The following is a 283,120-nucleotide window of genomic DNA, read 5'->3' on the forward strand; positions in this document are numbered from 1 at the left end:
GATTGCGAGACATGGCACTGGCGGAGGTTGCTGGTGGAGCAGTCAGAGTGTCCAGGCGAGTATTGACATTCCGCAGGTGACCCAGGATGGACTCCTGTTGGGACCTTTGACGGGACAGTTCATGACACAGGTCCGAGAGCGAGGGAGCTTGGGTGCCACCGGGTTCCATGGCCCGAGCAAACTGTAACGGGTCTGGGAGGCGGAACCTCTGAGCTACTATACAAGGGGGCGGTCCTTGTAAGGGAGCGGGTGGCGACCAGGGAAGACGGGCAGGAAGTCACAGCAGGTGACCGGGACAGTCTCTGAGTGAACGGGCTGGAGGTCACGGCAAGTGACCGGGGCAGTCTCTGAATGAACGGGCAGATGGTCATGGCAAGTGACCGGGGCAGTCTCTGAATGAACGGGCTGATGGTCACGGCAAGTGACCGGGGCAGTCTCTGGATGAACGGGCAGATGGTCACGGCAAGTGACCGGGGCAGTCTCTGGATGAAGGGTTGGTACGACCTGTGGCGGCTGATGATAGACGTGAGCTCCCAGGTGAGCAGGCGAGAGTCTCTGGATGAACGGGTGGTCACAGCATGTGACGGCGGAGCTTCCAGGAAGACCAACAGACAGGCGGCAGATGAGCGCTCCCAGGTGAGCGGGCAGAAGTCTCTGGACAGGCGGGTGGTCACAGCACGTGACGGCAGAGCCTCCAGGTAGGCTAGCAGGCAGGTAGCAGATGAGCGCTCCCAGGTGAGCGGGCAGGAGTCACTGGACAGGCAGGTGGTCACAGCACGTGACGGCGGAGCCTCCAGGTAGGCTAGCAGGCAGGTAGCAGATGTGTGCTCCCAGGTGAGCAGGCAAGCTGGTCCATAGACAGACTGACAGGAGTTGGAAGGCAGACCGTCGGACCTCAGGCAAGCAGGCAGGTGGCTGAAGTGCGCTCCCAGGTGAGCGGACAGGCTGGTCCTTAGACAGACTGACAGGAGTAGTAAGGCAGACCGTCGGACCTCAGACAGGTAGCAGATAATCAGGCAGGAATAAGACAGCAAGCTGGCAGGAATCTGGCAGGTATCTGGCAGGTAACTGGCAACGGGACCTGAGGGCTGAAGCAGAGTAGTGAACAGTGCAACAACATTGCTCGGGCACCTCCATTTTGGAGGAGGTGCCTTATATATGGTGAAGTCCTCCGGCCATTGGCCGGGGACTCCTTAGGACGGCGCGCGCGGCCCCTTTAAGAGGGAGGGAGAGTGCGCGCGCGCGCCCTAAGCACAGTGGCCGGGAAGGAGCGCGCGCTGCCAGCAGAGCGGGAGGAGGACGCCGGGCACGGAGCAGAGAGGTGAGGGGAACAGCGTCCCTGCCTAGCAGAGGGCAGGGACGCCGGCGCTACAAAAAGATACAAACTTAGAATCTAACTGTAAATTCTCCAATTCACATTCTCTATATAAACTAAGCCACAAAACATATAAGTCAGTTTTGTCAGTATCCTTAAATTTCAATTTACTTTTCTTAGCAAAAGAAGAAACTATATCCATATTTTGCTTACCTTCAGATTTCTTAGCTTCTGATGATGAGCACGTATTATCCTCAACTCATCTGATCTTTGTAGTACCTCTGGTGCCTGTCAATTCATCTGGAGAATATATCAGTCCTCAATCTGTAGGTTCTTTCTGATTCTTGTGACAAAGTTAGTGGATTTCCTGACACTTGAACAACAGCTGTTCAGCTTGTCTCGTATCTTCCCCCTTTGTTCAAGAAGGAAATTCACTTGAAAACACGAAAAATCAGGACTGGCTGAGGCTCGTCAATGTAATAAAATACTTATTTCAGTATATTTTTCTATCAAGGACCTCTTATCAGATGCGATTGATCAATGCGTATATCATGATATTCTTATAAAATATATATCTTTCCTAACGATGATTGTGAACAAGCCATAACCCTAACAGGCTAATTAAGGTCTGAAACCTTGATCAAGGTTATCTGAGCACACTAATCTCCAAGAGTACCCAAACTTTTGCATTGGCCCATTTTTCTTTTTGTAATTTTTAAAATATAAAAGATAAAAATATATAAATTTTTTTGGCCGAAAATACAATGGAAATGTGTCATCTTTAAATTTAGGCCTTTTAGAGATCATTTCATCTTACACTTGCTTAACTGTTCACAAAAACAGTAATTTTGACCTAGGGTGCCCAAACTTTTACATGCCACTGTATCTGTATATCTTACAAGGTAGGCCAAAGATGCCAGCTAGTAAAGAGGTTTTTGGAATTGTGGAGCATAGAGAGTTTTTCGTTGGTCATTCTCCAGTTGGCACTGTTTGTAGGAATACTAATCTCTGACATGTTCTGTTTGTTAGGCATTGGGTCAATATTCTATTGTTGCACTGGATCAACATTCTCTGGTTGGCATTGTTAATAAGGACACTTTTCTGCTATTTATGTGTCAATTTCTGACACTCTAGGACTGGTAATGTCACTAGAGTGGCACTAAAATGGCCAATTTTGAATTTTTCTTCCAATATTATTATTATTATTTATTTATTTATATAGCACCATTGATTCCATGGTTCTGTACATGAGAAGGGGTTACATACAAAATACAGATATCACTTACAGTAAACAAACTAACAATGATAGACTGGTACAGAGGGAAGAGGACCCTACCCTTGCAGACTTACATTCTACAGGATGGTGGGGAAGGAAACAGTAGGTTGCGGGGTTGCAGTAGCTCCACCAGTGTTGAGGTGGCAGCATGGTAATTTTAGGTTGTAAGCTTTTTTGAAGAGATGGGTTTTCAGGTTCCGTCTGAAGAATCTGAATGTGGTGGATAATCGGACGTGTTCAGGCACAGAATTCCAGAGGATAGGGGATATATTCTTGAGAAGCCTTGGCGGCGATTGGGTGAGGAACAAGTAAGTGTGGAGGAGAGAAGTAGGTCTTGGGAGGACCGGATATTATGTGAGGGAAGATATCGGGAGATTAGTTCGGAGATGTATGGAGGAGAAAGGTTATGGATGGCTTTGTAGGTCAGTATTAGTAGTCCATTCCCCATCAACCTTTTTTTTATGCTCATAGACAGGAATCCATAATAAAAGGTTATTCTTATCATATAAAGCAGGGGTGGGGAACCTCAGGCTCGCAGCGTCCTTTTCATGCTTCCCTAGGGCAGATTCCTGGGGACCGCAGTGCTCAGGCTGGCGGTTGTGCTTTGCTAACCGTGGGCCCTTTAATTGCTCCTGAGACTGATAGCATACGCACGCAGAGTTCAGTATGGAGTCATCGTGTTCTGCCCTCCATTTTCCAGCTCCATCTACGAGAACAGCAGTGGCAACCCCAGCCCGTCTTGTGATGTCTATATGCCCCCAGCCCGTCCTGTGATGTCTATATGACACACACCTGACCTGTGATGTCTATATTCCCCCAGTTTGTCCTGTGATGTGTATATGCCCCCCGCCCCTCCTGCGATGCATATATGCCCAAAGAGTCTCCTTGCATGGAATGTGTGTCTGTGAAAACCACACGGACACATGTTTGGTTTTTTTACCAGCAGCATGTATGAGAAAGGCCAATACATGTTTATGCGTCCGTGTGCCATATGTGTTTAACATTGCAAAGTACAGGAGAAGCTTTGGAATTGATTTTTCTTAAAGCACCAGTCCAGCGTTTTGTTTTTTTCACCATTGGAGTGGTGCTTTACAGTGGCGTACCGCCAATGGTGGATGGCCACGCGACTGCTATGGGGTCCGTGAGCCGGGGGGGCCGCATAGTAGTCTAGGGGCGAACATACCGCCGCTGGTGCAGCTGCTCCCTGCACGCAGCGGGCAGGGAGCAATCACTGCAGCTGGGCTGCTGACAGGAGAAGAATGGCAGCGGAGCTGAAGGGATCGTCCTCTGCTTCCTCCCTCACCCAGGCACGTACAGCTTGATGACGTCATCATGCAGCACACGCCTGGGTCAGGAAGAAAGCTGCTGGCAACCAGGAGAATGCTGCAGGTAAGTTGTTTTTTTTATTACTGAAATGCTGGGGAGGGGAGGAGGGGGAGAGCAATGATGGGATGGTGTGGCTAGGGAGAGCAATAATGGGGCTGGGAAGAGGAATGATGGAATGGTGGGGCTGGGGAGAGCAATAATGGGGCTGATGGGGCTGGAGTGAACAATAATGGGGCTGATAGGGCTGGGGAGAGGAATGATGGGGCAGGGATGAGCAAAGATGGGGCTGAGGCGAGCAGTGATGGGGCTGATGGGGCTGGGAAGAGCAATGTTGGGGCTGAGGAGAGCAATGATGGGTTGCTGGGACTGGGAAGAGCAATAATGGGGCTGATGGGGGAGAGGAATGATAGGGCTGGGACAGAGCAATAATGGGGCTGATGGGGCTGAGGAGAGCAATAATGGGGCTGATGGAGTTGAGGAGAGCAATGATGGAATGGCGGGGCTGGAGACAGCAATAATGGGGCTGATGGGGGAGAGGAAATAAAGGGCTGGGACAGAGCAATAATGGGGCTGGGAAGAGCAATAATGGGGCAGAGGAGAGCAATGATGGGATGTTGGGGCTGAGGAGAGCAATAATGGGGCTGATGGGGGGAGAAGAATGATGGGGCTCGGACAGAGCAATAATGGGGCTGATGGGGCTTGGGAGAGCAACGATGGCATGGTGGGGCTGGGGAGAGCAATAATGGGGCTGATGGGGCGGTGAAGAGCAATAATGGGGCTGGAAAGAGCAATAATGAGGCTGATGGTGCTGGGGAGAACAATAATGGGGCTGATAGGGCTGGGGAGAGCAATAATGGGGCTGATGGGGCTGGGAAGAGCAATAATAGGGCTGATGGGGATGAGGAGAGCAATGATGGAATGGTGGGGCTGGGGACAGCAATTAAGAGGCTGATGGGGGAGGAATGATGGGGCTGATGGGGCTGGGACAGAGCAATAATGGGGCTGAGAAGAGCAATAATGGGGCTGATGGGGCTGAGGAGAGCAATGATGGGATGGTGGGGCTGGGGAGACCAATAATTGGGCTTTTGGGGGAGAGGAATGATTGGGCTGGGAAGAGTAATAATGGAGCTGGGGAGAGCCATGATGGGGCTGGAGAGAGCAATGATGGGGCTGGAGAGAACAAAGATGAGGATTATGCGGCTGGGGAGAGCAATGAGGGGGCTTATGGGGCTGGGGACAGCAATGATGGGGATGGTGGGGCTGGGGAGAGCAATGATAGGGATGGTGGGGCTGGGGAGAGCAATTATGGGGCTGGGGAGAGCAATAATGGGGCTGATGGGGCTGGGGAGAGGATTGATGGGGCTAGGGTGAGCAATAATGGGACTGTTGGGCCTGGAGAGAGGAATGATGGGGCTGGGAAAACCAATAATGGTGCTGAGGAGAGGAATGATGGTGCTTGATGGGGATGGGGAGAGCAATAATGGGGCTGATGAGGCTGAGGAGAAAAATAATTGGGCTGCTGGGGTGAGCAATAATGAGGCTGGGGAGAGGAATGATGGTGCTTGATGGGGATGGGGAGAGCAATAATGGGGCTGATGGGGCTGGGGAGAGCAATAATGGGGCTGTTGGGGCTGGGGAGATTAATAATTGGACTGCTGAGGCAGGGGAGAGCAACACTGGGGCTGATGGAGGAAGAGGAATGATGGGGATGGGACAGAGCAATAATGGGGCTGATGGGGCTGAAGAGAGCAATAATAGGGCTTATGGTGCTGGGCAGAACAATAATGGGGCTGATGGGGCTGGGGAGAGCAATAATTGGGCTGCTTTGGCTGGGTAGAGCAATAATGAGGCTAGGGAGAGCAATAATTGGGATGATGGGGCTAGGGAGAGCAATAATGGGGCTGATGGGGGAGAGGAATGATGGGGCTGGGAATAGCAATAATTAGGCTGGTGAGAGCAATGATGATATGGTGTGGCTAGGGAGATCTATAATGAGGATGATGGGGCTTGTGAGATCAATAATAGGGCTGATGTGGCTGGGAAGAGCAATAATGTGGCTGATGAAGCCGAGGAGAGCACTGATGGGATGGTTGGGCTGGGGACAGCAATAATGAGGCTGATGGGGGAGAGGAATGATGGGGATGAGACAGAGCAATAATGGGGCTGATGGGGCTGGGAAGAGCAATAATGAGGCTGAGGAGAGCAATGATAGGATGGTGGGGCTGGGGAGAGCAACAATGGGGCTGATGGGGGGAGAGGAATGATGGGGCTGGAAAGAGCAATAATGGGGCTGGGGAGAGCCATGATGCGGCTGGAGAGAGCAATGATAGGGCTGGGGAGAGCAATGATAGAGATGGTGGGGCTGGGGAGAGCAATAATGGGGCTGCTGGGGCTGTGGAGAGCAATAATGGGGCTGGGAAGAGCAATAATTGAGTTGGCGAGAGCAATGATGATATGGTGAAGCTGGGAGACCTATAATGAGGCTGATGGGGCTGGGGAGAGCAATAATGGGGCTAATGGGGCTGGGAAGAGCAATAATGAGGCTGATGGGGGAGAGGAATGATTGGGATGGGACAGAGCAATAATGGGGCTGATGGGGCTGGGAAGAGCAATAATGGGGCTGATGGGGCTGATGAGAGCAATGATGGGATGGTGGGGCTAGGGACAGCAATAATGGGGATGATAGGAGAGCAGATTGATGGGGCTGATGGGGCTGGGACATAGCAATAATGGGGCTGATGGGGGAGAGGAACGATGGGGCTGGGAAGAGCAATAATTGGGGTGGTGAGAGCAATGATGGAATGGTGGGGCTGGGGAGAGCAATAATGAGGCTGATGAGGCTAGGGCGAGCAATAATGGGGCTGATGGAGTTGAGGAGAGCAATGATGGAATGGTGGGGCTGGAGACAGCAATAATGGGGCTGATGGGGCAGAGGAATTAAAGGGCTGGGACAGAGCAATAATGGGGCTGATGGGGCTGGGAAGAGCAATAATGGGGCAGAGGAGAGCAATGATGGGATGCTGGGGCTGAGGAGAGCAATAATGGGGCTGATGGGGGGAGAAGAATGATGGGGCTGGGACAGAGCTATAATGGGGCTGATGGGGCTTGGGAGAACAACGATGGCATGGTGGGGCTGGGGAGAGCAATAATTGGGCTGATGGGGCGGTGAAGAGCTATAATGGGGCTGGAAAGAGCAATGAGGCTGATGGTGCTGGGGAGAACAATAATGGGGCTGATAGGGCTGGGGAGAGCAATAATGGGGCTGATGGGGCTGGGAAGAGCAATAATAGGGCTGATGGGGATGAGGAGAGCAATCATGGAATGGTGGGGCTGGGGACAGCAATTAAGAGGCTGATGGGGGAGGAATGATGGGGCTGATGGGGCTGGGACAGAGTAATAATGGGGCTGAGAAGAGCAATAATGGGGCTGATGGGGCTGAGGAGAGCAATGATGAGATGGTGGGGCTGGGGAGACCAATAATTGGGCTGGGAAGAGTAATAATGGAGCTGGGGAGAGCCATGATGGGGCTGGAGAGAGCAATGATGGGGCTGGAGAGAACAAAGATGAGGATTATGCGGCTGGGGAGAGCAATGAGGGGGCTTATGGGGCTGGGGACAGCAATGATGGGGATGGTGGGGCTGGGGAGAGCAATGATAGGGATGGTGGGGCTGGGGAGAGCAATAATGGGGCTGATGGGGCTGGGGAGAGGATGGATGGGGCTAGGGTGAGCAATAATGGGACTGTTGGGCCTGGAGAGAGGAATGATGGGGCTGGGAAAACCAATAATGGTGCTGAGTAGAGGAATGATGGTGCTTGATGGGGATGGGGAGAGCAATAATGGGGCTGATGGGGCTGAGGAGAAAAATAATTGGGCTTCTGGGGTGAGCAATAATGAGGCTGGGGAGAGGAATGATGGTGCTGATGGGGCTGGGAAGAGCAATAATGGGGCTTATGGATTGGGGAGAGCAATAATGGGGCTGATGGGGCTGGGGAGAGCAATAATGGGGCTGTTGGGGCTGTGGAGATCAATAATTGGACTGCTGAGGCAGGGGAGAGCAACAATGGGGCTGATGGAGGAAGAGGAATGATGGGGATGGGACAGAGCAATAATGGGGCTGATGGGGCTGAAGAGAGCAATAATGGGGCTTATGGTGCTGGGCAGAGCAATAATGGGGCTGATGGGGCTGGGGAGAGCAATAATTGGGCTGCTTTGGCTGGGTAGAGCAATAATGAGGCTAGGGAGAGCAATAATTGGGATGATGGGGCTAGGGAGAGCAATAATGGGGCTGATGGGGGAGAGGAATGATGGGGCTGGGAATAGCAATAATTAGGCTGGTGAGAGCAATGATGATATGGTGTGGCTAGGGAGATCTATAATGAGGATGATGGAGCTTGTGAGAGCAATAATAGGGCTGATGTGGCTGGGAAGAGCAATAATGTGGCTGATGAAGCTGAGGAGAGCAATGATGGGATGGTTGGGCTGGGGACAGCCATAATGGGGCTGATGGGGGAGAGGAATGATGGGGATGAGACAGAGCAATAATGGGGCTGATGGGGCTGGGAAGAGCAATAATGAGGCTGAGGAGAGCAATGATAGGATGGTGGGGCTGGGGAGAGCAACAATGGGGCTGATGGGGGGAGAGGAATGATGGGGCTGGAAAGAGCAATAATGGGGCTGGGGAGAGCCATGATGGGGCTGGAGAGAGCAATGATAGGGCTGGGGAGAGCAATGATGGGGATGGTGGGGCTGGGGAGAGCAATAATGGGCCTGCTGGGGCTGTGGAGAGCAATAATGGGGCTGGGAAGAGCAATAATTGAGTTGGCGAGAGCAATGATGATATGGTGAGGCTGGGGAGACCTATAATGAGGCTGATGGGGCTGGGGAGAGCAATAATGGGGTTAATGGGGCTGGAAAGAGCAATAATGAGGCTGATGGGGGAGAGGAATGATTGGGATGGGACAGAGCAATAATGGGGCTGATGGGGCTGGGAAGAGCAATAATGGGGCTGATGGGGCCGATGAGAGCAATGATGGGATGGTGGAGCTAGGGACAGCAATAATGGGAATGATAGGAGAGCAGATTGATGGGGCTGATGGAGCTGAGACAGAGCAATAATGGGGCTGATGGGGCTGGGGAGAGCAATAATGGGGCTGATGGGGCTGGGAAGAGCATTAATGGGGCTAATGAAGCTGAGGAGAGCAATGATGGGATGGTGCGGCTGGGGACAGCAATAATGGGGCTGATGGGGGAGAGGAAGGATGGGGATGGGACAGCAATAATGGGGCTGATGGGGATGGGAAGAGCTATAATGAGACTGAGGAGAGCAATGATGGGATGATGGGGCTGGGGAGAGCAACATTGGGGCTAATGGGGGGAGAAAAAAGATGGGGCTCAGAAAAAGCAATAATGGGGCTGATGGGGCTGGGGAGAGTAATGATGGGATGGTAGGGCTGGGGAAAGCAATAATTGGGCTGATGGGGCTGTGGAGAGCAATAATGGGGTTGGAAAGAGCAATAATGGGGCTGATGTGTCTGGGAGAACAATAATGAGGCTGATGGGTCTGGGAAGAGCAATAATGGGGCTGATGGGGCTGTGAAGAGCAATAATGGGGCTGGGGAGAGCAATGATGGGATGGTGGGGCTGGGGACAGCAATAATGGGGCTGATGGGGGAGAGGAATGATGGGGCTGATGAGGCTGGGACAGAGCAATAATGGGGCTGATGTGGCTGGAGAGAGCATTAATTGGGCTGATGATGGAGAGGAATGATGGGGCTGGGATGAGCAATAATGGGGCTGGGGAGAGCAGTGATGGGGCTGGAGAAAGCAATAATGGGGCTGGGGAGAGCAATGATGGGATGGTGGGGCTGGGGAGAACAATAATGGGGTTGATGGGGTTGGGGAGAACAATAATGGGGCTGGATAGAGCAATAATAGGACTGATGGGGCTGAGCAAAGCAATGATGGGATGGTGGGGCTGGGGACAGCAATATTGGGGCTGATGGGGGAGAGGAATGATGGGGCTGAAGGGGCTGGGACAGAGCAATAATGGGGCTGATGGGGCTGGGGAGAGCAATGATGGCATGGTGGGGCTGGGATGAGCAATAATTGTGCTAGGGAGAGCAATGATGGGGCTGGAGAAAGCAATGATGAAGATTATGGGGCTGGGGAGAGCAATGTTGGGGCTGGGAAGAGCAATGATGGGGATGGTGGGGCTGGGGAGAGGAATGATGGGGCTAGGGAGAGCTATAATGGGACTGATGGGGCTGGGGAGAGGAATGATGGGGCTAGGAAAAACAATAATGGTGCTGGGGAGAGGAATGATGGTGCTGATGGGGCTGGGGAGAGCAAAAATGGGGCTGATGGGGGAGAGGATTGAAGGGGCTGGGAAGAGCTGTAATTGGGCTGGTGAGAGCAGTGATGGGATCATGGAGCTGGGGAGGGCAATAATGAGGCTGATGGGGCTGGGGAGTGCAATAATGGGGCTGATGGTGCTGGGAAGAGCATTAATGAGGCTAATGAAGCTGAGGAGAGCAATGATAAGATGGTGGGGCTGGGGACAACAATAATGGGGCTGATGGGGGACAGGAATGATGGGGATGGGACAGAGCAATAATGGGACTGATGGGGCTGGGAAGAGCAATAATAAGGCTGAGGAGAGCAATGATGGGATGGTGGGGCTGGGTAGTGCAATAATGGGGTTGGAAAGAGCAATAATGGGGCTGATGTGGATGGGGAGAACAATAATGGGGCTGATGGGGCTGGAAAGAGAAATAATGGGGCTGATGAGAGCAATGATGGGATGGTGGGGCTGGGGACATCAATAATGGGGCTAATGGGAGAGCGGAATGATGGGGCTGGGACAGAGCAATAATGGGGCTGATGGGGATGGGGACAGCAATGATGGGATGGTGGGGCTGGGGAGAGCAATAATGGGGCTTCTGGGGCTGGGGAGAGCAATAATGGGGCTTCTGGGGCTGGGGAGAGCAATAATGGGACTGATGAGGCTGGGGAGAGCAATGATGGGATGGTGGGGCTGGGGAGAGCAATAATTGTGCTGATGGGGGAGAGGAATGATGGGGTTGGGAAGAGCAATAATGGGGCTGGGGAGAGCAATGATGGGATGGTGGGGCTTTAGAGAACATTAATGGGGCTGATGGGGCTGGGGAGAGCAATAATGGGGTTGATGGGGCTGGATAGAGCAATAATAGGGCTGATGGTGCTGCGGAGAGCAATGATGGGGCTGGAGAAAGCAATAATGGGGTTGGGGAGGGCAATGATGGGTATTATGGGGCTGGGGAGAGCAATGATGGGGCTGATGGGGCTGGGGAGAGGAAAGATGGGGCTAGGGAGAGCTATAATGGGACTGATGGGGCTGGGGAGAGGAATGACGGGGCTGGGAAAAGCAATAATGGTGCTGGGGAGAGGAATGATGGTGCTGCTGGGGCTGGGGAGAGCAAAAATGGGGCTGATGGGGGAGAGGAATGATGGGGCTGGTAAGAGCTATAATTGTGCGGGTGAGAGCAGTGATGGGATTGTGGGGCTTTGGAGGGCAATGATGAGGCTGATGGGGCTGAGGAGTGCAATGATGGGGCTGAGGAGTGCAATGATGGGGCTGATCGGGCTGGGAAGAGCATTAATGGGGCTAATGAAGCTGAGGAGAGCAATGATGGGATGGTGCGGCTGGGGACAGCAATAATGGTGCTGATGGGGGGAGAGGAAAGATGGGGCTCGGAAAAAGCAATAATGGGGCTGATGGGGCTGAGGAGAGTAATGAAGGGATGGTGGGGCTGGGGAAAGCAATAATGAGGCTGATGGGGCTGTGGAGAGCAATAATGGGGTTGGAAAGAGCAATAATGGGGCTGATGTGGCTGGGGAGAACAATAATGAGGCTGATGGGGCTGGGAAGAGCAAAAATGAGGCTAGGGAGAGCAATAATTGGGATGATGGGGCTAGGGAGAGCAATAATGGGGCTGATGGGGGAGAGGAATGATGGGGCTGGGAATAGCAATAATTAGGCTGGTGAGAGCAATGATGATATGGTGTGGCTAGGGAGATCTATAATGAGGATGATGGAGCTTGTGAGAGCAATAATAGGGCTGATGTGGCTGGGAAGAGCAATAATGTGGCTGATGAAGCTGAGGAGAGCAATGATGGGATGGTTGGGCTGGGGACAGCCATAATGGGGCTGATGGGGGAGAGGAATGATGGGGATGAGACAGAGCAATAATGGGGCTGATGGGGCTGGGAAGAGCAATAATGAGGCTGAGGAGAGCAATGATAGGATGGTGGGGCTGGGGAGAGCAACAATGGGGCTGATGGGGGGAGAGGAATGATGGGGCTGGAAAGAGCAATAATGGGGCTGGGGAGAGCCATGATGGGGCTGGAGAGAGCAATGATAGGGCTGGGGAGAGCAATGATGGGGATGGTGGGGCTGGGGAGAGCAATAATGGGGCTGCTGGGGCTGTGGAGAGCAATAATGGGGCTGGGAAGAGCAATAATTGAGTTGGCGAGAGCAATGATGATATGGTGAGGCTGGGGAGACCTATAATGAGGCTGATGGGGCTGGGGAGAGCAATAATGGGGTTAATGGGGCTGGAAAGAGCAATAATGAGGCTGATGGGGGAGAGGAATGATTGGGATGGGACAGAGCAATAATGGGGCTGATGGGGCTGGGAAGAGCAATAATGGGGCTGATGGGGCCGATGAGAGCAATGATGGGATGGTGGAGCTAGGGACAGCAATAATGGGAATGATAGGAGAGCAGATTGATGGGGCTGATGGAGCTGAGACAGAGCAATAATGGGGCTGATGGGGCTGGGGAGAGCAATAATGGGGCTGATGGGGCTGGGAAGAGCATTAATGGGGCTAATGAAGCTGAGGAGAGCAATGATGGGATGGTGCGGCTGGGGACAGCAATAATGGGGCTGATGGGGGAGAGGAAGGATGGGGATGGGACAGCAATAATGGGGCTGATGGGGATGGGAAGAGCTATAATGAGACTGAGGAGAGCAATGATGGGATGATGGGGCTGGGGAGAGCAACATTGGGGCTAATGGGGGGAGAAAAAAGATGGGGCTCAGAAAAAGCAATAATGGGGCTGATGGGGCTGGGGAGAGTAATGATGGGATGGTAGGGCTGGGGAAAGCAATAATTGGGCTGATGGGGCTGTGGAGAGCAATAATGGGGTTGGAAAGAGCAATAATGGGGCTGATGTGTCTGGGAGAACAATAATGAGGCTGATGGGTCTGGGAAGAGCAATAATGGGGCTGATGGGGCTGTGAAGAGCAATAATGGGGCTGGGGAGAGCAATGATGGGATGGTGGGGCTGGGGACAGCAATAATGGGGCTGATGGGGGAGAGGAATGATGGGGCTGATGAGGCTGGGACAGAGCAATAATGGGGCTGATGTGGCTGGAGAGAGCATTAATTGGGCTGATGATGGAGATGAATGATGGGGCTGGGATGAGCAATAATGGGGCTGGGGAGAGCAGTGATGGGGCTGGAGAAAGCAATAATGGGGCTGGGGAAAGCAATGATGGGATGGTGGGGCTGGGGAGAACAATAATGGGGTTGATGGGGTTGGGGAGAACAATAATGGGGCTGGATAGAGCAATAATAGGACTGATGGGGCTGAGCAAAGCAATGATGGGATGGTGGGGCTGGGGACAGCAATATTGGGGCTGATGGGGGAGAGGAATGATGGGGCTGAAGGGGCTGGGACAGAGCAATAATGGGGCTGATGGGGCTGGGGAGAGCAATGATGGCATGGTGGGGCTGGGATGAGCAATAATTGTGCTAGGGAGAGCAATGATGGGGCTGGAGAAAGCAATGATGAAGATTATGGGGCTGGGGAGAGCAATGTTGGGGCTGGGAAGAGCAATGATGGGGATGGTGGGGCTGGGGAGAGGAATGATGGGGCTAGGGAGAGCTATAATGGGACTGATGGGGCTGGGGAGAGGAATGATGGGGCTAGGAAAAACAATAATGGTGCTGGGGAGAGGAATGATGGTGCTGATGGGGCTGGGGAGAGCAAAAATGGGGCTGATGGGGGAGAGGATTGAAGGGGCTGGGAAGAGCTGTAATTGGGCTGGTGAGAGCAGTGATGGGATCATGGAGCTGGGGAGGGCAATAATGAGGCTGATGGGGCTGGGGAGTGCAATAATGGGGCTGATGGTGCTGGGAAGAGCATTAATGAGGCTAATGAAGCTGAGGAGAGCAATGATAAGATGGTGGGGCTGGGGACAACAATAATGGGGCTGATGGGGGACAGGAATGATGGGGATGGGACAGAGCAATAATGGGACTGATGGGGCTGGGAAGAGCAATAATAAGGCTGAGGAGAGCAATGATGGGATGGTGGGGCTGGGTAGTGCAATAATGGGGTTGGAAAGAGCAATAATGGGGCTGATGTGGATGGGGAGAACAATAATGGGGCTGATGGGGCTGGAAAGAGAAATAATGGGGCTGATGAGAGCAATGATGGGATGGTGGGGCTGGGGACATCAATAATGGGGCTAATGGGAGAGCGGAATGATGGGGCTGGGACAGAGCAATAATGGGGCTGATGGGGATGGGGACAGCAATGATGGGATGGTGGGGCTGGGGAGAGCAATAATGGGGCTTCTGGGGCTGGGGAGAGCAATAATGGGGCTTCTGGGGCTGGGGAGAGCAATAATGGGACTGATGAGGCTGGGGAGAGCAATGATGGGATGGTGGGGCTGGGGAGAGCAATAATTGTGCTGATGGGGGAGAGGAATGATGGGGTTGGGAAGAGCAATAATGGGGCTGGGGAGAGCAATGATGGGATGGTGGGGCTTTAGAGAACATTAATGGGGCTGATGGGGCTGGGGAGAGCAATAATGGGGTTGATGGGGCTGGATAGAGCAATAATAGGGCTGATGGTGCTGCGGAGAGCAATGATGGGGCTGGAGAAAGCAATAATGGGGTTGGGGAGGGCAATGATGGGTATTATGGGGCTGGGGAGAGCAATGATGGGGCTGATGGGGCTGGGGAGAGGAAAGATGGGGCTAGGGAGAGCTATAATGGGACTGATGGGGCTGGGGAGAGGAATGACGGGGCTGGGAAAAGCAATAATGGTGCTGGGGAGAGGAATGATGGTGCTGCTGGGGCTGGGGAGAGCAAAAATGGGGCTGATGGGGGAGAGGAATGATGGGGCTGGTAAGAGCTATAATTGTGCGGGTGAGAGCAGTGATGGGATCGTGGGGCTTTGGAGGGCAATGATGAGGCTGATGGGGCTGAGGAGTGCAATGATGGGGCTGAGGAGTGCAATGATGGGGCTGATCGGGCTGGGAAGAGCATTAATGGGGCTAATGAAGCTGAGGAGAGCAATGATGGGATGGTGCGGCTGGGGACAGCAATAATGGTGCTGATGGGGGGAGAGGAAAGATGGGGCTCGGAAAAAGCAATAATGGGGCTGATGGGGCTGAGGAGAGTAATGAAGGGATGGTGGGGCTGGGGAAAGCAATAATGAGGCTGATGGGGCTGTGGAGAGCAATAATGGGGTTGGAAAGAGCAATAATGGGGCTGATGTGGCTGGGGAGAACAATAATGAGGCTGATGGGGCTGGGAAGAGCAATAATGGGGCTGATGAGGCTGGGACAGAGCAATAATAGGACTGATGGGGCTGGGGAGAGCAATGATGAGATGGTGGGGCTTTGGACAGCAATAATGGGGCTGATGAGAGAGTAGAATGATGGGGCTGGGACAGAGCAATAATGGGGCTGATAGGACTGGGGAGAGCAATGATGGGATGGTGGGGCTGGGGAGAGCAATAATGGGGCTGGTAGGGCTGGGGAGAACAATAATGGGGCTTCTGCGGGCTGGGGAGAGCAAAAATGGGGCTGATGAGGCTGGAGAGAGCAATGATGGGATGGTGGGGCTGGGGAGAGCAATAATTGTGCTGATGGGGGAGAGAAATGATGGGGCTGGGAAGAGCAATAATGGGGCTGGGGAGAGCAATGATGGGATGATCTGGCTGGGGAGAATAATAATGGGGCTGATGGGCCTGGGGAGAGGAACAATAGGGCAGATGGGGCTGGGAAGAGCAATAATGAGGCTGATGGGGCTGAGGAGAGCAATGATGGAATGGTGGGGCTGGGGACAGCAATAATGAGGCTGAAGGGGGAGAGGAATGATGGGGCTGGGAAGAGCAATAATTGGGCTCGGGAGGGCAATGATGGGGTTGGGCATAGCAATAATGGGGCTGATGGGGGAGAAGAATGATAGGGCTGATGGGGCTGGGACAGAGCAGATTGTGCTAGGGAGAGCAATGATGGGGCTGGGGGGAGCAATAATAAGGCTGGGGGAGCAATAATGGGATTTGGGGCTGGGGAGAGCAATAATGGGGCTGGGGAGAGCAACAATGGAGCGGATGGGGCTGGGGAGAACAATAATGGGGCTGATGGGGCTGGGAAAAGCAATAATGGGGCTGATGTGGCTGAGTAGATCAATAATGGGATGGTGGGGCTGGGGACAGCAATAATGGGTCTGAGGGGGGAGAAGAATGACGGGGCCGATGGGGCTGGGACAGAGTAATAATGGGGCTGATTGGGCTGGGGAGAGCAATGATGGGGATGGTGGGGCGAGGGAGAGCAATAATTGGGCTGATGGTGGAGAGGAATGATGGGCCTGGGAAGAGCACTAATGGGGCTGGGGAGAGCAATGGTGGGTTTGGGGAGAGCAATAATGGGGCTGATTGGGCGGGGGAGAGCAATAATGGAGCTGATGGGGCTGGGGAGAACAATAATGGGGCTGATGGGGCTGGGGAGAACAATAATGGGGCTGGGGAGAGCAATGATGGGATGGTGGGGCAGGGGAGAGCAATAATGAGACTGATGGGGCTGGGAAGACCAATTATAGGGCTGATGGGGCTGAGGAGAGCAACGATGGGATGGTGGGGCTGTGGACAGCAATAATGGGGCTGATGGGGGAGAGGAATGATGGGGCTGATGAGGCTGGGACAGAGCAAAAATAGGGCTGATGGGGCTGGGGAGAGCAATGATGGGATGGTGGGGCTGGGAAAAGCAACAATAGGGCTGATGGGGCTGGGGAGAGCAATAATGGGGCTTATGGGGCCGGGGAAAGCAATAATGGGGCTGATGGGGCTGTGGAGATTAATAATGGGGCTGATGGGGCTGGATAGAGCAATAATAGGGCTTATGGGGCTGAGGAGAGCAATGATAAGATGGTGGGGCTGGGGACAGCAATATTGGGGCTGATGGAGGAGAGGAATGATGGGGCTGATGGGGCTGGGACAGAGCAATAATGGGGCTGATGTGGCTGGAGAGAGCATTAATTGGGCTGATGATGGAGAGGAATGATGGGGCTGGGATGAGCAATAATGGGGCTGGGGAGAGCAGTGATGGGACTGGAGAAAGCAATAATGGGGCTGGGGAGAACAATAATGGGGCTGATGGGATTGACGAGAGCAATAATGGGGCTGATGGGGCTGGGGAGAGCAATAATTGAGCTGATGGGGCTGGATAGAACAATAATAGGGCTGATGGGGCTGAGGAGAGAAATGATGGGATGGTGGGGCTGGGGACAGCAATATTGGGGCTGATGTGAGAAAGGAATGATGGGGCTGAAGGGGCTGGGACAGAGCAATAATGGGGCTGATGGGGTTGGGGTGAGCAATGATGGGATGGTGGGGCTGGGAAGAGCAACAATGGGGCTGGGGAGAGCAATGATGGGGCTGGGGAGAGCAATGATGGGGCTGGGGAGATCAATGATGGGGATTTTGGGGTTGGGGAGAGCAACGTTGGGGCTGGGAAGAGCAATGATGGGGATGGTGGGGCTAGGGAGAGGAATGATGGGGCTGGGGAGAGCAGTAATGGGGCTGATGGGGCTGGGGAGAGGAATGATGGGGCTAGGGAGAGCTATAATGGGACTGATGGGGCTGGGGAGAGGAATGATGGGGCTGGGAAAAGCAATAATGGTGCTGGGGAGAGAAATGATTGTGGTGATGGGGCTGGGGAGAGCAAAAATGGGGCTGATGGGGCGAGGAATGATGGGGCTGGAAAGAGCTATAATTGGGCAGGTGAGAGCAGTGATGGGATGGTGGGGCTGCGGAGGGCAATAATGAGGCTGATGGGGCTGGGGAGAGCAATAATGGGGCTGATGGGGCTGGGAAAAGCATTAATGAGGCTAATGAAGCTGAGTAGAGCAATGATGAGATGGTGGGGCTGGGGACAGCAATAATGGGGCTGATGGGGGAGAGGAATGATGGGGATGGGACAGAGCAATAATGGGACTGGTGGGGCTGGGAAGAGCAATAATGAGGCTGAGGAGAGCAATGATGGGATGGTGGGGCTGGGGAGAGCAATAGTGGTGCTGATGGGGGAGAGGAAAGATGGGGCTCGGAAAAAGCAATAATGGGGCTGATGGGGCTGGGGAAAGCAATAATGGGGCTGATGGGGCTGTGGAGAGCAATAATGGGGTTGTAAAGAGCAATAATGGGGCTGATGTGGCTGGGGAGAACAATAATGGGGCTGATGGGGCTGGAAAGAGCAATAATAGGGGTGATGAGGCTGATGAGAGCAATGATGGGATTGTGGGGCTGGGAACATCAATAATGGGGCTGATGGGAGAGCGGAATGATGGGGTTGGGACAGAGCAATAATGGGACTGATGGGGCTGGGGAGAGCAATAATGGGTTAGTGGGGCTGGGGAGAGCAATAATGGGGCTGATAGGGCTGGGGAGAGCAATAATGGGGCTTCTGGGGCTGGGGAGAGCAATAATGGGGCTGGGGTGAGCAATAATGGGGCTGATGAGGCTGGGAAGAGCAATGATGGGTGGTGGGGCTGGGGAGAGCAATAATTGTGCTGATGGGGGAGAGGAATGATGGGGCTGGGAAGAACAATAATTGGGCTGGGGAGAGCAATAAAGGGATGATCTGGCTGGGGAGATCAATAATGGGGCTGGGGAGAGCAACAATAGGACTGATGGGGCTGGGGAAAGCAATAATGAGGCTGATGGGGCTGGAAAGAGCAATAATGGGACTGGGGAGAGCAATGATGGGATTGTGGGGTTGGGGAGAGCAATAATGGAGCTGATGTGACTGAGTAGAGCAATAATGGGATGTTGGGGCTGGGGACAGCAATAATGGGGCTGATGGGGGAGAGGAATGATGGGGCTGATGGGGCTGGGATAGAGCAATAATGGGGCTAATTGGGCTTGGGAGAGCAATGGTGGGATGGTGGGGCTAGGGAGAGCAATAATTGGGCTGATGGTGGGGAGGAATGATGGGGTTGAAGGGGCTGGGACAGAGCAATAATGGAGCTGATGGGGCTGGGGAGAGCAATGATGGGATGGTGGGGCTGGGACGAGGAATAATGGCGCTGGGTAGAGCAATGATGGGGCTGGGGAGATCAATGATGGGGATTATGGGGCTGGGGAGAGCAATGTTGGGGCTGGCAAGAGCAATGATGGGGATTGTGGGGCTAGGGAGAGGAATGATGGGGCTGGGGAGAGCAGTAATGGGGCTGATGGGGCTGGGGAGAGGAATGATGGTGCTGATGGGGCTGGGGAGAGCAAAAATGGGGCTGATGGGGCGAGGAATGATGGGACTGGGAAGAGCAATAATGGGGCTGGGTTGAGCAATAATGGGGCTGATGAGACTGGGGAGAGCAATTATTGTGCTGATAGGGGAGAGGAATGATGGGGCTGGGAAGAACAATAATGGGGCTGGGGAGAGCAATGATGGGATGATCTGGCTGGGGAGATCAATAATGGGGCTGATGGGGCTGGGGAGAGCAACAATAGGGCTGATGGGGCTGGGGAGAGCAATAATGAGGCTGATGGGGCTGGAAAGAGCAATAATGGGGCTGATTAGGGAGAGGAATGATGGGGCTGGGAAGTACAATAATGGGGCTGGGGAGAGCAATGATGGGGCTGGAGAAAGCAATGATGGGGCTGGGGAGAGCAATGATGGGGATGGTGGGGCTAGGGAGAGGAATGATGGGGCTGGGGAGAGCAGTAATGGGGCTGATGGGGCTGGGGAGAGGAATGATGGAGCTGGGAAAAGCAATAATGGTGCTGGGGAGAGGAATGATGGTGCTGATGGGGCTGATGAGAGCAAAAATGGGGCTGATGGGGGCGAGGAATGATGGGGCTGGGAAGAGCAATAATGGGGCTGGGGAGAGCAATAACGGGGCTGATGAGGCTGGAGAGAGCAATGATTGTGCTGATGGGGGAGAGGAATGATGGGGCTGGGAAGAACAATAATGGGGCTGGGGAGAGCAATGATGGGATGATCTGTCTGGGGAGATCAATAATGGGGCTGATGGGGCTGGGTAGAGCAACAATAGGGCTGATGGGGCTAGGGAGAGCAATAATGAGGCTGATGGGACTGGAAAGAGCAATAATGAGGCTGATTGGGGAGAGGAATGATGGGGCTGGGAAGAGCAATAATGGGGCTGGGGAGAGCAATGATGGGATTGTGGGGTTGGGGAGAGCAATAATGGAGCTGATGTGGCTGAGTAGAACAATAATGGCATGTTGGGGCTGGGGACAGCAATAATGGGGCTGATGGGGGAGAAGAATGATGGGGCTGGGATAGAGCAATAATGGGGCTGATTGGGCTTGGGAGAGCAATGGTGGGATGGTGGGGCTAGGGAGAGCAATAATTGGGCTGATGGTGGACAGGAATGATAGGGCTGTGAAGAGCAATAATGGGGCTAGGGAGAGCAATAATGGGATGGTGAGTCTGGGGAGAGCAATAATAGGGCTGATGGGGCTGGGAAGAGCAACAATGGAGCTGGGGAGAACAATAATGGGGCTGATGGGGCTGGGAAGAGCAATAATGGGGCTGATGTGGCTGAGTAGAGCAATAATGGGATGTTGGGGCTGGGGACAGCAATAATGGGGCTGATGGGGCTGGGGAGAGCACTGATGGACCTGGGGAGAGCAATGATGGGGCTGGGGAGAGCAATGATGGGGATGGTGACGATGGGGAGACCACTGATGGGGCTGGAAAGAGCAATGATGGGGATGGTGGGTAAGGGGAAAGCAATGACGGGTTGCTGTGAGAGAGCAATGATGGGGTTGCTGGGAGAGAGCAATGATGGGGTGCTGGGAGAGAGCAATGATGAGGGTGCTGGGAGAAAGCAATGATGGGGTGCTTTGAAAGAGCAATGATGGGGTGCTGGGACAGAATAATGATGCGGATGGTGGGAGAGAGCAATGATGGGGGTGCTGGGAGAGAGCAATGATGGGCATGCTGGGAAAGAGCAATGATGCGGGTTTCACTTTGCTTATCCTTTAAAGCTTTGTATATTTTCCGTGAGCACATAGCCTTACAGTTATTTGGGGAGAGTCACAGAGACTGAATAATTTATATTAATGGCCGGTGGAGATTATAGTTAATAGGGGGCACAGTGCTGCTTATCACTTTATATTTTGATTACTAAGTGGCTAATAGTATATTAATGGGGGGTGGTACATATCTGTATTCAGGGGTGCAGTGTGGGGGAGACACATGTATATATACAATATATGTGACCTTGTTATTTTCTGGCCTGGAGATCATCTTGACAAGACGAGTCGTGGCTGGGAGATGTCGACATGAAGGTCTGACCAGATGGAGAAGAAGCAGCAGAAACAGACTCTGATCATATGAGACGTCAGCGGTAAGTGCCTGGATGTAAATATTATTCTGTATCTGCACTGTTTGACTTGGAGTGATAATGTTATCTGTAAAATCCCTTAGGCTGCATTCTCACATTTATGTGAAATGTCCGTGTGCTGCCAGATTTTTTTATTGGATGGTCCACGGACTCGAAGAGATTTATAGATCCGATCCGAGAATGAGATCTAAGAGGGTCAGAGAATGGCCTGTTCTGATCAGATTTTGAGAATTAGAATAGGACATGCTCTATGCATCAGTAAAACAGGGCAGCACTGCACACAGATACAGGAATGTAGCCTTATTATGTATAGCATATTCCCTTAGTATATAGTGTACTCACTTATTATGTAGAGCATATTCCCTTAGTATATAGTGTATTCACTTATTATGTATAGCATACTCCCTTAGTATATAGTGTACTCACTTATTATGTATAGCTTACTCCCTTAGTATATAGTGTACTCACTTATTATGTATAGAATACTCCCTTAGTATATAGTGTACTCACTTATTATGTATAGCATACTCCCTTAGTATATAGTGTACTCACTTATTATGTATAGCTTACTCCCTTAGTATATAGTGTATTCACTTATTATGTATAGCATACTCCCTTAGTATATAGTGTACTCACTTATTATGTATAGCATACTCCCTTAGTATATAGTGTACTCACTTATTATGTATAGCGTCATCCTTAGTTATATAGTTTCCTTTTTTATTATGTATAACACCCTCCCTTATTATGTACCATCCTCTCTATCTCTAGGGGGTTTCAGTTGGGGGATTATACTGTGTTGGGGTCACCACAGTTTGCCCTGGGAGTTGAGGTGGGGTACAGTAGGGTCACTAGACTGCGCATGTGGAGGAATTCACCATGGGGGTATCATACTGTGTTTGGGGGGCACTTTTGTTGGCATCACACTTTATGGGGCAATGAAAGAGGGATCTAGGATTTCAGCACGAGGAAAATTGCTATGTAAAGGCTGGAAAGTTGTGAGATCTGATCTTCTGTGACCCTGACCATTATTTACATTTTCTTTGGGGAGGGGGGTGCCCAATTAGAACTTCTACTATAGGGCCCCATGATTCCTATGGAGCTTTAAACATAAGTCCCCTGCCCACGGTCACATACTCGCCCTCAGGCATCTTCATACTCTTTTGGTGCTGCGCTGGTCCAACGGCGCCATCTTGCCAGAAGTCAGAAGCTACATCACAAGCTCTCAGTGTAAGTCTAGGAGAGCCAGAATGAGGCCAGAATGAGGCTCTCATAGACTTACATTGATTAGTGACCTCCAGCAAACATTGGAGCAGCCGACAGGACAAACTGCAGGAGACGGACTGGAGTGGCAGTGAAAACAGATGAAAACGCTGGAAGGTGAATATCAGGCAGGGAGCAGGGGACTTGGATTTTAGGCACCACTCTAGCGGTGAAATAAAGAAAAATTCTGGAGTGGTGCTTTAAGCCATACTGGTAAAAAACGGATGGCACACAGATAGCTCACTGATGACACCAGTACCGGTTTTACTGGTATTATGCGAACATGTGAAGGGGACCTGAGGATGAAAGTGAAGGGTAAGTAACACTAAATCCCTGCTGCTACTCCTTCGTTCTGAAGTTCAGAGATTTAGACATCCAATGATCATAAAGGTTGGGCACATGATTTCTTCACACACATCATAGTGACGCTTTCATTGCATAGTGAACAGAGTAGTAGAAGAACATTGATGGAAGAGCTGGTCTGGGTCACTTCTAAATCAAAATCGATTAGAAGAGCAGCCAGCTGGCTGAAGGAAAATGTTCTACTCTACGGTTGAATGGATTGGGAATGAACTGCAGGCGAGCCAACTTCCCACGGTACTCTGCCAAAATAACTCAATGACGCTTTTGGTACATTCTCTTTTCACTAAATAGAAATTCACCTACAATACCCAATTATTCCTTAAGAAGGTAGAGAATCATTATCCACAAAGTGCGGATATGTCATCTGTTCCCAGTAGTTACCTAAAGTTTCACTCAATAACCTATTTAATAAAGCAAATGCATTCTGTGGTTAGCCATTCGGATTGTTTTTTATCAGTATGCAGGATCTGATTTTCATACATTTTTGAACCGTGTGTCATTGTTTCCCCATCAGTGTTCCATTTGTTTTTCTCTTACGCAAAAAAAAATAATTCCAACTTTTCTATTTTTTTTTCAATGGCAATTGATCCACAAAGACTATAATGGGTATTTGTTCTATCGGAGAAAAACACAGAGCTTGTATGTGAAATATGGACTTATAAATGGGGCTTTAAAACCTTCATCCTCTGGCCATTTTCTGGTTTCTTCGTCTTCATTTTTTCCTCCCCTTCTCCCATGAGCCAAAACTTTTTTTTTATTTTTCTGTCAATTTAGCTATATGGGGCTTGTTTTCTTGCGGGACGCGTTGTACTTTTGAATGAAACTATTAATTTTACCATGTAGCGTACTAGAAAACATGAGCAAAAACTCCAACTACGGTTAATTGCAAAACAAGTGCAATTGCACAATTGCTTTTTTGATTCTTTATTTACCATGTTCACTATACAGTAAAACTGACATATATAGTTTTTTTTATGTAAGTGGTGAAAAAAAAAAATCGGAAATTTGTATGAAAAAAAAGTTTTGCTTTTGTCGCCTTTTTCCTAGACCCGGAGCGTTTTAATTTTTATGGATATGAGGCCGTGTGAGGGCTTACTTTTTGCGCCTTCAGCTGATGTTTTTACTGATAGCATTTTGGAGTAGATATGATGTTTTGATCGCCTTCTATTGTATTTTAGTGCAATGTTGCATTTTGATTTTTTTTTCAATATGATGTTTACCGATCAGATTAATTTACTTTGTATTTTGATAGATCAGACATTTCTTAATGCAGCGATACCAAATATCTGTATTGTTTAATTTTTTTTTTAACTGTTTTATTTTCAATGGAGCAAAAGAGGGGTGATTTGAACTTTTGTGAGTTTTTTTGTCAGATTTTTAAAAATGTTTCTTTATTTACTTTATTTTTATGATACAGTAGCATGTAAAAGTGGTCGGCGCTCATAGCAAGTGAGCAAATCTGCTGCATACAGACGATCGCCTCGTCGCCTGTATGCAACAAAGCCGATCAGGTAATTTATGCTTCTAGTCTCGTCTCTCATGGAGACTATTGAAGCAAGCAAAAAGTGAAAAAAAAAGGTTTTTAAAAATATTAATAAAATAAAAAAAATAGCAAACTTTGGATTTTTTTTCACCACTTAAAAAAAAAAATAACCTATACATGTTTGGTGTCTACGAACTCGTAATGACCTGGAGAATAATAATGGCAGGTCAGTATTAGCATTCAGTTAATGTGGTAAAAAACAAACAAAAAACAACTGTGGAATTGAACTTTTTTTGCAATTTCATCACACTTGGAATTTTTTTCCCGTTTTCCAGTACTCGATATGGTAAAACCAGTGACGTCATTCAAAAGTATAACTCGTCCCGCAAAAAAATAAGTCCTCACTTGGCCATATTGACCGAAAAATAAAAAAGTTATGGCTCTGGGAACAAAGGGAGCAAAAAACGAAAAAGCAAAAACGGAAAATGCAAAGCTCATCTGTCCCGTACGGCTAATGGGTATCCAATATTATCTCATCCCAAATTGCTATCAAAAAGTCACATGTGTCAAATATAATATGACCAAGTATAGGGAAGCGGCTCAATGTGTACCTGAGTGATCCACATGAAAAAGTGCGATGTACGCCCCGACATGCTTCGGACTGCGGATCCTTCATCCCCTGACCGATACAGTTGAGCTTCACCGATTATATTTACACCTTCAATTATTCAAGATTTATATGTATATTGTGACCTGTATTGGGTATGTGCTTTTTGGGGCTCATGTATATTAATTTTTACATTTACACATACAATCATTGTTCCAATATTTAATTTCCCCTTAGCATGGTTGGCTTTATATATACCAATGGTATCATGCCCAGATAGGAGTGTCAATCAGTGCACGTCTGTGTTGTCAACTCTCTGGTTCACTGTGTCCAGAATAATTCTATTCCATACCATAGATGTCTTTAATACTGTAATTGTGGTCCACATTTCCAATGTTGTTTCTATATAAACATCTACATCGGTTTTATATTTAGTGCGAGCACTCTTTTGTCTGTAGTGCCATGTAACCATTCACTTAATAAAGGTTTTTTATGTGTTCTAATACATTGTCACTGCCATCATTTGGACCCCAGGTTCGGAAGTTCTCTTGTTTTTTCATGCTAATATCCGAATGGTCAGCCATTCATTGGTCCTTTCTTGCATACACACTTAGTGTGTTATGACCTCCTCTTTTGGTATAGTCACTATTTTATGCTAATCAGTGTGGCTGTTCTCTGAGCTCAGTGAGTGACAGGACACCACTCGCTGAGCGAAGCTCCGGGGCCCGCTCGCTGGAGGGAGTCATTCTCCCCGGCTACTCGGCGTGAGTGGTCAGATAAGTTACAGCTGGGACATCTTCGGATTTTTTTTATTTTCACAAGGTCTAGTTTGCAAAAAGGGGGCAATTGTTGGGCATTTTCACTGTTTAGGCACATCAGAGGCTCTGCAAACGTGACATGGTGCCCGCAGACCATTCCATCAAAGTCTGCATTCCAAAACATCACTCCTTCCCTTCCTAGCCCTGACGTGAGCCCAAACAGTAGTTTTCTCCCACATATTGGGTATCAGCGTACTCAGGAAAAATTGCACAACAACTTTTGGGGTCTAATTTCTCCTGTTACCCTTGTGAAAATAAAAAAAATTGGGGATATAAGATCATTTTTGTGGAGAAAAAGTGATTTTTTTTATTTTCACGGCTCTACGTTATAAACTTTTGTGAAACACTTGGGGGAGTGCCCAAACAGTGGTTTTCCCCCACATATGGGGTATTTGCTTACTCAGGAGAAATTGCGCAACAAATGGTATGGTGCAATTTCTCCTGTTACCCTTATGAAAGTGCAAAATTGGGGGCTGAAAAACATTTTTGTAGGAAAAATGTGAACATTTTATTTTTACAGCTCAGTATTGTAAACTTCTGTGAAGCACCTGTGAGTTCAAGGTGCTCATCACACATTTAGATAAGTTTCCTGAGGGGTCTAGTTTCCAAAATGGTGTCACTTGTGGGGGCTTTCCAATGTTTATGCACATCAGGGGCTCCCCAAACTCGACATGGCGTCTGCTAATTATTCAAGCAAATTTTACAGTCAAATAGTCAAATGGCGCTCCTTCCCTTCCGAACCCTGCAGTGCACCCAAACAGTGGTTCTCCCCCACATTTGGGGTATCGGCGTGCTCAGGAGAAATTGCACAACAAAGTTTGGGATCCATATTTGTCTGTTAGCCTTGCGAAAATAAAAAAAAATTGGGTCTAAAGTAACATTTTTGTGAAAAAAAGTTAAATGTTCATTGTTTTCTTCCACATTCCAAAAATTCCTGTGAAGCACCTGAAGGGTTAATAAGCTTCTTGAATGTGGTTTTGAGCACCTTGAGGGGTGAAGTTTTTAGAATGGTGTCACTTTTGGGTATTTTCTGTCATAAAGGCCCCTCAAAGTCACTTCAAATGTGATAAGGTCCCTAAAAAATGGTTTGGTAAATTTTGCTGGAAAAATTAGAAATCGTTGGTCAGCTTTTAACTCTTATAACTTCCTAACAAAAAAAAAAATTGGTACCAAAATTGTGCTGATGTAAAGTAGGCATGTGGGAAATGTTATTTATTAACTATTTTGTGTGACATCTCTCTTTGATTTAAGGGCATGAAAATTCAAAGTTTGTAAATTGCACAATTTTCCAAATTTTCACCAAATTTCTAATTAATTTTTCACATATAAATGCAAGTCATATCAAATAAATGTTACCACTATCATGAAGTACAAAACATATGATGAAAAAACAATCTCAGAATCAGTGGGATCCGTTGAAGCGTTCTAGAGTTATTACCTAAAAACTGACAATGGTTATAACTGTAAAAATTGGCCTGGTCATTAACGTGCAAACAGCCTTCGGGGCTAAAGGGGTTAATTTAAAGAAAGTTCCCATCAACCAGATATTAGGTGCTCTTAACATCTAGGAACCAGGGACCCAAAGCCAGTCTGTCACATAAGCGACACCAATTATATCAATGGCACATAGCAGGTATGTAGAGGGGCTCTGATAGTTACATACAGTACGTAGTTACATAAGTTGAAAAAAGACTTAGGTCCTTCAAGTTCAACCTTTCTCCACCGATTATACATTCTCTAACCGATAATGCCATTTGTTGTGAGAAAAGCATCCAATTCTACTCGAAATATTGCAGACTGTCTGCAAGAGCAAAGTGTTTTAGTTCTTTTTACAAACAAAAAGCTTTAGGCTAAGTTCCCACAATGAGTTTTTGGTGAGTAATTTACGCTGCGTATTTTTCGAAAAATGCAAGTAACATATTTTACGTAATGGTTGCAGAAATGGTGCAGAACATCTGCAGCATCAAAAACTCACCAAAAGCTCATGGTGGGAACATAGCCTAAATGTGTTCTCCGGAAGTAGAAAAACGGAAATGTTTTTACAGATAAATTCGTACATGATTTTAACTAGCAAATCACAAACATTTAGTCAAGGAAGCGAATCAGCGTATTGAAGTGTAGTGATGGGCGAACCTGTGACTGTTCGGGTTCGGCTAATATAGCCGAACATCGAACAGTTTTTTTAAAAGTTCGGGTTCGGGTACCAGAACAGTACCCGAACCCCAAACCCGAACACGGACCCCATTCATTTGAATGGGGGACCAGAATTTTCCTGGTTTCCCGCGCTGTCATTTGCGTGACAGCACAAGAAACACAGGCTCTGATCAGCGTTAATAGCATTACCGCGGTCAGAGTGCTGTGGAATCTTGCTGACAGGTGTCAGCATGATGCCACAGCTGTGACAGTGACCAAGTGGTAAAAAGCTTACCGCGGGTCATAGGCACTGGCTGATGGTACTACTACCACATCAGCCGGCGCCTCCTCAGCCGCCCCAGAATGGGTGCATCCATAGGCAACTGTGCTCGCTGTTTCCTATGGCAGGAGGTCCGGCTGATGGTGGTAGTAGTATCATCAGCTGGCGCCAATGACCCGCGGTATCATGCTGTGGCATCATGCTGACACCTGTCAGCATGATTCCACAGTGCTCTGACCGCGGTAATGCTATTACTACCGATCAGAACCTGTGTTTCCTGCACAGCGCAGGAAACACCGGAACCCGAGCCTGAACAGTAAGAAGGACTTCCAGTGGAAGTCCGTGTTCGGGGTCCGTGACTGAACAGTAGGTGTTCGGTACGAACGCCGAACTTTACTGCTCGGGTTCGCCCAACACTATTAAAGAGTTTTTCCCACAAATAAAAGTTAATTTTAATCAATAGATCTTGGAATAATAATAATTTCCACGATTGGATGTGATTAAATAAAATGTTCCTGTGCTGAGATAATCTTATAAATGTACCCCTGCTGTGTACTGTGTAATGGCTGTGTCTGACCCTGCAGAGCTGCTTCAGTTCATGGTCTGATCATACCACAGCTCCTGGTCAGGAGAGGAAGCAAAAGAGTATACAGACATTACAGCAGGGGATCACAGCTGATTCTTTCTTTGAAGTAAAACATTGTTTAAAAACAGGCAGGGAAATGTTTTACCTCACAAAAAGAATCCGCTGTGATCCCGTGCTGTAATGTCTGTATACTGTTTTGCTTCCTCTCCTGCCCAGGAGATGTGGTATGACCATGTTTTCTAAAAATGTGATATATAGCCTCTAGCTCAAGCAGTTGTCCTGTGGAAACTAAATGAAAAAAGCAATGCGTCGGAAGAACCAAGGGGCAGTTTTGCACAATGCATCATTCAGCCTGAGGCTGACCATGGTGATTTTACCATAAATAATCATCATAAATTATTTGATGTAATTGTAATAATGTTTTCGTACAGTAATGGCCACATCTCTGAGATGACTGATTTGGCCACTAGATGTCACTATCTCAATGGTTTAAACATAAATGCCTGTTAAAAAAAAAGTGCTTGTTCAACTGGTACCTACACAATCGCTATTTACTTTTATACCATGATTTCCATTAAAACATCTGATAGTAATATTTTATTATATTGCATTTCTATTTTAAGGGTAAAATTAATTTAATATAGATGCATAGGAGAGAGTCATCTTATTGAAGTATGTCATTTTCAACCACTGATGGCTACCAGAACTAGTCAGCTCTATGTGGAGACCTGAAACCACCTTGTCAGTACAGTTAATAGCTATATTACGACACAGAACCTGTACAGCTACTTAGCGCGTTCCTCTAATTTTAGTGTTTGTTCAGAATAGTCAGTCATGTTTGTCTACATAAAGAATACTACTATTTATACCTATTACCCTGCATTTTTCACTAGTTTTCACCTCTACAGACTCTATCATTTTCAGTTGTTTCGGAGCTAGTGGGTTGAGACTAGATTTGGTGTCTCAAAGACACAGTACTCCCAGACATTATGAGTTCCTACTCTACTGTCTCTATGTTGCATATGGTCAGAAGAAGCAGCGTGGAGGATATTATACAAAAGTACTGAGCATGGTAACTGGGAATCCAGCAATGGGGTGAGATAAAACACGAGAAAGCAGCAACAAAATCTCTCTTTCTGTCTGTTATTTTATTCTACTCCTCCCTCCTCCGTTCCTTCCCCTCCCATCTCCACAGACTTTAAAGGCATTATTAATCTGATCTCTCAGTGAATTAGTGGTCCATTTTTTTTTTTTTTTGCCAAAAGTATATCTGAGCTGGGGGGTTTTCAGAGTGGATGGTGACTTTAGGAGACGGAGAGGTAATGAGAGGTGAAGGAGAGGCTCATGAATTGGACAATGAAGCATATTTCTATGATAAGATATATTACAAAGTTTCTTATATTTGCTTTTACTCTTGATATATGCAAACTATGTTGAAACAGAAGTGACAATTTAATATAAAACCGCTTCTCCGAGATTCCTCAAACTTTAGCACAATATGTCGGTCTGTCTGAATCTTGCTTGGTTGAATAAAGAGCTGAACTTATGTATAGATAGTAAAAGTTCTAATATTTAATGGAATTTAGAAGAAAAAAATCTCACCATTCTTCACAAACTTCTACAGCTCTGCATGGGGTTCAGATCACAATGTGTTTTTTGCTTTTGTCTGAGGTATACAGTATATGTCAGGAGAATTCTCCAATGTATGCCACTATATTGCACATAGCCTAAATCTGACCAATTATCTGTGTGCATGACCTTTGCTATCAGGGGTGTAATGATTGTGGTCGCAGAAGGCCCATGCGGGGGAAAGGCCTGACAATACCAGCAGATATTTCAGCTGTATGTGTCTCCGAGGATGCACGTCCATCTGAAATGTATTGCGGCACAGACACCCACCGGGTCCCAGCACCGCAATACATGCCGTCGACCAATCAGAGGCCGACAGCTGATGTCGGCAGGCAGCGCATGGCAGTGATGTCATGTGTCACCCACAGCAGGCACGCTGATGTCAACTGCCAGCCTCAGTGCCGGCTACAGAAGTGGACGTTGCACAACAAGGGAGCGAGGGAAGGTGACTAAAATGTTTTTCTTTTTTATTTTATTATGCGTTAGATAACAGCAGCAAAATTGGGGACATGTAAACCCGGAAGGAACCCAAAATGGGGGCTTATATGCCAGGATGTGGGACATATATACCAGGAAGGAACCCAGGATGGGGGGCTTATATTCCAGGATGGACGACATATATACCAGGAAGGAACCGAGGATGGGGGGCATATATGCCAAGATGGGGGACTTAAATACTATAGGGGCCTAGGATAGGAGACATATGTGGCGCCCTGCTGTGCAATGGTGCCACAGGCCTCAATACATGCAGACACCTCCACCCAAGTCCACTAGATGGAGCCCTGTCAGGTATATATATACTGGGGGGTGGAGTTCAGGAAGTCAGTCAGTGGGAAGCAGTGAGTCTGACATGATGCTGCAGCACCAGACAAACTGAAGTCTGTGTGGCCCCGAGTGTGGCCGAAGGCGAGTGGAGAAAGCGAGACACATAGGGGGCAGAGGAGCATACCAGGCTCACCCCCGAATCATACACCGGACACCGGGTCCGCGCCTACAGGGCCCCTTTATACCCAGCAGGAACCACCGGAATCCCTGGAGAACTACAAGTCCCAGGTTGACCAGACGCTGACTGCAACAATAGGGTTAGGTACCACGAAGGCTCCAGCGACCAGGAATAGTGGGAACCAGGAGAAAGCCCTAACGCCAGGTCAGCAGGTGCCAGAGAGAGACAGTAACCAAGCTAGGCCTAGCTCCAGGCAGGTCAGAAGCTAAGCGAGAAAAGACACAAATCAGGAGGCCCTACACCCGCTCACTGGGGAGAGTCCAGAAATGCACCCTTCGCCCTGAGTACCCTGGACCGTACCTGCATCACCACCAGTAAAAGTATTGAAGTTTACCCCTGTGTGTGTGCCCGTACTTCCTCCGGGACCATCCTGCCGTCTCCCTCCTGCTGCCACCATCTTTCTACACTTCTACGCTGCCCTGAGGCCTGCTCCACCTGTGGGGATCCGTCCCATCCAAGCAGCCCCTAACATCAGCCTCAGCGGACTGTTGCAATGCTGGTAACCTTTTACCAGAATCCACAGGTGGCGTCACGAACTATCCAAAATTCCCTATAAATAATAATTCCCCTTTTTGTTGACCGCCCTGGGTCACGGACCAGGCCAGCCACCGTGATATCCCCTCAAGCATCTAAGGGCCCGGCTGCCGACTACCCCCCGACCTAGGCACGTCAACCTTGGCGTCACGAACAGGATTTCGTACCCGCGGCAACAACAGGATTGCGTGCCTGTTGCCACCGGGTACCGTGCGCCTTTATTGAACTGAACTGTGTTTAACTTTAACTGTGGTGAAGATCGCCGCCATTATCGCGCTGCAGCGCGGGAAGAAGAATCGCGTGACCGTGGAAAACTGAGAGGCGTAACAGCTAAAGCGTGCGAAGCCCAGGACACGCCCCACACCGCGACGTCGACCGAGGAAGCGCAAGGTCCTGGAAGGAGTCCAGTGAGCGCTCTGACATCAGACGCAAGCAACGCAAGGTCCTGGAAGAAGACCGTCACCTGCGGAGCTGCGGCCTATCGGAAGAAAAGTAAAGAAGGTAGGCCACGGTTCACTAGGGGGGATGCAACGATGTCCGAAGTCCAGCAGAACACCGCGGTCCTCGACAACGCCCCGGCAGGAGTACCTTCGTCCGCTGCTGCTCAGGCAGAAGCAGTCGCCGCACCAGCAGGAGCTGTGGCACGGATGGTACCCATAGCTCTACAGCATGCCCTAAATGTTCAGAGGGTGAGGGAACTGTTGGAACAGGACACCCTGACTGAATGGGAGAATGACCAGGATGGGTCACCTACCTCCCATCCCCAGGCACATCCCAGGAGGGGGCGCCCTTGAGCTACTAGTTCCCGGTAGCTCTCATGTAACCTGAACTTGGAGTCCGTGAACTATGAGTGGTCCCACCATTGTACATAGTTTTCACCTCCTGAGGTGCCCCCTGGTGGTTTTCACAAGACCACCACCACTAAAACCTGCTTGGCGTGGCCAAACCAGTGGTCCTACACCAGTCCTGCAGCCCGCCCAGGACCTGCGTTGGGGGTTTGGAGCAGGTCCCCCACAAGCCAGCTTACCCGGATGAGAGGGACACACCCGAGGAGGGATCTCATCAAAACTGGCCTTTGCAGAAAGTAAAGTTGTGTTGCTGCTCATGTGCGTGTGCTCAACTATTATAAAAGTATTTTGTATATATATTTACTATGACTTATAATGTTACCTGTAACGTTCAAGCAAGTGCCTCCCATAAAGGGAAGAAAAGTTATTGCTGTTTAACCTGTCTTTGAAAATTACTTCAGTCCGGGAGTACTGAGCTTAACTAGGGGGGAATGTGGCGCCCTGCTGTGCAATGGTGCCACAGATCCGATAGGGGTGCATGGATAGACTTCTCCCCAGTGGCCTCAATACATGCAGACACCTCCACCCAAGTCCACTAGATGGAGCCCTGTCAGGTATATATATACTGGGGGGTGGAGTTCAGGAAGTCAGTCAGTGGGAAGCAGTGAGTGTGACATGATGCTGCAGCAACAGACAAGCTGAAGTCTGTGTGGCTGAAGGCCAGGCTAGGCCCAAGCAGCGGGCTAGTATGGGCAGTGAGAGCCTGGAGCGGGCTAGAAGGCAAGTGAGTCAAGAGTTCAGTTCCTGCTCAGACACAGAATGAGCTCAGGCTGTCTGCTCAGAGAGAGACAGAGCTCAGGAGTCTGCAGAGGAGACGAGGTCAGATTAGTCTGCAGAGGAGTTAAGTGCAGAGCAGTCTGCTAGAGAGCAGAGCAGAGAGCGTGCCGACGCTCAGAGAGTGGTGAAGAGCAGCACGCCTGCTGCGGTGCTTAAGCGAGTCAGGGCCTACAGCACGTGTGAAGCCTAGTGAGGGCCCCGAGTGTGGCCGAAGGCGAGTGGAGAAAGCGAGACACATAGGGGGCAGAGGAGCATACCAGGCTCACCCTCGAATCATACACCGGACACCGGGTCCGCGCCTACAGGGTCCCTTTATACCCAGGAGGAACCACCGGAATCCCTGGAGAACTACAAGTCCCAGGTTGACCAGACGCTGACTGCAACAACAGGGTTAGGTACCACGAAGGCTCCAGCGACCAGGAATAGTGGGAACCAGGAGAAAGCCCTAACGCCAGGTCAGCAGGTGCCAGAGAGGAAGACAGTAACCAAGCTAGGCCTAGCTCCAGGCAGGTCAGAAGCTAAGCGAGGAAAGACACAGATCAGGAGGCCCTACACCCGCTCACTGGGGAGAGTCCAGAAATGCACCCTTCGCCCTGAGTACCCTGGACCGTACCTGCATCACCACCAGTAAAAGTATTGAAGTTTACCCCTGTGTGTGTGCCCGTACTTCCTCCGGCACCATCTTGCCGTCTCCTCCTGCTTCCACCATCTTTCTACACTTCTACGCTGCCCTGAGGCCTGCTCCACCTGTGGGGATCCGTCCCATCCAAGCTGCCTCTAACATCAGCCTCAGCGGACTGTTGCAGCGCTGGTAACCTTTTACCAGAATCCACAGGTGGCGTCACGAACTATCCAAAATTCCCTATAAATAATAATTCCCCTTTTTGTTGACCGCCCTGGGTCATGGACCAGGCCAGCCACCGTGATATCCCCTCAAGCATCTAAGGGCCCGGCTGCCGACTACCCACCGGCCTAGGGAGCGCGTCACATATATACCAGGATGGGGGGCATATATGCCAGGATGGGGGACTTAAATACTATGAAAGGGCCTAGGATGGAGGACATATATACTAGGACGGGGGGCTTATATGCCAGGATGGAAGACATATATACCAGGAAGGAACCCAGGATGGGGGGCATATATGCCAGGATGGGGGACTTAAATATCAGGAAGGGGCCTAGGATGGGGGACATATATACCAGGAAGAAACACAGGATGGGGGGCGTATATGCCAGGATGGGGGACATACGTATATTACAGGAAGGAATCCAGGATGGGGGGCATATATGCCAGGATGATGGACTTAAATACTATGAAGGGGCCTAGGATAGGGGACATATATACCAGGATGGGGGGCATATATGCCAGGATGGGGGACTTAAATACTATGAAAGGGCCTAGGATGGAGGACATATATACTAGGATGGGGGGCATATATACCAGGAAGTAAGCTAGGATGAGGGACATATATACAAGGAAGGATCCCAGGATTGGAAGCATATATACCAGGATGGGGTACATACATACGAGAAAGAGGCCCAGGGTGGGGGACATATATACCAGGAAGGGGCCCAGGATGGGGGACATTTCTGCATAATGGGGGGACGTGTATGTCCTTATAGGATTTAGAATGCTACGAGGGCTCATACATCTTACCAATATGTGGGGGGCAAGGTCCAAATTTTGCACTGGGGCCCATCGGACTCTAGTTATGCCACTGTATTCTATGACACTTGCCTGACAGCTCCAATGTCTTAAATATTTACTAATAAATTGTTGCACTTCTGAAATGATACATATGTGGCATTAGACAAATGTATGTACATAACTTACATAGCAAGAAAACGTTTCGGAACTTTTTTCAGCTTAAGGTGCAGGGCTTCCTCTCTCAGCCGGAGTGCAGTGATAGTTAATACAAACTTGTTCTGGCAGCAGAAGGATTATAAAGTAACCTCAGAGAGTCAGAACTGATTGCCCAACCAGGACGAGAGGTGGGTCTGGGAGAGGAGGTGTCTCCAGAAATTGAGCTGGATAAGTGGCTGAGAAGTTCTAAGCTGTTTGCTATTTTACATGTTCTGGTGACATGGAGAGTTGTCTCTGAAGTTAACTTTTACACATTCAATATGAGTGAGCAGCCGGTTTTCCTAGGGCCTGAGATAGTGGATAAGTATTTAGTCTATTCGACTTTGATCCCCTTGCTGGAGAAAGCTCTGATTAATTATTCTAGTGGAAAGGAAGGAGGTGTTGTCCAACCCATCCGGACCATTGTGCCTGTGGCAAAGCATAGAGGGTAAGCGTATTCTTATAACAAGTTTTATAAAATACTTTTATGAGTATGTGTAACATTATTTATTTATTATGCATTGCTTATATAGCGCCATCATATTCCACAGCGCTTTACATACATTATTATTAGTATAGTCTGGTAAAGCATCTTGTCTTAGCACTATGTCCTGTGCCGTTTCTCAGTTATTCCTTCTAGAAGTATATAAATAGATTGATATCTGAGTTTCACCAGTCTCCTTGCAAAGAGTATATTTTCCTACACTGCTTGATATTGTCTGTACTGATTGAACAGTGCCAGCGTGTAAGGACACCCATATTAACCAGGGGAATGGTAGCACCCGTTGGTTAATGTATACATACATTTCCAGGAGGAATAATAAAAGGAATGCAGTAATGCAAAGATCTAAGAAAAGATGCCTCATACTCAAGTCAGGCGAGTCGTCAGGCCCTGTTTCCACTTACATTCAACATGAAATATTGAGAAAATCATTTACGGAATTTAGTTACATAATGATTTCTCCACCAGTTATGTCTAAAGCTAAATTCTGCATCATTTCTGGTGAGAGAGAGCAGTGAATTGTGGCAGCAATTACTCAGAACGTGTGGACTGCCAGGACTGGACACCCTTTCATTGATTTCTTTATATTGTGCTTGCTTAATACAAATTCAGAGATTTATTTGTTTCATAAATCAAAAGTACAAGCGAAGATCAGTACGAACAAGTAGAATTTTACTATGCAGTATCAACAAGTAATATTCTATTATGCAGTAGCAACAGGTAATATTCTACTATGCAGTAGCAACAGGTAACATTTTTACTAGACAGTTGCAACAAGTAACATTTTACTAGACAGAATCAAGAAGTAACATTTTACTAGGCAGTGGCAACAAGTAACATTTTTACTAAGCAGTTGCAACAAGTAACATTCTGCTAGGCTGTAGCAACATGCAACATTTCACTAGGCAGTAGCAACAAGTCACATTCTGCTAGGCAGTAGCAACAAGTTACATTCTGCTAGGCAGTAGCAACAAGTCACATTCTGCTAGGCAGTGGCAATAAGTGACATTTTACTAGGCAGTAGCAACAAGTAACATTCTGTTAGGCAGTAGCAACAAGTAACATTCTGCTAGGCAGTAGCAACAAGTAACATTCCGCTAGGCAGTAGCAGCAATTAATATTCTACTAGGCAGTAGCAACAAGTAACATTTTACTAGACAGTAGCAACAAGTAACATTTTACTAGGCAGTAGCAACAAGTAACATTTTACTAGGCAGTAGCAACAAGTAACATTCTACTAGGCAGTACCAACACATAACATTGCATACTTGTAAAGGTTTGGAGTGGACTGAGAAGAACAGCATGAGTATGACAACTACCCCAGCTTAGTGAATGTATATCCTTGAGCGGTTTAAACCTAGGAAAGTAACAGACCACTCTGGTTTTGACACAACCTGCAAGCCTTAAAGGCAATAGATACTCATGCTCAATTAATGGGCACTTGGGGTTGGGCCCGACGTGAACTTCAGAGACCCTCAGATCTGGATATGGTGGTGAATCACTATCAACACCTAATGACCATCTCTGGACTGTGGTTTATTTGGACCTGGCGGAGAGAAGTGACTATGGAAATTGTGAGTGGTTACTATCTGCTCCTTGACAACTACCAAGACTGGATGAAAACAGAGTCAAGTTCCCTGACCAAAAGTGTGAACCTTGGGTTAGCAAAAAGAAATGTAATCTAAGTGACTTACAACAATTGCCTGTGGCGGATATGGTGTGTCTAAATAGCAAAAATGACTGCAGCCTGTAACATTATGTGGTGGTGTGGCCAGAGACATCAGAATCAAGTGGGAGACGTATATTGAACTTTGTGGTGTCCTGAGGTGGTGAATAAAAATGGAGCTTGCACTAAGAGTTTTAGTGTGGATTTGTATTAATGAGTGATATTATGGACTGTTACTAGAGAAAAAAATATGGACTGCCGGATGACAAACGGCAAGGTATACCATGTTAATTGCCTTGAGCGGCTATTGGGATGTGTTCATTGCGGAAGGCAACCATCTTCTAGATCTACTAACAATTCCTTTTCTTGTTGTTTGCCCTCACCGGCAAAGCTCCATGCCGTGGTATTGTTGTGCAACTCCTAAGCTCTGTACTTTGATATTGAAATGTAACCACCAAGTTCTGTGCCATTATCCGGTGTGTAACCATCAAGTCTGTGTCCTCTCTGAGACACTGTAACCGCTATGCGGTGCTGCTTCAAGTTGAATGCATTTGCTTGTTTCCATCCTTGTTGTGTCCCCATGTGGGAAGCAGTGTTTATCGTCAAAGGCCACGTATGAGAAAGGGACCCACTTTGATACTGCTTTACCCTAGGCCAATATTAAAATACGTCATCTAAATCGTAGTGACCTGTAAGTGCTTTATCAAACTAGTCGGCAAATTATCTAGGAATCAATTCTGTAACACACATATGTTATACAGAAAAAGACAACTCTGAGCATGTTTCATTCTCCTGATCTGTAACCACTTTTAAACACTAGGGGGAGCAGCTGCTGAAATTTGCCATGAAAACCTAGTGTACAAGTAGCTCACATTACACCTGCGGTAAATTCACATGTGTGTGATGTTGCTCCTCTCCCCTCCTTCTGGGTGTTTGTAAAAGGATAAGGGAGGCTGAAGTTTAGGTGACTGCAAAGTGATACCGACAAGTACAGTGTCACCAAGAACGGCCGGCAGCGCGGATTCTGATAGTTGGTGCTGCTCGCTCTATCATAAACTGGGCTCAGATACGTGTAGTGTATCACGTGGTCGATTAGATACACTTAGAGGAACACATGCTGGGAATAGATACAGGGCTCAGTGAAGTGTATCACATGATGAGATTAGATATTGAGCTCAGCAGAGTGTATTACACTGGATGGGATTAGATACACAGTATCTAATGTATGACCCTGCTCCATCAACTTCTATGGGAGCAGTGGTGTAATGCGTGACCTCGTTCTGTACACTTCTATGGGAAAACGGCTCAGCATATATTGCAAAAAAATATTTATTTATTTATTAATATAAAAAGATAGGTAAAGGCTTTGACAATGAGGTACCAAATGGTAAAGTGCTTCCAGGTCAGATACACTTGTAATAGTATGATCATAATAAACCCATGAATTAGCATAATTGCACATTTGCCCATAATAATAATAAAAATTGTAAATATTAGATTTAAATAGGTGAACTGGAGTCAGGAACACAGGATCAACCTATACTGTATAATCCCACTAACTGTTAAATAGACAGGGGTGGGGGAAGAACCAGTGTTGTATCATGGGAAACTCTGTGCCCAAAACTAAATGCTGAAAAAGTATTAATCCAATGGGATAATTACCTGGCAAGGAAGCACAGCCTAAGTGGGGGGATGAAAAAGGTGAAGGCCCAACGTGTGTTTCGCGGCGTCTCAGGCCGCTTTCTCAAGGGCAAGTAGTGTCCATATTGCCCCCCAGGGTGCATATATATGCGTCGCATAACCGCTGAATTAGCCGGGAATTGGCTGCAGCTGGGGAGCGGGGCACGCACCCGGAAATGGCCAGCTATACCGGGGGCGAGTCTCATGACGTGGGGCCAGTGCTGTAACGGCGCGTGCGCGCGGATCAGAGAGCAATATGCAATATATGCTGAGCCGTTCTCCTTTTTTGCCCATGTCATTTCAGCATGCATATGGATAGATGTCTGTCACATAGATAGTAATTTGTCCATTCTTTGTATATCAGATGGCAGTTGTTGTGTATTTAACACTTCTATGGGAGCAGAGGAGTAATGTGTGACCCCGCTATGTCTACGTCTATGGGAGCAATGGTGTAATGTGTGACCCTGTTCTATACACTTCTATGGGAGCAGTTGTGTAATGTGTGACCCCGCTACATCCACTTCTATGGGAGCAGAGGTGTAATGTGTGACCCCGCACTGTCTACGTCTGTGGGAGCAGTGGTGTAATGTGTGACCCCGCTCTTTACACTTCTATGGGAGCAGTGGTGTAATGTGTGACCCCGCTCCATCCACTTCTATGGGAGCAGTGGTGTAATGTGTGACCCCGCTCCATCCACTTCTATGGGAGCAGAGGTGTAATGTGTGACCCAGCTCTGTCTACGTCTATGGGAGCAGTGATGTAATGTGTGTCCCCGCTCTGTACACTTCTATGGGAGCAGTGGTGTAATGTGTGACCCCGCTCCATCCACTTCTATGTGAGCAGAGGTGTAATAAGTGACCACACTCTGTCTACGTCTATGGGAGCAGTGGTGTAATGTGTGACCCCGCTCCATCCACTTCTATGTGAGCAGAGGTGTAATATGTGACCCCACTCTGTCTACGTCTATGGGAGCAGTGGTGTAATGTGTGACCCCGCTCTGTACACTTCTATGAGAGCAGTGTTGTAATGTGTGTCCCAGCTCTGTCTACGTCTGTGGGAGCAGTGGTGTAATGTGTGACCCCTCTCTGTACACTTCTATGGGAGCAGTGGTGTAATGTGTGACCCCGCTCCATCCACTTCTATGTGAGCAGAGGTGTAATATGTGACCCCACTCTGTCTACTTCTATGGGAGCAGTGTTGTAATGTGTGTCCCCGCTCTGTCTACGTCTGTGGGAGCAGAGGTGTAATGTGTGACCCCGCTCTGTCTACGTCTGTGTGAGCAGTGGTGTAATGTGTGACCACGCTCCATCCACTTCTATGGGAGCAGAGATGTAATGTGTGACCCCGCTCTGTACACTTCTATGGGAGCAGTGTTGTAATGTGTGTCCCCGCTCTGTCTACGTCTGTGGGAGCAGTGGTGTAATGTGTGACCCCTCTCTGTACACTTCTATGGGAGCAGTGGTGTAATGTGTGACCACGCTCCATCCACTTCTATGGGAGCAGAGATGTAATGTGTGACCCCGCTCTGTACACTTCTATGGGAGCAGTGTTGTAATGTGTGTCCCCGCTCTGTCTACGTCTGTGGGAGCAGTGGTGTAATGTGTGACCCCTCTCTGTACACTTCTATGGGAGCAGTGGTGTAATGTGTGACCCCGCTCCATCCACTTCTATGTGAGCAGAGGTGTAATATGTGACCCCACTCTGTCTACTTCTATGGGAGCAGTGTTGTAATGTGTGTCCCCGCTCTGTCTACGTCTGTGTGAGCAGTGGTGTAATGTGTGACCACGCTCCATCCACTTCTATGGGAGCAGAGATGTAATGTGTGACCCCGCTCTGTACACTTCTATGGGAGCAGTGTTGTAATGTGTGTCCCCGCTCTGTCTACGTCTGTGGGAGCAGTGGTGTAATGTGTGACCCCTCTCTGTACACTTCTATGGGAGCAGTGGTGTAATGTGTGACCCCGCTCCATCCACTTCTATGTGAGCAGAGGTGTAATATGTGACCCCGCTCTGTACACTTCTATGAGAGCAGTGTTGTAATGTGTGTTCCAGCTCTGTCTACGTCTGTGGGATCAGTGGTGTAATGTGTGACCCCGCTCTGTACACTTCTATGGGAGCAGAGGTGTAACGTGTGACCTCACTCTGTATACTTCTATGGGAGCAGTGGTGTAATGCGTGATTCCGCTCTGTACACTTCTATGGGAGCAGAGGTGTAATGTGTGACCCTGCTCTGTTCACTTCTATAGTAGCAGTAGTGTAATGTGTGACCCCGCTCTGTACACTTCTATGGGAGCAGTAGTGTTATGTGTGACCCCGCTCTGTCTACATCTATGGGAGCAGTGGTGTAATGTGTCACCCCGCCCCGTCCACTTCTATTGGAGCAGTGGTGTAATGTGTGATCCTGCTCTGTACACTCTTATGGGAAGAGTGGTGTAATGCGTGACCTCACTCTGTACACTTCTATTGGAGCAGTGATGTAATGTGTGACCCCGCTCCGTCCACTTCTATGGGAGCAGTGGTGTAATGTGTGACCCTGCTCTGTACACTTCTATGGGAGCAGAGGTGTAATGTGTGACCCCGCTCTGTCTACGTCTGTGGGAGCAGTGGTGTAATTTGTGACCCCGCTCTGTACACTTCTATGGGATTAGTGGTGTAATGCGTGACTCCGCTCTGTACACTTCTATGGGAGCAGTGGTGTAATGTTTGACCCCGCCCTGTCTACGTCTATGGGAGCAGTGGTGTAATGTGTGACCACGCTCTGTACACTTCTATGGGAGCAGTAGTGTAATGTGTGACCCCGCTCTGTACACTTCTATTGGAGCAGTAGTGTTATGTGTGACCCCGCTCCATCCACTTCTATGGGAGCACAGGTGTAATGTGTGACCCAGCTCTGTCTACGTCTGTGGGAGCAGTGGTGTAATGTGTGAACGCACTCTGTACACTTCTATGGGAGCAGTGGTGTAATGTGTGACCCCGCTCCATCCACTTCTATGTGAGCAGAGGTGTAATATGTGACCCCACTCTGTCTACGTCTATGGGAGCAGTGGTGTAATGTGTGACCCCGCTCCATCCACTTCTATGTGAGCAGAGGTGTAATATGTGACCCCACTCTGTCTACGTCTATGGGAGCAGTGGTGTAATGTGTGACCCCGCTCTGTACACTTCTATGAGAGCAGTGTTGTAATGTGTGTCCCAGCTCTGTCTACGTCTGTGGGAGCAGTGGTGTAATGTGTGACCCCGCTCTGTACACTTCTATGGGAGCAGAGGTGTAACGTGTGACCTCACTCTGTATACTTCTATGGGAGCAGTGGTGTAATGCGTGACTCCGCTCTGTACACTTCTATGGGAGCAGAGGTGTAATGTTTGACCCCGCCCTGTCTACGTCTATGGGAGCAGTGGTGTAATGTGTGACCCCGCTCTGTTCACTTCTATAGGAGCAGTAGTGTAATGTGTGACCCCGCTCTATACACTTCTATGGGAGCAGTAGTGTTATGTGTGACCCCGCTCTGTCTACATCTATGGGAGCAGTGGTGTAATGTGTCACCCCGCCCCGTCCACTTCTATGGGAGCAGAGGTGTAATGTGTGACCCCGCTCTGTCTACGTCTGTGTGAGCAGTGGTGTAATGTGTGACCGCGCTCTGTCTACATCTATGGGAGCAGTGGTGTAATGTGTGACCCCGCTCCGTCCACTTCTATGGGAGCAGAGGTGTAATGTGTGACCCCGCTCTGTCTACATCTATGGGAGCAGTGGTGTAATGTGTGACCCCGCTCCGTCCACTTCTATGGGAGCAGAGGTGTAATGTGTGACCCCGCTCTGTCTACGTCTGTGTGAGCAGTGGTGTAATGTGTGACCACGCTCCATCCACTTCTATGGGAGCAGAGATGTAATGTGTGACCCCGCTCTGTACACTTTTATGGGAGCAGTGTTGTAATGTGTGTCCCCGCTCTGTCTACGTCTGTGGGAGCAGTGGTGTAATGTGTGAACGCACTCTGTACACTTCTATGGGAGCAGTGGTGTAATGTGTGACCCCGCTCCATCCACTTCTATGTGAGCAGAGGTGTAATATGTGACCCCACTCTGTCTACTTCTATGGGAGCAGTGGTGTAATGTGTGACCCCGCTCTGTACACTTCTATGAGAGCAGTGTTGTAATGTGTGTTCCAGCTCTGTCTACGTCTCTGGGATCAGTGGTGTAATGTGTGACCCCGCTCTGTACACTTCTATGGGAGCAGAGGTGTAACGTGTGACCTCACTCTGTATACTTCTATGGGAGCAGTGGTGTAATGCGTGATTCCGCTCTGTACACTTCTATGGGAGCAGAGGTGTAATGTGTGACCCTGCTCTGTTCACTTCTATAGGAGCAGTAGTGTAATGTGTGACCCCGCTCTGTACACTTCTATGGGAGCAGTAGTGTTATGTGTGACCCCGCTCTGTCTACATCTATGGGAGCAGTGGTGTAATGTGTCACCCCGCCCCGTCCACTTCTATTGGAGCAGTGGTGTAATGCGTGATCCTGCTCTGTACACTCTTATGGGAAGAGTGGTGTAATGCGTGACCTCACTCTGTACACTTCTATTGGAGCAGTGATGTAATGTGTGACCCCGCTCCGTCCACTTCTATGGGAGCAGTGGTGTAATGTGTGACCCTGCTCTGTACACTTCTATGGGAGCAGAGGTGTAATGTGTGACCCCGCTCTGTCTACGTCTGTGGGAGCAGTGGTGTAATTTGTGACCCCGCTCTGTACACTTCTATGGGATTAGTGGTGTAATGCGTGACTCCGCTCTGTACACTTCTATGGGAGCAGTGGTGTAATGTTTGACCCCGCCCTGTCTACGTCTATGGGAGCAGTGGTGTAATGTGTGACCCCGCTCTGTACACTTCTATGGGAGCAGTAGTGTAATGTGTGACCCCGCTCTGTACACTTCTATTGGAGCAGTAGTGTTATGTGTGACCCCGCTCTGTCTACATCTATGGGACAAGTGGTGTAATTTATCACCCCGCCCCGTCCACTTCTATTGGAGCAGTGGTGTAATGTGTGACCCCGCTTTGTCTACGTCTGTGGGATCAGTGGTGTAATGTGTGAACCCGCTCCGTCTACTTCTATGGGAGCAGTGGTGTAATGTATGGCCCCGCTCTGTCTTCATCTATGGGAGCAGTGGTGTAATGTATGACCCCGCTCTGTACACTTTTATCGGAGCAGTGGTGTAGTGAGTGACCCCTCTCTGTACACTTCTATGGGAGCAGTGGTGTAATGTGTGACCCCTCTCTGTCTACATCTATGGGAGCAGTGGTGTAATGTGTGACTCTGCTCTGTACACTTCTATGGGAGCAGTGGTGTAATGAGTGACCCCTCTCTGTACACTTCTATGGGAGCAGTGGTGTAATGTGTGACCCCTCTCTGTCTACATCTATGGGAGCAGTGGTGTAATGTGTGACTCTGCTCTGTACACTTCTATGGGAGCAGAGGTGTAATGAGTGACCCCTCTCTGTACACTTCTATGGGAGCAGTGGTGTAATCTGTGACCCCGCTCTGTCTACATCTATGGGAGCAGTGGTGTAATTTGTGACTCTGCTCTGTACACTTCTATGGGAGCAGTGGTGTAATGTATGACCCCGCTCTGTACACTTTTATGGGAGCAGTGGTGTAATGTGTGACCCCTCTCTGTACACTTCTATTGGAGCAGTGGTGTAATGTGTGACCCCGCTCTGTACACTTCTATGGGAGCAGTAGTGTAATGCTTGACTCTGCTTTCTACATTTCTATGGAAGCAGTGGTGTAATGTGTGACCCCGCTTCATCCACTTCTATGTGAGCAGAGGTGTAATGTGTGACCCCACTCTGTCTACGTCTGTGGGAGCATTGGTGTAATGTGTCTCCCCGCTCTGTACTCTTCTATGGGAGCAGTGTTGTAATGTGTGACCCCACTCTGTCTACGTCTGTTGGAGCAGTGGTGTAATGTGTGACCCCGCTCTGTACACTTCTATGGGAGCAGTGGTGTAATGCGTGACCCCGCTCTGTACACTCCTATGGGAGCAGTGGTGTAATGTGTGACCCCGCTCCGTCCACTTCTTTGGGAGCAGAGGTGTAATGTGTGACCCCGCTCTACTTCTGTGTGAGCAGTGGTGTAATGTGTGACCACGCTCCGTCCACTTCTATGGGAGCAGAAGTGTAATGCGTGACCCCGCTCTGTACACTTCTATGGGAGCAGTGGTGTAATGTGTGACCCTGCTCTGTCTACGTCTGTGGGAGCAATGGTGTAATGTGTGACCACGTGCCTTCCACTTCTATGGGAGCAGAGGTGTAATGTGTGAACCCCACTCCATCCACTTCTATGGGAGCAGAGGTGTAATGTGTGACCCTGCTCTGTACACTTCTATGGGAAGAGTAGTGTAATGTATGACCATGCTCTGTACACTCCTATGGGAGGAGTAGTGTAATGCATGACCCCGCTCTGTACACTCCTATGGGAGCAGACGTGTAATGTGTGACCTCTCTCTGTCTACGTCTATGGAAGCAGTGGTGTAATGTATGACCCCGCTCTGTACACTCCTATGGGAGCAGTGGTGTAATGTGTGACCCCGCTCTTTACACTTCTATGGGAGCAGTGGTGTAATGTGTGACCCCGCTCTGTCTACGTCTGTAGGAGCAGTGGTGTAATGTGTGCCCGCGCTCTGTACACTTCTATGGGAGCAGTGGTGTAATATGTGACCACGTTCCATCCACTTCTATGTGAGCTGAGGTGTAATGTGTGACCCCACTCTGTCTACGTCTATGGGAGCAGTGGTTTAATGTGTGACCCCGCTCTGTACACTTCTATGGGAGCAGTGTTGTAATGTGTGTCCCCGCTCTGTCTACGTCTGTGGGAGCAGTGGTGTAATGTGTGACCCCGCTCTGTACACTTCTATGGGAGCAGAGGTGTAATGTGTGACCTCACTTTGTATACTTCTATGGGAGCAGTGGTGTAATGTTTGACCCCGCCCTGTCTACGTCTATGGGAGCAGTGGTGTAATGTGTGACCCCGCTCTGTACACTTCTATGGGAGCAGTAGTGTAATGTGTGACCCAGCTCTGTACACTTCTATGGGAGCAGTAGTGTAATGTGTGACCCCGCTCTGTACACTTCTATGGGAGCAGAGGTGTAATGTGTGACCCCGCTCTGTCTACGTCTATGGGAGCAGTGATGTAATGTGTCACCCCGCCCCTTCCACTTCTATTGGAGCAGTGGTGTAATGTGTGACCCCGCTCTGTACTCTTCTATGGGAGCAGTGATGTAATTTGTGACCCCGCTCTGTACACTTCTATGGGAGCAGTAGTATAATGTGTGACCCCGCTCTGTCTACATCTATGGGAGCAGTTGTGTAATGTGTGACACCGCTCCGTGCACTTCTATGGGAGCAGTGGTTTAATGCGTGACCCTGCTCTGTACATTTCTATGGGAGCAGTGGTGTAATGCGTGACCCCACTCTGTACACTTCTATGGGAGAAGTAGTGTAATGTGTGACCCCGCCGTGTACTCTTCTATGGGAGCAATAGTGTTATGTGTGACCCCGCTCTGTACACGTCTATGGGAGCAGTGCTGTAATGTGTGACCCCAATCCGTTCACTTCTATGGGAGCAGTGGTGTTATGTGTGACCCCGCTCTGTCAACGTCTACTGGAGCAGTGGTGTTATATGTGACCCCGCTCCGTCCACTTCTATGGGATCAGTGGTGTAATGTGTGACCCCGCTGTCTACGTCTATGGGAGCAGTGGTGTTATGTGTGACCTCGCTCCGTCCACTTCTATGGGAGCAGAGGTGTAATGTTTGATCCCGCTCCATCCACTTCTATGGGAGCAGCGGTTTAATGTGTGACCCCGCACTGTACACTTCTATGAAAGCAGTGGTTTAATGCGTGACTCCGCTCTGTATACTTCTATGGGAGGAGTAGTGTAATGTATGACCCTGCTCTGTGCACTTCTATGGGAGCAGTGGTGTAATGTGTGACCCCTCTCTGTACACTTCTATGGGAGCAGTGGTGTAATGCATGACCCCGCTCTGTCTACGTCTGTGGGAGCAGTGGTGTAATGTGTGACCCCGCTCTGTACACTTCTATGAGAGAAGTGGTGTAATGTGTGACTCCGCTCTGTACACTCCTATGGGAGCAGTGGTGTAATGTGTGACCCCGCTCTGTCTACGTCTGTGGGAGCAGTGGAGTAATGTGTGACCCCACTCTTTACACTTCTATGGGAGCAGTGGTGTAATGTGTGACCCCGTTCCTTCCACTTCAAAGGGAGCAGAGGTGTAATGTGTGACCCCGCTCTGTCTACGTCTGTGGGAGCAGTGGTGTAATGTGTGACCGCGCTCTGTACACTTCTATGGGAACAGAGGTGTAATGTGTGACCGCGCTCTGTACACTTCTATGGGAGCAGTGGTGTAATGTGTTACCCCGCTCCATCCACTTCTATGTGAGCAGAGGTGTAATGTGTGACCCTACTCTGTCTGCGTCTATGGGAGCAGTGGTGTAATGTGTGACCCCGCTGTGTACACTTCTATGGGAGCAGTGGTGTAATGTGTGACCCCGCTCTGTCTACGTCTGTGGGAGCAGTGGTGTAATGTGTGACCCCGCTCTGTACACTTCTACGGGAGCAGAGGTGTAATGTGTGACCTCACTTTGTATACTTCTATGGGAGCAGTGGTGTACTGCGTGACTCCGCTCTGTACACTTCTATGGGAGCAGAGGTGTAATGTTTGACCCCGCCGTGTCTACGTCTATGGGAGCAGTGGTGTAATGTGTGACCCCGCTCTGTACACTTCTATGGGAGCAGTAGTGTAATGTGTGACCCCGCTTTGTACACTTCTATGGGAGCAGTAGTGTAATGTGTGACCCAGCTCTGTACACTTCTATGGGAGCAGTAGTGTAATGTGTGACCCCGGTCTGTCTACATCTATGGGAGCAGTGGTGTAATGTGTCACCCCGCCCCGTCCACTTCTATGGGAGCAGTGGTGTAATGTGTGACCCAGCTCTGTCTACATCTATGGGAGCAGTGGTGTGATGCGTGACCGCGCTCAGTACACTTCTATGGGAGCAGTGATGTAATGTGTGACCCCGCTCTGTACACTTCTATGGGAGCAGTGGTGTAATGTGTCACCCCGCTCTGTCTACATCTATGTTAGCAGTGGTGTAATGTGTGACACCGCTCCGTCCAATTCTGTGGGAGCAGTGGTTTAATGTTTGACCCCGCTCCGTCTTCATCTATGGGAGCAGAGGTATAATGCGTGACTCCGCTCTGTACACTTCTATGGGAGCAGTGATGTAATGTATGACACCGCTCTGTACAATTTTATGGGAGCAGTGGTGTAATGTTTGACCCCGCTCTGTACACTTCTATGGGAGCAGTGGTGTAATGTGTGACCCCTCTCTACACTTCTATGGGAGCAGTGGTGTAATGTATGACCCCGCTCTGTACACTTCTATGGGAGCAGTGATGTAATGTGTGACCCCGCTCCGTCCACTTCTATGGGAGCAGTGACGTAATGTGTGACCCCGCTCTTTACACTTCTATGGGAGCAGTGGTGTAATGTGTGACCCCGCTCCGTCCACTTCTATGGGAGCTGTGGTTTAATGTATGATCCCGCTCCGTCTTCATCTATGGGAGCAGTGGTGTAATGTATGACCCCGCTCTGTACACTTTTATGGGAGCAGTGGTGTAATGTGTGACCCTGCTCTGTACACTTCTATGGGAGCAGTGGTGTAATGTGTGACTCCGCTCTGTACACTTCTATGGGAGCTGTGGTGTAATGTATGACCCTGCTCTGTACACTTCTATGGGAACAGAGGTGTAATGTGTGACCCTGCTCTGTACACTTCTATGGGAGCAGTGGTGTAATGTGTGACCCCCCTCTGTACACTTCTATGGGAGCAGAGGTGTAATGTGTGTCCTCGCTCTGTCTACGTCTGTGGGAGCAGTGGTGTAATGTGTGACCCCGCTCTGTACACTTCTATGGGAGCAGAGTTGTAATGTGTGACCCCGCTCTTTCTACGTCTATGGGTGCAGTGGTGTAATGTGTGACCACGCTCTGTCTACGTCTATGGGAGCAGTGGTGTAATGTGTGACCGCGCTCTGTCTACGTCTATGGGAGCAGTGGTGTAATGTGTCACCCCGCTCTGTACACTTCTATGGGAGCAGTGGTGTAATGTGTCACCCCGCTCTGTACATTTCTATGGGAGCAGAGGTGTAATGTGTGACCCCGCTCTGTCTACGTCTATGGGTGCAGTGGTGTAATGTGTGACCGCGCTCTGTCTACGTCTATGGGTGCAGTGGTGTAATGTGTGACCGCGCTCTGTCTACGTCTATGGGAGCAGTGGTGTAATGTGTGACCCCGCACCGTCCTCTTCTTTGGGAGCAGTGGTGTAATGTGTGACCCCGCTCTGTCCACATCTCTGGGAGCAGTGGTGTAATGTGTGACCCCGCTCTGTCTACATCTATGGGAACAGAGGTGTAATGTGTGACCCTGCTCTGTACACTTCTATGGGAGCAGTCGTGTAATGTGTGACCCCTCTCTGTACACGTCTATGGGAGCAGTGGTGTAATGTGTGTCCCCGCTCTGTACACTTCTATGGGAGCAGAGGTATAATGTGTGACCCTGCTCTGTCTACATCTATGGGAACAGAGGTGTAATGTGTGACCCTGCTCTGTACACTTCTATGGGACCAGTGGTGTAATGTGTGACCCCGCTCTGTACACGTCTATGGGAGCAGTGGTGTAATGTGTGTCCCCGCTCTGTACACTTCTATGGGAGCAAAGGTATAATGTGTGACCCCGCTCTGTCTACGTCTATGGGAGCAGAGGTGTAGTGTTTGACCTCGCTCCATCCACATCTATGGGAGCAGCGGTTTAATGTGTGATCCCGCACTGTACACTTCTATGGAAGCAGTGGTTTAATGCGTGACTCCGCTCTGTACACTTCTATGGGTGCAGTAGTGTTATGTGTGACCCTGATCTGTCTACATCTAAGGGAGCAGTGGTGTAATGTGTGACCCCACTCCGTCCACTTCTATGGGAGCAGTGGTGTAATGTGTGACCGCGCTCTGTCTACGTCTATGGGAGCAGTGGTGTTATGTGTGATCCCGCTTCATCCACTTTGATTGGAGCAGTAGTGTAATGTGTCACCCCGCCCCGTCCACTTCTATGGGAGCAGTAGTGTAATGTGTGACCCCGCTCTGTCTACGTCTGTGGGAGCAGTGGTGTAATATGTGACCCCGCTCTGTCCACATCTATGGGAGCAGTGGTGTAATGTGTGACCCCTCTCTGTACAATTCCTTTGGGAGCAGTGATGTAATGTGTGACCCCGCTCTGTCTACGTCTATGGGAGCAGTGGTGTAATATGTGACCCCGCTCTGTCTACATCTATGGGAGCAGAGGTGTAATGTGTGACCCTGCTCTGTCTACATCTATGGGAACAGAGGTGTGACACTGCTCTGTACACTTCTATGGGAGCAGTGGTGTAATGTGTGACCCCGCTCTGTACACGTCTATGGGAGCAGTGGTGTAATGTGTGTCCCCGCTCTGTACACTTCTATGGGAGCAGAGGTATAATGTGTGACCCCGCTCTGTCTAGGTCTATGGGAGCAGAGGTGTAGTGTTTGACCTCGCTCCATCCACATCTATGGGAGCAGCGGTTTAATGTGTGACCCCGCTCCGTCCACTTCTATGGGAGCAGTGGTGTAATGTGTGACCCCGCACCGTCCACTTCTTTGTGAGCAGTGGTGTATTGTGTGACCCCGCTCTGTCTACGTCTGTAGGAGCAGTGGTGTAATATGTGACCCCGCTCTGTCTAAATCTATGGGAGAAGTGGTGTAATGTGTGACCCCGCTCTTTACACTTCTATGAGAGCAGTAGTGTAATGTGTGACCCCGCTCTGTCTACATCTATGGGAGCAGTGGTGTAATGTATGACCCCGCTCCGTCCACTTCTATGGGGGCAGTAGTGTAATGTATGACCCCGCTCCGTCCACTTCTATGGGAGCAGTGGTGTAATGTATGACCCAGCTCTGTACACTTTTATGGGAGCAGTGGTGTAATGCGTGACCCCTCTCTATACACTTCTATGGGAGCAGTGGTGTAATGTGTGACCCCGCTCTGTACACTTCTATGGGAGCAGTAGTGTAATGCTTGACTCCGCTTTCTACATTTCTATGGAAGCAGTGGTGTAATGTGTGATCCCGCTGCATGCACTTCTATGTGAGCAGAGGTGTAATGTGTGACCCCGCTCTGTCTACGTCTATGGGAGCAGTGATGTAATGTGTGACCCCGCTCTGTACACTTCTATGGGAGCAGTGTTGTAATGTGTGTCCCCGCTCTGTCTACGTCTGTGGGAGCAGTGGTGTAATGTATGACCCCGCTCTGTACACTTCTATGGGAGCAGAGGTGTAATGTTTGACCTCACTCTGTATACTTCTATGGGAGCAGAGGTGTAATGTTTGACCTCACTCTGTATACTTCTATGGGAGCAGTGGTGTAATGCGTGACTCCGCTCTGTACCCTTCTCTGGGAGCAGTGGTGTAATGTGTGACCCCGCTCTGTCTACGTCTGTTGGAGCAGTGGTGTAATGTGTGACCCCACTCCGTCCACTTCTATGGGAGCAGTGGTGTAATGTGTGACCCCGTTCTGTCTACATCTATGGGAGAAGTGGTGTAATGTGTGACTCCGCTCTATACACTTCTATGGGAGCAGAGGTGTAATGTGTGACCCCGCTCTGTACACTTCTGTGAGAGCAATAGTGTAATGTGTGACCCCGCTCTGTCTACATCTATGGGAGCAGTGGTGTAATGTATGACCCCGCTCCGTCCACTTCTATGGGGGCAGTAGTGTAATGTGTGACCCCGCTCAGTCTTTGTCTATGGCAGCAGTGGTGTAATGTATGACCCCGCTCTGTACACTTTTATGGGAGCAGTGGTGTAATGCGTGACCCCTCTCTGTACACTTCTATGGGAGCAGTGGTGTAATGTGTGACCCCTCTCTGTACACTTCTATGGGAGCAGTAGTGTAATGCTTGACTCCGCTTTCTACATTTCTATGCAAGCAGTGGTGTAATGTGTGACCCCGCTCCATGCACTTCTATGTGAGCAGAGGTGTAATGTGTGACCCCGCTCTGTCTACGTCTATGGGAGCAGTGGTGTAATGTGTGACCCCGCTCTGTACACTTCTATGGGAGCAGTGTTGTAATGTGTGTCCCCGCTCTGTCTACGTCTGTGGGAGCAGTGGTGTAATGTATGACCCCGCTCTGTACACTTCTATGGGAGCAGAGGTGTAATGTTTGACCTCACTCTGTATACTTCTATGGGAGCAGTGGTGTAATGCGTGACTCCGCTCTGTACACTTCTCTGGGAGCAGAGGTGTAATGTGTGACCCCCGCCCTGTCTACGTCTATGGGAGCAGTAATGTAATGTGTGACCTCGCTCTGTACACTTCTATGAGAGCAGTAGTGTTATGTGTGACCCCGCTCTGTCTACATCTATGGGAGCAGTGGTGTAATTTGCCACACCGCCCCGTCCACTTCTATTGGAGCAGTGGTGTAAAATGGGACACCGCTCTGTCTACATCTATGGGAGCAGTGGTGTAATGCGTACCCCTCTCTGTACACTTCTATGGGAGCAGTGATGTAATGTGTTACCACGCTCTGTACACTTCTCTGGGAGCAGTGGTGTAATGTGTGACCCCGCTCTGTACACTTTTATGGGAGCAGTGGTGTAATGCGTGACCCCTCTCTGTACACTTCTATGGGAGCAGTGGTGTAATGTGTGACCCCTCTCTGTACACTCCTATGGGAGCAGTGGTGTAATGTGTGACCCCGCTCCATGCACTTCTATGTGAGCAGAGGTGTAATGTGTGACCCCTCTCTGTCTACGTCTATGGGAGCAGTGGTGTAATGTGTGACCCCGCTCTGTACACTTCTATGGGAGCAGTGTTGTAATGTGTGTCCCCCCTCTGTCTACGTCTGTGGGAGCAGTGGTGTAATGTATGACCCCGCTCTGTACACTTCTATGGGAGCAGAGGTGTAATGTTTGACCTCACTCTGTCTACATCTATGGGAGCAGTGGTGTAATGTGTGACCTCACTCTGTATACTTCTATGGGAGCAGTGGTGTAATGCGTGACTCCGCTCTGTACCCTTCTCTGGGAGCAGAGGTGTAATGTTTGCCCCCCGCCCTATCTACGTCTATGGGAGCAGTAATGTAATGTGTGACCTCGCTCTGTACACTTCTATGGGAGCAGTAGTGTTATGTGTGACCCCGCTCTGTCTACATCTATGGGAGCAGTGGTGTAATTTGCCACCCCGCCCCGTCAACTTCTATTGGAGCAGTGGTGTAAAATGGGACACCGCTCTGTCTACATCTATGGGAGCAGTGGTGTAATGTGTGACCCCGCTCTGTACACTTCTATGGGAGCAGTGATGTAATGTGTGACCCCGCTCTGTACACTTCTCTGGGAGCAGTAGTTTAATGTGTGACCCCTCTCTTTCTACATCTATGGGAACAGTGGTGTAATATGTGACCCCGCTCCGTCCACTTCTATGGGAGCAGTGGTTTAATGTATGACCCCGCTCCGTCTTCATCTCTGGGAGCAGTGGTGTAATGTATGACCCCGCTCTGTACACTTTTATGGGAGCAGTGGTGTAATGTTTGACCCCGCTCTGTACACTTCTATGGGAGCAGAGGTGTAATGTATGACCCCGCTCTGTACACTTTTATGGGAGCAGTGGTGTAATGTTTGACCCCGCTCTGTGCACTTCTATGGGAGCAGAGGTGTAATGTTTGACCCCGCTCTGTACAGTTCTATGGGAGCAGTGGTGTAATGTGTGACCCCTCTCTGTACACTTCTATGGGAGCAGTGGTGCAATGCGTGACTCTGCTCTGTACACTTCTATGGGAGCAGAGGTGTAATGTGTGACCCCGCTCTGTTTACGTTTATGGGAGCAGTTGTGTAATGCGTGACTCCGCTCTGTACACTTCTATGGGAGCAGTAGTGTAATGTGTGACCCCGCTCTGTACACTTCTATGAGAGCAGTGGTGTAATGCGTGACCCCGCTTTGTACACTCCTATGGGAGCAGTGCTGTAATGTGTGACCCCAATCCGTTCACTTCTATGGGAGCAGAGGTGTAATGTGCGACCCAGCTCTGTCTACGTCTATTGGAGCAGTGGTGTAATGTGCGACCCAGCTCTGTCTACGTCTATTGGAGCAGTGGTGTAATGTGTGACCCCGCTCTGTACACTCCTATGTGAGCAGTGTTGTAATGTGTGACCCCGATCCGTCCACTTCTATGGGAGCAGTGGTGTAATGTGTGACCCCTCTCTGTCTACGTCTGTGGGAGCAGTGGTGTAATGTGTGACCCCGCTCTGTCTACGTCTATGGGAGCAGTGGTGTAATGTGTGACCCCGCTCTGTCTACGTCTATGGGAGCAGTGGTGTTATGTGTGACCCCTCTCCGTCCACTTCTAAGGGAGCAGTGGTGTAATGTGTGACCCCGCTGTCTACGTCTATGGGAGCAGTGGTGTTATGTGTGATCCCGCTCCGTCCACTTCTATGGGAGCAGAGGTGTAATGTTTGACCCCGCTCCATCCACTTGTATGGGAGCAGCGGTTTAATGTGTGACCCCGCACTTTACAGTTCTATGGAAGCAGTGGTTTAATGCGTGACCCCGCTCTGTACACTTCTATGGAAGCAGTGGTGTAATGCGTGACTCCGCTCTGTACACTTCTATGGGAGCAGTGCTGTAATGTGTGTCCCCAATCCGTTCACTTCTATGGGAGCAGAGGTGTAATGTGCAACCCCGCTCTGTCTACGTCTATTGGAGCAGTGGTGTAATGTGTGACCCCGCTCTGTACACTTCTATGGGAGCAGTGGTGTAATTTGTGACCCCGCTCTGTACACTCCTATGTGAGCAGTGTTGTAATGTGTGACCCCGATCTGTCCACTTCTATGGGAGCAGTGGTGTAATGTGTGACCCCGCTCTGTCTACGTCTATGGGAGCACTGGTGTTATGTGTGACCCCTCTCCGTCCACTTCTATGGGAGCAGTGATGTAATGTGTGACCCCGCTCTGTACACTTCTATGGGAGCAGTAATGTAATGTGTGACCCCGCTCTGTCTACGTCTGTGGGAGCAGTGTTGTAATGTGTGATCCCGCTCCGTCCACTTCTATGGGAGCAGAGGTGTAATGTTTGACCCCGCTCCATCCACTTGTTTGGGAGCAGCGGTTTAATGTGTGACCCCGCTCTGTACAATTCTATGGGAACAGTGATGTAATGTGTGACCCCGCTCTGTCTACATCTATGGGAGCAGTAGTGTAATGCGTGACTCCGCTCTGTACACTTCTATGGGAGCAGTAGTGTTATGTGTGCCCCCTCTCTGTCTACATCTATGGGGGCAGTGGTGTAATGTGTGATCCCACTCCGTCCACTTCTATGGAAGCAGTGGTGTAATGTGTGACCCCGCTCTGTCTACGTCTGTGGGAGCAGTGGTGTAATGTGTGACCCCGCTCTGTCTACATCTATGGGAGCAGTGGTGTAATGTGTGACTCCGCTCTGTACACTTCTATGGGAGCAGAGGTGTAATGTTTGACCTCACTCTGTATACTTCTATGGGAGCAGTGGTGTAATGCGTGACTCCGCTCTGTACCCTTCTCTGGGAGCAGTGGTGTAATGTGTGACCCCGCTCTGTCTACGTCTGTTGGAGCAGTGGTGTAATGTGTGACCCCACTCCGTCCACTTCTATGGGAGCAGTGGTGTAATGTGTGACCCCGTTCTGTCTACATCTATGGGAGAAGTGGTGTAATGTGTGACTCCGCTCTATACACTTCTATGGGAGCAGAGGTGTAATGTGTGACCCCGCTCTGTACACTTCTGTGAGAGCAATAGTGTAATGTGTGACCCCGCTCTGTCTACATCTATGGGAGCAGTGGTGTAATGTATGACCCCGCTCCGTCCACTTCTATGGGGGCAGTAGTGTAATGTGTGACCCCGCTCAGTCTTTGTCTATGGCAGCAGTGGTGTAATGTATGACCCCGCTCTGTACACTTTTATGGGAGCAGTGGTGTAATGCGTGACCCCTCTCTGTACACTTCTATGGGAGCAGTGGTGTAATGTGTGACCCCTCTCTGTACACTTCTATGGGAGCAGTAGTGTAATGCTTGACTCCGCTTTCTACATTTCTATGCAAGCAGTGGTGTAATGTGTGACCCCGCTCCATGCACTTCTATGTGAGCAGAGGTGTAATGTGTGACCCCGCTCTGTCTACGTCTATGGGAGCAGTGGTGTAATGTGTGACCCCGCTCTGTACACTTCTATGGGAGCAGTGTTGTAATGTGTGTCCCCGCTCTGTCTACGTCTGTGGGAGCAGTGGTGTAATGTATGACCCCGCTCTGTACACTTCTATGGGAGCAGAGGTGTAATGTTTGACCTCACTCTGTATACTTCTATGGGAGCAGTGGTGTAATGCGTGACTCCGCTCTGTACACTTCTCTGGGAGCAGAGGTGTAATGTGTGACCCCCGCCCTGTCTACGTCTATGGGAGCAGTAATGTAATGTGTGACCTCGCTCTGTACACTTCTATGGGAGCAGTAGTGTTATGTGTGACCCCGCTCTGTCTACATCTATGGGAGCAGTGGTGTAATTTGCCACACCGCCCCGTCCACTTCTATTGGAGCAGTGGTGTAAAATGGGACACCGCTCTGTCTACATCTATGGGAGCAGTGGTGTAATGCGTACCCCTCTCTGTACACTTCTATGGGAGCAGTGATGTAATGTGTTACCACGCTCTGTACACTTCTCTGGGAGCAGTGGTGTAATGTGTGACCCCGCTCTGTACACTTTTATGGGAGCAGTGGTGTAATGCGTGACCCCTCTCTGTACACTTCTATGGGAGCAGTGGTGTAATGTGTGACCCCTCTCTGTACACTCCTATGGGAGCAGTGGTGTAATGTGTGACCCCGCTCCATGCACTTCTATGTGAGCAGAGGTGTAATGTGTGACCCCTCTCTGTCTACGTCTATGGGAGCAGTGGTGTAATGTGTGACCCCGCTCTGTACACTTCTATGGGAGCAGTGTTGTAATGTGTGTCCCCCCTCTGTCTACGTCTGTGGGAGCAGTGGTGTAATGTATGACCCCGCTCTGTACACTTCTATGGGAGCAGAGGTGTAATGTTTGACCTCACTCTGTCTACATCTATGGGAGCAGTGGTGTAATGTGTGACCTCACTCTGTATACTTCTATGGGAGCAGTGGTGTAATGCGTGACTCCGCTCTGTACCCTTCTCTGGGAGCAGAGGTGTAATGTTTGCCCCCCGCCCTATCTACGTCTATGGGAGCAGTAATGTAATGTGTGACCTCGCTCTGTACACTTCTATGGGAGCAGTAGTGTTATGTGTGACCCCGCTCTGTCTACATCTATGGGAGCAGTGGTGTAATTTGCCACCCCGCCCCGTCAACTTCTATTGGAGCAGTGGTGTAAAATGGGACACCGCTCTGTCTACATCTATGGGAGCAGTGGTGTAATGTGTGACCCCGCTCTGTACACTTCTATGGGAGCAGTGATGTAATGTGTGACCCCGCTCTGTACACTTCTCTGGGAGCAGTAGTTTAATGTGTGACCCCTCTCTTTCTACATCTATGGGAACAGTGGTGTAATATGTGACCCCGCTCCGTCTACTTCTATGGGAGCAGTGGTTTAATGTATGACCCCGCTCCGTCTTCATCTCTGGGAGCAGTGGTGTAATGTATGACCCCGCTCTGTACACTTTTATGGGAGCAGTGGTGTAATGTTTGACCCCGCTCTGTACACTTCTATGGGAGCAGAGGTGTAATGTATGACCCCGCTCTGTACACTTTTATGGGAGCAGTGGTGTAATGTTTGACCCCGCTCTGTGCACTTCTATGGGAGCAGAGGTGTAATGTTTGACCCCGCTCTGTACAGTTCTATGGGAGCAGTGGTGTAATGTGTGACCCCTCTCTGTACACTTCTATGGGAGCAGTGGTGCAATGCGTGACTCTGCTCTGTACACTTCTATGGGAGCAGAGGTGTAATGTGTGACCCCGCTCTGTTTACGTTTATGGGAGCAGTTGTGTAATGCGTGACTCCGCTCTGTACACTTCTATGGGAGCAGTAGTGTAATGTGTGACCCCGCTCTGTACACTTCTATGAGAGCAGTGGTGTAATGCGTGACCCCGCTTTGTACACTCCTATGGGAGCAGTGCTGTAATGTGTGACCCCAATCCGTTCACTTCTATGGGAGCAGAGGTGTAATGTGCGACCCAGCTCTGTCTACGTCTATTGGAGCAGTGGTGTAATGTGTGACCCCGCTCTGTACACTTCTATGGGAGCAGTGGTGTAATGTGTGACCCCGCTCTGTACACTCCTATGTGAGCAGTGTTGTAATGTGTGACCCCGATCCGTCCACTTCTATGGGAGCAGTGGTGTAATGTGTGACCCCTCTCTGTCTACGTCTGTGGGAGCAGTGGTGTAATGTGTGACCCCGCTCTGTCTACGTCTATGGGAGCAGTGGTGTAATGTGTGACCCCGCTCTGTCTACGTCTATGGGAGCAGTGGTGTTATGTGTGACCCCTCTCCGTCCACTTCTAAGGGAGCAGTGGTGTAATGTGTGACCCCGCTGTCTACGTCTATGGGAGCAGTGGTGTTATGTGTGATCCCGCTCCGTCCACTTCTATGGGAGCAGAGGTGTAATGTTTGACCCCGCTCCATCCACTTGTATGGGAGCAGCGGTTTAATGTGTGACCCCGCACTTTACAGTTCTATGGAAGCAGTGGTTTAATGCGTGACCCCGCTCTGTACACTTCTATGGAAGCAGTGGTGTAATGCGTGACTCCGCTCTGTACACTTCTATGGGAGCAGTGCTGTAATGTGTGTCCCCAATCCGTTCACTTCTATGGGAGCAGAGGTGTAATGTGCAACCCCGCTCTGTCTACGTCTATTGGAGCAGTGGTGTAATGTGTGACCCCGCTCTGTACACTTCTATGGGAGCAGTGGTGTAATTTGTGACCCCGCTCTGTACACTCCTATGTGAGCAGTGTTGTAATGTGTGACCCCGATCTGTCCACTTCTATGGGAGCAGTGGTGTAATGTGTGACCCCGCTCTGACTACGTCTATGGGAGCACTGGTGTTATGTGTGACCCCTCTCCGTCCACTTCTATGGGAGCAGTGATGTAATGTGTGACCCCGCTCTGTACACTTCTATGGGAGCAGTAATGTAATGTGTGACCCCGCTCTGTCTACGTCTGTGGGAGCAGTGGTATAATGTGTGACCCCGCTGTCTACGTCTATGGGAGCAGTGTTGTAATGTGTGATCCCGCTCCGTCCACTTCTATGGGAGCAGAGGTGTAATGTTTGACCCCGCTCCATCCACTTGTTTGGGAGCAGCGGTTTAATGTGTGACCCCGCTCTGTCTACATCTATGGGAGCAGTAGTGTAATGCGTGACTCCGCTCTGTACACTTCTATGGGAGCAGTAGTGTTATGTGTGCCCCCTCTCTGTCTACATCTATGGGGGCAGTGGTGTAATGTGTGATCCCACTCCGTCCACTTCTATGGAAGCAGTGGTGTAATGTGTGACCCCGCTCTGTCTACGTCTGTGGGAGCAGTGGTGTAATGTGTGACCCCGCTCTGTCTACATCTATGGGAGCAGTGGTGTAATGTGTGACTCCGCTCTGTACACTTCTATGGGAGCAGAGGTGTAATGTTTGACCTCACTCTGTATACTTCTATGGGAGCAGTGGTGTAATGCGTGACTCCGCTCCGTACCCTTCTCTGGGAGCAGAGGTGTAATGTTTGCCCCCCGCCCTGTCTACGTCTATGGGAGCAGTAATGTAATGTGTGACCTCGCTCTGTACACTTCTATGGGAGCAGTAGTGTTATGTGTGACCCCGCTCTGTCTACATCTATGGGAGCAGTGGTGTAATTTGCCACCCCGCCCCGTCCACTTCTATTGGAGCAGTGGTGTAAAATGGGACACCGCTCTGTCTACATCTATGGGAGCAGTGGTGTAATGCGTACCCCGCTCTGTACACTTCTATGGGAGCAGTGATGTAATGTGTGACCCCGCTCTGTACACTTCTCTGGGAGCAGTAGTTTAATGTGTGACCCCTCTCTTTCTACATCTATGGGAACAGTGGTGAAATATGTGACCCCGCTCCGTCCACTTCTATGGGAGCAGTGGTTTAATGTATGACCCCGCTCCGTCTTCATCTCTGGGAGCAGTGGTGTAATGTATGACCCCGCTCTGTACACTTTTATGGGAGCAGTGGTGTAATGTTTGACCCCGCTCTGTACACTTCTATGGGAGCAGAGGTGTAATGTTTGACCCCGCTCTGTACAGTTCTATGGGAGCAGTGGTGTAATGTGTGACCCCTCTCTGTACACTTCTATGGGAGCAGTGGTGCAATGCGTGACTCTGCTCTGTACACTTCTATGGGAGCAGAGGTGTAATGTGTGACCCCGCTCTGTTTACGTTTATGGGAGCAGTTATGTAATGCGTGACTCCGCTCTGTACACTTCTATGGGAGCAGTAGTGTAATGTGTGACCCCGCTCTGTACACTTCTATGAGAGCAGTGGTGTAATGCGTGACCCCGCTTTGTACACTCCTATGGGAGCAGTGCTGTAATGTGTGACCCCGATCCGTCCACTTCTATGGGAGCAGTGGTGTAATGTGTGACCCTTCTCCGTCCACTTCTAAGGGAGCAGTGGTGTAATGTGTAACCCCGCGGTCTACGTCTATGGGAGCAGTGGTGTTATGTGTGATCCCGCTCCGTCCACTTCTATGGGAGCAGAGGTGTAATGTTTGACCCCGCTTCATCCACTTGTATGGGAGCAGCGGTTTAATGTGTGACCCCGCACTTTACAGTTCTATGGAAGCAGTGGTTTAATGCGTGACCCCGCTCTGTACACTTCTATGGAAGCAGTGGTGTAATGCGTGACTCCGCTCTGTAAACTTCTATGGGAGCAGTGCTGTAATGTGTGACCCCAATCCGTTCACTTCTATGGGAGCAGAGGTGTAATGTGCAACCCCGCTCTGTCTACGTCTATTGGAGCAGTGGTGTAATGTGTGACCCCACTCTGTACACTTCTATGGGAGCAGTGGTGTAATTTGTGACCCCGCTCTGTACACTCCTATGTGAGCAGTGTTGTAATGTGTGACCCCGATCCGTCCACTTCTATGGGAGCAGTGGTGTAATGTGTGACCCCGCTCTGTCTACGTCTATGGGAGCACTGGTGTTATGTGTGACCCCTCTCCGTCCACTTCTATGGTAGCAGTGATGTAATGTGTGACCCCGCTCTGTACACTTCTATGGGAGCAGTAATGTAATGTGTGACCCCGCTCTGTCTACGTCTGTGGGAGCAGTGGTATAATGTGTGACCCCGCTGTCTACGTCTATGGGAGCAGTGGTGTTATGTGTGATCCCGCTCCGTCCACTTCTATGGGAGCAGAGGTGTAATGTTTGACCCCGCTCCATCCACTTGTTTGGGAGCAGCGGTTTAATGTGTGACCCCGCACTTTACACTTCTATGGAAGCAGTGGTTTAATTCGTGACCCCGCTCTGTACACTTCTATGGGAGCAGTGATGTAATGTGTGACCCCTCTCTGTCTACATCTATGGGGGCAGTGGTGTAATGTGTGATCCCACTCCGTCCACTTCTATGGAAGCAGTGGTGTAATGTGTGACCCCGCTCTGTCTACGTCTGTGGGAGCAGTGGTGTAATGTGTGACCCCGCTCTGTCTACATCTATGGGAGCAGTGGTGTCATGTGTGACTCCGCTCTGTACACTTCTATGGGAGCAGAGGTGTAATGTGTGACCCCGCTCTGTACACTTCTATGGGAGCAGTGGTGTAATGTGTGACCCCGCTCTTTACACTTCTATGGGAACAGTGGTGTAATGTGTGATCCCGCTCCATCCACTTCTATGGGAGCAATGGTGTAATGTATGACCCCGCTCTCTACACTTTTATGGGAGCAGTGGTGTAATGTTTAACCCCGCTCCGTCCACTTCTATGGGAGCAGTGATGTAATGTGTTACCCCGCTCTGTACACTTCTATGGGAGCAGTGGTGTAATGTATGACCCCGCTCCGTCCACTTCTATGGGACCAGTAGTGTAATGTGTGACCCCTCTCCATCTTTGTCTATGGGAGCAGTGGTGTAATGTATGACCCTGCTCTGTACACTTTTATGGGAGCAGTGTTGTAATGTGTGACCCCTATCTGTACACTTCTATGGGAGCAGTGGTGTAATCTGTGACCCCACTCTGTCTACGTCTGTGGAAGCAGTGGTGTAATGTGTGACTCCTCTGTACACTTCTATGGGAGCAGTGGTGTAATGTGTGACCCCACTCTGTCTACGTCTGTGTGAGCAGTTGTGTAATGTGTGACCACGCTCCGTCCACTTCTATGGGAGCAGAGGTGTAATGTGTCACCCCGCTCTGTACACTTCTATGGGAGCAGTGGTGTAATGTGTGACCACGCTCCGTCTACTTCTATGGGAGCAGAGGTGTAATGTGTGACCCCCGCTCCGTCCACTTCTATGGTAACGGAGGTGTAATGTGTGACCCTGCTCTGTACACTTCAATGGGAGCAGTAGTGTAATGTATGACCCTGCTCTATACACTTCTATGGGAGCAGTGGTGTAATGTGTGACCCCTCTGTACACTTCTATGGGAGCAGTGGTGTAATGTGTGACCCCTCTCAGTCTACATCAATGGGAGCAGTGGTGTAATGTGTGACCCTGCTCTGTCTACGTCTGTGGGAGCAATGGTGTAATGTGTGACCACGTGCCGTCCACTTCTATGGGAGCAGAGGTGTAATGTGTGAACCCCGCTCCATCCACTTCTATGGGAGCAGTGGTGTAATTTGTGACCCCTCTCTGTACACTTCTATGGGAGCAGTGGTGTAATGCATGACCCCGCTCTGTACACTCCTATGGGAGCAGAGGTTTAATGTGTGACCTCTCTCTGTCTACGTCTATGGAAGCAGTGGTGTAATGTGTGACTCCGCTCTTTACACTTCTATGGGAGCAGTGGTGTAATGTGTGACCCCTCTCTGTCTACGTCTGTAGGAGCAGTGGTGTAATGTGTGCCCGCGCTCTGTACACTTCTATGGGAGCAGTGGTGTAATATGTGACCACGTTCCATCCACTTCTATGTGAGCTGAGGTGTAATGTGTGACCCCACTCTGTCTACGTCTATGGGAGCAGTGGTTTAATGTGTGACCCCGCTCTGTACACTTCTATGGGAGCAATGGTGTAATGTGTGTCCCCGCTCTGTCTACGTCTGTGGGAGCAGTGGTGTAATGTGTGACCCCGCTCTGTACACTTCTATGGGAGCAGAGGTGTAATGTGTGACCTCACTTTGTATACTTCTATGGGAGCAGTAGTGTAATGTGTGACCCAGCTCTGTACACTTCTATGGGAGCAGTAGTGTAATGTGTGACCCCGCTCTGTACACTTCTATGGGAGCAGAGGTGTAATGTGTGACCCCGCTCTGTCTACATCTATGTGAGCAGTGATGTAATGTGTCACCCCGCCCCATCCACTTCTATTGGAGCAGTGGTGTAATGTGTGACCCCGCTTTGTCTACGTCTGTGGGACCAATGGTGTAATGTGTGACCCCGCTCTGTACACTTCTATGGGAGCAGTGATGTAATGTGTGACCCCGCTCTGTACACTTCTATGGGAGCAGTAGTATAATGTGTGACCCCGCTCTATCTACATCTATGGGAGCAGTTGTGTAATGTGTGACACCGCTCCGTCCACTTCTATGGGAGCAGTGGTTTAATATATGATCCCACTCCGTCTTCATCTATGGGAGCAGTGGTGTAATGTATGACACCGCTCTGTACACTTCTATGGTAGCAGTGGTGTAATGTGTGACCCCGCTCTGTACACTTCTATGGTAGCAGTGGTGTAATGTGTGACCCCTCTCTGTACACTTCTATGGGAGCAGTGGTGTAATGCGTGACTCCGCTCTGTAAACTTCTATGGGAGCAGAGTTGTAATGTGTGACCCCACTCTGTCTTCGTTAATGAGAGCAGTGGTGTAATGTGTGACCCCGCTCTGTACACTTCTATGGGAGAAGTAGTGTAATGTGTGACCCCGCCGTGTACTCTTCTATGGGAGCAGTAGTGTTATGTGTGACCCCGCTTTGTACACTCCTATTGGAGCAGTGCTGTAATGTGTGACCCCAATCCGTTCACTTCTATGGGAGCAGTGTTGTAATGTGTGACCCCGCTCTGTCTACGTCTGTGGGAGCAGTGGTGTAATGTGTGACCCCGCTCTGTCAACGTCTATTGGAGCAGTGGTGTTATGTGTGACCCCGCTCCGTCCACTTCTATGGGAGCAGTGGTGTAATGTGTGACCCCGCTGTCTACGTCTATGGGAGCAGTGGTGTTATGTGTGACCTCGCTCCGTCCACTTCTATGGGAGCAGAGGTGTAATGTTTGATCCCGCTCCATCCACTTCTATGGGAGCAGCGGTTTAATATGTGACCCCGCACTGTACACTTCTATGAAAGCAGTGGTTTAATGCGTGACTCCGCTCTGTATACTTCTATGGGAGGAGTAGTGTAATGTATGACCCTGCTCTGTGCACTTCTATGGGAGCAGTGGTGTAATGTGTGACCCCTCTCTGTACACTTCTATGGGAGCAGAGGTGTAATGTGTGACCCCTCTCTGTACACTTCTATGGGAGCAGTGGTGTAATGCATGACCCCGCTCTGTCTACGTCTGTGGGAGCAGTGGTGTAATGTGTGACCCCGCTCTGTACACTTCTATGGGAGAAGTGGTGTAATGTGTGTCCCCGCTCTGTCTACGTCTGTGGGAGCAGTGGTGTAATGTGTGACCCCGCTCTTTACACTTCTATGGGAGCAGTGGTGTAATGTGTGACCCCGCTCCATCCACTTCAAAGGGAGCAGAGGTGTAATGTGTGACCCCGCTCTGTCTACGTCTGTGGGAGCAGTGGTGTAATGTGTGACCGCGCTCTGTACACTTCTATGGGAGCAGTGGTGTAATGTGTTACCCCGCTCCATCCACTTCTATGTGAGCAGAGGTGTAATGTGTGACCCTACTCTGTCTGCGTCTATGGGAGCAGTTGTGTAATGTGTGACCCCGCTCTGTACACTTCTATGGGAGCAGTGTTGTAATGTGTGTCCCCGCTCTGTCTACGTCTGTGGGAGCAGTGGTGTAATGTGTGACCCCGCTCTGTACACTTCTACGGGAGCAGAGGTGTAATGTGTGACCTCACTTTGTATACTTCTATGGGAGCAGTGGTGTACTGCGTGACTCCGCTCTGTACACTTCTATGGGAGCAGAGGTGTAATGTTTGTCCCCGCCGTGTCTACGTCTATGGGAGCAGTGGTGTAATGTGTGACCCCGCTCTGTACACTTCTATGGGAGCAGTAGTGTAATGTGTGACCCCGCTTTGTACACTTCTATGGGAGCAGTAGTGTAATGTGTGACCCAGCTCTGTACACTTCTATGGGATCAGTAGTGTAATGTGTGACCCCGCTCTGTCTACATCTATGGGAGCAGTGGTGTAATGTGTCACCCCGCCCCGTCTACTTCTATGGGAGCAGTGGTGTAATGTGTGACCCTGCTTTGTCTACGTCTGTGGGAGCAATGGTGTAATGTGTGACCCCGCTCTGTCTACATCTATGGGAGCAGTGGTGTAATGCGTGACCGCGCTCAGTACACTTCTATGGGAGCAGTGATGTAATGTGTGACCCCGCTCTGTACACTTCTATGGGAGCAGTGGTGTAATGTGTCACCCCGCTCTGTCTACATCTATGTTAGCAGTGGTGTAATGTGTGACACCGCTCCGTCCACTTCTATGGGAGCAGTGGTTTAATGTTTGACCCCGCTCCGACTTCATCTATGGGAGCAGATTTATAATGCGTGACTCCGCTCTGTACACTTCTATGGGAGCAGTGATGTAATGTATGACACCGCTCTGTACAATTTTATGGGAGCAGTGGTGTAATGTTTGACCCCGCTCTGTACACTTCTATGGGAGCAGTGGTGTAATGTGTGACCCCTCTCTACACTTCTATGGGAGCAGTGGTGTAATGTATGACCCCGCTCTGTACACTTCTATGGGAGCAGTGATGTAATGTGTGACCCCGCTCCGTCCACTTCTCTGGGAGCAGTGATGTAATGTGTGACCCCGCTCTTTACACTTCTATGGGAGCAGTGGTGTAATGTGTGACCCCGCTCCGTCCACTTCTATGGGAGCAGTGGTTTAATGTATGATCCCGCTCCGTCTTCATCTATGGGAGCAGTGGTGTAATGTATGACCCCGCTCTGTACACTTTTATGGGAGCAGTGGTGTAATGTGTGACCCTGCTCTGTACACTTCTATGGGAGCAGTGGTGTAATGTGTGACCCCCCTCTGTACACTTCTATGGGAGCAGTGGTGTAATGTGTGACCCCGCTCTGTACACGTCTATGGGAGAGTGGTGTAATATGTCACCCCGCTCTGTACACTTCTATGGGAGCAGAGGTGTAATGTGTGACCCCGCTCTGTCTACGTCTATGGGAGCAGTGGTGTATTGTGTGACCCCTCTCTGTACAATTCCTTTGGGAGCAGTGGTGTAATGTGTGACCCTGCTCTGTCTACATCGATGGGAACAGAGGTGTAATGTGTGACCCTGCTCTGTACACTTCTATGGGAGCAGTGGTGTAATGTGTGACCCCCCTCTGTACACGTCTATGGGAGCAGTGGTGTAATGTGTGTCCCCGCTCTGTACACTTCTATGGGAGCAAAGGTATAATGTGTGACCCCGCTCTGTCTACGTCTATGGGAGCAGAGGTGTAGTGTTTGACCTCGCTCCATCCACATCTATGGGGGCAGCGGTTTAATGTGTGATCCCGCACTGTACACTTCTATGGAAGCAGTGGTTTAATGCGTGACTCCGCTCTGTACACTTCTATGGGTGCAGTAGTGTTATGTGTGACCCTGATCTGTCTACATCTATGGGAGCAATGGTGTAATGTGTGACCCCACTCCGTCCACTTCTATGGGAGCAGTGGTGTAATGTGTGACCGCGCTCTGTCTACGTCTATGGGAGCAGTGGTGTTATGTGTGATCCCGCTTCATCCACTTTGATTGGAGCAGTAGTGTAATGTGTCACCCCGCCCCGTCCACTTCTATGGGAGCAGTAGTGTAATGTGTGACCCCTCTCTGTCTACGTCTGTGGGAGCAGTGGTGTAATATGTGACCCCGCTCTGTCCACATCTATGGGAGCAGTGGTGTAATGTGTGACCCCGCTCTGTCCACATCTATGGGAGCAGTGGTGTATTGTGTGACCCCTCTCTGTACAATTCCTTTGGGAGCAGTGATGTAATTTGTGACCCCGCTCTGTCTACGTCTATGGGAGCAGTGGTGTAATATGTGACCCCGCTCTGTCCACATCTCTGGGAGCAGTGGTGTAATGTGTGACCCTGCTCTGTCTACATCTATGGGAACAGAGGTGTAATGTGTGACCCTGCTCTGTACACTTCTATGGGAGCAGTGGTGTAATGTGTGACCCCGCTCTGTACACGTCTATGGGAGCAGTGGTGTAATGTGTGTCCCCGCTCTGTACACTTCTATGGGAGCAGAGGTATAATTTGTGACCCCGCTCTGTCTAGGTCTATGGGAGCAGAGGTGTAGTGTTTGACCTCGCTCCATCCACATCTATGGGAGCAGCGGTTTAATGTGTGATCCCTCACTGTACACTTCTATGGAAGCAGTGGTTTAATGCGTGACTCCACTCTGTACACTTCTATGGGTGCAGTAGTGTTATGTGTGACCCTGATCTGTCTACATCTATGGGAGCAGTGGTGTAATGTGTGACCCCACTCCGTCCACTTCTATGGGAGCAGTGGTGTAATGTGTGACCCCGCTCCATCCACTTCTTTGGGAGCAGTGGTGTATTGTGTGACCCCGCTCTGTCTACGTCTGTAGGAACAGTGGTGTAATATGTGACCCCGCTCTGTCTACATCTATGGGAGAAGTGGTGCAATGTGTGACCCCGCTCTGTACACTTCTATGAGAGCAGTAGTGTAATGTGTGACCCCGCTCTGTCTACATCTATGGGAGCAGTGGTGTAATGTATGACCCCGCTCCGTCCACTTCTATGGGGGCAGTAGTGTAATGTGTGACCCCGCTCCGTCTTTGTCTATGGCAGCAGTGGTGTAATGTATGACCCCGTTCTGTACACTTTTATGGGAGCAGTGGTGTAATGCGTGACCCCTCTCTGTACACTTCTATGGTAGCAGAGGTATAATGTGTGACCCCGCTCTTTCTACGTCTATGGGAGCAGAGGTGTAGTGTTTGACCTCGCTCCATCCACATCTATGGTAGCAGCGGTTTAATGTGTGACCCCGCTCTGTACACTTCTATGGAAGCAGTGGTTTAATGCGTGACTCCGCTCTGTACACTTCTATGGGTGCAGTAGTGTTATGTGTGACCCTGATCTGTCTACATCTATGGGAGCAGTGGTGTAATGTGTGACCGCACTCCGTCCACTTCTATGGGAGCAGTGGTGTAATGTGTGACCCCGCTCTGTCTACGTCTATGGCAGCAGTGGTGTTATGTGTGACCTCGCTTCATCCACTTTGATTGGAGCAGTAGTGTAATGTGTGACCCTGATCTGTCTACATCTATGGGAGCAGTGGTGTAATGTGTGACCCCGCACCGTCCACTTCTTTGGGAGCAGTGGTGTATTGTGTGACCCCGCTCTGTCTACGTCTGTGGGAGCAGTGGTGTAATATGTGACCCCGCTCTGTCCACATCTATGGGAGCAGTGATGTAATGTGTGACCCCGCTCTGTCTACATCTATGGGAACAGAGGTGTAATGTGTGACCCTGCTCTGTACACTTCTATGGGAGCAGTGTTGTAATGTGTGACCCCGCTCTGTACACGTCTATGGGAGCAGTGGTGTAATGTGTGTCCCCGCTCTGTACACTTCTATGGGAGCAGAGGTATAATGTGTGACCCCGCTCTGTCTACGTCTATGGGAGCAGAGGTGCAATGTTTGACCTCGATCCATCCACATCTATGGGAGCAGCGGTTTAATGTGTGATCCCGCACTGTAAACTTCTATGGAAGCAGTGGTTTAATGCGTGACTCCGCTCTGTACACTTCTATGGGTGCAGTAGTGTTATGTGTGACCCTGACCTGTCTACATCTATGGGAGCAGTGGTGTAATGTGTGACCCCACTCCGTCCACTTCTATGGGAGCAGTGGTGTAATGTGTGACCCCGCTCTGTCTACGTCTGTGGGAGCAGTGGTGTAATGTGTGACCCCGCTCTGTCTACATCTATGGGAGAAGTGGTGTAATGTGTGACTCCGCTCTATACACTTCTATGGGAGCAGAGGTGTAATGTGTGACCCCGCTCTGTACACTTCTGTGAGAGCAATAGTGTAATGTGTGACCCCGCTCTGTCTACATCTATGGGAGCAGTGGTGTAATGTGTGACCCCGCTCCGTCCACTTCTATGGGGGCAGTAGTGTAATGTGTGACCCCGCTCTGTACACTTTTATGGGAGCAGTGGTGTAATGCGTGACCCCTCTCTGTACACTTCTATGGGAGCAGTGGTGTAATGTGTGACCCCTCTCTGTACACTTCTATGGGAGCAGTAGTGTAATGCTTGACTCCGCTTTCTACATTTCTATGCAAGCAGTGGTGTAATGTGTGACCCCGCTCCATGCACTTCTATGTGAGCAGAGGTGTAATGTGTGACCCCGCTCTGTCTACGTCTATGGGAGCAATGGTGTAATGTGTGACCCCGCTCTGTACACTTCTATGGGAGTAGTGTTGTAATGTGTGTCCCCGCTCTGTCTACGTCTGTGGGAGCAGTGGTGTAATGTATGACCCCGCTCTGTACACTTCTATGGGAGCAGAGGTGTAATGTTTGACCTCACTCTGTATACTTCTATGGGAGCAGTGGTGTAATGTTTGCCCCCCTCCCTGTCTACATCTATGGGAGCAGTAATGTAATGTGTGACCTCGCTCTGTACACTTCTATGGGAGCAGTAGTGTTATGTGTGACCCCGCTCTGTCTACATCTATGGGAGCAGTGGTGTAATTTGCCACACCGCCCCGTCCACTTCTATTGGAGCAGTGGTGTAAAATGGGACACCGCTCTGTCTACATCTATGGGAGCAGTGGTGTAATGCGTACCCCTCTCTTTACACTTCTATGGGAGCAGTGATGTAATGTGTGACCCCGCTCTGTACACTTCTCTGGGAGCAGTGGTTTAATGTGTGACCCCTCTCTTTCTACATCTATGGGAACAGTGGTGTAATATGTGACCCCGCTCCGTCCACTTCTATGGGAGCAGTGGTTTAATGTATGACCCCGCTCCGTCTTCATCTCTGGGAGCAGTGGTGTAATGTATGACCCCGCTCTGTACACTTTTATGGGAGCAGTGGTGTAATGTTTGACCCCGCTCTGTACACTTCTAAGGAAGCAGAGGTGTATTGTATGACCCCGCTCTGTACACTTTTATGGGAGCAGTGGTGTAATGTTTGACCCCGCTCTGTACACTTCTATGGGAGCAGAGGTGTAATGTTTGACCCCGCTCTGTACAGTTCTATGGGAGCAGAGGTGTAATGTTTGACCCCTCTCTGTACACTTCTATGGGAGCAGTGGTGCAATGCGTGACTCTGCTCTGTACACTTCTATGGGAGCAGAGGTGTAATGTGTGACCCCGCTCTGTTTACGTTTATGGGAGCAGTTGTGTAATGCGTGACTCCGCTCTGTACACTTCTATGGGAGCAGTAGTGTAATGTGTGACCCCGCTCTGTACACTTCTATGAGAGCAGTGGTGTAATGCGTGACCCCGCTTTGTGCACTCCTATGGGAGCAGTGCTGTAATGTGTGACCCCAATCCTTTCACTTCTATGGGAGCAGAGGTGTAATGTGCGACCCAGCTCTGTCTATGTCTATTGGAGCAGTGGTGTAATGTGTGACCCCGCTCTGTACACTTCTATGGGAGCAGTGGTGTAATGTGTGACCCCGCTCTGTACACTCCTATGTGAGCAGTGTTGTAATGTATCACCCCGATCCGTCCACTTCTATGGGAGCAGTGGTGTAATGTGTGACCCCGCTCTGTCTACGTCTGTGGGAGCAGTGGTGTAATGTGTGACCCCGCTCTGTCTACGTCTATGGGAGCAGTGGTGTTATGAGTCACCCCTCTCCGTCCACTTCTAAGGGAGCAGTGGTGTAATGTGTGACCCCGCTGTCTTCGTCTATGGGAGCAGTGGTGTTATGTGTGATCCTGCTCCGTCCACTTCTATGGGAGCAGAGGTGTAATGTTTGACCCCGCTCCATCCACTTGTATGGGAGCAGCGGTTTAATGTGTGACCCCGCACTTTACAGTTCTATGGAAGCAGTGGTTTAATGCGTGACCCCGCTCTGTACACTTCTATGGAAGCAGTGGTGTAATGCGTGACTCCGCTCTGTACACTTCTATGGGAGCAGTGCTGTAATGTGTGACCCCAATCCGTTCACTTCTATGGGAGCAGAGGTGTAATGTGCAACCCCGCTCTGTACACTTCTATGGGAGCAGTGGTGTAATTTGTGACCCCGCTCTGTACACTACTATGTGAGCAGTGTTGTAATGTGTGACCCCGATCCGTCCACTTCTATGGGAGCAGTGGTGTAATGTGTGACCCCGCTCTGTCTACGTCTGTGGGAGCAGTTGTATAATGTGTGACCCCGCTGTCTACGTCTTTGGGAGCAGTGGTGTTAAGTGTGATCCCGCACCGTCCACTTCTATGGGAGCAGAGGTGTAATGTTTGACCTCACTCTGTATACTTCTATGGGAGCAGTGGTGTAATGCGTGACTCCGCTCTGTACCCTTCTCTGGGAGCAGAGGTGTAATGTTTGCCCCCCGCCCTGTCTACGTCTATGGGAGCAGTAATGTAATGTGTGACCTCGCTCTGTACACTTCTATGGGAGCAGTAGTGTTATGTGTGACCCCGCTCTGTCTACATCTATGGGAGCAGTGGTGTAATGTGTGACCCCGCTCTGTCTACATCTATGGGAGCAGTGGTGTAATTTGCCACACCGCCCCGTCCACTTCTATTGGAGCAGTGGTGTAAAATGGGACACCGCTCTGTCTACATCTATGGGAGCAGTGGTGTAATGCGTACCCCTCTCTGTACACTTCTATGGGAGCAGTGATGTAATGTGTGACCCCGCTCTGTACACTTCTCTGGGAGCAGTAGTTTAATGTGTGACCCCTCTCTTTCTACATCTATGGGAACAGTGGTGTAATATGTGACCCCGCTCCGTCCACTTCTATGGGAGCAGTGGTTTAATGTATGACCCCGCTCCGTCTTCATCTCTGGGAGCAGTGGTGTAATGTATGACCCCGCTCTGTCTACGTCTATGGGAGCAGTGGTGTTATGTGTGACCCCTCTCCGTCCACTTCTAAGGGAGCAGTGGTGTAATGTGTGACCCCGCTGTCTACGTCTATGGGAGCAGTGGTGTTATGTGTGATCCTGCTCCGTCCACTTCTATGGGAGCAGAGGTGTAATGTGTGACCCCGCTCTGTACACTTCTATGGGAGCAGTAATGTAATGTGTGACCGCGCTCTGTCTACGTCTGTGGGAGCAGTGGTATAATGTGTGACCCCGCTGTCTACGTCTATGGGAGCAGTGGTGTTATGTGTGATCCCGCTCCGTCCACTTCTATGGGAGCAGAGGTGTAATGTTTGACCCCGCTCCATCCACTTGTTTGGGAGCAGCGGTTTAATGTGTGACCCCGCACTTTACACTTCTATGGAAGCAGTGGTTTAATGCGTGACCCCCGCTCTGTACACTTCTATGGGAGCAGTGATGTAATGTGTGACCCCTCTCTGTCTACATCTATGGGAGCAGTAGTGTAATGCGTGACTCCGCTCTTTACACTTCTATGGGAGCAGTAGTGTTATGTGTGCCCCCTCTCTGTCTACATCTATGGGGGCAGTGGTGTAATGTGTGACCCCACTCCGTCCACTTCTATGGAAGCAGTGGTGTAATGTGTGACCCCGCTCTGTCTACGTCTGTGGGAGCAGTGGTGTAATGTGTGACCCCGCTCTGTCTACATCTATGGGAGCAGTGGTGTAATGTGTGACTCCGCTCTGTACACTTCTATGGGAGCAGAGGTGTAATGTGTGACCCCGCTCTGTACACTTCTATGGGAGCAGTGGTGTAATGTGTGACCCCGCTCTTTACACTTCTATGGGAACAGTGGTCTAATGTGTGATCCCGCTCCATCCACTTCTATGGGAGCAGTGGTGTAATGTGTGACCCCGCTCTGTACACTTTTATGGGAGCAGTGGTGTAATGTTTAACCCCGCTTTGTACACTTCTATGGGAGCAGTAGTGTAATGTGTGACCCCTCTCTGTACACTTCTATGGGAGCAGTGGTGTAATGTATGACCCCGCTCTGTACACTTCAATGGAAGCAGTGATGTAATGTGTGACCCCGCTCCGTCCACTTCTATGGAGCAGTGATGTAATGTGTGACCCCGCTCTGTACACTTCTATGGGAGCAGTGGTGTAATGTATGACCCCGCTCCGTCCACTTCTATGGGACCAGTAGTGTAATGTGTGACCCCTCTCCGTCTTTGTCTATGGGAGCAGTGATGTAATGTGTGACCCCTATCTGTACACTTCTATGGGAGCAGTGGTGTAATCTGTGACCCCACTCTGTCTACGTCTGTGGAAGCAGTGGTGTAATGTGTGACTCCTCTGTACACTTCTATGGGAGCAGAGGTGTAATGTGTGACCCCGCTCTGTTCACTCCTATGGGAGTAGTTGTGTAATGTGTGACCACGCTCCGTCCACTTCTATGGGAGCAGAGGTGTAATGCGTCACCCCGCTCTGTACACTTCTATGGGAGCAGTGGTGTAATGTGTGACCCCTCTCTGTCTACATCAATGGGAGCAGCGGTGTAATATGTGACCCTGCTCTGTCTACGTCTGTGGGAGCAGTGGTGTAATGTGTGACCACGCTCCGTCTACTTCTATGGGAGCAGAGGTGTAATGTGTGACCCCCGCTCCGTCCACTTCTATGGTAACGGAGGTGTAATGTGTGACCCTGCTCTGTACACTTCAATGGGAGCAGTAGTGTAATGTATGACTCTGATCTATACACTTCTATGGGAGCAGTGGTGTAATGTGTGACCCCTCTGTACACATCCATTGGAGCAGTGGTGTAATGTGTGACCCCGCTCTGTTCACTTCTATGGGAGCAGTGGTGAAATGCGTGACTCCGCTCTGTACACTCCTATGGGAGCAGTGGTGTAATGTGTGGCCCCGCTCTGTACACTTCTATGGGAACAGAGGTGTAATGTGTGGCCCCGCTCTGTACACTTCTATGGGAGCAGAGGTGTAATGTGTGGCCCCGCTCTGTACACTTCTATGGGAGCAGTGGTGTAATGTGTGGCCCCGCTCTGTACACTTCTATGGGAGCAGAGGTGTAATGTGTGGCCCCGCTCTGTACACTTCTATGGGAGCAGAGGTGTAATGTGTGGCCCCGCTCTGTACACTTCTATGGGTGCAGTGGTGTAATGTGTGACCGCCCTTCATCCACTTCTATGGAAGCAGTGATGTAATGTGTGACCCCGCTCTGTACACTTCTATGGGAGCAGAGGTGTAATGTGTGGCCCCGCTCTGTACACTTCTATGGGAGCAGAGGTGTAATGTGTGGCCCCGCTCTGTACACTTCTATGGGAGCAGAGGTGTAATGTGTGGCCCCGCTCTGTACACTTCTATGGGAGCAGAGGTGTAATGTGTGACCCCGCTCTGTACACTTCTATGGGAGCAGAGGTGTAATGTGTGACCCCGCTCTGTACACTTCTATGGGAGCAGAGGTGTAATGTGTGACCCCGCTCCTTCCACTTCTTTGGGAGCAGTGGTGTAATGTGTGACCCCGCTCTGTCTACATCTATGGGAGCAGAGGTGTAATGTGTGACCCCGCTCTGTACACTTCTATGGGAGCAGAGGTGTAATGTGTGACCCCGCTCTGTACACTTCTATGGGAGTAGTATTGTAATGTGTGACCCCGCTTTGTACACTTCTATGGGAGCAGAGGTGTAATGTGTGACCCCTATCTGTACACTTCTATGGGAGCAGAGGTGTAATGTGTGACCCCTATCTGTACACTTCTATGGGAGCAGAGGTGTAATGTGTGACCCCGATCTGTACACTTCTATGGGAGCAGTAGTGTAATGTGTGACCTCTCTCCGTCCACTTCTTTGGGAGCAGTGGTGTAATGTGTGACCCCGCTCTGTCTACATGTATGGGAGCAGAGGTGTAATGTGTGACCCCGCTCTGTACACTTCTATGGGAGCAGAGGTGTAATGTGTGACCCCTATCTGTACACTTCTATGGGAGCAGAGGTGTAATGTATGACCTCGCTTCATCCACTTCTATGGAAGCAGTGGTGTAATGTGTCCCCGCTCTGTACACTTCTATGGGAGCAGAGGTGTAATGTGTGGTCCCGCTCTGTACACTTCTATGGGAGCAGAGGTGTAATGTGTGGCCCCGCTCTGTACACTTCTATGGGAGCAGAGGTGTAATGTGTGGCCCCGCACTGTACACTTCTATGGAAGCCGTGGTGTAATGTGTGACCCCGCTCTGTACACTTCTATGGAAACAGTGGTGTAATGTGTGACCCCGCTGTGTACACTTCTATGGGTGCAGTGGTGTAATGTGTGACCTCGCTTCATCCACTTCTATGGAAGCAGTGATGTAATGTGTGACCCCGCTCTGTACACTTCTATGGGAGCAGAGGTGTAATGTGTGACCTCGCTTCATCCACTTCTATGGAAGCAGTGATGTAATGTGTGGCCCCGCTCTGTACACTTCTATGGGAACAGAGGTGTAATGTGTGGCCCCGCTCTGTACACTTCTATGGGAGCAGTGGTGTAATGTGTGACCCCGCTCTATACACTTCTATGGGAGCAGTGGTGTAATGTGTGACCTCGCTTCATCCACTTCTATAGAAGCAGTGGTGTAATATGTGGCGCCGCTCTGTACACTTCTATGGGAGCAGAGGTGTAATGTGTGACCCTGCTCTATACACTTCTATGGGAGCAGAGGTGTAATGTGTGACCCTGCTCTATACACTTCTATGGGAGCAGAGGTGTAATGTGTGGCCCCGCTCTGTACACTTCTATGGGAGCAGAGGTGTAATGTGTCACCCCGCTCTATACACTTCTATGGGAGCAGTGGTGTAATGTGTGACCCCGCTCTATACACTTCTATGGGAGCAGTGGTGTAATGTGTGACCCCCCTCTATACACTTCTATGGGAGCAGTGGTGTAATGTGTGACCCCGCTCTATACACTTCTATGGGAGCAGTGGTGTAATGTGTGACCCCCCTCTATACACTTCTATGGGAGCAGTGGTGTAATGTGTGACCCCGCTCTATACACTTCTATGGGAGCAGTGGTTTAATGGAATCGGTTGCTGCAGGACCCCTGATACTTTTTACACTCCCCACAAAGCGTTAAGAGGAGATAAATGGAGAAACCTGCAGCTTTCAGTGCGGCCACAGGATCCCCCCTGGCCTAAGTGCTTGATTGCAGCTCCGACTATTGCGTCCCCCTATAGGCAGTGATTGCACTTATAGAAAGCGCTCATCAGACCCTAAAATCTCACCATTATCACCTATTTGACTAAAACATTTAGTTAGCTGTGCAGTGGTGTAATGTTTGACCCCGCTCTGTACACTTCTATGGGAGCAGTGGTGTAATGTGTGACCCCTCTCTGTACACTTCTATGGGAGCAGTGGTGTAATGTGTGACTCCGCTCTGTACACTTCTATGGGAGCAGTGGTGTAATGTTTGACCCCGCTCTGTACACTTCTATGGGAACAGAGATGTAATGTGTGACCCTGCTCTGTACACTTCTATGGGAGCAGTGGTGTAATGTGTGACCCCCCTCTGTACACTTCTATGGGAGCAGTGGTGTAATGTGTGACTCCGCTCTGTACACTTCTATGGGAGCAGTGGTGTAATGTTTGACCCCGCTCTGTACACTTCTATGGGAACAGAGATGTAATGTGTGACCCTGCTCTGTACACTTCTATGGGAGCAGTGGTGTAATGTGTGACCCCGCTCTGTCTACGTCTATGGGTGCAGTGGTGTATTGTGTGACCCCGCTGTGTTCATTTCTATGGAAGCATTGGTGTTATGTGTGACCTCGCTTCATCCACTTTGATTGGAGCAGTAGTGTAATGTGTGACCCCTCTCTGTCTACATCTATGGGACCAGTGGTGTAATGTGTGACCCCGCTCTGTACACTTCTATGAGAGCAGTGGTGTAATGCGTGACCCTGCTCTGTACACTCCTATGGGAGCAGTGGTGTAATGTGTGACCACGCTCCGTCCACTTCTATGGGAGCAGAGGTGTAATGCGTGACCCCGCTCTGTCTACGTCTGTGGGAGCAGTGGTGTAATCTGTGACCACGAGCTGTCCACTTCTATGGGAGAAGAGGTGTAATTTGTGACCCCTCTCCGTCCACTTCTATGGGAGCAGAGTTGTAATGTGTGAACCTGCTCTGTACACTTCTATGGGAGGAGCAGTGTAATGTATGACCCTGCTCTGTACACTTCTATGGGAGCAGTGGTGTAATGTGTGACCCCTCTCTGTACACTTCTATGGGAGCAGTGGTATAATGCATGACCCCGCTCTGTACATTCCTATGGGAGCAGTGGTATAATGCATGACCCCGCTCTGTACATTTCTATGGGAGCAGAGGTGTAATGTATGACCCTGCTCTGTACACTTCTATGGGAGCAGTGGTGTAATGTGTGACCCCTCTCTGTACACTACTATGAGAACAGTGGTATAATGCATGGCCCCGCTCTGTACACTTCTTTGGGAGCAGTGGTGTAATGTATGACCCCGCTCTGTACACTTCTATGGGAGCAGTGGTGTAATGTGTGTCCCCGCTCTGTCTACGTCTGTGGGAGCAGTGGTATAATGTGTGACTCTGCTCTGTACCCTTCTATGGGAGCAGTGGTGTAATGTGTGTCCCCGCTCTGTCTACGTCTGTGGGAGCAGTGGTGTAATGTGTGACCCCGCTCTTGACACTTCTATGGGAGCCGTGGTGTAATGTGTGACCCCGCTCCATCCACTTCAATGGGAACAGAGGTGTAATCTGTGACCCTGCTCTGTCTACGTCTGTGGGAGCAGTGGTGTAATGTGTGAACGCGCTCTGTACACTTCTATGGGAGCAGTGTTGTAATGTGTGTCCCCGCTCTGTCTTCGTCTGTGGGAGCAGTGGTGTAATGTGTGACCCCGCTCTGTACACTTCTATGGGAGCAAAGATGTAACGTGTGACCTCACTCTGTATACTTCTATGGGAGCAGTGGTGTAAAGCGTGACTCCGCTCTGTACACTTCTATGTGAGCAGAGGTGTAATGTTTGACCCCTCCCTGTCTACGTCTATGGGAGCAGTGGTGTAATGTGTGACCCCGCTCTCTACACTTCTATGGGAGCAGTAGTGTAATGTGTGACCCCGCTCTGTACACTTCTATGGGAGCAGTAGTATTATGTGTGACCCCGCTCTGTCTACATCTATGGGAGCAGTGGTGTAATGTGTCACCCCGCCCCGTCCACTTCTATTGGAGCAGTGGTGTAATGTGTGACCCCGCTCTGTCTACGTCTATGGGAGCAGTGGTGTAATGTGTCACCCCGCTCTGTACACTTCTATGGGAGCAGTAGTGTAATGTGTGACCCCGCTCTGTACACTTCTATGGGAGCAGTGGTGTAATGCGTGACCCCGCTCTGTACACTTCTATGGGAGCAGTGATATAATGTGTGACCCCGCTCTGTACACTTCTATGGGAGCAGTAGTGTAATGTGTGACCCCGCTCTGTCTACATCTATGGGAGCAGTGGTGTAATGTGTGACCCCGCTCCGTCCACTTCTAAGGGAGCAGTGGTTTAATGTATGACCCCGCTCTGTACACTTCTATGGGAGCAGGGGTGTAATGTGTGACCCCTCTCTGTACACTTCTTTGGGAGCAGTGGTGTAATGCGTGACTCCTCTCTGTACACTTCTATGGGAGCAGTGGTGTAATGTGAGACCCCGCTCTGTACACTTCTATGGGAGCAGTGGTGTAATGTGTGACCCCTCTCTGTACACTTCTATGGGAGCAGTGGTGTAATGCGTGACTCCTCTCTGTACACTTCTATGGGAGCAGAGGTGTAATGTGTGACCCCGCTCTGTCTACGTTTATGGGAGCAGTGGTGTAATGTGAGACCCCGCTCTGTACACTACTATGGGAGCAGTAGTGTAATATGTGACCCCGCTCTGTCTACATCTATGGGAGCAGTGGTGTAATGTGTCACCCCGCCCCGTTCACTTCTATGGGAGCAGTGGTGTAATGAGTGACCCCTCTCTGTCTACATCTATGGGAGCAGTGGTGTAATGTGTGACCCCGCTTTGTCTACATCTATGGGAGCAGAGTTGTAATGTGTGACCCCGCTCTGTCTACATCTATGGGAGCAGTGGTGTAATGCGTGACCCCGCTCTGTACACTTCTATGGGAGCAGTGGTGTAATGCGTGACCCCGCTCTGTACACTCCTATGGGAGCAGTGGTGTAATGTGTGACCCCCGCTCCGTCCACTTCTATGGGAGCAGTGGTGTAATGTGTGACCCCGCTCTGTCTACGTCTCTGTGAGCAGTGGTGTAATGTGTGACCCCGCTCTGTACACTCCTATGGGAGCAGTGGTGTAATGCGTGACCCCGCTCTGTACACTCCTATGGGATCTGTAGTGTAATGTGTGACCCCCGCTCCGTCCACTTCTATGGGAGCAGTGTTGTAATGTGTGACCCCGCTCTGTCTACGTCTATGGGAGCAGTGGTGTAATGTGTGACCCTGCTCTGTCTACGTCTATGGGAGCAGTGGTGTAATGTGTGACCATGCGCCGTCCACTTCTATGGGAGCAGAGGTGTAATGTGTGACCCCGCTCGGTCCACTTCTATGGGAGCAGAGGTGTAATGCGTGACCCCGCTCTGTACACTTCTATGGGAGCAGTGGTGTAATGTGTGACCCCTCTCAGTCATCATCAATGGGAGCAGTGGTGTAATGTGTGACCCCGCTCTGTCTACGTCTATGGGAGCAGTGGTGTAATGTGTGACCATGCGCCGTCCACTTCTATGGGAGCAGAGGTGTAATGTGTGACCCCGTTCGGTCCACTTCTATGGGAGCAGAGGTTTAATGTGTGACCCTGCTCTGTACACTTCTATGGGAGGAGTAGCGTAATGTATGACCCTGCTCTGTACACTTCTATGGGAGCAGTGGTGTAATGTGTGACCCCGCTCGGTCCACTTCTATGGGAGCAGAGGTTTAATGTGTGACCCTGCTCTGTACACTTCTATGGGAGGAGTAGCGTAATGTGTGACCCCGCTCTGTACACTTCTATGGGAGCAGTGGTGTAATGTGTCACCCCGCCCTGTTCACTTCTATTGGAGCAGTGGTGTAATGTGTGACCCCGCTTTGTCTACGTCTGTGGGAGCAGTGGTGTAATGTGTGACCCCGCTCTGTCTACATCTATGGGAGCAGTGGTGTAATGTGTGACCCCGCTCTGTACACTTCTATGGGAGCAGTGGTGTAATGCGTGACCCCGCTCTGTACACTTCTATGGGAGCAGTGGTGTAATGCGTGACCCCGCTCTGTACACTCCTATGGGAGCAGTGGTGTAATGTGTGACCCCCGCTCCGTCCACTTCTATGGGAGCAGTGTTGTAATATGTGACCCCGCTCTGTCTACGTCTCTGTGAGCAGTGGTGTAATGTGTGACCACGCTCCGTCCACTTCTATGGGAGCAGAGGTGTAATGCGTGACCCCGCTCTGTACACTTCTATGGGAGCAGTGGTGTAATGTGTGACCCCTCTCAGTCTACATCAATGGGAGCAGTGGTGTAATGTGTGACCCTGCTCTGTCTACGTCTATGGGAGCAGTGGTGTAATGTGTGACCATGCGCCGTCCACTTCTATGGGAGCAGAGGTGTAATGTGTGACCCCGCTCGGTCCACTTCTATGGGAGAAGAGGTGTAATGCCTGACCCCGCTCTGTACACTTCTATGGGAGCAGGGGTGTAATGTGTGACCCCTCTCAGTCTACATCAATGGGAGCAGTGGTGTAATGTGTGACCCCGCTCTGTCTACGTCTATGGGAGCAGTGGTGTAATGTGTGACCATGCGCCGTCCACTTCTATGGGAGCAGAGGTGTAATGTGTGACCCCGCTCGGTCCACTTCTATGGGAGCAGAGGTTTAATGTGTGACCCTGCTCTGTACACTTCTATGGGAGGAGTAGCGTAATGTATGACCCTGCTCTGTACACTTCTATGGGAGCAGTGGTGTAATGTGTGACCCCGCTGTATACACTTCTATGGGAGCAGTGGTGTAATGCATGACCCCTCTCTGTACACTCCTATGGGAGCAGTGGTGTAATGTGTGACCCCGCTCTGTCTACGTCTATGGGAGCAGTGATGTAATGTGTGACCCCTCTCTGTACACTCCTATGGGAGCAGTGGTGTAATGTGTGACCCCGCTCTGTCTACGTCTATGGGAGCAGTGATGTAATGTGTGACCCTGCTCTGTACACTTCTTTGGGAGCAGTGGTGTAATGTGTGACCCCGCTCTGTACACTTCTATGGGACTAGTGGTGTAATGTGTGACCCCGCTCTGTCTACATCTATGGGAGCAGTGGTGTAATGAGTGTCCCCGCTCCATCCACTTCTATAGGAGCAGAGGTGTAATGTGTGACCCCGCTCTGTCTACGTCTGTGGGAGCAGTGGTGTAATGTGTGACCGCGCTCTGCACACTTCTATGGGAGCAGTGGTGTAATGTGTGACCCTGCTCTGTCTACATCTATGGGAGCAGTGGTGTAATGTGTGACCCCGCTTTGTACACTTCTATGGGAGCAGTGGTGTAATGTGTGTCCCCGCTCTCTAGGTCTGTGTGAGCAGTGGTGTAATGTGTGACCCCGCTCTGTACACTTCTATGGGAGCGGAGGTGTAATGTGTGACCTCATTCTGTATACTTCTATGGGAGCAGTGGTGTAATGTGTGACTCCGCTCTGTACACTTCTAATGGAGCAGAGGTGTAATGTTTGACCCCGCCCTGTCTACGTCTATGGGAGCAGTGGTGTAATGTGTGACCCCACTCTGTACACTTCTATGGGAGCAGTAGTGTAATGTGTGACCCCGCTCTGTACACTTCTATGGTAGCAGTTGTGTAATGTGTCACCCCGCCCCGTCCACTTCTATTGGAGCAGTGGTGTAATGTGTGACCCCGCTGTCTACATCTATGGGAGCAGTGGTGTTATGTGTGACCCCAATCCGTTCACTTCTATGGGAGCAGTGGTGTAATGTGTGACCCCGCTGTCTACATCTATGGGAGCAGTGGTGTTATGTGTGACCCCGATCCGTCCACTTCTATGGGAGCAGAGGTGTAATGTTTGAACCCTGCTCCGTCCACTTGTATGGGAGCAGAGGTTTAATGTGTGACCCCGCACTGTACACTTCTATGGAAGCAGTGGTTTAATGCGTGACTCCGCTCTCTACACTTCTATGGGAGCAGTAGTGTAATGTGTGACGCCGCTTTGTCTACATCTATGGGAGCAGTGGTGTAATGTGTGACCCCACTCCGTCCACTTCTATGGAAGCAGTGGTGTAATGTGTGACCCTGCTCTGTCTACGTCTGTGGGAGCAGTGGTGTAATGTGTGACCGCGCTCTGCACACTTCTATGGGAGCAGTGGTGTAATGTGTGACCCTGCTCTGTCTACATCTATGGGAGCAGTGGTGTAATGTGTGACCCCGCTTTGTACACTTCTATGGGAGCAGTGGTGTAATGTGTGTCCCCGCTCTCTAGGTCTGTGTGAGCAGTGGTGTAATGTGTGACCCCGCTCTGTACACTTCTATGGGAGCGGAGGTGTAATGTGTGACCTCATTCTGTATACTTCTATGGGAGCAGTGGTGTAATGTGTGACTCCGCTCTGTACACTTCTAATGGAGCAGAGGTGTAATGTTTGACCCCGCCCTGTCTACGTCTATGGGAGCAGTGGTGTAATGTGTGACCCCGCTCTGTACACTTCTATGGTAGCAGTTGTGTAATGTGTCACCCCGCCCCGTCCACTTCTATTGGAGCAGTGGTGTAATGTGTGACCCCGCTGTCTACATCTATGGGAGCAGTGGTGTTATGTGTGACCCCAATCCGTTCACTTCTATGGGAGCAGTGGTGTAATGTGTGACCCCGCTGTCTACATCTATGGGAGCAGTGGTGTTATGTGTGACCCCGATCCGTCCACTTCTATGGGAGCAGAGGTGTAATGTTTGAACCCTGCTCCGTCCACTTGTATGGGAGCAGAGGTTTAATGTGTGACCCCGCACTGTACACTTCTATGGAAGCAGTGGTTTAATGCGTGACTCCGCTCTCTACACTTCTATGGGAGCAGTAGTGTAATGTGTGACGCCGCTTTGTCTACATCTATGGGAGCAGTGGTGTAATGTGTGACCCCACTCCGTCCACTTCTATGGAAGCAGTGGTGTAATGTGTGACCCTGCTCTGTCTACGTCTGTGGGAGCAGTGGTGTAATGTGTGACCCCGCTCTGTCTACATCTATGGGAGCAGTGGTGTGATGTGTGACTCTGCTCTGTACACTTCTATGGGAGCAGAGGTGTAATGTATGACCCCGCTCCGTCCACTTCTATGGGAGCAGTGGTGTAATGTATGACCCTGCTCTGTACACTTCTATGGGAGCAGTGGTGTAATGTGTGACCCCTCTCTGTACTCTTCTATGGGAGCAGTGGTGTAATGTGGTACCCCTCTCTGTACACTTCTATGGGAGCAGTAGTGTAATGCTTGACTCAGCTCTCTACATTTCTATGGAAGCAGTGGTGTAATGTGTGACCCCGCTCCATCCACTTCTATGTGAGCAGAGGTGTAATGTGTGACCCCGCTCTGTCTACGTCTATGGGAGCAGTGGTGTAATGTGTCTCCCCTCTCTGTACACTTCTATGGGAGCAGTGTTGTAATGTGTGTCCCCGCTCTGTCTACGTCTGTGGGAGCAGTGTTTTAATGTGTGACCCCGCTCTGTACACTTCTATGGGAGCAGAGGTGTAATGTTTGACCCCGCCCTGTCTACGTCTATGGGAGCAGTGGTGTAATGTGTGACCCCGCTCTGTACACTTCTATGGGAGCAGTAGTGTAATGTGTGACACCGCTCTGTACACTTCTATGGGAGCAGTAGTGTTATGTGTGACCCCGCTCTGTCTACATCTATGGGAGCAGTGGTGTTATGTGTGACCCCGCTCCGTCCACTTCTATGGGAGCAGAGGTGTAATGTTTGAACCCTGCTCCGTCCACTTCTATGGGAGCAGCGGTTTAATGTGTGACCCCGCACTGTACACTTCTATGGAAGCAGTGGTTTAATGTGCGACTCCGCTCTGTACATTTCTATGGGAGCAGTAGTGTAATGTGTGACCCCGCTCTGTCTACATCTATGGGAGCAATGGTGTAATGTGTGACTCTGCTCTGTACACTTCTATGGGAGCAGAGGTGTAATGTATGACCCCGCTTCATCCACTTCTATGTGAGCAGAGGTGTAATGTGTCTCCCCGCTCTGTACACTTCTATGGGAGCAGTGTTGTAATGTGTGTCCCCACTCTGTCTACGTCTGTGGGAGCAGTGGTGTAATGTGTGACCCCGCTCTGTACACTTCTATGGGAGCAGAGGTGTAATGTGTGACCTCACTCTGTATACTTCTATGGGATTAGTGGTGTATTGCGTGACTCCGCTCTGTACACTTCTATGGGAGCAGTGGTGTAATGTTTGACCCCGCCCTGTCTACGTCTATGGGAGCAGTGGTGTAATGTGTGACCCCGCTCTGTACACTTCTATGGGAGCAGTAGTGTAATGTGTGACCCCGCTCTGTCTACATCTATGGGATCAGTGGTGTAATTTATCACCCCTCCCCGTCCACTTCTATTGGAGCAGTGGTGTAATGTGTGACCCCGCTTTGTCTACGTCTGTGGGATCAGTGGTGTAATGTGTAAACCCGCTTCGTCTACTTCTATGGGATCAGTGGTGTAATGTATGGCCCCGCTCTGTCTTCATCTATGGGAGCAGTGGTGTAATGTGTGTCCCCGCTCTGTACACTTTTATGGGAGCAGTGGTGTAATGTGTGATCCCTCTCTGTACACTTCTATGGGAGCAGTGGTGTAATGCGTGACTACGCTCTGTACACTTCTATGGGAGCAGAGGTGTAATGTGTGACCCCGCTCTGTCTACGTTCATGGGAGCAGTTGTGTAATGTGTGACTCCGCTCTGTACACTTCTATGGGAGCAGTAGTATAATGTGTGACCCCGCTCTGTACACTTCTATGGGAGCAGTGGTGTAATGCGTGACCCCGCTTTGTACACTCCTATGGGAGCAGTGTTGTAATGTGTGACCCCGATCCGTCCACTTCTATGGGAGCAGTGGTGTAATGTGTGACCCCGCTCTGTCTACGTCTATTGGAGCAGTGGTGTAATGTGTGACCCCGCTCTGTACACTTCTATGGGAGCAGTGGTGTAATGTGGGACCCCGCTCTGTACACTTCTATGGGAGCAGTGGTGTAATGTGTGACCCTGCTCTGTACACTTCTATGGGAGCAGTGGTGTAATGTGGGACCCCGCTCTGTACACTCCTATGGGAGCAGTGTTGTAATGTGTGACCCCGATCCGTCCACTTCTATGGGAGCAGTGGTGTAATGTGTGACCCCGCTCTTTCTATGGGAGCAGTGGTGTTATGTGTGACCCCGCTCCGTCCACTTCTATTGGAGCAGAGGTGTAATGTTTGACCCCGCTCCATCCACTTCTATGGGAGCAGCGGTTTAATGTGTGATCCCGCACTGTACACTTCTATGGGAGCAGTAGTGTAATGCGTGACTCCGCTCTGTACACTTCTATGGGAGCAGTAGTATAATGTGTGACCGCGCTCTGTCTACATCTATAGGAGCAGTAGTGTAATGTGTGACCCCGCTCTGTACACTTCTATGGGCGCAGTAGTGTTATGTGTGACCCCGCTCTGTCTACTGCTATGGAAGCAGTGGTGTAATGTGTGATCCCACTCCGTCCACTTCTATGGGAGCAGTGGTGTAATGTGTGACCCCGCTCTGTCTACGTCTGTGGGAGCAGTGGTGTAATGTGTAACCCTGCTCTGTCTACATCTATGGGAGCTGTGGTGTAATGTGTGACTCCGCTCTGTACACTTCTATGGGAGCAGAGGTGTAATGTGTGACCCCGCTCTGTACACTTCTATGGGAGCAGTAGTGTAATGTGTGACCCCGCTCTGTCTACATCTATGGGAGCAGTGGTGTAATGTATGACCCCGCTCCGTCCACTTCTATGGGAGCAGTAGTGTAATGTGTGACGCCGCTCCGTCTTTGTCTATGGGAGCAGTGGTGTAATGTATGACCCCGTTCTGTTCACTTTTATGGGAGCAGTGGTGTTATGTGTGACCCCTCTCTGTACACTTCTATGGGAGCAGTGGTGTAATGTGTGACCCCTCTCTGTACACTTCTATGGGAGCAGTGGTGTAATGCGTGACCCCACTCTGTCTACGTCTGTGGGAGCAGTGGTGTAATGTGTGACCCCGCTCTGTACACTTCTATGGGAGCAGTGGTGTAATGCGTGACCCCGCTCTGTACACTCCTATGGGAGCAGTGGTGTAATGTGTGACCCCGCTCCGTCCACTTCTATGGGAGCAGAGGTGTAATGTGTGACCCCGCTCTACTTCTGTGTGAGCAGTGGTGTAATGTGTGACCACGCTCCGTCCACTTCTATGGGAGCAGAGGTGTAATGCGTGACCCCGCTCTGTACACTTCTATGGGAGCAGTGGTGTAATGTGTGACCCCTCTCAGTCTACATCAATGGGAGCAGTGGTGTAATGTGTGACCACGTGCCGTCCACTTCTATGGGAGCAGAGGTGTAATGTGTGACCCCCGCTCCATCCACTTCTATGGGAGCAGAGGTGTAATGTGTGAACCTGCTCTGTACACTTCTATGGGAGGAGTAGTGTAATGTATGATCCTGCTCTGTACACTTCTATGGGAGCAGTGGTGTAATGTGTGACCCCTCTCTGTACACTTCTATGGGAGCAGTGGTGTAATGCATGACCCCGCTCTGTACACTCCTATGGGAGCAGTGGTGTAATGTGTGACCCCGCTCTGTCTACGTCTATGGAAGCAGTGGTGTAATGTGTGACCCCGCTCTGTCTACGTCTGTGGAAGCAGTGGTGTAATGTGTGACCCCTATCTGTACACTTCTTTGGGAGCAGTGGTGTAATGTGTGACCCCGCTCCATCCACTTCTTTGGAAGCAGTGGTTTAATGTGTGACCCCGCTCTGTCTACGTCTGTGGAAGCAGCGGTGTAATGTGTGACCCCGCTCTTTACACTTCTATGGGAGCAGTGGTGTAATGTGTGACCCCCGCTCCATCCACTTCAATGGGAGCAGAGGTGTAATGTGTGACCCCGCTCTGTCTACGTCTGTGGGAGCAGTGGTGTAATGTGTGCCCGCGCTCTGTACACTTCTATGGGAGCAGTGGTGTAATATGTGTCCACGTTCCATCCACTTCTATGTGAGCAGTGGTGTAATGTGTGACCCCGCTCTGTCTACGTCTATGGGAGCAGTGGTGTAATGTGTGCCCGCGCTCTGTACACTTCTATGGGAGCAGTGGTGTAATATGTGACCACGTTCCATCCACTTCTATGTGAGCAGTGGTGTAATGTGTGACCCCGCTCTGTCTACGTCTATGGGAGCAGTGGTGTAATGTGTGACCCCGCTCTCTACACTCCTATGGGAGCAGTGGTGTAATGTGTGACCCCGCTCTGTCTACGTCTATGGGAGCAGTGGTGTAATGTGTGACCCCGCTCTGTACACTTCTATGGGAGCAGTAGTGTTATGTGTGACCCCGCTTTGTCTACGTCTGTGGGAGCAGTGGTGTAATGAGTCATCCCGCTCCGTCCACTTCTATTGGAGCAGTGGTGTAATATATGACCCCGCTCTGTCTACATCTATGGGAACAGTGGCGTAATGTGTGACCCCGCTCTGTACACTTCTATGGGAGCAGTGATGTAATGTGTGATCCCTCTCTGTACACTTCTATGGGAGCAGTGATGTAATGTGTGACCCCGCTCCGTCCACATCTTTGGGAGCAGTGATGTAATGTGTGACCCCGCTCTGTACACTTCTATGGGAGCAGTGGTGTAATGTGTGACCCCGCTCCGTCTTCATCTCTGGGAGCAGTGGTGTAATGTATGACCCCGCTCTGTACACTTTTATGGGAGCAGTGGTGTAATGTGTGACCACGCTCCGTCCACTTCTATGGGAGCAGAGGTGTAATGCGTGACCCCGCTCTGTACACTTCTATGGGAGCAGTGGTGTAATGTGTGACCCCTCTCAGTCTACATCAATGGGAGCAGTGGTGTAATGTGTGACCACGTGCCGTCCACTTCTATGGGAGCAGAGGTGTAATGTGTGACCCCCGCTCCATCCACTTCTATGGGAGCAGAGGTGTAATGTGTGAACCTGCTCTGTACACTTCTATGGGAGGAGTAGTGTAATGTATGATCCTGCTCTGTACACTTCTATGGGAGCAGTGGTGTAATGTGTGACCCCTCTCTGTACACTTCTATGGGAGCAGTGGTGTAATGCATGACCCCGCTCTGTACACTCCTATGGGAGCAGTGGTGTAATGTGTGACCCCGCTCTGTCTACGTCTATGGAAGCAGTGGTGTAATGTGTGACCCCGCTCTGTCTACGTCTGTGGAAGCAGTGGTGTAATGTGTGACCCCTATCTGTACACTTCTTTGGGAGCAGTGGTGTAATGTGTGACCCCGCTCCATCCACTTCTTTGGAAGCAGTGGTTTAATGTGTGACCCCGCTCTGTCTACGTCTGTGGAAGCAGCGGTGTAATGTGTGACCCCGCTCTTTACACTTCTATGGGAGCAGTGGTGTAATGTGTGACCCCCGCTCCATCCACTTCAATGGGAGCAGAGGTGTAATGTGTGACCCCGCTCTGTCTACGTCTGTGGGAGCAGTGGTGTAATGTGTGCCCGCGCTCTGTACACTTCTATGGGAGCAGTGGTGTAATATGTGTCCACGTTCCATCCACTTCTATGTGAGCAGTGGTGTAATGTGTGACCCCGCTCTGTCTACGTCTATGGGAGCAGTGGTGTAATGTGTGCCCGCGCTCTGTACACTTCTATGGGAGCAGTGGTGTAATATGTGACCACGTTCCATCCACTTCTATGTGAGCAGTGGTGTAATGTGTGACCCCGCTCTGTCTACGTCTATGGGAGCAGTGGTGTAATGTGTGACCCCGCTCTCTACACTCCTATGGGAGCAGTGGTGTAATGTGTGACCCCGCTCTGTCTACGTCTATGGGAGCAGTGGTGTAATGTGTGACCCCGCTCTGTACACTTCTATGGGAGCAGTAGTGTTATGTGTGACCCCGCTTTGTCTACGTCTGTGGGAGCAGTGGTGTAATGAGTCATCCCGCTCCGTCCACTTCTATTGGAGCAGTGGTGTAATATATGACCCCGCTCTGTCTACATCTATGGGAACAGTGGCGTAATGTGTGACCCCGCTCTGTACACTTCTATGGGAGCAGTGATGTAATGTGTGATCCCTCTCTGTACACTTCTATGGGAGCAGTGATGTAATGTGTGACCCCGCTCCGTCCACATCTTTGGGAGCAGTGATGTAATGTGTGACCCCGCTCTGTACACTTCTATGGGAGCAGTGGTGCAATGTGTGACCCCGCTCCGTCTTCATCTCTGGGAGCAGTGGTGTAATGTATGACCCCGCTCTGTACACTTTTATGGGAGCAGTGGTGTAATGTGTGACCCCGCTCCGTCCACTTCTATGGGAGCAGTGGTGTAATGTATGACCCCGCTCTGTATACTTTTATGGGAGCAGTGGTGTAATGTTTGACCCCGCTCTGTACACTTCTATGGGAGCAGTGGTGCAATGTGTGACCCCTCTCTACACTTCTATGGGAGCAGTGGTGTAATGTATGATCCCGCTCTGTACACTTCTATGGGAGCAGTGATGTAATGTGTGACCCCGCTCCGTCCACTTCTATGGGAGCAGTGATGTAATGTGTGACCCCGCTCTTTACACTTCTATGGGAGCAATGGTGTAATGTGTGACCCCTCTCCGTCCACTTCTATGGGAGCAGTGGTTTAATGTATGATCCCGCTCCGTCTTCATCTATGGGAGCAGTGGTGTAATGTATGACCCCGCTCTGTACACTTTTATGGGAGCAGTGGTGTAATGTGTGACCCTGCTCTGTACACTTCTATGGGAACAGAGGTGTAATGTGTGACCCTGCTCTGTACACTTCTATGGGAGCAGTGGTGTAATGTGTGACCCTTCTCTGTACACTTCTATGGGAGCAGTGGTGTAATGTGTGACCCCGCTCTGTACACGTCTATGGGAGCAGTGGTGTAATGTGTCACTCCGCTCTGTACACTTCTATGGGAGCAGTGGTGTAATGTGTGACCCCGCTCTGTCTACGTCTGTGGGAGCAGTGGTGTAATGTGTGACCGAGCTCTGTGTACGTCTATGGGTGCAGAGGTGTAATGTGTGACCCCACTCCGTCCACTTCTATGGGAGCAGTGGTGTAATGTGTGACCCCGCTCTGTCTACGTCTATGGGAGCAGTGGTGTTATTTGTGACCTCGCTTCATCCACTTTGATTGGAGCAGTAGTGTAATGTGTGACCGAGCTCTGTGTACGTCTATGGGTGCAGAGGTGTAATGTGTGACCCCACTCCGTCCACTTCTATGGGAGCAGTGGTGTAATGTGTCACTCCGCTCTGTACACTTCTATGGGAGCAGTGGTGTAATGTGTGACCCCGCACCGTCCTCTTCTTTGGGAGCAGTGGTGTATTGTGTGACCCCTCTCTGTACAATTCCTTTGGGAGCAGTGATGTAATGTGTGACCCCGCTCCGTCCACATCTAGGGGAGGAGTGGTGTAATGTGTGACCCCGCTCTATCTACGTCTAAGGGAGCAGTGGTGTAATATGTGACCTCGCTCTGTCCACATCTAGGGGAGCAGTGGTGTAATGTGTGACCTCGCTCTATCTACATCTATGGGAGCAGAGGTGTAATGTGTGACCCTGCTCTGTCTACATCTATGGGAACAGAGGTGTAATATGTGACCCTGCTCTGTACACTTCTATGGGAGCAGTGGTGTAATGTGTGACCCCGCTCTGTACACGTCTATGGGAGCAATGGTGTAATGTGTGTCCCCGCCCTGTTCACTTCTATGGGAGCAGAGGTATAATGTGTGACCCCGCTCTGTCTATGTCTATGGGAGCAGAGGTGTAATGTTTGACCTCGCTCCATCCACATCTATGGGAGCAGCGGTTTAATGTGTGATCCCGCACTGTACACTTCTATGGAAGCAGTGGTTTAATGCGTGACTCCGCTCTGTACACTTCTATGGGTGCAGTAGTGTTATGTGTGACCCTGATCTGTTTACATCTATGGGAGCAGTGGTGTAATGTGTGACCCCACTCCGTCCACTTCTATGGGAGCAGTGGTGTAATGTGTGACCCCGCTCTGTCTACGTCTGTGGGAGCAGTGGTGTAATGTGTGACCCCGCTCTGTCTGCATCTATGGGAGCAGTGGTGTAATGTGTGACTCCGCTCTATACACTTCTATGGGAGCAGAGGTGTAATGTGTGACCCCGCTCTGTACACTTCTATGAGAGCAGTAGTGTAATGTGTGACCCCGCTCTGTCTACATCTATGGGAGCAGTGGTGTAATGTATGACCCCGCTCCGTCCACTTCTATGGGGGCAGTAGTGTAATGTGTGACCCCGCTCCGTCTTTGTCTATGGCAGCAGTGGTGTAATGTATGACCCCGCTCTGTACACTTATATGGGAGCAGTGGTGTAATGTGTGACCCCGCTCTGTACATTTCTATGGGAGCAGTAGTGTAATGCTTGACTCCGCTTTCTACATTTCTATGGAAGCAGTGGTGTAATGTGTGACCCCGCTCCATGCACTTCTATGTGAGCAGAGGTGTAATTTGTGACCCCGCTCTGTCTACGTCTATGGGAGCAGTGGTGTAATGTGTGACCCCGCTCTGTACACTTCTATGGGAGCAGTGTTGTAATGTGTGTCCCCGCTCTGTCTACGTCTGTGGGAGCAGTGGTGTAATGTATGACCCCGCTCTGTACACTTCTATGGGAGCAGAGGTGTAATGTTTGACCTCACTCTGTATACTTCTATGGGAGCAGTGGTGTAATGCGTGACTCCGCTCTGTACCCTTCTATGGGAGCAGAGGTGTAATGTTTGCCCCCCGCCCTGTCTACGTCTATGGGAGCAGTGGTGTAATGTGTGACCCCGCTCTGTACACTTCTGTGGGAGCAGTAGTGTTATGTGTGACCCCGCTCTGTCTACATCTATGGGAGCAGTGGTGTAATTTGTCACCCCGCCCCGTCCACTTCTATTGGAGCAGTGGTGTAATGTGGGACACCGCTCTGTCTACATCTATGGGAGCAGTGGTGTAATGCGTACCCCGCTCTGTACACTTCTATGGGAGCAGTGATGTAATGTGTGACCCCGCTCTGTACACTTCTCTGGGAGCAGTCATTTAATGTGTGACCCCGCTCTTTCTACATCTATGGGAACAGTGGTGTAATGTGTGACCCCGCTCCGTCCACTTCTATGGGAGCAGTGGTTTAATGTATGACCCCGCTCCGTCTTCATCTATGGGAGCAGTGGTGTAATGTATGACCCCGCTCTGTACACTTTTATGGGAGCAGTGGTGTAATGTGTGACCCCGCTCCGTCCACTTCTATGGGAGCAGTGGTTTAATGTATGACCCCGCTCCGTCTTCATCTCTGGGAGCAGTGGTGTAATGTATGACCTCGCTCTGTACACTTTTATGGGAGCAGTGGTGTTATGTGTGATCCCGCTCCGTCCACTTCTATGGGAGCAGTGGTGTAATGTATGACCCCGCGCTGTACACTTTTATGGGAGCAGTGGTGTAATGTTTGACCCCGCTCTGTACACTTCTATGGGAGCAGTGGTGCAATGTGTGACCCCTCTCTACACTTCTATGGGAGCAGTGGTGTAATGTATGACCCCGCTCTGTACACTTCTATGGGAGCATTGATGTAATGTGTGACCCCGCTCCGTCCACTTCTATGGGAGCAGTGATGTAATGTGTGACCCCGCTCTTTACACTTCTATGGGAGCAGTGGTGTAATGTGTGACCCCGCTTCGTCCACTTCTATGGGAGCTGTGTTTTAATGTATGATCCCGCTCCGTCTTCATCTATGGGAGCAGTGGTGTAATGTATGACCCCGCTCTGTACACTTTTATGGGAGCAGTGGTGTAATGTGTGACCCTGCTCTGTGCACTTCTATGGGAGCAGTGTGGTAATGTGTGACTCCGCTCTGTACACTTCTATGGGAGCAGTGGTGTAACGTATGACCCTGCTCTGTACACTTCTATTTGAACAGAGGTGTAATGTGTGACCCTGCTCTGTACACTTCTATGGGAGCAGTGGTGTAATGTGTGACCCTTCTCTGTACACTTCTATGGGAGCAGTGGTGTAATGTGTGACCCCGCTCTGTACACGTCTATGGGAGCAGTGGTGTAATGTGTCACTCCGCTCTGTACACTTCTATGGAAGCATTGGTGTTATGTGTGACCTCGCTTCATCCACTTTGATTGGAGCAGTAGTGTAATGTGTGACCCCTCACCGTCCAATTCTTTGGGAGCAGTGGTGTATTGTGTGACCCCTCTCTGTACAATTCCTTTGGGAGCAGTGATGTAATATGTGACCCCGCTCCGTCCACATCTAGGGGAGCAGTGGTGTAATGTGTGACCCCGCTCTATCTACATCTATGGGAGCAGAGGTGTAATGTGTGACCCTGCTCTGTCTACGTCTATGGGAACAAAGGTGTAATGTGTGACCCTGCTCTGTACACTTCTATGGGAGCAGTGGTGTAATGTGTGATCCCGCTCTGAACACGTCTATGGGAGCAGTGGTGTAATGTGTGTCCCCGCTCTGTTCACTTCTATGGGAGCAGAGGTATAATGTGTGACCCCGCTCTGTCTACGTCTATGGGAGCAGAGGTGTAATGTTTGACCTCACTCCATCCACATCTATGGGAGCAGCGGTTTAATGTGTGATCCCGCACTGTACACTTCTATGGAAGCAGTGGTTTAATGCGTGACTCCGCTCTGTACACTTCTATGGGTGCAGTAGTGTTATGTGTGACCCCACTCCGTCCACTTCTATGGGAGCAGTGGTGTAATGTGTGACCCCTCACCGTCCAATTCTTTGGGAGCAGTGGTGTATTGTGTGACCCCTCTCTGTACAATTCCTTTGGGAGCAGTGATGTAATATGTGACCCCGCTCCGTCCACATCTAGGGGAGCAGTGGTGTAATGTGTGACCCCGCTCTATCTACATCTATGGGAGCAGAGGTGTAATGTGTGACCCTGCTCTGTCTACGTCTATGGGAACAAAGGTGTAATGTGTGACCCTGCTCTGTACACTTCTATGGGAGCAGTGGTGTAATGTGTGATCCCGCTCTGAACACGTCTATGGGACCAGTGGTGTAATGTGTGTCCCCGCTCTGTTCACTTCTATGGGAGCAGAGGTATAATGTGTGACCCCGCTCTGTCTACGTCTATGGGAGCAGAGGTGTAATGTTTGACCTCACTCCATCCACATCTATGGGAGCAGCGGTTTAATGTGTGATCCCGCACTGTACACTTCTGTGGAAGCAGTGGTTTAATGCGTGACTCCGCTCTGTACACTTCTATGGGTGCAGTAGTGTTATGTGTGACCCCACTCCGTCCACTTCTATGGGAGCAGTGGTGTAATGTGTGACCCCGCTCTGTCTACGTCTGTGGGAGCAGTGGTGTAATGTGTGACCCCGCTCTGTCTCCATCTATGGGAGCAGTGGTGTAATGTATGACTCCGCTCTATACACTTCTATGGGAGCAGAGGTGTAATGTGTGACCCCGCTCTGTACACTTCTATGAGAGCAGTAGTGTAATGTGTGACCCCGCTCTGTACACTTTTATGGGAGCAATGGTGTAATGCGTGACCCCTCTCTGTACACTTCTATGGGAGCAGTGGTGTAATGTGTGACCCCTCTCTGTACACTTCTATGGGAGCAGTAGTGTAATGCTTGACTCCGCTTTCTACATTTCTATGGAAGCAGTGGTGTAATGTGTGACCCCGCTCCATGCACTTCTATGTGAGCAGAGGTGTAATGTGTGACCCCGCTCTGTCTACGTCTATGGGAGCAGTGGTGTAATGTGTGACCCCGCTCTGTACACTTCTATGGGAGCAGTAGTGTAATGCTTGACTCCGCTTTCTACATTTCTATGGGAGCAGTGGTGTAATGTGTGACCCCGCTCCATGCACTTCTATGTGAGCAGAGGTGTAATGTGTGACCCCGCTCTGTCTACGTCTATGGGAGCAGTGGTGTAATGTGTGACCCCACTCTGTACACTTCTATGGGAGCAGTGTTGTAATGTGTGTCCCCGCTCTGTCTACGTCTGTGGGAGCAGTGGTGTAATGCATGACCCCGCTCTGTACACTTCTATGGGAGCAGAGATGTAATGTTTGACCTCACTCTGTATACTTCTATGGGAGCAGTGGTGTAATGCGTGACTCCGCTCTGTCTACATCTATGGGAGCAGTGGTGTAATTTGTCACCCCGCCCCGTCCACTTCTATTGGAGCAGTGGTGTAATGTGGGACACCGCTCTGTCTACATCTATGGGAGCAGTGGTGTAATGCCTACCCCGCTCTGTACACTTCTATGGGAGCAGTGATGTAATGTGTGACCCCGCTCTGTACACTTCTCTGGGAGCAGTGGTGTAATGTGTGTCCCCACTCTGTACACTTCTATGGGAGCAGTGTTGTAATGTGTGTCCCCACTCTGTCTACGTCTGTGGGAGCAGTGGTGTAATGTATGACCCCGCTCTGTACACTTCTATGGGAGCAGAGATGTAATGTTTGACCTCACTCTGTATACTTCTATGGGAGCAGTGGTGTAATGCGTGACTCCGCTCTGTACCCTTCTCTGGGAGCAGAGGTGTAATGTTTGCCCCCCGCCCTGTCTACATCTATGGGAGCAGTGGTGTAATGTGTGACCCCGCTCTGTACACTTCTGTGGGAGCAGTAATGTAATGTGTGACCTCGCTCTCTACACTTCTATGGGAGCAGTAGTGTTATGTGTGACCCCGCTCTGTCTACATCTATGGGAGCAGTGGTGTAATGTGTGACCCCGCTCTTTCTACATCTATGGGAACAGTGGTGTAATGTGTGACCCCGCTCCGTCCACTTCTATGGGAGCAGTGGTGTAATGTATGACCCTGCTCTGTACACTTCTATGAGAGCAGTGGTGTAATGTATGACCCCGCTCTGTACACTTTTATGGGAGCAGTGGTGTAATGTTTGACCCCGCTCTGTACAGTTCTATGGGAGCAGTGGTGTAATGTGTGACCCCTCTCTGTACACTTCTATGGGAGCAGTGGTGCAATGCGTGACTCCGCTCTGTACACTTCTATGGGAGCAGAGGTGTAATGTGTGACCCCGCTCTGTTTACGTTTATGGGAGCAGTTGTGTAATGCGTGACTCCGCTCTGTACACTTCTATGGGAGCAGTAGTGTAATGTGTGACCCCGCTCTGTACACTTCTATGGGAGCAGTGGTGTAATGCGTGACACCGCTTTGTACACTCCTATGGGAGCAGTGCTGTAATGTGTGACTCCGCTCTGTACACTTCTATGGGAGCAGTGGTGTAATGTGTGACCCCGCTCTGTACACGCCTATGTGAGCAGTGTTGTAATGTGTGACCCCGATCCGTCTACTTCTATGGGAGCAGTGGTGTAATGTGTGACCCTGCTCTGTCTACGTCTGTGGGAGCAGTGGTGTAATGTGTGACCCCGCTCTGTCTACGTCTATGGGAGCAGAGGTGTAATGTGTGACCCCGCTCTTTACACTTCTATGGGAGCAGTGGTGTTATGTGTGATCCCTCTCCGTCCACTTCTATGCGAGCAGTGCTGTAATGTGTGACCCCGCTGTCTACGTCTATGGGAGCAGTGGTATTATGTGTGATCCCGCTCTGTCCACTTCTATGGGAGCAGAGGTGTAATGTTTGACCCCGCTCCATCCACTTGTATGGGAGCAGCGGATTAATGTGTGACCCCGCACTTTACACTTCTATGGAAGCAGTGGTTTAATGCGTGACCCCGCTCTGTACACTTCTATGGGACCAGTGGTGTAATGCGTGACTCCGCTCTGTACACTTCTATGGGAGCAGTGCTGTAATGTGTGACCCCAATCCTTTCACTTCTATGGGAGCAGAGGTGTAATGTGCGACCCCGCTCTGTCTACGTCTATTGGAGCAGTGGTGTAATGTGTGACCCCGCTCTGTACACTTCTATGGGAGCAGTGGTGTAATGTGTGACCCCGCTCTGTCTACGTCTATTGGAGCAGTGGTGTAATGTGTGACCCCGCTCTGTACACTCCTATGTGAGCAGTGTTGTAATGTGTGACCCCGATCCGTCCACTTCTATGGGAGCAGTGGTGTAATGTGTGACCCCGCTCTGTCTACGTCTGTGGGAGCAGTGGTGTAATGTGTGACCCCTCTCCGTCCACTTCTATGGGAGCAGTGGTGTAATGTGTGACCCCACTGTCTACGTCTATGGGAGCAGTGGTGTTATGTGTGATTCCCGCTCTGTCCACTTCTATGGGAGCAGAGGTGTAATGTTTGACCCCGCTCTATCCACTTGAATGGGAGCAGCGGTTTAATGTGTGACCCCGCACTTTACACTTCTATGGAAGCAGTGGTTTAATGCGTTACCCCGCTCTGTACACTTCTATGGGAGCAGTGGTGTAATGCATGACTCCGCTCTGTACACTTCTATGGGAGCAGTAGTGTTATGTGTGACCCCGCTCTGTCTACATCTATGGGGGCAGTGGTGTAATGTGTGATCCCACTCCGTCCACTTCTATGGGAGCAGTGGTGTAATGTGTGACCCCGCTCTGTCTACGTCTGTGGGAGCAGTGGTGTAATGTGTGACCCCGCTTTGTACACTTCTATGGGAGCAGAGGTGTAATGTGTGACCCTGCTCTGTACACTTCTATGGGAGCAGAGGTGTAATGTGTGACCCCACTCTGTACACTTCTATGGGAGCAGTAGTGTAATGTGTGACCCCGCTCTGTCTACATCTATGGGAGCAGTGGTGTAATGTATGACCCCGCTCCGTCCACTTCTATGGGACCAGTAGTGTAATGTGTGACCCCTCTCCGTCTTTGTCTATGGCAGCAGTGGTGTAATGTGTGACCCCTATCTGTACACTTCTATGGGAGCAGTGGTGTAATCTGTGACCCCACTCTGTCTACGTCTGTGGGAGCAGTGGTGTAATGTGTGACCCCTCTGTACACTTCTATGGGAGCAGTGGTGTAATGTGTGACCCCGCTCTGTTCACTCCTATGGGAGTAGTGGTGTAATGTGTGACCCCTCTCAGTCCACTTCTATGGGAGCAGTGGTGTAATGTGTGACCCCGCTCTGTCTACGTCTGTGTGAGTAGTTGTGTAATGTGTGACCACGCTCCGTCCACTTCTATGGGAGCAGAGGTGTAATCCGTCACCCCGATCTGTACACTTCTATGGGAGCAGTGGTGTAATGTGTGACCCCTCTCTGTCTACATCAATGGGAGCAGTAGTGTAATATGTGACCCCGCTCTGTCTACGTCTGTGGGAGCAGTGGTGTAATGTGTGACCACGCTCCGTCTACTTCTATGGGAGCAGAGGTGTAATGTGTGACCCCCGCTCCGTCCACTTCTATGGTAACGGAGGTGTAATGTGTGACCCTGCTCTGTACACTTCTATGGGAGCAGTAGTGTAATGTATGACCCTGCTCTATACACTTCTATGGGAGCAGTGGTGTAATGTGTGACCCCTCTGTACACTTCTATGGGAGCAGTGGTGTAATGTGTGACCCCGCACTGTACACTTCTATGGGAGCAGTGGTGTAATGCGTGACCCCGCTCTGTACACTCCTATGGGAGCAGTGGTGTAATGTGTGACCCCGCTCCGTCCACTTCTATGGAAGCAGTGGTGTAATGTGTGACCCCGCTCTGTCTACGTCTGTGTGAGCAGTGTTGTAATGTGTGACAACGCTCCGTCCACTTCTATGGCAGCAGAGGTGTAATGCGTCACCCCGCTCTGTACACTTCTATTGGAGCAGTGGTGTAATGTGTGACCCCTCTCTGTCTACATCAATGGGAGCAGTGGTGTAATGTGTGACCCTGCTCTGTACACTTCTATGGGAGCAGAGGTGTAATGTGTGACCCTGCTCTGTCTACGTCTGTGGGAGCAGTGGTGTAATGTGTGACCACGCTCCGTCCACTTCTATGGGAGCAGAGGTGTAATGTGTGACCCCGCTCCGTCCACTTCTATGGTAGCAGAGGTGTAATGTATGACCCTGCTCTATACACTTCTATGGGAGCAGTGGCGTAATGTGTGACCCCTCTGTACACTTCTATGGGAGCAGTGGTGTAATGTGTGACCCCACTCCGTCCACTTCTATGGGAGCAGTGGTGTAATGTGTGACCCCGCTCTATCTACGTCTGTGTGAGCAGTGGTGTAATGTGTGACAAAGCTCCGTCCACTTCTATGGGAACAGAGGTGTAATGCCTCACCCCGCTCTGTACACTTCTATGGGAGCAGTGGTGTAATGTGTGACCCCTCTCTGTCTACATCAATGGGAGCAGTGGTGTAATGTGTGACCCTGCTCTGTCCACGTCTGTGGGAGCAGTGATGTAATGTGTGAACACACTCCGTCCACTTCTATGGGAGCAGAGGTGTAATGTGTGACCCCGCTCTGTCTACGTCTGTGTGAGCAGTGGTGTAATGTGTGACCCCGCTCTGTACACTCCTATGGGAGCAGTGGTGTAATGTGTGACCCCGCTCCGTCCACTTCTATGGGAGCAGTGGTGTAATGTGTGACCCCGCTCTGTCTACGTCTGTGTGAGCAGTGGTGTAATGTGTGACAACGCTCTGTCCACTTCTATGGCAGCAGAGGTGTAATGCGTCACCCCGCTCTGTACACTTCTATGGGAGCAGTGGTGTAATGTTTGACCCCTCTCTGTCTACATCAATGGGAGCAGAGGTGTAATGTGTGACCCTGCTCTGTCTACGTCTGTGGGAGCAGTGGTGTAATGTGTGACCACGCTCCGTCCACTTCTATGGGAGCAGAGGTGTAATGTGTGACCCAGCTCCGTCCACTTCTATGGGAGCAGAGGTGTAATGTATGACCCTGCTCTATACACTTCTGTTGGAGCAGTGGTGTAATGTGTGACCCCTCTGTACACTTCTATGGGAGCAGTGGTGTAATGTGTGACCCCGCTCCGTCCACTTCTATGGGAGCAGTAGTGTAATGTGTGACCCCGCTCTGTCTACGTCTGTGTGAGCAGTGGTGTAATGTGTGACCACGCTCCGTCCACTTCCATGGGAACAGAGGTGTAATGCGTCACCCCGCTCTGTACACTTCTATGGGAGCAGTAGTGTAATGTGTGACCCTGCTCTGTCCACGTCTGTGGGAGCAGTGGTGTAATGTGTGAACACACTCCGTCCACTTCTATGGGAGCAGAGGTGTAATGTGTGACCCCGCTCCTCCCACTTCTATGGGAGCAGAGGTGTAATGTGTGACCCCGCTCTGTACACTCCTATGGGATCAGTGGTGTAATGTGTGTCCCCGCTCGGTCTACGTCTGTGGGATCAGTGGTGTAATGTGTGACCCCGCTCTGTACACTTCTATGGGAGCAGTGGTGTAATGTGTGACCCCGCTCTTTACACTTCTATGGGAGCAGTGGTGTAATGTGTGATCCCGCTCCATCCACTTCTATGGGAGCAGTGGTGTAATGTATGACCCCGCTCTGTACACTTTTATGGGAGCAGTGGTGTAATGTTTGACCCCGCTCTGTACACTTCTATGGGAGCAGTAGTGTAATGTGTGACCCCTCTCTCTACACTTCTATGGGAGCAGTGGTGTAATGTATGACCCCGCTCTGTACACTTCTATTGGAGCAGTGATGTAATGTGTGACCCCGCTCCGTCCACTTCTATGGGTGCAGTGATGCAAAGTGTGACCCCGCTCCGTCCTCTTCTATGGGAGCATTTGTTTAATGTATGACCCCGCTCCGTCTTCATCTATGAGAGCAGTGGTGTAATGTATGACCTCGCTCTGTACACTTCTATGGGAGCAGTGGTGTAATGTGTGACTCCGCTCTGTACACTTCTATGGGAGCAGTGGTGTAATGTATGACCCCGCTCTGTACACTTCTATGGGAACAGAGGTGTAATGTGTGACCCTGCTCATTACACTTCTATGGGAGCAGTGGCGTAATGTGTGACCCCCCTCTGTACACTTCTATGGGAACAGTGGTGTAATGTGTGACCCCGCTCTGTACACGTCTATGGGAGCAGTGGTGTAATGCGTGACCCCCCTCTGTACACTTCTATGGGAGCAGTGGTGTAATGTGTGACCCCGCTCTGTACACTTCTATGGGAGCAGTGGTGTAATGCGTGACCCCGCTCTGTACACTCCTATGGGAGCAGTGGTGTAATGTGTGACCCCGCTCCGTCCACTTCTATGGGAGCAGTGGTGTAATGTGTGACCCCGCTCTGTCTACGTCTGTGTGAGCAGTGGTGTAATGTGTGACAACGCTCCGTCCACTTCTATGGCAGCAGAGGTGTAATGCGTCACCCCGCTCTGTACACTTCTATGGGAGCAGTGGTGTAATCTGTGACCCCTCTCTGTCTACATCAATGGGAGCAGTGGTGTAATGTGTGACCCCTCTCTGTCTACGTCTGTGGGAGCAGTGGTGTAATGTGTGACCACGCTCCGTCCACTTCTATGGGAGCAGAGGTGTAATGTGTGACCCCGCTCCGTCCACTTCTATGGTAGCAGAGGTGTAATGTATGATCCTGCTCTATACACTTCTATGGGAGCAGTGGTGTAATGTGTGACCCCTCTGTACACTTCTATGGGAGCAGTGGTGTAATGTGTGACCCCACTCCGTCCACTTCTATGGGAGCAGTGGTGTAATGTGTGACCCCGCTCTGTCTACGTCTGTGTGAGCAGTGGTGTAATGTGTGACAAAGCTCCGTCCACTTCTATGGGAACAGAGGTGTAATGCGTCACCCCGCTCTGTACACTTCTATGGGAGCAGTGGTGTAATGTGTGACCCCTCTCTGTCTACATCAATGGGAGCAGTGGTGTAATGTGTGACCCTGCTCTGTCCACGTCTGTGGGAGCAGTGATGTAATGTGTGAACACACTCCGTCCACTTCTATGGGAGCAGAGGTGTAATGTGTGACCCCGCTCTGTCTACGTCTGTGTGAGCAGTGGTGTAATGTGTGACCCCGCTCTGTACACTCCTATGGGAGCAGTGGTGTAATGTGTGACCCAGCTCCGTCCACTTCTATGGGAGCAGTGGTGTAATGTGTGACCCCGCTCTCTCTACGTCTGTGTGAGCAGTGGTGTAATGTGTGACAACGCTCTGTCCACTTCTATGGCAGCAGAGGTGTAATGCGTCACCCCGCTCTGTACACTTCTATGGGAGCAGTGGTGTAATGTTTGACCCCTCTCTGTCTACATCAATGGGAGCAGTGGTGTAATGTGTGACCCCGCTCTGTAAACTCCTATGGGAGCAGTGGTGTAATGTGTGACCCCGCTCCGTCCACTTCTATGGGAGCAGTGGTGTAATGTGTGACCCCGCTCTGTCTACGTCTGTGTGAGCAGTGGTGTAATGTGTGACAACGCTCTGTCCACTTCTATGGCAGCAAAGGTGTAATGCGTCACCCCGCTCTGTACACTTCTATGGGAGCAGTGGTGTAATGTTTGACCCCTCTCTGTCTACATCAAAGGGAGCAGAGGTGTAATGTGTGACCCTGCTCTGTCTACGTCTGTGGGAGCAGTGGTGTAATGTGTGACCACGCTCCGTCCACTTCTATGGGAGCAGAGGTGTAATGTGTGACCCCGCTCCGTCCACTTCTATGGGAGCAGAGGTGTAATGTATGACCCTGCTCTATACACTTCTGTGGGAGCAGTGGTGTAATGTGTGACCCCTCTGTACACTTCTATGGGAGCAGTGGTGTAATGTGTGACCCCGCTCCGTCCACTTCTATGGGAGCAGTGGTGTAATGTGTGACCCCGCTCTGTCTACGTCTGTGTGAGCAGTGGTGTAATGTGTGACCACGCTCCGTCCACTTCTATGGGAACAGAGGTGTAATGCGTCACCCCGCTCTGTACACTTCTATGAGAGCAGTAGTGTAATGTGTGACCCTGCTCTGTCCACGTCTGTGGGAGCAGTGGTGTAATGTGTGAACACACTCCGTCCACTTCTATGGGAGCAGAGGTGTAATGTGTGACCCCGCTCCTCCCACTTCTATGGGAGCAGAGGTGTAATGTGTGACCCCGATCTGTACACTCCTATGGGAGCTGTGGTGTAATGTGTGACCCCGCTCTTTACACTTCTATGGGAGCAGTGGTGTAATGTGTGATCCCGCTCCATCCACTTCTATGGGAGCAGTGGTGTAATGTATGACCCCGCTCTGTACACTTTTATGGGAGCAGTGGTGTAATGTTTGACCCCGCTCTGTACACTTCTATGGGAGCAGTAGTGTAATGTGTGACCCCTCTCTGTACACTTCTATGGGAGCAGTGGTGTAATGTATGACCCCGCTCTGTACACTTCTATTGGAGCAGTGATGTAATGTGTGACCCCGCTCCTTCCACTTCTATGGGTGCAGTGATGCAATGTGTGACCCCGCTCCGTCCACTTCTATGGGAGCAGTGGTGTAATGTGTGACCCCGCTCCGTCCTCTTCTATGGGAGCAGTGGTTTAATGTATGACCCCGCTCCGTCTTCATCTATGAGAGCAGTGGTGTAATGTATGACCCCGCTCTGTACACTTCTATGGGAGCAGTGGTGTAATGTGTGACTCCGCTCTGTACACTTCTATGGGAGCAGTGGTGTAATGTATGACCCCGCTCTGTACACTTCTATGGGAACAGAGGTGTAATGTGTGACCCTGCTCATTACACTTCTATGGGAGCAGTGGCGTAATGTGTGACCCCCCTCTGTACACTTCTATGGGAGCAGTGGTGTAATGTGTGACCCCGCTCTGTACACGTCTATGGGAGCAGTGGTGTAATGTGTGACCCCCCTCTGTACACTTCTATGGGAGCAGTGGTGTAATGTGTGACCCCGCTCTGTACACTTCTATGGGAGCAGTGGTGTAATGCGTGACCCCGCTCTGTACACTCCTATGGGAGCAGTGGTGTAATGTGTGACCCCGCTCCGTCCACTTCTATGGGAGCAGTGGTGTAATGTGTGACCCCGCTCTGTCTACGTCTGTGTGAGCAGTGGTATAATGTGTGACAACGCTCCGTCCACTTCTATGGCAGCAGAGGTGTAATGCGTCACCCCGCTCTGTACACTTCTATGGGAGCAGTGGTGTAATGTGTGACCCCTCTCTGTCTACATCAATGGGAGCAGTGGTGTAATATGTGACCCTGCTCTGTCCACGTCTGTGGGAGCAGTGATGTAATGTGTGACCACGCTCCGTCCACTTCTATGGGAGCAGAGGTGTAATGTGTGACCCTGCTCTGTCTACGTCTGTGGGAGCAGTGGTGTAATGTGTGACCACGCTCCGTCCACTTCTATGGGAGCAGAGGTGTAATGTGTGACCCCGCTCCGTCCACTTCTATGGTAGCAGAGGTGTAATGTATGACCCTGCTCTATACACTTCTATGGGAGCAGTGGTGTAATGTGTGACCCCTCTGTACACTTCTATGGGAGCAGTGGTGTAATGTGTGACCCCACTCCGCCCACTTCTATGGGAGCAGTGGTGTAATGTGTGACCCCGCTCTGTCTACGTCTGTGTGAGCAGTGGTGTAATGTGTGACAAAGCTCCGTCCACTTCTATGGGGACAGAGGTGTAATGCGTCACCCCGCTCTGTACACTTCTATGGGAGCAGTGGTGTAATGTGTGACCCCTCTCTGTCTACATCAATGGGAGCAGTGGTGTAATGTGTGACCCTGCTCTGTCCACGTCTGTGTGAGCAGTGGTGTAATGTGTGAACACACTCCGTCCACTTCTATGGGAGCAGAGGTGTAATGTGTGACCCCGCTCTGTCTACGTCTGTGTGAGCAGTGGTGTAATGTGTGACCCCGCTCTGTACACTCCTATGGGAGCAGTGGTGTAATGTGTGACCCCGCTCCGTCCACTTCTATTGAGCAGTGGTGTAATGTGTGACCCCGCTCTGTCTACGTCTGTGTGAGCAGTGGTGTAATGTGTGACAACGCTCTGTCCACTTCTATGGCAGCAGAGGTGTAATGCGTCACCCCGCTCTGTACACTTCTATGGGAGCAGTGGTGTAATGTTTGACCCCTCTCTGTCTACATCAGTGAGAGCAGTGGTGTAATATGTGACCCTGCTCTGTCTACGTCTGTGGGAGCAGTGGTGTAATGTGTGACCACGCTCCGTCCACTTCTATGGGAGCAGAGGTGTAATGTGTGACCCCGCTCCGTCCACTTCTATGGGAGCAGAGGTGTAATGTATGACCCTGCTCTATACACTTCTGTGGGAGCACTGGTGTAATGTGTGACCCCTCTGTACACTTCTATGGGAGCAGTGGTGTAATGTGTGACCCCGCTCCGTCCACTTCTATGGGAGCAGTGGTGTAATGTGTGACCCCGCTCCGTCCACTTCTATGGGAGCAGTGGTGTAATGTGTGACCCCGCTCTGTCTACGTCTGTGTGAGCAGTGGTGTAATGTGTGACAAAGCTCCGTCCACTTCTATGGGGACAGAGGTGTAATGCGTCACCCCGCTCTGTACACTTCTATGGGAGCAGTGGTGTAATGTGTGACCCCTCTCTGTCTACATCAATGGGAGCAGTGGTGTAATGTGTGACCCTGCTCTGTCCACGTCTGTGTGAGCAGTGGTGTAATGTGTGAACACACTCCGTCCACTTCTATGGGAGCAGAGGTGTAATGTGTGACCCCGCTCTGTCTACGTCTGTGTGAGCAGTGGTGTAATGTGTGACCCCGCTCTGTACACTCCTATGGGAGCAGTGGTGTAATGTGTGACCCCGCTCCGTCCACTTCTATTGAGCAGTGGTGTAATGTGTGACCCCGCTCTGTCTACGTCTGTGTGAGCAGTGGTGTAATGTGTGACAACGCTCTGTCCACTTCTATGGCAGCAGAGGTGTAATGCGTCACCCCGCTCTGTACACTTCTATGGGAGCAGTGGTGTAATGTTTGACCCCTCTCTGTCTACATCAATGGGAGCAGTGGTGTAATATGTGACCCTGCTCTGTCTACCTCTGTGGGAGCAGTGGTGTAATGTGTGACCACGCTCCGTCCACTTCTATGGGAGCAGAGGTGTAATGTGTGACCCCGCTCCGTCCACTTCTATGGGAGCAGAGGTGTAATGTATGACCCTGCTCTATACACTTCTGTGGGAGCACTGGTGTAATGTGTGACCCCTCTGTACACTTCTATGGGAGCAGTGGTGTAATGTGTGACCCCGCTCCGTCCACTTCTATGGGAGCAGTGGTGTAATGTGTGACCACGCTCCGTCCACTTCTATGGGAACAGAGGTGTAATGCGTCACCCCGCTCTGTACACTTCTATGGGAGCAGTAGTGTAATGTGTGACCCTGCTCTGTCCACGTCTGTGGGAGCAGTGGTGTAATGTGTGAACACACTCCGTCCACTTCTATGGGAGCAGAGGTGTAATGTGTGACTCCGCTCCTCCCACTTCTATGGGAGCAGAGGTGTAATGTGTGACCCCGCTCCGTCCTCTTCTATGGGAGCAGTGGTTTAATGTATGACCCCGCTCTGTACACTTTTATGGGAGCAGTGGTGTAATGTGTGACCCTGCTCCGTCTTCATCTATGAGAGCAGTGGTGTAATGTATGACCCCACTCTGTACACTTTTATGGGAGCAGTGGTGTAATGTGTGATCCTGCTCTGTACACTTCTATGGGAGCAGTGGTATAATGTGTGACTCCGCTCTGTACACTTCTATGGGAGCAGTGGTGTAATGTATGACTCCGCTCTGTACACTTCTATGGGAACAGAGGTGTAATGTGTGACCCTGCTCATTACACTTCTATGGGAGCAGTGGCGTAATGTGTGACCCCCCTCTGTACACTTCTATGGGAGCAGAGGTGTAATGTGTGACCCCCCTCTGTACACTTCTATGGGAGCAGTGGTGTAATGTGTGACCTCCCTCTGTACACTTCTATGGGAGCAGTGGTGTAATGTGTGACCCCGCTCTGTACACTTCTATGGGAGCAGAGGTGTAGTGTGTGACCCCGCTCTGTACACTTCTATGGGAGCAGAGGTGTAATGTGTGACCCCGCTCTGTACACTTCTATGGGAGCAGTGGTGTAATGTTTGACCCCGCTCTGTCTACGTCTATGGAAGCAGTAGTGTAATGTGTGACCCCGCTCCGTCCATTTCTTTGGCAGCAGTAGTGTAATGTGTGACCCCGCTCTGTCTACATCTATGGGAGCAGAGTTGTAATGTGTGACCCCGCTCTGTACACTTCTATGGGAGCAGAGGTGTAATGTGTGACCCCGCTCTGTACACTTCTATGGGAGCAGAGGTGTAATGTGTGACCCCGCTCCTTCCACTTCTTTGGGAGCAGTGGTGTAATGTGTGACCCCGCTCTGTCTACATCTATGGGAGCAGAGGTGTAATGTGTGACCCCGCTCTGTACACTTCTATGGGAGCCTAGGTGTAATGTGTGACCCCACTCTGTACACTTCTATGGGAGTAGTAGTGTAATGTGTGACCCCGCTCTGTACACTTCTATGGCAGCAGAGGTGTAATGTGTGACCCCTATCTGTACACTTCTATGGGAGCAGTAGTGTAATGTGTGACCCCTCTCCGTCCACTTCTTTGGGAGCAGTGGTGTAATGTGTGACCCCGCTCTGTCTACATGTATGGGAGCAGAGGTGTAATGTGTGACCCCGCTCTGTACACTTCTATGGGAGCAGAGGTGTAATGTGTGACCCCTATCTGTACACTTCTATGGGAGCAGAGGTGTAATGTATGACCTCGCTTCATCCACTACTATGGAAGCAGTGGTGTAATGTGTCCCCGCTCTGTACACTTCTATGGGAGCAGAGGTGTAATGTGTGGTCCCGCTCTGTACACTTCTATGGGAGCAGAGGTGTAATGTGTGGCCCCGCTCTGTACACTTCTATGGGAGCAGAGGTGTAATGTGTGGCCCCGCACTGTACACTTCTATGGAAGCCGTGGTGTAATGTGTGACCCCGCTCTGTACACTTCTATGGAAACAGTGGTGTAATGTGTGACCCCGCTTTGTACACTTCTATGGAAGCAGTGATGTAATGTGTGACCCCGCTTTGTACACTTCTATGGAAGCAGTGGTGTAATGTGTGACCTCGCTTCATCCACTTCTATGGAAGCAGTGATGTAATGTGTGACCCCGCTCTGTACACTTCTATGGGAGCAGAGGTGTAATGTGTGACCCCGCTCTGTCTACGTCTATGGGTGCAGTGGTGTATTGTGTGACCCCGCTGTGTACACTTCTATGGAAGCAGTGGTGTAATGTGTGACCCCGCTCTGTCTACGTCTATGGGTGCAGTGGTGTATTGTGTGACCCCGCTGTGTTCACTTCTATGGAAGCATTGGTGTTATGTGTGACCTCGCTTCATCCACTTTGATTGGAGCAGTAGTGTAATGTGTGACCCCGCTTTTTCTACGTCTGTGGGAGCAGTGGTGTAATGTGTGACCCCGCTCTGTACACTTCTATGGGAGCAGTGGTGTAATGTGTGACCCCGCTCTGTACACTTCTATGAGAGCAGTGGTGTAATGCGTGACCCTGCTCTGTACACTTCTATGGGAGCAGAGGTGTAATGCGTGACCCCGCTCAGTACACTTGTATTGGAGCAGTGGTGTAATGTGTGACCACGAGCTGTCCACTTCTATGGGAGAAGAGGTGTAATTTGTGACCCCTCTCCGTCCACTTCTATGGGAGCAGAGTTGTAATGAGTGAACCTGCTCTGTACACTTCTATGGGAGGAGTAGTGTAATGTATGACCCTGCTCTGTACACTTCTATGGGAGCAGTGGTGTAATGTGTGACCCCTCTCTGTACACTTCTATGGGAGCAGTGGTATAATGCATGACCCCGCTCTGTACATTCCTATGGGAGCAGTGGTATAATGCATGACCCCGCTCTGTACATTTCTATGGGAGCAGAGGTGTAATGTATGACCCTGCTCTGTACACTTCTATGGGAGCAGTGGTGTAATGTGTGACCCCTCTGTGTACACTACTATGAGAGCAGTGGTATAATGCATGGCCCCGCTCTGTACACTTCTTTGGGAGCAGTGGTGTAATGTATGACCCCGCTCTGTACACTTCTATGGGAGCAGTGGTGTAATGTTTGACCCCGCTCTGTCTACGTCTATGGAAGCAGTAGTGTAATGTGTGACCCCGCTCCGTCCACTTCTATGGGAGCAGTAGTGTAATGTGTGACCCCGCTCTGTCTACATCTATGGGAGCAGAGTTGTAATGTGTGACCCCGCTCTGTACACTTCTATGGGAGCAGAGGTGTAATGTGTGACCCCGCTCTGTACAGTTCTATGGGAGCAGAGGTGTAATGTGTGACCCCGCTCCTTCCACTTCTTTGGGAGCAGTGGTGTAATGTGTGACCCCGCTCTGTCTACATCTATGGGAGCAGAGGTGTAATGTGTGACCCCGCTCTGTACACTTCTATGGGAGCAGAGGTGTAATGTGTGACCCCGCTCTGTACACTTCTATGGGAGTAGTAGTGTAATGTGTGACCCCTCTCTGTACACTTCTATGGGAGCAGAGGTGTAATGTGTGACCCCTATCTGTACACTTCTATGGGAGCAGTAGTGTAATGTGTGACCCCTCTCCGTCCACTTCTTTGGGAGCAGTGGTGTAATGTGTGACCCCGCTCTGTCTACATGTATGGGAGCAGAGGTGTAATGTGTGACCCCGCTCTGTACACTTCTATGGGAGCAGAGGTGTAATGTGTGACCCCTATCTGTACACTTCTATGGGAGCAGAGGTGTAATGTATGACCTCGCTTCATCCACTTCTATGGAAGCAGTGGTGTAATGTGTCCCCGCTCTGTACACTTCTATGGGAGCAGAGGTGTAATGTGTGGTCCCGCTCTGTACACTTCTATGGGAGCAGAGGTGTAATGTGTGGCCCCGCTCTGTACACTTCTATGGGAGCAGAGGTGTAATGTGTGGCCCCGCACTGTACACTTCTATGGAAGCCGTGGTGTAATGTGTGACCCCGCTCTGTACACTTCTATGGAAACAGTGGTGTAATGTGTGACCCCGCTCTGTACACTTCTATGGGTGCAGTGGTGTAATGTGTGACCTCGCTTCATCCACTTCTATGGAAGCAGTGATGTAATGTGTGACCCCGCTCTGTACACTTCTATGGGAGCAGAGGTGTAATGTGTGACCCCGCTCTGTCTACGTCTATGGGTGCAGTGGTGTATTGTGTGACCCCGCTGTGTACACTTCTATGGAAGCAGTGGTGTAATGTGTGACCCCGCTCTGTCTACGTCTATGGGTGCAGTGGTGTATTGTGTGACCCCGCTGTGTTCACTTCTATGGAAGCATTGGTGTTATGTGTGACCTCGCTTCATCCACTTTGATTGGAGCAGTAGTGTAATGTGTGACCCCGCTTTTTCTACGTCTGTGGGAGCAGTGGTGTAATGTGTGACCCCTCTCTGTCTACATCTATGGGACCAGTGGTGTAATGTGTGACCCCGCTCTGTACACTTCTATGAGAGCAGTGGTGTAATGCGTGACCCTGCTCTGTACACTCCTATGGGAGCAGTGGTGTAATGTGTGACCACGCTCGGTCCACTTCTATGGGAGCAGAGGTGTAATGCGTGACCCTGCTCAGTACACTTGTATTGGAGCAGTGGTGTAATTTGTGACCCCTCTCCGTCCACTTCTATGGGAGCAGAGTTGTAATGAGTGAACCTGCTCTGTACACTTCTATGGGAGGAGTAGTGTAATGTATGACCCTGCTCTGTACACTTCTATGGGAGCAGTGGTGTAATGTGTGACCCCTCTCTGTACACTTCTATGGGAGCAGTGGTATAATGCATGACCCCGCTCTGTACATTCCTATGGGAGCAGTGGTATAATGCATGACCCCGCTCTGTACATTTCTATGGGAGCAGAGGTGTAATGTATGACCCTGCTCTGTACACTTCTATGGGAGCAGTGGTGTAATGTGTGACCCCTCTCTGTACACTACTATGAGAGCAGTGGTATAATGCATGGCCCCGCTCTGTACACTTCTTTGGGAGCAGTGGTGTAATGTATGACCCCGCTCTGTACACTTCTATGGGAGCAGTGGTGTAATGTGTGTCCCCGCTCTGTCTACGTCTGTGGGAGCAGTGGTGTAATGTGTGACTCCGCTCTGTACCCTTCTATGGGAGCAGTGGTGTAATGTGTGACCCCGCTCTTGACACTTCTATGGGAGCCGTGGTGTAATGTGTGACCCCGCTCCATCCACTTCAATGGGAACAGAGGTGTAATCTGTGACCCTGCTCTGTCTACGTCTGTGGGAGCAGTGGTGTAATGTGTGAACGCGCTCTGTACATTTCTATGGGAGCAGTGGTGTAATGTGTGTCCCCGCTCTGTCTTCGTCTGTGGGAGCAGTGGTGTAATGTGTGACCCCGCTCTGTACACTTCTATGGGAGCAAAGATGTAACGTGTGACCTCACTCTGTATACTTCTATGGGAGCAGTGGTGTAAAGCGTGACTCCGCTCTGTACACTTCTATGTGAGCAGAGGTGTAATGTTTGACCCCTCCCTGTCTACGTCTATGGGAGCAGTGGTGTAATGTATAACCCCGCTCTCTACACTTCTATGGGAGCAGTAGTGTAATGTGTGACCCCGCTCTGTACACTTCTATGGGAGCAGTAGTATTATGTGTGACCCCGCTCTGTCTACATCTATGGGAGCAGTGGTGTAATGTGTCACCCCGCCCCGTCCACTTCTATTGGAGCAGTGGTGTAATGTGTGACCCCGCTCTGTCTACATCTATTGGAGCAGTGGTGTAATGCGTGACCCCGCTCTGTACACTTCTATGGGAGCAGTGATATAATGTGTGACCCCGCTCTGTACACTTCTATGGGAGCAGTAGTGTAATGTGTGACCCCACTCTGTCTACATCTATGGGAGCAGTGGTGTAATGTGTGACCCCGCTCCGTCCACTTCTATGGGAGCAGTGGTTTAATGTATGACCCCACTCCTTCTTCATCTATGGGAGCAGTGGTGTAATGTATGACACCGCTCTGTACACTTCTATGGGAGCAGGGGTGTAATGTGTGACCTCTCTCTGTACACTTCTATGGGAGCAGTGGTGTAATGCGTGACTCCTCTCTGTACACTTCTATGGGAGCAGAGGTGTAATGTGTGACCCCGCTCTGTACACTACTATGGGAGCAGTAGTGTAATGTGTGACCCCGCTCTGTCTACGCCTATGGGAGCAGTGGTGTAATGTGTCACCCCGCTCTGTCTACGTTTATAGGAGCAGTGGTGTAATGTGAGACCCCGCTCTGTACACTACTATGGGAGCAGTAGTGTAATGTGTGACCCCGCTCTGTCTACGCCTATGGGAGCAGTGGTGTAATGTGTCACCCCGCCCCGTTCACTTCTATTGGAGCAGTGGTGTAATGTGTGACCCCGCTTTGTCTTCGTCTGTGGGAGCAGTGGTGTAATGTGTGACCCCGCTCTGTACACTTCTATGGGAGCAAAGATGTAACGTGTGACCTCACTCTGTATACTTCTATGGGAGCAGTGGTGTAAAGCGTGACTCCGCTCTGTACACTTCTATGGGAGCAGAGGTGTAATGTTTGACCCCTCCCTGTCTACGTCTATGGGAGCAGTGGTGTAATGTATGACCCCGCTCTCTACACTTCTATGGGAGCTGTAGTGTAATGTGTGACCCCGCTCTGTACACTTCTATGGGAGCAGTAGTGTTATGTGTGACCCCGCTCTGTCTACATCTATGGGAACAGTGGTGTAATGTGTCACCCCGCCCCGTCCACTTCTATTGGAGCAGTGGTGTAATGTGTGACCCCGCTCTGTCTACGTCTATGGGAGCAGTGGTGTAATGTGTGAACCCGCTCTGTCTACGTCTATGGGAGCAGTGGTGTAATGTGTCACCCCGCTCTGTACACTTCTATGGGAACAGTAGTGTAATGTGTGACCGCGCTCTGTCTACGTCTATGGGAGCAGTGGTGTAATGTGTCACCCCGCTCTGTACACTTCTATGGGAACAGTAGTGTAATGTGTGACCCCGCTCTGTACACTTCTATGGGAGCAGTGGTGTAATGCGTGACCCCGCTCTGTACACTTCTATGGGAGCAGTGATATAATGTGTGACCCCGCTCTGTACACTTCTATGGGAGCAGTCGTGTAATGTGTGACCCCGCTCTGTCTACATCTATGGGAGCAGTGGTGTAATGTGTGACCCCGCTCCGTCCACTTCTAAGGGAGCAGTGGTTTAATGTATGACCCCACTCCTTCTTCATCTATGGGAGCAGTGGTGTAATGTATGACACCGCTGTGTACACTTCTATGGGAGCAGGGGTGTAATGTGTGACCCCTCTCTACACTTCTATGGGAGCAGTGGTGTAATGCGTGACTCCTCTCTACACTTCTATGGGAGCAGTGGTGTAATGTGTGACCCCGCTCTGTACACTTCTATGGGAGCAGTGGTGTAATGTGTGACCCCTCTCTGTACACTTCTATGGGAGCAGTGGTGTAATGCGTGACTCCTCTCTGTACACTTCTATGGGAGCAGAGGTGTAATGTGTGACCCCGCTCTGTCTATGTTTATGGGAGCAGTGGTGTAATGTGAGACCCCGCTCTGTACACTACTATGGGAGCAGTAGTGTAATATGTGACCCCGCTCTGTCTACATCTATGGGAGCAGTGGTGTAATGTGTCACCCCGCCCCGTTCACTTCTATTGGAGCAGTGGTGTAATGTGTGACCCCGCTTTGTCTACGTCTGTGGGAGCAGTGGTGTAATGTGTGACCCCTCTCTGTCTAAATCTATGGGAGCAGTGGTGTAATGTGTGACCCCGCTTTGTCTACATCTATGGGAGCAGAGTTGTAATGTGTGACCCCGCTCTGTCTACATCTATGGGAGCAGTGGTGTAATGCGTGACCCCGCTCTGTACACTTCTATGGGAGCAGTGGTGTAATGCGTGACCCCGCTCTGTACACTCCTATGGGAGCAGTGGTGTAATGTGTGACCCCCGCTCCTTCCACTTCTATGGGAGCAGTGGTGTAATGTGTGACCCCGCTCTGTCTACGTCTCTGTGAGCAGTGGTGTAATGTGTGACCCCGCTCTGTACACTCCTATGGGAGCAGTGGTGTAATGCGTGACCCCGCTCTGTACACTCCTATGGGAGCAGTGGTGTAATGTGTGACCCCCGCTCCGTCCACTTCTATGGGAGCAGTGTTGTAATGTGTGACCCCGCTCTGTCTACGTCTATGGGAGCAGTGGTGTAATGTGTGACCCTGCTCTGTCTACGTCTATGGGAGCAGTGGTGTAATGTGTGACCATGCGCCGTCCACTTCTATGGGAGCAGAGGTGTAATGTGTGACCCCGCTCGGTCCACTTCTATGGGAGCAGTAGTGTAATGCGTGACCCCGCTCTGTAGACTTCTATGGGAGCAGTGATGTAATGTGTGACCCCGCTCTGTACACTTCTATGGGAGCAATAGTGTATTCTGTGACCCCACTCTGTCTACATCTATGGGAGCAGTGGTGTAATGTGTGACCCCGCTCCGTCCACTTCTATGGGAGCATTGGTTTAATGTATGACCCCGCTCCGTCCTCATCTATGGGAGCAGTGGTGTAATGTATTTCCCCGCTCTGTACACTTTTATGGGAGCAGTGGTGTAATGTCTGACCCCCGCTCTGTACACTTCTATGGGAGCAGTGGTGTATTGTGTGACCCCTCTCTGTACACTTCTATGGGAGCAGTGGTGTAATATGTGACTCCTCTCTGTACACTTCTATGGGAGCAGTGGTGTAATGTGTGACCCCGCTCTGTACACTTCTATGGGAGCAGTGTTGTAATGCGTGACTCCGCTCTGTACACTTTTATGGGAACAGTGGTGTAATGTGTGACCCCGCTCTGTACACTTCTATGGGAGCAGTGGTGTAATGCGTGACCCCGCTTTGTACACTCCTATGGGAGTAGTGCTGTAATGTGTGACCCCAATCCATTCACTTCTATGGGAGAAGAGGTGTAATGTGTGTCCCCGCTCTGTCTACTTCTATGGGAGCAGTGGTGTAATGTGTGACCCCGCTCTGTACACTTCTATGGGAGCAGTGGTGTAATGTGTGACCCCGCTCTGTCTACGTCTGTGGGAGCAGTGGTGTAATGTGTGACCCCGCTCTGTCTACGTCTATGAGAGCAGTGGTGTAATGTGTGACCCTGCTCTGTCTACATCTATGGGAGCAGGGGTGTTATGTGTGACCCCGCTCCGTCCACTTCTATGGGAGCAGTGGTGTAATGTGTGACCCCGCTGTCTACATGTATGGGAGCAGTGGTGTTATGTGTGACCCCAATCCGTTCACTTCTATGGGAGCAGTGGTGTAATGTGTGACCCCGCTGTCTACATCTATGGGAGCAGTGGTGTTATGTGTGACCCCGATCCGTCCACTTCTATGGGAGCAGAGGTGTAATTTTTGAACCCTGCTCCGTCCACTTGTATGGGAGCAGAGGTTTAATGTGTGACCCCGCACTGTACACTTCTATGAAAGCAGTGGTTTAATGCGTGACTCCGCTCTCTACACTTCTATGGGAGCAGTAGTGTAATGTGTGACCCCGCTTTGTCTACATCTATGGGAGCAGTGGTGTAATGTGTGACCCCACTCCGTCCACTTCTATGGAAGCAGTGGTGTAATGTGTGACCCCGCTCTGTCTACGTCTGTGGGAGCAGTGGTGTAATGTGTGACCCCGCTCTGTCTACATCTATGGGAGCAGTGGTGTAATGTGTGACTCTGCTCTGTACACTTCTATGGGAGCAGAGGTGTAATGTATGACCCCGCTCCGTCCACTTCTATGGGAGCAGTGGTGTAATGTATGACCCCACTCTGTACTCTTTTATGGAAGCAGTAGTGTAATGTGTGACCCCTCTCTGTACTCTTCTATGTGAGCAGAGGTGTAATGTGTGACCCCGCTCTGTCTACGTCTATGGGAGCAGTGTTGTAATGTGTCTCCCCTCTCTGTACACTTCTATGGGAGCAGTGTTGTAATGTGTGTCCCCGCTCTGTCTACGTCTATGGGAGCAGTGGTGTAATGTGTCTCCCCTCTCTGTACACTTCTATGGGAGCAGTGGTGTAATGTGTGACCCCGCTCTGTCTACGTCTGTGGGAGCAGTGTTTTAATGTGTGAACCCGCTCTGTACACTTCTATGGGAGCAGAGGTGTAATGTTTGACCCCGCCCTGTCTACGTCTATGGGAGCAGTGGTGTAATGTGTGACCCCGCTCTGTACACTTCTATGGGAGCAGTAGTGTAATGTGTGACACCGCTCTGTACACTTCTATGGGAGCAGTGGTGTTATGTGTGACCCCGCTCTGTCTACATCTATGGGAGCAGTGGTGTTATGTGTGACCCCGCTCCGTCCACTTCTATGGGAGCAGAGGTTTAATGTTTGAACCCTGCTCCGTCCACTTCTATGGGAGCTGCGGTTTAATGTGTGACCCCGCACTGTACACTTCTATGGAAGCAGTGGTTTAATGTGCGACTCCGCTCTGTACACTTCTATGGGAGCAGTAGTGTAATGTGTGACCCCGCTCTGTCTACATCTATGGGAGGAGTTGTGTAATGTGTGACCCCACTCCGTCCACTTCTATAGGAGCAGTGGTGTAATGTGTGACCCCGCTCTGTCTACATCTGTGGGAGCAGTGGTGTAATGTGTGACCCCGCTCTGTCTACATCTATGGGAGCAATGGTGTAATGTGTGACTCTGCTCTGTACACTTCTATGGGAGCAGAGGTGTAATGTATGACCCCGCTTCATCCACTTCTATGTGAGCAGAGGTGTAATGTGTCTCCCCGCTCTGTACACTTTTATGGGAGCAGTGTTGTAATGTGTGTCCCCACTCTGTCTACGTCTGTGGGAGCAGTGGTGTAATGTGTGACCCCGCTCTGTACACTTCTATGGGAGCAGAGGTGTAATGTGTGACCTCACTCTGTATACTTCTATGGGATTAGTGGTGTATTGCGTGACTCCGCTCTGTACACTTCTATGGGAGCAGTGGTGTAATGTTTGACCCCGCCCTGTCTACGTCTATGGGAGCAGTGGTGTAATGTGTGACCCCGCTCTGTACACTTCTATGGGAGCAGTAGTGTAATGTGTGACCCCGCTCTGTCTACATCTATGGGATCAGTGGTGTAATTTATCACCCCTCCCCGTCCACTTCTATTGGAGCAGTGGTGTAATGTGTGACCCCGCTTTGTCTACGTCTGTGGGATCAGTGGTGTAATGTGTGAACCCGCTCCGTCTACTTCTATGGGATCAGTGGTGTAATGTATGGCCCCGCTCTGTCTTCATCTATGGGAGCAGTGGTGTAATGTGTTACCCCGCTCTGTCTTCATCTATGGGAGCAGTGGTGTAATGTGTGTCCCCGGTCTGTACACTTTTATGGGAGCAGTGGTGTAATGTGTGATCCCTCTCTGTACACTTCTATGGGAGCAGTGGTGTAATGCGTGACTACGCTCTGTACACTTCTATGGGAGCAGTGGTGTAATGTGTGACCCCGCTCTGTCTACGTCTATTGGAGCAGTGGTGTAATGTGTGACCCCGCTCTGTACACTTCTATGGGAGCAGTGGTGTAATGTGGGACCCCGCTCTGTACACTTCTATGGGAGCAGTGGTGTAATGTGTGACCCTGCTCTGTACACTTCTATGGGAGCAGTGGTGTAATGTGGGACCCCGCTCTGTACACTCCTATGGGAGCAGTGTTGTAATGTGTGACCCCGATCCGTCCACTTCTATGGGAGCAGTGGTGTAATGTGTGACCCCGCTCTTTCTATGGGAGCAGTGGTGTTATGTGTGACCCCGCTCCGTCCACTTCTATTGGAGCAGAGGTGTAATGTTTGACCCCGCTCCATGCACTTCTATGGGAGCAGCGGTTTAATGTGTGATCCCGCACTGTACACTTCTATAGGAGCAGTAGTGTAATGCGTGACTCCGCTCTGTACACTTCTATGGGAGCAGTAGTATAATGTGTGACCGCGCTCTGTCTACATCTATAGGAGCAGTAGTGTAATGTGTGACCCCGCTCTGTACACTTCTATGGGCGCAGTAGTGTTATGTGTGACCCCGCTCTGTCTACTGCTATGGAAGCAGTGGTGTAATGTGTGATCCCACTCCGTCCACTTCTATGGGAGCAGTGGTGTAATGTGTGACCCCGCTCTGTCTATGTCTGTGGGAGCAGTGGTGTAATGTGTAACCCTGCTCTGTCTACATCTATGGGAGCTGTGGTGTAATGTGTGACTCCGCTCTGTACACTTCTATGGGAGCAGAGGTGTAATGTGTGACCCCGCTCTGTACACTTCTATGGGAGCAGTGGTGTAAAGAGTGACCCCTCTCTGTACACTTCTATGGGAGCAGTAGTGTAATGCTTGCCTCCGCTCTCTACATTTCTATGGGAGCAGTGGTGTAATGTGTGACCCCGCTCCGTCCACTTCTATGGGAGCAGAGGTGTAATGTGTGACCCCGCTCTACTTCTGTGTGAGCAGTGGTGTAATGTGTGACCACGCTCCGCCCACTTCTATGGGAGCATTGGTGTAATGCGTGACCCCGCTCTGTACACTTCTATGGAAGCAGTGGTGTAATGTGTGACCCCTCTCAGTCTACATCAATGGGAGCAGTGGTGTAATGTGTGACCACGTGCCGTCCACTTCTATGGGAGCAGAGGTGTAATGTGTGACCCCCGCTCCATCCACTTCTATGGGAGCACAGGTGTAATGTGTGAACCTGCTCTGTACACTTCTATGGGAGGAGTAGTGTAATGTATGATCCTGCTCTGTACACTTCTATGGGAGCAGTGGTGTAATGTGTGACCCCTCTCTGTACACTTCTATGGGAGCAGTGGTGTAATGCATGACCCCGCTCTGTACACTCCTATGGGAGCAGTGGTGTAATGTGTGACCCCGCTCTGTCTACGTCTATGGAAGCAGTGGTGTAATGTGTGACCCCGCTCTGTCTACGTCTATGGAAGCAGTGGTGTAATGTGTGACCCCGCTCTGTACACTTCTTTGGGAGCAGTGGTTTAATGTGTGACCCCGCTCTGTACACTTCTATGGGAGCAGTGGTTTAATGTGTGACCCCGCTCTGTCTACGTCTGTGGAAGCAGCGGTGTAATGTGTGACCCCGCTCTTTACACTTCTATGGGAGCAGTGGTGTAATGTGTGACCCCCGCTCCATCCACTTCAATGGGAGCAGAGGTGTAATGTGTGACCCCGCTCTGTCTACGTCTGTGGGAGCAGTGGTGTAATGTGTGCCCGTGCTCTGTACACTTCTATGGGAGCAGTGGTGTAATATGTGACCACGTTCCATCCACTTCTATGTGAGCAGTGTTGTAATGTGTGACCCCGCTCTGTCTACGTCTATCTGAGCAGTGGTGTAATGTGTGACCCCGCTCTGTACACTTCTATGGGAGCAGTGTTGTAATGTGTGACCTCACTTTGTATAATTCTATGGGAGCAGTGGTGTAATGTGTGACCCCGCTCTGTACACTTCTATGGGAGCAGTAGTGTAATGTGTGACCCCGCTCTGTACACTTCTATGGGAGCAGAGGTGTAATGTGTGACCCTGCTCTCTCTACATCTATGTGAACAGTGATGTAATGTGTCACCCCGCTTTGTCTACGTCTGTGGGACCAATGGTGTAATGTGTGACCCCGCTCTGTACACTTCTATGGGAGTAGTGATGTAATGTGTGACCCCGCTCTGTACACTTCTATGGGAGCAGTAGTATAATGTGTGACCCCGCTCTGTCTACATCTATGGGAGCAGTTGTGTAATGTGTGACACCGCTCCGTCCACTTCTATGGGAGCAGTGGTTTAATGTATGACCCCACTCCGTCTTTATCTATGGGAGCAGTGGTGTAATGTATGACACCGCTCTATACACTTTTATGGGTGCAGTGGTGTAATGTTTGACCCCGCTCTGTACACTTCTATGGTAGCAGTGGTGTAATGTGTGACCCCTCTCTGTACACTTCTATGGGAGCAGTGGTGTAATGCGTGACTCCGCTCTGTACACTTCTATGGGAGCAGAGTTGTAATGTGTGACCCCGCTCTGTCTACGTTTATGAGAGCAGTGGTGTAATGTGTGACCCCGCTTTGTACACTTCTATGGGAGAAGTAGTGTAATGTGTGACCCCGCCGTGTACACTTCTATGGGAGCAGTAGTGTTATGTGTGACCCCGCTTTGTACACTCCTATTGGAGCAGTGCTGTAATGTGTGACCCCAATCCGTTCACTTCTATATAAGCAGAGGTGTAATGTGTGACCCCGCTCTGTCTACGTCTATGGGAGCAGTGGTGTAATGTGTGACCCCGATCTGTACACTTCTATGGGATCAGTGGTGTAATGTGTGACCCCGCTCTATACACTCCTATGGGAGCAGTGTTCTAATGTGTGACCCCGATCCGTCCAATTCTATGGGAGCAGTGGTGTAATGTGTGACCCCGCTCTGTCTACGTCTGTGGGAGCAGTGGTGTAATGTGTGACCCCGCTCTGTCTACGTCTATGGAAGCAGTGGTGTTATGTGTGACCCCGCTCCGTCCACTTCTATGGGAGCAGTGGTGTAATGTGTGACCCCGCTGTCTACGTCTATTGGAGCAGTGGTGTTATGTGTGACATCGCTCCGTCCACTTCTATGGGAGCAGAGGTGTAATGTTTGATCCCGCTCCATCCACTTCTATGGGAGCAGCGGTTTATTGTGTGTCCCCGCACTGTACACTTCTATGGAAGCAGTGGTGTAATGTGTGACCCCTCTCTGTACACTTCTATGGGAGCAGTGGTGTAATGCGTGACTCCGCTCTGTATACTTCTATGGGAGGAGTAGTGTAATATATGACCCTGCTCTGTACACTCCTATGGGAACAGTGGTGTAATGTGTGACCCCGCTCTGTGTACGTCTGTGGGAGCAGTGGTGTAATGTGTGACCCCTATCTGTACACTTCTTTGGGAGCAGAGGTGTAATGTGTGACCCCGCTCTGTACACTTCTATGGGAGCAGAGGTGTAATGTGTGACCCTGCTCTGTACACTTCTATGGGAGCAGTGGTGTAATGTGTGACCCCGCTCCATCCACTTCTTTGGAAGCAGTGGTGTAATGTGTGTCCCCGCTCTGTCTACGTCTGTGGGAGCAGTGGTGTAATGTTTGATCCCGCTCTGTACACTTCTATGGTAGCAGTGGTGTAAAGTGTGACCCCGCTCTGTACACTTCTATGGGAGAAGTGGTGTAATGTGTGTCCCCGCTCTGTCTACGTCTGTGGGAGCAGTGGTGTAATGTGTGACCCCGCTCCATACACTTCAAGGGGAGCAGAGGTGTAATGTGTGACCCCGATCCGTCCACTTCTATGGAAGCAGTGGTGTAATGTGTGACCCCGCTCTGTCTACGTCTGTGGGAGCAGTGTTGTAATGTGTGACGCCGCTCCGTCCACTTCTTTGAGAGCAGTAGTGTAATGTGTGACACCGCTCCGTCCACTTCTATGGGAGCAGTGGTGTAATGTGTGAACCCGCCCTGTCTACGTCTGTGGGAGCAGTGGTGTAATGTGTGACCCCGCTCTGTACACTTCTATGAGAGCAGTGGTGTAATGTGTGACCCCGCTCTTTATACTTCTTTGGGAGCAGTGGTGTAATGTGTGACCCCGCTCCATCCACTTCTATGGGAGCAGAGGTGTAGTGTGTGAACCCGCTCTGTCTACGTCTATGGGAGCAGTGGTGTAATGTGTGACCCCGCTCTGTCTACGTCTATGGGAGCAGTGGTGTAATGTGTGACCCCGCTCTGTACACTCCTATGGGAGTAGTGGTGTAATGTGTGACCCCGCTCTGTCTACGTCTATGGGAGCAGTGGTGTAATGTGTGACCCCGCTCTGTACACTTCTATGGGAGCAGTAGTGTTATGTGTGACCCCGCTTTGTCTACGTCTGTGGGAGCAGTGGTGTAATGTGTGACCCCGCTCCGTCCACTTCTATTGGAGCAGTGGTGTAATATATGACCCCGCTCTGTACACTTCTATGGGAGCAGTGATGTAATGTGTGGTCCCTCTCTGTACACTTCTATGGGAGCAGTGATGTAATGTGTGACCCCGCTCCGTCCACATCTTTGTGAGCAGTGATGTAATGTGTGACCCCGCTCTGTACACTTCTATGGGAGCAGTGGTGTAATGTGTGACCCCCGCTCCGTCCACTTCTATGGGAGCAGTGGTTTAATGTATGACCCCGCTCCGTCTTCATCTCTGGGAGCAGTGGTGTAATGTATGATCCCGCTCTGTACACTTTTATGGGAGCAGTGGTGTAATGTGTGACCCCGCTCCGTCCACTTCTATGGGAGCAGTGGTGTAATGTATGACCCCGCTCTGTACACTTTTATGGGAGCAGTGGTGTAATGTTTGACCCCGCTCTGTACACTTCTATGGGAGCAGTGGTGCAATGTGTGACCCCTCTCTACACTTCTATGGGAGCAGTGGTGTAATGTATGACCCCGCTCTGTACACTTCTATGGGAACAGAGGTGTAATGTGTGACCCTGCTCTGTACACTTCTATGGGAGCAGTGGTGTAATGTGTGACCCTTCTCTGTACACTTCTATGGGAGCAGTGGTGTAATGTGTGACCCCGCTCTGTACACTTCTATGGGAGCAGTGGTGTAATGTGTGACCCCCGCTCCGTCCACTTCTATGGGAGCAGTGGTTTAATGTATGACCCCGCTCCGTCTTCATCTCTGGGAGCAGTGGTGTAATGTATGATCCCGCTCTGTACACTTTTATGGGAGCAGTGGTGTAATGTGTGACCCCGCTCCGTCCACTTCTATGGGAGCAGTGGTGTAATGTATGACCCCGCTCTGTACACTTTTATGGGAGCAGTGGTGTAATGTTTGACCCCGCTCTGTACACTTCTATGGGAGCAGTGGTGCAATGTGTGACCCCTCTCTACACTTCTATGGGAGCAGTGGTGTAATGTATGACCCCGCTCTGTACACTTCTATGGGAGCAGTGATGTAATGTGTGACCCCGCTCCGTCCACTTCTATGGGAGCAGTGATGTAATGTGTGACCCCGCTCTTTACACTTCTATGGGAGCAGTGGTGTAATGTGTGACCCCTCTCCGTCCACTTCTATGGGAGCAGTGGTTTAATGTATGATCCCGCTCCGTCTTCATCTATGGGAGCAGTGGTGTAATGTATGACCCCGCTCTGTGCACTTCTATGGGAGCAGTGTGGTAATGTGTGACTCCGCTCTGTGCACTTCTATGGGAGCAGTGGTGTAATGTATGACCCTGCTCTGTACACTTCTATGGGAACAGAGGTGTAATGTGTGACCCTGCTCTGTACACTTCTATGGGAGCAGTGGTGTAATGTGTGACCCTTCTCTGTACACTTCTATGGGAGCAGTGGTGTAATGTGTGACCCCGCTCTGTACACGTCTATGGGAGCAGTGGTGTAATGTGTCACTCCGCTCTGTACACTTCTATGGGAGCAGTGGTGTAATGTGTGACCCCGCTCTGTCTACGTCTGTGGGAGCAGTGGTGTAATGTGTGACCCCGCTCTGTCTACGTCTATGGGAGCAGTGGTGTTATGTGTGACCCCACTCCGTCCACTTCTACGGGAGCAGTGGTGTAATGTGTGACCCCGCTCTGTCTACGTCTGTGGGAGCAGTGGTGTAATGTGTGACCCCGCACCGTCCTCTTCTTTGGGAGCAGTGGTGTATTGTGTGACCCCTCTCTGTACAATTCCTTTGGGAGCAGTGATGTAATGTGTGACCCCGCTCTGTACACTTCTATGGGAGCAGTGGTGTAATGTGTGACCCCGCTCTGTACACGTCTATGGGAGCAGTGGTGTAATCTGTCACTCCGCTCTGTACACTTCTATGGGAGCAGTGGTGTAATGTGTGACCCCGCTCTGTCTACGTCTGTGGGAGCAGTGGTGTAATGTGTGACCCCTCTCTGTACAATTCCTTTGGGAGCAGTGATGTAATGTGTCTCCCCGCTCTGTACACTTCTATGGGAGCAGTGGTGTAATGTGTCTCCCCGCTCTGTCTACGTCTGTGGGAGCAGTGGTGTAATGTGTGACCCCTCTCTGTACAATTCCTTTGGGAGCAGTGATGTAATGTGTCTCCCCGCTCTGTACACTTCTATGGGAGCAGTGGTGTAATGTGTGTCCCCGCTCTGTCTACTTCTGTGGGAGCAGTGGTGTAATTTGTGATCCCGCTTTGTACACTTCTATGGGATTAGTGGTGTAATGCGTGACTCCGCTCTGTACACTTCTATGGGAGCAGTGGTGTAATGTTTGACCCCGCCCTGTCTACGTCTATGGGAGCAGTGGTGTAATGTGTGACCCCGCTCTGTACACTTCTATGGGAGCAGTAGTGTAATGTGTGACCCCGCTCTGTACACTTCTATTGGAGCAGTAGTGTTATGTGTGACCCCGCTCTGTCTACATCTATGGGACAAGTGGTGTAATTTATCACCCCGCCCCGTCCACTTCTATTGGAGCAGTGGTGTAATGTGTGACCCCGCTTTGTCTACGTCTGTGGGATCAGTGGTGTAATGTGTGAACCCGCTCCGTCTACTTCTATGGGAGCAGTGGTGTAATGTATGGCCCCGCTCTGTCTTCATCTATTGGAGCAGTGGTGTAATGTATGACCCCGCTCTGTACACTTTTATGGGAGCAATGGTGTAATGAGTGACCCCTCTCTGTACACTTCTATGGGAGCAGAGGTGTAATGTGTGACCCCGCTCTGTCTACTTTTATGGGAGCAGTTGTGTAATGTGTGACTCCGCTCTGTACACTTCTATGGGAGCAGTAGTATAATGTGTGACCCCGCTCTGTACACTTCTATGGGAGCAGTGGTGTAATGCGTGAACCCACTTTGTACACTCCTATGGGACCAATGCTGTAATGTGTGACCCCAATCCGTTCACTTCTATGGGAGCAAAGGTGTAATGTGTGACCCCGCTCTGTCTACGTCTATTGGAGCAGTCGTGTAATGTGTGACCCCGCTCTGTACACTTCTATGGGAGCAGTGGTGTAATGTGGGACCCCGCTCTGTACACTCCTATGGGAGCAGTGTTGTAATGTGTGACCCCGATCCGTCCACTTCTATGGGAGCAGTGGTGTAATGTGTGACCCCGCTCTGTCTACGTCTATGGGAGCAGTGGTGTTATGTGTGACCCCGCTCCGTCCACTTCTATGGGAGCAGAGGTGTAATGTTTGACCCGGCTCCATCCACTTCTATGGGAGCAGCGGTTTAATGTGTGACCCCGCACTGTACACTTCTATGGGAGCAGTAGTGTAATGCGTGACTCCGCTCTGTACACTTCTATGGGAGCAGTAGTGTTATGAGTGACCCCGCTCTGTCTACGTCTGTGGGAGCAGTGTTGTAATGTGTGATCCCACTCCGTCCACTTCTATGGGAGCAGTGGTGTAATGTGTGACCCCGCTCTGTCTACGTCTGTGGGAGCAGTGGTGTAATGTGTAACCCCGCTCTGTCTACATCTATGGGAGCTGTGGTGTAATGTGTGACTCCGCTCTGTACACTTCTATGGGAGCAGAGGTGTAATGTGTGACCCCGCTCTGTACAGTTCTATGGGAGCAGTAGTGTAATGTGTGACCCCGCTCTGTCTACATCTATGGGAGCAGTGGTGTAATGTATGACCCCGCTCCGTCCACTTCTATGGGAGCAGTAGTGTAATGTGTGACGCCGCTCCGTCTTTGTCTATGGGAGCAGTGGTGTAATGTATGACCCCTTTCTGTTCACTTTTATGGGAGCAGTGGTGTAATGTGTGACCCCTCTCTGTACACTTCTATGGGAGCAATGGTGTAATGTGTGACCCCTCTCTGTATACTTCTATGGGAGCAGTAGTGTAATGCGTGACCCCGCTCTGTACACTTCTATGGGAGCAGAGGTGTAATCTGTGACCCCACTCTGTCTACGTCTGTTGGAGCAGTGGTGTAATGTGTGACCCCGCTCTGTACACTTCTATGGAAGCAGTGGTGTAATGTGTTACCCCGCTCTGTACACTTCTATGGGAGCAGTGGTGTAATCTGTGACCCCACTCTGTCTACGTCTGTTGGAGCAGTGGTGTAATGTGTGACCCCGCTCTGTACACTTCTATGGGAGCAGTGGTGTAATGCGTGACCCCGCTCTGTACACTCCTATGGGAGCAGTGGTGTAATGTGTGACCCCGCTCCGTCCACTTCTTTGGGAGCAGAGGTGTAATGTGTGACCCCGCTCTACTTCTGTGTGAGCAGTGGTGTAATGTGTGACCACGCTCCGTCCACTTCTATGGGAGCAGAAGTGTAATGCGTGACCCCGCTCTGTACACTTCTATGGGAGCAGTGGTGTAATGTGTGACCCTGCTCTGTCTACGTCTGTGGGAGCAATGGTGTAATGTGTGACCACGTGCCTTCCACTTCTATGGGAGCAGAGGTGTAATGTGTGAACCCCACTCCATCCACTTCTATGGGAGCAGAGGTGTAATGTGTGACCCTGCTCTGTACACTTCTATGGGAGGAGTAGTGTAATGCATGACCCCGCTCTGTACACTCCTATGGGAGCAGTGGTGTAATGTGTGACCCCGCTCTTTACACTTCTATGGGAGCAGTGGTGTAATGTGTGACCCCGCTCTGTCTACGTCTGTAGGAGCAGTGGTGTAATGTGTGCCCGCGCTCTGTACACTTCTATGGGAGCAGTGGTGTAATATGTGACCACGTTCCATCCACTTCTATGTGAGCTGAGGTGTAATGTGTGACCCCACTCTGTCTACGTCTATGGGAGCAGTGGTTTAATGTGTGACCCCGCTCTGTACACTTCTATGGGAGCAGTGTTGTAATGTGTGTCCCCGCTCTGTCTACGTCTGTGGGAGCAGTGGTGTAATGTGTGACCCCGCTCTGTACACTTCTATGGGAGCAGAGGTGTAATGTGTGACCTCACTTTGTATACTTCTATGGGAGCAGTGGTGTAATGTTTGACCCCGCCCTGTCTACGTCTATGGGAGCAGTGGTGTAATGTGTGACCCCGCTCTGTACACTTCTATGGGAGCAGTAGTGTAATGTGTGACCCAGCTCTGTACACTTCTATGGGAGCAGTAGTGTAATGTGTGACCCCGCTCTGTACACTTCTATGGGAGCAGAGGTGTAATGTGTGACCCCGCTCTGTCTACGTCTATGGGAGCAGTGATGTAATGTGTCACCCCGCCCCGTCCACTTCTATTGGAGCAGTGGTGTAATGTGTGACCCCGCTCTGTACTCTTCTATGGGAGCAGTGATGTAATGTGTGACCCCGCTCTGTACACTTCTATGGGAGCAGTAGTATAATGTGTGACCCCGCTCTGTCTACATCTATGGGAGCAGTTGTGTAATGTGTGACACCGCTCCGTGCACTTCTATGGGAGCAGTGGTTTAATGCGTGACCCTGCTCTGTACATTTCTATGGGAGCAGTGGTGTAATGTGTGACCCCGCTCTGTACACTTCTATGGGAGAAGTAGTGTAATGTGTGACCCCGCCGTGTACTCTTCTATGGGAGCAATAGTGTTATGTGTGACCCCGCTCTGTACACGTCTATGGGAGCAGTGCTGTAATGTGTGACCCCAATCCGTTCACTTCTATGGGAGCAGTGGTGTTATGTGTGACCCCGCTCTGTCAACGTCTATTGGAGCAGTGGTGTTATGTGTGACCCCGCTCCGTCCACTTCTATGGGATCAGTGGTGTAATGTGTGACCCCGCTCTGTCTACGTCTATGGGAGCAGTGGTGTTATGTGTGACCTCGCTCCGTCCACTTCTATGGGAGCAGAGGTGTAATGTTTGATCCCGCTCCATCCACTTCTATGGGAGCAGCGGTTTAATGTGTGACCCCGCACTGTACACTTCTATGAAAGCAGTGGTTTAATGCGTGACTCCGCTCTGTATACTTCTATGGGAGGAGTAGTGTAATGTATGACCCTGCTCTGTGCACTTCTATGGGAGCAGTGGTGTAATGTGTGACCCCTCTCTGTACACTTCTATGGGAGCAGTGGTGTAATGCATGACCCCGCTCTGTCTACGTCTGTGGGAGCAGTGGTGTAATGTGTGACCCCGCTCTGTACACTTCTATGAGAGAAGTGGTGTAATGTGTGACTCCGCTCTGTACACTCCTATGGGAGCAGTGGTGTAATGTGTGACCCCGCTCTGTCTACGTCTGTGGGAGCAGTGGTGTAATGTGTGACCCCACTCTTTACACTTCTATGGGAGCAGTGGTGTAATGTGTGACCCCGTTCCTTCCACTTCAAAGGGAGCAGAGGTGTAATGTGTGACCCCGCTCTGTCTACGTCTGTGGGAGCAGTGGTGTAATGTGTGACCGCGCTCTGTACACTTCTATGGGAACAGAGGTGTAATGTGTGACCGCGCTCTGTACACTTCTATGGGAGCAGTGGTGTAATGTGTTACCCCGCTCCATCCACTTCTATGTGAGCAGAGGTGTAATGTGTGACCCTACTCTGTCTGCGTCTATGGGAGCAGTGGTGTAATGTGTGACCCCGCTGTGTACACTTCTATGGGAGCAGTGGTGTAATGTGTGACCCCGCTCTGTACACTTCTACGGGAGCAGAGGTGTAATGTGTGACCTCTCTTTGTATACTTCTATGGGAGCAGTGGTGTACTGCGTGACTCCGCTCTGTACACTTCTATGGGAGCAGAGGTGTAATGTTTGACCCCGCCGTGTCTACGTCTATGGGAGCAGTGGTGTAATGTGTGACCCCGCTCTGTACACTTCTATGGGAGCAGTAGTGTAATGTGTGACCCCGCTTTGTACACTTCTATGGGAGCAGTAGTGTAATGTGTGACCCAGCTCTGTACACTTCTATGGGAGCAGTAGTGTAATGTGTGACCCCGCTCTGTCTACATCTATGGGAGCAGTGGTGTAATGTGTCACCCCGCCCCGTCCACTTCTATGGGAGCAGTGGTGTAATGTGTGACCCTGCTTTGTCTACGTCTGTGGGAGCAATGGTGTAATGTGTGACCCAGCTCTGTCTACATCTATGGGAGCAGTGGTGTGATGCGTGACCGCGCTCAGTACACTTCTATGGGAGCAGTGATGTAATGTGTGACCCCGCTCTGTACACTTCTATGGGAGCAGTGGTGTAATGTGTCACCCCGCTCTGTCTACATCTATGGGAGCAGTGGTGTGATGCGTGACCGCGCTCAGTACACTTCTATGGGAGCAGTGATGTAATATGTGACCCCGCTCCGTCCACATCTAGGGGAGCAGTGGTGTAATGTGTGACCCCGCTCTATCTACGTCTAAGGGAGCAGTGGTGTAATATGTGACCTCGCTCTGTCCACATCTAGGGGAGCAGTGGTGTAATGTGTGACCCCGCTCTATCTACATCTATGGGAGCAGAGGTGTAATGTGTGACCCTGCTCTTTCTACATCTATGGGAACAGAGGTGTAATGTGTGACCCTGCTCTGTACACTTCTATGGGAGCAGTGGTGTAATGTGTGACCCCGCTCTGTACACGTCTATGGGAGCAATGGTGTAATGTGTGTCCCCGCTCTGTTCACTTCTATGGGAGCAGAGGTATAATGTGTGACCCCACTCTGTCTACGTCTATGGGAGCAGAGGTGTAATGTTTGACCTCGCTCCATCCACATCTATGGGAGCAGCGGTTTAATGTGTGATCCCGCACTGTACACTTCTATGGAAGCAGTGGTTTAATGCGTGACTCCGCTCTGTACACTTCTATGGGTGCAGTAGTGTTATGTGTGACCCTGATCTGTCTACATCTATGGGAGCAGTGGTGTAATGTGTGACCCCACTCCGTCCACTTCTATGGGAGCAGTGGTGTAATGTGTGACCCCGCTCTGTCTACGTCTGTGGGAGCAGTGGTGTAATGTGTGACCCCGCTCTGTCTGCATCTATGGGAGCAGTGGTGTAATGTGTGACTCCGCTCTATACACTTCTATGGGAGCAGAGGTGTAATGTGTGACCCCGCTCTGTACCCTTCTATGAGAGCAGTAGTGTAATGTGTGACCCCGCTCTGTCTACATCTATGGGAGCAGTGGTGTAATGTATGACCCCGCTCCGTCCACTTCTATGGGGGCAGTAGTGTAATGTGTGACCCCGCTCCGTCTTTGTCTATGGCAGCAGTGGTGTAATGTATGACCCCGCTCTGTACACTTTTATGGGAGCAGTGGTGTAATGCGTGACCCCTCTCTGTACACTTCTATGGGAGCAGTGGTGTAATGTGTGACCCCTCTCTGTACACTTCTATGGGAGCAGTGGTGTAATGTGTGACCCTGCTCTGTACACTTCTATGGGAGCAGTGGTGTAATGTGTGACCCCTCTCTGTACACTTCTATGGGAGCAGTGGTGTAATGTATGACCCCGCTCTGTACACTTCTATGGGAGCAGTGGTGTAATGTGTGACCCCTCTCTGTACATTTCTATGGGAGCAGTAGTGTAATGCTTGACTCCGCTTTCTACATTTCTATGGAAGCAGTGGTGTAATGTGTGACCCCGCTCCATGCACTTCTATGTGAGCAGAGGTGTAATTTGTGACCCCGCTCTGTCTACGTCTATGGGAGCAGTGGTGTAATGTGTGACCCCGCTCTGTACACTTCTATGGGAGCAGTGTTGTAATGTGTGTCCCCGCTCTGTCTACGTCTGTGGGAGCAGTGGTGTAATGTATGACCCCGCTCTGTACACTTCTATGGGAGCAGAGGTGTAATGTTTGACCTCACTCTGTATACTTCTATGGGAGCAGTGGTGTAATGCGTGACTCCGCTCTGTACCCTTCTATGGGAGCAGAGGTGTAATGTTTGCCCCCCGCCCTGTCTACGTCTATGGGAGCAGTAGTGTAATGTGTGACCCCGCTCTGTACACTTCTATGGGAGCAGTGGTGTAATGTGTGACCCCGCTCTGTACACTTCTGTGGGAGCAGTAGTGTTATGTGTGACCCCGCTCTGTCTACATCTATGGGAGCAGTGGTGTAATTTGTCACCCCGCCCCGTCCACTTCTATTGGAGCAGTGGTGTAATGTGGGACACCGCTCTGTCTACATCTATGGGAGCAGTGGTGTAATGCGTACCCCGCTCTGTACACTTCTATGGGAGCAGTGATGTAATGTGTGACCCCGCTCTGTACACTTCTCTGGGAGCAGTCATTTAATGTGTGACTCCGCTCTTTCTACATCTATGGGAACAGTGGTGTAATGTGTGACCCCGCTCCGTCCACTTCTATGGGAGCAGTGGTTTAATGTATGACCCCGCTCCGTCTTCATCTATGGGAGCAGTGGTGTAATGTATGACCCCGCTCTGTACACTTTTATGGGAGCAGTGGTGTAATGTGTGACCCCGCTCCGTCCACTTCTATGGGAGCAGTGGTTTAATGTATGACCCCGCTCCGTCTTCATCTCTGGGAGCAGTGGTGTAATGTATGACCTCGCTCTGTACACTTTTATGGGAGCAGTGGTGTAATGTATGACCCCGCTCTGTACACTTCTATGGGAGCAGTGATGTAATGTGTGACCCCGCTCCGTCCACTTCTATGGGAGCAGTGATGTAATGTGTGACCCCGCTCTTTACACTTCTATGGGAGCAGTGGTGTAATGTGTGACCCCGCTTCGTCCACTTCTATGGTAGCAGTGTTTTAATGTATGATCCCGCTCCGTCTTCATCCATGGGAGCAGTGGTGTAATGTATGACCCCGCTCTGTACACTTTTATGGGAGCAGTGGTGTAATGTGTGACCCTGCTCTGTGCACTTCTATGGGAGCAGTGTGGTAATGTGTGACTCCGCTCTGTACACTTCTATGGGAGCAGTGGTGTAATGTATGACCCTGCTCTGTACACTTCTATGGGAACAGAGGTGTAATGTGTGACCCTGCTCTGTACACTTCTATGGGAGCAGTGGTGTAATGTGTGACCCTTCTCTGTACACTTCTATGGGAGCAGTGGTGTAATGTGTGACCCCGCTCTGTACACGTCTATGGGAGCAGTGGTGTAATTTGTCACTCTGCTCTGTACACTTCTATGGGAGCAGTGGTGTAATGTGTGACCCCGCTCTGTCTACGTCTATGGGAGCAGTGGTGTAATGTATGACCCCGCTCTGTACACTTTTATGGGAGCAATGGTGTAATGCGTGACCCCTCTCTGTACACTTCTATGGGAGCAGTGGTGTAATGTGTGACCCCTCTCTGTACACTTCTATGGGAGCAGTAGTGTAATGCTTGACTCCGCTTTCTACATTTCTATGGAAGCAGTGGTGTAATGTGTGACCCCGCTCCATGCACTTCTATGTGAGCAGAGGTGTAATGTGTGACCCCGCTCTGTCTACGTCTATGGGAGCAGTGGTGTAATGTGTGACCCCGCTCTGTCTACGTCTGTGGGAGCAGTGGTGTAATGTGTGACCCCGCTCTGTCTACGTCTATGGGAGCAGAGGTGTAATGTGTGACCCCGCTCTTTACACTTCTATGGGAGCAGTGGTGTTATGTGTGATCCCTCTCCGTCCACTTCTATGGGAGCAGTGCTGTAATGTGTGACCCCGCTGTCTACGTCTATGGGAGCAGTGGTATTATGTGTGATCCCGCTCTGTCCACTTCTATGGGAGCAGAGGTGTAATGTTTGACCCCGCTCCATCCACTTGTATGGGAGCAGCGGTTTAATGTGTGACCCCGCACTTTACACTTCTATGGAAGCAGTGGTTTAATGCGTGACCCCGCTCTGTACACTTCTATGGGAGCAGTGGTGTAATGCGTGACTCCGCTCTGTACACTTCTATGGGAGCAGTGCTGTAATGTGTGACCCCAATCCGTTCACTTCTATGGGAGCAGAGGTGTAATGTGCGACCCCGCTCTGTCTACGTCTATTGGAGCAGTGGTGTAATGTGTGACCCCGCTCTGTACACTCCTATGTGAGCAGTGTTGTAATGTGTGACCCCGATCCGTCCACTTCTATGGGAGCAGTGGTGTAATGTGTGACCCCGCTCTGTCTACGTCTGTGGGAGCAGTGATGTAATGTGTGACCCCTCTCCGTCCACTTCTATGGGAGCAGTGGTGTAATGTGTGACCCCGCTGTCTACGTCTATGGGAGCAGTGGTGTTATGTGTGATTCCCGCTCTGTCCACTTCTATGGCAGCAGAGGTGTAATGTTTGACTCCGCTCTATCCACTTGAATGGGAGCAGCGGTTTAATGCGTTACCCCGCTCTGTACACTTCTATGGGAGCAGTGGTGTAATGCATGACTCCGCTCTGTACACTTCTATGGGAGCAGTAGTGTAATGTGTGATCCCACTCTGTCTACATCTATGGGGGCAGTGGTGTAATGTGTGATCCCACTCCGTCCACTTCTATGGGAGCAGTGGTGTAATGTGTGACCCCGCTCTATCTACGTCTGTGGGAGCAGTGGTGTAATGTGTGACCCCGCTCTGTACACTTCTATGGGAGCAGAGGTGTAATGTGTGACCCCGCTCTGTACACTTCTATGGGAGCAGAGGTGTAATGTGTGACCCCACTCTGTACACTTCTATGGGAGCAGTAGTGTAATGTGTGACCCCGCTCTGTCTACATCTATGAGACCAGTGGTGTAATGTATGACCCCGCTCCGTCCACTTCTATGGGACCAGTAGTGTAATGTGTGACCCCTCTCCGTCTTTGTCTATGGGAGCAGTGGTGTAATGTATGACCCCGCTCTGTACACTTTTATGGGAGCAGTGATGTAATGTGTGACCCCTATCTGTACACTTCTATGGGAGCAGTGGTGTAATCTGTGACCCCACTCTGTCTACGTCTGTGGGAGCAGTGGTGTAATGTGTGACCCCTCTGTACACTTCTATGGGAGCAGTGGTGTAATGTGTGACCCCGCTCTGTTCACTCCTATGGGAGTAGTGGTGTAATGTGTGACCCCTCTCAGTCCACTTCTATGGGAGCAGTGGTGTAATGTGTGACCCCGCTCTGTCTACGTCTGTGTGAGCAGTTGTGTAATGTGTGATCACGCTCCGTCCACTTCTATGGGAGCAGAGGTGTAATCCGTCACCCCGCTCTGTACACTTCTATGGGAGCAGTGGTGTAATGTGTGACCCCTCTCTGTCTACATCAATGGGAGCAGTGGTGTAATGTGTGACCCCGCTCTGTCTACGTCTGTGTGAGCAGTTGTGTAATGTGTGATCACGCTCCGTCCACTTCTATGGGAGCAGAGGTGTAATCCGTCACTCCGCTCTGTACACTTCTATGGGAGCAGTGGTGTAATGTGTGACCCTGCTCTGTCTACGTCTGTGGGAGCAGAGGTGTAATGTGTGACCCCCGCTCTGTACACTTCTATGGTAACAGAGGTGTAATGTGTGACCCTGCTCTGTACACTTCTATGGGAGCAGTAGTGTAATGTATGACCCTGCTCTATACACTTCTATGGGAGCAGTGGTATAATGTGTGACCCCTCTGTACACTTCTATGGGAGCAGTGGTGTAATGTGTGACCCCGCACTGTACACTTCTATGGGAGCAGTGGTGTAATGCGTGACCCCGATCTGTACACTCCTATGGGAGCAGTGGTGTAATGTGTGACCCCGCTCCGTCCACTTCTATGGAAGCAGTGGTGTAATGTGTGACCCCGCTCTGTCTACGTCTGTGTGAGCAGTGTTGTAATGTGTGACAACGCTCCGTCCACTTCTATGGCAGCAGAGGTGTAATGCGTCACCCCGCTCTGTACACTTCTATTGGAGCAGTGGTGTAATGTGTGACCCCTCTCTGTCTACATCAATGGGAGCAGTGGTGTAATGTGTGACCCTGCTCTGTCCACGTCTGTGGGAGCAGTGATGTAATGTGTGACCACGCTCCGTCCACTTCTATGGGAGCAGAGGTGTAATGTGTGACCCCGCTCCGTCCACTTCTATGGTAGCAGAGGTGTAATGTATGACCCTGCTCTATACACTTCTATGGGAGCAGTGGTGTAATGTGTGACCCCTCTGTACACTTCTATGGGAGCAGTGGTGTAATGTGTGACCCCACTCCGTCCACTTCTATGGGAGCAGTGGTGTAATGTGTGACCCCGCTCTGTCTACGTCTGTGTGAGCAGTGGTGTAATGTGTGACAAAGCTCCGTCCACTTCTATGGGAACAGAGGTGTAATGCGTCACCCCGCTCTGTACACTTCTATGGGAGCAGTGGTGTAATGTGTGACCCCTCTCTGTCTACATCAATGGGAGCAGTGGTGTAATGTGTGACCCTGCTCTGTCCACGTCTGTGGGAGCAGTGATGTAATGTGTGAACACACTCCGTCCACTTCTATGGGAGCAGAGGTGTAATGTGTGACCCCGCTCTGTCTACGTCTGTGTGAGCAGTGGTGTAATGTGTGACCCCGCTCTGTACACTCCTATGGGAGCAGTGGTGTAATGTGTGACCCCGCTCCGTCCACTTCTCTGGGAGCAGTGGTGTAATGTGTGACCCCGCTCTGTCTACGTCTGTGTGAGCAGTGGTGTAATGTGTGACAACGCTCTGTCCACTTCTATGGCAGCATAGGTGTAATGCGTCACCCCGCTCTGTACACTTCTATGGGAGCAGTGGGGTAATGTTTGACCCCTCTCTGTCTACATCAATGGGAGCAGTGGTGTAATGTGTGACCCCGCTCTGTACACTCCTATGGGAGCAGTGGTGTAATGTGTGACCCCGCTCCGTCCACTTCTATGGGAGCAGTGGTGTAATGTGTGACCCCGCTCTGTCTACGTCTGTGTGAGCAGTGGTGTAATGTGTGACAACGCTCTGTCCACTTCTATGGCAGCAGAGGTGTAATGCGTCACCCCGCTCTGTACACTTCTATGGGAGCAGTGGTGTAATGTTTGACCCCTCTCTGTCTACATCAATGGGAGCAGAGGTGTAATGTGTGACCCTGCTCTGTCTACGTCTGTGGGAGCAGTGGTGTAATGTGTGACCACGCTCCGTCCACTTCTATGGGAGCAGAGGTGTAATGTGTGACCCCGCTCCGTCCACTTCTATGGGAGCAGAGGTGTAATGTATGACCCTGCTCTATACACTTCTGTGGGAGCAGTGGTGTAATGTGTGACCCCTCTGTACACTTCTATGGGAGCAGTGGTGTAATGTGTGACCCCGCACTGTACACTTCTATGGGAGCAGTGGTGTAATGCGTGACCCCGATCTGTACACTCCTATGGGAGCAGTGGTGTAATGTGTGACCCCGCTCCGTCCACTTCTATGGAAGCAGTGGTGTAATGTGTGACCCCGCTCTGTCTACGTCTGTGTGAGCAGTGTTGTAATGTGTGACAACGCTCCGTCCACTTCTATGGCAGCAAAGGTGTAATGCGTCACCCCGCTCTGTACACTTCTATTGGAGCAGTGGTGTAATGTGTGACCCCTCTCTGTCTACATCAATGGGAGCAGTGGTGTAATGTGTGACCCTGCTCTGTCCACGTCTGTGGGAGCAGTGATGTAATGTGTGACCACGCTCCGTCCACTTCTATGGGAGCAGAGGTGTAATGTGTGACCCCGCTCCGTCCACTTCTATGGTAGCAGAGGTGTAATGTATGACCCTGCTCTATACACTTCTATGGGAGCAGTGGTGTAATGTGTGACCCCTCTGTACACTTCTATGGGAGCAGTGGTGTAATGTGTGACCCCACTCCGTCCACTTCTATGGGAGCAGTGGTGTAATGTGTGACCCCGCTCTGTCTACGTCTGTGTGAGCAGTGGTGTAATGTGTGACAAAGCTCCGTCCACTTCTATGGGAACAGAGGTGTAATGCGTCACCCCGCTCTGTACACTTCTATGGGAGCAGTGGTGTAATGTGTGACCCCTCTCTGTCTACATCAATGGGAGCAGTGGTGTAATGTGTGACCCTGCTCTGTCCACGTCTGTGGGAGCAGTGATGTAATGTGTGAACACACTCCGTCCACTTCTATGGGAGCAGAGGTGTAATGTGTGACCCCGCTCTGTCTACGTCTGTGTGAGCAGTGGTGTAATGTGTGACCCCGCTCTGTACACTCCTATGGGAGCAGTGGTGTAATGTGTGACCCCGCTCCGTCCACTTCTATGGGAGCAGTGGTGTAATGTGTGACCCCGCTCTGTCTACGTCTGTGTGAGCAGTGGTGTAATGTGTGACAACGCTCTGTCCACTTCTATGGCAGCATAGGTGTAATGCGTCACCCCGCTCTGTACACTTCTATGGGAGCAGTGGGGTAATGTTTGACCCCTCTCTGTCTACATCAATGGGAGCAGTGGTGTAATGTGTGACCCCGCTCTGTACACTCCTATGGGAGCAGTGGTGTAATGTGTGACCCCGCTCCGTCCACTTCTATGGGAGCAGTGGTGTAATGTGTGACCCCGCTCTGTCTACGTCTGTGTGAGCAGTGGTGTAATGTGTGACAACGCTCTGTCCACTTCTATGGCAGCAGAGGTGTAATGCGTCACCCCGCTCTGTACACTTCTATGGGAGCAGTGGTGTAATGTTTGACCCCTCTCTGTCTACATCAATGGGAGCAGAGGTGTAATGTGTGACCCTGCTCTGTCTACGTCTGTGGGAGCAGTGGTGTAATGTGTGACCACGCTCCGTCCACTTCTATGGGAGCAGAGGTGTAATGTGTGACCCCGCTCCGTCCACTTCTATGGGAGCAGAGGTGTAATGTATGACCCTGCTCTATACACTTCTGTGGGAGCAGTGGTGTAATGTGTGACCCCTCTGTACACTTCTATGGGAGCAGTGGTGTAATGTGTGACCCCGCTCCGTCCACTTCTATGGGAGCAGTGGTGTAATGTGTGACCCCGCTCTGTCTACGTCTGTGTGAGCAGTGGTGTAATGTGTGACCACGCTCCGTCCACTTCTATGGGAACAGAGGTGTAATGCGTCACCCCGCTCTGTACACTTCTATGGGAGCAGTAGTGTAATGTGTGACCCTGCTCTGTCCACGTCTGTGGGAGCAGTGGTGTAATGTGTGAACACACTCCGTCCACTTCTATGGGAGCAGAGGTGTAATGTGTGACCCCGCTCCTCCCACTTCTATGGGAGCAGAGGTGTAATGTGTGACCCCGCTCTGTACACTCCTATGGGAGCAGTGGTGTAATGTGTGTCCCCGCTCGGTCTACGTCTGTGGGATCAGTGGTGTAATGTGTGACCCCGCTCTGTACACTTCTATGGGAGCAGTGGTGTAATGTGTGACCCCGCTCTTTACACTTCTATGGGAGCAGTGGTGTAATGTGTGATCCCGCTCCATCCACTTCTATGGGAGCAGTGGTGTAATGTATGACCCCGCTCTGTACACTTTTATGGGAGCAGTGGTGTAATGTTTGACCCCGCTCTGTACACTTCTATGGGAGCAGTAGTGTAATGTGTGACCCCTCTCTCTACACTTCTATGGGAGCAGTGGTGTAATGTATGACCCCGCTCTGTACACTTCTATTGGAGCAGTGATGTAATGTGTGACCCCGCTCCGTCCACTTCTATGGGTGCAGTGATGCAATGTGTGACCCCGCTCCGTCCTCTTCTATGGGAGCAGTTGTTTAATGTATGACCCCGCTCCGTCTTCATCTATGAGAGCAGTGGTGTAATGTATGACGCCGCTCTGTACACTTCTATGGGAGCAGTGGTGTAATGTGTGACTCCGCTCTGTACACTTCTATGGGAGCAGTGGTGTAATGTATGACCCCGCTCTGTACACTTCTATGGGAACAGAGGTGTAATGTGTGACCCTGCTCATTACACTTCTATGGGAGCAGTGGCGTAATGTGTGACCCCCCTCTGTACACTTCTATGGGAGCAGTGGTGTAATGTGTGACCCCGCTCTGTACACGTCTATGGGAGCAGTGGTGTAATGCGTGACCCCCCTCTGTACACTTCTATGGGAGCAGTGGTGTAATGTGTGACCCCGCTCTGTACACTCCTATGGGAGCAGTGGTGTAATGCGTGACCCCGCTCTGTACACTCCTATGGGAGCAGTGGTGTAATGTGTGACCCCGCTCCGTCCACTTATATGGGAGCAGTGGTGTAATGTGTGACCCCGCTCTGTCTACGTCTGTGTGAGCAGTGGTGTAATGTGTGACAACGCTCCGTCCACTTCTATGGTAGCAGAGGTGTAATGTATGACCCTGCTCTATACACTTCTATGGGAGCAGTGGTGTAATGTGTGACCCCTCTGTACACTTCTATGGGAGCAGTGGTGTAATGTGTGACCCCGCTCCGTCCACTTCTATGGGAGCAGTGGTGTAATGTGTGACCCCGCTCTGTCTACGTCTGTGTGAGCAGTGGTGTAATGTGTGACAAAGCTCCGTCCACTTCTATGGGAACAGAGGTGTAATGCGTCACCCCGCTCTGTACACTTCTATGGGAGCAGTGGTGTAATGTGTGACCCCTCTCTGTCTACATCAATGGGAGCAGTGGTGTAATGTGTGACCCTGCTCTGTCCACGTCTGTGGGAGCAGTGATGTAATGTGTGAACACAATCCGTCCACTTCTATGGGAGCAGAGGTGTAATGTGTGACCCCGCTCTGTCTACGTCTGTGTGAGCAGTGGTGTAATGTGTGACCCCGCTCTGTACACTCCTATGGGAGCAGTGGTGTAATGTGTGACCCCGCTCCGTCCACTTCTATGGGAGCAGTGGTGTAATGTGTGACCCCGCTCTCTCTACGTCTGTGTGAGCAGTGGTGTAATGTGTGACAACGCTCTGTCCACTTCTATGGCAGCAGAGGTGTAATGCGTCACCCCGCTCTGTACACTTCTATGGGAGCAGTGGTGTAATGTTTGACCCCTCTCTGTCTACATCAATGGGAGCAGTGGTGTAATGTGTGACCCCGCTCTGTAAACTCCTATGGGAGCAGTGGTGTAATGTGTGACCCCGCTCCGTCCACTTCTATGGGAGCAGTGGTGTAATGTGTGACCCCGCTCTGTCTACGTCTGTGTGAGCAGTGGTGTAATGTGTGACAACGCTCTGTCCACTTCTATGGCAGCAGAGGTGTAATGCGTCACCCCGCTCTGTACACTTCTATGGGAGCAGTGGTGTAATGTGTGACCCCACTCTGTCCACTTCTATGGGAGCAGTGGTGTAATGTGTGACCCCGCTCTGTCTACGTCTGTGTGAGCAGTGGTGTAATGTGTGACAAAGCTCCGTCCACTTCTATGGGAACAGAGGTGTAATGCATCACCCCGCTCTGTACACTTCTATGGGAGCAGAGGTGTAATGTGTGACCCCGCTCTGTCTACGTCTGTGTGAGCAGTGGTGTATTGTGTGACCCCGCTCTGTACACTCCTATGGGAGCAGTGGTGTAATGTGTGACCCCGCTCCGTCCACTTCTATTGAGCAGTGGTGTAATGTGTGACCCCGCTCTGTCTACGTCTGTGTGAGCAGTGGTGTAATGTGTGACAACGCTCTGTCCACTTCTATGGCAGCAGAGGTGTAATGCGTCACCCCGCTCTGTACACTTCTATGGGAGCAGTGGTGTAATGTTTGACCCCTCTCTGTCTACATCAATGGGAGCAGTGGTGTAATATGTGACCCTGCTCTGTCTACGTCTGTGGGAGCAGTGGTGTAATGTGTGACCACGCTCCGTCCACTTCTATGGGAGCAGAGGTGTAATGTGTGACCCCGCTCTGTCTACGTCTGTGTGAGCAGTGGTGTAATGTGTGACCCCGCTCTGTACACTCCTATGGGAGCAGTGGTGTAATGTGTGACCCCGCTCCGTCCACTTCTATGGGAGCAGTGGTGTAATGTGTGACCCCGTTCTCTCTACGTCTGTGTGAGCAGTGGTGTAATGTGTGACAACGCTCTGTCCACTTCTATGGCAGCAGAGGTGTAATGCGTCACCCCGCTCTGTACACTTCTATGGGAGCAGTGGTGTAATGTTTGACGCCTCTCTGTCTACATCAATGGGAGCAGTGGTGTAATGTGTGACCCCGCTCTGTAAACTCCTATGGGAGCAGTGGTGTAATGTGTGACCCCGCTCCGTCCACTTCTATGGGAGCAGTGGTGTAATGTGTGACCCCGCTCTGTCTACGTCTGTGTGAGCAGTGGTGTAATGTGTGACAACGCTCTGTCCACTTCTATGGCAGCAGAGGTGTAATGCGTCACCCCGCTCTGTACACTTCTATGGGAGCAGTGGTGTAATGTTTGACCCCTCTCTGTCTACATCAATGGGAGCAGAGGTGTAATGTGTGACCCTGCTCTGTCTACGTCTGTGGGAGCAGTGGTGTAATGTGTGACCACGCTCCGTCCACTTCTATGAGAGCAGAGGTGTAATGTGTGACCCCGCTCCGTCCACTTCTATGGGAGCAGAGGTGTAATGTATGACCCTGCTCTATACACTTCTGTGGGAGCAGTGGTGTAATGTGTGACCCCTCTGTACACTTCTATGGGAGCAGTGGTGTAATGTGTGACCCCGCTCCGTCCACTTCTATGGGAGCAGTGGTGTAATGTGTGACCCCGCTCTGTCTACGTCTGTGTGAGCAGTGGTGTAATGTGTGACCACGCTCCGTCCACTTCTATGGGAACAGAGGTGTAATCCGTCACCCCGCTCTGTACACTTCTATGGGAGCAGTAGTGTAATGTGTGACCCTGCTCTGTCCACGTCTGTGGGAGCAGTGGTGTAATGTGTGAACACACTCCGTCCACTTCTATGGGAGCAGAGGTGTAATGTGTGACCCCGCTCCTCCCACTTCTATGGGAGCAGAGGTGTAATGTGTGACCCCGCTCTGTACACTCCTATGGGAGCAGTGGTGTAATGTGTGACCCCGCTCTTTACACTTCTATGGGAGCAGTGGTGTAATGTGTGATCCCGCTCCATCCACTTCTATGGGAGCAGTGGTGTAATGTTTGACCCCGCTCTGTACACTTCTATGGGAGCAGTAGTGTAATGTGTGACCCCTCTCTGTACACTTCTATGGGAGCAGTGGTGTAATGTATGACCCCGCTCTGTACACTTCTATTGGAGCAGTGATGTAATGTGTGACCGCGCTCCGTCCACTTCTATGGGTGCAGTGATGCAATGTGTGACCCCGCTCCGTCCACTTCTATGGGAGCAGTGGTGTAATGTGTGACCCCGCTCCGTCCTCTTCTATGGGAGCAGTGGTTTAATGTATGACCCCGCTCCGTCTTCATCTATGAGAGCAGTGGTGTAATGTGTGACTCCGCTCTGTACACTTCTATGGGAGCAGTGGTGTAATGTGTGACTCCGCTCTGTACACTTCTATGGGAGCAGTGGTGTAATGTATGACCCCGCTCTGTACACTTTTATGGGAACAGAGGTGTAATGTGTGACCCTGCTCATTACACTTCTATGGGAGCAGTGGCGTAATGTGTGACCCCCCTCTGTACACGTCTATGGGAGCAGTGGTGTAATGTGTGACTCCCCTCTGTACACTTCTATTGGATCAGTGGTGTAATGTGTGACCCCGCTCTGTACACTTCTATGGGAGCAGTGGTGTAATGCCTACCCCGCTCTGTACACTTCTATGGGAGCAGTGGTGTAATGTGTGACCCCGCTCTGTACACGTCTATGGGAGCAGTGGTGTAATGTGTGACCCCCCTCTGTACACTTCTATTGGATCAGTGGTGTAATGTGTGACCCCGCTCTGTACACTTCTATGGGAGCAGTGGTGTAATGCGTGACCCCGCTCTGTACACTCCTATGGGAGCAGTGGTGTAATGTGTGACCCCGCTCCGTCCACTTCTATGGGAGCAGTGGTGTAATGTGTGACCCCGCTCTGTCTACGTCTGTGTGAGCAGTGGTGTAATGTGTGACAACGCTCCGTCCACTTCTATGGCAGCAGAGGTGTAATGCGTCACCCCGCTCTGTACACTTCTATGGGAGCAGTGGTGTAATGTGTGACCCCTCTCTGTCTACATCAATGGGAGCAGTGGTGTAATATGTGACCCTGCTCTGTCTACGTCTGTGGGAGCAGTGGTGTAATGTGTGACCACGCTCCGTCCACTTCTATGGGAGCAGAGGTGTAATGTGTGACCCCGCTCCATCCACTTCTATGGTAGCAGAGGTGTAATGTATGACCCTGCTCTATACACTTCTATGGGAGCAGTGGTGTAATGTGTGACCCCTCTGTACACTTCTATGGGAGCAGTGGTGTAATGTGTGACCCCACTCCGTCCACTTCTATGGGAGCAGTGGTGTAATGTGTGACCCCGCTCTGTCTACGTCTGTGTGAGCAGTGGTGTAATGTGTGACAAAGCTCCGTCCACTTCTATGGGAACAGAGGTGTAATGCGTCACCCCGCTATGTACACTTCTATGGGAGCAGTGGTGTAATGTGTGACCCCTCTCTGTCTACATCAATGGGAGCAGTGGTGTAATGTGTGACGCTGCTCTGTCCACGTCTGTGGGAGCAGTGATGTAATGTGTGAACACACTCCGTCCACTTCTATGAGAGCAGAGGTGTAATGTGTGACCCCGCTCTGTCTACGTCTGTGTGAGCAGTGGTGTAATGTGTGACCCCGCTCTGTACACTCCTATGGGAGCAGTGGTGTAATGTGTGACCCCGCTCTGTCTACGTCTGTGTGAGCAGTAGTGTAATATGTGACTCCGCTCTGTACACTTCTATGGGAGCAGTGGTGTAATGTTTGACCCCTCTCTGTCTACATCAATGGGAGCAGTGGTGTAATATGTGACCCCGCTCTGTCTACGTCTGTGTGAGCAGTAGTGTAATATGTGACTCCGCTCTGTACACTTCTATGGGAGCAGTGGTGTAATGTTTGACCCCTCTCTGTCTACATCAATGGGAGCAGTGGTGTAATGTGTGACCACGCTCCGTCCACTTCTATGGGAGCAGAGGTGTAATGTGTGACCCCGCTCCGTCCACTTCTATGGGAGCAGAGGTGTAATGTATGACCCTGCTCTATACACTTCTGTGGGAGCAGTGGTGTAATGTGTGACCTCTCTGTACACTTCTATGGGAGCAGTGGTGTAATGTGTGACCCCGCTCCGTCCACTTCTATGGGAGCAGTGGTGTAATGTGTGACCACGCTCCGTCCACTTCTATGGGAACAGAGGTGTAATGCGTCACCCCGCTCTGTACACTTCTATGGGAGCAGTAGTGTAATGTGTGACCCTGCTCTGTCCACGTCTGTGGGAGCAGTGGTGTAATGTGTGAACACATTCCGTCCACTTCTATGGGAGCAGAGGTGTAATGTGTGACTCCGCTCCTCCCACTTCTATGGGAGCAGAGGTGTAATGTGTGACCCCGCTCCGTCCTCTTCTATGGGAGCAGTGGTTTAATGTATGACCCCGCTCTGTGCACTTTTATGGGAGCAGTGGTGTAATGTGTGACCCCGCTCTGTACACTTTTATGGGAGCAGTGGTGTAATGTGTGATCCTGCTCTGTACACTTCTATGGGAGTAGTGGTATAATGTGTGACTCCGCTCTGTACACTTCTATTGGAGCAGTGGTGTAATGTATGACTCCGCTCTGTACACTTCTATGGGAACAGAGGTGTAATGTGTGACCCTGCTCATTACACTTCTATGGGAGCAGTGGCGTAATATGTGACCCCCTCTGTACACTTCTATGGGAGCAGTGGTGTAATGTGTGACCCCGCTCTGTACACGTCTATGGGAGCAGTGGTGTAATGTGTGACCCCCCTCTGTACACTTCTATTGGATCAGTGGTGTAATGTGTGACCCCGCTCTGTACACTTCTATGGGAGCAGTGGTGTAATGCCTACCCCGCTCTGTACACTTCTATGGGAGCAGTGGTGTAATGTGTGACCCCGCTCTGTACACGTCTATGGGAGCAGTGGTGTAATGTGTGACCCCCCTCTGTACACTTCTATTGGATCAGTGGTGTAATGTGTGACCCCGCTCTGTACACTTCTATGGGAGCAGTGGTGTAATGCGTGACCCCGCTCTGTACACTCCTATGGGAGCAGTGGTGTAATGTGTGACCCCGCTCCGTCCACTTCTATGGGAGCAGTGGTGTAATGTGTGACCCCGCTCTGTCTACGTCTGTGTGAGCAGTGGTGTAATGTGTGACAACGCTCCGTCCACTTCTATGGCAGCAGAGGTGTAATGCGTCACCCCGCTCTGTACACTTCTATGGGAGCAGTGGTGTAATGTGTGACCCCTCTCTGTCTACATCAATGGGAGCAGTGGTGTAATATGTGACCCTGCTCTGTCTACGTCTGTGGGAGCAGTGGTGTAATGTGTGACCACGCTCCGTCCACTTCTATGGGAGCAGAGGTGTAATGTGTGACCCCGCTCCATCCACTTCTATGGTAGCAGAGGTGTAATGTATGACCCTGCTCTATACACTTCTATGGGAGCAGTGGTGTAATGTGTGACCCCTCTGTACACTTCTATGGGAGCAGTGGTGTAATGTGTGACCCCACTCCGTCCACTTCTATGGGAGCAGTGGTGTAATGTGTGACCCCGCTCTGTCTACGTCTGTGTGAGCAGTGGTGTAATGTGTGACAAAGCTCCGTCCACTTCTATGGGAACAGAGGTGTAATGCGTCACCCCGCTATGTACACTTCTATGGGAGCAGTGGTGTAATGTGTGACCCCTCTCTGTCTACATCAATGGGAGCAGTGGTGTAATGTGTGACGCTGCTCTGTCCACGTCTGTGGGAGCAGTGATGTAATGTGTGAACACACTCCGTCCACTTCTATGAGAGCAGAGGTGTAATGTGTGACCCCGCTCTGTCTACGTCTGTGTGAGCAGTGGTGTAATGTGTGACCCCGCTCTGTACACTCCTATGGGAGCAGTGGTGTAATGTGTGACCCCGCTCTGTCTACGTCTGTGTGAGCAGTAGTGTAATATGTGACTCCGCTCTGTACACTTCTATGGGAGCAGTGGTGTAATGTTTGACCCCTCTCTGTCTACATCAATGGGAGCAGTGGTGTAATATGTGACCCCGCTCTGTCTACGTCTGTGTGAGCAGTAGTGTAATATGTGACTCCGCTCTGTACACTTCTATGGGAGCAGTGGTGTAATGTTTGACCCCTCTCTGTCTACATCAATGGGAGCAGTGGTGTAATGTGTGACCACGCTCCGTCCACTTCTATGGGAGCAGAGGTGTAATGTGTGACCCCGCTCCGTCCACTTCTATGGGAGCAGAGGTGTAATGTATGACCCTGCTCTATACACTTCTGTGGGAGCAGTGGTGTAATGTGTGACCTCTCTGTACACTTCTATGGGAGCAGTGGTGTAATGTGTGACCCCGCTCCGTCCACTTCTATGGGAGCAGTGGTGTAATGTGTGACCACGCTCCGTCCACTTCTATGGGAACAGAGGTGTAATGCGTCACCCCGCTCTGTACACTTCTATGGGAGCAGTAGTGTAATGTGTGACCCTGCTCTGTCCACGTCTGTGGGAGCAGTGGTGTAATGTGTGAACACATTCCGTCCACTTCTATGGGAGCAGAGGTGTAATGTGTGACTCCGCTCCTCCCACTTCTATGGGAGCAGAGGTGTAATGTGTGACCCCGCTCCGTCCTCTTCTATGGGAGCAGTGGTTTAATGTATGACCCCGCTCTGTGCACTTTTATGGGAGCAGTGGTGTAATGTGTGACCCCGCTCTGTACACTTTTATGGGAGCAGTGGTGTAATGTGTGATCCTGCTCTGTACACTTCTATGGGAGTAGTGGTATAATGTGTGACTCCGCTCTGTACACTTCTATTGGAGCAGTGGTGTAATGTATGACTCCGCTCTGTACACTTCTATGGGAACAGAGGTGTAATGTGTGACCCTGCTCATTACACTTCTATGGGAGCAGTGGCGTAATATGTGACCCCCTCTGTACACTTCTATGGGAGCAGTGGTGTAATGTGTGACCCCGCTCTGTACACGTCTATGGGAGCAGTGGTGTAATGTGTGACCCCCCTCTGTACACTTCTATGGGAGCAGTGATGTAATGTGTGACCCCGCTCTGTACACTTCTATGGGAGCAGAGGTGTAGTGTGTGACCCCGCTCTGTACACTTCTATGGGAGCAGAGGTGTAGTGTGTGACCCCGCTCTGTACACTTCTATGGGAGCAGTAGTGTAATGTGTGACCCCGCTCTGTCTACATCTATGGGAGCAGAGTTGTAATGTGTGACCCCGCTCTGTACACTTCTATGGGAGCAGAGGTGTAATGTGTGACCCCGCTCTGTACACTTCTATGGGAGCAGAGGTGTAATGTGTGACCCCGCTCCTTCCACTTCTTTGGGAGCAGTGGTGTAATGTGTGACCCCGCTCTGTCTACATCTATGGGAGCAGAGGTGTAATGTGTGACCCCGCTCTGTACACTTCTATGGGAGCAGAGGTGTAATGTGTGACCCCGCTCTGTACACTTCTATGGGAGCAGAGGTGTAATGTGTGACCCCTATTTGTACACTTCTATGGAAGCAGAGGTGTAATGTGTGACCCCGATCTGTACACTTCTATGGGAGCAGTAGTGTAATGTGTGACCTCTTTCCGTCTACTTCTTTGGGAGCAGTGGTGTAATGTGTGACCCCGCTCTGTCTACATGTATGGGAGCAGAGGTGTAATGTGTGACCCCGCTCTGTACACTTCTATGGGAGCAGAGGTGTAATGTGTGACCCTTATCTGTACACTTCTATGGGAGCAGAGGTGTAATGTATGACCTCGCTTCATCCACTTCTATGGAAGCAGTGGTGTAATGTGTCCCCGCTCTGTACACTTCTATGGGAGCAGAGGTGTAATGTGTGGTCCCGCTCTGTACACTTCTATGGGAGCAGAGGTGTAATGTGTGGCCCCGCTCTGTACACTTCTATGGGAGCAGAGGTGTAATGTGTGGCCCCGCACTGTACACTTCTATGGAAACAGTGGTGTAATGTGTGACCCCGCTCTGTACACTTCTATGGAAACAGTGGTGTAATGTGTGACCCCGCTCTGTACACTTCTATGGGTGCAGTGGTGTAATGTGTGACCTCGCTTCATCCACTTCTATGGAAGCAGTGATGTAATGTGTGACCCCGCTCTGTACACTTCTATGGGAGCAGAGGTGTAATGTGTGACCTCGCTTCATCCACTTCTATGGAAGCAGTGATGTAATGTGTGGCCCCGCTCTGTACACTTCTATGGGAGCAGAGGTGTAATGTGTGGCCCCGCTCTGTACACTTCTATGGGAGCAGTGGTGTAATGTGTGACCCCGCTCTATGCACTTCTATGGGAGCAGTGGTGTAATGTGTGACCTCGCTTCATCCACTTCTATAGAAGTAGTGGTGTAATATGTGGCCCCGCTCTGTACACTTCTATGGGAGCAGAGGTGTAATGTGTGGCCCCGCTCTGTACACTTCTATGGGAGCAGAGGTGTAATGTGTGACCCCGCTCTATACACTTCTATGGGAGCAGTGGTGTAATGTGTGACCCCGCTCTATACACTTCTATGGGAGCAGTGGTGTAATGTGTGACCCCCCTCTATACACTTCTATGGGAGCAGTGGTGTAATGTGTGACCCCGCTCTATACACTTCTATGGGAGCAGTGGTGTAATGTGTGACCCCCCTCTATACACTTCTATGGGAGCAGTGGTGTAATGTGTGACCCCGCTCTATACACTTCTATGGGAGCAGTGGTTTAATGGAATCGGTTGCTGCAGGACCCCTGATACTTTTTACACTCCCCACAAAGCGTTAAGAGGAGATAAATGGAGAAACCTGCAGCTTTCAGTGCGGCCACAGGATCCCCCCTGGCCTAAGTGCTTGATTGCAGCTCCGACTATTGCGTCCCCCTATAGGCAGTGATTGCACTTATAGAAAGCGCTCTTCAGACCCTAAAATCTCACCATTATCACCTATTTGACTAAAACATTTAGTTAGTTGTGCAAAAACTTTTTTTTTCATTTATTCTTTTAAAATCCCATTGATGGACCATTGTAACAGCTGTAATATTCTCATTTATCTACAATAAACTTTAAGGTGAATAAAGATTTCTTGTAACTATAATTAATTGGACAAGTTTATTTGTTCTTAACAGATAATGTACAGAGATGTTAAATCCTATCCTAAGCATAATCTGATTTTAGATTCTTAGGGGTGATGCCGGCTTATAGTTTAGCGGACGACGCCTTAACAACAAAGCTGGTGACATTCTATGAGACTAAGACATCGTCTGACATCCCCTCGCATCAAGCAACCGTCCTTTTATTTGAGCCATCCGACGGGACTCTCAAAGCTGTAAGTACGATGCTTCATTGATGTACAACTCTTCCTAGTTTATAGGAATATTGAGATTTTGTTCATTTTCCAGCAGGGGGCACCAAAGCTCTTTATGCTCCTCTGTCTCTAGTGTAGTAATAGGATGGATGGGAAATGGTTAATATTTGCTGTATTAAATGTTCTTTCTCTAATTTTTTTTTCTGTAAAATTATGCCATTTTAACAGTAATTTACAGGGTAACTGATATAGCATTTTAGTTACATGTCCCAGATGTGCTGGAACTATGTGTAAGTTATACAATATCTAACTCTTTTATAACTTGTAAAAACTATTCCAGGTCTACTATGCCTCTGGAGTATTATCTGCAATAACTAATATCAAGATTATCTAGACTACAAATCGCATTTTCAGTTATCATAAAAGCAAATTCTGAGTTAAAGGAGGTGTCTACCTTCAGGATCATTTTTTATTATTATTATTATTATTATTATTTAAAGGGAATCTGTCACCAGGTTTTTGTTACCTCATCTGAGAGCAGCATGATGTAGGGAAAAAGACCCTGATTCCAGCGATGTATCATTTAGTTCACTGGCAGCTACGCTTGTGACAAAATTTAGAGTTTTTAGATGTAGCATGTAGCAGAGCTGAGAAAGCTAACCCCGCCCACACCAGGCTCTCTATGTACATTGTATATTGACAGCAAGCTGCTTATCAGAGGAGGGGGTGTGGTCAGACCAGGAAGCACATGGGCACCAGTCCAGGCAGTGATAATCTCCAGCTGATAAAACACTCATTGTATTGAAACAACAGCACACAGCCTAATAAGTGATATATTACTGAAATCAGGATCTCAGCCCCTACCTCATGTTGCCATTAGATTGCATAGCTGAAATCTGCTGACACATTCCCTTTAAATGCCTGGGGCTAAAAATTATGTTTTCAAATGGATTTTATTAAAATACTTGTTTACCTTTTATACCCTGTGTTGCACTGTCTATTGCTGGCTGCAGAATGAGTTAACTGAGATTCCTTCAATGAGCTCATTCTGAGAGCCTAGTGGGAGAGTTTGTAATTCTTTTATCTGTCTTTTTGTGCACTCCTCTCAGCTGATTGATGACCACAGAGGACCTCAAAGGACCTCAAAGTTGAATGTGAAGAAAAATAACATTATATTAAAATTCTGGAAAACCCCTTTAAAAGGATAGGGTGGGGGGATTTTGATAGAGGATTGCTGGCAAAAATAGACTTTGTAAAATTCTGTCAAGTCCTATAACTTACATGTTAAAATAATTTCACTGTGCATGTATATTACCATTTATAAATTTATATTACCAAATTTTTTTTTAATGTCCCATATTTTGGACAAAAGTTCCTAAAGCTGAAGCTTTTATTTGACCCTTTTTCTACAATACAAATTGAGTAAAATGGTTTATTGATATCTATAGAACTTTCCTCCAACAATCTTCATTAATCCGTATGAGATTTATAACTCGCCTCCCTTACCCCTAAAATCAGCCGCATTTACAATGTTTGAAAAATGTGCAGGGGGTAGAAAAGAGCTTGGAAAATATATTATTAATGAAGCAGGAATGAGAAGGATATTGCACAAAGCATTTTATGGAGACTCTATTGCACATCACTTTTCTTTCCATGTCACGTGTGTATATATATATATATATATAAGTCACAGATGAAACATATCAAATAGTGATAGGAGCCGTCACATCTCAACTAGTCTTGACAGTATAAATATAAAGTGGATCTGTTACCAGATTTCACAACACAAACTGTATAGATTATTAACCTCTTTAACACTGGGCGATTCTTTTTCAATTTTTTTGCATTTTATTTTTTTTAATATTTCCATAGACATCGCTGTATGAGGGCTTACTTTTCAGTACGAGTTGTAGGTTTGAATGACATTACTCAATGCACAAATCCATACAATATACTGGAAAATGATGTAAAAAAATCTTAGTGCAATGAAATGAAGAAAACAATTCTACTATTGTAATTTTGACAGCATTTATTCTACAGTAAAAATGACCTGACAATGTGTGAATGCTGATACGGTGATATCACACTCGTAAATATTTTTATTATCTAAGTGGTAAAAATAAATTTGCAATAAAAAAAAATGATTTGTTGCTATTTTTTTTTTAGACCCATTACTTTTTCATTTTTCTGCGTCGATGGAGCTGTATGAGGGCTTATTTTTTTGCGTGGTATACTGACGTTCTTATTGATATCATGATGAGGAACACACAACCGTTTTATCACTTCTTGCATTTTTTGGGGGTAGCACAGTGACTAAAAAATAGCAATTCTGGCATTTTTAATTTTTTACATTTCTTTTTTGATTGGATTTTGTTTTCTTATTTATTTTTAAATTGGGAAAATTGAGGTATCATATTTTTTAGAACTTCCATATTTCTGCATAAATTTGACCAAAATTGGATCAAAATTTCATACAAGAAGTTAAAGAACCAAATCAAATAAATGAGTGAAAAAATATTTCACTTGATCATTTTTTTTTAATGAGGAAAACGATCCAATGTCACGTCTGCGAAGGGCAAAAGTATGTGAACCCTTCCTTTCAGTATCTGGTGTGATCCCCTTGTGCAGAAATAACTAGAGATGAGCGAATCAATATTCGATTTGGATTACGATAGACGAATTTGCAATATTTGCTGTTTTATTCGTCGAATGTTTGTCGAACGTTACTGAACGCCATAGGATTCAATGGGGGGACAAAAAAATGCATGTACAACACCTTCAAACGGGCTCAAAAGCTGCCAAAACACATCAAATTAGGGGTAGACACCTGGAAAGTGCCATCAATTGACCCAGAGTACAAGTACTATAATTATTATTACTATTACAGCGACATTTATTCCATGGCGCTTTACATGTGAAAAGGGGTCACCATCGGTGACTCATCAACTGGTACAAGAAGTGAGAGGACCCTGCACGCGAGGGCACACACACAATCTACAAGGGATGGGTGAGGATATAGTAGGTCAGGGTGCAGCTAGTCGTGAATCGGCATGCTGTAGCAAGGCTTACCGCAGATTGTACGCTTGTCACAAGAAGTGGGTCTTCAGCTTCCATTTCAAGGTTTCCACAGTAGGCGACAGTCTGATATGTTTGGGTACAACGTTATCACAGTAGGGGAGATGCACGGGACAAATCTGTTGAGAGCCTAAATCACGTTAAACTTCCAGGAGCTCACAACTGAGCAGATTAACCCCTGCATTGATTAATATGAAGGCGAAAGGCTTCTTTCTAATGACTGCAGGAGTGGGAGGAATCAGACGCTGCGGTCTTCTGGCTCCTCTTTGTCACGGTAAACCCGTAACACCTTGCAAGCTTCAATACAATGTTCACAAGGTAGACAGCAGTGGTGGTCGGTCTCCTAGACAACGAGCTAACTCCTTTTATGATGATAGAGGACAACATCTGCAAGTAGTTTGCATGTTCTCCCCATGTTTGCTGGGGTTTCCTCCAGGTTCTCCAATTACATCCTCAGTAAAAAAGCAGCCATACAGGAGTGTTTACAGTTCAAAAAATTAGGGCCTGACACCACCATTTCTGTGGCCAACAGATTGGAGATGGTGGATATCCACCTCTTAGCTTTGTCATGTGTTGGAGGAAATAATGTTTTATGTGACCATAACTGTGGGACCGAGAGCTGACTGCAGTGCTGAGAGAGGGCAGAGAATGGTGAAACAGACAAACTGCTAGACCGTGAGTGAGGTGCAGGCGGAGATGTTACGGTGGATTGAGAAACATGTGGTGTGCTCGGTGAAACAAACACAGCAGGCGTGTCCGCTTCCGTTACAGCTGATGGGCTTTCACCTGACTGGAGCAGGTAGAGAAGCAGAGATTCTGCAGTGGGAGACCTGCATGCCAATACTTGGCATGGTAACAGAGGAGGAGGAAGAAGCAGCGGATGCGGTTGATGGGGCAGCTGATGGTGGATGAGGTCCGCTGGTCCGCATTTTATCGCAGTGAGATTGCCAGAATAATGCATGATGATTGTGCATGTGAAGGTTCATGCATGTAGTAGTCAAATTATTGCACTTTTTCCCTCTACTGAGTTTTTTATTGCAAAGTTTGCAGATAACGTGAGTTGGCTCATCCTTTGCGGTCTCAAATAATGCCCAGGCTAGGCAACCCTTGCCGCCCCTGCGAGCTGCTGTCCCACGACCGCTGCTGGTCACTGCCATGTTTGTGGCTAAGGATGCCGTGCTCCTTGCCGTTGCATCACTCCGTGTCTCCGCCATAAGAATCAATGTAACCTCCTCGTCTTCCTCCTTCACTTCCTCAGATGAGCTACTCAGCTGCATGTCTCTGGGTTCACACCAAGTTAGATGTGCAACCTCATCATCATTCAATGTGTTATTCCATTCCTCACCCTCAGAGTCACCCTCCTCTTCTTCTTGTTGTGACGGCACAGTACAGTCGAGGGTCAGGAAACTGCTCGGACGCAATCTTTTTTTTTTTTCCCCCTGTGTGGAGAAGAATATCTGCCCCAAACAATTTTAAACTGAGATGCAGTCTCCGTCATATACCCATTTTGAGTTTATTAGGTCTGTGTACCCCTGTGTGGAGAAGAATATCTGCCCTAAACAATTTTAATCGGAAATGTAGCCTGCTTTATATACCACATTAGAAAGAAAACCAATTTCTAGTTTATCATGTGTTGTCCTGTGAGAACAATTTCTGCACCAAAAAATTATTTTCACTAGGGTATAACTATTGTAAAGGAGACCAAAACCTCTTCCACTGCAGCCAACCCAGCACATGGAGTGTTCACATTTCCCTAAATTAGGGCCCAATACCACCGAAGTGGCATCAATTTCAGTACAGTAGAAATAGTATAATTAGGACCCACACTTCTTCCCCTACAGCCAACCCAGCAGATGGAGACCCAATCAGGAGTGTTCACATTTGAAAATATTTGGGCCTAAAACCACCAAAGTGGCATCAATTTTACTAGAGTATAAATAGTATAATGGGGACCGACACTTCTTCCACTACAGCCAACCCAATGGATTGAGAGACCAAATCTGTATTCTCCACATTTCCAAAAATTATTGCCTGAAACGCAGCCGCAGCAAAAGCAGGCACCCAAGCCATTTCACAGACTGCAATTCTGCAAGATCAATGCAGCACACTAAAAACTACAACATAGCCTACTCTGTGCAGTCTGCAATTGGGGTGCAAAAGTCCTTTGAGGTCCATGACTTGTTCATATTGATGAAAGTTAGGTGGTCAACACTTTCATGGGACAGCCGGGTGCGCTTATCCGTCAGGACACCACCAGCAGCGCTGAACACACTTTCTGAGAGAACGCTGGCTGCCGGGCATGATAAAACCTCCAAGGCGTGACAGGCGAGCTCAGGCCATTCATCCATTTTTGAAGACCAAAATGTAAAAGGGTCAAAATCCTCACTGATGGTATTCATATTGAGTTCTAGATAGTCCTCCACCATCCTCTCCAGTCGTTCTCCACGTGTCAGACTTGTACTCTGTTGTGCTGGTGCATGAGCTGGTCTAAAAAATGTGTGAAAGGACTCCCAGAAATTGCTTCTTCCACTTACTCTGCTGCTGCTAATGTTTTGGTGTTGACGAACTGACGTGCCAGAGGTTGAAAGACTACAGCTGCGATGCACACTGTGTGCCTCACTCCTATCTTGGGGGAAAAGCTCTATTAAGGTTACTTAAAAGCTTGTTTCTATACTCCAACATTAGCGGGTCCCTTTCCAGGGCGGGAAGCATCTGGCAAAATTTACTCTTATAATGTGGATCTAACAGAGTGGCAACCCAGTAGTCAGCATTATTTCGAATCCTAACTATACGGGGATCATGTTGCAGAAAGTGCAGCAAGACGGCACTCATATTTCGGACTCTTCCAGGTGGTCTAAAGCCAGACTCTATTGTTGACTGTGTAACACTGATGCATGTTTCCTCTGTCCCCTCCTGCCAACCACATTCAACAGAGGGGGGATGATTATTCTCTTCATCTTCTGACTGTTGCTCGCACATCACCTCTTCCTCCTCCATTTGTTCCTCGGCTCTTGCACCTTCACTAACAGTATGTCTGGTATCACCAAACCCCCTCGGTCGCAGGAGGCCACCGTCACTTGGCACCCACTTGTGTGACGACAGTCTGGAACTTTAAGACATTCTTATCCCTTCCGCTTCCTCCTCTTCTTCTGGGACAACTACCTCCTGCTGCATGCTATTCAAAGTCTTCTCCGGCATGTAGATGACTGGAATAGTGATGCTGATGATGGCATTGTCAGTGCTATCTAGTTTATTAGCCATTTCAAAACTGAGCAGAAGGGTGCAGAGGTCCTTAATCTGTTCCCACTCCGTAAACTTGATATGCCCCTTGTCCGTACTGCGTTGGCTTAGGCTATACAACATGACATACTGCGTCAGGGCTCGTTGCAGCTGCCACAGTCGCTGCAACATATGCAGAGTGGAATTCCACCGCGTCGGCACATCGCATATCAACCTGTTAACTGGTATGGACAAAAACCTCTGTATCTATGCAAGTCGATGACATTAGGGATGCGAATGGCGGAAGTGAGCACACAGCTTCCGTACTTTCTGAAGTAGCTCATCCAGGCCAGGATAGTGGCAGAGAAATCGCTGTACCAACAGGTTGAGGACGTGAGCCATGCAAGGCACGTGTGAGTTGGCCTCGGTGTAGGGTCACCAACAGATTCACACCGTTATCGCACACGGCCTTCCCTGGCTCCAGGTTCAGCGGAGACAGCCATTGCTGAAACTTTGCCTGGAGAGCTGTCCACAACTCTTCAGCTGTATGACTGCGATCTCCAAGGCATATTAATATGAAGACTGCCTGATTGCGGTGAGCCCTGGTTGCGCAGTAAGGAGGTGGTGCGGATTCGCTCTGCACTGTTGGAATGCTTGTCTCGTTAAGGCAGAGGTTGATATTGCGCAGGTGGAGGCCCTAGAGGAGGTGGAGGACGCAGAAGCAGTGGAGGAAGTCTGAAATACAGAGATTTCTTTTAAAAGCCTTGGGGATTCCAAGATTTGTGGCGCAGCCCCTTCCCCTTCCCCTCCTGTCCCCACAGCCAGAGAGAGGGCGGAGTACGGTGAAACTGCTGGACTGTGAGTGAGGTGCAGACGCAAATGTTACGGTGGATTAAGAAACATGTGGTGTGCTCGTTGAAACAAACACAGCTGATGGGCTTTCACTCAGCCTGACTGGAGTGGGTAGAGAACCAGAAGTTTTGTGGTGGGAGACCTGAGTGCCAATACTTGGCACGGTAACAGAGGAGGAGGAAGAAGCAGCGGATGCAGTTGATGGGGCAGCTGATGGTTGTTGAGGTCCACATTTTAGCGCAATGAGATTCCCAGCATAACGCATGTTGTGTTTGCATGTGAAGGGTTCATGCATGTAGTAGTCAAATTATTGCACTCTTTCCCTCTACTGAGTTTTTTCTTGCAAAGTGTGCAGATAATGTGGCGCCCCTGAGGGTTCGACCGCCACAGGGGTACTGCATCTCTTTAATGAGGTGTGGTATCTCTCCTTCGAGGTAAGGATGATGCAGCTGACAGGACCCCATCTCTACATCCCACACTACACCTTTCCCACCTAGGGGGGGCTTATATGCACCAGTGTGCTGCCCCAGCCGGGATAAGAGGAGATGGGGGGAACGAAAAGATAGGGAGAACCATGTAGTGAGTGAGGGTGGAGGACGCACATTTAGGTTACACTTAATAATTCATATTTATTAAACAGCCATCTTGGGCTTATGGTCTTTTGATTGTGATCTTCATCACTGAACGTGGCTTTCTGTGTGAACCTGCAGTTGATGGGGACACAGTCCTCGTACTCTGGCCTTAAGTCGAGGAGTGGGCAAGAGTTAATGGTTGTCTCTACCCAAGAAGGCCTGGAGCAGAGGAGTCTAGCTCCACCGCAAAAGGATCCCAGGGGGATGCAGACGGAGTGGTATACGCCACCTGTCCTCACTACTCTGGCCTAGTCAGAGGGATTCCTGCTGCAAGAGGGGTACCAGCCCCCGATATCTGCCTTTTTACTCTATGTCTCAGTCGGAGAAGCCCGGAGGCTCAGTGGATCCCACCGGGTAACGGAGCGGAGTCGCCACCCGTACCCTTGTTCTGTGCATAGTCCAGAGGGAGACCCGGCCTTTCTACACACACGGATAGGAGAGGACTTAATTTGAAGTCTAGGAACACTCTGATGCGGGGTCCTGACTAAAGCACCTGAATTACTCGGAGGTTGTCGGACCCGTGAGGAGCAGGGAGAAGCCTTGCAGCTGCATGCTCTACCGTGAGTAAAAAACCTGGAAGTCTACCCCTATGGCCTCCGGTCTCTTTATTTCTGCACCGCACGGCACGGCACCAGGACTTCTCACGACTACTCCCTCCATCCGCCTCTCTGCCCTGAGGCCCTGCTCCGCCTGTGGGGAGAAGCACCATCTACAGCTGCCACTACATTCCGCCTCAGAGGACTGCTGCAGCGCTGGTGGCCATCACCAGACACTACATGTGGCGTAGTCGTTAATAACCACTCAACCCTGAAAGCCCATTACACCCTTTTAAATGTGACGGCCCTGGGCACGGAACGGGTCCAGGCCACGACTGCTTCCCCAACATCTGACCCGGCTCCGAGTACCCCCATCTCTCAGGGTAGGGCTGTGAGCGTGAGCGTCACACAATAACAAGAGTTGGCTCATCCTTTGCGGTTTCAAAAAAGGCCCAGGTTAGGCAACCCATGCCACCCCTGTGAGCTGCAGACCCGTGATCGCTGCTGGCCACTGCCACAGTTGTGGCTAAGGATGCAGTGCTCCTCATGCTTGCATTACTCTGTGTCTGCGCCGTAGGGCGAAAGGTAACCTCTTCTTCTTCCTTCTCCACCTCCTCAGATTAGCTGCTCTGCTGCGTGACTCTGGGTTCACACCAAGTAGGATCTTCAACCTCATCATCATCCAATATGTTATTCCATTCCTCGCCCTCAGAGTGACCCTTCTCTTGTTGCCCTCACAGCATAGTACAGTCCGCATGAGCCTCAGGTATCTGAGTCTCATCAGGATCACCTCTCTCCCTGGTGGTTAACGTCTGGTGACGAGGGTCAGGAACCTGCTCGGATCCTACTCCGTCCTGCCCCAAATCCAACGTAAAAAAATTTTGGACATCGGTTCAGATGTTTTTCTTCTCTTCTTGACTCTTTGGAGTACACTTCTGATGCCCATAGTATAGAATGGGTGAACAGTTCTACAGACTCGCCTATCTGTGGTTCGCTACAGTCAGTTGGGTGCTTGGACAGTTGTGACACAGGGGGAAGCAAGGGTAATTGGGGTGCCACCTCTGTGGACTGTACTGTGTGTGATGTTCAGGTGGAGGAACAAGAGGAGAGGCCACTTGAAGCAGTGCTTGCCATCCACTGGAGCACCTGCTCTTTCTGGCCCTTATCACCAAGGTGTATCGCCGTGCGGCTGCCAAAGAAAGGGAGTGGAGTTGCCCATCCAGTAGCAGAAGTTGTCAGTTGTCTTTGGATAGGACATGACGGTGTTGGTTCACTAGTGCCTTCCCTAACATTACCATCTACGCCACTTATACCTTGAACACCAAGCCTATTCCCCCTTCCACCACGACCTCTCTTTTTCCACTCATGTTGCTCAGATACTGTAGTAGGAGCACGCTATTAGCTAAACAAAATTAGATTTTTTCCTCTGCAACAGCTCTGCACACACCTCAATTTCAGCGGCACTAAATGACAAGGTAAAATATGGCTTGCTGTATAACGTTAATAACCAAAGTATTTTTTTACTGTGGAACGCACCTATATAACATAGGAGATTTTCTCAAACTGAGATGTTCCTGCTGTATAGTGTTAAAAACCGAACAAAGTATTTTTTTGTACTGTGGGTGAGACCTGTATAACAGGAAATATTCTCCAAACTATTTCAAATTGAGATGTCCATGCTGTATAACGTTAGGAACCAAACAAAGTATTTTTTAACACTAGCCTGCTGTAAAACGTTAGTGTCAGGGTTCCACAGAGACGACACCGAGGAGATCACACAATATCGCACCGTCGCCGTCACTCTGTCAGGATTTCGTGAGGGAGTCGCGAGCACACGATCCCAACTACTCACTACGCAGCCATCGACAAGAAAGCAGAAAGCTTATGGCATCACACCTCTGGATTCCAACGAATGGAATATGTGTATATGTAGCACCCTGAGGATTCGGCTGCTACAGGGGTATTGCACCTCAACCCAGAGGTGTGATATTCCACTCCCGGGTAAGGATGGAGTGTGGATCTGAGCTCGGTAGGCTGCATGCACTACACACATCCCATTTCCGAGGAGCAGACCGACGGTACTCCCACTTAGAAATGTGCAGGTACGACCGAGTCTGTTCCTGGCTGGAGTGGGAGGGGGGTGGAACATCCCAAGTAGTGTAGGGGCAGATAGGGGGAGCAGCCTGGGTAAAGATAGGAGCTCATTGGGTGCTGGTCACCTGAGCTCACACATAGAGGGTGTATATAAGGTGGGCACCAACTAAGAACAGGGTCAGTTGCAGAGAGAAAGTCAGCGAGCGGAGGAGAAGAGAGACCCAGAGTGAGAGAGGAGAGAGAGAGACCCAGAGGGGGAAACAGAAGAAAGGACTCTAAGACCCCAAATTAAATCCCCGGGTGAAGAGTCGGCATCAGGGTACCGGAACCCAAGCTGGTGGGGGTAAAAACACTCCCCAGCCAGAGACCGGAGACCGTGGGCAGCGTTTGCCACGGTCACCCACCACATCCACCACGAAGGCATACCACGAGGAGGGTCAGGGAACCCAAGGCCAAGGGTCTCCCAACAGAAGGCCCGAGGGAGCTGGACCTGGGTGGATCAATAGTGGGGACGGCCAGAGAAAGGACAGAAGGAGAGCTCAGGGTCACGCTCCGGACTTATTTGGGAGTTGGCTGGATCCAGAACCTGGTGGATGCAGCACGGCTCGGGAGGTCACTCGAAGCTGGAGTGACCAGAACATCAGCAGTGAGTAAAACATCCTAAACTGCATAACCCGACTCTGTCTCTGATTGCCGTCTACACTGCATCACCACAACTCCCATCCTCTGCACCTGATCCCCCTGAGGCTATACCCCACCCGTTGGGGGTTATATCACCAAAGCTGCACCTACACCACCAGCCTCAGCGGACCCTGCTGCAGCGGCGGCCACAGTGACCGCAACACAACGGGTGGCGTAGTCGACAAATAAAGAACTTATAACATCTGTATGACTGCCACATACAACTGAGTTTGACACCCTGGGCACGGACCGGGTCACAGCCACTCGGAAGACTACAACCCCCATCTGATCCGGCTCCGGATATTCTCCCAAAAGAATATGGCCCAGGGGGCGCGTCATATACGCCCCCGTACGGTTTTGCCAGCTTCATGATAACCCAATTATTATTATTTGCTGCCACCACCCTCCAGATTTGAAATATAATACAGGCCTGGTCGGACGCATGCTTTCTGGTAGCAGATGGCTTTGGGGGAGGGAACAATTAACAATTACAGGACAAAGGAAACAGAACTATTAAATTTTATATTTAATCCAAAAGGGAGGCAGTGTTTAGGAAAAATATACAAAGATTTTACAAATGGACATTTACAGTACAGAATAGACAGTTACATAAAACAAACAGGATTACAGAAGAAACTTACTATAGAGTTCACAGCGACGAATCAGTATAGCTGGAGGAGGGGCTCCCCGATTTGATTTGAGCGTTATCGAATGCGATCCTTTGCTTATAATATCAATACCCCCCTGTCAAAGACTGCTCATCTATCCTACATGGATCCTTTTATGCCTAAGATCTCTGGATTTTGAAATAACTTATCGCTGGTTGATCCCAGAAGCCCAAAAGTGATACCATTTTTTCTATTATGATTTTACCTTCATTTAGAGACCACACATGGTATGGTTGTGATCTGCTATTTTGCTACTTTTGTGCCACAGCCCCCCGGGGGGCTTACGGTTACAAAAAATAAGCATCTTGTTCTTTGACTGACCCTGCCACAAAAAATATGGATTCCATTATTAGTAGAGTTATGAAACCTCCAATATTCCATATTTCATATCGGTTCCGGACATCCTGGAGTTTATATTAAACCCCTTTTGAGCCTAAACGAGCTATTTCCTCTTTCCTTCCATCTCTGCCCCTATGCTGGAGGTGTCTATTTCGCAGGTCTGTGTTTAATTCTCCCCTGCCTCTACCAGGGAGAAAGACCCTCACATTTTAATTAGGTTACAGTCACTTCTGCTGTAGGTGATAATTTGCAGAGAGATGGATGCTGAACTGTCAGCTGTAGCGTCGGTGTCCCTGCCCTCTGCTAGGAGGGGACGCTGTTCCCCTCACCTCTCCGCTCCGAGCCCGGCGTCCTCCTCCCGTTCTGCTGGCAGCGCGTGCTCCTTCCCGGCCACGGTGCTTAGGGCGCGCGCGCTCCCCCCCTCTTAAAGGGGCCGCGCGCACCGTCCTAAGGAGTCGCCGGCCAATGGCCGGAGGCCTTCACCATATATAAGGCACCTCCTCCAAAATGGAGGTGCCCGAGCAATGTTGTTGCACTGTTCACTACTCTGCTTCAGCCCTCAGGACCCGTTTCGAGTTACCTGCCAGTTACCTGCCAAGTTACCTGCCAGTTTCCTGCCAGATTGCTGTCTGATTCCTGCCTGTTATCCGCTTACCTGCTTGCTAGCCTGAGGTCCGACGGTCTGCCTTCCGACACCTGTCAGTCTGTCTATGGACCAGCTTGCCCGCTCACCTGGGAGCGCTCATCTGCTACCTGTCTGCTAGCCTACCTGGAGGCTCCGCCGTCACGTGCTGTGACCACCTGCCAGTCCAGAGACTCTTGCCCACTCACCTGGGAGCGCTCATCTGCTACCTGCCTGTTAGCCTACCTGGAGGCTCCGCCGTCACATGCTGTGACCACCTGCTTATCCAGAGACTCTCGCCTGCTCACCTGGGAGCACACATCTGCTACCTGCCTGTTAGCCTACCTGGAGGCTCCGCCGTCACGTGCTGTGACCACCTGCCAGTCCAGAGACTCTTGCCCGCTCACCTGGGAGCGCTCATCTGCTACCTGCCTGTTAGCCTACCTGGAGGCTCCGCCGTCACATGCTGTGACCACCTGCTTATCCAGAGACTCTCGCCTGCTCACCTGGGAGCACACATCTGCCATCTGCCTGCTAGCCTACCTGGAGGCTCCGCCGTCACATGCTGTGACCACCTGTTTATCCAGAGACTCTCGCCTGCTCACCTGGGAGCACACATCTGCCATCTGCCTGCTAGCCTACCTGGAGGCTCAGCCGTCACAGGACGTACCTACCCTTTACCCAGAGACTGTCCCGGTCACTTGCCGTGACCTCCTGCCCGTTCACCCAGAGACTGCCCCGGTCACTTGCTGTGACCTCCTGCCCGTTTACCCAGAGACTGTCCCGGTCACCTGCTGTGACTACCTGCCTGTCTTCCCTGGTCGCCACCCGCTTCCTTACAAGGACCGCCCCCTTGTATAAGTTGCTCAGAGGTTCCGCCTCCCCCACCCGTTACATCAGCTCTCCTCTTGTGACAAATGGTGGATAAGGGAGGAGTGAAGAGGGGTTTGGGAGAAATGGCTCATATTTTCTTAATATCTCCTTGACATCTCCACTCTTAGAGGTGGCTTGGGGCTGATTTACATATCACACCTTAAGCCCACCTCCTGACACACCCTTCCTGCTGATCCGACAAGCTGTGGACCCAACTCGCCCAGTACCCTGACCGACTGGGGATCCAGCTTTCCGATCACCCTAACCGGCTCAGGATACATTTCCCCCACACCTCTGACAGGCTATGGGTACCTTCCTCCCATACTCCTGACAGACAAGTGGACACACTTTTCTATTACCTTGCCCGGTGGTGGGGCACCCCTTTCCACCTGTCATTATTATTATTATTATTTATATAGTGTCATTGATTCCATGGTACTGTACATGAGAAGGGGTTACATACAAAATACAGGTATCACTTACAGTAAGAAATAAACAATGATAGACTGGTACAGGGGGAACAGGACCCTGCCCTTGCGGGCTTACATTCTACAGGATGATGGGGAAGGAGACAGTAGGTGGGGGGTTGCAGCAGCTCCGGTGTTGGTGAGGCGCAGGGCCGTTGTTGGTAAGGCAGCAGCTCCAGTGGTGTTGAGGAGGCAGCATGGTCATTGCAGTTTGTAAGCTTTCTTGAAAAGATGGGTTGTCATGTTCCGTCTGAAGGATCCGAGTGTGGTGGATAGTCGGACGTGTTGGGGCACAGAATTCCAGAGGATTGGGGATATTCGGGAGAAGTCTTGGAGGCAAATGGGTGAGGAACGAATAAGTGTGGAGGAGAGAAGGAAGTCTTGGTAGGACCAGAGATTACGTGAGGGAATATATTGGGAGATTAGTTCAGAGATGTATGGAGGAGAAAGGTTATGGATGGCTTTGTAGGTCAGTTTTAGTAGTTTGAACTGGATACTCTGGGCCATTGGGAGTCAGTGAAGGGATCTGCAAAGGGGGTAGCAGAGGATTAGCGAAGCGAGAAATGAATTAGTCGCGCAGCATAGTTTAGGATGGACTGGAGGGATGCGAGAGTGTTATAAGGTAGGCCACAAAGGAGGGTGTTGCAGTAGTCGAGGTGGGAGATGATGAGGGCATGCATAAGCAGTTTAGTAGATTGAGGGTTGAGGAAAGGACTGATTCTGGAAATATTTTTGAGCTGGAGGAGACAAGAAGTGGCAAGAGCTTGGATGTGGGATTTGAAGGACAGGGCAGAGTCAAGGGTTGATCCAAGGCAGCGGATTGCCGGTACAGGGGAAAGTGTGATGTAATTTATTGTGATAGAAAGATCAGGTGGGGAAGATATGCGAGATGGAGGAAAGATGATGAGTTCAGTTTTGCCCACATTGAGCTTGAGGAAGCGAGAGGAGAAGTAGGAGGATACGGCTGACACTCTGGGACTCTGGACAGCAGAGAGGTGACGTCTGGGCCAGAGAGGTAGATCTGAGTGTCATCAGCGTATAGGTGGTACTGGAAGCAATGGGAATTTATGAGTTGTCCCAGGCCAAGGGTATAGATGGAGAAGAGTAGGAGTCTTAGGACAGAGCCTTGAGGGACTCCAACAGAGAGAGGGCGGGATGAGGAGTTAGTATGGGAGTGGGACACTCTAAATGTGCGGTTGGAAAGGTATGAGGAGATCCAGGACAGGGCAAGGTCTTTGATGCCAAAGGAAGAGAGTATCTGTAGTAGGAGGCAGTGGTCAACTGTGTCAAAGGCAGAGGACAGGTCTAGAAGGAGGAATATAGAAAATTGTCTGTTAGCTTTGGCTGTAAGTAGGTCATTAGTAATTTTGGTCAGTGCAGTTTCAGTGGAATGATGGGGACGGAAACCAGATTGTAGGTTGTCGAAGAGAGAGTTGGATGAGAGCTGGTAGGAAAGTTTAGCATGAACATGTTGCTCAAGAGTTTGGAAGCAAATGGGAGCAGCGATATAAGGCGATAGCTTGACATAGCGGTCGAGGGATGGCTTTTTGAGGATAGGCGTGATTGCGGCATGTTTGAAAGCAGAAGGGAAGGTACCAGAGGTTAGTGATAGGTTGAAGAGGTGGGTTAGGACCGGGATAAGTGTGGTAGCGTGGTTGGGGAGGAGGTGGGATGGGATGGGGTCGAGTGAACATGTGATTAGGTGTGATTTGTAGAGTAGGCCAGTAAGCTCTCCTTCAGTGATGTTGGAGAGGGAGGTTATAGGGGAAGAGCATTGGTCTGGTATACAAAGGGGTTGTGGGAGTTGAACAATAAAGACTTGCCTTATTTGGTCGATCTTATTTTTGAAGTGTGTGGCAAAGTCCTCAGCAGAGATGGGGAGGGTCGGAGAGGGCAGTTGAGGGTGGAGGAGGGAGCTAAAAGTGTTGAATAACTGTTTGGTGTTGTAGGATAAGGAAGATACAAGAGTTGTGAAGTAGGCCTGTTTAGCAGAGGTGAGAGCTGATTTGAAAGTGAGTGTTGCTTGTTTGAATGCATGTGAATGTGTTTTCTTCCAATGCCGCTCCGCAACCCTGGGCACTTGCCGAACCTTTTTAGTGAGGTTATTGTGCCAAGGTTGTCTATTGATTTGTCTCACTCTGCTATGCATGAGAGGGGTGACTGCATCAATAGCTGATGCGAAAGTGGCATTGCAGAAAGCAGTGGCGCTTTCTGTGTCATGGAGTGAAGATATGCATGTCAGTGGTAGAATAGAGTCAGAGAGTGTGTGAGTGTCTACATGTGCAAGTTTTCTGCAGGGGTGTGCTAGTTACTGGACATGGATGACAGGAGAGGAGGACATGGAGGAGAAAGTGAGAAGATGGTGGTCAGATAAGGGAAGAGGGAAGGTTGTGAAGTTAGATAGGGAGCAGAGACGGGTGAAGATGAGGTCTAATGTTTGTCCATCTGTGTGGGCGGCTGACGATGACCACTGAGTAAGTCCAAAAGATAAAGTAAGTGACAGGAGTTTGGCGGCTGCTGACTGGTGGTGTCATTGGGGATGTTGAAGTCATCCATGATGATGGTGGGAATGTCAGCAGATAGAAAGTGAAGAAGCCAGGTGGAGAATTGGTCGATAAATGCAGTGACCGAGCCCGGTGGTCGGTATATGACAGCCACTTGGAGGTTGGAGTGAGAGTAGATGCGGACAGAGTGGTCTTCAAAAGAAGGGAGAATAAGGGAGGATAGAGGTGGGATTGGGTTAAAGGTGCAGTTGTTAGAAAGGAGAATACCCACTCCTCCACCATGTTTGTTGCCAGGGCAAGGAGTGTGGGTGAAGTTCAGGCCACCGTAACACTGCGCAGCAGGGGAGGCAGTGTCAGAGGGTGTCAGACATGTTTCAGTGAGGCCTAGGAAGGAGAAATTGCGAGAGGTAAAGAGGTCATGAATCACATGGAGTTTATTGCAGACAGAGCGTGCCTTCCAGAGTGCTCCAGAGAGAGGGAGCAGGGATGTGGGCATCAGGGGGACGGGTTTTAGGTAGCAGACGTTGCGGTAGTTCATTTTTGGTTTGGAGCGATAGGATGGAGAATAGGTGGGAAGTGGCAGCTGTGGGGGTCCAGGATTATGGGATATGTTGCCAGCATTGAGGAGAAGCAGAGAGAGGGAGAGCAGGTGGGAGAAGGCGAGTCGCCGGCTTGTTTTGTGTTTTGGTAGGATAGATCTGGGGTTGAGGAGCAGGTCGGCAGATGAGGTCAGGTGGGGAGGTAAGAGGGACATAGAGATGATTATTTGGTTAGAGGGAGTTAGAGTTTGAGGATAGCGAAGGAGAGTGAGGATTAGTGGAGCAAAAACTGTAAGAGCATATGTTAGCATAGTGAAAGGATAGGAGTAGGTTTATAGAAAAACTGGGAAAATGTGATAAGCAGTGCTTTCTGTTCCCTTCTAGTTTCTTCTGGTTTATTCCTGGTATATTCCTTTAGTAATAATACACTTATTGTGGATACACTTGCTGCAGATACACAGACCACGGTCATCAGACCTATCTGTACACATTTATACATCTATGATTAGACCAGGTGTGAGCAGAGGGGAAGGGCCAGGGATCAGAGAATCACAGCAGGGGTTAATTAAGACAGTGGAGATAATATGGGCGTATTAGTTGCTATAGAACAAGGACTGCAGACAGACCAAAATGGATAGATAGTGAGGTGTGAATGGGGATCAAAGGATTACAGGAAATTACTACCAGGAAAATATACTGGGAGACACAGATACACAGGTGTGAATTCATTGCTATGATTATGAGGGATGTTACAAGAATTGACAGACAGAAACCAGTACAGACAGATTGATATAACAGGGATCAATGAATACAGCAGCAGATATTGGATGGAGCAGACATAGCCAGGACAGGACAGATTGTTACCTTGGGAGCCGTGCTCACTAGGCGGGCGCTACGACCGGCCATGTCACAATCCGTCGTGACCCTGGTTGGCTTCACAAGACCACTTTCCCTATGATCCCCGTGTTTCTCCCCATCCTTGCTCGTTACCTCTGGAGCCATGCTAGTCATGGAGCAGCTACCACCGACCATGTCACGATCTGGCGTGACACTGGTCACCTGCACGGGGCGACCTGCTTCCTGGTGTCCGTGCCTGCTCCCCTCACCGAATAGCACTTATGCTGTCTCGCATTAGGGGATCCTTAGCAGAATCAATCTGCGGGGTGAGGTGGCTGAGTTCCCCTTTACCATAACACACACTTTAATTATGCATGACATTGACATTATTGACAGTGGCATTATATGACATATCAGATCTAGGAGGGTTATCAGGAATTTATCGGGCAACTAGCCGTCCTAGATCGGTTACCAATAGCACATTAGTAAGGAGATTCTCCGACACCCCCATTTCCCTTAACCCCCTCCCCGCACCCCATTCCAGGAAAACTTGGGCCATCGGTATGGGACGGCGAACACCCCCAAACCCGGTGACAGTCAGGGTCTTCCCAGGAATGAGTTCTTTTGGTAACATGAACTCAGAGCGTATGAGGGTACGTTCTGCGCCAGTGTCTTTAAGGTCAACAGTAACTGTTTGCCCACAGTAACCAGTTGTAAGTTCTCCCTGGCCCGGCCAACAGCCCCACCCACAAAAAGAATGGCTGCAGTAGGCCATGAGGCCTCAGGTGTGGTGTCCACCTTCTGCCTCTCAGGGCAGACAAGGCTGACGTGACCCGTTTGGTCACAAATATAGCACTTATCGGAGTCAAATGCAGGCCATGTGCTGGAAGATGGGGCAGAACCCGCTGAGGGCTGGCTGGCTGGCTGGAACAATGGGGATGGTTGTAGACTTACTCTCTCTCCATCTGGCGGCGGCCGACTTCTGCACCTCTGGTGTGCGGTTGGCCTCATAGGCATCTGCGATCTGGGCTACTTTGTCAGCCTGCTTTAGCTCCCGGTCAAGAACAAACTGTTGCACTTCCACTGGGCAAAGACGAAGTAACTGGTCCTTCACCATCAGATCCTTCAGGTCCTCGAAGGTGGTGACTGATAGTCCTGGGATCCACTGCTCAAAGTTGGTTCTGAGCCCATCCATCACATTACCGTAGCTATAATGTGGTCCACGTTGGAGGGCTCTGAACTTCTTCCGGTAAACCTCCGGAGTCAACTGGTACTTTTTTATCAGTATGTGCTTGACGGCCTCATAGTCTCCATATTAGTCTCGAGGGAGAGTAGCAAACACCTCCAGAGCTTTTCCTCTGAGCCCAGGAGTTAAGTGCCTTGCCCACTGGTCTGCGGACAGCTGATACTGCCTGCACGCTTTTTCAAACCCTCACAGAAATATGTCCAAGTCTCCATCCTTTTCCATTATAGGGAAATGATCCGGACGGGGTTTAAAGCTGTTGGCATTGTTGGACTCACGGATCTGCAGGGTGCATGGCTCTTTCTGGGCTAGCTCCAGCTGGTACAGACGCTCCGCCTGGGCCTGTCGCTCAGCTTGCTCTGCCTTTTGGAATTTCATGATCAGCTGCAGTCATCCGTCACAGTCGTCTCCGGTGAGCTGCTCCAAGGCCATCTGCAGGTGGGGGTCCACACTACCCTGGCTGCGGGTATGGCTGGCTATCACAGGTGGGACCCCTACAGCAGCGCCATCCTTGGCTGGCCGTCCCATCATCAGGGCTCTGCTGTCGGACTGGCTCTGTGGCACCTTGCAACAGTTCAGCAATCAGTTGGGCACTGGTTTTGCCCATGGGGTCAATCTGCCTCAGCTCACAAAGAGCAGTGATAGTGTCCTCTGACTGCTGGTGATACCAGGGCTTTCCACGTGTAGTCATCATTGCCAAATAAAAGATAGGACAGAAAAACAAGAGAAGGGAGGGGATGCAACTGCTTAAAACTCTGCACATAATTCTTGCAAGAACCATGCAAGTTTTCAGTGACGGGAATGATTGCTCAATCCAGCCACTGATGTTCTGTAATATCCCACCTCTGCCACCAATTTGTCAGGGTTCCGCAGAGACGACACCGGGGAGATCACACAATATTTCACCGTCGCCGCCACTCTGTCAGGATTTCATCAGGGATTTGCGAACACATGATCCCAACTACTCACTACGCAGCTATCGACAAGAATGCAGAAAGCGTATGGCATCACACCTCCGCATTACAATGCATGGAATATGTGTATACGCCCCCGTACGGTTCTGCCAGCTTCACGATAGCCCAATTATTATTATTCACTGCCACCACCGTCCAGATTTGAAATATAATACAGACCTGGTTGGACGCCTGTGATTTGGTAGCGTATAGCTTCGGGGGCGGGAACAATTACAGGACAAAAGAAACAGAACTATTAATTCAATTTTATGTTTAATCCAAAAGGGAGGCAGTGTTTAGAAAAAACATACAAAGATTTTACAAATGGACATTTACAGTACAGAACAGACAGTTACATAAAATAAACAAGATTACCGAAGAAACTTGCTATAGAGTTCGCAGAGACGAACCAGTATAGCTGGAGGAGGGGCTCCCCGATTTGATTTGAGTGCTATCGAACATGATCTGTTGCTTATAGTATCTATACCCCCCTGGCAAAGAATGCTCTTCTATCCTCCGTGGATCCTTTTATACCTAAGGGGAGACTGGCCCACACACCCCCTGTGCTGACATCATGGGGGCTGGTCTCCAGCCTGCACATTTTATTTAAGATTTCTCATTTTTGGAATAACTTATCTTTGGTTGATCCCAGAAGCCCAAAAGTGATACCATTTTTTCTATTATGATTTTACCTTCATTTAGAGACCACAGATAGCATGTTTGCGATCTGCTATTTTCTTACTTTTGCACCGGGCTTACGGCTACAAAAAAATAAGCATATTGTTCCTTGGCTAACACTGCCACTAAAAATATGGGTACCATTATTAGCAGAGTTATGGAACTTCAAATATCCCACATCTCATATCGGCTCCGGACATCCTGGAGTTTGTGTTAAACCCCTTTTGAGCCTAAACGAGCTATTTCCTCTTTCCTTCCATCTCTGCCCCTATGCTAGAGGTGTCTATTTCGCAGGTCTGTGTTTAGTTCTCCCCTGCCTGTTCCAGGAAGAAAGACCCTCGCATTTTATTTAGGTTATAGCTTTACAGTCACTTCTGCTGTAGGTGATAATTTGCAGAGAGATGGATGCTGGACTGTCAGCTCTCCTCTTATGATAAATGGTGGATAAGGGAGGGGTGAAGAGGGGTTTGGGAGAAATGGTTCATATTTTCTTAATATCTCCCTGACAGTTAGCAGCAGCAAAATATAGATTCTTTGACTCTGCACAAGCTCTGAATACAGCTGAATTTCACCGCCACTAAAAGGACTAGGTGGCTTATAGCAGAGTATGACATATTTGCGACATAAAAAAATCTTTTTTGGACTCAGTCTAGCAACAGAAAAAATCATTTTTTTTACTCTGAAAACAGCTGAAGTTCACCGCCACTAATGAAGTAGCTGACGTATAGCAGAGTGTATGACGTTTGCCACACAAATAAATAATTTGTGAAATCTGCCTAGCAAGACAAAAAAAACATTTTTTTACTCTGAAAACAGCTGAATTTCACCCACCAAAAAATGACAAACTGGGCTAACACAGCTTGCACTATTACATTAGCAAATGAAAAAAAAAATTTGTGCTCTGCACTCAGAAGCTCAGTACTGACAAGCTCTGCTGATAGCTGAATTTCAACCCCACAAAAACAAAAAGTGGCCTACAAGGGCTTGCTTGCTTTATCACATTAGCAAGTGCAAAAATAGATTGAAGGTCTGCATGGAGCACAGACAGTACAACCGGTGCACAAAACTGTTCTATGCCAAAGGCCCTGCTCTTTCTCTCAGAATCTCAGTAATTGCACAAAAACAAAAAAAAAGCGCTGCAAGGTCGATTGAACAGGTACACAGCAAAGGACTAATCTACACTATCTGACTTCCACAGAAGCGCCCATCTATCTAGCTAATATCTCTCATTACATAGGACAGAGCACACTCAGCAGCGTCTATCTCCTTCAGTGACATGCATAAAATGGCGCTGAGGGAACATGGCTGGTTTTTATATGGAGAGGACATGTGATTTCAGCAGCCAATTGCAGAAACCCTTGTGTCTGAGACACTCTGGATGCTTCCTGCGCTCTGATTGGCTAGCCGCGCTTTCCTGACTTAAAGTTACCGCCTACATGAAAAAAAAAAAAGCGCGTCGCTGATCTGACCTGTTCTGAGCTATCACCATCCCCCCACTCATCTGCCACATCTCCCCGCTCATCATACACAAGCACTATGCTAGCAAAACTGTAAAAAACGCTGTAGTTGGCCCACAATCACGTAACCACGTAAATTCGCCGAACGTTACCGAATTTCCCGAATTTTGCTCACCTTTCCGATCACGAATCCATATGTGCCACATTTGTGTCGAACTTAAGTTTGTAGATCGGATCTTTAACATATTTGCTCATCAGTAGAAATAACTTCATCTGAATGTTTCCACTAATTCTTGATTAGTTCTTCATGTCGACTTGGAGGAATATCGGCCAATTCCTTCTTATAAAACAGCTTTGATTCTGTTATGTCAGTGGGATTTCTACCATGAACTGATCGCTTCTGGCCCTTCCGCAGCATTTCTATAGGATTAAAGAAGTTGTCCACTACTTTTTCATTGATTCGCTATCCTTACGCCGATCAGCTGTTATCGGTGGTGGCGGCCCGCCAGAAGTACTTACGTGCGGTGCTTGGCCAGCCATCCGAAGTGGCCGCTGCCGGGTACTGCACATCCGCCTCCCACTGAATTGAATAGGAGGCGGATGTGCAGTACCCCGTGGCGGCCATTACAGATGGACGGCCAAGCACTGCAAATAAGTACTTCCGGCCCCCACCGCTGGCACTGATAACAGCTCATCGGCGGAGGTGCCGAGTGCGGGACCCCGATCGATCAGACATTGATGCCCTATCCCAGTGATGGCGAACCTTTTAGAAACCGAATGCCCAAACTGCAATCCAAAACCCACTTACTTATTGCAAAGTGCCAAGACGGTAATTTAACCTGAATACTGAGGTTTTAGTTTAGAAAAAACAACTCATACATTAGTGCTCTATAGAGTCTACAGCAAAGAGCTTGTAAGCACTGCACTCCAAGCCTAAGATACTAGCCACCAATAGCAGTGGACGTCTGTTCTTGAGAATGGAGAGGATTTTTAATCAAAAGTAAAATTGCAAAGTTGTTTGTTTTTAGAATGACTTTGAAATTGTAACCCTTTATCATTATGAGAATAACCCTTAAAGCCAGTGATGTCAAACTGAAATACACAGAGGGCCGAAGGTCAAAGCTTGGACAAAGTTGCAGACAAACCTTGATATTTATTAAAAAAGTGTCTACAATTGAGGAAATTTTTCTTTATCTAATATAACGATTTATTTTAAAATTATAGTGGAATATTATAATATGTTATGTAAAAGCAGTAAAAAGCATATGGCCCAGTGGCCTAATTTAAATATGTATTATAACAGAGGATAAAAATCCTTGAATGAAACAGATAATAATGTATGATGCAAACAAAAGTGCCCCCAAACCCAGTATGACACCCCCACAGTGAATTCCTCCACACTAACAGTATGAGGCCCTACTGTACCCCTCTCCCTCAATCCCCCCAACAAAGAATGGTGACTCCATCACAGAGTGATTCTCCAACTTTAATCCCCACACAGCCCTCCATACAGTATAATAGCCACAAAGAGTCCTCCATACACAGTAATGGGCCACAAAGAGTCCTCCATACAGAGTAATGGGCCACAAAGAGTCCTCCATACAGTATAATGGCCCCATATAGTCCTCCATACAGGATAATGGACATCACATAGTCCTCCATACAGAATAATGGGCCCCACATAGTCCTTCATACAGTATTATGGGCACCACATAGTCCTCCATACAGTGTAATGGGCCCTCGCATAGTCCTCCATACAGTATAATGGCCCCACATAGTCCTCCATACAGTAAAATGGGCCCCACATAGTCCTCCATACAGGATAATGGGCCCTGCATAGTCCTCTGTAGAGAATAATGGGCCCCGCATAGTCCTCTGTAGAGAATAATGGGCCCCGCATAGTCCTCTGTAGAGAATAATGGGCCCCGCATAGTCCTCTGTACAGAATAATGGGCCCCGCATAGTCCTCTGTAGAGAATAATGGGCCCCGCATAGTCCTCTGTAGAGAATAATGGGCCCCGCATAGTCCTCTGTAGAGAATAATGGGCCCCGCATAGTCCTCTGTAGAGAATAATGGGCCCCGCATAGTCCTCTGTAGAGAATAATGGGCCCCGCATAGTCCTCTTTACAGAATAATGGGCCCCGCATAGTCCTCCGTACAGAATAATGGGCCCCGCATAGTCCTCCTTACAGAATAATGGGCCCCACATGGAGCTCCAAGCAGTATACATAGCCCCACATGGTGCTCCACGCAGTATACATGTCCCCACATGGTGCTCCACGCAGTATACATGTCCCCACATGGTGCTCCACGCAGTATACATGTCCCCACATGGTGCTCCACGCAGTATACATGGCCCCACATGGTGCTTCACGCAGTATACATGGTCCCCCATGGTGCTTCACGCAGTATACATGGCCCCACATGGTGCTTCACGCAGTATACATGGCCCCACATGGTGCTTCACGCAGTATACATGGTCCCCCATGGTGCTTCACGCAGTATACATGGTCCCCCATGGTGCTTCACGCAGTATACATGGTCCCCCATGGTGCTTCACGCAGTATACATGGCCCCACATGGTGCTTCACGCAGTATACATGGTCCCCCATGGTGCTTCACGCAGTATACATGGTCCCCCATGGTGCTTCACGCAGTATACATGGCCCCACATGGTGCTTCACGCAGTATACATGGTCCCCCATGGTGCTTCACGCAGTATACATGGCCCCACATGGTGCTCCATGCAGTATATAAGGCCCCACATGGTGCTCCAAACAGTATACATGGCCCCAGATTAAAAAAATAAATAAATACCTCTGCCATTCCAATGCTGATCTAGTCTCTTCATATAACACAGTCCTACCTGTGGGCCCACGCGCCTTCCCCTCACCCTTGTGAACGTGCGTTCCATCCCTCTTTCACTAGCGCCTCTGCCACTCTCCTTTGCACACGTGCCCTCCCATCAGGCCGCGCGCCCTGATGGGAGGGGGAGGGCGCGTGGAGAGGAGAGTGGCTGCAGCGGTAGTGAAAGAGGGATTAAGCGCGCGCTGACAAGGGTGAGGGGAAGGCACGTGGGCAGAGGAGAGTGGCATGACTTTGACTTAGCTATTGTAAAACTTTAATTGTATTCTTCTTTAAGCACGCTCTGGCAAAGTTACTTGTAGCCGGCTCTGCACTGATACGCCATAAAAACAAAACCTGGAAAACAAAGATGGAATTGCAGTTTTTTGGAATTGTTTTCCCATTTTTCAGTGTATTGTATGGTAAGATGGATGGTGTTACTCAAAACAACAACTCATCCCACAAATGGCCCTTTAGTTTAAGAGCGTCTTGGGTATTATGAAATGTTAGCTGGTAAAACACTTTATTTTCAATTAGCTATTTTTCATTTTCTATTATTGTTGCTCTCATTGTATTGTTCGCTCTGTCTCCTTGATTTTCTTGCAAACTTATTCTCTATTCTTCTTTTGTCATGTTATTTTTGGATCTAGGTAATCGATGGCAAAGTCATTACAGATAAGAGAACTGCTGCTGTTTCAGCAATTGCGACAAAGGTGAGAGCACAATTTATATTTATCAGATTAGTGAAGAATTTAAAAAATCCTAAAGTGCATATTAATTAATGTTCAAAGGTGATGGGGTACAGCTGTGGTCACACCACCATATCTTCTACAAGAGTGTGGTCAGAGTGTGGTCAGAGTGTGGTCAGAGTGTGGTCAGAGTGTGGTCAGATGGAAAAAAAATGTTTCCATCCTCTCTCCATTCTGTCAGTCCGTGAAAAGACTTCTTCCACAGATTCATTGACTTGCATGGCCGAATGCGATCTGATACTTGGATCCAACTCGGCCATGCTGTGATCATGTATGTGTCTGACAGTCTTGATAGATGTTGGGACATCTGTCCACCATGAAGTCTACTGAAAAAAAAATAAAACTTGTTTGTTTTTTTGGAGTTTGTGTCTGTGGGAATTTTGGCCCATTCATCCAGAAGAGAATTTGTGTGGTCAGACATTGACAAGAGGATCAGGGTCGCAATTTCTTCTAGTCCATTACAAAAGTTTTGGATTGGGTTAAGGTCAGGACTCTGTGTCAAATTCTTCCACATCAAACTCCCCCAACCATCTTTTTATGGACCTTGCTTTGTGCAATGGAATTAAGCTGGAACAGGACAGAGGCTTCCCCAAACTGTTCCTACAAGGTTGGAAGCTACAATTGTCCAATATATCTTGGTATATTTTTGAAAAGCTTTATTTTTCCTTTTTTTTAAAGGCAATGAAAATATTAACAATTAACAACCAAAGAGTCATATATGTACACTTAGTACATACAACCTCATACACAAGACGTAATGATGCCAATCCCCTTGCCCACCCTCCTGTTGAATGTCATTAATTAACACCTTATGCAGACATACGATAGAACATACAGAAGACTCTTCTGGGAACTCTGCTGGGAATGCTTTGGACATTAACCACTATCCCCGTACCTTATCAAACTTATAAGCACATCTCCTATTTGTATAGAGAAGTTTACATAGTAGAATATGACGCGCCCCCTGGGCCGTGGGGTACCCGGAGCCGGGCCTGTAGATGCTGGGGGTTGTAGTCACCGTGGCGGCGACCCGGTCCGTGACCCAGGGCGGTCAAACCAGGGTAGTTTGTGTATCTGTATGTATAGTCCGACTACGCCACATGTGGAATGCGGTTATTGGGAACCGCCGCTGCGGAGCGGTCCACTGAAGCTGGTGGTATGTGCAGCAAGGTGATGTAACTCCCCACAGGAAGAGTGGAGCTTCAGGGCAGCGTGTAGGGATGATGGTGGTGGTAGTGCAAGGTATCAGTAATGACAACACGGAATATTTGCAGTGCAGTCCCAGGGTCTTTACTGTTGGCAATTACAGTGGTGGCCAAAAGTATTGGCACCCCTGCAATTCTGTCAGATGATACTCAGTTTCTTCCTGAAAATGATTGCAATCACAAAATCTTTGGTATTATTATCTTCATTTCATTTGCTTGCAAGGAAAAAACACAAAAGAGAATGAAGCAAAAATCAAATCATTGATCATTTCACACAAAACTCAAAAAATGGGCCAGACAAAAGTATTGGCACCCTCAGCCTAATACTTGGTTGCACAGCCTTTAGCCAAAATAACTGCGAACAACCGCTTCCGGTAACCATCAATGAGTTTCTTACAATGCTCTGCTGGAGTTGTAGACCATTCTTCTTTGGCAAACTGCTCCAGGTCCCTGATATTTGAAGGGTGCCTTCTCCAAACTGCCATTTTGAGATCTCTCCACAGGTGTTTTATGGGATTTAGGTCTGGACTCATTGCTGGCCACCTTAGAAGTATCCAGTGCTTTCTCTCAAACCATTTTATGGTGCTTTTGGAAGTGTGTTTTGGGTCATTGTCCTTCTGGAAGACCCATGACCTCTGAGGGAGACCCAGCTTTCTCACACTGGGCCCTACAATATGCTGCAAAATTTGTTGGTAGTCTTCAGACTTCATAATGCCATGCACACGGTCAAGCAGTCCAGTACCAGAGGCAGCAAAGCAACCCCAAAACATCAGGGAACCTCCACCATGTTTGACTGTAGGGACTGTGTTCTTTTCTTTGTATGCCTCTTTTTTTTTCCTGTACACTCTATGTTGATGCTTTTTCCCAAAAAGCTCTACTTTTGTCTCATCTGACCAGAGAACATTCTTCCAAAACGTTTTAGGCTTTCTCAGGTAAGTTTTGGCAAACTCCAGCCTGGCTTTTTTATGTCTCGGGGTAAGAAGTGGGGTCTTCCTGGGTATCCTACCATACAGTCCCTTTTCATTCAGACGCCGACGGATAGTACGGGTTGACACTGTTGTACCCTCGGACTGCAGGGCAGCTTGAACTTGTTTGGATGTTAGTCGAGGTTCTCCACCATCCGCACAATCTTGCGTTGAAATCTCTCGTCAATTTTTCTTTTCCGTCCACATCTAGGGAGGTTAGCCACAGTGCCATGGGCTTTAAACTTCTTGACGACACTGCGCACAGAAGACACAGGAACATTCAGGTCTTTGGAGATGGACTTGTAGCCTTGAGATTGCTCATGCTTCCTCACAATTTGGTTTGTCTAGTCCTCAGACAGTTCTTTGGTCTTCTTTCTTTTCTCCATGCTCAATGTGGTACACACAAGGACACAGGACAGAGGTTGAGTCAACTTTAATCCATGTTAACTGGCTGCAAGTGTGATTTCGTTATTGACAACACCTGTTAGGTGCCAGAGGTAAGTTACAGGTGCTGTTAATTACACGAATTAGAGAAGCATCACATGATTTTTCAAACAGTGCCAATACTTTTGTCCACCCCCTTTTTTAGGTTTGGTGTGGAATTATATCCAATTTGGCTTTAGGACAATTCTTTTTGTGTTTTTTCATTGAAGACAAATTAAATGAAGATAGTAATACCAAAGAATTTGTGATTGCAATCATTTTCAGGACGAAACTGAGTATTATCTGACAGAATTGCAGGGGTGCCAATACTTTTGGCCACCACTGTACACTGTGTTCCAAATTATTATTCAAATAATATTTTCTCAGATGCTCCAGACGTTCTCAATGGGGTTGAGGTCAGGGGAGCATGGGTGCCACACCATAAGTTTGTCCCCTTTTATGCCCATAGCAGCCAGAGATGCAGATGTGTTATGTGCAGCATGAGACGGGGCATTATCATGCATTTTGAGTGCAGTTTGAGTTTTTTATTTTTTTAAAAATATACTGTTATCATAGGCAGTTTGTACAAAAACCTTTCAATTGTACTCTAATAGTTATTTGACTGGAAAATTACAATGACTGCAATTCATATAGGTAATTTGGGAAAATCTGAGAAAATATTATTTGCATAATAATTTGGAACACAGTGTATATGGGCCCCAACGGGAGTACAGGCTAGTGATGAGGGCCTGGTCAGTCTGGGAACAATCCTAGAGTCCTCCTGGCCAGGTGGAGTTGTAGGCCTGCCGTTCTGACTGTACTCTTTGGCTATCCCGCTTATAGTCGTGTTGCTGGCGACTCGGACCTTGTGGATTCCTCGCTCCTCTGTGGCGGTACATGTCCTTTCGTGTGGCTGAGCCTCTGGGCTTCTGGGGGCCGGGAGACCTGCAATCTCCTGCCTTGCGGTATCTGCTACTGGGTATGCAATCCCCACAGCTTCGGACTCCGGTGTCTGGTCCTCTGTGTATACTGTCCAGGACGAGCTATCTCCAGCTCCAGTCCCTGGCTCCTTGCTCCTTCGTGTCCTACTTGACTCCTGACACTGACTGCGACTAAACTCAGACTAGACTAAATAACCCCGCCTCCAGATCCAGTTATATAGGGCAGGATCCTCCCCTTTCTGGTCTCGGGCAGGAGGTGTTGCATGTAATGTGTTCCTGACCAGGAAACTCCTGTTTTGCTCCCAGACATGGTATTACTACCACTGTGGCAGTCAGACCCTCTGGGGTGCCACATTGCCCCCTAGTAAATTTCAGTACTCCGGGACTGAGCATATTTTGCAAAAATGTAACAGGTTACAATAACAATGGCAAGAACAATACATGAACATTTTTACAGGCATTACAGTCCTTATAGGTCATGGTATCATCCGTAACCTGGTGTCCATGTCACCCAACAAGGTGCACTTCTTGTGGGACTCGTCCCAAACCCTCCACGGAGGCCCTGGGGTGGCTACAGGGCATTGATGATCCGGATGTTGGACCACGTCTTCAGCCACCTCCACGGGTTTTTCTTCTGTGGTCTGGCACAAAGGGGCACTTTATAGGTGCAACTATTTACAGGGTAAAGTTTTTGGTTATTCATTGTCCATAACCTGAAAGTCTTTGGACCCTGTCGGGTAACTGGAAAAACACCATTAGCACATACATATAAAGCATTTCAACATTACAGTTATAGTTACATTTAAATTCTCCAGCGAGCAGGGATTTGACCTCTGGTGCTTCTGGTAGATCTGCGTAACACGCTATCTATCTGTGTTCTACCTTGGTCCCCTGTATTTACCTCTGGTGTGGTGGTCTCAATGTTCACCTCACTACAGGTGTTTGGAGGTGTCTCTGGTAGGTTGGGCAGCTTCCTACGGATCCTTTGGCTTACCGTGGGTACGACAGGCTCGCTACTAGCAGAGGGTAAATTCTCCTGGTCTGCTGATAAGGAATCTTCTGTCTCCGGGGCCAATGGTTCTTCCAACTCTACTGGGACCTCTACAGCTTCCTGAGGGGCTGGTTGGAGAAATGTAAGGACTGGCACAGCAATGGCATTATTCACTTGCGTCCATGACCGGGGAAATTCTCCGAGTACTGTGTTGACCATTTCTTCAACTTCCTCTGCGGGTTGAGGGATATCTTGGCCTTCTTCAGCATGCTGTAGCTGCTCGGGACATTTCTTCAGGTGGTCTCTGGAAACTGTTGCTGTCGTTTCTCCTCTATCCTTACTTATGAGGTACACCTTGGTGTTATCATGACTTGATGGTAGAATGGTGTACGGCTCTTTTTCCCACTGGTCATCCAAATTATGGAGCCGCCTTTATCTCTTTAGGACTTGCTCTCGCGGTGACAAGGGGGCAGCAGGTGCATGTTGATTGTAAGTCTTCTCTTGCCTTTCTCTTGCTTGGGACAGACTTCTTTCAACACTTTCTTGTACCTTACGGTATTGCTGTTGCCGCTCAGTGTCCCAATCCGCATCCGGTGAGGTGTCCTCTGGTGTCAGAACCCCCATATCCAGGTCGATGGGCAGCTTACCAGGTCTTGCTCTCCTCAGGTAAGCTGGTGTGCAGTTGGTGGAATTCACTGGGATGTGGTTGTAGATATCCACCAGGTCTGGCAACTTTTCTGGCCACAGGCTGCGTTCCTCCAGGGGCAACGTCTTCAGTAGGTCTATCACCACCTGATTCATATTTTCACACATCCCGTTGGTCTGGGGGTGATAAGGCGTTGTCCTGATCTTCTTGCAGCCGTTCAGGTTGCAGAATTCCTGGAATACTTCTGCCTCGAAGGCCGGACCTTGGTCAGTTAGCACACGTTCTGGGTAACCATGCGGGCGGCAGAAGTGCTGTTGGAAAGCTCTGGCTGCTGTCTGAGACATTTGGTCCTTGACTGGCACTACTACCAGGAACCGGGAGTAGTGGTCTACGATGGTGAGAGCGTAGACTTAGCCTGACCTGCTCGGGGATAGCTTCACATGGTCCAGGGCTACCAGTTCGAGTGGCTGCTTGGTGATGATGGGCTGCAGGGGAGCCCTCTGGCTGTCACGGTCTTTTCTTCTCAGGTTGCATGGTCCGCATTCTCGACACCACCTCTCGACTGCTTTCCTCATGCCAACCCAATAGAACCATACACGTAGCAGGACTTCCAGCTTCTTCCATCCAAAATGTCCCGCTCCATCGTGGTACGCTTCCAGGACCATAGACGCATCTCGCCTCGGGACTACCACCTGCCAGACCAGCTCATGTGTCCGGGAGTTGACAGTTCTTCGACACAGCTTCCCTTCATAGATGAACAGCTTGCTCTTTTCTTTCCACAGCTGTTTGGTCTCTTCCGGAGCATCTGAATCAGGGTATGAGTCAGCTTGTGTCAGCAACTCTTTGACTAGGCGAACAGCCGGGTCACTGTCTTGTGTTTCTGCCCATCCATGGTGTGGCAATGGATTGAACGTGGCTTCTCTGTTGGCAGAGCACCTGTTCTTCACACAATGGGAGCACTGCTTTATCCCATGGCGGTGGAACGCGGGGATTTCTATCTCTTCCAGCTCCTCTGGGTCTTCTCCCCCGTCTGGCAAGTTAGGCATCCTGGACAGCGCATCTGCGTTTGCATTCTTGTGCCCAGCCCGGTACTTGATGGTGAATTCATAATTAGACAGTCGGGCCATCCATCTTTGTTCCAGGTCACCAAGTTTTGCAGTGTCCAGGTGTGTCAGCGGGTTATTATCCGTGTACACAGTGAATTTGGAGGAGACGAGATAATGTTTGAAGCGCTCAGTCACAGCCCAGACTATGGCAAGGAACTCCAACTTGAAGGAGCTGTAGTTTTCTGGGTTTCTTTCTGTGGGCCAGAGCTTCCTCCTGGCGTAGGCTATCACTCTTTCTCTGCCTTGCTGGATCTGGGACAGCACCGCTCCTAGTCCCATGTTGCTCGCGTCCGTGTGAAGGATGAAGGGTTGGCCATAATCGGGGTAGGCCAGGACCTCGTCTCCTGTTAGGGCCATCTTCAACCTGGTGAAGGACTCATCTTCCAGCTTGTCCCATTTGAATGGTGGTTTCTGGTTCTTGGCCTTCCTGGACTGGCCTATCAGGAGGTCCTGCATGGGTGCCGCCATCTTGGTGAAGCCTGGTATAAACCTTCGGTAGTAGCCTACCAACCCGAGGAACTGCCGCACTTCTTTGATGGTGGAAGGTCTCGGCCAGTCCTTGATTACGGTGATCTTATCGGGGTCTGGTGCTACACAGTCAGCACTTACCACATGTCCTAAGTACTGTACTTTGGGCTTCAGCAGGTGGCACTTTGACGGCTTCACCTTCAGGCCAAAGCCAGCCAGGGCTTCAAACACTTCCGCCAGGTGCTTCAGATGATCCTCATATGTCTTGGAGTATACTATGACATCATCCAGGTACAGCAGGACTGTCTCGAAGTTCTTATGCCGTAGACCGCACTCCATCAACCGCTGGAAGGTTCCTGGGGCCTTGCAGAGCCCGAATGGCATGCATTTGAACTCGCTGAGGCCCATCGGGGTGGTGAATGCGGTCTTTTCCTTATCCGCCTCTGCCACAGGAACCTGCCAATACCCACTAGTAAGATCCAAAGTAGAGAAATAGTTAGCAGATTTTAACGCAGCTAGTGACTCCTCTATCCTGGGTAGCGGGTATGCATCTTTATGTGTTATGCGGTTAATTTGCCTGTAGTCTACACACATTCTCATTGTGCCATCCTTTTTCTTTACAAGAACTAATGGAGTTGCCCAGAGGCTACAACTGTCTCTTATTACCCCAGCCTCCTTCATCTCTCGCAACATCCCTTTGGCATTTTGGTAGTGTGCTGGCGGTACAGGCCGGTACTTTTCTTTAATGGGTGGATGGTCTCCCGTGGGGATATGGTGTTGAACACCCTTTACCTGCCCGAAGTCGAGTGGGTGTTTACTGAAGACCCTTTTATACTCTTGGACCACCCGGTATACTCCATGTTTTTGGTGTTGAGGGGTGGAGTCAGTGCCCACATGCAGCTTCTGACACCAGTCCTCCATCTGTCCCTTGGAGCCATTATCCTCCGCCTGTTTTGATGGAGGCAAGGGTTCCACTGTCTTTATAGAATTGTGACTGACGGTGAATAGTTTGGCTAGGGTGGCATACCGGGGCAAATGGACTTCTTTTTCCCTAATGTTCAGGATGCGGACTGGCACTCTCCCATGGCGGACATCAACCACCCCCCTGGCTGTCAAAATGCTGGGCCTACTGTCAGAGTAGACGGGCTTTACCAGGGCCTGGTAATCTCTACCCCGGAGACCGATTGCTGCCCGGCACCATATCAGCATTTCACTTCTTGGGGGCATGGCAATAGGGAATGGGTCACTCATCCTGACACTGCCAATTTCACCACCAGACAGTTCTACCTGTTGTCTTTTCATCAGGGCTCTGATCTCTCTCTGCTGAACCCGCTGCTGGCTGGAACTGGCGTTTTCCGCAACCTGCTGTAACAAGACAATTATTTCTGCAAGACAATTTTCAATGACATTAGTGCCTAGGGTTATCATGGGATGACTTTCTCGGCGATCAATGTCGACAATAATCAGTCCTTGTGCTGGCAGTTCGACTTTGCCAACCTTTATGGTCACTTCTTTGTACCCCACCTGATGTAATCACTGCATGATAAAATTGTATGTATAGGAACTTAGCAGTATCAGGAAATCAGGAAATCTTCAAAGGTAAGCAGTTCAGAAAAATCTGAGACACTGTGAAAGGCAAATTTGACACCATACCTTGCCCAGAGGACCACATCAGGCAGAGAATATAAATGTGGAGGTTGAGGATTAAACCAAAGCGTCACCCTAGGCAAAACTAGTGACGTATCTGAGCTTTTCAAGTGCTTTTGCCCAAACTTTAGCTACTGTCTTTAGAGGGATTGGAGCTGATGAGGCTGCATTACATCTATAGAGTAGATTAGTTAACTCTTCAGAAGAACCCATGAACTCGCCTGCTAGTGCAGTGGTGGCATTGCCTATGTCAATATCTCTCCACCAATAGGCGTACACTAAGTGAGTAGCCAGGAAGTAAAAGAATAAGTTAGGAGCCACCAAGCCTCCATGATGTTTCGGAACTTGCAAACTATATAAACTTATTCTATTGGAACCCCTTGTCGGTGAAAGCTACGCACCAAACTTTCCAAGAAGCGAAATGTTCCTCTAGTAATCATAACCGGGCAGGAATTAAATAAATATAAGAATTTGGGCAAATATATAATTTTAAAGAGATTTCTGCGCCCAATAAGAGTTAGAGGGAGATGTTTGGACTTGAGTTTCTTACCTGTCTTTGCTATTAGAGGATCAGCGTTTAATGCAATAAATTGTTCCTCCTTTTGAGAAACAATACTCCCCAAATACTTAAAATTATCAGCCACTGGTACACAAACATCTTGAGTCTGGCTCAGATTATATGAATAGAGGGAAAAGAACCGATTTCTGTCAATTAACGTTTAAACCAGAAACTGACCCAAATTCATCCACCAATGTTAGGCAAGAAGTAAGGGAAGAACCAATGTCCATCAGATATACTAATGTATCATCTGCATATAAGGTGACTTTTTCTGTTAAGGACCCACGGTTTAAACCCTTGATGTCCCAAGCCTGTCGTATAGCCAGTGGCAATGGCTCAATGGCCCCTGCAAAAAGCAGAGGAGACAAGGGGCACCCCTGCAGAGTCCCTCTGAAAAGCAAAAAGTTGAGATATATCCAAGTTAGTTCGAATTCTTACTGTAGGAGAATCGTATAATAGTTTAACCCAAGTGCAAAAATTGGGACCAAACTGCAGGTGCGACGGTAGTGAAAGCTAATATTGCTGTTCGACAGAGTCGAAGGCTTTACATACATCCATGGACATAACAAAACCGAGAGAGGGGTCATCACGGGCATCTGCTATATTTAAGAATAACCATTGAATGTTAATGTCTGTCGCTTTATCTGGAATGCATCCAGTTTGGTCAGGATGGATTAATGATGACAGAACCCGACTCAATCTCAACCCAAGAATTTTAGGGTGATAAGATCTGGTGTCCTTGGATATGGGGTCCTTCCCTGGCTTCAGTAAGCTCCAACCTCAAAAATGGTAGCCCCTTTCACCAGCAGTTTCTTTTGAGTCTGCTTCTTGGTCAGAATAAGTAATTTCCTCTGTTCCTCGGCCGATTTGTGCTTACCCAAGGGCTGGGGATTAGCAATGTATGCCTGCTTTGCCCTTTGTACCTCAGTATAAATAATGGAAAAACAAATGGGTTAATTCGGAGCTGCTGTAGAAGAAAGGATGAGGGATACCAATCCAAATATGAGTGATTTATTAGTCAACGCGTTTCGAAGTATACAATTTCTTCATCAGTACAACCCCAATGGAGATACAATCAGCATGGGCAGATATAAATAGACACATTTCTATGGGCGCGTATAAAATATCGTACTACACTCGGATGTCATCAGAGTGCAGTCCGATTACTGAGGACACAGGCAATGGAGAAGATGGTTCTTCGCACCTGTGCTGCGATTCTCCCAAGAATTGGATCACATTAAGATGACACAGCAGCTCAGCAGAATTCGGCAAGGTATTTAGTGAAATGCTTATCTTTGGGAGGTCGGGCATATGAAAGGGATATGGAAAGTAGTGGCCGACCCTTTTTCAATGGAAAACCTGAATTCAGTGCTTAAGACGTGTCCCAATACTTTTGTCCATATATATACAATATACTCATAATGGGAGTGTTTAGCCTTCACTGTGATCTTTTTCTTTTCCAGCTGCTGAAACCCTCGCCTGCTGAAGTGCTCTGCATTCTGGGCTCCGGATCTCAGGCGCACAGTCATTACCAATCCTTCACACAGCAGTTTTCATTCAAAGAGGTAAATAAGAGCCGTCATTACAACAAGAGGAACTGATGCACTTGCATTGGTAGAAGTCAGAATTGCTCATATTAATCTCAACACAATATCAAGGAGACCATTAGATTTGTCGTTTCTTTTACAGTCAGGGATTCAATAAAACAAAATGCGGAGAAGCTTCTAAAGTCATAAAAGGTTTTCATTTTCATTGCAGAATCTAAATACTACCTTGAATGAAGTCAAATGAGAAGCTGGGGGGAGCAAAGGATTTATTCTTGTGCAAGTAGCGATTGGCAGAGGGCGAAATGTTTATAGGGAGGCCAATCTGACAGTATAAACTACGCACAAAGTCTTGTAGGAGATGTAGTCCATATAAAAATTGCATATTTTCTGTTCTAATCACTTCCTCCATTTTGCAGAAACTGAAGGTTATTTAAATATGCTAATTAGGCTGCTCAGTGCACTCTTGGTGTGCACCGATACGTTCACTGGTTTTGCATGCCCAACGCCTTCACTTACTTCGTCTGCAGAGAAGCTCAGGCAAGCCACCACAGCCAATCACTAGTGAGGAAGGTGGAGACATGCAAACCAATGGGAGGAGCCATACACTGAGCCTCTCGGCCACACCAAGAGTGCACTGAGCACACTAATTATCATATTTGATTAAACTTCAGTTTTTGGACAATGGAGGAAGCGATTAGAATAAGAAGGCCGTGTTGATATGTAGCGTAAATGCTGCATGTTTTCTGTACCAAACTATGCAATAACAATCTTCTTTGGTTATTGCATTTTTGTTGTGTTTTTTTATGCTATTTCCACCTTTTGGTGCAGATTAAAAGCACTTTTTTTTAGCTTTTATTCTGCACTTAAAAACACAACTGTGTGGGTCTTTTACATTGCTGTTTTGTGTTTTTTTCAGGCTCTCCATTGAAGTCTGTAGAGAAAAAAATGCCCTAAAAAGTATTTTTAAATGTATAGTGGGCACGAGTTTTAACAAAATCACATCCACTTTACTAGGACAGTTAAACGCAGCAGATTGTCTACACAAAAAATTGCAGCAGAAAAAAACTCAGTACTTAACCTAAATGTGAACACGGCCTGAGAGCGTGATTTTTTTTTTTTTATAGGGCTACATCTCCTACAAGAACGTGTCCTTAGTTTATACAGTCAGTTTGAGCTGACTAAGTCCCTTTAAGGCATTTGGTTGGGTTACACTGGGAGTACAATGCAGAGTATGGCTGTTGTGGGGTTTTTTTTTTTTTTTTGTATTTTAACCCTTTAAGAACCTACGGGTCCTGTAGGTTTGGATTTCTTTTTCCCTTAATAATAAAGACCTTCATTTAAAAACTGCATTTTGTGTTTGTGACGTGCCCCCAGGGCAGTGGGGTACTCGGCAGCCGGGCCTATGGATGCTGGTGGGGGATATCACGGTGGCTGGCCCGGTCCGTGACCCAGGGCGGTCAATAAAAAGGGTTTTTCTATTTATAGGGGATTTATAAAGTTCGTGACGCCACCTGTGGAATGCGGCCAAAGGGTGCCGCCGCTGCGGAGCAGTCCTCTGAAGCTGATGTTACTGCAGCAGGGATGGTGTGGCTCTCCACAGGAAGAGCTAGCTCCAGGGCAGTGTAGATATTGTTGGTTGTGCTGGGTGTTGTAGTGCAGGGGGAAACATGGCGCAGCTGAAATAATGGACGGAGGAAATGCGGTGCAGTCATCTGAGTCTTTACTCACACTTCTCATGTACGTTCCACTGATACACTGCGCGGGTGCCAGCCTCCCACGTCGCGCTGTGTTCACCAGACCGGGGGTTCAGCTCTTCCTCAGGTAGGTTAGGAGCACTTAACGGAACCCCTTTTTCCTTATGTTCCTCTCTAGACCGCCTTCACGCTGGGTCTTCTCACTCCTGCGCTTCCCCACTCAGTCCCGTTCGGGTGCTCTGAAGTCCCTCCTGTTAAACTGGAGTTCCCGGACCTACTTGACCCTCAAGGTGACTAGAATGAGGCTTTGGCAACTGAACTATAAAAGCCAGAAGCCTCCGGTTTTTCCAGCCGAGACCTGGAGTAACACGACTGGTCCAGGGGCCGGTTCCCTTCTTGCGGCCTGAACCCTCTGTCTTCTGACAGATTCAGGGCGTACGGGTGCCGTCCTGCACTCGCCGTACCCCCTGGGATCCCTTCAATAGAACGGAGCCTTCCTCCTCTGCTCCCCTCCTGGGCCTCTAGCACTAGGCCCCACTTGTGGAGCAGAGCTCCGGATAGACTCTGCTCCCTGACTGACTAACACTCTCTTCTGTTCTGCCACCCTAAGATGGCCTCCCTTTATATATCTCCTACTAAGGTGCTCCCCTACTCTACTTCCTCCACCCACACCCACTACTGGTTCCCCCTACCTTTGGTTCCCCCCACTCCAGCCAGGGACAGGGCTCAGCAGGAAAAAACATTGCATCTTGCCCTTCCTGCCGGCCTGGAGCAGTGTAGTGTTGGATGCAGGTGTTGGGGTTCCGGGCAGCACTCCCTCCTTACCTGAGAGAAGGAGATGCCACACCTCTGGGTGAGGTGCAGTACCTCTGTGGCGACTGAACCCTCAGGGGCGCCACATTTACTTGTGTTATCTGTGCCTTATATTTAATTTTTTTTGTGATCTGTAACATTTAAGTGTGACAAATATGCAAAAGAATAAGGAATCAGGAAAAAGGAAAACATTTTTTTCACATCACTATATATTTTATATATATATAAAAAAAAATCCTAAATAAGCAGTTTCAATATTTTAGAATCCATGAACAGCACAGTAAAAAAAATGGACCCGTTGGCTAGAAATAAAGCTTGTCATCCAACCACAGACATAAATATTCATGAAGTGATTCAGACGTCATATAGAACATTGGCATTGAAACCTCTTGTGGTTTATAATCCCATAGCCAGGTTTGCTAAACCCACATATTTCCTTTTCCTTAATTTATTTCCATACTCCCCTCATACATCGTACCTCAATGTGTCCTAGTAGGACAGTTATAAATGTCATTCGTACCTGTAGTCTTGCTCATATTCACAATTAGCATTGACATTTTGACATTAATGTTATAAGCGTCCTTGACAAAATGCGGTAAAATTCTAAAACTGCTTAAGGATGATTTGGTTTGGCTTAATCCCACAAACTGTAATCTCCATGAGTGTATTAAATGTCTTTTTAGTTCCTAATGCAACTAGTATATTTATTGCACTATTATGTATTCATTACACTGACATTGTAAAGGTTTTTAGCTCTCTACTTTTGATGTTACAGTATACTTTCAATTTTGTAGCGGTTATTAGTTTTTATCTTTATTACACAAACTTTTAGAAAAAAAATCAAAGTTGGAAATAGCACAGTAAATAAGGTATTGTAAAAGTTTGTCAGCTTAAGCAGGCAACCTTAGGAAGACTCGGTGATAGTCACTCCATCTAGCAGGTCTCAGAGGAGTAATCCCAGCATTTACTCTTTAACTCCTAAACAGGAATATAAGCTTACAACGGAGCACCCTGGGTTGCATCCATGGAGTAGATGCTGGCTGGAGGAGCGGGCCTGAATCAAAGATAGTCCAACAAACTGGATCATTAATATAAGGGACGGAAACAGATGGCAATAGTTGTTAGAGGAATATCCGGGTTCAGATACCAGAAGGTCATTTAAAGAAGGGTCAGACGAGCTATTTTTATTTATTAATAAAAACGGCCTTCAGTTCGAACTCGAGCCAAGGAGACTTGATGGATGAATGCTCTGTATGTCAGGATTTCTGTTGCCCTTCTACAGTTTGACTACCAGTGGCCGCTATTGTTCACTTTAATAATGTACTGCAGTTTCACTCCTTACCACTGGAGACTGCTGTTGTGTTCTGCAATTGCCCTTTACCAAGATGGTGGATTCTCAATCTATGGAATCCATCTCGTTTCCTGTTTTGGACCTATTTAAAGCCGCATGGATCTCTCACTCTTTGCTTGAGTATTATCTATCTGTTAGCCTAGTTTCAGTCTCCAGCTCTTGAACATTTTTACCCTGACTGTTCTATTCATATACGGATTGTCTTCTACAACTCCTTGCTATCTCCAAGAACTTTTACTACCGCTTGCTGTTCCTGATTGTGCTACTTCGGCCACTGGTTTCCAGCAGAACTATGCCAGTTTCATAACATTGTAGGAAGATCGATCTTGTGCAAGCCTAGATAGGTCCACCAGGATCGTCTCCATCATTATCTTGATAATATCAAGTCATCAGGTTGCTGGTCTTCCTCTTCTCATTGTTCTTTCTATTCTTCTGACCATGATGTCCTTCTCCAGTGATTGCTCTCTTTGTATGATGTGTCCAAAGTATGCAAGTTGTAGCTTGGTAATATTTGCTTCGAGTGACATGTCTGACTTGATTTTTTCCAAAATTGATTTGTTTGTTCTTCTTGCTTTTCATGGTATTGGTAGCATCATTCTCCAGCACCACATTTTGAAGGTGTTGATTCTTCTTCGGTCTTGTTTCTTTATCGTCCAGTTTTCGTATCCATATGTTACTACAAAGTCAGACAAGCTAAGGTCAGATTAGGGAGGATCATGAAAACAGAAAATCCAGCTTGTGATCCTGAATTTAAGAAAAGGATGAGCAGAATAGAAGAATAGCACCAGAGTACAAGGAGTAAACCGAGTGCCATAAGGGCTTGTGCTGATGACGAATAGCACTCATACCAATGTTAATCTGAGGCCTTGTGCATGTCCATTTTTTTTCCTCGGACCGAGTGGAAGGAGGATAAACTTTTTTTTTTACTCTCCACCTCTGAGAAAATCAGATCCCACTCTAATCACAATCTGATCAGAGTGCTAGTAGCATAAGGGCACATTCACACGTTCAGTATATGGTCAGTATTTACATCAGTATTTGTAAGCCAAAACCAGGAGTCAGTGAAAAATACAGAAGTGGTGACGTGTTTCTATTATACTTTACCTCTGATTATTCCACTCCTGGTTTTGGCTTACAAATACTGAGGTAAAATACTGACCAAATACTGAACATGACCTAATAAGTGTCACAGGTGTATCAGAGGTGACAGACAGTCGCCCTGCAGTTGGTTGAAGGAGATCTCTACGTTTGGCATTACAGACATCTTCTTAGATGAGGCTGTCTCTAGGACCTAGCGGCTACCGCCTCTGGCTAATTATTTCCCTGGCCTGGGTGTATAAATACCTGGTGTGTCTGAGAGGGAGGTGCCGGCTATATTCATTACTACTTGCGAGGCTTTAGCAAGAGCAGTACTTCGTCCTCTTTGGAGCTTGAGGCTGTGTGCGCCTTTGGAGTTGTCTAAAGCTAAGCAATTCCCCCCTGTTTGTCTATAGAGTTTAGTGGAGATCGACTAGTGCTCATCTCCTCCCTTCCCTAGCCTTATCCATGCGAGGGGTGCAGGGTGGTAGTAGTAGCAAGGGACTGTTGTTGTGTTCCTACACCCTGGCTCACTGACAAAGACAAATGTCCCAATTCTTCTGTGCTATGCGTGTGATTCAGAACACTCTTGTTTTGGTCGCAGATCTCTGCTGTCTTCGGTTTTTCCACTTCAGGAACCGCTGCACACACAATAGGGGACTTCTACTCCATTTTATAAAAAATAACTTTACTTAACATCCAACTTCAACATGAGGGAACATGCAGTATAGGGTACATCCTATTCCAGGTTCACAGTTCATTCCACAGCATATTTTAATATTCACCGTCCATTTGTCCTGAGCTGTTCCTTTCATAGTCGACCTCTTTGGCCTCTGAGACTCTCGCAGTTTTAAGAGTCCCATTCCCTTTCCTCTGTACTATTCCCTGTCCGACTTCCCCTTCTGGGAAGATTTTGAGACAAGCTACTCTGCTTACTCCTGTGGACTGTAGGCCCCGAACGTGTAGGGAAAGTCATTTCAGAGTTTCTGACTGACGTTCCCTTGCAGCTGGTCGGACCCGATTTCTGTGCCCCCTGGACCTCCAGCTACTGCTCTGTCACATCTCTCCCTCAGACTGTAACTAACTAAATCACAGGAAAAACCGTTGCTCTGGTCTGGCCCAAACTCCTCCCCCTTTTGACTGGGCCAATCACCAATCCTCCTTAGGTTGCTAGGCAGACTTCCCTGTTACTACCCTAGCTCCTCTTACACTGGAGCTATTGCTAAACACATTAACTGTTTCTATCCTAAACTATTGTGCCCACAACTGGACTGTACCCAGTTCCTGATCTAATACTCTATCTATATCTAACCTATACTGACCCTGTAACTCACACATCAGACATTAGGTCACATACATACTCATATATACACACAGAGTACAGCAATATGCGCAGTAAGAGGGAAGAGGCGCATGACCGTCCCGGTCACCCTCTTACATTCCTCCCTCCTAAAACATGGTCATCCTGACCATGACAACACCTGTAAAAACACCAATTCACATTTAAAACATTTAACACACATGTTTATATCAAAATTCACAGCAGATGAATATACTCTTTTTCCAGTGTTTTTTTTTCTCTGGTCATCCTTGACCTCGGTCCCACTTGGTTGGGACCCTGGAACACAGAGTTCAAGACTTTTCTTTAAGACCGGCCATTTTGGCCCACTTTAGTAGTTGGCCAAATGAATAGGGGCAAATTCCTTCAACCCGGTATACACATCGGGTCATCCGAACTAAACGGGCCCAACTGACCCCGGTCCCCTTGCTCTTGGGACCCACAACAGAGTCCATTTTAAAACACAATAGGCCCGTTGGCCAACAAATCCTGTTCCGGGTTTACTAAACACAGCAAGTCCTTTTGTTTTAAAATACAATGGCCCACTGGCCAACTTATACTAGCTCCAACAGTCCAGGAGCAGTGACCTGGCACAATCCTCAGGTCGTCCTGACAGTTTTTACCCTCCCTCCTTTTTGCTGGGTACGGTCCCTTTAAGACCTAGGTGTTGCTCAGTAGCTCCTATTTTAAGGTAAAACAAGGGCACAGTCCATTAGAGAAGTTGCACACGATCCATTTAGTGAGGTATGTTTAACCCTATCAGGGTTCAGTCCCGTAATCCAGCAGGGGAATGCTCAACAGGCGCAAGAACTTGAAGGGGGGGAAACAAACAAACAAAGATTTTTCTCTTTCAACCGGGGCCGGACTGGCCAATACCGGAGGTTCCTGGTTTTCACTCAGGGCTCCTGCCCACAGAGACGCTGAATAGTTTCATTTTCCTGGTGCAACTAGCATAACAAGACACACATTTTTTTTTAAAGTGACCGCTTCACTTAGGGATCTCCCTGCAGCTGCCATACTTTATTACTTTATTCTGCAGCTCTAATCTCTCTAGTCACTTCGGACCGCTCCATGACTTGCTGCTCCTTCCCTATCATTCTCACCAGCAATGGCTCTGACCTGGCCCAAACTCCTCCCCCTTTTGACTGGGCCAATCATCAATCCTCCTTAGGTTGCTGGTCAGACTTCCCCGTTATTACCCAAGCTCCTCTTACACTGGAGCTATTGCAAAACACATTAACTGTTTCTATCCTAAACTATCGTGCCCACCACTGCACTGTACCCAGTTCCTGATCTAATACTCTATCTATATCTAACCTATACTGACCCTATAACTAACACACCAGACATTAGGTCACATACATACTCATATATAAACACAGAGTACAGTAATATGTGCAGTAAGAGGTAAAAGGCGCATGACTGTCACGGTCACACTCTTACAGCCCTACGCCAGGGAAAGTCAGGGCGAGGCACGCGTGCGGCGATTGGTGCAGAGCCAATATAGGAATGGTAGTTGAGACAGGGTGACACTAGACCAGACTAGGAGGTCTCCACTCCCCCCTTTCCTTAGTGTCTGGGCTCCCTTTCCCTCTTCCGTCTGTGTTGCACTAAGTCTTTCCCGCACCTGGCGTGACAATAAGACTGTTTTTTTTAGATGGAGTTAAAGCGGCCGTCTGCACCTGCCCTAATTGGCAATTCCCAGAAGTTTGGGAGTTTAAATAGGGTGTGGTACTATCTCATTGACCCAAGCAGGAAACTGATTACTCCTGCTGAGATGATAGACAGCGCACACACCCATTCTTTTTGGGTCAGTGTTGCTGGCTGAACAGAGCCTAGTCTGCCCAGTGATATTAGTCTTAACTTCCCCACTACCACTAGCACCACACGAGGAGTGAGTAAGGCAGCACATGGCAACAGAAGTAGACGTTGATGGAGCAGGTTCAGGTATGGATGTAACAGGCATTTATAGTTGTCCTTTCAGTTTGGAAGCTGGAGTTTTCTTTTGTCTATATGGAATCACTGTTCTATAGCGATAAAGCTCTTCTCCCAGTGACCTAGTAAACTTCTTTCACGTTAAAGTAAAGTAGAATGTTAAAATTACTGTCTATGAAAGTCTTTTTTTCTTTTTTTTTTCTTTTTCTTACCACAAAGGTCAGGATTTGGAGTCGCACAAAGGAAAAAGCTGATAAATTTGCGAGAACCATAGAAGGAAAAGTTCATGTTTGCTCCACAGCCCAAGAAGCAGTGACTGATGCTGATGTAATTATCACAGCCACAATGTCTACAGAACCGGTCCTTTTTGGGGATTGGGTCAAGCCAGGTGCACACATAAACGGTACTGTAGTCAATACTCTTTTTTTTTATGTAAGGACAATAATGTAGAAAAATGAGTAAACTCCGGCAACACAGGGAAATATTCCCAACACTCCTCAACTATGTTGCCCTCTTAAATTTTTTTCTGAACAATTTATACAAAAATCAGACAGCCAATATTTTTACTGAGACATTAGAAAACCACAAATCATTAAGATAATATGGGCATTATGTCTAAATCTTAATATATTAATATGACAAAATTAGCAGCATTTACTGTGATCTATAAAATGATCATTACAGTCCTAATGATCCGTACAAGCTCTAGCCGCTTAAAAAAATTCAAGGATATTGGTAAAAATGTCCCTATTTTTATTGATTGTCTACGAATATTCGGACGGTTGGCAAACCTAATCAAAATTAAGCTACCGTATGATATTGTCAACCATCTTCATTTTAGCAATCACTGTATAGAGGTGGTTGCTTTAGTAACTACATGTCCCACAATGCTTTGCACAGGCATAGCATAATAAGGTAAAGTCATGTTAAGTTATGATCGGAATCCTGGAGATCCACAGATGCTGGCCTAATGAAAAGGCCCAGGAGATGCAGCAGACTGCGCGCTGTGCAGCGGTAGCATCTCACAGGCATTGAGTCAACTGAGCTCCGTGCACGCAGAGACTGAAATAGCTGACTGGTAATAGCCTTTTAGAGTCATTGTCTCAAAAAAACTGCCCCAATCAATAACTCAATTTTTATGCCATTTGGGAATCCCTTTTATGATTCAAGGGACCATTCTATAAAGGTAGCTACTGTTCTGGCAGATTCAAGCTGTCCATATACTACATAGTCTAAGGGGTAACGTCTCTCCTTGCGGAGAGTGACATGTCAGTGTAAAGAGACTTATAGTCCATGTAATGCTTTTCTGGGAAATAAACATGCAAACAGACCCTTCAGAGAGCAAGAGGACTAGAACTCTAGTGCCACCTCTGGAAGTAGCAATTCTAAAAGTCAATATAAACCCTTTAATGAGCTTTTCCACGTGACTTAAGATAAAAGCCAAACCAGATACTCTATTTGTAGACAAGTGTTTCAGGGTGTTGCGACTTCTCACTGCAAAGCAAGCGATCTGATTTGGCATTTGACTTGGGTCTAAGGGTCTTGTGGAAAGTGAAATGCCTGTATAAGGAGACTTACAGAGCATGCAATGCCACCCATGCTAATTAAATATTTAAATAATTGTTTCTTCAGAGAGGAAGAGGACTATAACTCTGTTGCTCGTTAAAGGGTCGATATTGACGTTTAAGATTGCTACTTCCAGTAGGTGACAATCTAGTTCTAGTCCTTGTCCTCTCTGAAGAGGCAATTTGCATATTTCATTTCCCAGAGGAGTATTGCATGGCCTATACGTCTCCTTACACTGGCATGTCAATCTCCAAAAGGAGAGACGTAACCCCTTAGACCCCAGTCAGAGGCCTTTCATACAGCCAAATCAGATCTCTTGCTTTGCGCTGAGGAAGGGCAAAAAGCCAGAAACACGTGTCTGCAAATAAAGAATCTTGTTTGGCTTTTATCCTAAGTCATGTGGCAAGGCTTGTTAAAGGGTCTATATTAATTTTTAGGGTTGCTACTTCCAGTTGGTGGCACTATAGTTCTAGTCTTCTTCCTCTCTGAAGAATATTTGCACATATACTACATGGACAGCTGTTCATCTGAATGGCAGTCATGTGACACTAAATTCTCCTGCAGCAGCATAATGGCAGTGTGGGTGTAAATGAGCAAGGGAAGGAAACAGACACCCAGGTTATAGCACTGAGAGATGGAAGTCAGAGAGAGATAATGAATCTTAGGAAACACCCACTATGGACTGAACTTGTAGCTCTTGAAAAATAAGAAGCAAAGTAGAAATCGTCTTATAGGGTTGTGCAATTTGAACTTCAAAAAATACATAGACACATGTAAAATTATTTTTTTAACCTCTTTAGAACTGTCCAGATTTTTATTTACTTTTAGTATGTCAAGTTGTAGTATGTGACAGGTGTTTTTAAAGCAGTCTGTTTATTGGTAAGGCTATGTTCACATCTGCTTCTGAGCCTTCATTGTGGATTCCCGACCCACTTGACGGGGGAAAAACTAACCTGCACACAGTCAAAACTTAACACATTATGAGTCTGACAAGTCCTTACGATGTCGTTGAAGTCATACGTTGGATCCAGCAAAGCATTGTAGCTTCTTATATGAATGGTAGCTATAATGTAGCTGACTTTTGTTTTTGTATAATCAGAAGTGAGTTAAAGAGTTTGTCAGCACAAAATTACTGTTCGTACTCAATAAAGTTACTGGGTGTACCCTAGGCATGGCTCAATTCTTCTTCATGTTTTCCATCTACCTCTACGGTACCTGGAAAGCCAGAGCTGTCAATCAAGGATGAGGAAGGCAGAGATAGATGGAAAACAAGTAGGTGGGAAGATGCACTGAACTACTTGGCTACGCCAAGGGTGCACTGACCACCTATGCTTGGTTTGAACTGTCATTTTGTGCCGAGAGACTTTCTGTAAGGATAATTTAAAGTGAACAGTCAGTCATTATATGAGTATATTTAGATTTTAGTGATTTAAAGATTAAATAAGACAACGTTCTTTTTCAGCTCTTGGTGCTTGCAGGCCGGACTGGAGGGAATTAGACGATACTCTGATGAAGAATTGTGTCCTTTACGTGGACACCATAGAGGCCAGTCAGAAGGAGTCTGGAGATATTGTGCTATCCGGGGTAAGATGTTTTTCACAAAAAAAATTGGCCACCATTGAGCAGTGAAGAAGAGCACTTCCAGATCATCTGATGATAAAACTACAGTATCCTACTGTATGCGTTTACAACCATAGTAATTGCCCTATTAAGAAAATGTTGTTTAAAAGTTAATAGAAGTACACAAGAACTTCAGGAAAGAGCTCAAAGTGAGCAAACCTATACATCAGATCCCTCTGACAATAATATACACATATGGAAAGAGGCTCATAAACCATACAAAGAACATGTCTTGTCTAAGGCGGATGATAAACGCTTCGTTGGCCCTCAAAAATATTTTGAAGAGGGGAAAAGTGATGGCCACTTGCTTGCCACAGTAGTACGGTCTTATGAAAGCGTTAAAGGGGATTTTGTAAGAGATGCCAACAATATTATGGGGATCTAGAAGGACTATTATGGGGAAGTAAATAAATCTAAATCTAATAATGACGCTGGGAGAGGGAGATTTCTAGACATTATCAATATATCCAAGTTGTCAGCAGAAGCCAATGTGGCTCTGGATCCACGTCTGACTCTCAAAGACCTGAAGGTCGTATCACAATCCATCCCCAATAAAAAGGCATCGGAATCGAATGACTTACTCTGAGAATTTTACTAAAAATATGCTGTGATATTATTACCACAGTTGGATTTGGTCTAGTTGTAGAGGTGCACACTTCAGGGTTGTCCTCTGTCTTCCTTCTTCTTCATCATTACCATTGAGCCCCAGGTATGTTTGTTGAGATGTGAGATAATAGGTTTTAAATGCAGTAATATGCAGGAACGTATCTCCCTTCATGGGAGAGTGATGCGAAAGAAGCCGTTTCTGCAAGCACGCCACAAACAGAGTCGGCTGAGGTATGCAAAAGCACATTTGGAGAAGCTAATTTCTTTTTGGAAGAAGGTCCTGTGGACTGATGAAACCAAGATTGAGTTGTTTGGTCATACAAAAAGGCGTTATGCATGGCGGCAAAAAAACATAGCATTCCAAGAAAACACTTGCTACCCACAGTAAAATTTGGTGGAGGTTCCATCATGCTTTGGGGCTGTGTGGCCAATGCCGGCACCGGGAATCTTGTTAAAGTTGAGGGACGCATGGATTCCCCTCAGTATCAGCAGATTCTTGACAATAATGTTCAAGAATCAGTGATAAAGTTGAAGTTACGCAGGGTATGGATCTTTCAGCAAGGCAATGATCCAAAACACCGCTCCAAATCTACTCAGGCATTCATGCAGAGGAACAATTACAATGTTCTGGAATGGCCATCCCTGTCCCCAGACCTGAATATCATTGAACATCTGTGGGATCATTTGAAGAGGGCTGTCCATGCTCGGCGACCATCAAACTTAACTGAACTGGAATTGTTTTGTAAAGAGGAATGGTCAAAAATACCTTCATCCAGGATCCAGGAAATCATTAAAAGCTACAGGAAGCGACTAGAGGCTGTTATTTTTGCAAAAGGAGGATCTACTAAATATTAATGTCACTTTTCTGCCCATACTTATGCACCTGTCAAATTTTGTTTGAATGCAGATTGCACATTTTCTGTTAGTACAATTTCAAGGCAGAAACATTACTGTGTCCAACAGTTATTACATATATCAAACTGAAATAGCTGTTGCAAAACACCAATTTTTATAAAACATTAAGCTTAAGATTAATAGGGGTGCCCAAACTTTTTCATATAACTGTACTTATTGAGTTGGTTGTGTGATTTGTCTGAATAGTATGTATATAACATAGAGGTAGTCTAAGATACTGAACATAGAATTTATGGGTTTATTGCCTATACATTGGGTTTAAAGGTCAACTTATCGATTGCCGGGCCCTTTTTCTGGCTGTCCTATAGACAATGCATGAAACGGAGGTAGAGCATGCGCACCTCCGCTGCATCCCAGACACACTGAGGGGTGGAATCGTGACAGCCCCATGTAATTTGCAAAAAATGTAATTGTTAATATATTTAAAAAAAATCTGGTAATTTATTAACTATGACACGTTGCCAAGTTCTAATAGAATGACTATAGTTTAGCACTGTACTTGGCTTTCTCGAGTAGTCCTATAGAGAATGAATGGTGCAGTGGTGCGCATGCTCAACTGCACCATTTTTTCAGTGGAAGGCTTGCAGCACTTAAAAGAGCTTCCCCGGACCTCGTTTGTGCTAGCCACTTTGTCTACCAGATCCAAGGGGAACCCTAGCCTTCACTTTTTAGCCTTTTGGGTTGAGTCCACAGAGAGGCTGTTAGCCACTGGAGCGGACTGGCAGAAGATGATGTGAAAGCCGGTTCCATACCAAGAGATGGGACTCAAGAACAAAATTGCCAGGTAGTTGAATAGCCAGATCACGAGCCAAGATGAGAATTAGGAATCAAACTAGCTAAGCAGGATCAAAGTAAAGAGAGTGAACCAGGGAAAGAAGAACTTATAACTGGCAACTGGAGGCAGGGAGTTAAGGCTTTATATGGTGTGTAGCCCCACCTAAGGCTCACAAAAGGGAGTGAATGAGAAAACTAGGGAATTTACCCTCAAGGTTTTCAGAACCTCGGTTTTCATCATCATTTTTTTTTTTTAATTTACTGTTGTTGTTTTTTTCCATTTAGGCATCAATTTTTGGGGAAATTGGTGAAATACTCAAAGGAACAAAATCCGCTTTTCCAGATAAAACAACAGTTTTTAAGTCCGTAGGTAAGAAACAAAATCTGAGATATTGATCAATATTGTCAAAAATGCCTGCATGTATAGTATAAGTTGTCAAAAATAGAACAATTTGAGATAAAACATATGAAGAGGGTGCCCAATGCCATGTGTCATGCACCTTTTGCTTTGATGACTGCTTTGCACACTCTTGGCATTCTCTTGATGAGCTTCAAGAGGTAGTCACCGGAAATGGTCTTCCAACAATCTTGAAGAAGTTCCCAGAGATGCTTAGCACTTGTTGGCCCTTTTGCCTTCACTCTGCGGTCCAGCTCACCCCAAACCATCTCGATTGGGTTCAGGTCTGGTGACTGTGGAGGCCAGGTCATCTGGCGTAGCACTCCATCACTCTCCTTGTTGGTCAAATAGCCCTTACACAGCCTGGAGATGTGTTTAGGGTCATTGTCCTGTTGAAAAATAAATGATGGTCCAACTAAACGTTAACCGGATGGAATAGCATGCCGCTGCAAGATGCTGTGGTAGCCATGCTGGTTCAGTATGCCTTCAATTTTGAATAAATCCCCAACAGTGTCACCAGCAAAGCATGCCCACACCATCACACCTCCTCCTCCATGCTTCACAGTGGGAACCAGGCATGTAGAGTCCATCCGTTCACCTTTTCTGCGTCCCACAAAGACACAGTGGTTGGAACCAAAGATCTCAAATTTGGACTCATCAGACCAAAGCACAGATTTCCACTGGTCTAATGTCCATTCCTTGTGTTCTTTAGCCCAAACAAGTCTCTTCTGCTTGTTGCCTGTCCTTAGCAGTGGTTTCCTAGCAGCTATTTTACCAAGAAGGCCTGCTGCACAAAGTCTCCTCTTAACAGTTGTTGTAGAGATGTGTCTGCTGCTAGAACTCTGTGTGGCATTGACCTGGTCTCTAATCTGAGCTGCTGTTAACCTGCGATTTCTGAGGCTGGTGACTCGGATAAACTTATCCTCAGAAGCAGAGGTGACTCTTGGTCTTCCTTTCCTGGGGCGGTCCTCATGTGAGCCAGTTTCTTTGTAGCGCTTGATGGTTTTTGCAACTGCACTTGGGGACACTTTCAAAGTTTTCCCAATTTTTCGCACTGACTGATCTTCATTTCTTAAAGTAATGATGGCCACTCGTTTTTATTTACTTAGCTGCTTTTTTCTTGCCATAATACAAATTCTAACAGTCTATTCAGTAGGACTATCCGCTGTGTATCCACCAGACTTCTGCACAACCCCATTTATAAGGCAAGAAATACCACTTATTAAACCTGACAGAGCACACCTGTGAAGTGAAAACCATTTCCTGTGACTACCTCTTGAAGATCATCAAGAGAATGCCAAGAGTGTGCAAAGCAGTCATCAAAGCAAAAGGTGGCTAATTTGAAGAACCTAGAATATAAGACATATTTTCAGTCGTTTCACACTTTTTTAAGTATATAATTCCACATGTGTTAATTCATAGTTTTGATGCCTTTAGTGTGAATGTACAATTTTCATAGTCATGAAAATACAGAAAAATCTTTAAATGAGAAGGTGTGTCCAAACTTTTGGTCTGTACTATATATATATATATATATATATATATATATATATATACAATGCTCAAAAAAATAAAGGGAACACTTAAACAACAGAAATGTAGAAATGTTTGCAAATTTATTAAAAAAGAAAAGCTGAAATAACACATGGTCATAAGTATTCAGACCCTTTGCTCAGTATTGAGTAGAAGCACCCTTTTGAGCTAGTACAGCCATGAGTCTTCTTGGGAATGAGACAACAAGTTTTTCACACCTGGATTTGGGGATCCTCTGCCATTCTTCCTTGCAGATCCTCTCCAGTTTGTCAGGTTGGATGGTGAACGTTGGTGGACAGGCTTTTTCAGGTCTCTCCAGAAATGCTCAATTGGGTTTAGGTCAGGGCTCTGGCTGGGCCAGTCAAGAATGGTCACAGAGTTGTTCTGAAGCCACTCCTTTGTTATTTTAGCTGTGTGATTAGGGTCATTGTTTTGTTGAAAGGTGAACCTTCGGCCAAGTTTGAGGTCTTGAGCACTCTGGAAAAGGTTTTCATCCAGGATATCTTTGTATTTGGCCGCATTCATGTTTCCTTCAATTGCAACCAGTCGTCTTATCCCTGCAGCTGAAAAACACCCCCATAGCATGATGCTGCCACCACCATGTTTCACTGTTGGGATTGTATTGCGCAGGTGATGAGCAGTGCCTGGTTTTCTCCACACAAACCGCTTAGAATTATCATCAAAAAGTTCTATCTTCGTCTCATGAGACCAGAGAATCTTATTTCTCATAGTCCAGGAGTCCTTCATGTGCTTTTGAGCAAACTCTATGCAGGTTTTCATATGTCTTGCACTGAGGAGAGGCTTCCGTCGGGCCACTCTGCCATAAAGGCCCGACTGGTGGAGGGCTGCAGTTATAGTTGACTTTGTGGAACTTTCTCCCATCTCCTACTGCATCTCTGGAGCTCAGCCACAGTGATCTTGGGGTTCTTCTTTACCTCTCTCACCAAGGCTCTTCTCCCATGATTGCTCAGTTTGGCTGGACGGCCAAGTCTAGGAAGACTTCTGGTGGTCCCAACTTCTTCCATTTAAGGATTATGGAGGCCACTGTGCTCTTAGGAACCTTAAGTAATGCAGAAATTATTTTGTAACCTTGGCCAGATCTGTGGCTTGCCACAATTCTGTCTCTGAGCTACTTGGGCCGTTCCTTTGAGCTCATGATTCTCATTTGGTCTGACAAGCACTGTGAGCTGTGAGGTCTTATATAGACAGGTGTGTGCCTTTCCAAATCAAGTCCTATCAGTTTAATTAAACACAGCTGGACTCCAATGAAGGAGTAGAACCATCTCAAGGAGGATCACAAGGAAATGGACAGAATGTGACTTAAATATGAGTCTCTGAGCAAAGGGTCTGAATACTTATGACCATGTGATATTTCAGTTTTTCTTTTTTAATAAATTTGCAAAAATTTCTACATTTCTGTTTTTTTTTCAGTCAATATGGGGTACAGAGTGTACTTTAATGAGAAAAAAAATGAACTTTTTAGAATTTACCAAATGGCTGCAATGGAACAAAGAGTGAAAAATTTAAAGTGGTCTGAAAACTTTCCGTACCCACTGTATATATAATTTTTTGCACTAAATTTACAATATACATTAGTCTTGGTAGTTGGCTTGAACCTGAGATCTTGTACTATTCAATATTGTAATATTGCAGTATATTGTAAAATTATCATTCTCCTATGAAGACCGGCCATCAGCACCCGATTTCCAGCCTTTTAAATGCCGTTGTCACTGATTGCCACAGTTAAAGGGGTATTCTCATCTCCCAGATCCTAATAATATTAGCAAATATCTCCAATTATAAATGTAGCATAGTTCTTCTGGTAAGCTACATCGCTTACCCCATGTGCAGGCATTGCAGTAGCTTATGTATCCATGGTTACAGCCACTAATTAACTAACTGTCACTATATCAGTGCTCATAACCATGGATATCTAAGCTACTGCAATGTCCTGCACATGGTGTAAGCAAAATAGCTAATCAGAAGAACAATACTACATTTCTAATTGGAGGTATTTACTAATATTATTATTACTACACCTACTATATATTGGGATAGGATCTTGGTTATAGGCATACCCTTTCAAACTACTGTGTTGTCTAGTAGCAGTTTGACCCGCTAAAAACCAGGAGTGAAGTAGTTATACTCAGATGTCATCTGTACAACACAGCCGGATCCGTGCTGTATGGAGAAGTCTCAACTGCTACACACAGGGCCAAGTGAGCCCCCTATATACAATGGGCTCCCATACTTTCCCTTCTGTGCTGGATACTTGTTATGCCTCCCCATTCACCCTCCCTGTAAATACTATTCATTTTAGTTTGGATGTACTTGGCAACTTGAAAGGGTTATTCCCATACGATTGGGGATAATTTGATTATTACTAAAAGTCCAATGCCGACATCGGTGCACTTGAGCTTTGTCCTGAATGGTGCGGAGGTCCAATCATTGTCTACCGGACTGTCGGAAATAGCTGAACGAGCGAAGGCCGAGCATTTTCTATATGAATAAATTCTATATTTGTCCAAGCATAATGAATGAGTGTATTGTAATAATACTATTGTGCAATTGTTTTACTTGTTGTACAAGCATGTGCATTTTATCTATAGTAATCACAATAAGACTCAAATTACTTGGTAATAACAATAGATTTTGTAATATCATTGCGCAGGATAAAGGGTGCTAACCTCCGCAGCAAGGCAGGGTAAGATAGTGCCATAATAGGGAAAGGCACTCCCCCCTTCTTTTCTTCATTTGCACTGATAATGTGGTTTGTTGTTTTTATAGCATCCAACGGAGTCTAATTTTAAGATATATATTAAAGGTTACATTTTATATGCAAGTATAGGATACCAAATCTGTGAGCTCTCTTGCATTTTATCTATACTGCATTGGTCTTTTATTGGAAAAGTTTACTTGTCACTCTCTTAGGTCAGCGTGACCCATGTAATACATGCTCGGCAATGTAAGCCCATGGTATTTAGGCTAAAAGGCTTGTAAAGAAATGTATATCAATCAAAATAAATTCAGTACAAATTTCCATGGTAACATCTAATTCAGTCCTCTCTATTCTTTCTTTGTTAGTAAATCGCATTATTTTCCCAGGAACGCTGGTTAATGCTTCTACCTAATAAAAGTTACCCGAACGCAGTTTTTCGGATTCTGTCTTAAATGAATTGCACATTAGCAACCGATGAAATATATCTAAATGACTGATCCATCAATTACAGACCCTGGCTAAAACATTTTATGATTGAAAGAATGACACTTTGAACTTCAGCATTATATTATGCCGGCCGCTAATGGATTTCTGGGTCATTATATTAATTTATGGTCGGACCCAAGAGTAATAAATTGTATGGAGAAAAAATTGGTGATGCTCTTAAGATGCATGAATGAATTCAGGTGTTGTGAAATGCACAAAAGAATAGATGTTCACCCCAGGTTGGTAAGATCTTTCTGTACATTTACATACGTTATAAAGAATGAGCGCACCTCAAGGATTCCCAGGAAACATTTAATTTTAAAGGAATCTGTCAGTAGGATCAACCCTACTAAGCCGTCTATATGGACATGTAGGTCGTAGAAAGGTAAATAAAATGATATCTTGATATCTGTAATCCGATGTCTTATTCCAGAGAAATCAAGGTTTTTCTTAATATGTAAATGAACGGTTAAGATCTATGGGCCGGACATAGATCTCCCTGAGAATCTATCTCTAGAGCTTGCTTTAAATGAAAGGGGGCATTACCAGTGTGAGACATATAGATCAGGAGAGCACACTGTCAGTCATTACTTGGTTCACACTGGTCTTCTACAGGCCCTCATTACTGTTATCTTGATCCTCCTTTCAAGCCCAGTGTTAGGAGGACGGTTGCAGACAACTTTATTATAATGGAACGCAACCGACCCCGGGGCCCGCAATGCAGCCTGGTGGACTGCTGCTGAACACTTTCCGGTTGAAAAGGAAAGTAACCAACTTAAATGATAAACCCTTCCGTGTTACTGCACACAGGAATGGGTATAGCGGTTCGCTCTATCTCCGTTAACTGCACAGGAGATGCGCGACCGGGGAAGTAGCTGTAGCCCTGTTAGCTACACAGGGACTACACTGGCGGCGCTAGGATGCGTGTGTGACTACGCCGACGGGTACACGTGCCTCCAGCCGGCATGCTACCGGACTGAAGAGTACTACTCCACATGGCTGACAGGCGATAGCCGTGAATAGGACGCCTGCAGGCTGCTCGGGGTGTTAGGCGACCCCTTTGGCAGAGCCAGACTGCTAGGCGAAGCTACCTGCCTATTTCAACTAGCCTGCCTATAGAAACTACGTGGAACACAGTCATCCACACAACAGCATCACTTGCTCAATGATCAGAGCGCGCCGCCATGTTTGTGGGTGGGTCTTTTAAAGACTAAGCCCTGCCCACCTTCGCACTATTGGTGGCGTCACCCGCGACCAATCAGGCGGTGCTAGTTCACCGGATCAGGTGGTTGCCAAACCACCAATCACGGTCCTCCAGGTCACGGACATGCTCAGTGCGGAGAATCCTGGACTTAGACTCCAACAGCCCTGTCTCCCTCAGCAACCTAAGCTTAACATTGCTAGGCACAAATACCCAAGAGACGATCTGTACACCTCATGGACCAGCTAGGTGCTGGGGCCAATGACAATGCTGAGCAGTATCAGCCCCAGCTGGACCAAAATGGGAGACCACAGAAGGCTCAGGACCCGTTTCAAATCCACCAACAACCTGGCACCTAACACCCAGACTTCATTGGATTGCACTATATACTGCAGAACTCTAGTATTGCTGTATACAAAACAAGCCATCAAATGATCTCAGGTTCAAGTTCCCTAAAGGAAGTTAAAAAAAGAAAAATTATGATTTTTTTAAAAAATATCAATGCTTGAATCAGCACTCTTTCCCAGTTTAAAAATATAAAATTAACTAACCCATATGCTAAAGAGAGAAGAATCGACGCCTTCAAAATGTGGTGCTGGAGAAGGATGCTATCAACACCATGGATGGCAAGAAGAACAAACAAATCAAATTTTGGAACAAATCGAGCCAGACATGTCACTAGAAGCACAGATCACCAAGTTACGACTTGCCTATTTTGGGCACTTCATACGAAGAGAGTAGTGATGAGCAAGCATGCTCGCCACTGCTCGGTACTCGCCCAAGCATCTCAATACTCGAGATGCTCGGAGCTCGCCGAGTACTTTGGAGATGCTCGGGCGGATGCTCGGGTCCCCGTCCTGCATGTCTGGCGCTATTTAGAGCACCAATCATGGAGGGATTGTCTGCCGCTCACTGTAATGTCACAGCCATGGTGGTTGTGGCATTACAGTGATTGCCCAAATCGATGGGAACAGTGCTCACAGTGAAACATGAAAAGCCGGCAATTCATCAGCGGCATACACCGGTACCCGACAATTTAGAAAACTTTCACTATGGGGTTAGTAATGGGGGTGTCTTATAGACTCCTCTCCATTACTAACCTGGGCTTGATGTCAGTTGGAATTATAAGCTGACATCAACCCCAGCCCTATTACCCCACTGCCACCGCTACAGGGCAGTGGGAAGAGCGAGGCTAAGTGCCAGAATTGGCGCATCCTATGGATGCGCCATTTCTGGGGCGGCTGACGGCTGGTGTTTCTAGCCTGGGAGGGGGCCAATATTCATGGCACCCTTCCTGGGCTATTAATATCAGCCCCCAGCTGTCTAGCTAGCCTTTGCTAGGTATTAAAATAGAGGGGACCCCACGTCATTTTTTTTTTGGGTCCCCCATTTTAATAGCTAGTAAAGGCTAGGTATTCAGCTGGGGCCTGATATTAGTAGCTTGGGAAGCTCGGTGGGTATTACCCCCTTCCCAGGCTTCAAACATCTGCCCCAGCCGTCTGCTTAACCTCCGCTAAAGACTAATAATACGGGGAACCCCACGCCAATTTTTTTTTAAGTAATCCTTTATTTTAACACTAAATGACAAGTACAGTCACCAACACTGTCACTGTACTTAGAAACATGTCAGTCACATATATAATATCTATCTAATCTATGTGTGATGCTCTATTCTTTCTGTTCTAAATTGTCGGGTACCGGTGTATGCCGCTGATGAATTGCCGGCCGGCTTTCTTAAGGAGACGGGTGCATGAAAATCTTAGGACACTAGTGTGTTCCAAGTGCCCTGCTATGTTTTTCATGCTCCCTCCTATATACCCTGCCTGCCCGTCTGCCTATATATTCTGCCCGCCTGACGTTTAATTGAGCGCTGTTCCCATCGATTTGGGCAATTTTTGACCTTCTGCAGACCGCCGAGGGGGACCGCCAGAAAAATTCTCGAGTTTCCCATAGACTTACATTGGGCTCATTGCTCGGGTCGAGCACCCAAGTATTCCAATGTGCTTGACCCAAGCTTCGAGCACCCGAGCATTTTAGTGCTCGCTCATCACAGGAAGAGAGCAATCACTGGAGAAGGACATCATGGTCAGAAGAATAGAAGGAACGAGGTGAAGAGGAAGACCAGCAACCTGATGGCTTGATACTATCAAGATAACAGTGGAGAAGACCCTGGTGGACCTATCTAAGCTTGCACAAGATCGATATTCCTAAAGAGCATTCATCCATAAAGTCACCATGGCATCATCAGGTCACCAAAATAAATGGTAAAGGGGAAAAAAAATCTAAATTACATAATTGGCATTTTTAGGTCCTCCCTCCTTTTCCTAATAAAGTGCAGTAAAAAGCTATCAAAATGTCATAATGACACCAAAACGGTACCTACAAAAATGTCAGCTTGCCAGGCAAAACAAAACCCTCACACAGCTCAGTTAAAGGAAAAATGAAAAAGTTATTTGTCTCAGAAAATTGTGACACAAACCAATTTTTTTTTTATTTTTAGAAATCTCCAATTTTTTTTCCCCACATAAAAAAAATTCAAGTTTGGTATCAAAGTAATCACACTGAGTTAAAGAGTCATGATACCAGATCTATTTTACCGCTCAATGAGCACCATAACAACAAAACAGCAAAAACAAATGGCAGATTTTTTTTTTAACCATTTCACCACACTTGGAATTTGGTTTCTGTCTTTCAGTACATTGCATGGTAAAATGATTGTCACTCAAAACTAAAATTCATCCAGAAAAATAATAAGTTCTCATATGGCTGTGTCAATAAAAAAAATTGGCTTTTTGAAGAAGGTGAAGAAAAGCAAAATATCATGCAAAAATTAACCATGGCAGGAAGGAGTTAGGATTTATTGTGCTATTTTTCATTATTGACTTTCCTTGCAAAAAATTCCGTGCACAGATCTGCACTTGTTTTTTTGCATTCTCTCTTTATGGCTCTGGTAATGCTACGATTTCACATGCTTTTGCGATGTGACTTCATCTTATATGACAGACCGATGGTGAAGGCACAGAGATCCGACAATGCCTAGAATAGAAAACTTACATATTTCCAATGACTGCAGAGAAGGAATACTGCATCCTACTTATGAAATAATAACTCGGACACCAGTATAACTTTCAATTTATTTTAACCAACCAACCAACAAAGTGGAATGCCCACAACCAAAAATAGGGTGATCTGTAATGATGGCTATCTGCCACGTAAATCACCCCCTTCTGTAGTTTTGTGATGCTAGTCACAACTTACTGCCACGCCATGAGGTGGGGAAGTCAGGACGTCTGAGGTCAAAAGCCAGAAGGGTATGTCATAAACAGAGGGGTGAGGCAAAGGCATAGTCATGTCACAGTTCGTGGTCAAAATTCCAAGAAGATATCGGATTAAGACAAAAGGGTTAGGCAAACAGATGGTCAAAGGCAAATCTAAGATCAGTCAGCAAAAGATCAAAATACAGAACCAACAGCACAGTGCAAACTCACAGCAAGCAGAGCAGAGCTACAACTGGCGGGGACAAGAGGCAGACAGTCAGCTAAATAGCCTGGGAATATTCCAAACAAGAGACACCTGTAGGAAGCCCAGCATCCCCCAACACTGATTGAGCGACTGAACTGTCACTCACCACACTGACATCTCAGCACATCCAATCCTCAGATTGGACAGCTGAGCTGTCTATCACAATACTAACAACTCAGCATGTCTCTGGCCCAGATATGATGGCTGAGCTGTCACTCACCACACTGAGAGAAGGAATCGTGTGAGCAACTCAAATGACATATTTCTTGTTTCATGTAGATATTCCGTACTTTCTAAGTCTCTTTTTTTAATACTTGTATATTTATGTTTCTATTAATTTTTAAATGACTTTTAATATTATTATTTGTGTGTAATAATAAACACATAAAAACATGGGACACCATAGCATCCAACGAGAGAAAGAATGGTAGGGAAAGTAACACACTCTTCTCTATTTTTAATCTTTCAGGAAAAAGGGATGAACCCTGTGCTAACCCCTTCCTATACAATCATAGAATACCCCTTTACGTTATTCAGGGTGTTACATTAACCCCAACATGGCAACTGCCAAAATAGCCCATGCCCATAATAACCTCTTTTTAACAACTTCTTCCCTGCAGGTAGACACTTCCCAGTTAGGCAGTGTGGACCTTTTCAGAAGTAAAATTTTGGGTGAAAAAGTGGAAAAACTGTTTCTATTTGATGGTTAAAAATAGTGGATCAAGATAGAAGAGGAAATCACTGTTAAATTCTGAGCTAAAAATGTCTTTAATCTGCTCTCGTACACCAGTGATTGTGAAGCCAAGAGTTCTGAATTTTGATAAAAGGACTTTAAATAGGTCTGTAGTTGGTATTGAAGCAGCTGAGCAGCCCCACAGTGAGGACCACTGACTGCTTGATAACTGAAGATGTAGAGGTGACTTTCCTGAATTGTATCTCATCAAATCAGCAAGGAGCTCAAACTCCACTTATTGTAAGGACCCAAGGCATGAATTAAAGTTTATGTGAAGAAAGTTGCTTTTTTACTATTACTATTCCCTTTTCCAGACAATTCATAGTGTCAAGGTTTCTGTCTATAAACAGATGTGACAACCATGTTGGATCCATGTTTTAGCAACTCTAGTGGGTCCCATTGATTTGTAATGGGGGGAGGACAGGATTCCTTTAAAGAGGTTGTCCCATCACAGCAAGTTATCACAGGGTAGTTGGGACCACCACCGATTCTAAGAATGGAACACTGAGATGTTCTGTTAGCATGGAGCTGTATGCGCACCACTAGTCCATCCATTGTCTATAGGAGCACCGGAGATAGTAAAGTACAGCGTTCGTCTCTTTCTGGCAGTCCCATCGGTAATGAATGGAGCAGTGGTGCGAATGTCTGACCAATGCATAATTCCATGGGTGAATATCAGATCCCGTTCTGGAGTTTGGACACCACTTTAAGGTTCTGTTATTTCTGACAAGAACAATGTTCCAGACTTTACTATTTTTAACAAGAAAGGTACCAGAACTACAACAGTGTTTCAATACTGGTGGAGCACAACTGGAATCCAATGGCCGGAGGAGCACGAGCCGAGAACAGCAAGTGGTAGTTTTGGTTCTTGGAAGCAGCAATGGGAATGATAGGAACAATTTGGAGAGGAGTGGGAACAGTCTGGGTAAGACAATGGAAATGGTAGGAACAATTCAGAGAGGAGTGGGAACAGTCTGGGTAAGACAATGGGAATGGTAGGAACAATTCGGAGAGGAGTGGTAACAGTCTGGGTAAGACAGTTCTCAGGCGCTGGATACTGGAACTAGACTAAAGGCTAGACACAATACTCAAGCAATGAGTGGCTTTAAAGGGACTCTTTCAGCACAGAATGACTGTTCAAACCAAGTACAGGTGCTCGTTGCATCATGCCGGGGCCAATCATTTAAATACATCTTCCCACCTGCTTGGTTTCAATCTATCTCTGCCTTATGAAGTCAGAGCTGTCAATCAAATAGAAGGTGGTTGAGCTAGAGGGAAAACAAGCAAGTGGGAAGGTGTATTTAAATGATTGGCTTTTCCATGATGCACCAAGCAGCAAAACTTAGTTTGAACAGTCGTCATGTGCTGACGGAATCCCTTTAAGTAGGTCCAAACAGGAAACTATATGGTTCCACAGGTTCAACATCGGCCATATTAGTAAAGGGCGATTGCAGAAACACAACAGCAGCCTCCAGTGGTAAGGAGTGGAAATGCAGTACAATTTATCAAGATGAATAAGAGCAGCCACTAGTGGTCAATCTGTAGAATTGTCTCAGACTGTACGCGCACGTAGCCAGAGGCTCACCAGTCACTGTCAGTGGGCAGGAGAAAATGCCAGGAACTCACCTATATGACTGGTGCACAGCTTGGCTCGGTACCCAGCAGCTAGTCAGAGTATGTTTTTATTTCTGAAACGCTGCAGCAAAGAGGGACCAAAATGGTGATCGGTCTGCAAACAATGTCCTATGTAGAATGGTTAGAGGATTTTGCAATGTTTAGTTTTCAAAAGAGAAGACTGAGAGGAGACTTAATAGCTGTCTACAAATACCTCAAGAGCTGTCACAGTGTAGATAGAAAAGAGGCTACATGGCACTCCCTCCCTCTGTCACAGTGTAGAGGGATCATCCTTATCCTCATTTGCACATGGAAACACAAGAAGCAATGGGATGAAACTGAATAGGAGAAGATACATATTAGATATTAGAAAAAACTTTCTGACAATGAGGGTGATCAATGAGTGGAACAGGCGGCCACGAGAGGTGGTGAGGTCTCCTTCAATGGAAGTCTTCAAACAGAGGATGGACAGACATCTGTTTGAGATGGTTTTGTGAATCCTGCTTTGAGCAGGGGGTTGGACACGATGACCCAGGAGGTCCCTTCCAACTATAACATTCTATGATTCTACGGCTGTGATTGTATAGCCTGGGGCTGATACATACAGCTGATTCAGAATAATTGTCATATTTCTGCTGGCTATTCAGAATTTGGCTGCTCCTTACTACCCAGTTGTAGTTATTTCTATATCTCCCACTGCTGCAAAGAGCAGCAGAAGTCATGTTGCATATAAACCTCACATTACTGATAACTGTGGGTCCTAGAGGTCATGAGTGATCTAATACTGATAATCTATATTACACTGTGTGTAAGTGATTGAAGGGGTATTTCGGTTGGAACAAGCTATCACCCATCTGTATGGTAGGTGATAACTTTTAGATCGGTGGGATCCAACCTCATTAAAATGGAGTGGCAGTGTGCATACTCTACTCAACCCATTGGCACCCAACAATTTTGTTACGTGGGTGGTGGGGGGAGGTGATAGGAGTCAGCTCAGTTCATTTGAATGTTGCTGACGGAGACTGAAATGGTTAAACGGCAGCAAATGGACGCAATGTAGGACATACTATGACATCCTAAGTCAGGAAGCGGTTAAAGGAGGTTTCCTGATAAAGACACAGAAAAATCAAATGATCTTGGGTTAATATAAAGGAAAAAGTTGTACCTGCCTTTCAAATACATCTCCGATCACACGACAACTGTGTTTCCCCGCACATCTTTGTTTGAGTTACTGGAGTGACATGAGTGAGATAAATCAACTTCCAGTGCAGCCAATGATTACGTAATGATAATATCTCTTCTTAGTTCTGATAATGACCCATGGGTTAGGTTGGAAAAGTGCTAAATTTCTGCACACTCAAGAAGTGGAATTGGTTCTGCACAACATGCAAGATCAACAAAACGTTTTCCATTTATTATTATTATTTATTATTATAGCGCCATTTATTCCAAGGTGATTTACATGTGAAAAGGGGTCATCAACTGTTACAGGAGGAGCGAGGACCCTGCCCGCGAGGGCTCACAATCTGCAAGGGATGTGTGAGGATACAGTAGGTGAGGGTAGAGCTGGTCGTGCAGCAGTATGGTGGAGCAGTGGTTACTGCAGGTTATAGGCTTGTCGGAAGAGGTGGGTCTTCAGCTTCCTTTGAAGGTTTCCACGGTAGGCGACAGTCTGATACGTTGGGGTAGAGAGTTCCAGAGTAGGGGGGATGCACGGGAGAAATCTTGTATGCGATTGTGGGAGGAGGAGATAAGAGGGGAGTAGAGAAGGAGATCTTGTGAGGACCAGAGGTTGCGTGCAGGTAAGTACTGGGAGACTAGGTCACGGATGTATGGAGAGCATACATTTAGATCACAGCATTTAGAAGGCAGGCACAGGGAGCACCCTCTGCCCTCCAATCGGCGCCCCTATGTTGTCATCGCAGAGGCCCGATCATTGCCATACTGACCCGATGTCGCCTGGGTCACCAGGTTCTAGCAAACTTGATAGATCATGCACAGTGCATGATCTAAAAAGCTTTTATGACAACAGACTGTCAGTTCTAATGCATTGCAATACTGGTGCATTGAAATGCACTAGAACTGCGATCAGACTGCAGAAAGTGAAAGTCCCATAGTGAGACTAAGTAAAGAGGTTCAAAAAAATTGTAAAAAATATTTTTAAAAGAATCACAAAATAAAAAAATACTGTATGTATGTACAGTGTGTGTGTGTATGTATATATAAATATATATATATATTTATATATATATATAATTATATTGTACACGTAAATAAATATGCTTATGAAAAAAAAAAACAAACATATTTGGTATCGCCACGTCCGGTACGACCCGAGCTATAAAAACTAAATTATGCTTTTTCATGAAACTGCCGAACAAAAAGTGGAATAAAACGTGATAAAAAAGATGAATGTGTAGCGCCCCGAGGGTTCGGCCGCTACAGAGGTATTGCACCTCAACCAGAGGTGTGGTATTCCACTCCCAGGTAAGGATGGAGTATGGACCAGGGCTCAGTTAGCTGCATACACCACACACACCCCATTTCCGGGGGACAGCTCTACGGTGCTCCCATTTATATATATATATGCAGGCACATCTGACTATGTCCCTGGCTGGAGTGGGGAGGGGGGAGGAAAACCCAGTGATGTAGGAGCAGAAGGGGACGGTTTCTGGAGCATAGGAAGGAGCTCATTGGGTGCTGGTCACCTGAGCTCAGACACAGTGAAGCAGATAAAAGGTGGGCACCATCTTAGTTCTGGGTGCAGAAAGAGAAGTTCACTGGAGAGGTGACAGGGAGCAGAGGCTCTGTAGGAGCTCTGCTCAGAGGCAGGCCTAGAGAAAAGGCCGGGGCCAGAGAGGAGGAAGGAAGGAGAAGTAGGCCTGGAGAAGAGGCCGAGGGAAGGAGGAGAAGAAGGAACAGGAAAGAAGGAGAAGAGACAGAGAAGTAGAAAGGCTCAGAAACAAGAAGGCAGAAGGGACCCTAAGAACCCACGAGATAACGGGTGAAGGGTCAGGCAGAATAAGGGTACCGGATTCCCAAGTTGGTGGAGGAGAAACTACCCTCAGCCAAAGACCGGACGTCGTGATCATTTATTGGTGCGACCCCCCGCCAAACCTGCTAGGAAGGCACCATATAGGATAGTGGGAAATGGGGCCCACGTTTGCCCGCATAGATCCGCGGCAGCTGGACAGAAGTTTGGTCACTGTTGGGGTATGAGCCAGAGAAAGGACAGAAGGGGGTCCTGTGCCATACTCCTGAATTGCCTGGGGGTTGACCGAGCCCCTCACCTGGTGGACGCAGCACGGCTTGGGCAGTCATTACCTGTACAGAAATGGCTTGGAGTATACGAACTGTGAGTAAAAGACCCTGGACTGCAACACGTTGTCTCTGTGTTTCTTACCGCGCCAGCACTAACGGTACTGGGACGCCCTGCACCACAACCCCCACCATCTCCGCTCACTGCCCTGAGGCTACACTCCTTCCGTGGGGAGTTGTACTATTCTCTGCTGCACCCACAACACCAGCCTCAGCGGTCTGCCCTGCAGCGGAGGTTCACTCTGACCGCAATCCACGGGTGGCGTAGTCGGACATTCATAACTATACTAATAGACTGCCACAGCATTTGGTCTGACCACCCTAAGCCACGGGACCGGGTTGCCACTACCACCCCCATCAGCACCGTACACAAGAAGGCCCGGTTCCGAGTACCCCACGGCCCAGGGGGCGAGTCAAATGTAAATAAAAATGGTATCACTGAACACTTCATCTTTTCCCGCAAAAAACAAGCCACCATACAGCTCCATCAACTAAAAAATAACAAAGTTACAGCTCTCAGAATGAAGCAATGCAAAAAGAATTATTTTTTCTATAAAATAGTTTTTATTGCGTAAAAGCCGCAAAACATAAAAAAAAATATAAATATGGTATCGATGTAATCACACTGACCCGAAGAATAAAGCTACCTTATCAAATTTTATCACATGTGGAACGGCATAAAAAAAATAAAATAAAAAACAATTCCTGTATTCCAGGTGGCTCAGTGGTTAGCACTGCAGCCTTGCATCCCTGGGGTTCTGGGTTCAAATTCCACCAAGGACAACATCTGCAAGGAGTTTGTGTGTCCTCCCTGTATTTGCGTGAGTTTTCACCAAGTTCTCTGGTTTTCTCCCACACTCCAAAGACATACTGATAAATTGTGAGCCCCAATGGGGACAGTGCCGATAATGTCTGTAAATTGTCTGAATTGTAAAGCGCTGCAAAATGTGTTGGTGTTATATAAATAAAAAGATTAATATTATTGGTTTTTATTCATTCTGCCTCACAAAGATCAGAATAGAAATCACTGCCGCAGCTTCTGCCCCCTCCCTGAAACAAAGTATCTTCAGTGGCGCCTGTTTCAGGGTTTGGGCTAGTCCCTGCTCAACCGATCCTGCATCATTTGTCAATTCCAACAGATGCTCAGTAGATTCTTGTTACTGTGCGATATGCACTATGCGCACCCTTGCCGGTTGTGATCAGAAGTAGTGAGCCAGGAGGAGAGCGCACTGTGAGTGCACGTTGTAAGAATAGCCAAGGAGGGAGCGCACTGTCAGTGCACATTGTAAGAATAGCCAAGGAGGGAGCGCACTATGCATATTGCATCGTGATAAAAATCTACTGAGCATCCAATGGAATTGACAACCGGGTCACTGCTAACGCTTAGTTTTAGAGATGGGGCAGAGCCTGCGGCAGTTACCGCAGCCTCCATCCCCTGATGACGACTCACTTAAGTATCCCAGCATGCACTGGGATTCACAAACAAAGTGCCATCAAAAATGGAAGTAGTAAAAAAAAAGAGTAGAGAGAGAATGTTAGGGGCATTTTAATTAAAGCATATTAGAAAATAGATTCAATTATGGCATTAGATAGGGATTAGGGTGAAAATTAATTTTGTATTTCGGACCATCCCCTTAATGCAAAAGCTGTTGGTCTATGAGTCGTTTATGACACCATTCAGACTGGGATAGTGTTGAACTGCCCTAATCTCATTATTTTATACTGTATTGGAATTTGTTAATGATATGGCCCTTGTAAACTAGACAATGATGACCATTTTTGATACAGAAAAAAAAGAACGTGTCATTGTAAAATTACCTATTTTTTAAATTTAGGTTTTTATGTTAAATAAATATATTTATTTTTATTTTTGGCTATTTGACCTGTATACACAATAATAACCATCAAGGATATAATTAATTTGATGGTAGGAGCTCAATGTTCTTTCTTTTTGTGGGGCTATGGTAGCCAATCCAAAAAGGGACAAACAGTGAGGCTTTATTATTGTGTTACATGTATGACAATTAGGTCTTATTTGTTTATTACATTTTTTCCCTTTTTTATGTCTCATTCAGGCATGGCAATTGAAGACACAGTCTCAGCAAAACTGGTTTATGACTCCTGGCTATCCAGTAAAGGAAACAAATAAATGCTAAGGCGCATCAGTTCTAGCAGTCATTAACATAATATTTCCAATAAAGATATTTTCTAGAGTTTTTTTTATCATTCCACTTCTTATGATTTTTATTGTTGATTAATTATATTTTTACTACACCTGTTAAGCATCATTATTTTGCTGTCAAATTAAGCATAATTTGTTGCCTAGTAGTTATAACATGCCAGCAAATTGTATATCAACATGTTCTGTTTTAGAATAATGAGGTGTCAATGACATGAATATGCTAAACACATTTCTTTGAAAACAATAAACTATTACTGTCGTTTGATACATGTTTATTTGGTGTCTGTTAGATAATGTACATTTTTTAGAGAGATAGTCACCCAACCTTTATCCAAATATACACAGACACATCCCTTTTGTCTCCTACTTCCCACAATGTGTGTCAGTGTTGTATTTGTGACTGTCATGTACCCATATAAACAAAAGTATTGGGCCACCCCTCTTAATCATTGAATTCAGGTTTGTTATTTGGTCCCAGTGCCCCCAGCATATAACACCCTGCCCCTCGCCCCCCAGTGTATAGCATCCGGCCACTCGCCCCCAGTGTATAACACCCTGCCCCTCGCCCCCAGTGTATAACACCCTGCCCCTCGCCCCCCAGTGTATAGCATCCGGCCACTCGCCCCCAGTGTATAACACCCTGCCCCTCGCCCCCGGTGTATAACACCCTGCCCCTCGCCCCCCGGTGTATAGCATCCGGCCACTCGCCCCCAGTGTATAACACCCTGCCCCTCGCCCCCGGTGTATAACACCCTGCCCCTCGCCCCCCGGTGTATAGCATCCGGCCACTCGCCCCCAGTGTATAACACCCTGCCCCTCAAACCCGGTCTATAGAATCCGGCCTCTCTCCCTTGGTGGATAGGATCCGGCCCCTCGCCCCCAATGTATAATACCCTGCCCCTCGCCCCCAGCGTATAACATCCGACCCCCTTGCCACTGGTCTATAACATCCGACTCCCTGGTATATAACATTCCACCGCCTCACCCTGTGTACAACATCTTGACTTGACTCCCGGTGTATAACATCCAGCCCCTTTTCCCCGCTGTATAATATTCGGCCCTTGCCCCCCGATGTATAACCATCTCGTCTGCCTTCACTAATGTGTGACAGACTGGTTGGTGGTAAAGAGCTTACGGATACCAGCGCGGACCTGTAACCGGTCACCGGCGTAACTAGCCAGCTCCTGACATTTCTTGACAACTTAATCAACTGAGGAGTCGAAGCACTTATGAACCACAGCAACTCAGCCACAAAGTGGAGAGCACATAAAGTTATACAAAGGGGTTGCCAAGTGCTGAGGCTCACTCATGGCCATATTTGCCATGAGGTGAGATCATTTGGTTTCTCCTCCTCCGACTCAGGACCAAGGGGCCCTGGCATCTGTCTCTGCTCTGTAGATACATTCATATGTAGTTAATTATTTGCTTTTCTTGAAATGATGTTTGTTCTAGTATTCAAGCTCACAACCTCTAGCTTGTCAGGCAGGAGCTTTAGCATACAGTCAGTCTGCACTACTAAGTATAGGAGGAGAATTTTTTCCTCCTAAATATCTAAATAGTATTCTTCTTCTTTACAGGACTATTGTACTAGTACAAAGGGATACATCTCGGTATACCAGCACATCTCTAAATACTAGTGATGAGTGAGCATGTTTTATTAACCCTTTCGGCGAGCATGGTCGTCTGCTCATCGAGTATCTTCAGATTGCTCGGGTGTTATGTTTCAGTCACTCCGTGCTCATGATTTGCGACTGTTTGACAGCTTTAATACATGTGAGGAATGTCTAAGAAACAGGCATTCCTGACAATATATTAAAGCTGTCAAACAATTGCAAATCATGAGCATGGATTGGCTAAAACATAACACTCGAGCAATCTGAAGATACTCGATGAGCAGACGAGCATGCTCATAAATCTCGAGTAATGAGCATGCTCGCTCATCACTACTAGATACCAGTATATTGGAGGTAAAATAAAAAGCATTTTTTTTCCTATAAAATTACTGAAAATAATTAAAGCAATAACAATAATCACATATTTTAATAAACTTTTGTAAAAATAAACATCAGAAATCAGTTTATAACATCAACATATTTGTTATGCCTGTAATCATAGCTACCTGTACAATATAGTGAACAGTTTATATACAGTTATTGGTAAATGGAGTCATTGTTTTTTTTTTTCTCCTTTAAACCATTAAGAAAAATTAACACAAATGTAACACCTACATACGTATTTGGCGACCTAACACTTAAAAAAGCTAAAACTCCTCTAGCACAAAAGCAAGACCCAATAAAGTGAAGCTTACGTAAAAAAATAAAAAGGGATGGCTGTTACAACTATGAATGAATGAATAAAAAACGTCTGAACAAGTACATCACAAAAATATAGGTGCTTGAATTCACTCAAAATAACAAAATAAGTGATGTGCTAGCCCTCGGCCAACCACTTTAAATTAACCCATACAGACTTCACCAGCGATAGGACCACTGTGGTGTGTGATTGGGTGCAGCAGTCAGGTGAGTTGATCAAAAGAAAATCATCCATTGATGCGCTATTCCATTCACCTTACTGCTTCAAGTGTTTTAATTTTTTTTTTGGAAGAGGAGCAACATTTCAATTTTGGCCTCAGGCAGCAGAAAAGCTAGAATCAGCTCTGGCTATATGTTGTGCATAAAAATTGCCAACACTTTATTACACACTGCAGAGCTGAAAACCTCCTACTGTATTAACATCAGCATGAAAACCGAGCAGCTGCCAGGAGTTTCATATCATGTGTACCCATGGCTGATCAGTTACATGCAAGCCTTACATCACCAAGCACAATGCCAAGCATTGGAGAGAGTAGTGTAAAGCACTGGACTCGTGGTCTGTAGAGCGATGGATCTACTCCTCTATCTGGCGTCTGATAGACTAGTCTGGGTTTGGTGAATCCCAGGAGAATGTTACCCGCCTGAATTTATTGTGTCAGCTGTAAAGTTTCGTGGAGGAGCAATAATGCTATAGAGTTGATTCAGTAAAAGGAAATCTTAATGCTTCCGCACACCAATACCAAATGTTCTTGTGGATGAATGGCCAAAAATTCCCATAGACATGTCTAAAATGTTGTAGAAAACCTTCCTGAAGAGTAGGTGCTGTTACTGGTGCAAAGAGGCTAACTCCATATTAATGCCTGTGGGTTTACAATGAAAGATTATAAAAGCTCCTGTAGGTATAATGAGGAGGGGACACAATACTTATGTCTATATAGTGTATTTGTGCCATCTGAGCCTAATTCAATCAGTCATTCAGTAGTAAGACTTTCACTTCCTCAATATGAAATATAGTGTAATTATAACGTGGCCTGATGAAGTTTCCAAACAATTAATTGGAAAATGATTTTGTCGACATAATTAATTCAGTCTAAATATTTATTGTTGGAATTATTTGCAATTTTCTGCTAGAAATAATTAGATTAACATTCAGCAGAAAAAGCAGTTCATTGTTATAGTTGAATAAAACATCAATATCTTGGCAAATGGTGAGAAAATTCTTATCTGCCATAGGGAAAAATAAAGTTTTGATTAAAATATGACTGCAGACTGATAAGATCTAATGAAAAATAAGTAAGCAAAATAATATCTGTCAGTCTTTCTGATTGAATACTATTGTTGCAGTGGTTTATCTGCCATCTATACTGGTTACCCAATGTCTAGGAACATGGGGGAGGATATGGTACCATCATGGTGCTTCCTCTGTTCCTGGAAATCTGGGGGATATGTGCTTTGGTATCTGGACTCAGGGCAGCGCAAACTAGGAACCGCTAAGGAAGTCAGGTGATTCACCAATCATTACATAGCAGAGAGAAGAAATAAGAGTCAGCCAATCACAGCACAGAAGCATCAATCAGAAGAGCTGGTAGTGTGGTGGTGACTGCTGGGTGGATGAGGACGCATGAAAGAAAGAACCTTCTACAAGGAGAACCAATCACAGGAGGAGGCTGCAGAGCATGAAGGGTAGAGGTAGTAGCATCCCCTGAAAATGTGGAAAGAGGACATGTGGTAAATAATGTCTCCTAAAAGCAATTTGTGTAAGGCTGTGTGCCCACTATGCATTTTTTAAGAGTTTCCACAGCGTCAACGCTTGGTAGAAGGCCTGCCATGTTCCCCAACGATAATCCGCATGTGCTGTGCACATGCTGCGGAAATTTCCGCTGCGGATTATCATTGCGGAAAAATCCGCAGCACTACCAATTATCTTGCGTAATCGCAGTGTTTTCGGCACCATTGACTTGCATTGAATTGCATAATGTCTGCATCACTACATGTGCACATGCGGATATTAAGCGATTCAATGTGCGGATGGTACCCGGGTTTGAAGAAGAGGAGACTCTCCTCCCGACCCAGGTAGCATAGTACCTGTAAGAAAAGAATTAAAATAAAAAATATACATTATACTTACCTTCTGATGGCCCGCGGCCTCCATCCTGTATTCCCGGTAGCTCTCGATGGTCTAAAAGAACCTGCCATGACGGCATTTAGTCATGTAATGGGTCACGCGACCGCTGATGTCGGTGGTCGCGTGACCCATCACATGATTAAATGACGTCATGGAAGGTCCTTTTAGACCATCATGAGACACCGGGGAGACCGGACGCATCGGATAAGGAGACCGGGGGCCATCAGAAGGTAAGTATAATATTTATTTTTTACCTTTCTTTTATGGTCACACTATATAAATCCATGCCGGTTGCATGGATTTATATAGTGTGACGAAGTTGACAAGCACTTTCCAAGTGATGCTAAAATTGCTTGTGAAGCGCTTGACAACGCGCATACGGAAATGCATGTGAAGAACGCTTCACATCCGCTTGTCCCTGGCAGGAAAAACGCATTTAAAATCCGGATGTACAATCCGCATGCGTTTTTTCTGCCAGGGAGATGCAGAAACGATCAGGAAAAATCCCGAGCATTTCTGCATCGTGGGCACTTAGCCTAAAGCTGAATTATTTGCAACCATATCCCCACTGTGGGAAAATAGAAATGTGAGAAGGAGGGAGGAAGAAGCACATTAAATACTGATACACTGATACATGTACTGTATGTCCCTCCCTTACTGCAGATATTATCTGATGGCAAAAGGTGTTACTCTGTGTAGCCTACATGGTCTTTGCTCTCTCTTTGATCATTGAGCCATCTCCTGGTGTGTTGATCAGCTGCTAATTTAGCCACAAGCAGCTCCCACAATGTCCCTCACCTAATGCTATAGTCTGCCCTATAAAATCAGAAGCTGCCTAAGGGGTGCATGCATGTGGGGTAGTTACACGCGTCTTCTTGCGCAAAGTCTCTTTGGCAATAAGTGGCAGTTATTTCAGAGGCAGTTAGTCATGACAGGAGTCAGGTAACCCACACTTTGATGGCATACTCTCTTTTAACTATGTTATTGTTAGTTTCCACTCTTTCCCCTATAGTCCCCCACTTTCTACTAACCTCCTTAAGTCCTACACCTAGTAATGAACTCTTCATCTCTACCTCCATCCTCCCCATCCAGCTCACCTCCTCAGAACTATTCCTCAACATTTAGTCTGTCTCCAAACACAGTAAGCGCTGTTGATTTAAAAGCATTCAGCAACTATTAGAAGTAAAACAAGAACAGGAGACAGGAAGTGTTGTGCTCCAGAAGCATCCAGCAACTAGAGGGGTTAAGACAGTCACAGAAGAAGGGGAGTGTTTTAGCAGAGCCCCAGGGGGATTGTGGGGAAGTTGTTTACTGTCTGGCTGGAGCCAAAGAGTAAGGTGGTGTGTGTGTTCTGTATCTCACTGAAGAACCCCTGCAAGTGAAAAGGATTCAAGTCAGGAGTGAAGTTAAGCACAGGTCAGGTAGAGTTCCTGAACTAGCAGTGCAGAGTATTGTCAAGCATAAAGATAAGGACTGGAAGAAATGGTGTCACAGGGATCATCTCCCTCAGCAAACCCTCCCCCTCCTCCATCTCACTGTGCTGTAAGGAATGCTATGTTCATTAATGTGCCTTTGCATTAGAACTGTGCTGTGCTGTACTACTGGGAAGACTGTGAACTGCTGTGCTGCTAAGGAAACTGTAAAGTTTGTCACTGAAGCCTGTTGCTCATAAGACTTAACTTGCACTGGCTGTGCGGCTTCTTATTAAATGCTACTGTTCTACCATTTATGAGGACTCTTGTCAAGTGTGTCTGGTCAACAAGTGAAACAACTTACGTGTCTGTGCCTGAGGGTCAATACCCCTGTGTGCCTGAGAGAAGCTGCAGCATATGGTCTATGGTCGCCCTTAGTAACGGTTCACCCAGGATTCCAAAGAATTCATGCAACCTGTCTCGCCCCTATCTGAACCTAGCAGCGTGCATGCAACATTGGTGGCCCGTACGGGGAATCCTGAGCAGAAATTTGCGTGTAGAGGGAGAAGAGAAAAAGTTTGTGGAAAAACAGCAGCACAGCACCTCAACTCAACTCTGCTATACCTGTTAAAGGGGACCAGCCCTAAAGAAAACTCACTGGCAGCAATGGATGTGGAAATACAAATGGACAGAATTAGTGAGCTGCTTCTTCAGGTAACCTGTGAAGAATTGAGAACAATTCCAGACCATAAGGGGAGGAGTCCTGAGGAGAAAATTTGCATATTCTCACTGCATTTTGGGATAAGTGAAGAGTCTCTGCGAACTCAAAGAACACTGGATTTTGGCCGTTGGAGCTGAAAGGAGGACATAGGTGAATTTTGGCGCGTTTTTCACTGTTTTCATAACATATCAACTATAAGAACATGGAAGAGTCCAGGAGCCATTTGGTGAGCTGCATATCCTGCTACATGTTCACAGACTTGCCAGTGGAAAAGCCAAACTTCACATGCCAGAAATGCAAGCTTGTGTCCATGTTGGAGGAAAAGTTGTGAAATCTAGAAGAGAGGTTAACTACCTTGAAAATCATTAAGGAAGGTGAAGAGTTCTTAGACAGAGCAGAATTATCTCTTCATGATTCAGAAAGAGAAGAAATTCGAACTGCACCTGACGAAACAGAGAAATGGAAGCATGTGACCCACAGAAGCAGGAGGATCGAGAGGCAGTCAGCACCCATACTGCTCAGGAACCAGTACCAGGCTCTCACGCAGGAGAACCATGAAGAAATACAGCAAAATAAGACTTTGCCCACAATGAATAACCTTGTAAGCCCTCAGAATCCTCCTGGATGGAGAAAGAAAAATGTTGTGAAGAAAAAACGGAGAGTGGTGGTCATGGGGGATTCCCTGTTGAAAGGAACAGAGGCCGCTATCTGCTGACCAGACATAACCTCAAGAGAAATGTGCTGTTTCCAGGAGCAAAAATTAAAGATGTGTCTGACAGGATATCAAGACTCTTCAGACCTACAGATCACTACCCATTCCTGCTAATACATGTGGGGACAAATGACACCACAAGAAAGGACCTGGAAACCATCTGCAGTGACTTTGAAGACTTAGGCAAGAAAGTGAAAGAATTGGGAGCGCAGGTGGTCTTCTCATCCATCCTCCCAGTGGATGGCCATGGAACAATGAGGTGGAATAAGATTCTACAGGTGAACAACTGGCTACGTCGATGGTGCCGTCAACAAGGATTTGGATTTCTGGATCACGGAATGAATTACCTATACGATGGACTTCTTGCTAGAGATGGGGTGCACCTTACGAAGACTGGAAAACATGTATTTGCTACACTCATCAGGAGAGCTTTAAACTAGAACAATGTGGGAAGGGAAGCAAAAGACCAGAAAAAGATATACATCTGACAAATACTATTGAGATCTCTGCTACTGGAAGTGGAAAGGAAGAACAAAGACAAAAATTTAAATAATTAAAATATGGGAGGAAGAGAAACCAATCACAAACTAAAATGTTTTTATACAAATGCACAAAGCATGGGCAACAAACAAGGAGAATGGGAACTACTAACGCAGGAAAAGAAATATGATGTCATTGGAATCAGTGAAACTTGGTGGGACGATACACATGATTGGAATAAAAGGCTAAAAGGATACAACTTATTTGCAAGAAACAGACTTGATAAACGAGGAGGAGGTGTCGCATTGTATGTTAGAAAAGCGTATATCTGCACAGAGATTGAAGTAGAGACTGGGAGTTCTATGGAAACTGTTTGGGTAAGAATACAAGGAGAGAACAACGGAAAGGACACCATTGTAGGCATTTACTACTGGCCACCTGGGCAAGCTGAAGATATGTGTAACGGGTCTGGGAGGCGGAACCTCTGAGCTACTATACAAGGGGGCGGTCCTTGTAAGGGAGCGGGTGGCGACCAGGCGGGCAGTCACAGCAGGTGACCGGGACAGTCTCTGGAAGAACGGGCAGGAGGTCACGGCAAGTGACCGGGGCAGTCTCTGGATGAACGGGCAGATGGTCACGGCAAGTGACCGGGGCAGTCTCTGGGTGAACGGGCAGATGGTCACGGCAAGTGACCGGGGCAGTCTCTGGGTAAAGGGTTGGTACGACCTGTGGCAGCTGATGGTAGACGTAAGCTCCCAGGTGAGCAGGCGAGAGTCTCTGGATAAACGGGTGGTCACAGCATGTGACGGCGGAGCCTCCAGGAAGACCAACAGACAGGCGGCAGATGAGCGCTCCCAGGTGAGCGGGCAGAAGTCTCTGGACAGGCGGGTGGTCACAGCACGTGACGGCAGAGCCTCCAGGTAGGCTAGCAGACAGGCAGCAGATGAGCGCTCCCAGGTGAGCGGGCAGGAGTCACTGGACAGGCAGGTGGTCACAGCACGTGACGGCGGAGCCTCCAGGTAGGCTAGCAGGCAGGTAGCAGATGTGCGCTCCCAGGTGAGCGGGCAAGCTGGTCCATAGACAGACTGACAAGAGTTGGAAGGCAGACCGTCGGACCTCAGGCAAGCAGGCAGGTAGTTGATGTGCGCTCCCAGGTGAGCGGGCAAGCTGGTCCTTAGACAGACTGACAGGAGTTGTAAGGCAGACCGTCGGACCTCAGGCTAGCAGGCAGGTAGCAGAATATCAGGCAGGAATAAGACAGCAAGCTGGCAGGAATCTGGCAGGTATCTGGCAGGTAACTGGCAACGGGACCTGAGGGCTGAAGCAGAGTAGTGAACAGTGCAACAACATTGCTCGGGCACCTCCATTTTGGAGGAGGTGCCTTATATATGGTGAAGTCCTCCGGCCATTGGCCGGGGACTCCTTAGGACGGCGCGCGCGGCCCCTTTAAGAGGGAGGGAGAGCGCGCGCGCGCGCCCTAAGCACAGTGGCCGGGAAGGAGCGCGCGCTGCCAGCAGAGCGGGAGGAGGACGCCGGGCACGGAGCAGAGAGGTGAGGGGAACAGCGTCCCTGCCTAGCAGAGGGCAGGGACGCCGGCACTACAGTACCCCCCCCTTTAGGCCCCCCCTTTTTTAGGCCAGACAGAAATTTAGCAAGGATGAGCGGGGCATGGATGTTCTCCCGGGGCTCCCATGTTCTCTCCTCAGGACCAAACCCCTTCCAATCTACTAGAAAAAAGGTCTTTCCTCTTACCCTTTTGGTGGCAAGAATGTTCTCTACCTCAAACTCGTCCTCAGCAGAAACCGGAGCAGGAGGCGTACCTGTAGACTTGGAAAAAGAGTTAAGTACCACAGGTTTGAGGAGAGATACATGGAAGGAGTTAGGGATCCGTAAGTTGGCCGGGAGTTTCAATTTATAGGCCACCGGGTTGATCTGACTGATGACCTCCAGAGGACCGATGAACCGAGGCCCTAACTTGTAAGAAGGTATCTTGAGTCGGACATATTTAGATGAGAGCCAGACTTTATCTCCAGGACGAAATTGTGGAGGATCCAGGCGTTTTTTGTCAGCGTGTCTTTTCATCCGTTCGGACGACTGAAGGAGTGCGGATCGGGTACTCTCCCAAATGGAGGAAAATTTGCTAACGAGAGATTCCGCAGCCGTGTTGTCCACAGAGGTGGAGACAGGAAAAGGAATCCGAGGATGCTGACCGAAGACTACAAAAAACGGGGATTTGGAGGAGGATTCGCTCTCGTGATTGTTATAAGAGAACTCGGCCCATGGTAGGAGATCCACCCAGTCTGAATGATGGGCATTAACGAAGTGCCGGAGGTAACTGGTCAGGTTCTGATTGATCCGCTCCACTTGACCATTGGACTGTGGGTGGTAAGCGGAAGAGAAGTCCAGGGTGACGTCTAGCAGTTTACAAGTGGCTCTCCAGAAGCGTGAGGTGAACTGTACCCCACGATCCGACACGATGTGGAGGGGCAGGCCATGAAGACGAAAGATGTGACGAATAAAGTCTTTAGCTAGCTCGGGTGCAGACGGGAGGCCTGGCAGGGGAACGAAATGAGCCATCTTGGAGAAGCGGTCAGCGACCACCCAAATGACCGTACAACCGGCAGAGACTGGGAGGTCAGTTATAAAGTCCATAGCTATATGCTGCCAGGGGGCAGCAGGTACAGAAAGCGGAAGGAGGCGACCGGCTGGCAGATGTCTCGGAACTTTGTTGCGGGCGCAGGACACACAGGCAGAAACAAAGTCTATTACGTCCTTGTGCAGGGTAGGCCACCAGTAGTGCCGGGTAATAAGCTGGAGGGTCTTTTTCTGACCGGCGTGGCCAGCCAGTTTAGACGAGTGACCCCAGTGAAGGATCTTCTCCCGATCAGGTACTGATACGAACGTCTTTCCGGGAGGGAGACGATTTAGACTCACGGGAGCCACCTGCATTACTCTGGCGGGATCGATGATGTGTTTCGGATCTTCCTCGAGATCAGACACCAGAAAGGATCGAGACAAGGCGTCCGCCTTGACGTTTATGTCAGCCGGGCGAAAATGAAGAACAAAATCAAAGCGAGCAAAAAACAAGGACCACCGGGCTTGGCGCGGGTTAAGTCTCTGGGCATGCTGGAGGTAAGCCAAGTTCTTGTGGTCAGTGTAAATTATTACCGGGTGAAGAGCCCCCTCGAGCAGGTAACGCCACTCCTCCAATGCCAGTTTGATGGCCAATAACTCTCGGTCTCCTATGGAATAATTGCGCTCTGAGGAGGAGAAGAGTTTAGAGAAGAAGCCGCAAGTTACCATCCTCCCGGAAGATGATTTCTGAGTAAGTACCGCTCCGGCTCCAGAGGAGGAGGCGTCAACTTCCAGGAAGAACTGCTTGTTGCCGTCCGGGCGATGCAGCACCGGGGCGGAAGAGAAGGCCTGTTTTAAGGAAAGAAAGGCCTCCTCTGCTTCGGGCGGCCACTCTTTGGGATTAGTACCCTTACGGGTGAGCGCGGAAATTGGGGCAGTCCGGTAAGAGAAGTGCGGTATGAAGAGGCGGTAGTAGTTGGCGAAGCCCAGGAACCGCTGAATGGCCTTCAACCCCTCCGGTCGAGGCCATTTCTCGATGGCAGACAGTTTCTCTGGATCCATTCGTAGGTCGGTCTGAGAAATAATGTAGCCCAAAAACGGAAGCGAGGTCTGCTCAAAGAGGCACTTCTCGTATTTAGCGAAGAGGTGATTCTGCCTGAGCCTGAGCAGGACCTGACGAACGTCCCTCCGGTGAGTCTGGAGATCCGGAGAAAAGACCAAGATGTCGTCCAGGTACACCACTACGCAGGAGTAGAGAAGGTCCCGGAAGATGTCATTGACCAACTCTTGAAAGACGGCAGGAGCGTTACAGAGACCAAAGGGCATTACCAGATATTCATAGTGGCCGTCCCGGGTGTTGAATGCCGTCTTCCATTCATCCCCCTGACGGATACGAGCCAGGTTGTACGCCCCACGGAGGTCCAGTTTGGTGAAGATTCTAGCCCCCCTCAGACGATCAAATAACTCCGGAATGAGCGGAAGGGGGTACTTATTCTTCACCGTGATCTGGTTAAGGCCTCTATAGTCTATACAGGGACGGAGAGAGCCGTCCTTCTTTTTGACGAAAAAGAAGCCTGCTCCCGCCGGGGAGGTAGATTTCCGGATGAATCCCCTGGCCAGATTCTCCTCAATATATTCGGACATCGACCGGGTCTCAGCAGCGGATAATGGATAAATACGCCCACGGGGAGGAGTAGTACCGGGTAACAGGTCGATAGGGCAGTCGTATGGTCTATGAGGGGGTAGTGTCTCTGCCTCCTTTTTATTAAAGACATCAGCATAAGACCAATAAGGAATCGGAAGTCCAGGTAGATTAGCTGGGGTAGGAGAAGGACGGACGGGATGGACGGGAACCAGACAGGTCTTATGGCAGTCCTGTCCCCAGCGAAGGACTTCTCCGGTCTGCCAGTCAAGCACGGGTGCATGTCTCTGGAGCCAAGGTAGACCTAGCAAGAGGGCGTGAGAGAGTCCAGGCAGAACATGAAAGGAGATACTCTCAGAATGCAGCATTCCCACCTGCAGAGTAATGGATTCGGTGATGAGTTGGATGGGGCATGGTAAGAGACCCCCATCCACGGCAGCAACAGACAAGGGTACAGCCAGAGGTTTGGTGGGGATGCGGTATTTCTCTACCAGGAACTGTGAAATAAGATTCCCGGCTGCTCCAGAGTCAAGTTGGGCTAGTTCGAAATAACGGTTCTCCCCGCAGATGATTGAGACTGACAGCAGCAGAGATGGAGAGGATTTATTCTTGTCTAGGTCGACCTCTCTGAGCGAACCTAGACACAGGCGTTTCCCGACCTCTCCGGGCAGGCACGGATCCGGTGCTACTTACTGCCACAGTAGAAGCAGCTCCCCTCGGCACGGCGTAAGTCCTGACGGGTTTTGACCATCTTGGTCTGGTCGACCTGCATAGGCTCAGGAGAGTGTACCTGGGGAGAGACGGAGGGAGTGACGGGTTTCTGAAAAGTAGGAGCTAGACGTGGAAACCTCCTCTCACGGGTGACCTCTTTGGCACGCTCCTGGAACCGTAGGTCAATCCGGGTGGCAAGAGTTATTAAGTCATCGAGAGTGGTAGGAATGTCCCGACCGGCAAGTTCATCTTTAATACGGCCGGACAGACCCTCCCAGAAGACGGATACCAGAGCGTCGTTATCCCAGGCCAGCTCCGAGGCAAGGGTACGGAACCGTATGGCATATTGGCCCACGGTGAGACTTCCCTGACGGAGGCGTAGCAGTGATGATGCGGATGAGGTCTTCCGTCCGGGTTCGTCGAAGACTTTCCGGAAAGCCGTGAGAAAGGCAGGCAAGTCGGACACCAGGGGGTCTCCTCTCTCCCATAGAGGATTTAGCCAGGCCAGGGCCTCCCCGGTGAGATGGGACATGATGAAGGCAATTTTGGCCCGGTCGGAGTTAAACTGGTGGGACAGGAGTTCAAAGTGCAGGGTGCACTGATTTATGAAGCCCCGAGCCTGGGAGGAGTCGCCTCCGAAGCGAGGAGGTGCAGAAAGCCGGGGTCCGGGGTAGGATACCATGGTATTAGTGGGCAGCGGAGCTGCCGGATTGCGAGTCATGGCACTGGCGGAGGTTGCTGGCGGAGCAGTCAGAGTGTCCAGGCGAGAATTGACATTCCGCAGGTGACCCAGGATGGACTCCTGTTGGGACCTCTGACGGGACAGTTCATGATACAGGTCCGAGAGCGAGGGAGCTTGGGTGCCACCGGGTTCCATGGCCCGAGCAAACTGTAACGGGTCTGGGAGGCGGAACCTCTGAGCTACTATACAAGGGGGCGGTCCTTGTAAGGGAGCGTGTGGCGACCAGGCGGGCAGTCACAGCAGGTGACCGGGACAGTCTCTGGAAGAACGGGCAGGAGGTCACGGCAAGTGACCGGGGCAGTCTCTGGATGAACGGGCAGATGGTCACGGCAAGTGACCGGGTCAGTCTCTGGGTGAACGGGCAGATGGTCACGGCAAGTGACCGGGGCAGTCTCTGGGTAAAGGGTTGGTACGACCTGTGGCGGCTGATGGTAGACGTGAGCTCCCAGGTGAGCAGGCGAGAGTCTCTGGATAAACGGGTGGTCACAGCATGTGACGGCGGAGCCTCCAGGAAGACCAACAGACAGGCGGCAGATGAGCGCTCCCAGGTAAGCAGAAGTGGGCAGAAGTCTCTGGACAGGCGGGTGGTCACAGCACGTGACGGCAGAGCCTCCAGGTAGGCTAGCAGACAGGCAGCAGATGAGCGCTCCCAGGTGAGCGGGCAGGAGTCACTGGACAGGCAGGTGGTCACAGCACGTGACGGCGGAGCCTCCAGGTAGGCTAGCAGGCAGGTAGCAGATGTGCGCTCCCAGGTGAGCGGGCAAGCTGGTCCATAGACAGACTGACAAGAGTTGGAAGGCAGACCGTCGGACCTCAGGCAAGCAGGCAGGTAGTTGATGTGCGCTCCCAGGTGAGCGGGCAAGCTGGTCCTTAGACAGACTGACAGGAGTTGTAAGGCAGACCGTCGGACCTCAGGCTAGCAGGCAGGTAGCAGAATATCAGGCAGGAATAAGACAGCAAGCTGGCAGGAATCTGGCAGGTATCTGGCAGGTAACTGGCAACGGGACCTGAGGGCTGAAGCAGAGTAGTGAACAGTGCAACAACATTGCTCGGGCACCTCCATTTTGGAGGAGGTGCCTTATATATGGTGAAGTCCTCCGGCCATTGGCCGGGGACTCCTTAGGACGGCGCGCGCGGCCCCTTTAAGAGGGAGGGAGAGCGCGCGCGCCCTAAGCACAGTGGCTGGGAAGGAGCGCGCGCTGCCTGCAGAGCGGGAGGAGGATGCCGGGCACGGAGCAGAGAGGTGAGGGGAACAGCGTCCCTGCCTAGAGGGCAGGGACACCGGCACTACAATATGGATGAACTCTTTATGTATCAAATGACCAAGTTCTCCAAAAAATATGACGTAGTGGTCATGGGAGATTTCAACTATCCAGACATTTGTTGGGAATCTCTCTCAAGTAAAACTAACAGGTCAAGCAAATTCTTATCCTCTCTTGCTGACAACTTTATCTTCCAAAAGGTAGGGGAGAAAACAAGGGGATCTGCTACTTTGGATCTAATCCTTAAAAACAGGTAGGAAATGGTTGAGGAGGTAAAAGTGGCTGGAACCCTAGGAGGCAGCGATCATACTATTATAGAATTTTGGATAACTAGAGGAGGAAGACATGTGAAGACTCAAACTTCAAGGTTAGATTTCAGAAAGTCAGATTTTAAGCGACTCAGAAAGAGAATAGGAGGGATCCAATGGCTGGATGTCCTTAAGGACAAAAATGTCCAGGAAGGATGGGAAATTTTTAAAAATGAGATTCTCAAAGCACAATCGTTAACAATCCCAAAAAGTAGGAAGAATGGGAAGCATTTAAAGAAACAAAGGATGGATGAACACAGAACTTAAACACATGCTATAAAGAAAGAAAGAAATGTTTATCAAATGGAAAGAGGGAGGCATTTCTAAAGAAGATTATAATGCAGTCTGCAGATCCTGTAGGGCACGTATCAGGTTAGCTAAAGCTGACAATGAATTAAGGCTTGCAAGAGATGTCAAAAGCAATAAAAAAGGATTTTGGGGGTATGTCAAAAGTAAAAGAAAAGTCAAAGATGCTATAGGATTTTTACAGGATGAAAATGGTGAAATGGTAAGAAAGGATGTTGAGAAGGCCGAACTTTTTAATTCCTATTTTGCATCTGTTTTCTCTCAGAAAGAAAATGTAACATCAACTGATCTTCACTGTCCTATTAAAGGAATAGAACAATCCAAGTTATCTGTAAACAGAGATTGTGAGGGAATATTTAGCTAACATAAATGAGTTCAAGTCTCCAGGTCCAGATGAATTACACCCCAGAGTACTGAAGGAGATCGTAGAAGAAATTTTAGAACCACTCTCCATAATCTTTGAAAATTCTTGGAGAACAGGAGAAGTCCCAGAAGACTGGCGAAGAGCAAATGTTGTTCCTATCTTCAAAAAGGGGAAGAAGGTGGACCCAGGGAACTATAGGCCGGTGAGTCTGACTTCTATACCAGGAAAGATCTTTGAACAAATTATTAAACAACATGTATGTAAGTACCTGGATATGAATGAAGTGATTAACCAGAGTCAGCATGGGTTTGTAACTAACAAGTCATGTCAGACTAACTTAATTTCCTTCTGTGACAGAATTACTGACTGGGTGGATCAGGGAAACACTGTAGATAAAGTATATCTTGACTTCAGCAAAGCATTTGACAAAGTATCTCACACCATCCTTATTGAAAAAATTACCAAGTATGGAATGGACAAGGCAACTGTTAGGTGGATTCAAAACTGGCTTAGTGATCGGACTCAAAGAGTGGTCGTAAATGGCTTCACATCCAGTTGGATGAATGTCTCAAGTGGGGTACCACAGGGCTCTGTCCTGGGACCTGTATTGTTCACCATCTTTATCAATGATTTAGATCAAGGAATTGAGGGTAAACTGATTAAATTTGCTCATGACACAAAGCTAGGAGGGATAGCTAATACTAGAGAAGAGAGAGAGAGGATTCAAAAAGACCTAAATAAACTGGAGCAGTGGGCAGTAACTAATGGAATGGTTTTTAACAGGGAAAAATGCAAAGTACTACATCTGGGCAATAAAAATGAAAAACGCATATACAAAATGGGAGGAATAGAGCTAAGCAACAGTACATGTGAAAAAGACTTAGGTATACTAATAGATCATAGACTGAACATGAGTCAACAGTGTGATGCAGCAGCAAAAAAGGCAAATACAATTCTGGGATGTATTAACAGAAGCATACAGTCTAGATCACGTGAAGTCATTATCGGACTTTACTCCTCTTTGGTCAGACCTCATCTGGAATACTGCGTCCAGTTTTGGGCACCGCATTTTAAAAAAGACATCGACAAACTGGAGCAAGTTCAGAGAAGAGCAACCAGAATGGTGACCGGTCTGCAAACCATGTCCTATGAGAAACGGTTACAGGATTTGGGAATGTTTAGCTTGCAGAAAAGAAGACTGAGAGGAGACTTAATAGCTGTCTACAAATATCTCAAGGGCTGTCACATTGTAGAAGGATCATCTTTATTCTCATTTGCACAAGGAAAGACTAGAAGCAATGGGATGAAACTGAATGGGAGGAGACACAGATTAGCTATTAGAAAAAACTTTTTGACAGTTAGGGTGATCAATGAGTGGAACAGGCTGCCATGAGAGGTGGTGAGTTCCCCTTCAATGGACGTCTTCAAACAGAGGCTGGACAGATATCTGTCTGAGATGATTTAGTGAATCCTGCTTTGAGCAGGGGGTTGGACCAGATGACCCAGGAGGTCCCCTCCAACTCTACCATTCTATGATTCTATGATATAAAAATGTCAGAAGAACAGATTTCTAAAGCACACAACCGCAGGCAGCTGTTAGCTGCCATTAATGCAAAAATGGATGAGCTGGGGGAGAAAGAAGCTGAAGACGTCATGGGGACGTTCCTCCAGGAGCTAACACAGTTTCTAACCGGGTTGTAGTTGGAGGATGGAGGGGCGGCACAAATTACCAAAAGTGGGAATCTCCATCCGCAGACAGAACTACAGGAATTGAAAGAACAACTCAAACCCCTAACAACAGCCCTGTAGGAATCGCCCAAAACCTCTCAACGGGTGACAGACTTAGACGGAACCTTTAACCTGTTCGGGTTAGATAAATCAGGAAGACAGTCCTCTCTAACACCACAAATCACCATAAGGAAAGAATTCAAGATCCTACGACAGATTGGAGAGTGTGAACAGAAAGAGAAACTGTCTTATATGAACTTGTTGCACCAGACGGATGCAGGCTTACAGAAAGGCTACCAGCCAGATGAGATCATTGAGGGGGTGGTGAAAGCAATCAGTCCAGGACTGAACCTCCGTAGTATGCTAGAAATGTAAAGTCAATTGACCTTGCAACAACTGAGGGTGATTTTAAAAGGGCACTATAAAGAAGAGAGTACTTCAGAATTGTTCCACTGACTCATTAACCTCTCACAGAAAAATAATGAATCACCCCAAAATTTCTTGTTCAATTGAACTGAAGGATAGACTGTTGTTTACATCCAGAGATGTAAAAGCAGAAGAGAAGTTTGATGCTGGACTAGTCTAGAAGAAGTTCTTGAGATCATTGGGAACGGGATTAATCAGCAAAGATATCAAGTTGCAGCTGAAACAGTACCTAGGAGATCCTGGCATTTTGGAAGAAGTCCTAATGGAAAAAATGAATGAGGCAGCTAGTTTGGAGTCAGAGAGCGAACAGAAGTTAAAGAAAGGCTCTGCTCCTAAAATCACCAAAATGAGTCAGCTGAAGTTGGAGACCCCTGGTGGCCAGTCTGAAGATCATCATGGAGACCCTCCAGTACCACCTCCGAGAGGGAACCTTAAAGCACCAACAAAAGAGAGGACCGCCAGCACTGACTGGGAGGAAGTAATAGAAGAACTGCGAGCCGAGTTGACTGAGGTGAATAAGTTGATTCGTTCCAGGCCAGAACCTGTATCTCTCAGACCCAGGAGTGGGTTCCAAAACAGAAGATACCCGGCTTGTGTAACGTGCAGTTCATCAAATCAGAGTATGGTGTGTGTCCACTGTCTAAGATGTGGTGAGGAAGGACATTATGCCAAGGAATGCCAATGGTCACGGTCGTTTGGGTTAAAAGACACAAGGTTACTAATGCAGAGAGACCGATAACCGTGACACGGAGGAGGCCCCAGAAGCAAATCCAAATCTCATCAAACCCCAGAACAACGCATGAGGTAAAAAGGCTGCATCAGTACTCTCCCCAAGTGTGTTCCCATCTACAACAGCTGCAAGAGGGACAGGGGCATCAGTTTCTTAATGCCCAGTGCTGAGGTCAAACGATGTACTCCTGGGAGAAGGATTCCTCAGTCAGTAAAGATAGCCTCATCAGCCTAATCGGTGAAAGGTGCTTTATGCAGTGCCAGCTAGATTGACTCCTGGCTCAGTCTGTAACAATCTTTCCTACATTCATGATCTTTTCATTACCAACAAACTTTTCTTCCTCGCCATCACTGAAACCTGGCTCACCCCCTCTGACACGGCATCTCCAGCTGCAATTTTGTATGGCAGATTCCACCTTCCCCCCCCCCCCCCACGTGGTGGAGGCGTAGGTTTCTCCTGTCAGATACCTGCGCCTTCACCCAAATCCCACTACCACCCTCCGTTACTCTCCCTTCTTTTGCGGTGCACTGTGTGCGCATCTACTCCCCCTCCAACCTCCAACTGGCTGTCATTTACCAGCCACCACTTTCTGCGACCACTTCACCACCTGGCTGCTTCACTTCCTTTCCACTGGCATCCCCACTATCATCGTGGGTGACTTCAACATCCCCATTGAAATTTCCCACTCATCTGTCTATAAGCTCCTTCCCTCACTTCATCCTTTGGCCTTGCTCAATGGTCTGCTGCAGCAACTCACAAAGATGGCTACACACTAGACCTCATCTTCACCCGCTTCTGTTCCCTATCTAACCTCTCTAACTCTCCTCTCCCTCTTTCTGAAAACAACCTACTTACATTCTCTGCCCTCTCATCTTCAGGTCCACAATCCCCACTCCACAAACTTGCACACCCTCGCAGAAATCTTTAACACCTTGACCTACGCTCAATATCTGAATCCCTCCTCCCTCTTAAAGACATAAATTCCTTACACGATGCAGATGTTGCTGCTGCTTTATATAACGCTACAACAGCTGCAGCTCTCGATTCGGTTGCCCCTCTCACACATACCAGAGCTCACACATTTAATAGGCAACCCTGGTATACCAACCTGACTAAAGAACTGTGACGGGCCTCCAGGGTTGCTGAGCGGAGATGTCAAAGGTCTCATTCCAGCGAACACTTCATCGCATTCAAACAATCCCTCACTATTTTCAAGTCCGCACTCACTGCAGCAAAACAAACCTATTTCTCATCTCTCATATCCTCCCTGTCCTACAACCCCAAACAGCTATTCAACACTTTCAATTCTCTCCTATGTCCCCCAGCGCTTCCTCCCTCTCTTCTCATCTCAGCTGAAGAGTTTGCCTCATTCTTCAAGCAGAAGATCGACAACATCAAACAAAGCTTTTGCCTAAAGTCCCCTCAGGCCCTCCTCATATCTTCTCAACCCTCCTCCTCCAAAACCAACTTCTTCACCATTACAGAACATCAAGTTCCCTCTTTACTCTCCAAATCACACCGACCCAATCCTGTCCTACCTCATCCCTAACCTTACCACAGTCTTCATCCCAACCCTAACCCACCTTTTCAACTTGTCCATTAACAACCGGTGTCTTCCCCTCATGTTTTAAACATGCCTCAATCACACCCATCCTCAAAAAGCCCTCCCTCGACCCATCCTCTCTGACTAGCTATTGCCCCATATCACTTCTCCCCTATGCCTTTAAACTACTGGAACAACATGTCCACCTTAAACTGTCCTCCCACCTCTCCTCATGCTCCCTCTTTGACCACTTACAATCGGGCTTTCGATTGCATCACTCCACTGAAACTGCCCTGACTAAAGTCACCAATGACCTACTAACCGCCAAATCCAAGCGACACTACTCTGTCCTCCTACTCCTGGACCTGTCATCTGCCTTTGACACAGTGGACCATTCCCTCTTACTACAGATTCTCTCATCTCTTGGCATCATGGACTTGGCCCTGTCTTGGATCTCTTCATACCTAACAGACCACACATTCAGCATCTCCCACTCATACACCACCTCCTCATCTTGCCCCTATCTGTCGGTGTCAACCAAGGCTCAGTTCTAGGGCCCCTGCTCTTCTCCGTCTACACCTTTGGCCTGGGACAGCTCATGGAGTCTCACGGCTTTCAGTATCACCTCTATGCTGATGACACAGAGATCTACCTCTCTGGACCCGATATGAACTTCTTATTAACCAGAATCCCACAATGTTTGTCCGCTATTTCATCCTTCTTTGCTGCTAGATTTCTAAAACTTAACATGGATAAAACTGAATTCATCATCTTTCCTCCACCTCACTCAACCCCCCATCTGACCTATCCATCAAAGTTAATGGCTGCCCACTCTCCCCAGTCCCACAAGATCTCTGCCTCCGGGTAACCCTTGACTCTGATCTCTCCTTCAAACCTCATATCCAAACCCTCTCCACTTCCTGCCGACTCCAACTCAAAAATATCTCCCCGATCCGCTCATTCCTCAGCAAAGACTCTGCAAAAACACTAGTGTATGCCCTCATCATCTCCTGTCTCGACTACTGCAACCTCCTGCTCTGTTGCCTCCCTTCTAACATTCTCGCGCCCCTCCAATCTATTCTAAACTCTGCTGCCTGACTAATCCACCTGCTCCCCGCCCCGCTATTCCCCGGCCTCTCCCCTCTTTCAATCCCTTCACTGGCATTCCCCAGAGGCTTAAGTTCAAGATCTTAACCCTGGCATACAAAGCCATCCACAACCTGTCTCCCCCATACATCTGTGACCTAGTCTCCTGATACTTACCTACACGCAACCTCCGATCTTCACAAGATCTCCTTCTCTACTCCCCTCTTATCTCCTCTTCCCACAATTGCATACAAGATTTCTCACATGCATCCCCCCTTCTCTGGAACTCTCTACCCCAACACATCAGACTCTCGCCTACCGTGGAAACCTTCAAAAGGAACCTGAAGACCTACCTCTTCCGACAAGCCTACAACCTGCAGTAACCACCACTCCACCACACTGCTGCACGACCAGCTCTACCCTCACTTACTGTATCCTCATCTATCCTTTGTAGATTGTGAGCCCTCGCGGGCAGGGTCCTCTCTCCTCCTGGACCAGTCGCTGACCTGTATTGTTCAAGACTATTGTAATTGTTTTTGCTTTGTATACCCCATTTTCACATGGAAAGCGCCATGGAATAAATGGCTCTATAATAATAAATATATAAATAATAATAATAAATCTGTGATTCATGGCCCAGTTGTCTAAAAAAATAAAATGGCGTTTCACAACCCCGCTGCCAGGTGATGGCGCTGCAGCATCACAGTGTGATGAACAAAGGTGATACTGCATCTTGGGCCCAGTCTGTCAGCTAGTGTATGTGTGACACCCCAGGGGTCTGGTTGTCACAGTGATAGAGATATTACGTCTGAGAGCAGGTGGGAGGTCCTTTGGTCAGGGATCCTGTGCATGCCACACCTCCTGCCCAGCCTTGGGAGGGGAAGAACTTCCCCTGTATAAACCCGGGGCTGAGGCAGGGTTAGTGAGTCCAGGAAGAGTAGAGACAAGAGCAGCATAGGAAGCAGCAGAGTCACAAGGAGTCAGGGGCTGGCAGCTAAAGAGCTCGCCCTGACTAAGAAGATTCTTTACCGGACCCGGAGTCCGAGGCTGTGGGGACTAACTTCTACCCAGCAGCAGAATCCGTCAGGCAGGGGATTTCAGGTCCCCTGGCCCAGAAGCCCGAAGGCCCGGTCACACGCGTGGGACCAGCACCGCCATCGTGGAGCGGAAGCCATTAGAAGGCCCCGAGTCACCGGCCATACGGGTGAGCACCACACGGTACACTCAGGGACGTGGGCTACTTACATCAGCTTCTAGCAAGGTAGCCAGAAGAGTACAGTCAGCTTGGGAGGCCTACAACTACGCCTGGCCAGGGGAGATCCCATCTGCTCAAGGACTGACCAGGCCCCGTTCGCTAGCAAGTACTCCGGGAGGGTCTATCGTTGTTACCAGTAAAGACCCTGAACGCTACCATACCGTCTCTGAGTGGTTCCTGCTACCCCCATCATCCACGTCGGCTGCCCTGAGGCCATACCCCTCCCGTTGGGGGTTATACTATCCCGCTGCACCATCCTTCCACCGGCCTCAGCGGTCTGCCCTGCAGCAGCAGCCCCCCTGGCTGCATTCAACGGGTGGCGTAGTCATCAACCATTTTCTACCGCTAACAGACTGCCGTCCAGTTTGACTCCCTGGGCACGGACCGGGTCACCGCCACGAGACTACAACCCTAAACAGATCCGGCTCCGGGTAAGCTCCCGCGTGCGCAACGCAGCGCGACACAGGCCCAGGGGCGCGTCAACTTTGGCGTAGTCGGCAGGATCACGTGCCCGCAACCACCGGGTACTGCGTGCCTGAAAAGCAAAGACTGTTCAAACTTACCAGTGGTGAAGATTCCCGCCGTCGGTGAAGATTCCCGCCATCCGGCGCCATCTTCAGCCTTCTTCCCGCCATCGGTGAAGTTTCCCGCCATCCGGCGCCATCTTCAGCCTTCTTCCCGCCATCCGTGGAGTTTTCCCGCCATTGGACGCCATCTTGAGGACGCCGCGCGGGAAGAAGAGGGGCGTGGACTCCGAAAGCGCGCGAGAACTGAAGCCCCGCCTCACGTCTGGACGTTGCGTAAGGTCCTGGAAGGAGCCCAGCAGACGCCGACGTCACAGGAGCGCGACGGAAGGTCCTCAACCCTGACGATCCACTGCGGAGCCGCGGCCTACGGAACAGGATCATCGCAAGGTAGGCCACGGTCCACTAGGGGGGAGGAAGATGTCGGATACGGAGGAGAGCTCCACTGCCTCAACCCCCGCCAGCGCTACCGCTGTTGCAGTTATGCCCTTCACCATGCCCTATATCCCGGGAGCAGCTTGGCTACCCCAGTACTCAGGGGAGTCACATACCCTGCATGACTTTAGAGAAAAGCTGGATAGCCTCTTCCAGGTGTACCCCCTCACAGAAGAGCAAAAAGTGAGCATCCTGGTGGCCCAACTAACTGGGGCAGCCAAAAGGGAAGTAAAATCCTGGCCACCTGGGAGGAAGACTGTCGCAGGGATACTAACCCGGCTGAAGGACACCTTTGATACCCGCACCTCAGCCGAGATTAAACTTAGATTCTACGGGTGCAAGCAGCGAGCGCATGAGAGTATAAGGGACTATGCACTCAACCTACAAGAGGCCCTGAGGGCCATTAAGCAGACCGACCCTAATGGAGTGGGAAACGAGGACAGGCTGTTGACCGAACAATTTATAGAGGGTTTATATTGCAATGCCCACCGCACCCAGTTGCGGGCAATGGCCTTACAGGACCCTCATCTAGAATTTGCACAGTTCAAGGACAGAGCCATCCGGGTGCTCCGAGAACCGGCACCAGGTGGCGTTGTGACCCACAGACGCCCCACTACCACTTACTACCAGGAGGCGGCGCCCTTGTCAGCAGGGCCTGTGGGAGCTGATGCGCAGGCTTTGGACAATGACCCGGCTCCAGACCTACACCATCAGGTCCAAGAGCTAGCTAAAAGCGTTGCTGCGCTAACCCGAACTGTGCAGTCTTTACAGGTTTCCACTCCAGGGAAGATCCAGCTGGCATCCGGACCGGAGGACATCCCGTGGCGTCGACCAAGGAGGACCCCACCGGCCAGAGGAAGACACAGTGACCGATACAGCGAGGACGGACGACCCATCTGCCGCCGCTGCAATCAACCCGGACATATGGAAAGGTACTGTTCTTTAAACGGGCACAACCTGGGGTAGAGGGCCAACCCCCAGGAAAAAGATCACCAGGCCCATCGAACTGGCGCGACAGATATGTGGGAGGACGTCCAGTCTTGCCTGTGGTACTGGATGGCATTCCCATGAGTGCCCTACTGGACACCGGGTCACAGGTCACCACCATCCCGTACGTGCTCTTCAAGCAGTACTGGAATGACTCGGATATTACCCGCTACCCTGACGACGACTTGAGTATCATCGCCAGCAATGGTCAGCCCGTGCCACAGATCGGATTTAAAGAGGTGACCATCAAAATTGGTAGAGTCGAACTGGCCGCACAGGGACTGATCATTGTAGATATTGACAAACATGAGAGTCACCCAAAAATAACTCTAGGAACTAATGTAATTGAAAATTGTCTTGCAGAGGTGATTTTCCTTTTACAGCAGGTTGCCAAGAATGCCAGCTCCGGCGAGCAGCGGGTGCTCCAGAAAGAGATCCGGGCACTGATGCAACGGCAACAAGTGGAACTCTCCGGCGGTGAGATTGGTAGCGTAAGAATGTGTGACCCTTTTCCTATTGCCATGCCCCCAAAAAGTGAAATGATGATTTGGTGCCGGGCAGCTATTGGTCTGAGAGGTAGAGATTACCAGGCAATGGTAGAACCAGTTTACTCAGACAGTAGGCCCACCATTTTGACAGCACGGGGGGTGGTCAATGTACGCCATGGGAGGGTGCCCGTTCGCATAATAAATATCGGGGAGAGGGAAGTGTACCTGCCCCGGTATGCCACGCTAGCCAAATTATATACCACTAATCAAAATTCTATACAATCTGTGGAACCCTTGCCTCCATCTCACCCGGAGGAAGGTAACGGCTCTAAGAAAGACATGGAGGACTGGTGTCAGCAACTACATCTGGGTACTGACTCCACTCCCTCACACCAGAAACAAGGAGTCTATCGGGTGGTTCAAGAGTATGAGAGAGTGTTTAGTAAACACCCGTTAGACTTCGGGCGAGTCAAGGGGGTAGAACACCGCATCCCCACGGGAGATCATCCTCCCATAAAAGAGAGGTATCGACCCGTACCCCCTGCACATTACCAACACGCCAAGGGGATGCTTAGAGACATGAAGGAGGCTGGGGTAATCCGGGATAGCTGTAGCCCCTGGGCAGCCCCACTAGTTTTAGTCAAAAAGAAAGACAACACCATGAGGATGTGTGTAGATTACCGGAAAATCAACCGTATCACACACAAGGATGCGTACCCCTTACCAAGGATAGAGGAGTCATTGGCTGCTTTAAGATCTGCTAACTTCTTCTCTACCTTGGATCTCACTAGCGGGTACTGGCAGGTTCCTGTAGCAGAGGCGGACCGGGAGAAGACCGCATTCACCACCCCGATGGGACTTAGCGAGTTCACCTGCATGCCGTTCGGACTCTGCAACGCCCCAGGAACCTTCCAACGATTAATGGAGTGCTGTCTGGGCCACAGAAACTTCGAGACGGTCCTGTTGTACCTGGACGATGTCATCGTATACTCCAAAACTTATGAGGACCACCTGAAACACCTGGCGGAGGTGTTCGAAGCTCTGGCGAGTTACGGCCTAAAGGTGAAACCCTCCAAGTGTCACCTCCTGAAACCAAAGGTGCAATACCTGGGACACGTGGTGAGCGCTGACGGAGTGGCTCCCGACCCCGATAAGATCACCGCAATTAAGGGATGGCCAAGCCCCTCCAGCGTAAAAGAAGTGCGGCAGTTCCTAGGGTTGGTAGGCTACTACCGAAGGTTTATTCCCGGTTTCACCAAAAAGGCAGCACCTATGCAGGACCTCCTGATAGGCCAGTCCCGGAAGGCCAAGAACCAGAAGCCGCCCTTCAAATGGGAAAAGCTAGAAGAAGAGTCCTTCCGCCAGCTGAAGATGGCCCTCACGGGGGATGAAATCTTGGCGTACCCGGACTATAGCCAGCCCTTCATCCTCTACACCGACGCCAGTAACATCGGGCTAGGAGCCGTACTGTCCCAGATTCAGCAGGGGAGAGAACGAGTAATCTCCTATGCCAGCCGAAAACTGCGACCCACCGAAAGGAACCCCGAAAATTACAGCTCATTTAAGCTAGAGTTCCTGGCCGTGGTATGGGCAGTCACCGAGCGCTTTAGGCATTACCTCGCTTCTTCCCGGTTCACCGTATACACGGATAACAACCCGTTGACACACCTGGACACGGCAAGACTCGGTGCCCTGGAGCAGAGGTGGATGGCCCGTCTGTCCAACTACGAGTTCACAATTAAATACCGGGCAGGGCGCTCCAATACCAACGCGGACGCCCTGTCCAGGATGCCCAACCTGCCGGACGGAGGAGAAGATCCGGAGGGACTGGAAGAAGTTGAACTCCCTGCGTTCCACCGTCATGGGACTATCCAGTATTCCCACCGGGTAAGGAGTAAGCAGGCTGCTACGTTGAACCCCTTACCTCACTACAACTGGGCGGAAACGCAAGACAGCGACCCTGCCGTCCGACTGGTGAAGGAGATGCTGACTCGCCCGGAGGCTAGCCTGGAATCAGACGCTCCAGAGGAAGCCAAACAACTATGGGCAGAGAAGAGTCGACTGTTCCTTTACAAGGGGAAGTTGTGCCGCAGAATGGTTAACTCCAGGACGCATGAACTACTCTGGCAAGTAGTGGTGCCACGAAGAGACGCAGCCATGGTGATGGAGGCATACCACGACGGAGCTGGACACTTCGGGTGGAAAAAGCTGGAGTTCCTGCTGCGCGAGCGGTTCCACTGGGTAGGCATGAGGGGAACCATCGAGAAGTGGTGCAGAGACTGTGGCCCGTGCAATCTGAGAAGGAAGGACCGGGCCAGCCAGAAGACTCCCCTGCAGTCCATCGTCACCCGGCAACCGTTGGAACTGGTAGCCTTGGATCATGTAAAACTGACCCCCAGCAGAAGTGGCTACGTCTACGCGTTAACCATCGTGGATCATTACTCCCGGTTTCTGGTTGTCGTCCCCGTCAAGGACTTAACGGCTCGAACAGCAGCTAGAGCCTTCCAGCAGCACTTTTGCCGTCCACACGGGTACCCGGACCAAGTGCTGACGGACCAGGGACCTGCCTTTGAAGCGGAGGTCTTCCAGGAATTCTGCAATCTGTATGGCTGCCGGAAGATAAGGACGACACCCTACCATCCGCAAACTAATGGACTTTGTGAGAAAATGAACCAGGTGGTAATGGATCTTCTAAAAACGTTGCCCCTGGAAGAACGCAGTCTGTGGCCTGAGAAGTTGCCCGATCTGGTGGACCTATACAACCACATCCCGGTAGGTTCCACCAACTGTACCCCGGCTTACCTAATGAGGGCAAGACCTGGTAAGTTACCTGTTGACCTGGAAATGGGAGTCCTGACGCCCGAGGACACTTCACCAGAAACAGACTGGGACACAGAGAGGCAGCAGCAGTACCGGAAAGTACAGGAGAGCGTGGAGCGAAGTCTCTGTCAGGCTAGGGAAAGACAAGAGAAGACTTACAACCAGTATGCTCCCGCTGTTCCCCTGGTACCCGGAGAGCAGGTCTTGAAGAGGAAGAGACGGCTCCACAAGTTGGACGACCAGTGGGAGAAGGACCCGTACACCGTACTGCCCTCAAGCCACGAGAACCCGAAGGTCTGTACCATCAGTAAAGACGGAGGGGAAACCACAGCCATCGTATCCCGGGACCACCTGAAGAAGTGCCCCGAACAACTGAGGAACCCTGAGGAGGAACAGGAAGACCATCGACCCGTGGATGAAAGGGAAGATATGGTTAGTACCGTGCTCGGGGACTTCCCTCGGTCTTGGACTCAAGTCAATGGTGCAGTTGTGGTACCCGTACTCACCTTCCTCCAACCATCATCCCAAGAACCTACGGAGCAACGGGTAGAGCTGGAAGAGCAGCCGGTCCAGGAGGCAGAAGACTCCACCCAAGCGGAACAGGAGAATCCACCCTCTGCTTATAGTGAGCCTGCCGTACCCCTAGTGAGACAAAGAGCCGGTAGACAGCTGCCCAGTTTACCCTTGACAGCTCCTACACCCTGTAGTTCAGGGCCAGACAGTCAGCTCCGTAGGTCCACTAGGGCCACTAGAGGCCAGTTACCCGCACGTTGGAGGATCTAAATGTTTAAGTTGTTTTACAATGTTTACCTGTTTATTGTTGCTTGTGTGTAATTTTGTGTTTCTAGTTGTTTTTAGGAGTCTTCGGTGGATTTGCCGGGAATCCTTTGTATATAGTTGGAGCGTAACCCAGGATGGACTAGAGACTGTTAAGGACTCGGGGTAGGACAGACCCCTACCTGGTTACGTCTCCCTGTGTTGGTGAAATGGACACCTTTGCTTTTCTTCAAAGACTGCACCCGGTTGCGGACATCCGTGACCATCTTATTGTGTTTCCTTATTGTATTTTATTGTTCTTTGATATACCTTGTTATATTTTTCTAAAAAGTGTTTAGTCCCGGAGTACTAAATTTCACTAGGGGGGAGTGTGACACCCCAGGGGTCTGGTTGTCACAGTGATAGAGATATTACGTCTGAGAGCAGGTGGGAGGTCCTTTGGTCAGGGATCCTGTGCATGCCACACCTCCTGCCCAGCCTTGGGAGGGGAAGAACTTCCCCTGTATAAACCCGGGGCTGAGGCAGGGTTAGTGAGTCCAGGAAGAGTAGAGACAAGAGCAGCATAGGAAGCAGCAGAGTCACAAGGAGTCAGGGGCTGGCAGCTAAAGAGCTCGCCCTGACTAAGAAGATTCTTTACCGGACCCGGAGTCCGAGGCTGTGGGGACTAACTTCTACCCAGCAGCAGAATCCGTCAGGCAGGGGATTTCAGGTCCCCTGGCCCAGAAGCCCGAAGGCCCGGTCACACGCGTGGGACCAGCACCGCCATCGTGGAGCGGAAGCCATTAGAAGGCCCCGAGTCACCGGCCATACGGGTGAGCACCACACGGTACACTCAGGGACGTGGGCTACTTACATCAGCTTCTAGCAAGGTAGCCAGAAGAGTACAGTCAGCTTGGGAGGCCTACAACTACGCCTGGCCAGGGGAGATCCCATCTGCTCAAGGACTGACCAGGCCCCGTTCGCTAGCAAGTACTCCGGGAGGGTCTATCGTTGTTACCAGTAAAGACCCTGAACGCTACCATACCGTCTCTGAGTGGTTCCTGCTACCCCCATCATCCACGTCGGCTGCCCTGAGGCCATACCCCTCCCGTTGGGGGTTATACTATCCCGCTGCACCATCCTTCCACCGGCCTCAGCGGTCTGCCCTGCAGCAGCAGCCCCCCTGGCTGCATTCAACGGGTGGCGTAGTCATCAACCATTTTCTACCGCTAACAGACTGCCGTCCAGTTTGACTCCCTGGGCACGGACCGGGTCACCGCCACGAGACTACAACCCTAAACAGATCCGGCTCCGGGTAAGCTCCCGCGTGCGCAACGCAGCGCGACACAGGCCCAGGGGCGCGTCATATGCTCTTCGCCACCTGCTGAACACGCATACCTCCCAACAATTCTGGATCCAACAGGACAGAACCAATTTGGGGTTGGGAAGTCAGGGCTATGTGCCAACTTTCACTCACTGTTTTTATGTCATGTTTCACCTCCTTCCATGTCTCTGTAAATTCCTACATTTATTTAATTATAATTAATGTATTCTTTTCATGTGGCCTTCCCTGAGATTCAAACTCCCAAACCTGTAGCATTAGAGGAAGCAGCAATAGCTATGAGCCACAGGCTGCAATGCCAAGTAGAGGAGAGCTTTGTTTACTTTAATGTGCATTGTATGCTTTTGCATTACAGGCACATTGTACTGGTACATAAAACTACATTTCTATAGACCAGTGCATTTCTATGTACCTTGTAAAATAAAAAGATAGAGATTTTTTTTTGTTCCTAAAAAAATTCCTAAAATACAATGAAAAGCAATTACAACAATGACAATTTTAATGCACTTTAAAAAAAAAGTCATCGAAACTCAGCAAATAACAGACATATTTGATATCCCTGTGATCATAGCAACCCATACAATACAGTGGACAGATTATTTATTTTTTCTGATTATTGCATTTTTTGTTGTGTTTTTAATGCCTTTTCCTCTTTGTTTGATGCATTTTTGGTGCAGATTTGTAATGTTTTTTTTAAACTATGGAAAAGTTTTGATTTTGCACTTAAAAATGCACCTGAGTTTTTTTTACATGCTTCATTTTCAGGCTCCCCATAAAAGTCCACCGAGAGAAAATGTACCAAAACCGCACAACAGAGTCTTTAGACGTGCAGTGGGCAGGAGTTTTCATGAAATTACATCCACTTTGCTTCGACAGTTGGGTCATATTCATACATATCATAAATTCTATGTTTTTTTTGTGCTACATTTCTTTGCCCAGAAAACCTGCATCGTTTACCTGTCCAAGAAAAAGCACTAAACCGCGAAGAAAGAATGAACATATGCATATCGATTGAAAAATGACTTGCTGTGTATACGTTCAGTCTTTTTGAACTTCTTTTAACCACTTCAGGCTTACAAAGCCGCAAATTGGTTAAAAAAGTGACTGGTCCATTCTTCTAGTGGCTTTTGCTTGGATACTTTTCACTATTAATACATACAATTTTAAAAAATACATGTGAAAGACATCAGAAAAGATTTAAAAAAATTAAAAATCAGTTTTCCTGGAGTGTATTTTGCAGGAAAAACTCAGCAAGTACATCGGTGCCTAAAAAACGATGTTTGCACATACCCTAACAAAGTCAGATCAAATTAAAAGGGGTTAACCAGGGCTATATTATTTTGTTACTATGGGCCTAAGAACTAACAGGCATGTTGATGCTAACTACTTACCTGTTCTGCCCTGCGCTGACCTCTGCCGGCACAGAGCAGTTACAGACCCCTCCTGACAGTGGTTCTGCAGCTTCCGCTGACATCACGTCGACAGGGCAGTGGCTTCTCTTCTGCTGTACTCTGTTGACGGGTCTGTCTGCTGACGTCATGCTGATTGACATCTGGCTCCCTGCTGCCTAACTGCGGAAACCTGGGTCTCAATTAGCATGACGTCAGCAGTCACAGACTTGTCGACACAGCATTTTGGAAGAGGAAGAGCTGCTCTGTTGACATGCGGCAGATGAATCGCTGTCAGGAGCAGTCAGAGAAAGTTCTGAGGAGGTGCCAGATAGAACAAGCAGGTAGTTAGCAACTACATGCCTTTAAGTTTTTGGCTCATACTAAAAAGATAATGTAGTACTGGACAACACCTTCAAGAGCAGTTATTCTAAGTGTACCATAGTAATATCATTATATACAGTCATGGCCAAAAGTATTGAGAATGAGACAAATAGTAATTTTTCCAAAGTTTACTGCTTCATTTTTTGTAATGGCAATTTGCATATACTCCTGAATGTCAAAGAGTGATCAGCTTAACAGCAATTACTGTACTTGCAAAGTCAATATTTGCCCAGAAAATGAACTTTAACCCCCAAAACACATTTCAACATCATTGCAGTCCTGCCTTAAAAGGAGCAGCTAACATCGTTTTAGTGATTGATCCATTAACACAGGTGTGGGTGTTGATGAGAACAGGGCTGGCGATCAGTCAGTCATGATTAAGTAAGAATGACATCACTGGACACTTTAAAAGGAGGCTGGTTCTTGGTATCATTGTTTCTCTTCAGTTAACCATGGTTATCTCTAAAGAAACACGTGCAGCCGTCATTGCACTGTACAAAAATGGCCTAACAGGGAAGAGTATCGCAGCTACAAAGATTGCACCTCAGTCAACAATCTATCGCATCATCAAGAACTTCAAGGAGAGAGCTTCCATTGTTGTCAAAAAGGCTCCAGGGCGCCCAAGAAAGACCAGCAAGCGCCAGGACCGTATATTAAAACAGCTGCGGGATCGGACTACCAGCAGTGCCGAGCTTGCTCAGGAATGGCAGCAGGCTGGTGTGAGTGCTTCTGCACGCACTGTGAGGCGGAGACTCTTTGAGCAAGGGCTGGTTTCAAGGAGGGCAGCAAAGAAGCCACTTCTCTCCAGAAAAAACATCAGGGACCTACTGATATTCTGCAAAAGGTACAGGGAGTGGACTGCTGAGGACTGGGGCAAAGTCATTTTCTCTGATGAATCCCCTTTTCGATTGTTTGGGACATCTGGAAAACAGCTTATTCGGAGAAGAAGAGGTGAGCGCTACCACCAGTCTTGTCTCATGCCAACTGTAAAGCATCCTGAAACCATTCATGTGTGGGGTTGCTTCTCAGCCAAGGGAATCGGCTCACTCACAGTCTTGCCTAAAAACACAGCCATGAATAAAGAATGGTACCAGAATGTCCTCCAAGAGCAACTTCTCCCAACCATCCAAGAGCAGTTTGGCGCCCAACAATGCCTTTTCCAGCATGATGGAGCACCTTGCCATAAAGCAAAGGTGATAACTAAATGGCTCATGAAACAAAACATAGAGATTTTGGGTCCATGGCCTGGAAACTCCCCAGATCTTAATCCCATTGAGAACTTGTGGTCAATCATCAAGAGACGGGTGGACAAACAAAAACCAACAAATTCTGGCAAAATGCAAGCATTGATTATGCAAGAATGGACTGCTATCAGTCAGGATTTGGTCCAAAAGTTGATTGAGAGCATGCCAGGGAGAATTACAGAGGTCTTGAAGAAGAAGGGGCAACACTGCAAACATTGACTTGCTGCATTAACTCATTCTAACTGTAAATATAACCTATTGGTACTCATAAAATGATTGCAATTATATTTCTGTATGTGATATAAACATCAGACAAACACTAATAAAAACCAGAGGCCAGCAGATCATGTGAAAATATAATTTTGGTGTCATTCTCAAAACTTTTGGCCATGACTGTACAAAAGTTTGCTCAGGAACCCATCCATTGATTAGTCCTACTCCTCTATATTGGCAAGTCAGCCAGAAATCCAACACACATCAGCTGGATGTCCATGCGCACTTGTGCCACCAAGAAGAACCATTCGGCAGTACCTTGCAGAGCGCATCAGTGCTGGAAGGGGCAAGGTAAATGTGTGACAAAAATTACTCCATTCATTTTCCTTTTTCTCTTCCACTTAGCCAAGACCACCATAAGACATTTGTGGCTTACTGCTTTTGCAGCCCCCTCCTCAGATTCCCCCACCTCTATACAAACTACATAGAGCTACAACCAGTGCTCTAGAGAGAAATAATGCCTTTCTTGTGCCCTGTATATTAATTGTACCCTTCGTTTGTGCTCCACACAATAAGCGTGCCATCTCTGTGCCCTTCCCCAATAACAATGCCCCCTCTGTACTTCCTCGTAATAATAGTACTCCTCTGTGCCTCCTTACAGTTATACAGCACCCTATAGAAATAATATCCCCCGGTGCCCCCTTATAATAATGCTACCACCCTACTATGCCTCTTTATAATAATGACCCCAGTGCCTCTTTATTGTAATCATTCTCCTGAGCAGGAGAGTACATATAAATCACTGGGTTCATAGGAAAAGTCCAATCATGGCGCATAAGTGCAGTCACAGTAGGGCATACCTCCCAACTTTTAAATACACGGAGAAGGATATATATTGCGGCACGTACAGAGTTATTTTACCCCAACTGAAGCTCGTTAGTGTACTCACCCACTATGATACCCTTTCTATTGCCCCCTTAGAATATGATTGTCCCAAAAATGCCCCCACACAGAATGATGCCACCACATCCCTCAAATACGATGGCTCAACAAACCCCACAAAAAAATGATGCTCCACAGCACCCAACACAGTAAGATGGTTACAACAGCCCTTCACACAGTATAATGGCCCAACAGGCTCCACACACAGTATGGTGGCACCACAGGCAATATTTAAAGTATGATAGCTCCACAGACTCCACACAAAGAATGATAGTTCCCATAGACCCCCACGTAGTATGATGTTCAGCACAGCCCGGCACACAATATTATGGCTTTACAGCCTCTACACACTATAGTATGACCCAACAGCCTCCACACACAGTATTATGGTCCACATGCTCCATGAAAAAAATGATGGTCCCCATAGAGCCCCATAAAGTGTGAAAGTCAATACAGCCATCCATACAGTATGATGTCCTTCATAGCATGAGGTACCACACAGCCCCCCAAACATTATGATGTCATTGAAAGCCCCCCATACAGTATCATACCCGCACCATCCAATTCCCAGGCCAAATAATATAAAAAAAATAGAAAACCTTATACTCACCCACCCGTTGCAGCCTCAATCTCCTATTCCAGCTTGTCTTCCAGTGAACTGGTGACAGTGTAACGATGCATTGACAACATCATACCCATAGGCGGATTATAATGAGGGCAATCTGGGCTACCGCCTGGGGCCCTGGGGCTCCGGGGGGCCTTTGGCTTCGGGGGGTCCATGGCCAGATTGCCCTCATTATAATATGTGCAGCACCGCAGCACATACTGGCAGATAGTGGCGGGGGGGCCCCCCGGACCGCTCCCCCAGCAGCGGTGCACGGCCGCTACTTCTTGTTCGGCCGGGCCAGCACAGCACCTGTTAACTTCCCTGTGTGCTGGCCCTGCCGCATCACAGCTAGGAAACACTGCCCTGTGCGCAGCCGTGTCTGCTAGCATGATGTCACGCAGTGTGCGCTGCACTGCTGCACCGGAGAGGAGCAGGAGGACTGGAGCCAAGCCAGGGGATGGTGAGTGTGTGTCAGTGTGTGTGTGTGAGTGAGTGTGTGTGTGTGTGTGAGCAGGCAGATATCATTGTGTGTATTTTTGTATTTCAAATGTGTTTATGCGTGCATGTATATGTCTGTATATGTTTGTGTGAGTGCGTGACTCAGTGCGGCCTCTCGCTGTCTCTGGGGGGGGCGCCGTGTGGCCTCCCGCTGTGTATAGATGGCACCATGTGGCCTCCTGCTGTGTATAGATGGCTACGTGCAGCCTCCCGCTGTATATAGATGGCTACGTGCGGCCTCCCGCTGTATATAGATGGCTACGTGCGGCCTCCCGCTGTGTATAGATGGCGCCGTGCAGCCTCCTGCTGTGTATAGATGGCTACGTGCGGCCTCCTGGTGTGTATAGATGGCTACGCGCGGCCTCCTGCTGTGTATAGATGGCTACATACAGCCTTCCGCTGTGTATAGATGGTGCCGTGCAGCCTCCTGCTGTGTATAGATGGCTACGTGCGGCCTCCTGCTGTGTATAGATAGCACTGTGCGGCCTCCTGCTGTATATAGATGGCTATGTGCGGCTCCCTGCTGTGTATAGATTGCACCGTGCGGCATCTTGCTGTGTATAGATGGCTACGTACGGCCTCCTGCTGTGTATAGATGGCGCCCTGCGGCCTCCTGCTGTGCATAGATGGCACCGTGCGGCCTCCTGCTGTGTATAGATGGCTACGTGCGGCCTCCTGCTGTGTATAGATGGCACTGTGCGGCCTCCTGCTGTATATAGATGGCTACGTGCGGCTCCCTGCTGTGTATAGATGGCACCGTGTGGCATCCCGCTGTGTATAGATGGCTACGTGCGGCCTCCCAGTGTGTATAGATGGTTACGTGCGGCCTCCTGCTGTGTGTAGATGGCACCGTGCGGCCTCCTGCTGTGCATTGCTGGCTCCGTGCGGCCTCCTGCTGTGTATAGATGGCTACGTGCGGCCTCCTGCTGTCTATAGATGGCTCCGTGTGGCCTTCTGCTGTGTATTGATGGCACAGTGCGGCATCCTGCTGTGTATTGATGGCGCCGTGCAGCCACCTGTTGTGTATAGATAGCACGGTGCGGCCTCTTGCTATGTATAGATGGCACCATGCGGCCTCCTGCTGTGTATAGATGGCTACGTGCAGCCTCCTGCTGTGTATAGATGGTTACGTGCGGCCTCCTGCTGTGTATAGATGGTTACACATGGCCTCCTGCTGTGTATAGATGGCACCATGCAGCGTCCTGCTGTGTATAGATGGCGCAGTGCGGCCTCCTGCTGTATATTCATGGCACCGTGCAGCCTCCTGCTGTGTATAGATGGCTACGAGTGGCCACCTGCCGTGTATACATGGCTATGAGCGGCCTCCTGCTGTGTATAGATGTCTACGTGGGGCCTCCTGCTATGTAGAGATGGCGCCGTGCGGCCTCCTGCTGTGTATAGATGGCTACGTGCGGCCTCCTGCTGTGTATAGATGGTGCCGTGCGGCCTCCTGCTGTGTATAGATAGCTACACGCGGCCTCCTGCTGTGTATAGATGGCGCCGTGTGGCCTCCTGCTGTGTATGGATGGCCACTTGCGGCCTCCTGCTGTGTATAGATGGCTACGAGCGGCATCCTGCTGTGTATAGATGGCACAGTGCGGCCTCCTGCTGTGTATAGATGGCGCCGTGCGGCCTCCTGCTGTGTATTGATGGCATCGTGCAGCCTCCTGCTGTGTATAGATGGCTACGAGCGGCCTCCTGCTGTGTATAGATGGCTACGAGCGGCCTCCTGCTGTGTACAGATGGCTATGTGCGGCCTCCTGCTAAGTATAGATGGCACTGTGCGGCTTCCTGCTGTGTATAGATGGCTATGTGCGGCCTCCTGCTGTGTATAGATGGCGCCATGCGGCCTCCTGCTGTGTATTGATGGCACCATGCAGTCTCCTGCTGTGTATAGATGGCTACGTGCGGCCTCCCGCTGTGTATAGATGGCTACGCGTGGCCTCCTGCTATGTATAGATGGCGCCGTGCGGCCTCCTGCTGTGTATAGATGGCTACATGTGGCCTCCCGCTGTGTATAGATGGCTACGCGGGGCCTCCTGCTGTGTATAGATGCTGCCGTGCGCCCTCCTGCTGTGTATAGATGGCTACGCGCAGCCTCCTGCTGTGTATAGATGACGCCGTGTGACCTCATGCTGTGTATAGATGGCCACGTGCGGCCTCCTGCTGTGTATAGATGGCTACGAGTGGTCTCCTGCTGTGTATAGATGGCTACGTGCGGCCTCCTGCTGTGTATAGATGGCGCCGTGCGGCCTCCTGCTGTGTATTGATGGCATCGTGCAGCCTCCTGCTGTGTATAGATGGCTACGAGCGGCCTCCTGCTGTGTATAGATGGCTACGAGCGGCCTCCTGCTGTGTATAGATGGCTACGTGCGGCCTCCTGCTATGTATAGATGGTACCGTGCGGCCTCCTGCTGTTTATAGATGGCTACGTGCGGCCTCCTGCTGTGTATAGATGGCGCCGTGCGGCCTCCTGCTATGTATTGATGGCACCGTGCAGTCTCCTGCTGTGTATAGATGGCTGTGCACGGCCTCCTGCTGTATATAGATGGCTACGTGCGGCCTCCTGCTGTGTATAGATGGCACCGTGCGGCCTCCTGCTGTGTATAGATGGCGCCATGCGGCCTCCTGCTGTGTATTGATTTCACCGTGCAGTCTCCTGCTGTGTATAGATGGCTACGTGCGGCCTCCCGCTGTGTATAGATGGCTACGCGTGGCCTCCTGCTATGTATAGATGGCGCCGTGCGGCCTCCTGCTGTGTATAGATGGCTACCTGCGGCCTCCCGCTGTGTATAGATGGCTACGCGCGGCCTCCGGCTGTGTATAGATGGCGCCGTGCGCCCTCCTGCTGTGTATAAATGGCTCCGTGCGGCCTCCTGCTGTGTATAGATGGCGCCGTGCGGCCTCTTGCTGTATATTGATGGCGCCGTGCAGCCTCCTGCTGTGTATAGATGGCTACGAGCGGAATCCTGCTGTGTATAGATGGCTACGAGCGGCCTCCTGCTGTTTATAGATGGCTACGTGTGGCCTCCTGCTATGTATAGATGGCGCCGTGCGGCCTCCTGCTGTGTATACATGGTGCCGTGCGGCCTCCTGCTGTGTATTGATGACACCATGTGGCCTCCTGCTGTGTATAGATGGCTACGTGAGGCCTCCCGCTGTGTAGAGATGGCTACGTGCGGTCTCCTGCTGTGTATAGATGGCTAGATGGCGCCTTGCGGCCTCCTGCTGTGTATATATTGCACAGTGCGGCCTCCTGCTGTGTATAGATGGCGCCGTGCGGCCTCCTGCTGTGTATTGAGGGCACCCTGCAGCCTCCTGCTGTGTATATATGGCTATGAGCGGCCTCCTGCTGTGTATTGATGGCTACAAGCGGCCTCCTGCTGTGTATAGATGGCTACATGCGGCCTCCTACTATGTATAGATGGCGTCGTGCGGCCTCCTGCTGTGTATTGATGGCACCGTGCAGCCTCCTGCTGTGTATAGATGGCGTCGTGTCGCCTCCTGCTGTGTATTGATGGCACCGTGCAGCCTCCTGCTGTGTATAGATGGCTACGTGCGGCCTCCTGCTGTGTATAGATGGCGCCGTGCGGCCTCCTGCTGTGTATTGATGACATCGTGCGGCCTCCTGCTGTGTATAGATGGCTACGCGCGGCCTCCTGCTGTGTATAGATGGTACCGTGTGGCCTCCTGCTGTGTATAGATGGCTACGTGCGGCCTCCCGCTGTGTATAGATGGCTACGTGCGGCCTCCTGCTTTGTATAGATGGCGCTGTGCGGCCTCCTGCTGTGTATAGATTGCACCGTGCGGCCTCCTGCTGTCTATAGATGGCACCGTGCGGCCTCCTGCTGTGTATTGATGGCACTGTGCAGTCTCCTGCTGTGTATAGATGGCTACGTGCAGTCTCCTGTTGTGTATAGATGGCTACGTGCGGCCTCCTGCAATGTATAGATGGCGCCGTGCGGCATCCTGTTGTATATAGATGGCTACGTGCGGCCTCCTGCTGTGTAAAGATGGCACCGTGCGGCCTCCTGCTGTGTATAGATGGCGCCGTGCGGCCTCCTGCTGTGTATTGATGGCACCGTGCAGTCTCCTGCTGTATATAGATGGCTACGTGCGGCCTCCTGCTGTGTATGGATGGCACCGTGCGGCCTCCTGCTGTGTATAGATGGCTATTTGCGGCCTCCCGCTGTGTATAGATGGCTACGTGCGGCCTCCTGCTGTGTATAGATGGCGCCGTGCGGCCTCCTGCTGTGTATTGATGGCACCGTGCAGCCTCCTGCTGTGTATAGATGGCTACGCGCGGCCTCCTGCTGTGTATAGATGGTGCCTTGCGCCCTCCTGCTGTGTATAGATGACGTCGTGCGGCCTCCTGCTGTATATAGATGGCTACGCGCGGCCTCCTGCTGTGTATAGATGGCGCCGTGCGCCCTCCTGCTGTGTATAGATGGTTTATTGCGGCCTCCTGCTGTGTATAGATAGCTACATGTGCTCAATATTGAGTCATACAATTAATGTAAGGCTATGTGACCACGATGCAGAAATGCTTCGGATTTTTTTTGAGCGTTTCTGCATCTCCCTGGCAGAAAAAACGCATGCTGATTTTACATGCGTTTTTCCTGCCAGGGACATGCGGATGTGAAGCGTTCTTCACATGCATTTCCGCATGCGGGTTGAGAAGCGCTTTCCAAGCGATTTTAGCATCACTTGGAAAATGCTTGACAACTTGGTCACACTATATAAATCCATGCAAACGGCATGGATTTATATAGTGTGACCCCAAAGAATGGTAAAAAATAAAAAAATACTTACCTTCTGATGGCCTGCCGACGTCAGCCGTCGCGTGACCCGTCACATGACTAAATGACGTCACGGCAGGTCCTTTTCAGACCATTGCGAGCTGCCGGCAAGCCAGGACGCATCGGATAAAGACACCGGGGACCATCAGAAGGTAAGTATAATATTTATTTTTTATTTTATTCTTTTTTCTACAGGTACTATGGTACCCGGGTCCGGAGGAGAGTCTCCTCTTCTCCAGACCCGGGTACCATCCGCACATTGAAACGCATGGAATCCGCATGTACAGATGCAGTGATGCAGATTCCATGCGGTCCAATACAAGTCAATGGCGCGCGTCCGCAAAATAATTGGTAGTGCTGCGGATTTTTCCGCAATGATAATCCGCAGCGGAAATTTCCGCAGCATGTGCACAGCACATGCGGATTATCATTGGGGAACATGGCAGGCCTTCTGCCAAGCGTTTTTTAAGAGTTTCTGCAGCGGAATTGCCGCTGCGGAAACACTTAAAAAACGCATAGTGGACACACAACCTAAAAAAAAATTATTATAATTAATATTGTGCCAAATTAATTTCACGTGAACTATCACATGACCTATCACAGGGGATCATGTGACATGTGATACATCAGGTAGGTGTGTGTGTGTGTTGGGGGGGGGGGGGAAGGTCCACGCCTTCTAAACTGCCCGGGGCCCTTGCTACTCTTAATCCACCCCTGACCCGTGACCTGAGGATGCAGATACAAAGGAGCAAGAAACATTTTCAGATATTGTATTGAATTTAATGTCTCATGCAAGGATTAAGCATCTACATTAGATGATAATTTGCCTCAAATTATGAAGAGTCATTCTTCTGCAGGTCGTAGAGTGAAAAAACCCCAGTGGGGAAAAACTCTACGAAGCGTGATGGAAGGACTACTCTTCATTTGGACATAGGTGTTTGGTAAACTTAGGTCTTCCGCTGTTTGTGCCGCACCTCCACAAAAATGTTCTGCATGAGGTGAACAGTGATGATGATCACAGAAGAACTATGATTGATGATCCGGATGATGATGATGACGTGCTGGATGAAAATAAATGCTGTAAGACGAAGAAAAAAAGTTAAATTCACATCTATGATTAAACGTTACCCAAAGGGGATATGCCTAAAATAGTGGTCATAAAGGGGTTCTCCAGGCTGAAATGAAAAGTCTGCAATCACTCTATCTATCTATTGAAGAGAGTTGAAAGAAGTTAGATAAGTCTAGTCGGCATGTGACTGCAAGTTTGCAAAATGCATACATCTGGCAACGGGACCAACCACACGGGGAATACAGGGCAATCATGACAGTGTGCGCATTGCACAGTTATGATTCGTCAGTCTACAATGACATAATTAGCTGCAGATTTTTAATTTCAGCCTTGACAACCCCTTTAACTTGATTGGCCTTGATTGTAAAAATTGGAAGAAAGATTCTGCTGTAGCAAGCTTCTTCTCAGACAGAGATAAAGAAACTAAAGCCTCTCCCCACCCACAGACTTACATTATCTATCAGAGGTCCTTGTCCAGAAGAACTGCTGGAGTTAGATGTTGTTCTCCTCAGGTTCTCTGGTTGGAGATTTTTCCACCTGCAGCTGACATGGCTGAAGTTGATGAAATGCCGCTGTTCCTCAGGTGTTATTGGAGGCCCTCGCGGTTTTCTTGTGTTCAGCATGGTCACAAAGGGAATGACGTCACCCTGCACTGGTGTCTGTAAGGAGAAAGGTCGGGGTCAGAGCTCACTAATATCCGGAGTAACATTACAACTTCCCTCTAGAAGCCTGGAGGCCCCGTCCCATAAAGTTATATCTAGATTTGATGATGCAAATGTGCAATGCTGCGGATATACCCCAACCATAGAGGCAGCACTGGCAACTGCTATAGGGCGCCCTGGGGAGGAGTATAAAGAGGTAGGGGTGTCAAACAACACCTTAAAGGGATCTAATTCTTCTCCCTGTAATGGACCACTGTCAATTACTACTCTCAGACATCTCCCAAAAAAGCCCCCATGGTGTTAGGTACTTACCGGCTCCACGTGGACTGGTGGAGAGATTCTTCCAGATTCTAATGCCAACCAATCAATTGTCTCGAACAACGGATGTGTCCTCAATCTCTCTTTCACAAATAATCGCCGATTGTCAGCGGATTTACAGAGAAGCTGAGGAATAAATACAAAAAGAGTCCATCATCCTGGGTGACTGACAACCATTCATTATTCCTTCTCCCTGGCAGGGGTGTAGCATGGGTTGCCAGCGCTCGGGGGAAGGTAAGTATTGCACCTCTTGACCTGGGGAGCGTTAACACTCCCTGAGTCCCTTCCACCTGTCCAGAATTGCTCCCCCTATCCCCCAGGCACATGTACTGCAACTAAAGAAAATACTGATGCCAGTAGGGTTTGCCCTTTGGCTCTCTAGCTTTATTTCTGTTTTTTGCGGAAATCTGACATCAAATAAGCAAATAACTTTTTACACATTTTATAACACTTTTTTCCAACTTTTTATTATTTTTTTGTCTGTTTTTATAACATTGTACATATTTTATAATACTTTTCTCCTGCTTATTATTTTTTTTGTCTGTTTTTTATGTGTTAATACCCTAGTTGTAACCCTAACCCTAATCCTAGCCCTGATCCCTTCCAACCTAACCCTACCTCTATTCCTAGGCTAATATCTAATCCTAGCCCTAATACTAATAAACCCTAACCCTAACCTTAGTCCTAATCCTGAAATATTACTCCCCATAGAATTTGGCCCCTGGGGTAACGCCTCTGTGACTCCCCCACGTTACACCACTGCTTCCTGCCTTCCGATATATATTATACTTACGTTGTTAATCATGTCCTTTATTTCGGAGTTGAGGTCTTGTGGATAGATCGGGTTGACGCGCCCCTGGGCCTGTGTCGCGCTGCGTTGCGCACGCGGGAGCTTACCCGGAGCCGGATCTGTTTAGGGTTGTAGTCTCGTGGCGGTGACCCGGTCCGTGCCCAGGGAGTCAAACTGGACGGCAGTCTGTTAGCGGTAGAAAATGGTTGATGACTACGCCACCCGTTGAATGCAGCCAGGGGGCTGCTGCTGCAGGGCAGACCGCTGAGGCCGGTGGAAGGATGGTGCAGCGTGATAGTATAACCCCCAACGGGAGGGGTATGGCCTCAGGGCAGCCGACGTGGATGATGGGGGTAGCAGGAACCACTCAGAGACGGTATGGTAGCGTTCAGGGTCTTTACTGGTAACAACGATAGACCCTCCCGGAGTACTTGCTAGCGAACGGGGCCTGGTCAGTCCTTGAGCAGATGGGATCTCCCCTGGCCAGGCGTAGTTGTAGGCCTCCCAAGCTGACTGTACTCTTCTGGCTACCTTGCTAGAAGCTGATGTAAGTAGCCCACGTCCCTGAGTGTACCGTGTGGTGCTCACCCGTATGGCCGGTGACTCGGGCTTCTGGGCCAGGGGACCTGAAATCCCCTGCCTGACGGATTCTGCTGCTGGGTAGAAGTTAGTCCCCACAGCCTCGGACTCCGGGTCCGGTAAAGAATCTTCTTAGTCAGGGCGAGCTCTTTAGCTGCCAGCCCCTGACTCCTTGTGACTCTGCTGCTTCCTATGCTGCTCTTGTCTCTACTCTTCCTGGACTCCAGGCTCAGGCCCCAGGACAGGGCCTGCCTGTGGAGCAGAGCCCATAGAGCAGCTCTGCTCCCTGTCTTCTCCTCTCAGAACTCCCTACCCTGCCTCAGCCCCAGGTTTATATAGGGGAAGTCCTTCCCCTCCCAAGACTGGGCAGGAGGTGTGGCATGCACAGGATCCCTGACCAAAGGACCTCCCACCTGCTCTCAGACGTAATATCTCTATCACTGTGGCAACCAGACCCCTGGGGTGTCACATTCCCCCCTAGTGAAATTTAGTACTCCGGGACTAAACATATTTTTTTAGAAAAACATAACAAGGTATAACAATAACAATACAATAAGAAAAACACATAAGATGGTTACGGCGTGTCCGCAACCGGGTGCAGTCTCTGAAGAGAGCAAGGTGTCCATTTCACCAACACAGGGAGACGTAACCAGGTAGGGGTCTGTCCTACCCCGAGTCCTTAACAGTCTCTAGTCCATCCTGGGTTACGCTCCAACTATGTACAAGGATTCCCGGTAAATCCACCAAGGATTCCTAAAAATAACTGGAAACACATATTTACAAGATATGGCCGCTCTCAGTCCTCGGCCAGTGGGGATAAGGATTGGCTGCTCACAGTCCTCAGCCTGTGGGGAGATGGGATGGCTGCTCACAGTCCTCAGCCTGGTTAAGGATAGGGGACACACGGGAACAGTTCACACTTGTCCCAACGGGGACCATATTTTAATTAGCAACACAAGTACCCCTACGGGTAACTATGTACAGTTCCACTTTACCGTACTTCAGTAACGGCATCCTCCTGCTCCTTCTTGTGTGTAGGCTTCAGACCCGTCCGGGTCCTCTTGGCTTTCCTCGTATTGGTAGTACTGCAGCTCCTCCTTGGTTAACGTGGAGGGCGTACAGTCCTTTTGCACCTGGGGAGTTCAGGCCTTGCGACCAGGCGTGGAGAGGGTCGCCGTTGATGACGCCCGGGGTCAGAGGGTGCAACTTTGGGCCTGGGCGCGGGCTGGTGGTGGTAGTGCCCAGGGCTGGAGGGCTTGGCCGCAGGGCTTGTTGCGGGGGCTGGAGCAGGTCGGTGTCTGCAGCGCCCGGAATCGGCGGCTCCACCAGGGGGCCCGGGAGCAGGCTGACGCTGGCAGCGTCCGGGACAGGGAGACTCCTCTTACCTGCTCCCGCGACCGCTCCTGCGTCACGCGTCTTCTCCCGGCGCTGGTCGGGGCCGGCGACGACTGGGGCACTGCCGATGCTGGGCAGGTTAGTCTGCTGCCGGTCCGCCATCTTGCTGTCCGTTCCTGGTGTCCTCCTCCCCCCTAGTGGACCGTGGCCTACCTTCCGGAGATCCTCTTCCGTAGGCCGCGGCTCCGCAGTCAATCGTCGGGGTAGAGGACCTGGCGTCGCGCTCCTGTGACGTCGGCGTCTGCTGGGCTCCTTCCAGGACCTTACGCAACGTCCGGACGTGAGGCGGGGCTTCAGTTCTCGCGCGCTTTCGGAGTCCACGCCCCTCTTCTTCCCGCGCGGCGTCTCCAAGATGGCGCCGGATGGCGGGAAAACTCCTCGGATGGCGGGAAGAAGGCAGAAGATGGCGCCGGATGGCGGGAAAACTCCTCGGATGGCGGGAAGAAGGCAGAAGATGGCGCCGGATGGCGGGAATCTTCACCACAGGTAAGTTTGAAAAGTCTCTTTTTCAGGCACGCAGTACCCGGTGGTTGCGGGCACGGAATCCTGCCGACTACGCCAAAGTTGACGCGCCCCTGGGCCTGTGTCGCGCTGCGTTGCGCACGCGGGAGCTTACCCGGAGCCGGATCTGTTTAGGGTTGTAGTCTCGTGGCGGTGACCCGGTCCGTGCCCAGGGAGTCAAACTGGACGGCAGTCTGTTAGCGGTAGAAAATGGTTGATGACTACGCCACCCGTTGAATGCAGCCAGGGGGCTGCTGCTGCAGGGCAGACCGCTGAGGCCGGTGGAAGGATGGTGCAGCGTGATAGTATAACCCCCAACGGGAGGGGTATGGCCTCAGGGCAGCCGACGTGGATGATGGGGGTAGCAGGAACCACTCAGAGACGGTATGGTAGCGTTCAGGGTCTTTACTGGTAACAACGATAGACCCTCCCGGAGTACTTGCTAGCGAACGGGGCCTGGTCAGTCCTTGAGCAGATGGGATCTCCCCTGGCCAGGCGTAGTTGTAGGCCTCCCAAGCTGACTGTACTCTTCTGGCTACCTTGCTAGAAGCTGATGTAAGTAGCCCACGTCCCTGAGTGTACCGTGTGGTGCTCACCCGTATGGCCGGTGACTCGGGCTTCTGGGCCAGGGGACCTGAAATCCCCTGCCTGACGGATTCTGCTGCTGGGTAGAAGTTAGTCCCCACAGCCTCGGACTCCGGGTCCGGTAAAGAATCTTCTTAGTCAGGGCGAGCTCTTTAGCTGCCAGCCCCTGACTCCTTGTGACTCTGCTGCTTCCTATGCTGCTCTTGTCTCTACTCTTCCTGGACTCCAGGCTCAGGCCCCAGGACAGGGCCTGCCTGTGGAGCAGAGCCCATAGAGCAGCTCTGCTCCCTGTCTTCTCCTCTCAGAACTCCCTACCCTGCCTCAGCCCCAGGTTTATATAGGGGAAGTCCTTCCCCTCCCAAGACTGGGCAGGAGGTGTGGCATGCACAGGATCCCTGACCAAAGGACCTCCCACCTGCTCTCAGACGTAATATCTCTATCACTGTGGCAACCAGACCCCTGGGGTGTCACAGGGTCATCCCACAAAATGGACATTTTCAGTCTCATTCTGTCGTTCCCGTTGTAAAATGGATATTTTCCAGATGACATTTGGCACAAAATTACACCAAGCGAAAACCAGTCTACGGCTCCGTCAAACTTTTCTGTACGGAAAACCTGTGAGTATATAGAGGAGGAAGAGATGGAAACTGTCAGTGAGTTGGGGGTGATCTCTGTCCATGACTCTGGTCTCTGTAACTTATTCATCATGGAATCTTTAGGATCAGTCGTTGCTCGGCAAAGGACAAACCAGTGATGGGACGTTTATTAGCAACAGGCAACACAGGACGCAGGTGAGGACAACAGACCTCCATGTACTGTACAGTATAGGGGTCCGAAGGGGGCGAGACTCACACCAGAAGGGGTGCAGTGCTCTGGATGAGAGCGGGGGGCTGTTGCAGCCCGGTGGGATCTACCAGTGTCCAGTGTATGGGGGCATCTGTGTGGTAATTGTCCAGTGTATGGGGGCATCTGTGTGGTATGTGTCCAGTGTTTGGGGGCCACTGAAGCCCCTGTATAATGTGTGATCGGGGGGGGGGGGGACGTCTGCGTTCTTAACCTGATGATCTGGTATTAATAACAGGAAATCCAGTAATCACTATCTAATATGATGACGTGTTCCTTACTTCAGGAGCCATGTATCTCCGGGTTCCTGCGTATCCAGAAACTTTCTGATTTTCATGTAAATTGATTTTCGCGAGGCCGAAGTCCCCGATCCTGACGTGGCCGTCACCGTCTATGAAGATGTTTAATGGCTTCAGGTCTCTGGAAGAGAAGAAAAATTAGTTATTAGAAAGAGGAATGTGGATAAACTGATAGAAATATTGTGAATTTATCTACATGTATGTATACAGCAGTATATAGGTGTGTATCTGAATATATACTGTGTATATCTGTGTGTGTATCTATATGTATAGGTGTGTATCTGGAAATATATATTGTGTGTATCTGAATGTATAGTGTGTGTATAGGTGTGTGGCTGTCAGCACATGCTGAGAGTTGTAGTTTTACAAGTGCGGCTGGTTGCTGATTTTGACTATCGGCCGCCATTGCAAATAATTTTTTTTTATAAACCTGTGAAAGCTTTTTTTAAATTACCAAAATTAAAAAAGAAAAATAAGGTTTGCCCAGTCGGGAAGGGATAAATCTCCCACCAGCAGGACCCCAGGAATAATCTATACAATGACCTATATTATAAGAGAATATTCTAGAATTCATTACCGGTGTATAATGCCTCTGGAATGGAGGAACTGGAGGCCGCAGGTAAGTTCAGCCATGTACAACCTGATTGGAAAGAGAGAAAAACATGTCAATCGTCCCCGTTCCTCATCCGCACTGATATGGAGGACGCATTGCTGCACATCTGCAGATCTGTTCTCTCCCGGAGCTTGTGCCGGGTGGATGACAGTGACCGCCATATTGGATGTCATCAATCATCCTGGCCAAACAACAGTAGTACTATAACCCTTGTATAACCCACTATATTCTTCCTATAGACCCCCGGCCAATCTTACCTGGTGGTCTCAATGTCAAATGGGGCTTTGGTCTTAATCAGATGATGGAGGTCTCCTCCAGACATGTAATCCATCACATAGAAGAGATAATCCTGGGGAGACGGAGAAGACAACGTTAAATCAAAAATATAATTCATAGTGATCCATAAAAGAATGAATTATGGGGGTTGTCTCTGAAGGCAAACCTGCTGACAGTTTCCAGTGATTATATGTAAAGTAGTCACCCTTGAACATGAAGATGTGACCCGTCATGGTTCATTTTATGTTTCACCCAAAAATTTGCTGCTCATTTTAAGACCCTCAAAACGTTCCGGAAACCCCCATTTGGGACCATGTCTATAAGCCCCTTTTGCCGATATCGGGCAGGTGATGTCCTTCACATAATACTACATCATATAATACTAAACTAGAATTGTGCTGATTATATATAAATGGGCTAAGGGGTAAAAGGAGTCAATGATAGAAGCGGGAGCTCTTACCGATGTCTGGAACGTGGCGTACGAGGCGCAAAGGAAGGGGCTCCGCTCTGCAATCTGCAGCAACAGCTTTTCTTTCATTGCCGCTGTCGTGCTCCTTTCCTTTAATAGCCGCCTCTTCTTTAAAATCTTAATTGCCAGCTGATGTCCGCTGACTTTCTCCGAGGCCAACAACACCTGAAAGAGGAGCAGAAATAAGATATCTGGGGTACGAGGTGCAATAATCTGCAAGAGCAGAGAAGATTCGTACCGGAAATCCAACCATCATGTACCCGCCATGGCCTCTTCATGTCTGGACTGGTGGTAGGGACTCAGGGAATGCTAATGGTCCATGGGTTAGGGGACACAAAATCCTAGCCTTGCCCCGGGCAACCCACAGTATGCCACTGCCCATTTGTATTAGCCAGAGGAAGAGAGTGGCTATAAAGAGCGTTTCTAGCTCTGGAGGACCCGGCACATCCGTGCATCACACACAAAGTCCATCAGTTTCACTGAACACCATGTAATGTTGCGTTTCACATGTGATATTAAATATTTGATGTCGGTTTCCCTACAAATACAGGAAATTGTTGAGAGTCTAAGCATTAAAATACCCTCTAACCAGCTAAAAAGGAGCTGTGCAGGATCACAAATATATACAGCAGCTGTTTTTTTTTTCTCAAACAGCACCACATCAATCTACAGGTTGTATGTGGACTTGTAATGCAGCCCCTCTGACTTCAATGGAACCTTGCTGCAATACCAGACACAACCTGTAGACAGGTGTGGCGCTGTTTTTGAAAGACGACAGCCATGTTTTTAATCCTGAACAACCCTGTTTGATGTTGGTGATAACTTCTAACCAAAAAGAGATCCGTATATCCTTTCTATGTGTTTAGCAGTTTATAGACAATATTCAAAAAAATACAAATTGGAGAAAGATAAAAATCACAAACCTTTCCATAGTGTCCTTGACCAAGAACCTTGTGGTAGGTGAAACTTTCCACAGACAGGGTGTCTGGCACAGTGGGCGAGATGTCATCTGTCTGGATGGAGCCTTCTCCTGGTGAGACAAAAAGGGTAAAATATTAAATCATCACTCGGCAAAATTACACCCAAGAGAATAAGAAAAAGTCTGATTTTCATCCAGAAAAAGATAGATGATTTGTCATCCATATGGCGTCATCCGTTTTATACACTGGCAGTTAAGAAAATTCACTAAACCAAACTCAGCAAAGTACATGGAAAAATTGGATGCAATACAGATGGTCCAAATGGGATCCCATTTTTTTGCACACCGATAGGCTTGGCGATTATGATGTTGTTACTTAGTTTTACATACAACCATCTATTACTTGGGATTATGCCCCTGATTCAACTAATTTCCCATCTTACCTGCTATTGGGCAAAAGTTGGTGTCTGGTTTTGGTCTTTTGGCCTCATTAATACAGGATCGGCTCCTTCCTTCACCTCCAGTGATGGATTGTTTCACTTCCACATGGTCTTCTCTCTTCCTCTTTAGAACTCCGGTGTCCACCTGAGTTTTTTGAGGGCTGTTTAGGGCCTGACGCTCTCCAGCATCAAGGCATCTCCTTTTTTTATAAGGAGCCTCATCTCTGGTCCTCGAGTCCCGAGACCCAGACTTCTCTCTTGGTCTTCGGAGAGAATGTGAGTTGGGAGAATTCCTCTCCCCATTGACGTCCTCTCTGATGTTATGAGGGACATCTCTATCCTGACATAAGAGACCATCCTTCTTGGTAGAATTAGTGGTCTCTTCTCTGTTGGAGATCTTTTTCTGCTTTTTTCCGACTCTATCACTCATGTTGTGCTACTAACACAATCAAAAGTTCACTGAGCTCAAGAAAAGTGCACCTTCACACGTCAGACGGCAAAGGTCCACAGAAGGAATCAAGATGGCTGAGTGCATAAGTCACTGGTTATGTGATGTCACAAGGCGGCATGACATCATAAAGTAACTTCATGGAACACCTAGAAGAGTGAAATCTGCAGTCATAGAACAACGTGACATCACAGAGCAGCATGACATCACATGGAACCACATGAAACATCAGAAGTTTTGTGACATCTGCAGCTGTACAATGCTGGGGTGGCATCATGCCAGTCTTGCTTGGCTGCTTTGATGTGTATTGCAGTGAGATTGTTGCACTTCTTTTGTTGTAAACTGTGTGAAAGCTACACCAAAATGCAACAAAATACAAAAGATCAGCACCTGGCAAATCACAGTTCACATTTTATTCTTCATCTACTCAACATAACCCAAGACTTCCAGCAGAGTCCAAAGATTTATATCCCTTATGATAAACTTCTGCCCCATCCTCTACCAACCATTACTTGTCATTTATAGTTGTTTTATATATTATAGTCACCATTGATTGTTCATTATAAACCAGTATCTTCACATATAAGTGCATAGGTGGATCATAGTTCTGCTCTTTTTTATGGCAGAGAGCTCTTTAGGCATTAGGGACCAGTTGCAATTATAACTTCTGCACCCTTTGTAGCCCCACCACTGGTGCAGTTAGTATGATGGCGTCATCCACCTTGCATGTTCCAGTACTAAATGATCTACAAGGTTGGATCTGGCAGAGGGGATCCATCACCTGTTATATGTTCTTTGCAATGTGACTATTAGATCATTTTTGGAAAGGATGTGGTGGAAGCGGTTTAGAGCCAATTATAGGGTTTTTCTCTGGATCAATCTTCAGGAGCACACCGCTCCTCTACCTCCCAACTTCCTGCTTTTCGGTAGGCAGTGCAATTCTGAAGACATTTTGGATCTGCAGCATCATAGAAGTGCAGGGGGAGAGAAGCAGGTTGGATCTTGGGACACTGAAGCTGCACTTATCCCTAACAGACCAGCCACCGCTGATAGACTGCAGAGGTGGCCGGTAATCTATGCAACAAGTGGTAACCGAAAAAAATCAAAAATTCTTCCTTTCTTGACAGAGAGGATTTTTAGAAATAAGTAAATTGCAATGTTGCATATTTTCATAAGCACTTTGCAATTTTACGCATTTCCATGTTGAGATAATCCCTGAAAATAAGTGGGAATCCTAGTAGAGAATGTTATGAAGTATAAACACTTTTTACAGCTAATTTTTTTTAATGCTGGCATTGTCCCTTCTTGTACATTGACAGACATGAAATATGTACATCTTCATTCATTGTGTGGGCAGACTCATGCTAGCAATGGGGCTTTTTTTTATAATTCATTAATTTAGATTTATTGATTTATTTCTTTATCACAATCAGAAGGAACATTCTATTACGGAAACCACGGGGTTTGTGCTGCAATATTTTTTTAAATATTACATTTTCTTATACATTTTTAATCACTTTATTAAATATTACATATTCCCATCCTGGCAGAATATCTCTGCATATGCATTAATTGAATATCCGTGATTCTTTTCTTACTCGTGTAATCATCCAGTCATAAATTAAAACCGCCTTACGTCAATGTAACGGATGACCAGCTGGGTTTGTGGGCTAGAAGAGGAAAATGCTAACGGATTTTGACATTGCCTAATGGATAGAGCTGAGCAATCACTTAGGAATTCTACTCTCTAATTAAAAAGTGACAGTAAATGTTGCTGTTTTCTCCTAGATTCTATAACATAAAGTGTATTAACCAGATCTGTAGGGTTATGTACTTGTATGTCCTGTTTTATGCTATGTTACTGATGCGACAAATTTGATCTCATTCAACTAATCATCATTTTTTTTTCTTTCTCAGCAATGTGCTACATTTATTGTAAAGGTTTTTTTGGGGTACTGGTGATACCAAATAAAATAAAATTTCCATAGTCTTGCACTGGATAGTACAGAGAGTCTTAGGCTACGTTCCCACTCTAAGTTTTTGGTGAGTTTTTTTATGCTGAGTATTTTTGAAAAATTGCAAAAACCTATTTTACTTAATGGGCGCAGAAAATCTGTAACATCAAAAACTCATCGTGGGAACGGAGCCTTAGGGCTCGTTCAGACTTGTATTTAAAAAATCGTTCCCATTCTCATTCAGAAAAGTAGGACGAGTGAAATTAGTATGGGATTCTGTATATCATAAGAGTGAAATGCATTTTTCAACCATCTTTTTCTAATTTCAAAAGAGCCTATTATTGTGGAGCATTTTAGATTGCTAACCCTATATAAACCTCCTAGCAAAGGTCGGACGCTGAGCACATCCATATTTTTTGGGTGATCCCCATATCATCTTTTTTGGCCTGCAGTTGTTTTCTATCCTCCCTGCAAGCTATGCCCATTATGAACTTGACCTTCAATACTCCAGAATGGGTCCTGTTTAACTGAATGTTATCCCGTGAATTTTGGACAACGTATCCGGGCGTCGATGTTCTGAGAAGGCGTCGCAGATTCTGGGTACATCCTCTCCTCTGCCAACATGCAACAAAAGGACATTTGGCCCTTATGTACAGTACAGACCAAAAGTTTGGACACACTTCATTTAAAGATTTTTCTGTATTTTCATGACTATGAAAATTGTACATTCACACTGAAGGCATCAAAACTATGAATTAACACATGTGGAATTATATACTTAACAAAAAAGTTTGAAACAACTGAAAATGTGTCTTATATTCTAGGTTCTTCAAAGTAGCCACCTTTTGCTTTGATGACTGCTTTGCACACTCTTGGCATTCTCTTGATGAGCTTCAAGAGGTAGTCACCGAAAATGGTTTTCACTTCACAGGTGTGCCCTGTCAGGTTTAAGAAGTGGGATTTCTTGCCTTATAAATGTGGTTGGAACCATCAGTTGTGTTGTGCAGAAGTCAGGTGGATACACAGCTGATAGTCCTACTGAATAGACTGTTAGAATTTGTATTATGGCAAGAAAAAAAGCAGCTAAGTAAAGAAAAACGAGTGGCCATCATTACTTTAAGAAATGAAGGTCAGTCAGTGTGAAAAATTGGGAAAACTTTGAAAGTGTCCCCAAGTGTAGTTGCAAAAACCATCAAGCGCTACAAAGAAACTGGCTCACATGTGGACCTCCCCAGGAAAGGAAGACCAAGAGTCACCTCTGCTTCTGAGGATAAGTTTATCCGAGTCACCAGCCTCAGAAATCGCAGGTTAACAGCAGCTCAGATTAGAGACCAGGTCAATGCCACACAGAGTTCTAGCAGCAGACACATCTCTTCAACACCTGTTAAGAGGAGACTTTGTGCAGCAGGCCTTCATGGTAAAATAGCTGCTAGGAAACCACTGCTAAGGACAGTCAACAAGCAGAAGAGACTTGTTTGGGCTAAAGAACACAAGGAATGGACATTAGACCAATGGAAATCTGTGCTTTGGTCTGATGAGTCCAAATTTGAGATCTTTGGTTCCAACCACCGTGTCTTTGTGCGACGCAGAAAAGCTGAACGGATGGACTCTACATGCCTGGTTCCCACCGTGAAGCATGGAGGAGGAGGTGTGATGGTGTGGGGGTGCTTTGTTGGTGACACTGTTGGGGATTTATTCAAAATTGAAGGTATACTGAACCAGCATGGCTACCACAGCATCTTGCAGCGGCATGCTATTCCATCCGGTTTGCGTTTAGTTGGACCATCATTTATTTTTCAACAGGACAATGACCCCAAACACACCTCCAGGCTGTGTAAGGACTATTTGACCAAGATGGAGAGTGATGGGGTGCTACGCCAGATGACCTGGCCTCCACAGTCACCAGACCTAAACCCAATCGAGATGGTTTGGGGTGAGCTGGACCGCAGAGTGAAGGCAAAAGGGCTAACAAGTGCTAAGCATCTCTGGGAGCTCCTTCAAGATTGTTGGAAGACCATTTCCGGTGACTACCTCTTGAAGTTCATCAAGAGAATGCCAAGAGTGTGCAAAGCAGTCCTCAAAGCAAAAGGTGGTTACTTTGAAGAACCTAGAATATAAGACATATTTTCAGTTGTTTCACACTTTTTTGTTAAGTACATAATTCCACATGTGTTAAATCATAGTTTTGATGCCTTCAGTGTGAATGTACAATTTTCATAGTCATGAAAATACAGAAAAATCTTTAAATGAGAAGGTGTGTCCAAACGTTTGGTCTGTACTGTATGTTGTACTACATAGGCACCAAAAAACGTCCTTTGCATACTGCAGAAAGAGCATCCCTACCTTTGACTATTGGAGGAGCTACGACTTTTTGTATATGAATATTTATTTTTCTTTCAATTTAACCTTCATATTTCTTTCCACTGGCCTCTCCTTTGCTGCGCTGCAATTTTCTTTTCTACTTGGGAAGTTAACTTTCTCCTACTTCGTGCAAAATACCTGCCAGCAAATCTGGGACCATCTTCAGCCCAAATTCATGCCTGAGCCAACCCCTGAAGACTGGGTGCGCATTTCAAGGTGGATGTATACTACATGCCAACTTCCAAACTGTATTGGTGCTTTGGATGGCAAACACATCCATGTGAAGAAGCCGCCGAACACAGGGTCCCAGTCAGGCTTGGACTGGCCCACGGGAGAAGAGGAGAATCCTCCGGTGGGCCACCACCCTCTTATATGAGCAGCACTTGGCACAATATACTTGAATCAGTATGTACAGACAAAGGCAGCATCTTATTCATTTAACAATCTACCCAGCTCATTGTTATATAAATTTGTGATTCAGGTTAATGCCACATTTGCATGTAGCTGAAAAGTAGAGCCCTGGAGTTGGTTACTGGTGGGCCCTTGGCACCCAAGTCTGACACTGGTCCCAATACTATAATTATAAACAATACCTTTCTGTAGGTACTGTTGGCCTTGGTTGACAGCAGCTACCAGTTTGTAATTGTAGACATTGGGGCCTATGGAAGATCTGGAGATTCGCAAATCTTCAATTCTTCCTTAACGGGTCGGCGGCTTCGGAACAATGAAGTGAGTGAGCCCCACCCCCAGGGAACCTTCCTGTCTCACCTGGAGAACCGGTCTCGTTCGTCCTGGTTGCTGATGAGGCCTTTCAGCTCACCCCACATTTGGTGAGGTCTTATCCCCACCAAGGTCTGGACTGTTGACGGCAGATTTTACTGGCTTACTGGGGCACAAGGTCTGGTCAAATGCGTCTTTGGCATTTTGTGTGCTAAATGGAGGGTATTGCTTAGTGCTCTCCAATTAAGTGAGCAAAATGTCAATTGTGTCATTAACGTCTGTGTTATACTACACAAATTCACCCACATCCATGATTTGCCTGGGTCTGTGGATGCTGAGGGAGGGGATTGGTCAATAATCCTGGCACAGTAGCACAGGTTTTGCCCAGACGCCCTGACTCTTCTGGCTTCCGAGTGCGCAAATTGCTCGCAGATTAATTTCCGATGCCTGAGGGGGTCAAAACCCCAGCAATATAATTATGTGGTGTGATGTTTGCACTGTATGTTTAATTTGTTGCAATTTTACCACACACCTAAAAAAAACATATGAGTATTGTTTTTTTTTTAAGAAAAAAATAAATAAAAAGACAAATGCAAATGTCAAACAAAACCTAAGCATATGTTTATTTACAAGCAAAAAAAACCAGCCTTAACTCAGGCAAAATGCTAGCAAGCCACAAACACAATTAAGAAATATTGTTTAGGCCTAATGGGAAAACCAAAATATTCATAAATTATAAAATGAGGTAGGGAATGTGGAAGTGATGGAAGGGGCGACTGGTGGAAGGGTAAGTTGGGTAGAAGGATGAGAGGACAGAATATATGACAACATAGATGACCGTGGGTTGAAGGGGGGGTGGTATGGGTGTGCCTGTGGTAGTACATAGCTCCCATGGGCAGCAGGGCCACATGCTGACTTCTGGTGGTGGTCCCTGGGACGGCGTTGATGTCTGTGACCCACATTGTAGCTATGGGACTTTTGGTCCATGATGCTATCCTTCCCTTGGGCCAGTGATGTGGTGCTGCTCAGAGTGACCAGCATGGTATACATGCAATAAGTAAGATGATGGGGATACAGGTGGTGGATATGGTGGTGGCTGGGAGGAAACGGTGATGGAAAAAGGCAAAAGGCCTCTTCTTCATCATCATTGACTGTGCGAGATAGATAGTCGATGACTCGAGTTTCTACCTTGCGCCATGTGGTGTTGGGGAGGGCCTTCTTCATTCGCTGGGCTCGGTGGGGTATTGATGAGGCTTGGGGTGAGATATCAAGCAACAAGGTGGGCCATTAGTCTGCGCCTGCTGCTCTTGCTCAGTGCGTCTTTCTGGTTCAGGCGATGGTCCCAGTTCCTCCTCTGGTGGGTCTATCACCTTGGCTCAGATGGTGTTTCCCTATCCCGTAAGTTGCTTTCAGTCATGTAACGACCATTTTGCATGATAATTTAAAAAATATTATGGTACCAAGCCACTTTTTTATGAAAAATGTACAGAGGTTTGAACTTACGGTCTCAAATCTATGATGGGCGCCAGGAAATTCAGCCTCTCCATGTACAGATAGGGTCTTTTTTGGGGGCCCCATCTCCATTTTTGCTTCGCTGCTGCAGCTTCCTTCTGAACCGATCCCATTTTCTTGTGACATCATTCACTGATGAAAAAATGTCGGATAAAAATTCAAACAAACACACCAATAAACACATGTGCTTTGGTTTTGCCGTTCTGTAATGAAGTATGTTTTTTAAAACAAAAAGTTATTTCACATTGCCAGTTCAAGGAGGCCCGACCTGAGAATTTATGTAATGTATCTTTCGGCAAAAATTGTATACAGTTGTATGAAAAAGTTTGGGCACCCCTATTAATCTTAAGCTTAATGTTTTATAAAAATTGGTGTTTTTGCAACAGCTATTTCTGTTTGATATATGTAATAACTGTTGGACACAGTAATGTTTCTGCCTTGAAATGAGGTTTATTGTACTAACAGAAAATGTGCAATCTGCATTCAAACAAAATTTGTCAGGTGCATAAGTATGGGCACCCTTATCATTTTCTTGTTTTAAATACTCCTACCTACTTTTTACTGACTTACTAAAGCCCTTTTTTTGGTTTTGTAACCTCATTGAGCTTTGAACTTCCTATCCAGGTGTATGCAATCATGAGAAAAGCTACTTAAAGTGGCCACTTGCAAGTTGTTCTCCTGTTTGAATCTCCTCTGAAGAGTGGCATTGTGGGCTCCTCAAAACAACTGTCAAATGATCTGAAAACAAAGATTATTCAACATAGTTGTTCAGGGGAAGGATACAAAAAGCTGTCTCAGAGATTTAACCTGTCAGTTTCCACTGTGAGGAACATAGTAAGGAAATGGAAGAACACAGGGACAGTTCTTGTTAAGGCCAGAAGTAGCAGACCAAGAAAAACATCAGAAAGGCAGAGAAGAAGAATGGTGAGATCAGTCAAGGACAATCCTCAGACCACCTCCAGAGAGCTGCAGAATCAACTTGCTGCAGATGGTGTCACTGTGCATCAGTCAACTATACAACGCACTTTGCACAAGGAGAAGCTGTATGGGAGAGTGATGCGAAAGAAGCCGTTTCTGCAAGCACGCCACAAACAGAGTCGGCTGAGGTATGCAAAAGCACATTTGGAGAAGCTAATTTCTTTTTGGAAGAAGGTCCTGTGGACTGATGAAACCAAGATTGAGTTGTTTGGTCATACAAAAAGGCGTTATGCATGGCGGCAAAAAAACACAGCATTCCAAGAAAAACACTTGCTACCCACAGTAAAATTTGGTGGAGGTTCCATCATGCTTTGGGGCTGTGTGGCCAATGCCAGCACCGGGAATCTTGTTAAAATTGAGGGACGCATGGATTCCACTCAGTATCAGCAGATTCTTGACAATAATGCTCAAGAATCAGTGATAAAGTTGAAGTTACGCAGGGGATGGATCTTTCAGCAAGACAATGATCCAAAACACCGCTCCAAATCTACTCAGGCATTCATGCAGAGGACCAATTACAATGTTCTGGAATGGCCATCCAGTCCCCGGACCTGAATATCATTGAACATCTGTGGGATCATTTGAAGAGGGCTGTCCATGCTCGGCGACCATCAAACTTTACTGAACTGGAATTGTTTTGTAAAGAGGAATGGTCAAAAATACCTTCATCCAGGATCCAGGAACTCATTAAAAGCTACAGGAAGCGACTAGAGGCTGTTATTTTGGCAAAAGGAGGATCTACTAAATATTAATGTCACTTTTCTGGTGAGGTGCCCATACTTATGCACCTGTCAAATTTTGTTTGAATGCAGATTGCACATTTTCTGTTAGTACAATAAACCTCATTTCAAGGCAGAAACATTACTGTGTCCAACAGTTATTACATATATCAAACTGAAATAGTTGTTTCAAAAACACCAATTTTTATAAAACATTAAGCTTAAGATTAATAGGGGTGCCCAAACTTTTTCATATAACTGTATCAGCCATAAATAAAGATAGCTAACAATACATAGATGATCATTTGGTAATATTATACGTAGCATATCTCGAAGTTATATAAAGTAAAATACACAAACAATAGCCTCTAATGCAAAGTACTTTTATCTGTGCTACAGCATAATTCATGTCGGGGGGCATGATGTGTGTTAGACATGTAGCATGATATTGGATGTGCCATTAGGTAAGGTTGGCCAATATAAAAAAAAATATTCTGGCAAACAAAATATCATATGTGGGTCAGAAATGAGGGAAATAAACATTACATTTTTAAAAATGTCAGCAAAACTTACTAATACTAATTTGGATATCGCGTAAGCTCTCCTTTGCCTGCAAATGTATGTCTAGGACCTATTCTTCTTCAGCTTTTCCTCATATCCCGAGTCCCTGGGGTCCCATAACCCAGGACGCTCCAGGACTAGGACCAGGAGCATCTCAACATTGTTGGACCAAGACATCATGAATTGTATTCACTTCTTGGAGGCGTGAATGGATATTCTTGGCTCATACTAGCTTACGGGAGGGTGCCAACACTTTCCTGTGTGTGTCACTTCCTGTCATGGGATGATTGAATATCCTTTTATGCTATGCATAAAAATCAGACGGCATAATGATGGTTCATGTGCCGTTCGATTTTTTTCACACACCCATAGACTTGCATTGGCGAGTCTCATCCGATATACGTGGACATGCGTAGCATGCTGCGATTTTTTTCTCAAGCCGAAACCAGATGAGAAAAAAAATCACAGATCAGAACTGATTCATTGAATAACATTGGTAAAATACAATTTTTTATCGGATTGCACTGGTCCGATTTATATGCTAGTGTGAGCGAGCACTAACAGTCCAGCACATTTTTGGAACTTCCTATCATTAAAGGAGTTATCTGGGATCCAGGAGTTGGCAGAGCCAGAAGAGGGCTCCTGTGAAAGAACAATACACAGACCCTCTGTAGTCCAATAGTTCATTATAAAGGACAATTACATCTCCAGGTGTAAGTGGGCCCCCTTAACTCTTGGGCCCTTGTGCAAAAAAGAATCAATAGATACTTGGTAAATCCCCCATCACTGGGCGGTCACACTGACGAGGTTGGAGTTTGGATGCCGTGGTCAAGGTCAGGTCTGTCGAAGTGACATCATTGATACAGCACAGCAAACCAAGACCATTGGAAAACGCTAGAGCCGTGGAGAATATAACAGGTAAATTACTTCTTCTTTTATTATTTTTTTATTATTTTAATGAGATTCCTAATCGGTCTGTGCTGGGAATAAACTTGCAATTGAATCTTCCCTTTTAGAGTAGATGAAGTAACTTAAACAAAGAGACATAGCTTGTGTGGTTTTGCCTTAGGCTAGAAGACAGTTATTTACTGCTCTGTCCTGCCCCCGTAACTAAGCTGTACCCCTTACATAATTACAGCCCAGTCGTAATCAACTTTTCACATTGTCGGGCCCTCAGATTTTGCTCTTCACTCAATCCGAGGATCATACATTACATCACAAGCCCTCTTTTAACATGGAGAGGTGACCACTCATGAGTTTCTACTCTTCGTTATATATATGAACAGCCTTTTCTTTCTGGGTAAGTATAGTGTGGGAGAAATTAAAGAGAATCTGTTTGCATGTTTTCTATGTAATCTGAGAGCAGCATGATATAGGGGCAGAAACCCTGATTCCAGCGATGTGTCACTTACTAGGCTGCGTGTTGTTGTTTTAATAAAATCAGGAGATTATCATTACAGGACTAGGTGTCTCGTGCCATGTAGTCTTTCCACTCTGGGTAACTCCACCCCCACCATTGATTAGCAGCTTTCTTTCAATGTACACAGAAAGCAGCCAATCAGTGGTGTGGGCGGGGTTACACACAGAGCTCAGCATTGAAGCACTGCAAGATCTGCAGCAGTTAAAACTGTGATTGTATCAAAATGACAGCAAGCAGCCCAGCAAGTGACACATCGCTGGAATCAGGGTCTCCGCCCCTACATCATGCTGTTCTCTCAGATTACATAACAAAATCCTGGTAACAGATTCTTTTTAATATCTACATGTGAACAGAATTTTACGATCTGACACATTTACCCCATTTTGTAACCAATACTGCTTCTTGTCTGCTTCTTTTAAGAATGCGCTGTATATTCTTCTTAATCCTTGTTCTTGTTTTGTCTACTGCTATTCTGTGCCAAAACCTTTATATTAAATCTGCAGGTAGGAAACAAAAGTATTAGTACCATTGGAACAGACTTCAGAAAATACTCAGACCGACGTTTTAGGTAAGAAGCTTTTGGCATCAGTTATAATTCACTCGCTTTATATCATATATGAATAATAATTAGTGATGAGCATACTCGCAAGTACTCGGTATTCAAGATGCTCGGAGCTCGCCGAGTATTTCCGGGTTGCTCGGGCGGATGCTCGGGTCCCCTCCCTGCATGTTTGGCGCTCTTTAGAGAGCCAATGAACATGCAGGGATTGCCTGCCATGCACTGTAGTGCCGCAGCCATGGTTGTTGTGGCATTACAGTGATTGGCTGGCCTCACAGCGTCATCCGGTCTATATAAGACCTGGCGCCGACATGCTCGTCACACAGTCACAGTCACTCCAGAATCAGGCAGAGTAGGGAGAGATTTGCTTGTGTATTAGGTAGTGTACGGAGAAAACAAGTACATTACACATATCCATCTCAACAAACAGTCCTTCTGAGGACTAATCCATCTGCAGAGATATCAGGCAGGCAGGCAGTGTATATAGCAGACTGCAGTGCATATAGCACAAGAGGCTCCATTCCAGTTCTGCCTTCTGCTGCTGTAAGATATTTCTAGAAATAGGCCCAGGTATCAGGGGCCAGGAATAATTTTTTTTGGATCTTAATTCTCATTATTTGCTTAAAAAGCAATCCAGAGAACACAGTTTTTCTGCGCCATTTGCTTTTTGGCACTGCAGAATACAGCCAGGTCCTTTCCATATTACAGCGCTAGAAATCCAGTTATTTAAAACTGTGTTTTCTCCGTCACACGGATCACATATACGTTGTCAGAAAATACTGCCATTTCTGACCTCCATTAAAAATTTGTTTCAGTGTGTCAGTGAAGCAATTGACACCAGATTGCTTTTCAAAATAGTTGCCTACAGGCCAGATATTTAAAACTGTGGTTTCTCCGTCACACGGATCACATATAAGTTCGCTCCAAATTCAGTCATTTTTAGTGAGCGAGGAAGATATTGTCCTCCATTTAAAATGGGCAAGGCACGTGGCAAGGGACAGGGAACTGGAAGTGATGGTGATGGTGCATGCAGATGCTGAGGCCAAGGCTGTGGGCAAGCTGAAAGGGTGCCACAACAAACACCCACATCTTCTTGCCCGACCTCCCTGTCCCAATTCTGAGGGGATCACAGGACACCACTATTGAACCCAGAGCAGTGTCAAAAGGTTGTTGGTTGGATAGCGGATAATACTTCCAGTCACTTTGCCACCACCAGCATCATCACCCTGTCTTCCACACGGTCAAGTCTCAGTAGCCGTGAGTCTGGACCGCATATTCCTCACCCTGATCCTCCTTCCTCCAACCATGCCGAGTACCCAGAGAACACTGATCCCAACTTGGACACTCTGAAGAGCAGTTCACTTTTCCATTTATAGATTCGGGCCTCTCGCCCTGTCCACTTGAAGCGTGTAGCGTGTAGCGATGCCCAAATATTTGAGCAGCCACAGTCACATGAAGGCGACAGTGGCAGAGTGTCACAACAGGTCGACGATGATGAGACACAATTGCCAGAAAGTCAGGAGGAGGACCAGGGTGCGGAAATGGATGACGAGGTGGTGGATGATATAGTAACTGACCCAACCTGGCAGGAGGACATGCAGAGCAAGGACAGCAGCACACAGGGGGAGGGAGGCAGAGCACCCCAACAGGAAGGAAGAAGCAGTGTGGTGGCCGCATACAGAAGGCAGGCAACCTTTCCCCGTAACACCAACACGAAGGAAGTTGCCAGTACAACTGTTAGATCTTCCCGAGTCTGGTTGTTTTTTAAAAACTCTGCCGATAACCACAAAAAGGCCATTTGCACCACCTGCCAGGCCGGCATCAGCAGGGGTGGCAAAACGACCAGCCTGACCACCACCAGCATGATCAGGCACATGGCAGCAAAGCACCAGACTTTGTGGGCCGAACCCCAGGGTCCAGGAACAGTGTCTGCGGGTGGCACCATTGCTTCTTCCGCTGTTGTGCATGCAAGCCAATCCCCTGTCCATGGTGCATGCGAAGACGCCTCCTGCCCTGCACCTGTCGTTGCACACTCTCAAGTGGCAGCATCAGGAAGCACGTCCACGTCCTTGTCCCAGCGCAGCGTTCAGTTGTCCATACCAGAGTCCTTGGAACGCAACCGCAGATATGCAGCCAACGTCCCACAGGCCACACTACTAAATTCCCACATTTTACGACTGCTTGCGCTCGAAATGTTGCCTTTTATGTTCGTGGACACGGAAGCATTCTGAAACCTGATGGCGGCAGCCGTCCCTCGGTACTCTGTCACCATCCGCCACTATTTCTCCCGGTGTGCCATCCCCGCATTACACAAGCACGTGTCCCAAAACATTAGCCGTGCCCTCAACAACGCAGTTACCGGGAAAGTCCACCTAACCACGGACACGTGGACAAGTGCTTGTGGGCAGGGACGGTACATCTCGCTGACGGCACACTGGGTTAACAAAGTGGAAGCAGGGACCCAGTCGGACTTTGAGACGGAACACGTCCTCCCGACGCCAAGGATTGTGGGCCTTAGGTCAATCAGGGTTGCCCCCGTGGTCTACAGCTCCTGCACCTCATCCTCCTCAGCCTCCTCTTCAGCCTCCATCTCCGAAATGACCACATCAGTCACAAGCTGAAAGCACTGAAGCACCGCCTCGGCCAAGCGGCAACAGACTGTGCTGAAGCTAACATGCTTAGGTGACAAACCACACAATGCTGAAGAATTGTGGACAGGTCTGAAAGAGCAGGCAGATCTGTGGCTCACACCGCTGAACCTATAGCCAAGCATGGTCGTGTGTGACAATGGCCGGAACCTGGTGGTGGCTCTGAGGCAAGGCAAGCTCACACACATACCATGCCTGGCCCATGTGCTTAACCTCGTGGTTCAGCGGTTTCTCAAATCCTACTGAGAGCTGCCAGATCTGCTTGTTAAAGTACGCTGCCTGTGTGCCCATTTTAGAAAGTCACCTACAGTTTCCGCAGCCCTTGCCATGTTTCAGCGTTTGCAGCTTCCGGCTCACAGACTGGTGTGTGATGTCCCCATGCATTGGAACTCTACACTGCAGATGTTGGGGAGGATTTGTGAGCAGAAGAGTGCAGTTGGTGAGTACCAGCATCAACAAGGCCGTCGGTATTCAGTTCAGACCCCACACATAAGACCTCAGGAGTGGACATGGATGTCAGACATCTGTACCATCCTCCAAAACTTTGAGGACTCCACCAAGAGGGTGAGCGGCGATGATGTCATAATTAGCGTCACCATCCCACTTCTCTGTCTTCTGAAACGCTCTCTGCTCACAATCAAAGAGGATGCATTGCAGGTGGAGCACAATGAGATGGAGCAAGGAACCATTCAGGGTGATTACACACAGCCAAGCCTCATCTCATCCCAACGTGGATTGGGGGACAATGAGGAAGAGGAGGAAGAGGAAGAACAGGAGCTAGTTTCATGCGCTATAGGTCGTACTACCTGCACAGCTGTCATACCGTCTGTTCAGCGTGGATGGCCAGAGGACAGAGAGGAGGAGGAGGAGAGCATGGTCAGTCATCCTCTTGGTGAGGATACGGAAGTCTTGCCTGTTAGTTGTCTGGCACACATGGCTGAGTTTATGTTATGCTGCCTTTCCCATGACCCTCGCGTTCTCAAAATTTTGGGTGACAGTCATTACTGGTTGGTGACACTTCTAGACCCACGCTACAAGGAAAACTTTATATCTCTTATTCCTGAGGCAGAGAGGTCTGCAAAAATGGGGCTGTACCAGAAGGCCCTTATTGTGGAATTATTAAAAAAATTCCCATCTGAAAACGCTGGCGGCAGAGGTCACACTTCATTGGACAACCAAGGAGTACAGGCAAGAGAGACACAACCTCAATCCAGCAGAGGCAGGGGAACACTGTCAAAGTTCTGGGAGAATTTTCTCAGCCCCTCCCATCGCCCAAGCCCTGAGACGCGGGGTACTCTCACAAGGAGTGCAAAGTTTGGGAAGATGCTGAGGGAGTACCTTGCCGACCGTACCAACGTCCTCCGTGATTCCTCTGTGCCTTATAATTATTGGGCATCCAAGCTGGATTGTGGAATGAACTGGCTCTCTATGCCTTGGAGGTCCTGGCCTGCCCTGCCGCCAGCGTTTTATCAGAGCGAGTTTTTAGTGCCGCTGGTGGAATTATAACTGATAAGCGCATCTGCCTGTCAACTGAAAATGCTGACAGGCTGACTCTTATAAAAATGAACAAGGGCTGGATTGGGCCAGACTTCTCAACACCACCGAATGATAGCAGCATAACATAAACTCAAATCCAGTGCCTTTTCTTGAGAGTTGTATTCCCATGCATCTTTTCACACCCAAACATGGGTATACACTTCCTAATTTTGGCTATTTGCTCTTGTCCCCCTCCTTCTCCTCATCCTCCACCACCATATCACCAGGGTGACCGTGGTCCGTGATG

General features: G+C 48.7%; 1 protein-coding gene across 1 annotated transcript; it reads left to right on the forward strand.

Moving 5' to 3' along the window:
• Nucleotides 1–35,877: 35,877 nt before the first annotated feature.
• On the forward strand, nucleotides 35,878–218,045 carry CRYM (crystallin mu). Its single transcript, XM_073647957.1, has 8 exons — nucleotides 35,878–36,179; nucleotides 149,947–150,097; nucleotides 175,841–175,903; nucleotides 186,354–186,455; nucleotides 194,866–195,049; nucleotides 197,675–197,796; nucleotides 200,413–200,497; nucleotides 217,726–218,045. The coding sequence occupies exons 1-8, from the start codon at nucleotides 36,013–36,015 to the stop codon at nucleotides 217,797–217,799; spliced, it is 948 nt and encodes a 315-aa protein (XP_073504058.1). The 5' UTR covers nucleotides 35,878–36,012; the 3' UTR covers nucleotides 217,800–218,045.
• Nucleotides 218,046–283,120: the final 65,075 nt, after the last annotated feature.

Source organism: Phyllobates terribilis, unplaced genomic scaffold (assembly GCF_046119375.1).
Source record: "Phyllobates terribilis strain yellow unplaced genomic scaffold, ASM4611937v1 Scaffold_9__5_contigs__length_417890890, whole genome shotgun sequence".
NCBI classification, from domain to species: Eukaryota; Metazoa; Chordata; class Amphibia; order Anura; family Dendrobatidae; genus Phyllobates; species Phyllobates terribilis.

Excerpts from the sequence above, each read along its gene's own strand:
- CRYM (XM_073647957.1), top strand. The coding sequence starts at position 36,013 with ATGAGTGAGCAGCCGGTTTTCCTAGGGCCTGAGATAGTGGATAAGTAT. Across the intron at positions 36,180-149,946 it reads CCTGTGGCAAAGCATAGAGG|ATTCTTAGGGGTGATGCCGG; the intron begins GTAAGCGTATTC and ends ATCTGATTTTAG. Across the intron at positions 200,498-217,725 it reads AACAGTTTTTAAGTCCGTAG|GCATGGCAATTGAAGACACA; the intron begins GTAAGAAACAAA and ends TGTCTCATTCAG.